This window comes from Musca autumnalis, unplaced genomic scaffold (genome assembly GCF_047663935.1).
Source record: "Musca autumnalis isolate F117 unplaced genomic scaffold, ASM4766393v1 scaffold_1, whole genome shotgun sequence".
NCBI lineage: Eukaryota > Metazoa > Arthropoda > Insecta > Diptera > Muscidae > Musca > Musca autumnalis.
This window is the reverse complement of record NW_027411644.1, coordinates 172,290,980-172,539,781: the sequence shown is the minus strand read 5'-3', so window position 1 is coordinate 172,539,781 and position 248,802 is coordinate 172,290,980. Positions and strand designations below refer to the sequence as shown.

At 36.0% G+C, this 248,802-nt stretch overlaps 6 protein-coding genes across 22 annotated transcripts; 4 read left to right on the top strand and 2 right to left on the bottom strand.

Moving 5' to 3' along the window:
* The first annotated feature begins 5,797 nt into the window (after positions 1-5,797).
* TAF1B (TATA box-binding protein-associated factor RNA polymerase I subunit B) lies at positions 5,798-36,011 on the top strand. Its single transcript, XM_073958959.1, has 6 exons — positions 5,798-6,440; positions 6,503-6,698; positions 6,757-6,886; positions 32,298-32,741; positions 32,807-33,979; positions 35,237-36,011. Exons 1-6 carry the CDS (start codon positions 6,227-6,229, stop codon positions 35,924-35,926), a joined length of 2,847 nt encoding a protein of 948 aa, XP_073815060.1. The 5' UTR covers positions 5,798-6,226; the 3' UTR covers positions 35,927-36,011.
* Positions 24,028-24,496, bottom strand: LOC141388742 (uncharacterized). The gene is made up of 2 exons (XM_073958960.1): positions 24,307-24,496; positions 24,028-24,247 (listed from the first exon to the last, which is right to left on the bottom strand). The coding sequence occupies exons 1-2, from the start codon at positions 24,443-24,445 to the stop codon at positions 24,144-24,146; spliced, it is 243 nt and encodes an 80-aa protein (XP_073815061.1). The 5' UTR covers positions 24,446-24,496; the 3' UTR covers positions 24,028-24,143.
* A 1,961-nt stretch (positions 36,012-37,972) lies between the features above and the next one.
* LOC141389323 (uncharacterized) lies at positions 37,973-39,327 on the top strand. Its single transcript, XM_073960680.1, has 3 exons — positions 37,973-38,318; positions 38,377-38,467; positions 39,302-39,327. The coding sequence occupies exons 1-3, from the start codon at positions 38,103-38,105 to the stop codon at positions 39,325-39,327; spliced, it is 333 nt and encodes a 110-aa protein (XP_073816781.1). The 5' UTR covers positions 37,973-38,102.
* A 7,110-nt stretch (positions 39,328-46,437) lies between these two features.
* tws (protein phosphatase 2 regulatory subunit tws) lies at positions 46,438-145,469 on the top strand. 14 transcript variants are annotated; one of them, XM_073958949.1, is made up of 6 exons: positions 99,704-99,991; positions 100,346-100,418; positions 101,401-101,810; positions 139,331-139,482; positions 139,550-140,353; positions 143,973-145,469. In XM_073958949.1, exons 3-6 carry the CDS (start codon positions 101,804-101,806, stop codon positions 144,339-144,341), a joined length of 1,332 nt encoding a protein of 443 aa, XP_073815050.1. In that variant the 5' UTR covers positions 99,704-99,991; positions 100,346-100,418; positions 101,401-101,803; the 3' UTR covers positions 144,342-145,469. The 14 variants fall into 14 exon arrangements, with proteins under 14 accessions (XP_073815059.1, XP_073815047.1, XP_073815046.1 ...); XM_073958948.1 differs by having other exon boundaries at positions 100,346-100,563; XM_073958947.1 differs by lacking the exon at positions 100,346-100,418 and adding an exon at positions 100,517-100,563 and having other exon boundaries at positions 99,710-99,991.
* Positions 145,470-163,538: 18,069 nt separating this feature from the next.
* FucT6 (alpha-(1,6)-fucosyltransferase 8) lies at positions 163,539-168,634 on the top strand. 4 transcript variants are annotated; one of them, XM_073958941.1, is made up of 4 exons: positions 163,539-163,799; positions 164,752-165,205; positions 165,306-166,184; positions 167,348-168,634. In XM_073958941.1, the coding sequence occupies exons 2-4, from the start codon at positions 164,973-164,975 to the stop codon at positions 167,985-167,987; spliced, it is 1,752 nt and encodes a 583-aa protein (XP_073815042.1). In that variant the 5' UTR covers positions 163,539-163,799; positions 164,752-164,972; the 3' UTR covers positions 167,988-168,634. The 4 variants fall into 4 exon arrangements, with proteins under 4 accessions (XP_073815042.1, XP_073815045.1, XP_073815043.1 ...); XM_073958944.1 differs by having other exon boundaries at positions 163,797-164,024; XM_073958942.1 differs by lacking the exon at positions 163,539-163,799 and adding an exon at positions 163,885-164,677.
* A 22,912-nt stretch (positions 168,635-191,546) lies between these two features.
* On the bottom strand, positions 191,547-232,848 carry Lgr4 (Leucine-rich repeat-containing G protein-coupled receptor 4). The gene is made up of 18 exons (XM_073958937.1): positions 232,694-232,848; positions 232,345-232,626; positions 231,909-232,026; positions 209,277-209,348; positions 209,127-209,204; positions 208,992-209,063; positions 208,808-208,879; positions 208,674-208,745; positions 208,464-208,604; positions 208,335-208,406; positions 197,410-197,553; positions 197,232-197,348; positions 196,909-197,147; positions 196,738-196,852; positions 192,645-192,789; positions 192,432-192,586; positions 192,137-192,210; positions 191,547-192,071 (listed from the first exon to the last, which is right to left on the bottom strand). The coding sequence occupies exons 1-18, from the start codon at positions 232,752-232,754 to the stop codon at positions 191,794-191,796; spliced, it is 2,307 nt and encodes a 768-aa protein (XP_073815038.1). The 5' UTR covers positions 232,755-232,848; the 3' UTR covers positions 191,547-191,793.
* Positions 232,849-248,802: the final 15,954 nt, after the last annotated feature.

Below are 248,802 nucleotides of genomic sequence, written 5' to 3'. Positions count from 1 at the left end.
AAATTTCATGAAATTAGGTGTTCTTAAATCGAATTCCCCACTACAGCAATTTTATGATTTTACTTTATTATGGAGGTCGATCTAGAGACGCATAATTTCATGCAATTTTTTCAATGAAATCATTCTAGTGTGGACCGGGACTTAGGAAACTTTAAATTTACAAGAAAGTTTTGTTTGCGTAGCCCACTTTTGTCCCTGTCCATAGAGAAAGTCTTAAATCCCCGGCCGAAGGCCGTCTACTTAAGAACACTTTCCATTTAAAAAAGAGTTTTGATCGCGTAGCCCACTTTTGTCCCTGTCCATAGAAGAAAGTCTTAAATCTTAAGAACACTTTCAATTTAAAAGAGAGTTTTGATCGTATAGCCCAATAATAACTTAATAAATTATTATTAGAAAATCTAATTACCATTATTAATTATTGCCGGCATTGGAAAGTACCCTTCGTGAGCTTTAAATCGAGTCCCATATTGCATAGGTCCACACTAGCGTGAATTTCATTAAAAAAATTTCATGAAATTAGGTGTTCTTAAATCGAATTCCCCACTACAGCAATTTTATGATTTTACTCTACTATGGACGTCGATCTAGAGACGCATAATTTCATATCAAAATTTCAATGAAATTACTGTAGTGTGGCCCGGGACTAAACAACATAAAGGTGTTACAATTACGAAATTTCCGAAATGTCAAGACCCATATCTCGGGAAGTATGGACTTCCCCCCGGAAACTATATATCATTGTGTTCACCGTCCCAAGGGCTATCTGTGGTAAAAATTTCAGCCCGATCCGAGAGGTGCCCATAAACAACCTAAACCTAAAGGTGTTACAAGTACGAAATTTCCGAAGTATATCGGGAAGTATGGACTTCCTCCACCTCAATCCTACACTCCATAAGTAATCTTAATTATAAATTTCAGGATTCCAGCTCTATCCGTTCACCCAAATCCAAATTGTACAAAATTTAGTACCATTTAATACTTTCCGTACCAATAGTAAACGTAATTCCAAATTTCAGGATTCCAGCTCTATCTGTTCGCCCAAATCCAAATTTTACCGAATTCAGTACTTATGGGTACGTAGTAAGTTCGAATTTCCAAAACATCCTCAATCTTACACTCCAACAGTAATCTTAATTCCACTTTTAAGGATTCCAGCCCTATCCGTTCACCCAAATCTTAATTGTACTTTCCGTACCTATAAGTACGAATTTCGAAAAGTACCCCAATCCTACACTCCAAAAGTAATTTAATTCCAAATTTCAGGATTATTATCTATTATTTATTATAATTTCAGGATTCCAGATCTCTCTGTTCACCCAAATCCAAACTGTACTAAATTTAGTACCACTTAGAACTTTCCGGATTCCAGTTCTATCTGTTCACCAAATCCAAATAGCAACAAATTTAGTACATTTAGTACTTTACGTACCCATAAGTACGAATTTCCAAAATTTCCTCAATCCTACACTAGAACAGTAATCGTAGTTCCACTTTTCAGGATTCCAGCCCTATCCGTTCAACCAATTCTTAATTGTACCAAATTTAGTACCATTTAGTACTTTCCGTACCCATAAGTACGAATTTCCAAAACTATCTCAATACTACAATCGAAAAGTAATTCAATTCAAAATTTCACGATTCCAGCTCTATCCGTTCACCCAAATCCAATTTGTACTAAATTTAGTACAATATAGTACTTTTCGTACCCTACGAATTTCCAAAACTTCCTCAATTCTTCACTCCATCAGTAATCTTAACTCCAAAATTTCAGGTTTCCAGGTCTATCCGGTCACCCAAATCCAAATTGTACCAAATTTAGTACTTTTCGTACACATAAGTATGCATTTACAAGACTACCCCTATATCTCAATCCTACACTTCAACGTTAATCAAAATTACAAATTTCAGGTTTTCAGCTCTATCCGTTCACTCGAATCCAAATTGTACCAAATTTAGTACTTCTTGTACACATAAGTACGAACTTCCAAAACCATTTTCTTATAATAACACCACTTTCCAAACATGATTCCCATGCCAAATTCCAAGATTATAGCTACGAGTATATCCGTTCAAAATATACAATTGGTACAAAATTTGGTAACTTTTAGCACTTTTCGTACACTTAGAGGTGGAATTTCCAAAAACCCTTTGGTACATCTATCTATCTCGCCATCAGTGACCCTCATTCTAAATTTCAGAATTCTAGCTCTTGTCGTTTGACTAATACAAGGTTACCATATTTAGTACCTTACCTTTTAGTACTTTTCGTAGTTCGAATTTCCAAAAACCCAGCCTTATCTCACCCCTACACACCAACAGCAACCCACAGAAAAAATCTCAACTTTCTAGCTTCAGCGGGCTATGATATGTCAGTCAGTCAGTCAATCACTCACTGATCTTTTATATATATATAGATAGATATCCCACAACGTCCAAAATAACAACATTTCGGAGACTGTTTCACTCGTATCCTTATAGATAACTAACATTTATAGATGAATTCTTAAAAATATGTATGTATGTTTGTATGTAAGATGAACAATAAAACCTGGAATTCTCAAGAATATTTTATTAATTTAGTTTAGTGTTTATTTGTGTAAATAGAATTATGGGTAAAAAGAAAAAACTAAATGTATGTCTGTAGTGTAGCAAATTTAAATTGCGAAAAAAGTATACATGTACATATGTAATGGATAATGTATTTAATAAAGACTCAAAACAAGTGGTTATGTGTATTTTCAAAATATAAAAGAAAATAAATTTGATTGCATTTTTACTTCGAGGGGGACTTTGGGGTAAAACGATTCGAGATAAATGTCGTACGTAAAGACGTACTGCCGCTACGTCTTAATACAATTTGACAACTTTCACTTAAATGTTTTTTTTTCAGAAATCAGTTAACAGACATTTTCCTCTTTATGACGTATCATAATATTTTTAATTTCAAATTTCAATTACAAAAAGGTAGGTATTGACCCAGAGCCATCTATAGACTTATAGTAAAAACATTACCACAGTGAATGTTTCCATAAAAATGTACAGGTGGCGCTCGTTATGTTTTTAAATTCACCACATCATGAATAACTACACTGTGCAACAACATTCAAAAGCTACATTTTCAACATCAGTCGTTTTTCCGCCCATTCCCCCATCAAACACAATGACGAGCAAACCAGGGGCTCAATTCTGTTTTAAAAAAAAAAATGTGAAATGAAAAATATGAAAAGGGAAACAAATGTTAAATTATTATAAAGAAAATATTTGTAATTTCAAATTTTCATAGAATTATGCTGAAAACATATCCAACGTTTCAGTGAAGCTCGCTGTCATTTCTGATAAAAGAATAAAGAAAATGTCGATCTATGTTGCCCTTGCTCTTTTATTCTTGTATCAAAAATGACGCCCAACTTCACTGAAACGTTGGATGTGTTTGTGCTCTTAGAATCCAAGGGCAGAGATATATTTAATGGACTTTTAGAAAAAACATATGACAGGTGTCCTGCCCATGACATTAAAGTAATTCAAGGATAATTTCAAAATTAAACATTGGAAAGGAGTATGTATAGTCAACTAAAGAAGTCTACATACAACCATAAATCTCGAGTTTTAATGGTAAGGAAACATTTTTATGAAAATTCAAGTACATAGTTCTATTTCATGTCCCTAATAAACAAAATTAAATAAGCCTAGCTGATTATTATGTTTGATGTCAAAACCATTATTGTTATTTAAAATACAAAGAAACTAAAATCACAATAATGTAAAATCTATTATGTTTGTTTTCAAATTGTCTTAAAAGTACTCTGAATGTCCGACCTTCTGTAGGCCTTGAATAAATACAACAAAAATATATTTCATAGTACGAATAACGGTAAATTCAGGTTACCAGAAGAATTTGTTCGGGTAAAAAAAATGGTAGAACTGACATTTTTTGACGATTGTTTGGAAATGAAGAAGAAAATTGGCAAAAACAAAAGAAAAAAACGAACGCTGACAAAACAAAATAAAAAACGCGAAAAAGGTGTTAAGCCCTCGGCACATACGGTCCGTTTAGTGACACGTTGGGACACCCGTTGTCCCAAAAAAGTTATGCTAAGTTTACATTTACGAAATCCACTCGATTTCAACTGTCAATTCCATAGCTCAAACGTCAAATGAAATCTGATCTGGATTTCATTTGACGTTTAACCTATGGATTTTACAGTTGAAATCGAGTGGATTTCGTAAATGTAAACCAAGCATTAGATTGTGTTTAACTTAATGCGTCAGCCACATTGTCGTTTTTCAAAAAACTTGGCATCACTTACACTTTTTTCATGTGGTTGTTGTACCGCGACGCTCAACGCATCGTATGGGCCGAGCGCTTTAACTGTTTTGGGACAACGCGTGCCCCAACGTGTCACTAAACGGACCGTATGTGCCGAGGGCTTAACACCTTTTTCCGTATGTGCCGTAGGCTTAAGGTTTCTCCACATAATCGAGAACGGAAGAATTTCGGCTTAAATATCGTTTAGGGGCACCTCTCGGATCGGGCTGACATTTTTACACTAGATAGCCCTTGGCATCCTGAATACAACGATATATAATTTTCCGGGGGAAGTCCATACTTCCCGAGATATGGATCTTGACATTTCGGAAATTTCGTACTTTCACACCTTAAGTTTGTTTATGGGCACCTTTCGGATCGGGCTGACATTTTTACAGTAGATAGCCTTTAAATTCCTGTTCAAAGCCGGCTACTTAGTCCCGGTCCACACTAGCGTGAATTTCATTAAAAAAATTTCATGAAATTAGGTGTTCTTAAATCGAATTCCCCACTACAGCAATTTTATGATTTTACTTTATTATGGAGGTCGATCTAGAGACGCATAATTTCATGCAATTTTTTCAATGAAATCATTCTAGTGTGGACCGGGACTTAGGAAACTTTAAATTTACAAGAAAGTTTTGTTTGCGTAGCCCACTTTTGTCCCTGTCCATAGAGAAAGTCTTAAATCCCCGGCCGAAGGCCGTCTACTTAAGAACACTTTCCATTTAAAAAAGAGTTTTGATCGCGTAGCCCACTTTTGTCCCTGTCCATAGAAGAAAGTCTTAAATCTTAAGAACACTTTCAATTTAAAAGAGAGTTTTGATCGTATAGCCCAATAATAACTTAATAAATTATTATTAGAAAATCTAATTACCATTATTAATTATTGCCGGCATTGGAAAGTACCCTTCGTGAGCTTTAAATCGAGTCCCATATTGCATAGGTCCACACTAGCGTGAATTTCATTAAAAAAATTTCATGAAATTAGGTGTTCTTAAATCGAATTCCCCACTACAGCAATTTTATGATTTTACTCTACTATGGACGTCGATCTAGAGACGCATAATTTCATATCAAAATTTCAATGAAATTACTGTAGTGTGGCCCGGGACTAAACAACATAAAGGTGTTACAATTACGAAATTTCCGAAATGTCAAGACCCATATCTCGGGAAGTATGGACTTCCCCCCGGAAACTATATATCATTGTGTTCACCGTCCCAAGGGCTATCTGTGGTAAAAATTTCAGCCCGATCCGAGAGGTGCCCATAAACAACCTAAACCTAAAGGTGTTACAAGTACGAAATTTCCGAAGTATATCGGGAAGTATGGACTTCCCCCCGGAAAATTATATATCTTTGGAATCACGGTCCCACGGGCTACCTATAGTAAAAATCTCGGATCGATCCGAGAGGTGCCCCTAAACGACACTTGTTCCAGAATTTCTTCCACACAAACAATTTTAAACATCGTTAAAATTATTTTAATATTGTTCGGCATTTTTTCAATCAGTACACATACATACACAGATTGTATATTGTTTTGAAGTTTTGAAATTGAAACTGACACATAGCTTTAGCGGACCTCTCTAAATAAATCATGGCAAAACTTGTAGACTCTCGTAGTTCCCCGAACAGTGCTATTGTTGATCTGTAAACACCTGCCCCTGTCGTTCTTTGTTTTGATTCCCTAATTTTTCTTCAAGTCTCATTGGTATCTTTCGTAAACAAATCGAGTTGCTTTGTGGCATCTTTATCAGCCTTCTTCGTCCACATATTCGTAACATTTGGAACGTTTTTTGATTTGTTTGTTTCGCTGCAAAAAAAAATCAAAATAAACCGAAACACGCACGAGAACACGTTTTTCTTTCGCTTGTTTTTAATAAACAAAATAATTAATAATCTGGTGCACGCCAATATGGAAGAGGAAGTTATTGGAAATATAACCTGTACAGTTTGTGGTGAAAATGAGTTCGAACAGCGTGAAGGTTTTTACTACTGCAGGGAATGTGGTACAAAGCAGGAACAAGTACGTCAAGTAGAAGTTGAAAATGAGGATGATGCCTTCAATGAAACGACAACAACAAAACATTCCAAAGCATTAAAAATCAATGTGGTTAAGGCGGAAAAACGTAAGTTGTAGCACACCATAACATGTACAAAATGTAATGTAAAAAACTTACTCCCCTTTCAGCTCAACTCACTTCCTGGGAATGCTACAATTACATTTTACGTGGATTTGTTGAAGAACTACTTTCATTTGGTGCTAAAGAAGAACTAAAACTTATGGCTCTGCAGATATGGGCAGCATATTTAAGACGCATGGAAGTGGCATTCTTCAATAAGAAACAAGCAGATTTACCTCGCCTGGGTGTTCGTTATTTTGCAAAGTATTCATGATGTTTATGTATAAATAAATAAGGTTCTAATATTTTTTCTAACCCATAGTGATGCTGAGATCATTTACAATCACACTAAACAACGTAAGAAACGAAGACGCAGCAGCAGTAAAACAAACGATACCAGTGTTACAAGTGGTGGCGAAGAAATGAGTACAAGAAGTTGGCGACAAACTAAGGTAGGGTTTATTTATGTCAATTAATCAAAACTCAATACGTGATGTATGTATATAGTTTTGGACAGAGAAAACACAGATCCTCAATCACTTTGACATCTGAAAATTACGAAAAGACTGAAGTACAAATTAATGCATATCCCAGCAAGCATTTTTTGAAAATTTTAATCGAATTCGAGCCTTTTTTCATCCGACTGCACGATTAAAAAGCTGGAATATGAGCTCATTTTCTGATCATAAATGACTCCTTTGTCAGGAGGAAAACGTAAACTCAGGCGACACTTCTAAACAGATCACAAATGAGTCTTCCTCTGCATTAGTTTCGAGTAATTTTTGCCCGTTTTTTGATGGTATATAAAGTCTTTTTCGAGTCGTGTTTCAATCATTTATTGGTGATTTGTTGATTAATTTGGGACTCTTTTTCGAGTCATGTTTATAAAAGACTCCGCAATGTGATTTTCGAAAAAGCAATCTTCCAAATGCTAGCTGGGATGCTATAGATTTTCCCTCTTGAAATGTGTTTGTAAAAACTATTTCCCATGAATATTTAGAGGGGCAAAGGGAGTTCCCCCATACTTTATGATACAGGACCTCCGTTTTTGGCCAAGTTCTAAAGGCGTGCTAGGCCTATAACGACACCATTTGTTAAGAAGAAATGTAAATCTTGCCTGTAATTCGAACACGCTACTCCGGACGGGTATGCTAACTATTGTACAATGTTTGCAACCCATTACTTATTCAGTTATTTTGTATTAATCGCGCCCACAATTTCTTATATATTTATTTGTTGTTTTTGTAGTAGTTTGAGGCTTTCTTTACGGGTTGTGGTCACACACTTTTCAGAGCGTAGTTAAGCAAAAAGGAAAAAAAACTGCTCAAAACTAGCGACCTTTGGTCTAGATTGTCCATTCTCCAATCTTGATCCTCAATAAAAAAGACACTATTATCTTGCAATTATGAGGCTGTCTTTATTATCTGCCATTAGCCAATATAAATACATGTGCATATTTTCAAGGATTTATGTTAAACTTTAACTCAAATAAGGAAATTAGAAATAAAACTGATCAGGGAATAACAAAGGCAAAAGCAGGAATTTTGTGCGTGCTTCTGGTACAACTTTGCGGCCATCAACATTTTTCCCAGGAACATTTTCATTTACGTCTATAACAGAATACAATTTTTAATATTAAGCAAATTCAAAATACTTAATTTACTTACCATTATCCGGTACATCCTGTTGGTTGGGTCTATCGACATCATTCGAAATTTTTGGAGATTTAGGCACAGCAGCTGCATTGACGTAAATTGCAAGGCAGCAGATGGCTACAAACAATACAAAAATGTACGAACGCATTTTCTTGCTGTCTTGCAAAAATAATAGAATTTTCTTGGGACAAAATTGAAGTGATAGCTTGGTGAGTTAGCTTGGTATTTATACTTAACTGTTAGAGGTAAAAAAATAACTCATTTGCTTATCAACCAGTGCCAAGAATCGCTGTACTTGAGATCATCAATCATATGACAAGGTGAAGTTCGAAAACTGTCGTAATAAGAATAATGTAACTACATGCATATTACGAGAGTTATTGTAATATGGACAACAAATCAGGAAGTTTAGATGAATTAGAAATAGGGTTTCAGTTTCTGATATTTGCGGTAGATTGTTTCTTAATAAATTGATAGCTAGCTATTCGTTCAAAATAGTAATTTTAAGAAACCTTTTGTAATATAAAATGGTCCTTTAATTGAAACTAAATCACAATAAATTGCTTCATTGGCACATTCCATTCCAACTACGCACTTTTATATTTCAGCTGTGATATCAATTTAGTCGACTGGGAGAGTGCATTCTTTGGCCCCATTATGCTGTTACCTCCATTATATTTGTTTTCTCCTACGATTGACGGCGGGACATGTATTAATTAATAGCTGTATGTCCTGGTACTTGCCTAAATTTAGGCCGTTCTTTAAAAGAAAATAACCTCTGACATACGTCGCTTGCAATCTCTTTGCAGAGTCAGTAGCACCACAGTAGATGCTTTCCGAGGCGTAAAATGATGCAGAGCACTTTGACCTGTTGGAATTTTAATCGTGATGTTCAATTAATCAAGTAAAAAAGTATCAGTCAGCTTTGCCGACAGAGATGTACCCTCGGCCAGTATAAATTGAAACTTTTATCTAACATCGATCTGTCCGAGGGAATACCGGCTACACAACCAAAATCCTTCTTGTAGTCTTATATTTTTTGATTTTTTTATACCCTCCACCATAGGATGGGGGTATATTAAGTTTGTCATTCCGTTTGTAACTACTCGAAATAATCATTGTAGACCCCACAAACTATATATATTCTTGATCAGCGTGCAATTCTACATCGATATAGCCATGTCCGTCCGTCTGCCCGTTTGTGGAAATCACTCTAGCGTCCAAACAGATTGACGTAGGTGGATAAAATGTTGGGAAAATCTATTATATGTACGTAGGACTTTTGGTATTGAAAGCGGGCTATGTAGGTCCACGTTTTGATATAGCCCCCATAGGACGATATCTCCCGATTTTCGGTATTTTAAAGGTTTTGGCCTCATTATCACACCGAGATGGCTGAAATTTGTATTAAGTCTTCGTTGAGGGTATAAAACTTTCCCCCAGAAATTTGTAGGTATAGGTCATATAGCCCCTATAGAACGGTACCTTCCGATTTTCGGTATTTTGAAGGTTGTGGCCACATGGCTGAAATTTGTGGTGGAGGGTATAAAAAGTTCGGCCCGACCGAACTTAACACTTTTCCTACTTGTTTAAAAATTAGATGGCCTTCTTCCACGTATAAAATTACCGATAAAAATATTGATTTGGATAAAAGCTCATAAGTATTACGGAGCAGGTACCTAAAATAATGGACATATAGTCCACTTTTTATTTCGACAGATATCGAGCCCAACATTAATGTTGGTCACCGTATAATTAAGAGCTTTTAGAGCATTATGTCAGGAAGCATGGGCATTCCCTCGAAAAAAAGAAAACATAATATCGCCGTAAACAGGAACACAAGCTCTTTAGCTCTGCAAAAATTTCCTAAGGATCCTCGAACAGATCTTAAATTGCAATAGACCGATATGATCCATTTCGAACTTAAACTTAGTTTGGATAAAGAATTACGAGGTCCAAAGTTCAGTTTTAGCGATTGTGAAATGTTGTGGGGGTGGTACCGGAAGGAGTACGTGCACCAATCTGCAAACTTTATCTAAGACATTTTACATATGGGGATTTCTGAGTGAAATCAGACACTCTGATGTTTTTTTTTTTTGATGCCGCTCCTGAGCAAAACATTTTCGTATATTTTCAGATTTTTTTGACTGAAGGTTATAGAGATATCGCGCCTTAAAAAAGTTGAATGTTGTAAAAACTATATGTAAAGAAATATTCATAACTTCTTTAATATTGGTCCAAATAGACTAATTTTTTAATTTTTTTGTTGTATCAGCTAATAAAAATAAATTTCTAAAAAAAGAACAAAATAAAAGTTAATAAATATAAAATTTTTTGGTAAAATAACAAATGTTTCACACTAGTCACGGTGCTCTTGAACCAACTTTAAATGGAAGGTGCTTACACCTGGGAAGTTTTTGCGGATTCTGAAACTACAATGTTCATAGATGAGAAAAATCAATAAACCAAAAAAGTCTCCGGAGCGTTTTTTAAAAAAATCGCGATTCAAGTTGTCATATTTATGGTTTTCACGATTTTGCTTGGAAAACGAAAGTCCTATCGAAATGGTTAGGGAAAATATTGTAGCTGTGAAAATTCTCTACAAGATTGACCTTTCTGATATTTTCGTAGGTTTTACCATTTTTGAGATATAGAAGTTCAAATTTGGGACAATGCACTTACTGTGTCGCCTCTTTATAAAACAATGGCATGGTACCGTACATGCCTTAACTAACTTTAAATAAAAACCGCTTAGGTTAGGTTAGGTTCAGGATGCGCAGCTGCCATGTTGACAGCTACTCCACTCGGAGACCTTGAGGTCCATTGTGATCATCCAAACTATTAAATTATTTGTGTTGTAGAGGTGAAAGATGTTGTATTGATGTGTGGTTTGGGCTATTTGATTGTAGATGCTGGATATGGCTATGTGTGTTGATGTTGGTTGAGTTGTAGATGGTGATGATATGTAACTGATGTGAAGATAATGGTGGTGTGGAGGACAAGTTATGTGGTGCCTGTTGTGGATAGAGCTATGTGGTGCTGTGTGACTGTGGGTGATGATATAAGTCTGTTGATGTGCTGTGCTTTTAGATGGTGGTGATGTGTAACTGATGGCTATATGGTGATTTGTGCATTCAGGTGATGACAAGGAGATATGTTATATATATATCTGTAGATGATGATACGTGGCTATTTAGATGATGATAGTGTATGTGAAGGTATTGGTGATGTGGAGGACAAGTGATGAGGTGCCTGTTGTGGATAGAGCTGTACGGTGCTGTATGCCTGTGGATGATGATATATGTTTGTTGATGTGATGTGCTGTGTGGGAGGAAAGTGATTAGGTTGGAAAGGTTGGACAGGAAGGGAAGCGGAAGTTGGTATGACAAGAGAGAAGAATAAGAATAATTAGAATGATTAGTGACTATATTGGAGAAGTCAGATTATTTAAAGAGAGAAGATGGTTTAGTAGCTAACTACGATTTAGTTACTAATGGTTTTAGGTCTGTGTTGGCCTGCCCCAGAGCATCTTAAGGCTCTTGCAGTAAACCACCAACACTGTGGGGTCAATAGAGGCGAAGTAGGAAAGAGATTCAATCACATGTTCACCAAATAGTCTATGTCTTTTGACCATCAGTCTAGGACATCTGCATAGAAGGTGCTCGATTGTCTCCGTTTCCTCCTCATCCTCACATAACCTACAGTACTCAATGTTATTGCCATCCCACTTGCAAGTCATGGATCTTATTCCGCAGTGACCGGTTATTACCCCCACAGCGGTTCTGATTTCTGATTTGCATAGCGAGAGGAGGGACGAAGTTCTACGCCGTGAGATAACCGGCCAGATTGACTTAGATACCTTACAACCAGGCACATCCTGCCAAACTTTAACGGTTTCCTCTGCGTAGAGCTTACTGAGTTTGTCGAGGAAGAAGCAGAGAGGTGGCTTGACACTATCCTCTACCGTGAGGTCCGAGGATTGGGATCCTCTTCTAGCCAGTTCATCAACTATCTCGTTTCCCTCAACATTGCAATGCCCTGGAACCCAACAAAACCTAACAACTATGTTACATGTTTTTAAGAGAGACCTGCATCTTTGAACAATCCTGGATTTAATACTGTATGACCCTAACGCTTTTAGGGCAGCCTGACTGTCCACGTAAACAGTGACTGCCTTATCTATAAGGTCCGTCATTCCCACTATTAATTCCAAGGCCTTCAAAACCGCAAAAACTTCTGCCTGAAAAACACTACAGTTGTCATTAAGCTTATATGAGTTCCTGATGTCTAATTCTTCACAGAACACACCAGATCCCGTGCCTTCCTCCATCTTCGACCCATCGGTGAAGATCGACAGGCTGTCGGGAAGTGGTCTGCCTCGTGTCCACTCACTCCTGTCGGGGATTAGTACGTCAGCTGTGTCAAAGTCCAGGCTTGATGAGATGTAGTCAGTCTCATCTCCCCTGGCTCTTAGTCCAATCTGGCTACAAAACCGCTGTAGAACACTAGCATGTCCAAGATGTGAACCACGCCACAGATTTAGCTCTTTAAGCCTCAAGGCAGATCGTGAAGCTCGATACTGTACAAGTATGTCCAAAGGCTGGACGTTCAGTATGGCATTCAATGCAGCCTGAGGGGTGCTTCTTGCTGCTCCAGTAACGAGTACTAACGCAGCTCTTTGCACAGTAGCTAATTTGGACAGATTGGAATTATTGCCTAGGGCATGCCACCAAACGAGACAACCGTAGGTCAGAATGGGACTGACCACTGTCCTATACAGCCAATGTATTACATGTGGTCTGAGGCCCCAGCTCTTTCCTATGGAGTTCTTGCAGGAATAAAGCGCGATTAAACCCCTCTTGGTGCGCTCCTCCGTGTTCCTATTCCATCTTAGCCGATGGTCCAGGATCACTCCCAGGTATTTCGCCTCCGTAGAAAGATCCAATCGCACTCCATCCAGCGTTGGCGGCACAAATTCGGCAATATTTCTTTTTCTGGTGAATAGTACCAGCTCAGTCTTCGCAGGGTTCACCCCAAGACCATTGTGGTGAGCCCAGCGAGAGAGCTTAACCAGCGCACCCTGCATCAGTTCCGACAGCGTCGACAAGAATTTTCCACTGATTAGAAGGACCACGTCGTCAGCGTATGCTACAACTTTAGTCCCTAGTCTATCAAACTCCTTGAGTATCCCATTCACTACTAGAAGCCACAGCAGTGGAGATAAGACTCCACCTTGTGGGGTGCCCCTAGTGACTGACTTCCTTACGGAACTCTCTCCAATACTGGAATTGATCAGTCTGCTTTCCAGCATTCTGTCAATCCAGTTGATTAAGATAGAGGGGACACTCAGAAGCTCTAGAGAAGAATGGATGGATTCAAGCTTCACATTATTGAACGCTCCCTCTATGTCTAGAAAAGCGGCCAATGTGTGATCCGAGTTATCCATGTTCTTCTCTATATAACTCACTACCTCATGTAGCGCTGTTTCCGTCGATTTCCCCTTCATATAAGCATGCTGAGAGCTGCTTATAAGGTCACAATTTATGTACGATCTGATCTCCAAGTCGAGCAGCCTTTCTAAGGTTTTTAATAGAAAGGAGGAAAGACTTATCGGTCTGTAGTCCTTCGGCAACGCGTGGCTTGGCTTCCCAGCCTTGGGGATATAAGTCACTGTTACCTCTTTCCACAGTGCCGGTACGTGCGACAGCAATAAGCAAGCCCTAAAAATAACCTTCAGTATGGTGATCAATACCGGCGGTGCGTTCTGAAGCATCGCCGGAATGACACCATCTGGGCCAGGAGATTTGTAGGGTTGAAAAGTGCTGATCGCCCAAGAGATCCTTGATTCACTTATCAACCTATTGACGAAGAACCTCTCATCGGGTGTATAGGTTCTGTTCGTTTCCGAGCTCGGATACGAAACAGCGTCCTTGCATCCCGGGAAATGAGTCTCTGCCAATAGATCAAGAGTCTCTAGAGCAGAGTTCGTCCACGTGCCATCATTTCGTTTGATGCTCCCAATAGGTTTGGGGTCCTTTGAGATTACCTTACGAAATCTTGCCGCCTCGTTTACTCCCTCTATCGACTCACTAAAGTTAATCCAGGAGTTTCTCTTAGCTTTCCTGACCTCACTTTTGTACTTATTGAAACTGTTCTTATACAGATCCCAATCCGTACTAAGTTTGGTCCTGTTCGCTTTGTTATATGCTCTCCTGCTAACCTTCCTGAGGTTAGCTAGATCTTTGTTCCACCAAGCGGGCTGTGTTCTCCTACCTGGGTAAGTTAATGGGCATGTCTTTACATAGCAATCCCTGAGGACATTTGTGAGATCCTCAACCCGTCTGTCCACTTCCCTCTCTGTGTGAGGTTCAGATATTTCACACAGTCTTGAAGAGGCCATGGAGTTGAATTTCTCCCAATTAGTTCTCCTGGGATTCCTATGAGGTTGTTGCCGTTTACTTCCACTCGGGACTCGAAAGTGTATCGTCCTATGGTCCGAAAAGGAACATTCCTCCGATACTCTCCAGTCCGTTATGGAAGTGTCCTCCATATTTGTAAGGGTGAGGTCTATTACCTCCTCCCTTACCCTATTCTGGAAGGTGGCCGTATTTCCCCTATTACACACTCGTAGATTATTAGTTAAAATAAAATCGAATATGGACTCACCTCTCGTGTTAGTGTCACTGCTGCCCCAGTGGAAGTGATGGGCATTTGCATCGCAGCCCATTATGAAATTACAAGTGCCCGAAATCTCATCCAGTAGCTTGCGCACCAATCGACTAGGTGGGTCAGGTACCTCGTACGGCATGTAGACCGAGGCTAGCACCAAGGCCCTTCCGGGGCCTACTTCCAGCCTCACTACCGCCGTGTCGCCATCACTGTAATTATAGAGATGAATAGGATTTAAACATTTCTTCACTATAATACAAGATCTTACCTTCTCCCCATTCGACGAATAGAACAGGGAGTACCGCCCATCGTTTAGTCCAGAAACCCTATTTTTGTAGAGATAGGGTTCCTGGACCAAAGCGATGTCAATCACCGAATTTGTAAGGGAGAGAAGGAGCTCTGCAGCCGCCGCCTTGCAGTGATGCAGATTGATCTGCACCACGCGAAGGCCCTGCTGCCCGAACTCCTTACTGGGGCTGCGAGAAGCGGAACCGAAGCCAACCCAACCCGAAGTCCAGCTCTCCCTTACAATTCTTAATGAACTCTGCACTGGCACTGTCCATGGTGAACTTCATCACCGTGCCTCCGCCTTCTGGATAGGATTTCACCAATTTCCAGCTGTCGGTCTGGATGGGCCTGTTTTGCTTCCTGATCAGCTTCAACACCTGTGCCACATCCGAAGCAGGAGGTGGCACCCATGTTGTAGCCGCTAATCTTGATGGGATCTCGGCGATGGGAATCGCAGCCAGCCTGCATCCGTCACACAGAGCGTCAGAGCTATTTACTGTTTGGGTGAGGAAATCACGCGATTCCTCATCCTTGCAGTTGATAACCTTGACGCCCTTGTATACGGATGCCCTGCCAAAGCCGGTCTTCCTTTCATCCACATCATCGGAAGTAATGACCGTACTCAGAAGACCCTCTACCAGCAACCAGTGATCGTCACTGATCCTACCTTCAGGGTCAGTTCTATCAATGATTGCCACCAGAAGGTCATCTGGGGCCGTCATTCTTGCAGGCCTATGTGGCTCATATGGCTTCTCTCCAGCAGGTTTAGGAAGTTTTTGGCCCGGGCTGCCTTTACAGGCCCTCCCTTGTTGAGCTTCCTTAACCGTCTGTCGAGCGGCCATTTTTGCGTACGAGGCCGGTCGATTATCGGACTGGCGACCACCCAGCCTCTTAGCATCTGGATGCGGATCCTCAGAAGACCTCACTCTCTTCATACATGATTGTAGCGAAGACGTAGTCTTCTGACCGCTAGCCAGCTTTGAGGTTGAAGGGCCGTCAGTCCCATCAATCGCCCGACCTCCAGCAGAGCCGATATTCCCTTTCGGGCCAATTTTGTTGTTCCCCGAGGTGCTGGATTTGTTCCTCGTCACTGATACCGCAGATGCCTGTTTAACAGGCTTCCGCAAATCAGCGGCCTTGGAACATTTCCCGCCTACGTTTTCCCCAGCAGCTTTTGGGGCATTCACCGGCGGGGTTGTCACAGTAGCTGTGGGCTGATGTGGCAACTCCTCCCGTGAATTCCCAATTCGCTTCTCCGACTTCGAGGACCGTGTCGGTGGGGCCAGTGTGGTCCGGGTGTCTTCCCCTACCGCAGACACATTAGGGGTCCGCAAAGGGTTTGAACAGGCCGGCACTACTGGTTTTTGCACTGTGGCTGGTTCCGGGGAAGTCAAGCCAGTCGTTGGGCTGGCGCCTACCTCCGGATCCGGCCTCGGAATCCGGTCGATTGGAAGTGGAAGCTTCTCAAAATGAGGGTACTTCCTCTCAATGCGCCTCAAGAAGCGAAGCTTCAACCTAATCTCCCGGAATTCCGCCGGGGAGACCTCACCTGGAGTCTTGTCTACAAATCTATAGCAGTAATTAACTGCTCTTTTGTAGCCATGCTTGTCCTTTCTCTCCCGGGCCTTACTACTCTTGATGGATGGGGAGATGAGAGAATTTCCATTCTCCTCATCCATAGCCTCATCCACCAAGGCGTCCTGCCTGGGAAGAGTAGGTCTATCGGTCGCGACCGACGTAACATCCCCTGACGGAGTTACTCCCTTCCCATCCGGTTTTGAGCTCCCAGAAGCAACCGAGGGGGACATCTCCTTGTCCTTCTGAGATGGGATGACTGTAGTATCCATCTCATCATCAGACAGGGGGATGTCCTCCCAGTTGCTTATGGGAGAACTTTACCGACTCAGGTGAAGGGACGCACTTTCCCTCAGGAGGTTGAGCAATTCCCTGCTCTGCGAGTTTATTGAGTCGCTAACTCTGTCCAGGGTCGGTGTGGAACAGTCGTCCCCGCCCAAATTTAGGTTAATTGCACTAGGTGCAGCAGTGTCCGTAGTCATAGCAGGGGTCGTTATCAAAGGGGTTTGGGTTTTTGTTGTTTTGTTTTTGTTATTAATATTTTCATCCATGGAAAGATTTTTAGATGGGGGAACTGAGTACAACCATGGCATAGCCCTCCACTACCATGATTGGAACTTGACAACTAAGCCTGCTACTCGTTGAGGTGCCCAGGTATCAACGAGGCTCCGTTATAATACAGTCGGTACCCTGACTGCAAACCTTAAACACCGATAGGCACGTGGTCGCTTAACACCCCGGTGTTAGGGGATCTCGAATTATTTTGGTAGGAGATCAGTAACCAAATATATGTCACTCACCCCAAAAAATGCACTGTAGGATAGGTCTTCGACAAGGAGTGGATAACCTTTGGTCAGCCACAACCCCCCAGTTCAACACTAAAGAAATTGAATGAGCAGATTGTGTCGTCAAGCCCCCGCATCGCGCCAAGATTGTTATCCCCGGCGGGGGTAAAAAAAAACCGCTTACACCTGGGACGTTTTTGCGGATTCTGAAACATCAATGTTCATAGACGAGAAAAATCCAAAAACAAAAAAAAAATCGATGGAGGGATTTTTAAATAAATCGCGGTCAAAGGTCATTTTTTTGTTGTATCAGCTAATAAAAATAAATTTCTAAAAAAAGAACAAAATAAAAGTTAATAAATATAAAATTTTTTGGTAAAATAACAAATGTTTCACACTAGTCACGGTGCTCTTGAACCAACTTTAAATGGAAGGTGCTTACACCTGGGAAGTTTTTGCGGATTCTGAAACTACAATGTTCATAGATGAGAAAAATCAATAAACCAAAAAAGTCTCCGGAGCGTTTTTTAAAAAAATCGCGATTCAAGTTGTCATATTTATGGTTTTCACGATTTTGCTTGGAAAACGAAAGTCCTATCGAAATGGTTAGGGAAAATATTGTAGCTGTGAAAATTCTCTACAAGATTGACCTTTCTGATATTTTCGTAGGTTTTACCATTTTTGAGATATAAAAGTTCAAATTTGGGAAAATGCACTTACTGTGTCGCCTCTTTATAAAACAATGGCATGGTACCGTACATGCCTTAACTAACTTTAAATAAAAACCGCTTACACCTGGAAAGTTTTTGTGGATTCTGAAACATCAATGTTCATAGACGAGAAAAATCCAAAGACAAAAAAATCGATGGAGGGATTTTTAAATAAATCGCGGCAAAGGTCACATATTTAGGTTTATTTAGGTTTTCGCTATTTTGCTTGGGGCTGAAGAAAATTTTGTAGCTGTGAAAATTCTCTACAAGATTATTCTTTATGATGTTTTCGTTGGTTTTACCATGTTTGAGATATAGAAGTTCAGTTACCATTTTCAGGTTTTTTTTTGGGAAATTGCAGTCATGGCGTAGTTTTATAAGTAGACGATACAGTAAGTAAATTGTCAAACTTTCAACTTCTATATCTCAAAAATGGTAAAACCTACAAATACATCATAAAGGACAATCCTGTAGAGAATTTTCACTGCTATAACATTTTGATAGGGCTTGTAGTTTCCCAACAAAATAGTGAAAACAAAAAAAAAAAAAAACTAAAAATGTGAACTTTGACCACGATTTATTTAAAAAGGGCTCCGGCGATTTTTTTCTTTTTGATTATTCTCACTTATGAACATTGTAGTTTCAGAATCCGCAAAAACTTTCCCAGGTGTAAGCACTTTCCATTTACCCCCTGTTTCTGTAACTATTTTTTTGTTCGTTCGTCTATATTCGTAATAATTTGGGTATCCATAGCTCAGCACCCATATTACATGCAGATCTAATTCTTCGTTGACTCGTTCTATATAGTTAAGAATTCCTCATTCAAAAATCAGCGTTCCACATTTACGCCAAGGCGAGTAAATCGATCTACAAAATTTGACAATTCGTGTGAGAACATAACATTTTTTACAAAAACAGGGGGTTAAAGTTGGTATAAAGTATAGTATAAAGGAAAAATTGTATTGACAAATTTTAAAAAATTTAGAAAAAATAGTAATTATTGCTGTGTTCCAGAACCTGCAAGAAGCTACTTTTTTACTACTATAACATTTTTTCCTTTATGTTATCGGAAAAATAGTAAAAATTAGTAGATTCTTGCAGTACTGGAAAAGACCACTACCAAATAGGACTTAAAATATTTGTAAATAATCGTAGTTGAATATAAAAAAATCAAAAAAATCGAAGAGTACAATCATTGATAAAAATTGATTTTAAATATCAAACCGCGAAAATAGCATCCAAACCCACTGTGCATTTTTTTATTAGATATCTGATACAATAACAAAAAATACAAAAAAGATTTTTTCTATTTGGACTAATTCACAATTTCTTTGCATATAGTAGTTTATTCTCGCTGATGCCACTTTAGATCCTTTGAAAGAAGACACTGTATCGTGTCTTCACCAATTATTTGCAGTCTCCGGTGGTGAGCATTGGGCAGCGACATAATAAGTGTCTGATTGTCTCCGTTTCTTCTTCATCTTCACATAACCCGCAGAAGTAAGCAATATCATCTCTTTCCCTTATGCAGAACATTGATCTTATTCTGCAATGACCTGTGATTATTCCCACCGTTAATTTCTGGTCAGACTTCTTCATGGAAAGCACTGATGTACTTCTTCGCTTGGAGAAGATTGGCCAAATTGCCTTGAATATCTCACATCTAGGTTCATTGTGCCAGATCTGGCTAGCCTTATCCCCATATCATTGTTCCAAATGTCGCATGAAATTGCACAATGGCGGTTTGATTGAGTTGTCAACTTCTATATCGGTTGACTCCGATCTGCAACGCGCCAGTTCATTCGCTATTTCATTTCCTTCAATGACCCGGGACCCAACATCGCACCGATGAATCATCTCTGTCTTAGATAGATTCACTCCAAGATCATTGTTGCGTGCCCATCTCGATAGTTTGAAGATCTCCTTGTATGAGTTTGATCGTGTTTGTGGAAACTTCGCGCAGCTCATTACGACCACCTTGTCAGCACAAGCGATCGTTTTTTCGCAGTTTATCAAAATCCTTAAGCATTTACTTTTATCATCAGGATCCACTGTAGTGGCAATAGAACGCCACCTTGCGGTGTGCCCTGATGATGGAACTCTCCAATGTTTGAGTTGATTATCCTGCTGCTGAGCATTCCGTCAATCAAACCGTCATCTAAGTAAGAGAGTGCATTATTGCCGGATTCAAGCTTAACGTTATTAAAGGCACCTTCTATGTGAAGAAAGGCTGCTAAAGTATAGTTTTGGCTTTTGATCCATCGATTTTTTTAGTAAAAAATTACCCGATTTTAGGGACGGAACCGGTTATTTGACCCCAAAGACCAGGTACAAACCCAGCCTGACTCTAGTTTAGTAAAGGCTTAACTATAGTTTACTCTACTCTAAAAACTAACTAACTATAGTTTACTCTACTCTATCTAACTAGCGGAGATAAAAACTGCTCTGTTAGCACTTTTGTTAACAGAGCACTGTTAAAGTTAACAGAGCTATTCAAAAATCAGCCTTATTACGGTTGGCGTAGTCGTATCCAAAATTGCAAATTGACGTGTCGTAACGTCTAATTGGTATTATGTATGTCGTACACGACATTTTCGCAACGACTAATTGGTATTATGTATGTCGTATACGAGATATTACAACTCTGTATGCCATTCTTTTACAATTTTGCTACCACGAGAGGCGTTTTATTACGAGAAACGCTGTGAAATTAGTCGTTAGAGATTTTGTTGACGACAACAGACAAATTTCTTAAAACGTTAATAAAAACGAGCAAATAAAATGGATTTAAACAAAAGGTATGTGTCTATATAACAAAAAGATTATATATTCGTATAAATTTTATAATATTGCACATGTTTTAGAACAAAAGTCACCACAAAAAAGCAGTTTGACACAATGGTCCAGATTTTGCAGAACAATCCAAATTTGGCCAGAGGTTCAGCCAGGGTACAATAAAGTAGAGGTAGGCCAGGTATGAAAATCACTGAGAAATGCCACCCTGCAGCCGTGGCTTAAAACGTCAAATGGCATGGTACAATAATAATGGTAGATGTACCTGCATAGCTATCCCGTATTACAAAAACATATGGAACTTAAAGCTTCACTTTTTATATGTTAAAAGTGCCATATAGTGTAAAAACATTTCTTTAGCTAGGCTCCAGAATATTCTTGTTGGAAAAGTGTTCCAAAAATAGCAAAAGTTCTTCCCAAACTTATGACAGTGAAAAAATGTCATTCACTTATTTTCTACTTGACAAGTTTGGCTAATCTGACATCGTGATTGCTGGTATCCGATTTGCAGATAAATGTCAGCAGCATTTTTACAAAAATTGTAATTTTTACATTCCCATACTTTTGGAACAAATTTAAATTAATATCGATATTTGATAAATTGTTCATTCGTAAGTTTTGCTAAAAAATCAACAATTTTATTTTGCCCTTGTTTTCTACCTTTATGATTGCATAATGTCAAAAACAGTACAAAATGTCAACCCTGCTTTTGACAGATTAGGCCATAAAAAGAAAAAAATTGTAATCAGCTGTTAGCTGTGGCCTACCTTTACTTTATTCTACCATGGGTTCAGCAATGGAATAAAAAAATTAGCGTGAAAGAAGAGTGGAATAAAATTAGTACGAAACTCAACATATTAGGACAGCCAGTACGAACAGGTGAGGGTTGGATGAAAGTCTGGGCTGACTACAAATTCATGTTAAGGAAGAAGTTAGTTCCCAATAAGGCGGAATGTCGTGCTACACGTGGAGGATCCTTCAAGCAGTACATACTAACAGACACGGAAGAAGCAGCATTAAGCTTGTTACAATTTGATACAATTGTAAACGCGGGCAATCAGTCAATTGGAATCCAGCAGCCTTCAACGCTTCGAGAAACAACCACTGAGGAAGAACTGTTTGAAGCATGTATAATCCATGAAGATTTAGAAAACCACGATCCCTGCACAGTTACTCCCCAAAGCGTAAGCAGGTCTCATGCAAAAGAGCCGCAGGTCGTAGTGAATCAGGATCCCCGCACAATAACCCCTGTAAGCATAGGTATCACTCATGGAAATGAGCAACAGGTCCAAGTGAACCAGGATCCCTGCACACTAGTCACAAATACCCCTCACAGAAATGGATTTCAGCAACAGTAACTGAGTATCAGTCATGGAAAATATGTTTGATTCTTGTCGTAACTGTTTTCGTCTTACTTTTAAATCGTTCGGAGTATATTCATCCTCATCGTCGGATATAAAATAACCCACACATAACATTTTTATGGTTTATTAATAAATAATAGTTTTTTTTTATTTTAACTGACTCTATTTTTTGTTTTCTTTTCTATAACAGGGTGGCGTGTAATAGTCGAAAATATTAATAATCTTCAACACCCTGTATTTTTGCAATCTATTACAAAACAGACATAGTCGAAAATTTTACATAATACCAAAAATTATTCACCCTTATTACGGTTGGCGTTGTCGTATCCAAAATTGCTAGCTGACGTGTCGTAACGTCTAATTGGTATTATGTATGTTTTTGAACAAAAAAGCAAAAATTTCAATTTTTAAAGAATTCTTTTTGTAACAAACATAATTAGAATTATTAGTAGATCATTTTTAAACTTTTAATTCAGAAGAAAAACTAACCCTATAGTTTTTACAATCAAAATAAGTGTTTGGCGTAGACGTTTTTGTGGTGGTTGGCGTAGTCGTTGTCGTAGGAATATTTTTTGGTACCACGTAACATTTACGACAACGACATTTTTTTTTTCTCATACAAAATTTAAAAAAAATATATTTTTTAATTGTAAAACTATTTGTTTGAAATCATCTTTTGAGCAAGAACTAAGAAATTTACATTGCATCAATCGTTATATGAGGACTCTAACAGATTTTCAATAGAAAGTTTGTCATCTGATAAAGACACGAAATTTATCTTATGCAAATGAATCAAAGTAGTAATATTTGTATTTATTATAGTTATTTTCCAATATATTCTAATAATCATTGCCAAAAAATTCTTTTGAAATTAATTTGTTTTTATTTTTATATGCTGTCGTTTACAAAATCGGTCACGACTCTTTCCTCGTATTTCAACGCCATACGTAATACCAATTTGTCGTGTTACGCCATACGTAATACCGATTTGTCGTATCAAAAAAATAAATGTTGTATTTAAACCAAGAAATGCGTTCTGGGAATTACAAATGTATCTCTTTCGATTTTTTAAGGATATAAAATGCTATAAAAGACAAAAAATTTCGTTGTATATAATTGTTCATCATATAAAAATGTATCTTACGACTACGCCAACGTCTACGCCTACGACAACGTCTACGTCACTTGAACGTCTACGACTACGCCAACCGTAATAAGGGTGATTGACTACGACAACGCCTACGACACTTGAACGCCTACGACAACGCCAACCGTAATAAGGGTCAATGTTTTTTTTTAAGGTTAGGTTAGCAGTAATAAAAAAATATTCACTTTGTTATTAATTTTGCCTAAAAAATCCAGCCGTTAGGATTCGATAATTTCAGGCAAGGTACATGTGGTAGGCTATAGTGTATGCTCATTGCTCCTATAAGGACAATTCAGCCAGGACAACATGGGTATCATTGGAAACCTTATTGAGACAGCTATCCCTGAGTTAATAATATCTTTAAAAAAAAACATTAAAAATATTGCCATATTACTGCCCTGAGTTAATAAAATTTTTAAAAATATTGCCAGCGCTCTGTTAACGCTCTATTACAAAAGTGTTAACAGGAAGGTTTATGCCTCCGCTAGTTAAATACTAATTTATCTTAATGAACATACATTTGTAACTTTTGGATTTCGTCGTTATAATCCATATGTTGTTATAAACGATGACGTTATAAGCTATTTCGACTGCATCACATTTAAAGTTAAATTTAGATATGTATTTTATTTTAAAAAATTACAGATATTGTTTCACATATTCTTGTTAAAATGCATCATTGTGTTGAATATAAAATGTTATAAGCAATCCAAGTCATACTTATTAGAAATAAAATTGATCGGGAAATAGTAGAGGTAACAATAGGAAGAGTGTGCGTCGTTGAGGTTTATTAAATCCCTGGTTCGGAATTTGAGGTAGATCTTCATCTGAAATACAACATTTTAACTTTTAAATAATTTGTTCTGTTTGTACAAGTAATACTTACCATATGCTTGAGGTATATCATCCGTTGTTATCTCATTTACATTAGAATGTTCTTCAGCACTTTCTGGCAATTTAGCGGCATTGGATGAAAAAACCACACAACCAATGACTGCAAAAAGTACAATGACAAATGTGCGCATTTTAGAACTGCTTTTGGTGTTTTGAAAGTTAATGTTAAAACTGTTGATGAATTGGTAAAATGTTGGGCCTTATATACAAAACCTATTTGGACCTTTATTTCATGCGCTTATCATCATTGTCCTAGAAAAATATACTCATTAATCATTTTTCAATGTTAAACTTAAGCAAATACTTAAATCTACAAGGACATTGCATGTGATTAATACTGCATTTTTTAATTTAAAGAAGATAACACAACAACTTGTTTTAACATCTTTTTTGGATGCAACATTATTTATGTTCACTTCAGAGAATTTCAGTAAGAGTTTAAATTGCTTACTACAGCCGATCCGGTCGTAAATTCTTAAATTCGAACTCTAAATATACAAGATCAGAGTCTGAGTCACACACGACAGCATATACATGCCACCCCCCCAAAAAAGGGTTCTTCTACAGACCCTTTCCAAAAGAAAGGGTGCTTCTATAGACCCTTTCCAAAAGAGAGGGTGTTTCAAAATATCCTTTCCAAAAGAGAGGGTGCTTCTATAGATCCTTTCCAAAAGAAAATTGTGTTTTTATAGACCCTTTCTGACAGAAAGGGTACTTCTATAAATCCTTTCCAAAAGAAAAGGGTGCTTCTATAGATCCTTACTGAAAGAAAGCGTGATTCTATAGACCTTTTCTGAAAGAAAGGGTGCTTCTATAGACACTTTCTGGAAGAAAGGGTGCTTCTATAGACACTTTCTGGAAGAAAGGGTGCTTCTATAGACACTTTCTGGAAGAAAGGGTGCTTCTATAGACACTTTCTGGAAGAAAGGGTGCTTCTATAGACACTTTCTGGAAGAAAGGGTGCTTCTATAGATTCTTTGTAAAAGAAAATGTTGTTTCTGATAGAAATGGTACTTCTATAAATCCTTTCCAAAAGAAAAGGGTGCTTCTATAAACCATATCTGAAAGGGTGCTTCTATAGATCCTTTCTAAAAGAAAGGGTGCTTCTATAGACCCTTTCTGAAGAAAGGGTGCTTCTAAAGACCCTTTCTGAAGAAAGGGTGCTTCTAAAGACCCTTTCTGAAGAAAGGGTGCTTCTAAAGACCCTTTCTGAAGAAATGGTGCTTCTGTAGACCCTTTCTGATGAAAGGGTGCTTCTATAGACCCTTTCTGATGAAACGGTGCTTATAAAGACCCTTTCAAGAAGAAAAGGGTGCTTATAAAGACCCTTTCAAGAAAAAAGGGTGCTTATAAAGACCCTTTCAAGAAGAAAAGGGTGCTTCTATAGACCCTTTCTGAAGAAAGGGTGCTTCTAAAGACCCTTTTAAAAAGAAAAGGGTTCTTCTAAAAACCCTTTTAAAAAGAAAAGGGTTCTTCTAAAGACCCTTTTAAAAAGAAAACGGTTCTTCTAAAGACCCTTTTAAAAAGAAAACGTTTCTTCTAAAGACCCTTTTAAAAAGAAAAGGGTTCTCCTAAAGACCCTTTTAAAAAGAAAAGGGTTCTTCTATATACCCTTTCTGAAAGAAAGGGTGATTTTTCAGAATAGAGCTGGCAAACTATCGATATTGTTACGGAATTAGATTTAACTAATCTCCGTGTAGACGTTGTTTTATTCCCCGATACGATTTGTACCAAATAAAACAGGGTTCGTTTTAGATTACGTTTCTACAATGCTTTATTTACTTTATTACACTTATTCAGAACCGACTTTAATTACTAAGCACAAAGCAAGTCTCTAGTTAGCACGCAGCTATCTGTTCAGTTCAAAGCTTAAAACACAACTACTCAATGTTGCCATTCGTAACTCTATTTATACCCAAAATCTCCTTGGTCTAGAAATATCTAGAGCATATGGCAACACCTCGAATCTGTACAACGAACACACAGACGCACATTCGCACTAAGCGAACAACCATACTCACATACATACATGGGGGATGATCAATGACGTAACTACAACAACAAATGAATGTAAGAAAAGAAGTGACAAACTAAACAATAATTACATGACTATGGCAAACAAAATAAAAGCACATTAATGAAAGGTAAAGAACATCTAGAATAATGAAGATAATTCTACATGATAATTGCTGTTGCTTAAATAGAGTAACTGCGTAATAAAAACTTTACGTTACAATTCAAATTTTTAAATTAACGGAAATTAAACTAAACTAACTTAAACCTATCAGTTACATTCGTAACATTGCCTCCCGCTTAAGCCTGTTCGTCCCGAATAGGCACAGTTCCCTCTCTGTGGTATGGGCATTGGTAACACTGCCTCCCGCTTAAGCCTGTTCCTCCTGACTAGACGCAATTCTCGTTCCGTAGTGGTGGCAACCAATTTAGATGTACCCTCTACTGCGTCAGCTTTGGACTCTTGCTCTTCTGGACGACGTTGCTTTCTCTCCAGGAATCGCGACGCTATACCTTCTTTCTTCGTGGTCACCTTCCTAAGTGTCACCTGGTCTTCATCGGACGTTTCCTTCCTTGCTGTACGTCTGCTTTTCGATGGACCTTTCCTCGACGTACATATTCGCTTTTTCGTCCTCGTTGCTGGATTTTTCCGCTTTCCTACAGGCCAATTGTCGGCGGCTTCCACCTTCAGCGTACGGACATCGACAGCGATCTCGCCGGATTCTGCCTTTGGGCGATGTTTGCTTTTCTCGTTGTAGCCCACACTTATCGGTATTTCCACATTGGACCATGTCATCACACGGTGCTTTATGTCCAGGTTGATATCGAAGGCAATCATGAAGTCTACACCAAGTATAACTTCGTCCATAATATCGGCCACTATAAAATCGAAATTTACAGATTTTCTACCCATGCTCAGCCTTTGGTAGGCCTTTCCATGCACCGTTGTAGTCTCGCCTGTGGCCGTCCGCAATTTGACTCCATTTAACGGCAATACCTTCCCTTTTACCAAATCCGGTCTAATAATGGACTTTGTTGCACCGGTGTCCAATGTCAAGGTACGCAATACACCATTGACGAAGCCTTTAACCGTTAGGTTGTGATTCTCCTGCTGGACTATGGCTATAGAAATTGTGGGACCATCGTTTTCATCCTCTGCCAGCGGCGCCTCATGATCGACGGAATTCATTTTATTTGATTCACCTGATGTCTCTCTTTCCAGATTCTTGGCCACCTGTTGGTCGTCGCTTTTTGAAGGCGGTGAGGTGGATCTGAGCCTTGGTCGTTGCAATATGCATTCTCGTGCAATGTGTCCAGCTTTACGACAGTTGTAGCAAGTCTTTCTCGTTTTACCAGCCCCTCGTTTCACACGCATTAGTGCATCCTTTAGCGGATCGACAACGGTCTGGGAATTGTTGTCCTCAACTTGCAGCCTCCTCACGTTGTAGGCTGTAGGTTTCACCAGCATCCTCGCGGTTTCTTGGGCCAGGGCAAATGACACGGTTTCTGCAAATGTTCCTATCGGTGCCGCATACGTCGCAAATTTTATCTCTGGATCACGAATACCACTTGCAAATGTCTCAATCTTTATGCGGTCCACCAATGGATGTGTCTCTCCTGGATATGCCAACTGCGCCAACCGCTCTATATCAGCCGCAAAGTCTTGTAAGGTCTCATTTGGCTTCTGCACTCTTCCCCTCAGTTCCATTCGGTAGATCTCTTGCTTGTGTTCACTACCGTACTTACGTTCAAGAGCAGCCATTATATCTCCATAGTTGTTCCTAGAAGCGGCGGGAATACTCTGTAATACGTCAGCAGCATCACCCTTCAATGCCATAAGGAGTGATACCGCCTTGTCGTTGTCGTTCCAAGAATCTCTAGCAGCCAATGTCTCGAACTGTAATTTGAACACATTTAAAGAGGTTGAGCCGTCGAACACTGGAGGCTTGATTTTTATCGTGTTATGAATAGCTCTCACTGGGCCACCTTTGATTTCCAGTTCCGACATTTTCCTCTCTATGCCCAGAATCTTCTCATCTTGAGCCAGAAATTTCTCGTCAACAGACAAAATCTTTTTATCCAACTCTTTAATTTGTACCTCCACGTTTTCTACTCTCTTTTCAATCACCATCGTGATGTTCTCGAGTTTCTCGTTAATCGTTCTAGAATTTACCTCTAATTTCTCTTCCATGCCCTTAGCGATTTTTCTAGAGTTCTCTTCTAACTTTTCCTCTAATTTGTCGTCGAATTTGACAAATCTTTCCTCCAATTTTCTGGAATATTCTTCACTCTTTCTCGAATTTTCTTCCATTTTAGCATCTAATTTCTCCATCATTTTACTGGAATTTTCTTCAACCATTCGACAATTTTCTGCTTTCATTTCCATCACAAGTCTGGAAGTTTCTTCGCTCTTTCTGGAATTTTCTTCCATTTTAGCATCTAATTTCTCCATCATTTTACTGTTGTGAGATTTCATTTCCAGCATCATCATAGCCAGCATTGATTTCAAATCGTCACCCCTGGCAGCTACCGATGAAACTTCCTCAACAGTGGATTCGCCCTTTGCCGGTAACTCGACTTCTTCCTTACCGTCGAACTCATATTCATCGATGTTCATTCCACGGCGCTCGAACTCTTCCAACAAGCGTTTTTGTAGTTCGGCCTTATTGCCAGTAGAACACAACTCCAACTTACTTAGCTCCTTCTTCAAGTCTTCCACTCGTAGATCCTTAAACTTCATTGTAGGATGATCGTAATCTCACTGCTGACACCAATTGTTACGGAATTAGATTTAACTAATCTCCGTGTAGACGTTGTTTTATTCCCCGATACGATTTGTACCAAATAAAACAGGGTTCGTTTTAGATTACGTTTCTACAATGCTTTATTTACTTTATTACACTTATTCGTAACCGACTTTAATTACTAAGCACAAAGCAAGTCTCTAGTTAGCACGCAGCTATCTGTTCAGTTCAACGCTTAAAACACAACTACTCAATGTTGCCATTCGTAACTCTATTTATACCCAAAATCTCCTTGGTCTAGAAATATCTAGAGCATATGGCAACACCTCGAATCTGTACAACGAACACACAGACGCACATTCGCACTAAGCGAACAACCATACTCACATACATACATGGGGGATGATCAATGACGTAACTACAACAACAAATGAATGTAAGAAAAGAAGTGACAAACTAAACAATAATTACATGACTATGGCAAACAAAATAAAAGCACATTAATGAAAGGTAAAGAACATCTAGAATAATGAAGATAATTCTACATGATAATTGTTGTTGCTTAAATAGAGTAACTGCGTAATAAAAACTTTACGTTACAATTCAAATTTTTAAATTAACGGAAATTAAACTAAACTAACTTAAACCTATCAGTTACATTCGTAACAATATTTCCAACATTAGATACATATATTCCATATTTCATTTCAAAAAATTGATTGCTATCAATATTAGGTCTGTCCTTGTACTTTCTCAGTAAATATTACTCAGTAAGTTCTTTTTAGAGAGTAAAACATTTTATACTCTTTCAAAGGAAAAATTAAAAAAGTAAAAAAAAACATTCAGTAAAAATTTTCAATTTGATTAATATTTACGATTATGATATTTGAATATTTTAAACTTTTGACAATTGCCTAAAGCTACAAATACAAAATGTTACTGAACAAAATTCTTTCAGTAAAAATTAAAGTTCTCAGTAATAAAAATTTCAAAACAAATTTCTCAATTCATTCTCTTTTACTGAACATTTGTGTAAAAAAACAACATTCAGTAATAATTTGTAATAATTATTGCAAATTATCGAGTACGCAGACACACTTAATAGGTGTGTCTTTTTACTTAATAAATGTTGTTGAAACACTTTTTTCAGCAACTTTTGCTTTATACAACTGTCAAAATCTGCAACATTAGTAATAATTATTACTAATTATCACGAAAAAAGACACAGCTATTATCGTTGACTTGTCATCACTATTAATTTGGAAATGAAAATGGCGGAAATGTCTATGGTTTTGTTGACATTTTGCACAAGTATTTTACAGATATAGAAAAAACAATTGCTTTTATTTAATAAAAATACATACAAATACAATTTATTTTACCGAAAAATTTGTACATGTGACTACTGACTTACTTTCTCATATCCACAAAACCGAAAAGCCGCGTAATTTCTATTATTTTCAATAGATTTTAGGCTAGGGACTTTCAATCCGATAATATTGATAGACAAAACTATCTATCGATATTGATTTTTTTAAAAAAGAATCGATATTATCGATAGTGCCATCGATTGTTTGTCAGCTCTACTTTGGACTTTTTTTGAAAGAAAGGGTGCTTCTATAGACCCTTTCTAAAAGAAAGGGTTCTTCTATAGACCCTTTCTGAAAGAAAGGTTACTTCTATATATCTTTTCCAAAAGAAAATGGTGCTTCTATAGACCCATTCTAAAAGAAATGGTGCTTCTGTAGACCCTTTCTAAAATAAATGGTGCTTCTGTAGACCCTTTCTAAAATAAAAGGTTCTTCTATAGACCCTTTCTAAAAGAAAGGGTTCTTCTATAGACCCTTTCTGAAAGAAAGACTGCTTCTATATACCCTCTCTGAAAGTAAAGGTGCTTCTGTAGACCCTTTCTAAAACAAAGGTTACTTCTATAATTCCTTTCTGAAAGAAAGGGTACTTCTATAAATCCTTTCTGAAAGAAAGGGTACTTCTATAAAACCTTTCCAAAAGAAAAGGATGCTTCTATGGAACCTTTCTGAAAGAAAGAGTACTTATATAAATTCTTTCCAAAAGAAAAGTGTACTTCTATAAACCATTTCTGAAAGGGTGCTTCTATAGACCCTTTCTGAGAGAAAGGGTGCTTCTATAGACCTTTTCTGAAAGAAAGGGTTCTTCTATAGACCCTTTCTAAAAGAAAAGGTTCTTCTATAGACCCTTTCTAAAAGAAATGGTTCTTCTATAGACCATTTCTGAAAGAAAGGGTTCTTCTATAAACCCTTTCTGAAAAAAGGATACTTCTTTAAACCCTTTTTGAAAAAAAGGATACTTCTCTAAATCCTTTCCAAAAGAAAATTGTGTTCTATAGAACCTTTCTAAAAGTAAAGGTTCTTCTATAGACCCTTTCTAAAAGAAAGGTTCTCCTATATAGACCCTTTCTGAAAGAAAGGTTTTTCTATAAACCCTTTCTGAAAGAAAGGGTACTTCTATAAATCCTTTCCAAAAGGGAAGGGTTATTCAATAGACCTTTTCTAAAAGAAAGGGTACTTTTATAATTTTTTTTCAAAAGAAAAGGGTGCTTCTGTAGACCCTTTCCGAAAGAAAGGTGCTTCTATATACACTTTCTGAAAGTAAAGGTGCTTCTATAAATACTTTCTGAAAGAAAGGGTGCTTTTATAGACCCTTTCTGAAAGAAAGGGTACTTCTATAAATCCTTTCCAAAAGAAAAGGGTGCTTCTATAGAACCTTTCTGAAAGAAAGGGTACTTCTATAAATCCTTTCCCAAAGAAAAGGGTACTTCTATAAATCCTTTCCCAAAGAAAAGGGTAATTCTATAAATCCTTTCTGAAAGAAAGGGTGCTTTTATAGACCCTTTCTGAAAGAAATGGTGCTTTTATATACCCTTTCTAAAAGAAAGGGTGCTTCTATAGACCTTTTCTGAAAGAAAGGGTTCTTCTATAGACCTTTTCTGAAAGAAAGGGTTCTTCTATAGACCTTTTCTGAAAGAAAGGGTTCTTCTATAGACCCTTTCTTTCTGAAAATATTCTTCTATAGACCTTTTCTGAAAGAAAGGGTTCTTCTATAGACCCTTTCTTTCTGAAAATATTCTTCTATAAATCTTTCCATAAGAAAAGGGTGTTCTATAGACACTTTCTGAAAAAAACATACATAATAATACTATGCTTAACATTTTCATCTTATTTTGCAATATATTTTTATTTCGTTTCAGCGAAAACTCAATGAATCCATTTATTCCTCGGCCACTTCGGTCAGCTCAACGTCGGCAAACAGTAATAAGGCCATAAAAATCAATTTCAATGTGAAAGCAAGAAAATTTCTGAAGAAAAAAATGTCCGTAAAGCATTTGAAACGACATGAAATGGATAATGAAGGTGTCCTGGAATGTCATAAACAGCCAAAGGTATCGGAACTTAAACTTCTGGAATACAAAGTGATGGTAATGAATATTAAACAAATTCTTACCATCTTGGGTATGGCATTAAACCTAATTGGAGATGATATACAATTGACAGATCTCTTGCGTTTCATACAAGAAGGTCATTTGGGACGGAAAAAAGTTTTACAATATTTTCCCGAAAATATTGCAGCAATTGGTGAAGAACTGTTTAAGAAAATTGATTTTTATAAATTTCCAGACAAGTTCAATGAGAGTGTAAGTTATTTTTATGTATTTGTATAATGAACGTGTTAATAATACTGCTTGTGTTTCCTCTACAGGAATTTCGAAATCATACTTCTTTGCTTGCCAAGAATATTGGCATAAAACGTTTCCAGACACCGGATATGATTTCCTTGGTGCAAAGATATGTAACGGAATTATCTTTGCCCCAAGATATACGAATTTATGCTGAGCGTTTAATTAATTTTCTGCCACCACAGTTTGGTATACGCAGCAGCGGTACCTATCCCGGCTACGAGCCCAGGGCCATGGCATATATAGTTTTCATTATGAAATTGCTTTTTGGCCTTGATGGCCAGAAAGAAAATCGCATGTCAAAGTCGGCGAAAAAACTTAATTTAAAAATTCAAGAACTCAATCATGAAAATCGACAGAAACGCCCATTACTCTTTGTTTGGGAGGAATGGGTGCAATTTATAGAAATGCGTAAAATCATTATATCCCGTTTTAACCTCAACTTTTCAAAGCAATTCAAGCAAAGCCAAAATACTGATCTAATACTAAATGAAATGGAAGAGGACATGCGCCTAAAAGAAGAACAGAAACAATTGTTCAACGAAAAACAAGAACATCCCATACGCAGGCAACAAATGGATAGTTTCAAAAAACTTTTTCAATCCTTTGCGGATAGTTATAAAGAATCCATTGATGCGGCAAATCCGGAATCATCCGATTTTACAACTGAACATAAAATGGAATTTAAACCGACATTTACTCCAGCCCATTCATACTTTAAGACAATTTTACTGCACTACGACAACTATATATCCACGTCCAATTGTGTCTCCCCCTCTGGCAATTCAAAACGATTTCATATACCCCATTTTATGCGTACCGATCATACGCAATGTGATATTAATTCATATCTAGAAGTTAAGCCATTAATACAATATTTTCAACATCACCACAAAGAACTGCGAGTTAACTGCTTGGAAAGCAATAAAAATCGTGAACGTATTGGTATTTTTAAAGTTCCAAAAAGAATATTTCGCCTTCAACGTACACAAAAGGCTTGCTTTGACATAACTGATGACGATTGGAAGAATAAGGTCAAGAATGAAGTGGAAGTGGCTACAGATGATTTGGTTTGGAAAAGAAAGTTGGATGATTATGATGAGGAATATTATAGGCTCAAAGTAGAAAAATTCAATAATAGACGACTAGCAGCACAGGGAATGATGACACAGAGTGAAGCAGAAGGAGCCAATCAGGTAAGCGTGAAATGCTCATACCCATTATTATAAGTCTTCTTTTGTTTAAAGTTTGGAGTTTACGAACAGTTTTTAGCGTTCCGGTTCACTTAAAGTGAAAAATGGCCATTAAATTTCATGGAGGACCTTTTTGCCATTAACTTTTATATTGAAACTTATATTTTTAATGCCTCCAAATTGGTTTATTTTGTGTTTTTAAATCCATCCAATAGCAAAAGAAAACGTATAATAATGGTCCTAAGTGTTGGAACGTAATAAATAATAATTATACAGCGGAATCATATGCAAATGCATATATGGTTAGGATGGTCGTAGAGAAAATCTGAAAACTCGTTTTATCACAAAATAAAACGAATTAGGCCCAGACATTTTTGCATATCGTGCATATTTTTACATATTTGCATAAAATGAGCATATGCAAAACCATATGCAAAAATATATACAAGGCTTTGTGGTCTAAAAATCCCACCGAAATGGCTGAAATGTGGTATTAAGTTCCGTTAGGGGTATGAAACTTTACACCTGAAATTTGTCCGCATGAGTCCACGTCTTCATAAAGCCCCCATAGAACGTTACCTCACGAATTCCGATATCTTGAAGGTTGTGGCCTCAACATAACACTTAAATGGTTGACATTTTGTATAAAGTCTTCTTTGGGAGTATAAAACGTTCCACCTGAAATTTGTCCGTATAGGTCCACGTCTTCATATAGCCCCCATAGAACGGTACCTCCCGATTTTCGGTATTTTGAATGTGTAGCCTCAATATTATATCAATAATGACTGAAATTTGGTATTAAGTCTTCCTTGGGGGTATAAAACTTTCCACCTAAAATTTTTCGGTTTAGGATCAGGCCTTCATATTTTATGAAATGCATTGAAATCGGACATTGCCAAAATGTGAACAACGGAACAACTTCACATAGAACAACTTCAAATAATTTTTGCTGGGTTATCTATTGGAGTTCGGCCATTTTTAATTTATAGGAATGTATAAAAACACTCAAAAGTTTTACCGGGAACACACAACAGTACGGCGTTGAACCAGGAACAAAGGTAACTGATGAGATTTGTAGAAAAGTACTATACGGCATTGCCTTTATCGAATAACCATAAACTATGGAAAAACATGTCGTTTTAATATTTAATTAGTTAGTTGGCTTACATTACAAATAACACTTAAAAGTATGCATTCCTCCTCACAATTACTTTTGTAAAAAAATGATTTAAATTTATATCCATTTTGAATCTCTTTCAGCTAACATCAAATCTTCAATACAATTTACCCAACATCAAATTAAATGTTTCGGGCGGAAACGCACACAACATTTCCGATGTACGAAGTTCACATGATGTGTTTAGCGAAAATAATATGGATCCATTACCCGGGGAAAATAATCTGACATCACCACGCAGAAATTTAGGAATAATTGATATTTTTGCTGACATAGAAGACGAGGAGCCACTGTATTACAAGAAACCCACTGCAAATAACACAACCAGTGAGCAGGAAGAGAACGTTGAAGCAGCTACATCACGACCCCAATCACCATCAGCCGATTCAATAACATCATCTGCAGCGTCAGACATTCATATTAAAAGTGAATTTGTTTCGGAGACAGAAAGAGGCGAAACCGAAATTCTTAAGTTTAACATTTCCAATATGGACTATTGGATGATATTCGGCAATATTCGATTGTTGAGTAAAACACAAATGTCTCAGTTGAAAGAAAAAATACCCGTATCATGCATGTGGTTGGTGGAGACTTGTGCCCAAACGCTGGGTATGGACTGGTCCAAGGTGTACGAACAATTATTGGTATTGGAAATGATGTTTTGCTTAGGCATCGAGGAGTTGGACACGATCAAAGATTGTGTATTTTTAAATTATAAACACCCGATAAAGGATTATCAGAATGTAATATCTGGCCATCGTGAAATTTGGTAAATTAGTTTATTTATTTTTATTTGTTTTTACGTTTTGTCATGAATTTTGTTACAATAAAATTACAAATGCATTCAAGTACTTGTTACAACTTAATGTTTTTCTTATTGCAAAAAAAGACTGGTTATCTAGTAGATATTTCGGTTGTGATTTATGCCGTATGCGCCAAGGTCTTTATCTCAGCCACTTAGCCGCCATTTATATTATATAATGTTGTGTATATTAGGGCTCGATTATGGATAGCAACCCAACTTCGGTTGGGTTGCCCACAGCAAATTTAGTAATAAAATTTTCTACTTCCGTATTAAAATTTATACGTTTTTACAATTAAATTAATAGCTGATTGAATTTGACAAAAATTCCATACAAATTACTATGGAACAAAGATCGCTAGGTTGGCACGGGTTAACATTAACCGATTGCATTAAAATTTCATAAAAGGTTTAGGATCAAATAAAAAAATTGGGGGTAGGAATACCAAAAAATGTGTTTTTTTGGGTCACTTTAATGTACATATATCATTTCTAAGAAAATGATCTACACTCGGGGAAGAATGAAGCTGGTTTAAGCAAGAAGGATGGGGTGGAGAAAATTCAGTTGGCCCGAAGACAACCACTTTACAATAGGCGTGTATGTAGAGAGCGCGGTCTTCGCTGAAAAAACGGGATTGGGGCAACATTCCAAATTTAGCAAAATAATGACCACAAGCACAAATCAAACATTTTTTCGAAAATGCTATATAACTATTCAAAAGTGATTCAAACACCTCCCAATCCCTGGATTTGAATCTTCTTCTTTATTTACTCATCCGTTATCCGGATATAAGTGATCGTACAATACATCTTTTTTCAATATTTATCGCATTTTAATTATTATCTTATTGTATAATGGTTGTCAGCTCTCTGTGTTTTGCAGCATTCAGCAGGTCGGTTTCGTTGGTATAACCTGTCCAGTCCATGATATTTTTGAGCCAGGATGTTTCTTTCCTTCCTCTAGCTGGCCTTCCTTCAATTTTTCCCTTCAGAATTGCTTGTAAAATTATGTATTTGTTGTTCCTTAATACATGTCCCAGATACGCTATTTTGCGCCTTTTTATAGTTGTTATTAATTGCCGGCTTATATTCATCCTTCTTAGTACTTCGTCATTAGAAATTTTCGCAGTCCATGGTATTTTTAGTACTCGCCGGTAAATCCATATTTTAAAGGATTCCAATTTTCTTTCATCAGAGGATTTGAGCGTCCAAACTTCTGTTCCATATAACAGCACCGACCAAACATAACATTTTATGAAACGTATTTTTGTTGTTATATTTATGTCATGACTTTTCAGGGTTTTACTATATTTACAGAAAGCATCTCGCGCCTTCTCTATTCGACTTTTTATTTCTTTCGAGGGATCCCATTTGTCGTTTATTAACATCCCAAGATATTTAAAGGTTCTCACTCTTTCTATTTGTGTACCTTGTACTTTTAAGTTCACCTCAGCATGGGGATTTTTTCTGCTAATGATCATTTGAATACTATATATGGATTTGAATACTATAGAAAATTTACGGAGTATATTTCAAAGAAAAGTGCAACAAATTGTGTTCTATGCCCCGATTTTTTCCTCTATCAGGGCAACGCCGATAAAGACTAGTATAATATAGTGCAAGCCTGGCTAATACAGGGCCCTAATTCTCGCATACGTGATCGAGTTATTTCGGTCGATATTTTTAGTATTTGGATTACGGGATCCGTTGTCGAATACACTATCGAGTGGAATCTTGCGAGTTTTTGCCCATTTGCTGTCGAAATGATTATTTTTTGTGACATAAAACGAACTTTAATGAAACATTTTGCAATAAAACTAATCAAAACCACATATGTACTAATGATTTTTTCAATAAAATGAGTAAAAAATAAACAAAAAGTGGCTGTTTCTTAAAAATTAGAAATATATGTATACCAATACCAGAATGCAATTTTTATATTTTTACATCGTGGAATTTATTTCGGGTCACTATTACTTTTAATTATTATTTTACACAATTTTCAAATGAAGGTACATGTCCTGCAGGTTGTGGAGAATCGAAGCTTTCACCTTCAACTTGCAGTAGATTCGGTGCTGAGAACCCTGCTGCAGCCGAATATTGTTTGGGCAGCTCCCATTGAAGCAGAATCTAAGTTTTCTACTGCCATGACGTTATCGTTACGTGAAGATCCTGCTGCACCTTCAAATGAAAGTACATGTCTTGCAGGTTGTGGAGAATCGAGGCTTTCACCTTCATCTTGCCGTGATGAGGATCTTGCTGCAGGTTGTGATCAACGCATACTGAATATTATTTGGGCAGCTTCCATTGAAACAGAATCTAAGTTATCTACTGGCATAACGTTATCTATCGTTCAACTGAAGGTAAAATTATTTTTTAATAGTTTATATTTTAATGCTTTTTAATTTCCTTTTCTTTCAGAAAACCATGTACTTTAACATTATGCATCTCGAATCAACCTTTTTGGATAAAATCGCTTCGTTTTTGATAAACTCAAATAGAACGGGCAGAGGCAGAAGGAACTATAGAAACAACAGAGGAAGAAGACAACAACAACCACCGCAACAGAACAGAAGGAACAATAGACACAGGGGAGGAAGAAGGAGTGACCAACCACTCTATATTGTAGATGGTTGTAAACAACCTCAATATCAGCAGCAGCACTTTGTATCACTTCAACAACGACATTAGGTCTGTCTGGTTACATTCCCATCAAGAATTGTCCAGCAAAAACTTTCTCAGATAGTAAGGAGTTTTTATTCTCTTTTGGTAGAAAATTATAAAAAGTAAACAGGCACCTTCCGAGCAAAAACCAGCAAGCAATCAGCTGACTTGCCAAAACAGAACAATTTGTCCGCCAATAAAGAAACCAATGGAAGCAAACATGTTGTATTTTATTAAAAATAAAAAAGAAAATGAACTAACAAATGATTTTTGCACTTTGCAAATTTGTTCTTTAAAACACAATACAATTAAGCTTTGCTAGTTCCACAATAAAATTGTTTTTCATTTTCACAAACATAAATCAACGAAAAATTAAAAACAGATGATTGATCGTTTTCAGGAAGAAGAAGAGTTGCAAATGTTTGCTAGAAGAAATTTGTCCAGCAAGAATTTGCAAACACTCAGTGAAAGAACTGTTAAAATGTCTCTCTCGAATTGCTCGTTTTTGTGTGATCAGACGACTTCCAGCATTTGTACAAATTGTTACAAATTTTAGGGTAACCAGACAGACCTATTGTTCAACAACTGCACAACATCAGCAGCAAGAAGAACAGCATACACCTTCAAATGCACAACAGCAGCAAAAACCACGGATTAACTAGTTCTTTTTGCTATTTTTCAGTTACTTCTGTTTCATTTAATCTTTAATTTTATTTAAAAAAAAATTAATTAATAATTTTCGTTTTCAAGATACTATTTTTTATTCCTTCTATCTTATGAATTTTTTATTTTTTAAGCTTTTTCGCCCTGATTTATTTCTGACATAATAAAAATAAAAGAATAAAGAAGGCCGAGCCAATTTCGCCAATTTCTGACATAATAACACTAAATGAATAAAGAAGAAAAGGGCAACCCAGTTCGAAATCTGCTCTGCCTTCTTTATTCTTTAAACGATGGTCTAATCCCCTGTTTTTGTAAAAAATTTTATTGTTCTCACACGAATTGTCAAATTTTGTAGATCGATTTACTCGCTTCAGCGCAAATGTAGAGCTCTGATTTTCAAAAGAGGAATTATTAACTATATATGGAACGCGTCTACGAAAAATTAGGTCCGTATGTCATCTGCGGGCTGAGCTATGGATGCCCAAATTATTACGAATATAGACGAACGAACAAAAAATAGTTACAAAAACAGGGGGTTAATTCGAAAAAATATATGGGTGAATATTACGAAAAGACTAGTTTCTGTGTCCCGAGGCATTTAGGGTTAAAAATATTGAAAAAAAAAAATTAAATTTTTTGAAACAGAATAAGTAAAACAAAATGTCCTTTAACGAGGTTCGAAAAACAAAATAAAATATTTTGCATATTTATATCCAACAAATTTGTCGCAAGGTGCAAAACGTCATTACCGTGCGTGTCCCCAACCGTTTTGTGTTCAAAAAAAAAACACTGATAATCATTAATTTATTAATATATATTATTACGAATGTAACTGATAGGTTTAAGTTAGTTTAGTTTAATTTCCGTTAATTTAAAAATTTGAATTGTAACGTAAAGTTTTTATTACGCAGTTACTTTATTTAAGCAACAACAACTACCATGTAGAACTCTCTTCATTATTCTAGATGTTACTTTACCTTTCATTAATGTGCTTTTATTTTGTTTTGCCATAATCATGTAATTATTGTTTAGTTTGTTACTTCTTTGCACTTGTTTGTTGTTGTTACGTCATTACTGCGCTTGTCGTCCAATTGTATGTATGTGAGTATGGTTGTTCGCTTAGTGCGAATGTGCGTCTATGTGTTCGCTGCACAGATTCGAGATGTTGCCATATGTGTTCTGGAGGACTCTAGAACAGGGAGACTTTGGGATATAAATATAGGGGAACTGGCAATGACGAGTAGTTGTGTTTTAAGCGTTGAACTGAACAGATCGGTTAAAGAATAGCTGCGTGCTAACTAGAGACTTGCTGTGTGCTTTGTAATTAAAGTCGGTTCTGAATAAGTGTAATAAAGTAAATAAAGCATTGTAGAAACGTAATCTAAAACGAACCCTGTTTTATTTGGTACAAATCGTATCGGGGAATAAAACAACGTCTACACGGAGATTAGTTAAATCTAATTCCGTAACAATTGGTGTCAGAAGTGGGATTACGATCATCCTACAATGAAGTTTAAGGATCTACGAGTGGAAGACTTGAAGAAGGAGCTAAGTAAGTTGGAGTTGTGTTCTACTGGCAACAAGGCCGAACTACAAAAACGCTGGTTGGAAGAGTTCGAACGCCGTGGAATGAACATCGATGAATATGAGTTCGACGGTAAGGAGGAAGTCGAGTTATCGGCAAAGGGCGAATCCAGCGTTGAGGAAGTTTCGTCGGTAGCTGCCAGGGGTGACGATTTGAAATCAATGCTGGCTATGATGATGCTGGAAATGAATAAGAAAAATGAAGAAACTTCCAGGCTTATGGCGGAAATGAAATCTGACAACTGTAAGATGTTAGAAGAGATGTATAGAAAGAATGAAGAAACTTCTAGAATTATGATGGACGAAATGAAAGCAGAAAATTCCAGAAAGAGTGAAGAATATTCCAGAAAATTAGAGGAAAAGTTGGAGGAGAACTCTAGAAAAATCACCGAAAACTTAATGGCGGAAAATTCTAGGATGTTTGAAGAAAATTCAAGAAACTTAAAAGAGGAGTTGGAAGAGAATTCTAGAAAAATTAACGAGAAACTCGAGAACATCACGATAGTGATTGAAAAGAGAGTAGAAAACATGGAGGTGCAAATTAAAGAGTTGGATAAAAAGATTCTGTCTGTTGACGAGAAATTTCTGGCCCATGATGAGAAATTTGTGAACCTTGAGAAGAAAATGTCGGAACTGGAAATCAAAGGCGGCCCAGTGAGAGCTATTCATAACACGTTAAAAATTAAGCCTCCAGTGTTCGACGGCTCTACCTCTTTAAATGTGTTCAAATTACAGTTCGAGACATTGGCTGCTAGAGATTCTTGGAACGACAACGACAAGGCGGTATCACTCCTTATGGCATTGAAGGGTGATGCTGCTGACGTATTACAGAGTATTCCCGCCGCTTCTAGGCACAACTATGGAGATATAATGGCTGCTCTTGAACGTAAGTACGGTAGTGAACACAAGCAAGAGATCTACCGAATGGAACTGAGGGGAAGAGTCCAGAAGCCAAATGAGACCTTACAAGACTTTGCGGCTGATATAGAGCGGTTGGCGCAGTTGGCATATCCAGGAGAGACACATCCATTGGTGGACCGCATAAAGATTGAGACATTTGCAAGTGGTATTCGTGATCCAGAGATAAAATTTGCGACGTATGCGGCACCGATAGGAACATTTGCAGAAACCGTGTCATTTGCCCTGGCCCAAGAAACCGCGAGGATGCTGGTGAAACCTAAAGCTTACAACGTGAGGAGGCTGGACGTTGAGGACAACAATTCCCAGACCGTTGTCGACCCGCTGAAGGATGCACTAATGCGTGTGAAACGAGGGGCTGCTAGAACGAAAAAGACTTGTTATAACTGTCGGAAAACTGGACACTTGGCCCGAGAATGCAGATTGAGACAAGCAAGGCCCAGATCCACCTCACAGCCTTCAAAAAGCGACGACCAACCGGTGGCCAAGAATCTGGAAAGAGAGATATCAGGTGAATCAAATAAAATGAATTCCGTCGATAACGAGGCGCCGCTGGCAGAGAATGAAAACGATGGTCCCACAATTTCTATAGCCATAGTCCAGCAGAAGAACCACAACTTAACGGTGAAAGGCTTCGTCAATGGTGTATTGCGTACCTTGACATTGGACACCGGTGCAACAAAGTCCATTATTAGACCGGATTTGGTAAAAGGGAAGGTATTGCCGTTAAATGGAGTCAAATTGCGGACGGCCACAGGCGAGACTACAACGGTGCATGGAAAGGCCTACCAAAGGCTGAGCATGGGTAGAAAATCGGTAAATTTCGATTTTATAGTGGCCGATATTGTGGACGAAGTTATACTTGGTGTAGACTTCATGATTGCCTTCGATATCAACCTGGACATAAAGCACCGTGTGATGACTTGGTCCAATGTGGAAATACCGATAAGTGTGGGCTACAACGAGGAAAGCAAACATCGCCCAAAGGCAGAATCCGGCGAGATCGCTGTCGATGTCCGTACGCTGAAGGTGGAAGCCGCCGACAATTGGCCCGTAGGAAAGCGGAAAAATCCAGCAACGAGGACGAGAAAGCGAAGATGTGCGTCGAGGAAAGGTCCATCGAAAAGCGGCCGTACAACAAGGAAGGACAAGTCCGATGACGACCAGGTGGCACTTAGGAAGGTGACCACAAAGAAAGAAGGTATAACGTCAAGATTCCTGGAGAAAAAGCAACGTCCAGAAGAGCAGAAGTCCAAAGCTGACGCAGTAGAGGGTACAACTAAATCGGTTGCCACCACTACGGAACGAGAACTGCGTCTAGTCAAGAGGAACAGGCTTAAGCGGGAGGCAGTGTTACCAATGCCCATACCACAGAGAGGGAACTGGGCCTATTCGGAACGAACAGGCTTAAACGGGAGGCAATGTTACGAATGTAACTGATAGGTTTAAGTTAGTTTAGTTTAATTTCCGTTAATTTAAAAATTTGAATTGTAACGTAAAGTTTTTATTACGCAGTTACTTTATTTAAGCAACAACAACTACCATGTAGAACTCTCTTCATTATTCTAGATGTTACTTTACCTTTCATTAATGTGCTTTTATTTTGTTTTGCCATAATCATGTAATTATTGTTTAGTTTGTTACTTCTTTGCACTTGTTTGTTGTTGTTACGTCATTACTGTGCTTGTCGTCCAATTGTATTCCCCCATGTATGTATGTGAGTATGGTTGTTCGCTTAGTGCGAATGTGCGTCTGTGTGTTCGCTGCACAGATTCGAGATGTTGCCATATGTGTTCTGGAGGACTCTAGAACAGGGAGACTTTGGGATATAAATATAGGGGAACTGGCAATGACGAGTAGTTGTGTTTTAAGCGTTGAACTGAACAGATCGGTTAAAGAATAGCTGCGTGCTAACTAGAGACTTGCTGTGTGCTTTGTAATTAAAGTCGGTTCTGAATAAGTGTAATAAAGTAAATAAAGCATTGTAGAAACGTAATCTAAAACGAACCCTGTTTTATTTGGTACAAATCGTATCGGGGAATAAAACAACGTCTACACGGACATTAGTTAAGTCTAATTCCGTAACAATATTATATAAATGAAGTACGCCGAGTTATTCTAGAAGAATGAACCAAGTCAATTTTGATTTCATAAATATAATTTTATTTTTTAAATTATGTTTTTGAGACATTTTAGTCGAATATATAAGAATAATATAAGAATAATATAATATTAAGAAAAAATGCTTTAAACCGGTTTTTGTTTATAAGTAATCTGTCAAAGTAACGACAATTCCCCTTAGTTTTAAAGGTGATAGACAGAAGTGAAAAAAGTAGTCAGTCGTGTTAGAGCTGTTGAAGTCTTCAGTGTTTTTTGTGCATGTTCCACAAATTTCGTCATTCCCGTGGTAAGTATATTTTCCGTTATATATGTTATAATTTCCAAATTAATAGTATGTGTATGTTAATCTTTTTAGTCTGTATTTAATTATTTTAAATTTTATAAAAAATAAGATTTGCACATTTAAATCCAAGAATACTCACGTTTCCATCATTACCGTGCGTATAATTAATGTAAATTCGAGATTATTCAATCTATGATAATTATTAAATAAATTTATCATTTTTAAACAAACCATCAAATACAACATGGAACCATAAAGAAGAAGTAGAAATGCAGAGGAAAAATAAATAGTCAATAAGGAAAGGGTCATGTCGACCGGGCCCGACTATATGATACCATACACCACTCTGAATATGTTAAATAGTATTTGGGAGCTATATCCAAATAGACCAATTTCAAAGTCAAGGCTGTAGTTATTTAAAACAATGAAAGGACAAATGAATCTTTCAAAATTTAATATTTAAATATCATTCCCGTGCTTTGAAAAATTCCTTAAAATCCATAAATATACATGCCCCCGCTAATTAATGCATAAAATAGTATTACAGTAGTTTTGATTTTGCTGCCAATCGTTTTAGTGCGAATTTGATTTTCCTGCCAAAAAACTAAAATATTTGCATTTTTGTCAAATTTTCAATGCAAATTATACTTTTAACTGCTAATCTTCTAAGTGCGAATTTTATTTAACTACCAATAATATTTGGAAAAACTAACGCATTTTCACTGAGAAATTTGTATTTACCAGCCAAAACTAAAATCACGTCATGCGACAGCTAACTCATGCACAGGGTTCTTTTGTACAGAAGAAAACTGTTTTACTGTAGACAACCTATGATATTATGGAAAAAATTAGTTAGGCTTTTTTAGTCGTGGGAACTCTTTCTACGAACTTTTAATAATTAATAATAATTATTAATTATTCCACAAACATCGCAGAAGGGACAGGGAAGACTTCCTTCATATCACATGTGCAGGTTCAAGGCATATTTATTGTGTCACCTGCAGGTTGTTGCAATAATACAAAAAAAAAAGTTAACATCACTTTCTTTGAAACAGAAATTGAACGACAGATGTGGAAACAAATATTACGATAATAATTGTTATTTAATTCCATTTTGGTTATTTCAGCTGATTCAAAATAAGCTTTTTGATTATATGTTTCTATTTTTTCACTATTCCTCTCCAATTAGTTTTCGGATATCAAGAAATCAGAAGCTGAATATTACATGAAGAGCCAATTCTTTGGCAGGTGAGCGAAACGGATAACTGCCACTTTTTGGCAGCTAAAAATATTAAAGATATGTGCGAAATACGCTTTGCTGCCACAAAATACGTGCAAAACTAGTTTTGGCAGCTAAGTCAAAACTACTGTATACAAAAGTATCAAACGAAAAATAGTTATTTAAATCCATTTTCGCACTTTGCAGGAATGTTGTAAAATTGTGTTGTAATTTCAACACAAGAATAACTCTTAACCGTTATAATATTGTAAGTATTATTAGGTGAATACCTTTCACTGTGAGGTAGAAATCGATGCTGTTTAATAATTTGTTTTATCTAAATTTACTTGAATTTTGCTAATTTTATTTTATTAATTTTAAGTTAAGACACTAATGTAGAACTATAAAAAAGAATAAAATCACTTTCATTAATTAACACTTAGCATTCGCATTTTTAATGAAATAAATGTAAAGTTAATACTTTTGACTGTGACTCACTGTATTACCTATTTTCTTGTTAAAGCCATTTTGTTGGCCATATTTGATTGATTGAAATAAAATACTTGATCTTTGAATAGAAGACATTTATCATCATCTTTTAATTCTATTGTCCATTAATGGATGTAATTAAATTTGCATCTCTCGTACAATTACATCATCTAAATCACAAATTTATTGCAAAATTAATTGCCTGACTACCCCAATGTTGTGATAAACATATGTTTGACCCCCCACATATTCGTTTACTCTCTTGGAATCTCTCATTCTCACACATAGTCCGACTCATCCCCAAATTTCTAAGGGGTCTTTTACCTCGCACAGCTTTATTCTCCGAGAACCAATCAAGTGTACCAGTGGGAGTGGGGCATGAGTGCTTGCTTGGCGGCTGGCTGTTCGAGTTTCGGCGCACATTCGCACATTGAAAGACAACAACATCACACACATTCGTACACACAAAGGCACCCGCCGAATTAAACGCAACACGTCGTATTGTTGTTTTTATACAAAAAATAAATTTATAATTCAGTTTTCAACGAAATTTCAAACGAATAACATCGTCGTTGTCGTTGCTAATAAGAGAAAAGTTGCAGTTTGGCGAAGAATAATTTACGCGAATCGTATCGTCGTCGTGTAGTGTATGAGAAAATTTAGAAATAAAACATAACAAGTAGGGAAGAAATAAACATAAACAGCAACAAACATAACGTTGTTGTTTCTCTGTGCTGTGAAATCCATTAAAAACAACAACACCAACCACATGCGACCACAACATATTGCTCTTGCAAAAAGAAAATTGCATACAGTGAGTGTGACTGCAACAATACCAACAGCAACAACAACATTCATTACTGAGTTGGTTTTGTTGTCGTTATGTTTTTGTTTGTTGTTGGTTTCCCTGGGGGTATGTCATGCTTTGAATGTTACAGAAGCAGCTGTTAAGCAATTAAGAAGAAAAAGCAATAAAAAAATTAAATAAATTTATGCTTAATTTGCCAATAGCAGAAGTAAAAGAAAATAAATAAAAAGAGCAATAGAATGCAAATGATAAATAAAATGCAACAAAAACAAACGAGGAAGTTGCTAATTTTTTTTCTTATAAAGAAATGAAGGACTTGAAAAGAAAGGCGTAAATAAATTAATTTTTGGCGGTTATTTTGCCCCAAACAAAGTGCAACATAAGATGAGAGCAAAAAACCCCTCAACGATTGAATAAAACATCGAAGGTCTTACGTCTCGTTTAGGGGGTACCTCTCATAGGTAGTCTTTAGGATCCTGATCACAACGATATACAGCTTTTCCGGGGGAAGTCTATACGGCCCGAGCAATGGGTTTTGACATTTTTCTATTCTTACTTGATCGATATGGGTGTCGTAATAAAGCTTATGAAGAGAACTTTCGTTCGCGAAAAAAACTTAAAATTTTGAAGAATTTTCGTTGGCGCAGCAGACTTTTGCACCTGTCCAGAAAGTCTAAATTCCACGGCTTCGTAAAAACACTTATTTTTGGCAATTTTTTATTTGTTGATGTATCATAATTTAATAAATTATTATTAGAAAATAAATTACCTTTTAAAATTACTAAAACGATACCCATATTGCCTAGGTTAATTCCCTGCATTCCCAGCATTTGGAAGTGAGTTTCTCGCTCCCTCGCCTAAGACGTTACTCCGGAGACACGCCAAGGAAGATAAAATACCATCGGTGGTGAATTACACAAACAATGCATATAGCATTATTTTGATTATCGTTTATCGCGTATGCAGTGACGTATGAGTCACTTAAAAGGCGATTGTTTATATTTATTTAAGAATTCAACACTTTTGAACAAATATGGGACATTTTTCTATCTGATGACTCGGTGGTGCAGTGGTAAGCATGCTCGCTTTGCATTATGAAGGTCCGGGTTCGATTATCCAGCCAGACAACAAAACAAAATCACATTTTTAGAATTACAAAATATAGGCATAAATTCCTTATTCTCTAAAAGCGTACTTTAAAAAAACAAGTGGGGAAAAGCGTTAAGTTCGGTCGGGCCGAATTTTTTATACCCTCCACCACAAATTTCAGCCATTTCGGTGGATTAATGTGGCCACAACCTTCAAAATACCGAAAATCGGAAGTTACCGTTCTATGGGGGCTATACGATGGCGCGGAGCTATACCTACAAATTCCTGGGGGTGGGGAGTTTTATACCCCCAACGAAGACTAAATACCAAATTTCAGCCATCTCGGTGTGATAATGAGGCCAAAACCTTCAAAATACCGAAAATCGGGAGATATCGTCCTATGGGGGCTATATCAAAACGTGGACCTATATAAACATTTTATGGTAGAAATGTTTCTTAGCCTCTGGAAACACAAAATACAAATTTGCAACCGATTCTGTGGTCAAATGGGACTAATACATTCAAAATATATTAAAATGACGCGTACTTTATATGGGGCGTTATATGGAGGCTATACCAAAACGTGGACCTATATAAACCAACTTTGATAGGAATGTTGTTTGGCCTCTGGAGACACAAAATACCAAATTACAACCAATTCGGTGGTAAAATGGGACAAATATCTTAAAAATTCCTTAAAACGACAACGCGTCACGCGTCATTTTGTATGGGGGCTATACGAAAGCGTGGACCTACATAGCCCGCTTTCAATACCAAAAGTCCTACGTACAAATAATAGATTTTCCCAAAATTTCATCCACCTACGTCAATCCGTTCGGACGCTAGAGTGATTTCCACAGACGGACAGACGGACGGACATGGCTATATCGATGTAGAATTGCACGCTGATCAAGAATATATATAGTTTGTGGGGTCTACAATGATTATTTCGAGTAGTTACAAACGTAGTGACACACTTAATATACCCCCATCCTATGGTGGAGGGTATAAAAAAATAAATAGAAAAAAAAATAATAAAGTAAATAGAAAAAAATAAAAACATAAATAAAAAAATATTAATTCCAAGAACTATCGCGGAAATGATCTTCTAGAAGCGCCGCCGAGGTGACTTGCAAAAAGTCACGCGGCCGTGGTTCATTTCTTCACAACTGAGGTCACTTCAGGGTGAGTTCCGCGACTATCGCCGCGACTATTTTCATCGCCTAGGCGACACGCTTATGTCACTTCTGCGATAGTTTTGCTTGCAGGGTTAGTAAGGTAATAAAAGTAACAAGTAAAAAAAGTGTTAAGTTCGGCCGGGCCGAACTTTTCATACCCTCCACCATAAAATATTCTTAACTAAAATGGAATAATTAGTTTTTGTCCTGTCCCCATGTTTAAGTGGCTACCTTAAAATGCCAGATAATGTACATAAAATGCTTCATTCGGGAGGCCTTTTTTTATGGTGCCTATATCTAACTATGTATGTTCACAATTTTTGGTGGGCGAGAAATTGGGAGGTACCGTTATATAGGGGTTATAATAAAACATGGACCTATGTTGACAGTTTTTGAAGGGAGCCTTTAATGTCAAATAACTCCTAATTCGGTTAAAAATTGTAGCTAGAATCCTCAAAATACCGAAAATCGGTACATAACGTGAAAACTTCAAATGTCATTAACAGCTAGTTCGGAGGTATGTGGGCTATACGAAAATATGAACTTAAATGAAAAATTTTTGTTGCAGAATTTTTGTTGGCTTTTAAATTTCAAATTACAGAAACTTCGTCCAAAAAATAAAGGTAAGGTACGGAAATTCGGGAGGTTTGTTTTGGGGCTATACCAAAACATGGACCTACGTGGTTAAACATTTTAAGTAAAACCCTCAAAGTACCGAAAATCGGGAAGTATCGTTATATAGGGGCTATGTTGAAAATTGTTGATGCAGATGTGTAGTGACCACTACAACCTTCAAATGTCAAATTACAGTTAGTTCGGTTAAAAATTGTAGCTAAAATTGCCAATTACTGAAAATTGGGAGGTACCGTTATATGGGAGCTATATCCGAACATGGACCTATGTTGACAATTTTTTATGGAGAGGTGTTGTGACCACTAAGAACTTCAAATGTCAAATTACTGCTAGTTCGGTTTAATATTGTAGCTAAAATCATCAAATTACTGAAAATCGGGAGGTACTTTTATATGGGAGCTTTATCAATACATCGACCTTTCATGACAATTTTGTTCAAATGTTCAAATTACAATGTCAAATGTTCAAATTACAGATAATTCGGCTAAAACTTGTAGGTAAAATTCCGAAATCCGTTATACCGAGGTACCGTTATATGGGGCTATACCAAAACGTGGACCGATGTAGCCCATCATCGAACTTGACCTGCCTGCAAACAAAAGACGCATTTTCCCAAAATTTCAGACAATTTTGGTGGAGAGGTGTTTTGACCTGTAAGAACTTCAAATGTCAAATGTTCAAATTACAGCTAATTCTGTTAAAACTTGTAGGTAAAAATCTCAAAATACCGAAAATCAGGAGGTACCGTTATATGGGGCTATACCAAAACATGTACCTATGTTCATAATTTGTTCGAATATAAGTTTTCTGGTCACTAAGAACCCTAAATATCAAATTATAGCTATATCGGTCTAGAAATGCGACTTAAATCGTCAAAATACCTGAAATCGGGCGGTAACGTTATATGGGGGCTATTCCAAAACATTGATCTACGTCCACTAGTTTTGTTATATAAGTTTATTGACACTTAAGAACCCTAAATGTCAATTTATAGCTAAATCGGTCTGAAAATGTAGCTAAAAACGTGAAAATACCATAAATCTAGGGGAACCGTTATATGGGGGCAATACCAAAACGTGAACCTTTGTCCACAAGTTTTGTTATTTAAGTTAAGTGACGCTTAAGAGCCCTAAATGTCAAATTATAGCTAAATCGGTCTGAAAATGTAGCTAAAAACGTCAAAATACCGTAAATCAGGGGGTACCGTTATATGGGGGCTATACCAAAAGGTGGACCTATGTCCACAACTTTTGTTATATAAGTTTATTGACACCTAAGAACCCTAAATATCAAATTATAGCTAAATCGGTCTGAAAATGTAGCTAAAAACGGCAAAATACCGTAAATCGGGGGGTACCGTTATATGGGGGCTATACCAAAACGTGGACCTATGTCCACAACTTTTGTTATATAAGTTTATTGACACTTAAGAACCCTAAATGTCAAATTATAGCTACATCGGTCTGAAAATGTAGCTAAAAACGCCAAAATACCGTAAATCGGGAGGTACCGTTATATGGGGGCTATACCAAAACGTGAACCTATGTCCACAACTTTTGTTATATAAGTTTATTGATACTTAAGAACCCTATATGTCAAATTATAGCTAAATCGGTCTGAAAATGTAGCTAAAAACGGCAAAATACCGTAAATCGGGGGGTACCGTTATATGGGGGCTATACCAAAACGTGGACCTATGTCCACAACTTTTGTTATATAAGCTTATTCACACTTAAGAACCCTAAATGTCAAATTATAGCTACATTGGTCTGAAAATGTATCTAAAAACGTCAAAATACCGTAAATTGGGGGGTACCGTTATATGGGGGCTATACCAAAACGTGGACCTATGTCCACAACTTTTGTTATATAAGTTTATTGATACTTAAGAACCCTAAATGTCAAATTATAGCTAAATCGGTCTGAAAATGTAGCTAAAAACGTCAAAATACCGTAAATCTGGGGGTACCGTTATATGGGGGCTATACCAAAACGTGGACCGATATAGCCCATCATCGAACTTGACCTGCCTGCAAACAAAAGACGAATTTTCCCAAAATTTCAGCGTTCTATCTCCATTTTTGTGGATGCTAGAGTGATTACCACAGACGGACGGACGGACGGACGGAGGTGCTCAGATCGACTCAGAATTTTACCCTGATCAAGAATATATATACTTTATAGGGTCGCAAATGAGTATTTCAATGCGTTACAAACGGAAAAACAAACTTAATATACCCTCCATACTATGGTGGAGGGTATAAAAAAGTCAACACTCATATATGGGGAAATACTTCCCCGGGAAAACTATATATCGTTGTGATCAAGTTGTGCGCTTAGACGGACACCCGACTCCGGAAAAACTATAAATTTTAATAAAAAAAATATTTATTAAAAAGTGCTTAAAAATGAATATAAAACTGAATTCAAGAGATTGGTCGGCACTGGTCCACGTTATGATATAGCACCCATAGAACGGTACCTCTCGTTTTTCGGAATTTTTAAGATTTTGGCCTCACTATCTCATCTAAAGGGCTGAAATTGTATATTTAATCTTTACTTTAATTTTCGCTGGGGTACCAAACCTTCCGCCAGTAATTTGTCAGCATCGGTCCAAGATTTGATAATGCCCACATAGAACCGTACCTCCCGATGTTTGGCATTTTTAAGGTTTTAGGGTTTTAGTCACATTATCTCGCCGAAATGGTTAACATTTGGTATATAGTCTTCTTTGGCGCTACAAAACTCTCCCCCAGAAACTTATCGGTGCTGGTCCACGTTTTTATGTAGAACGGTGTCCCCTCCGATTTTCAGTATTTCTAAGATTTTAGCCACAGTATTCAACCGAAATAGTTGAACTTTTGATATTGCCCCCATAGAACGGTTTAGTCCGGTCTTCGCTATTTCTAAAGTTTTAGCCAGATTATCCAATCGGAATGGCTGAAATCTGGTTTCAATAAGTGGTCTGTTCCTTTACTTTTGAAAATGATTATACCGGTAAAATGGTAAAAGTTGCAAACTGCTCTCATGTGAATTGTTTGCTGTCGGAAGTAAAGGAACGCTTTTCGAGTAATAAGTGGCAAAACTTGAAGATTCTTGCATGTTCGGCCGGGCCGAAATTAACACCATTTTCACTTGGTTTGTGTTGGCATGCAAATGAATGCTATACGATTCATGCAGAGCCTTGCTGCAATCAAAGATAGCTCAAGAGTTTATGTTTCATGACCATAAGTGCCGCCTGACTATTGACATTACATCGTTTCTGTATGGCTAGTTTCAATTCTATTAACCAATTCTGATGCTTTCCTGATAGCAAAAATCTCTGCTTCAAAAACGTTACAATTACAATTAAGATTAAATGAGCGTTTGATTAATAGAATCTGGCAATAGATACCGACGCCAGAGCTTTCCCCCATCTTAGATCCATCGCTTAAGCTATTCTTGTCATTCAATTCAAGTTGACTATCAATTAAGTTGAGGACATTCGCATGTCCTAAATGTGAAAACCACGAAATCCACGATTCTGACTCTTGGAGCTTAAAAGCCGTTGTCGCAACCTGAAACTGGACCAGAATATCCAAGGGTTGGAGATTTAGGATCACTTTTATAGCGGCCTGAGGAGTGTGCAACCCTTTGCACATTTGATAGTTTGGACAGTAGTGCCTTATTCCCAAGTGCTTACCACCAGAGAAGTCCACCATAGGTTAAGATGGACAGAACCACCGATACATACAGCCAGTGTATGACTTGTGGACTGAGTCCCCAACTTTTCCCAATGGATTTCTTGCAGAAGTAGAGTTCAATAAGGCCTTCCTTCGCCCGCTACCCAGCATTTGTTTCCCTTTTAAACGGTGGTCCACGATTGTACCAAGATATTTAGCTTCCAGAGAAAGTGTCAATGCCGCTCTGTCCAAAACTAATGACTAGAATTCGGGAATTTTTGGGTTGACTCTGAGACTATTGTTCCGGGCGTTGCTTAACTGTCGCACAAGAGCACCTTGCATAAGATTTTAGGATTTTTAGCTGGTCGAGACGCATACCAGAAACCAGAGTAGACGGAACACTTTCCGATGCGCGAATTGATAAATTTGCTTTTCCGCATCTCATCAACCCATTCCGATAAGATGGAGGGAATTCCTGTGCTACTGAGAGCTTTATAGATGGATTCAAGATTTACGTTATTAAAGTCCCCCTCTATGGTTTCTACTAGTTTACCCTTGATGTAGACGCGCTGAGATCTGTTGATTCTTTGGAGATTTTTTGGAATCTACTATGTAGTGCCCTAATTTCCAGATCCAGCCAGTAACCTTTCCATCGTCTTTAATATAAAGTAAGAAAGACTAATTTGTCTATATCGTTTGGGAAATGTGTGGCTCGGATTCCAAACTTTAGGGATGATGGTTACCTTGATCTCTTTCCATAGGTCGGGTATGTGCAGGGAGGCCTTAAAAAATCTCCGACATGATCGTTAACATTCTGAAGTATTGCCAGTATTATACCATCCGATCCCGGTGATTTGTAGGGCTGGAAGCTGTTAATCGCCAGTTGAAGTTTTGAGAGGCTTGTTAATCTGTTTATTAGCTATTCATCCTCTATAGTTCAGGATTGATTGTGATTTAATTTAGGCCATATGCCATCAAAGTTCTCGCAATCGGTGAAGTGAACTCCTGATAGCAGATCGAGAGTTTTTAGTCCAGCTTAATACTACCTATGAATGTCGGATCCTTAGATAGTATCTTGCTAAACGAAGCCGTCGATGGCTAAGGTAGAGAAGGTTCTCAAGAGTTCAGCCGCAGTAGCTTAGCGATGAAGCAGATTTATCTGACTTCTTACTATTGGTGCTTTGGAGGGATTCGGATGCATAACCTTCCTACCCCGATTTCATAGATAGTCTTCTACAGACTTGCATGTGGCAAACTTAATGACAACCCCGACGTTCTTCTGAAAGAAGTTAAGAATTCTCCACTTTCCCATCTAAAGGCAGACGTTCTGTTTCTCAACTTACTTCAGTATTTCCAACTCCATTGAAGGTGGGGAAACACATACTGAAGTTATCATCCCACGTGGTATCTCAGTAAGCTGCCAGTACAACGAGCCAACGTCCTTAAGTGCCTGAATAATGTTCCTAAGTTGACCTGACTAGCTTTGTAAATGATAGCTATCCGGATGTACGAGCATGGTTTCTACGCCTCGCCCTCGCAGATGCACAAGGTTTCGAAGAAGATGCAATGATTGAAGAGATTTTGGTCTCTCCTGTAGTAATCTTCTACGTCAACCGAGGCGTGTGAATGGACCGGCTATGTCATTGTCAACGTCTTAGCTAAAGGCTGCTTCTCGGACGAGCTCATTCCCTTCGCCAACACAGTTTGTGATTTTGGATTGGTCGACTGAGAATTGGCGACCTTTGAAGCAGCTGACGCTATCACAGACCCATCATTGCTCCGTCTGCACCTGTGTCGAATGGTTTCCCTTTGATCATAAGTTGACTCACTCCCATCACCCTTTTGCGGGGTTTTGCAGTTGAGGCACATGTGGAGTCAAGTGTAGCCGTTCCGGAGTATTTGGAAACCTTCTTTGCCCTTCTTCTCAGCTTCTTTTGATGACTGTGATATAGCCGGCTTGGGCGAAGATGTATCCTTATTTAAACAAGTGTAGTCCCCTCGGTCGTCACCTTCTTTGGCAGCTCAAAGGGGAGGGATTCTGTTCTTGAAGTGGCAATTTCGTTGATATGAAGCCCCTTCTTAGTTAGTACATATTCGCAAATTATTTGTTGTAACTGCCCTTCGGTACGCTTTTTATCTGTTGCTTCTTTGGCTTCGTCATCAGTATAAGTGAATTATCCGTCTTATTGATGGGTGTTATTCCCTTACCACTTTCCTCCTCCAGTGCTATTTGCCCGGAAAGTTAGGGTTTGTCGAATTTGTCTGACGCTAAACCGTCCGCCCACGTGGGAAAGCTCGGTTCAATATGCTTTCCAACGGATTGGATATCATGAATTTATTTGGAGACCGCCTTGCCCATAGCTTTATCCACTTCTCTCTTCCCTTAGAGTTTGGGGGACATTTTCTTCAATGAGTTGGGTTTTTTAGTAAAAGTTCGCTTTGATAACTAAGCCTAAAACTCGTTGATGTGCTCAGCTAACAACGAATCTCTGCTTAAATACATTTGGTAACCTTAGCAAACCTTGAAAAAAGGAACAAGTCGGGTTTATGCGTGAACTGCCGTTTTTTGTACTTTCAAGACTCATATCTCGGGAAATATGGACTTCGTCCAGATAAAAAATATATTTTTGTGTTCAGGACAATAACCCTATCTGTGGTAAAAATATCGTAGAAATCGTAGGGCCGCGCCTAAACCCTTTTTAACCAAAAAAATTTCTTATAAATAGTAATATTTTCCCAATAGCCGGGCTTCATCGGGGATTTAAGACTTTCTACTATGGGCAGATGCAAAAGTCGGCTATGTGAACTAAATTTGCCTATAAATTATATGTTTGTCCCAATAGTCGGGGATTTGTGACTTGCACGACTACGAGATTTTTTGGAATATTGAAGTCCTATAGCTCGTGAAGTATGGACTACCTATAGAGAAAATATGTACATATATATATATTGTTGTATTCCGTACACTTGTGGTAAAAATTTCAGAAGAATCGTAAACCCACTTAATGACAAAAAATAGGAGATCTCTTTTGAGGTCGGAGATCGCTACCTGGATAACGTTTAGTCTCTTACAATTTTCTTAAATGCATTTGAAGTCTACTGTATTAAATAAAGACAAAATTGCGAACTTAAGTCCTTCCGTCAGGGTTAACAATCTTGACGCGATACCAGGGCTTAAGCTCACAATTTTGAGAAATGTCGCAAAAGCTCTAAAATGCCCTGTTGGCACCGATAACTATCGAAAGGACTCTCAAACTTAAATCAAGTTCGTAGAGGGCCTATATCGGACAACTATACCCTTCCCCACAAAAGTTAAAAATTTTAGCATAAGCGCAGTTTAAGAGTGGTTTGAGGACAGATCGGTCCACGTCCTAGGTTATTAAGGAGTAGACCTTTATTTAACTTTACAGATTGTTTTGTTGTTCAAAAAAAAAAAAAAGAAAACTAAGTATGAAATGAATTTTGTGTATAAATAGTGAGAATAACCTTGAAACGAAAAAATAATAAAAATAAAAACTTTCCCAAAGAAAGAAAAGTGAATAAACAACAACTAAATTAAGTGCCAAAAAGTGTAACGAAGAAAACAAGTTGTAAAATCAATGATAAACGCTTTAAACAAAGTGCAGCGATGTAATTCACAGCAAATAATGTTTAAAATAAATTAAAATACAATGCAATATTGAAAAAAATCTATTGATCCTTGTTTTGGAATAAATTAAAAAGTTAAACACATGAAAAAAATATAAACCAAAACACAATTGCAAAAGTGTAAAACAACAGCAATAACCGGCGATTGTCAACAAATTGCATTTCTGATTTAATAAAATACAATTTGACAACAACAAAAATACAAATTTTTCCTTTGAGAAAAACAAATTGGAAAAAATCATCGTAATAACAACAAATTATTGTTTATACAAATAACAACAACACAGCAACAGTAATAAAAACAACAAACACATCAAGTCAAGTATTTCAATTATTCTTGATTTTTAACATAAAAATTCAATAACGTCGCTTCTCAATCAATAAGCAGCCGATAGATAAACGGCAAAGTCATTCCGTTTACTTTTTTGGATTTTGCGGTTTGGGAAAAATATTCTACGAAATTTTCCAAAAACCAAAAAATATCAACAAGCAAGGAGAAAAAAGAAACAACAAAACGTGTTAAAAAACAATCAAAATAACAGCAAGAAATTTATCACTTTAATCATAATTGATGATCAGCATCTGTATAAATAATTTTTGCCTCCACAATATATAAGTAGTAAGTAAACAAATACACATGTATATAAGTACGTATATGTTTATTTATTAACTAAATGCTCCATGTGTAATTTATGTTGAATTTATTAATTAATTAATTACACTAGTTTACTTTTCCAATTAACATTCAGTGTCATTTTGCTGTTGTTATTGTAACATTTTGTCACGAATGAAAAATAAATTTGTACTTCAAATTTAACATAATCTGATGACTGTGAATCATTTAAATCCAACTAATAATAAAAGGTAACTTGTAATAATTCTATATGCATTATTATACCCTCATTGACGCGATTAAAATGTGCCTCATCGAAATAATGGTTTAGACCTCAAGAATTTTTGCATTAACTCCTGTTATTGTAAAAAAGATTATTCTTCTCACACGAATTGTCAAATTTTGTAGACCGATTTACTCGCCTTAGCGCAAATGTAGAGTTCTGATTTTTAAAAGAGGAATTTTTAACTATATATGGAACGCGTTTACGAAATATTAGGTCCGAATGTCATCTGGGGGCTGAGCTATGAATGTCTAAATTATTACAAATATAGACGAACGAACAAAAATTAGTTACAAAAACAGAGGGTTAATCTGTCTCAGACAATTTGGTGTTTTGTTCATTTAGGTGTCAAACTTTGCACATCGTAACATTTCTTTCAGAAATACACAGGAAAAAATGCATACAGTTTATGAATAGTGTTCAAAAATTGTTTCCAATGTTCAGATTTTTGCATTTTATGAACCTAATTCATAAAGCAATAGATACTGGTTTCTTTTTAATGAAACATAAACATGGAATATATCGTCGGTGTTATGCTTAAGTGTTCCATAAGCCATTTTCGACTTTTTGAGATATAGGTGATTTCTAGGGTTTTCGTGTATGCTCTTTCTTAATGTTTGGGCGGCTTTTTCCTATCCACTCTAGTTTCCGAGATATCCACGAAAGCATACGTTTTTTCAGGTATGAAATTAATATTTTAATAACTTACAAATTTAAAAACACATTCCAAAAATCAGAATTTTAATTTTCGATTTAGAAGGTTTGAATTTATTGAGGCAAAAATGGGAAAATTTTGTTTGTCACGTTGTTCCATGTGATTTACAATAATTTGCATTTGCGTCATAAGTGTGGATATGGAACAACACGACAAAAATTCTATTCTTAAACAAGTAAAAACGGCGTTAAGTTCGGCTAGGCCGAACTTGTTATACCCTCCACCACGAGTTGTATTGAAGACTAAATACCAAATTTCAGCAAGATAAACAATGTGGCTGATTTCAAAATACCGAAAATCGGGAGGAAGCGTTCCACTGCACGCAGAGAAAAAATATTTTTCGCTTCTGTTGGAACAAAAATATCTGTTTTGGTTCCAAAAATGTATTTGTTTTGTTCAAACATTGTAATCCAAATCCAAAAATACCATCTTTTGTTCCAAACATAGAAAACAAAAACAACTTTCGAATTTCCGCAATATTGTAAAAATCGTTAACAATACCGATTGTAGGAACTATCATAATCTAATTTTGTTTACAAAAAGTATTGTCAACCCAGAAAACCAGAAATTTTTGATTTGAGTGTATATACTTCTCATATACACTTTTCACATAAATCTATATATATAAAAATGGTGTAAAAAATGTATAGTAATTCATAAAATGAGAACGGCTAGGCCGATTTCTGTAAAATTTTTTGTCAGTTATTCGTATTTTCGAGGAGAAGGTCTTTACGGAAGAAAATTTTGGAAAATCTTTCTGGAAAAGTCGGAAAATTGGAAAAATCGAAAATTGAGTTTTTGTATGAAATTTTATTCCTTAATAGCGAGACGAAGTTCGCCGGGTCCGCTAGTTGGATATAAATGTCGCGTATAATATTGCATTCATTGATGAACACAATACCTACATGGTTTGCTGCATTGGCTGACAACAAAGACAAACAAAAAGCCACAAGCACCCACCCCAACATAAGGAATAATTAAACACCATAACAAACTCCGGTATAACACCAAACCTCAAAGCACAATGAAGATAGAAGAATGAAACAAAACAGAAACAAATAAAAACAAGAGTCTCATTGTTAGTATACATACATACAAAAACAAAAAGATAAAGGCATCATGTCATACAAAAAAAACTCACTATAATTGTTTTTTTTCAACACGGCATCGAATAGCGAGAGAAGAGAAAAAATTGTCGAAGAAAAGAGAGAACTATTGTCCAGTTGACAAAAACTATTTTTGGATTTAACAAAACCCAATTGTTGGAATCACAATACTACATTTGGAATTTAACAATATCTTTACAATACATATTTTGCTTTTCGAATATTGTTGGATCAATCATATTTTTTTCTCTGCGTGTGGGGCTACATAAAATCGTCGATCTATACCTATACAAATTTCTGTCGGAAAGTTTTTAGACTCAAAGAATTTTCCGATATGTCGGTAAAACCCTCAAAATACCGAAAATCAAGAGGTACGCTTCTATGAGAGATATAGGAACCCGCGGACCTATACTGATAATTCTCTTCTGGAATATTTTATAACCCCATGGAAGGCTAAATAACAAATTGCAGTCTTTCGGCGGGATATTGACGTCAAAACCTTCACAATTACGAAAATCAGGAGGTATCGTTCTACGGGGGCAATATCGAAACGTGGACCTATACCGACGAACTTCAACAACAACAAAGACTAAATACCAAATTTCAGCCATTTTGGTGGTTTGCTTTGCTATAAAATTCCGAAAATCGGGATGTTCATTAAGATAAATTCGTATTTAACTAGTGAAGACACAAATCAATTTAGCGAAGACACAAATCACTGTAGCGGAGTCACAAAGAGCTCTGTTAACGCTTTTGCTAACAGCGCGTTAGCAGAGCACTGTTAACGTCAACAGAACTATTCAAAACGGGTTTCTTTGTAAAAAATATCTTTTTTAGAGTATTTACGGTGAATTCTGCCAGGACAACATGGGTACCGTTGGAAAGCTTATCGAGACAGCTATCCTCTGCGCTTATAAAATCTTTAAAAAATATTGCCCGATGTCGCGATATTTACTGTTTTTGGGATAAACCCTGCAACAAGGATATTTGAAACACATATCCTTTTATTTTTTATTACGAATTTATCTTAATGGACATGTACAATGAACTAGGAACTAGATTACCCAACTCTTATATTTTGTAAAAATATGGCAATATCAAGCAAAAAACTCTGTATACATCAAATTTATACAAATCTGATTGGTGGAGTTGAATTTGCTCCCAAATTTGTCTTGTTTTAAAAGGAACACAAAGTTCCTTTTAATTTATCTGACACGTATTTTTAAAATAAACGGGTTATCTGACCGATACCGGCTAATATTTAATTACAGAAAGGATATTAACTGACCTTATTAGGCCATGATAAACGTTTTCATTTCATATTTTTTATTGAACAAGAATTGAACCACCATAATTGTATAATGATTTTATTCTTTCCGGAGATAAAATTTTTCAATAAATTTAAAAAAAAATATTTCACAATACATTTAAAAAATGCTGTAACATCCGTTTTGTGGTGTAAGGGATTTTTTTCCATAGTCAAATCTTCTTTACATCTCATTACAGATTTATTTCTACTTACTTACGTCTGCTTGAATCTTTTTCTTTATTTGTATAAAAATTTAAATTCAACTGAATGTGGGCCCCTTATTCATCTTCCAGTTTTTTAATATCTGTCTTCACTCATATGAAAGTAAACAAAACGTCATAAAAAGCAAAACACAGAAAGAATACTTAACACTTTAATGATTTATAACTGTAATTATTCGACGCGTTTAATGTTTTATTTGGAATTATACAAAAAATAATTTATAACGATTTAAATTAAAAAGTTGCTAGACGGACTGTTGTTGCATTCAATTAAAAATATGTAGATGCTAAATCAAGAAAAGGATCAATGTTTAAGATGGTTTTGGATTTCTAAAGGTGGGTGTTAAAATTTTTTAATTTGTATAATAATGGATTATATTTAAAGTCAATATCAACATCACTTACATGGGTCTTCTCTACGTCACTAGTTTATGTCAAATACATCACAGGTTTATTTATTTGTTTATAAATGTATGCGAATTTGAAAAATATAATTAGTCACTATTATAATATTTTAAATAATGACAACAACAAGGCCAAAGAAAATGCATTTCGTAAACACGTTGCATTATTTTTTTTTAAATGTCCTTAGAATGGTAAATGCAGCAGCCGGGGAATTGTATTTTCAGTTATTTGTTGTTGTCAATAGCAGATCTATCTGCCTGTCTGTCTGTCTGTCTATGAACGTAGTATTTATTGTTTGTCTTAAGTGTTTTTTGCACTTATGTTTTGTGTAGGTTGTTTATTTGTATATTTCTGACGACAACAACTAATGCGTCTGCCCTTTTTTATATGAATTTAGTCTAGGGATGTTCCTACGGAAATTGCGATGTATTTGACACTTGTCGGTCTTTAAGCCAAAAATGTGCCTCATCGAAATAACGGGTTTAGACCAATGCCGTTCTTTGGTATTATTGAAGTTACGAAGATTTTCGGCGATTCACACACACATGACCCGAACGCAACGTAAGAGCACACAAAAGAGTGTAAATGTTTTGATTTGTTTTTGTTTTGCAGCATGTGTGTATACAACCTTTCTAACACACTGTCAAAAGTTGCCAATATTCAGAATTTTGTGTGCCCTCTTCTTGGTCGGCAGTGGTTTAGACCCGAATTATGTTTGGACGAAAGTAGTTTCAGACAATTTGGAGTCGATTTAGCCATGTCCGTCCGTCTATCTGGCTGGTGCGCACGATAACTCTCCAACGGATCAACCGATTCGAACCAAATTTTGGGTTTTGTAATATTTTGTCCAAACATAGTTTAAGTTCGAAGATGGGCCAAAAAAGTTCAAAATTTTTCTGTAAAATGGTGTGAACGATAACTCTCGAAGGGAGCAATCGAAAATGAAAAATAAAACGAAGTGACCCAAACGAACTAAAGGCATTGTCGTTGTCCATGAATCCCAACATGATATAATTTTGCATCAGAACGCTTGAATATTTTTCTGGTTAACTTTTGTAGCACAGTGCCATTTATCGACATTTTTCGAAAAGTTAGCACCTTCTCAAGGCCAAAACTGCCTGAAGGAGCGTTCCAATGCTTTCGCGATGTATTAGAGAGTTCTTAATTACTGTCTTGGCTACAATTTTTGTCCTAGCGTTTGATCGAAAATATCAATGGTTTGGCTGTTATATGCCAAAATGTCCAAAAAACGTGGTTAAAAACTTAAAGTCAAAATCGGGAGGCTCGATTTCCACCGTATACCTATGCTCTAGTGGACTTTTTTGCTCAGTTCAATCCCAGGAATCAGAAACGTGAGGGGCCCATTATGGTTTTTTTCCTTCCTTACAAATCGCCCAGGCCTAATGTACATATGTACATATGTATGTATCAATGTCAGCATATAAATAGAACTGCACATAACAAAAAGAGGGTGGGAAATTGGCAAATGCGTGATACCTACATATGAATTAAAATCAATCGTTTTTTATTTGTTATTTCCCTGCAAGCAAAAACTATGGCGGAAGTGACTTAAGCGTGCCGCCTAGGCGATGGAAACAGTCGCTGTCGATAGTCGCGGAAGTCACCCTGAAGTGAATTTTGTCATTTTAAAAATGTGATGTTGTTGTCTGACTTGGGAATCGAGCCTCGGATCTTCAGAGTGCAAAGTAAGCATGCTTACCACTGCACCACGGTATAATATAGAAAAATATGCTATAGTAGTTTAAATTTGTTGAATTCTTATATAAAAGTAGACAATCGGCTTTTAAGTCACTAAGGAGTGTCTGCACACGCGATTAAAGGAGAACCGTCATAATGCTATATAAATGGTTTCTTTAATACACCAACGATCTTCTTTTATCTTCATTGGCATGTCTCGGATGTGATTTTCTTGCAACAGGTTGTACTCAAGGCGTGTCTATGAAGTGACGCCTTAGGCGAGAGAGTGAGAAACACACTTCCAATTGCTTGCAGGGTTTCTTTTGATTTGTTTTTGTGATAATAAACATTGAATTTGACAAAAAAGAAAGAAATTAAACATATTGATGACATCAATACATACATATGTTTCACCCACACATTATATGAGTCATTCCTTTTAAGTATTTTATTCATTTATGATTATTATCCTCCATCCACCTTATTGTAATTATGTACTTATAAATAATAGTTAATATCTGTATAAAGATACATAAATAGGTTTAAATTTGAGGTTACAGTAAACGGCGGCGCCAGTGCCTTTATCCATCATAGATCCATCTGTGTATATTACCAGACCGTTCAGAGGAGAGTTAAAGGCCTAGGTACATAAGAAGCCTCGCATACTTCTCTTGCTTGCTTTGAAAAAAGAATAAAAAACCAAGAGAAACCTAGTTCCAAGAACTGGCTCGGCCTTCTTTATTCTTTTATCAGAAACAAGCAAGTCAAGCACGTGAGATAGTTTAAAAGTTTTTATTCTTCTCACACGAACTGTCTGTTTTTTAGATCGATTTACTCGCCTCAGCGCAAATGTAGAGCTCTAATTTGTAAAAGAGGATTTCTTAACTATATATGGAACGCGTCTACGAAAAATTAGGTCCGTGTGTCATCTGGGGGCTGAGCTATGGATGCCTAAACTCTTACGAATATAGACGAACGAACAAAAAATAGTTAAAAAAAAACAGGGGGTAAGTACCCAGGCCTTAACTCCTGCTTTATTTCTGATATAATAAAAATTAAAGAATAATGAAGGTCGACCCAAATTTCGAACTATGTTTCCCTTTTCTTCTTTATTCTTTTAATTTTATTATGTCAGAAATGAAGCCGGCAAGTAGGTGAGACCCAAGTCTTTACCTTCACCACAGGTGTCTCTAATAAGAAACATTACGAATAATTATTCAAACCTGAAGGGCATATAATCAACCGCTTACGCAACACCCGTCATTCAATTCAAGCTGACAATCTATTAAGTTCAATACTTTCGCATGTTTGAAGTATGAAACCCGTCACGATTCTCTCAGCCTAAAACTGGATTAGGATATCCAGAGGTTGGAGATCCAGGATTTCATTTAAAGCGACCTGAGGGGAGCTTTAGTCTTCTCCGGTTATCAGAATTGACGTAATACTTTATTCCCATAGGCAGAGAAAACTGAAAAACAATTCTCTGTGGTATAGTAGGGTAGGGCGATTAGTATGGAAGGAAAAAAAATCTTAATGGGAACATCGTGTTTCTGATTCTTGGAATTGTACTGAGCAAAAAAGTCCTCTACAATAAAAATCGAGCTTTCACATTTTGACTTGCAGTTTTCTTTTATTTATTCGAAAATTTGCAAATTTTCTTGGGCTCATATTTTGTAAACTATTTTTAATTTTAACTTACTTTCCCAAGTGCTTATCACCAGAAAAGTCCTCTGAAAATTAAGATGGACAAGACAACGGTTACATACAACCAGTACATGACTTGTGGTCTTAGTCCCCAACTTTTCCCAAACGAGTTCTTGCAAAAGTAAAGAGTGAATTAAGTTATTTTTTACATACGAGGAAAGTGTCAATGCAACTTCTTTTAAAACTGAAGGCTCGAAATCGGGAATTCTCGTTTCCTTGTGAATAGTACAAGTTCCGTCTTCTCGGGATTAACTCCAAGACAATTGTCGAGGACCAACTTGCCAGTTGTACCAAAGCACCTTGCAAAAGCCCTGTTAGGGTTGGTAAACATTTGCCGCTGATTTGCATTACCACATTATCGGCATAAGTCACACCCTTAGTTTTCATCCGGTCAAAATACGCAAGAATTTAATTTGTCATCAGAAGCCAGCGCAGAGGTGGGAAACCCCATCCACACCCCTTCAATGTGCCTTTGTAAACAGTTTTCCTGGCTGAATTTTCTCCAATGGGTATGTATGTCACCAATACCTCTTTACATTGACCAGGTATGTGCGAGAGACGCAGGCAGGCCTTAAAAATTCTGACTCTATCACAACGTATCTATCACAGTACATTAAAAAGTACTGACTCTATCACATTCTGAAGATCTATGCGTTTTCCGTGATTTATAAAGCTGGGTACACATTGCCTTTTTTGAATGTCGATATTTCGCAATTATCGATAACTGTCAAACCGTCCAGCAACCACAAAACATTTTGCGGTTGCACGATGAATGACAAAAATGAACAATAGCAAGCAACAACAAAGCTGTCATTCAAAACTGGCAATGTGTACCCAGCTTAAGGATAAAAGCTGTCAATCGACCATTAAAGTATTGAGAGGCCAGTTCTGGTTTGATTGTGACTTAATGTAAGCAGACCACCATCAAAATCCATGTCCATTAAGATAAATTCCTATTTAATTAGCGAAGACACAAATTACATAGCGGAGACACAAAGCGCTCCGTTAATGCTTTTGCTAACAGCGCTATTCAAAAATGGTTTTCTTTGTAAAAATATCTTTTTTAGAGTCTTTACGGAAAATTCTGCCAGGAAAACATGGGTACCATTGGAAAGCTGCGATGTCGCGATATTTACAGTTTTTGGGGGTGAAATAATTGTCCTGATGGCAGGGTCACCCCCAAAAAACTGTAAATATCGCGACATTGAGCAGTATTTGTTAAAGATCTTATTAGTGCAGGGGATAGCTGTATCGATAAGCTTTCCAATGGCACCCATGTTTCCCTGGCAGAATTTTCCGTATAGACCCTTAAAAAGATATTTTTACAAAGAAAACCATTTTTGAATAGCTCTCTGAACTTTAACAGTGCTCTGCTAACGCGCTATTAGCAAAAGCGTAACAGAGCGCTTTGTGTCTCCGCTAGGGTTATTTGTGTCTTCGCGAATTAAATACGAATTTATCTTAATGGATATTCAAAATCTGCACTACAGAGAAACCTCATCCTGTTCACAACCACTGATTGTGATTTGAGATTGGTCGACAGAGTACCGGTGTTCTTGGAATCAGTTAACGCTGCCACAGACCCATCATTGCTCCGCCTGCTCGCGTTTGCGCCTAAGTCAGATGGTTTCTCCTTGCTCATCAGTTGTATCACTTCCATCAATTTTTTACCGGATTTTGAGCTTTGGCAGATGATGAATCAAGTGAAACCTTAACAGAGATATTGATTAATGGAGGGACTGAGGTCAACCGCCAAGTATCAAGAGGCTGCGTTCAAATACAGTTGATACCCCACTGTAAACCTTGAAAAACTCCGATAGGCACGGAGTCACGCTGGTGTTAGGGGAAGTATTTTAGATAGGGGGGCCATCTAACAGTTGACAGAGATCACTGACATAGTAATAAGTAAAATAAGTGTTCTTTCTTTCTTTCTTTATTTCATAGTCAAGAGAACATAGTGCTTTACAGACTAACAGTAATTCAATATATAATGTGTAATTATACATAAATATTTACAATATTATAAACAATGTTGTTTTAGAGTAGCTCTAAATGTTTGTTTTGTTGCACTAAAATCAACCGAAAAATATCTATTTAAGGTATTAATGTTTAATAATGCCCTATTAATTGGGCTATTCAAAACCTAATTGGTACGATTTGAATCAACGTAAAACATATTAAAGTGCCGAAGACTTCGACTCGGAACTGTAATGCCGTTTAAAATTTGAAAACAAATTACTTTTTCAGTCCATTGTTTATTCAGAAGGTAACTTGTTTACATTGGGTTATTCGGATCAGGTTGCTTCCAACTTTGTTAAGAAAAAATGTATGGAAATAATTAACTACGACTAGTTCGACTTAATAAACGGTAAAATCAATGATAACACTGTTACAATAATTGTGTCAATTAGTCACAAACATCGAGGTCCAAATTAACATTTACCCTGAACCCAAATTTGACATCTCTATGTATTCTCATACATATATCACATCAATCGATACTACATACCTATTTACTATTCTTACATAATCTCTAAATAAAGGACATTATTGTCTTAGGTCATTGTTATGAGGATGGTGGGAAACTGAATGCGCTTTTGTTGGTTGTTGCAAAATGGTATACATTGCATAAGCGTACACACATTCATACATATATTATTTAGTAGGTCTATGATGTTCAAATGTGGTTTTGAGGTTAACAACATTGTCGGCAATGTTACTTAGTAGACAAAAGTCATCGTCATTGTCGTCTTAGCAGCGCTGTTTTTTTTTTTTTTTTTTTTTTTTTTTTTGAATCAAAAAAAAAATCCAAAAGAGCATTGTTTCCACACATCATGAAATGCTACATAAATAAGCGAAAAGGGGTTCCTAAAGATTTTCTGTACTAATTTCCTTTTTTGAGTACTTTGTTGTTGTTTTTCTTCTCACAAGGATATGAGTTGCATAACACAAAGAAAAAGAAAGAGTTCAAATGAATGAACAGCAAAAAGGAAACGGGAGGATGATTTCCAAACTTTTAAGAAATGATTTGGAAAAATGAATTCATAGGCAGAAAAAACGGAAAAAATTTTCTCTGTGGTATAGTAGGGTAGGGCGATTAGTATGGAAGGAAACAGCTCTTAATGGGCACATCGTGTTTGCGATTCTTGGAATTGTACTGAGCAAAACAGTCCTCTACAATAAAAATCGAGCTTCCACATTTTGGTTTGCAGTTTTTTTCTTTTTTCGAAAATTTGCAAATTTTCTTGGGTTCATATTTCGTAAACTATTTCAAATTTTTACTTACTTTCAAAAATAAAGTTGTAGCTATTGTCTCGGGCAACAATTTCTCTAAATATGCTACTTTGAAAACACCTCGTTTTCATGGCCAAAAAGTTGAAAATGTAGAAAATTCACAATTTCTGTTGCGTTTTTTTATATTTTGGCCTATAACAACCCAAACTATTGAGGTTTTCCATCCAAAAATAATATAAGACTTGTAGCCAAACCTTTATAATAATACAAATGACATTCAAATGTTATGTCTGTGAAGCAGGTTTATTCCACTTTTGTCTTTATACCTATTACCACTTATGTAGTACGAGTGAGTATATCTAATTAAACCATATCTTATCAGGCCAATGAACTGTCTTTTAATAAAAAATAAATAAACAATGTGTGATTAAAGATTTATATTTATTTTTAAGCTATTCATTGCCTATGACGTAATGCCAAAACTCATGCTGAGGATTGGAGTCCCCTTGCACCAGACGATTATTGCCCTCCAAAGTGTATATCGTCGGTGTCATGCTTAAGTGTTCCATACGCCACTTGCCCGTTTTGATATAATCGCATTTTAATGTTTTGCGTCACAACTGTGTGGAGCTGACTAAAGCAAATATTTATATTTTTGACTTGAAATATTAATAAATGTATATAGAACATATTTTTCAAAAATTTAGAGGAATATGTATTGGAATATAAAATTTTTAGAGATTTTTTTAAAAAAGAATTTTTGTCGATTTGTTTCATATCCGCACTTATGACACAAATGTGAAATATTGTAAATCACATGGAACAAAGTGACAAAAAATTTTCCATATATGCCTCAATAAATTAAATACTTCTAAATCGAAAATTAATATTCTGATTTTTGAAATGTGTTTTTAAACTTGTAAGTTTTTAAAATATTAATTTCAAACAAGTTTACGCTTTTCCGTCGAGGCGTGGATATCTCGGAAACTATAGCAGATAGGAGAAAGCCGACTAGAAATTCAGAAAGGGCATACCGGAAAACCCTAGAAACCACCTGTATCTCAAAAAGTCAAAAATGGCGTATGGAACACTTAAGCATGACACCGACGATATGGTTAATTTCAAATTTCCTTTTCAATACCATTGAAAAAAAAATTAATTTTTTTTGCGAGCACATCCGCGTTTTTTGGTACTTAAGTTAAGAAAAAAATTGTGGTTTCAAATATGTTCGCTTTCACAAAATTGGATGCTGCATCCAAAAGTTATAGGGGGTTTTGTTCCCTTACAAAGACAAAAATATTTAAAAATTCCCTTTGGGTTTTAATAAGAAAATATATGTATAAATCGTTAACAGAATGTTATACCTATTCGCTGATGTTAAAACATTTCTAAATTTGCTTTTATTTTCGCGGAAAATCAACAAATAATGAAAAAATCTTAGAGTAAATTTAATTTATTCTAACTCAGAGTCCATATAAATCACAAAAAATAAATTTAAAATCTCTACAGAATCTAGACAATGCCCAGAAAAATGTGAGACCAAAATTTTAAAGATTGATTTTAACTTGCATATTGCAGCAACAACAAAAGACAAAAACATATTGTTGGAATATTATTTCAAAAATATATTTTTTTGGTTTAATACGAAAAATTGGAGAAACAGTTTTAGGAGTTATTCTACTATTTCGCTAAATTTCCATACAAAGCCTGAAGTATTTTTCTAAAACTTCTTCAAGGAAAATAGTTTGTCATCGTGAAAGTATATTTGCTTAGTGTGATTAGCAATAGAATTAAGAAGAACAGAGTAATATTGAAATTACAATCAAAGAAAAACATAGAAGTTAAAACCGTATAATTCGCGAATCCATTTAAATCAGTTGAGGTGCATGTGCTTTTCGGATACAGGGAGTCCATGTCTATCAATATGCATGGATTTTCCTATGTTTCATTCAGCGGCCAAAGTGTACCATCAGCTGCATCTTACTATTCAAAAAACCTTCAAGTGCGCAAAAATTACGCGATGTGCATATGATTATAAGGTGCATCCGATTTCAATGGCCGCCTATTAAAAATACGTCAATATAAATTATTTTAGACAGATTCGTCAAGAAATGCGGATGTGCCAGCACATTCTATTTTGGGATAAATTGGGATATTACTCCAGAATCATTGTAATTTGTGACACACCTTTTTGGCAAATATTATAATCGCGTATAAAGGATTGCATTTATGTAAAAATAATCAAAGAAAATCGCGGTTCAATTCGCGGAATTGAAAAAATATATGTTTCCAGATTTTTCTACTTTCAACGTATCTATATCCGGCGTTTTAGTGGATGGATTCGAACGCAGAAGGGCATATTAGATCCGGCACGTAAAAAAACTAAAATCACGCGGGGTTCAGGGGTACCTGTACGACAGTTGTAAATTTTAAACCCAAGAAATAGGTTTTTTCAGAAAATTTACACACCATATTTTCGCTTTGTACTCCTATTACAAGGAAGCTGTACGGAGCACACTCATGAGATATACATCGAACGACGTGGAATCGCGAGTTCTACAATCTTATAACTAGTTTGGATTATTATCTGAAATCAAAACTTCAAAATGTCAGCATCGAGTTTAGTCGGATGCAGTGTATATATCGAAAAGTCGTACACTAGAACACCTTTTCCTTTAAAAGTAATTAGTAAAGTTCCGCTAAAGTGCTCATATTTTGCACTGTGTGTTGGGCCAAAGATATTCTCCTCTCCAAATTTGGCATTAAAATTGCCAAGCGCTCCAAAAGTGAAAAAAATCACATACGCCAATTTAAAAATTATTAGTGCAGTATTGATCTAAGGTGTCCACTGTATCTAACGGAAGTTAAAATAATTTGTTTTCCATCAGTCACAGCGGAATAACGGTTAATTTTTCGTTGAAAATTTATGAACTGGTTTTCAAAATATATTTGAGTAGTAAATTGGCGATCGTCCCTTGCAGTCTTCCTACAAAGTAATTTTAAAGCTTTATTGTATTAAATATTTCTTGAAGACAGGTGAATTAAAATATGTTGAATATAAGATGTTATTTATTTTAACTTGGGTTTTACACTTAAAACATGTGACATCCGATTTTTTTCAAATTGAGTACTTTGTTAAAGCTATAACTAGGGAGTGTCGCAGGATAGCGCCTAGATTTTTTATTTTATTTTTAGTACACATAGTTCTTAACAAATTTGCAAAATTTTAGCTGCAACAAACTGCAACAAATTTTTTTATAATCATTTTTAGAAAAAATGTCAATTATGCCATTATTTTATATATTTCGCACCATATCTCCAAACCTGATACATTTTTCGTTGACTTTCCTTTAGAAAAAATATCCGCTTTACTGTTATTCATAACTCTTCAGAAGATTCCATTCTTGTAAAATGCCTATATCACGCTGTTTTTGGCACATTTTTCAAAGACAATTTGATAATTATATCAACAATGCATTGATATCCCAAATATGAAAATAAACAGCCTGTGAACATTGCTTGAAATATGTTTTACATAAACTATGATATGAAATACCGCCTAAACAACATGAAATAAATATTTCAGAGTTTCAGAATGTTCTAAAGAATTACTGAGCACATTATTTTAAAAATTTTTGCTAAAGGTTACTTGTTTGAAGTCCCAATAGTTTAGCTGCTACTGACCATATTTTATCTATTATATAATAAAAATTACCATATATATTAATAAGTGAATTAAAATGATCCTTGTTGAACTAAAATTACCCAAATCATGGATAAACATACGATAAAATATTGATTTTTATTTTTGGGGCGCTAAATCGGTACTTTTTTCCACTGTGCAACGGTCATATGTTTCTTCTAAGCGCTCGTAGAATATATCTTTGGTCTGTTCGTCCTTGTCTTCGGTTGTAGCTTTGTGTCATGGCAGCTGTAATACAGTGCGTCAGCTTTAGGTGTTGTTGTCACGCCTTTCCCAATCCATCGTATTTCCTGTATGGTAGTAATGCCGACCTTGTACTTTTCAAGTACATCTGACAATGCGTATACTCTACCTTCTCCATAAAGAGTGCGAACATTCCAGGTACAGATTCGCAGATCATGGTCCTAAAAACGTTTGCGGGGGTCGTCAACTTTAGGGGGTTTGCTTTTATTTTCTTTCGTTTTTTCATAGTAGGCTGCTTTTTTCTAGGGGAGGGTTCCTAGCCCGACGCCTAAAGCCAAGATTTTAACGTTCTTATGGGTGAACGCGCGGCACATTTTAGATCACTACCTTTAACGGGTTTTAAAGGCAGTTCCCCAGGTGACTACTCCACGGGGAGGTCAGGGTCCACTTGAGATGAAAGAGAGACCAAGACAAATCCTGGGCTTTTCCATGTTAAAGCCGGTCAGGACCGTTTCTTGGTATCATTCATCCCCTACGTCACCCATGCCATGCACTTACTTTAAATTGTTATATTGTTCCTGCGTTCTGCAAGTATATTAAGTAAAGAGCTCATTGAAAACTCTAGAAGACCCTACAGTCTACTTGTGTGCCGTATTGCAGTAACTAATGGAATTTATTTGATAAAACACATCCAATCTACAAGTATGTATTCTACTGTAATGGTAGCTAAAGATGTGTCAATCTGTCGACAATTACTGTTCTAATACAAATTACTTCATACATAATAATGTACATAGCTGCTCTGCGGCTATAATGAGGTCTCTTGCATTCAAATCAGTTTCTATTTACGCTGCTGATAAAAAATTGGCAATCGTGAAAATTAATACCTGCTAGCAAATGGCATAATATATAGATAGTGGTTATCTAAGTAAAACAAGATTTACAGTGACAATGGGCTCACATTAGATAGACTTTGGGACACACACACGGGCGAACGCACACTATCACCCACCCACTTGTGACACTAACAGAATTTATTAACTGTGTTGACACTGATTAGGATATAAACGTGATGGTTTCAAACGTCAATCATATCACTTTCAAAGCACTCTCAAATAATGCAAATAAATGGAATTAAGATATCGTTGGTTGGTCAAAAAAAAAAAAATGTTATAATATTTAATATAGGGCGCATAGATAATAAATACAAACAAAGTGAGTGATATTAATAATAAAGACGAAATATGTTAACAAATATATTTCTTTTTTTTTTTTGTTAAGAAAATAATTTTTCTTTGAGTGTATCTCTACCGTCGTTCTGCCTCTCCCATTATTGCAAATGACAGAATAAACGACACTGTGTGGAAGTAGAAAGAAGTCTTCATGCTTAAAACCAATGAGCCATTACAAATTGCTCTGTTTAGAGAGTTGCAACTTTATGTCGGCCTGTAGCTGATCTGAGTGTATGTCTGTCTGCCTGTCTTGTTGACAGACAAGTACTTTGTATCTGTCGCAATTTCTCTAGTAGTTGTTATTATTTTATGACAAAAGTTGTTGAAAAAAATATGTATTCTGCATTTTATCCATAAACAAAATACATTATAATGCAATTACACTCAAAGCAAAAGTCTGCGTATACTGAACGATCCACACTCGATTGAGTTTAATTCAAACGTCGAATTTGGAATTGTATACAAAAAATGTGTTATTAAACAACTTTTGAAAATTACAGCAAACTTCTAAGCAATATTCCAAAAAGAATACAAAAAGTAGTTCAAAATAAAGGTGGAAACACTAAATATTAATAATACAAACATCCTAAATTGCAATAAATCCTAAAACAATTGAATATACTAATATTAATTAATGATTTCCTAATCTGTACTTATTATTTTGTCCATCAATTTTTATGACTTTTTTCTTAAAATCGCATTTAGAAGTTTGTTTATCTTGAAGATCCACACAAAATTTATTTTTTAAGTGTCATTTATGTTGCAAAACTTAAATTTAGACTGAATTTTGTTTTACAGTGAATACATTTTCTGAATTGAACGAAAAATATACATACTAATGTTTGTACTTATTATTTTATAATAAAGTCCTCACAAGTCACGACATAGGTCTTCCAACAAAAATACGTTTTATTAAACGTTACGTATGGTCCGTGTTGCTGTACGCAGTTGAAACATGGACAATAAAATCTGTAGACGAGAAGAAACTGGAGGCCTTTGAGATTTGGCTATATCGAAGAATACTGAAGATTCCTTGGACTGATCGTATCTCAAACGAAGATATACTAAGAAGGATGAACATTGACAGATAGCTACTAAAGACTATCAGAAAAAGAAAAATAGCATACCTCGGCCACATAATGAGAAACAACAAATATAAAATTCCACAAACGGTTCTCAAGGGAACAATTGAAGGAAAGCGTACCAGAGGAAGGCGAGAAATTACATGGCTACGGAACATACAAGACTGGACAAATTTCTCTGATGAACGAAATTTACTAAATGCTGCAAAAAATAGGCAACTCAACAATGTAGAATAAATTTTATAATAATACATGTGCTAAATAAGAACATATTGTACTTAATTTAAAAACTAAAAATGTATGATCGCTGATATCCGAATACGGATTTGCAAATAAAGAAGAATACTTTGGCCATATGTGTACTTGTACTCATCGCACGATATTGGTGTCATATTAAAGAGGAGAGTATTGGCTTTATATAATAATTATAAATTATTACATTCAAGGATAACAAGGACATCAAAATGTTCTTGAAAAATTAAATACTTAAAAATCCTTTGAAAGAATCCTGTAATTGTTTTCAAAAAGAAAGCATATCGTCACCATAAATGGCGGAAGACGTAACCTACATGAAAATCGAAATTCGTTTTTTGATGGAATCTGATACATAAAGCTAAAATACATGCTCTGGCAAAATTTCAAAGTTCTACGTTTAAAAATATTGATCCTATTCAATGAATGTCAAAAGACGTAACAGCATAATGTAATTTTCATAAAACACAAAACGCGTAACCCACATTTTTTGAATATTAAACAACAGTAACAACTTTTTAATTAATTAAAAACAATTTAGCAATTATAATGATAGAGGGAGGGTATATTGAGCTGATTACGGAAATGTATAATTTCCTTTGGAGAGGATCCGGTTTTTTTGCCCGAAAATCCAGATTCAAAAACCGGGTTAGACCCGGTTCTACTGAACATATTACTACAAAGAGTGAGTCGTTTGGAAATGCCTATCACATGGCGTGGTTATTTTAACCGGCTCGCCTCTTATGCGGCTTATTTCTTCATATGTTTAATTTGACTCTCAGATGACGATATCTCATGAATGGTGATTCCGTTTTAAAAATTATAAAGACCATTCTTGTTGCTAATTTTTAAATCTACAACTTTTACTTTAGCCGGTTTTTGTAACCCAAATAACTTTTTGCACCAAAATTCAAATTTGTGGGAATTTTTGATATTTTCCCTTATACGCATGTCATAGCCAAAACCCAGGTTTGGTAGAATGTCGAAAGTTTTAATAAAAAAGTGATTGAATTGTCTAATTGAAGATGATGTTTGAAGACCTACCTATGCCCTGATTTAAAAAAGCCTCCCAAGAACAACAAAAACATGAAAACAATATAAAGTAAACGGACAAATGTAAGTGGCTATTTTGAAGGCAATACAAGACAAATGGCAACAAAAACTGATGTACGTGACAAGTCTTATGAGACGTTAACCCGAAAACGTGTATATGCTCAAAATTCTCGTCGGTCTAACACAAATATGTTTTTAAAGACAACTACGATTATAGTGTAAGTTTGTTTGCCGAACAATGTTCTTATCAACCCGTGGTATAACATAATGGCTTGAGATTGGATAAATTCAACTGATTTTAATGATATTCAAATAGGTCCAGAGAAATACGCAACTTTTCTGTATTGTTTACTTATGCAAATAGACAATAAGCTGCAAACATTGGCGTTTGATCCGCAGATTTTGGGGCAGTGGGTCCTCCTTAGATGTACGCACAGAGGCTAAAAATTTTCAGAAATTTCAGCACCTGCTAGACTTAAAACCCCTAATTACAAGTGATTGTCATTACATTTATGACAACATTCCTTATGAGAATTAAAATTTACTTTTAAATTGCTACACATCACTTAATTTATATTAACTAAATTTTGTCGATAAATTGACTTTAATACCACAATAAATATAATATTCTGGATCTGATGTTTTATATATCGTCTAAAACAATTGAAATTATAAGTAATTCTAGTGCTGGTTGGAATAGACAGTTCTCCTAATTGTGGTCCATTGAAATATCACCGTTAAGACTGGGAATTGAACCCAACACCTTCAGATTGCTAGTTTAAAGTTCGTTTAACCGCGTAGGCCAATAAGTCAGTTCTAATTTGGTTATAACTTTTCATTTATACTAGTTTCTTTACATGTACACTCAATAAATTGTGGGTTATGTCTGTTGGCATTTCAGATAAATACAATACCAAAAGACGTAACCCACACAGCTTCTGAAATTCTGAAAAAAATCTAATTTTTTTTCCAATAATATATTTCTTCTCTGTCTTAAAATACGATACTAAAAATGTTCGATATTTTATAACACCGCTTTCATTTTATAACATTTTTTGCTTCTCCTGTAAAGTTTTAGTTTTGTGGGTTCTTTATGTAGTGCAACACTTTCCGTAATTTCAATGTCCTAGCTTTGTAAATTATTTTTTAATAAATATTCTCTATCATTGCGCGACACAAACAAAATTAAAAAAAGTAAAATTGACGAACAAACCATATTCTGACACCGCAGCATAATAGAAGGCCAACAATATGAAGACCCGTGTACCGGCGTTTTTCATCATCAATTCCACTTTCGCGGTTATGGGTCCCAAATGGTTTGTGGCCTTGTTGTCAAAAGGGAACATTTTTTTCTCATATCTTCTAAACCGCTAAAAATTTTAATTTTCGGAGGCAAAGTTGTAGCTTTTGTCTTAAAGAACTAATTCTGGACAGACAAAATCCACTAAACCTCATCTTCGTGGTTAAATTTCCTTTAATCCACGACGATAGTTGTTAACAATTATCGAACGGAAATGTAAGTTCCATTTTTTGGGGAAATTGATGGTCATAGATCAAACCGTACTGAGTACGTTTATGCTAAAAAACTTTCCAATTGAAATGTCAATCGTATGGTTACCTAGGCCAGCAACTTAATAGTAGCCCTCGTGTTATTTGTTATTTGTAATATAAGTTCCTGGAAGCTGAGATCCTTTAAGTATTTGTAGACAACTTAGAAAACGATGTATTTTGATAGGGATCAATTTAGGAATTCTGTAACTATATTTTTGCGTTACAAAGATCGGTAGAAATTTAAATTCAAATTTTTGAATTATATTTTTTTACCCTTTGAGCTGCGAATTTTTTTCCGCCGATATAAAAATATATATTATATTTATTCTTATTAAAAGTTGCAAAAATGAGTCCTCTACAGAAAAATTCTAATCAATTCCTCGCGGTTCCCTAAACGAATGTTGCCTGTGGGCAACATTGGACCATTGCGGTTATAAAAATGAACAAAGTTTGTTTCTTAAGTCTTTGCATTATCATTATATATTTGATCAGATTGTTTAATTCTAGAGGAAAAATTGATGGAAATGGAATGGATAATTGATATATATTTATCATATATAGTTCACAAATTAGTTAATTTTTGCGTATAATTTGGAATGCTCATATTGACATTTTATAGAGTATACGGGCTTGAAAAATATTTTTTACTAGCAGACACCGGTCCGCGTGGACTTTTTTAATGATTTTTATTGACAACTTGTTATGGACTTTATGCTTGACAATTCAAAAATTGGAGGAGGAGGATTTTAAACGTATTGTCGAATTTTTTCGCCCATTGATGCCGTTTAGGTTTTATTATCGTCCATGTCCCCTGTCTTTTTACTAAAGCGATCTAATTATAAAAGTTAAAAAATAGTTAAGTCAAATTCTCCCGCTTATTGAGACACATATTTTTTAGTTTTTCATTGCTGATGAACCGTGGAACCCATGGCAGAACTACCAGTTAGTGGTATCACACCAGCTGATCGAATATAAAAAAATTATTTTTGTTGTAATTTCCCCAACAACATAAAGAAAGTTTTGATATAACATATTCAAAATTTTATGATGCCACTACCATGGTTGAACCTCACCATTTAAGGAAATTTGTAAATATATTAGGTCTGTACGATAACTTCGCAAGTAAAAAGTACTTGCAAGTACTCAGCAAGTTCTCAGTAACTTCTCTCCACTAATTTTAATCTTTCGAAGCTAAAAATTTGCAGAATGTTATCGAACAACTTGCAAGAAGTCAGCTGATTTGACAAACAAGAAGTTTGGCGGGTAAGATTTAAGCTTTGTTCCCGTACTTTTTAATAGTAAAACTCGTAAAAGAGACAAATAGAGAAAAATTGTTGTAACACAAAAGTTTTTTCAAAAAGTTCGGGAACGCAAAAATGGAAAAAACGTCAAAAAAGCTGGAACAAATGTCAAAGTCGGCATACCAGCCAATCAGACGCCGGCATTCATGTTACTATTTTTTACACGCTCAAATTTGTCGAGTAAAAAGTTTTTAAAGAGAGCGGCATTCAGCGCCATTTTTGTTTAAAGAAAAGTGAACATTTTACAACTTTTCTGTGTACGGGAACGCTTTTTCGAGTAAAATGTGTAAAAGTCGTAAAAATTGTAAAAACTTTTTAGTTCTGGAACACAGCTTTAATTTAACAATCGAAGGTTGTTTACGAAAATTATTTGATTATAAAATAATTCTCTTTCCATATCATAAATTAACGGCTGGCCGTCCACTTAGTGTTCCTCCTACTCCATGGATGCGCCGCTTTTTACTGGGATTTGAAACCTTAGAAATAAAACAATCATCACAAACTATAAAATAAGTTATTTTACAAAATAATTCGTTTTCCATAATTTATTTAGTTATCTCTTCTATTTTTTTATCTTGTAATTATTTTAATAACCAAATGTTTGTTTATATTTTTGCCAAGAATTGCAAAGTCCGCCACAAAACATTCGAGTTTAAATCAGCTGATCAAACTTGCAAATTCTTACAAAGAACATTTTGCTTGACAAAACTTGTAAGTTCTCAGTAACAAAAGTCTCCAAATTCACTCTCTTTTACTTTACAAGTTTGTTATCGAACAGCATTTTGTAAAAGTTTTTACAAATTTGTACAAACTTTTGGGTTATCGTTGTCCGGTAATTTGGCTCCAAATATGTACCTAGTATACACACCACCCCATTATCTCCCAAAATGTATGCTGAAACTGATTTAATCATAGGTTTGGCTTATACATATCGCGTTTAAAAGAAATACGTGGGGATGGTACCCCACCTCCTCCGAAATTCATAAAATATACATAACAACAGTGTTGGCGTGATACCACTAACCGTCGATAGCTCAGGGAAGAAAAGAGAAGAAAATAAAAGACAACACGAGTGTATCAGTTTCAAATATATTTTCGGTTTATTGGTGGTAAAAGTGAGTTTCTTGGTACAAGAAACAGTTACCTTTTGAATGTGAAGCTACGAAACGAAAGCAATCGGAGTGTGACTCCTTCGACAGTTAAATAGCAAGTGTAGTTGCAGGTGGGCAGAATAACGTTCACAAGGCCGTGACATCAACTACGACTGCAGCATTGGAAAGCGCCCCTCTGCATCCGAACTGAGCGAATGTGACTTTTAGGAAAGAGTGTGGGAAAGAATGAATATTCTCTCCCAGCATCCGAACCAGGCGAATATGACTCCTAAAAGAAAGGCAGAGAAGATTTCCCCATTGAGCTCGAAGAGCGGCCAATTAATGCGGATAATTGTAATACTGCAGAAGGGGCAACAAAGTATCGAACGTATACATTGGCGTAACCAATGTATCGAACTTATACATTAGCCGCCCACCTTGACGCGCTATCTGCAAGGCAACAGGGTTAGACTAAATTCGCGAGCAAACTTAAACTAGAGTTAGTAGGTTGTAAGGTGTGATTTGATTTAGAGGTACGTAAATACAGTTTCAATTGAGCATTTGAAAATTTACAAGTGAGTGCGAGTTTTCGATTTACTAAACAACGATTTTGTTAAAATGGTTCGCTTTGATCGACTATGTAATTTGACTACGAGGTATTGGGCCTGTTAGGATATAACCGAATATAGTTTTCTGAGCCACCAACGAATTCGAAACAAGGTGGGTTTGATTATAAAATAATTCTCTTTCCATATCATAAATTAACGGCTGGCCGTCCACTTAGTGTTCCTCCTACTCCATGGATGCGCCGCTTTTTACTGGGATTTGAAACCTTAGAAATAAAACAATCATCACAAACTATAAAATAAGTTATTTTACAAAATAATTCGTTTTCCATAATTTATTTAGTTATCTCTTCTATTTTTTTATCTTGTAATTATTTTAATAACCAAATGTTTGTTTATATTTTTGCCAAGAATTGCAAAGTCCGCCACAAAACATTCGAGTTTAAATCAGCTGATCAAACTTGCAAATTCTTACAAAGAACATTTTGCTTGACAAAACTTGTAAGTTCTCAGTAACAAAAGTCTCCAAATTCACTCTCTTTTACTTTACAAGTTTGTTATCGAACAGCATTTTGTAAAAGTTTTTACAAATTTGTACAAACTTTTGGGTTATCGTTGTCCGGTAATTTGGCTCCAAATATGTACCTAGTATACACACCACCCCATTATCTCCCAAAATGTATGCTGAAACTGATTTAATCATAGGTTTGGCTTATACAAATTAACGAAAATATGTTTTGTTGATTCGAGTTTATTTGAAAAACTAAATAACTTAATCTAAAAAGACATTTTATAAACGCTAAATTTATAATAACAACCGCTGACACTGCGCCTCGTGTGTGGTGTTGAGTTTCATTATGTTGGAAGTCAGAATGCTGATGTTGCTACTCGTGTGGAGTATTGCATTGCATTCGTAAACAACCATTCCGTCTGGATTATTAGGGTGGGACGACGGAGACTGTGTTAACTCCTCCCACACTTAAGTGAGGGCCGTCCTCGGACCTCTTGTAGCTCTCGATGACAGCTTCAATATCGATGTTCTGTACCACTCGTTTCTGGCGCAATTTTAGGACAATGAAAAGGCCAAAAATTAAGATTGAAGTTGCTAGCCCTGAAATTGCAGGACCTATCAGTGCCTTTGCCTTTACGTCGTTGATATGCTGTAGATTCTCTATGCTTAATCTTTGCAGATAAGGAAGACTTAGTATGTCTTGATGACCCGTGATATTGAGAATCGCTATTGAGGCTGTGGCAGGTTTTTTCATTATAATACCTTTCCGATTTCTGTAAGTGGATCCATTAATGGTAACTTCGTCCTCAAAGGTAATTAGAAATGTGCCGCAAACTGTGGTTGTAGAACCCTGTGTGTTGTTTATTACCGCTGTGTTCTCGTTAAGAATCATGACACCGTCATCAATAATTACCAAAGGCTCAAGGTGACTGGGTCGTGTGCTGCAATGGGCTTGGACGCCTGAATAAAGCTGTTGAGCGCATGTTGTTTCCGATAGTTCTTGACAAAATGATGATGTTAGAGTAGCGCTACAATTTCCAATTGCCAACGTTTGTGTTCCGCAATCTGCAACATTGTTGTCAGCGAGGTGCAGTGTTGTTCCGTTGTGTTGAACAGGAAAAATAATGATTTTCTTACATTCTAAACTAGGCTTAGGGTACTTTATAATAAAATGTAATAGCTTACTGTCTAAAAGGACTTTAACAATAGATACTTCCAACAAATCTGTAATAGTTACATTTATATTATCTATTTCCATAATTTTTCAACTCTTCAGTGTCTAAAAGCATGGGGTTAATTATTCCTATCTTTGCCAAGGTGACTGACAATACTAATGACTCGATTTCGCTAATTATTATTCGATTTCTGGCAAGTAGGGTCTCATACAAGTGATCCGTGCTGGTTTGTTTAGGATTTGTCATTGAAATAATTTTGTTGACTGTTTCTGTCAATTTATTAATTTGATCCTGAGTTTTTGTGTTTATTGATATTTGTCTGTTCATAGCGTTTGTGATTTCTTGTTGTTTAAATTTTAGTCCCTCGAAGTCATCAAAGTCAGGCGTTCCAGCAATTATTTTAAGAGTTGTTCCTATCACATTGATGCTCCTTGCATGTCTGTGGTGAACTTCTAAAGTTGTTAAAAGGTCTCTTATCCGCATTGTATCGGAATTTAGTAGTTTAACCATGTGTGATAAAGAAAAGTGTTTGGTGAGTTTTTCAGTTTCGTCTGCGATCTCAGAATACAATGTTAAGTTTGTTGTATGTCTCAAGTAGTCAAAATCTCTCCAAATAATCACGTTGCCGTCAGTAATCGGAATGTATTTACTGTTGGAATAGTCCGTTAGTGTTGCTGTCGTTGGCCAGGTGGATAGTATCATTGTCAAAATCAGCTGAAAGAAGTAATTTATTTTAAAAAAAGGTAGTAAGGGCGTGTTCATTTCATCTTAAATTGTCCTTGTGGACTACCCTCCCTTTTATAAGAACAGTTGTTCCTAGATCTGCTTCAACAATTTCCTCGGAATATAGGGGGGTTAGTTTATTACCTAGCCGTTTATTGTTCCTTACCATTACTCTGTCTCCAACATTAAATGATCTGTTCTGCCGAGAGGTGTTGTTTCTTTCTAATGATGTCAGTTGAGCGTTAGTTAATCTTTCTTTTACCCTCTCTTTACCATCTTCCGATGAAAAGTGAATTATGTCTATCGGTCTTTGGTTTGTCACTGAGTGTATGGTTCGGTTATATTTCACTGTTGCAAGTAGGATAAGATCAACCGTACTCTCAATCTTTTTTTCTAATTTGAGGCATCTTGAGATCTCTGAAAGGGTACTGTGAAAGCTTTCAACTTGCCCATTTGAAGTACTATGAAGTGGGGGTGCGTAGGAAATATTGGCACCAAATTGGTCTCGTAATAGGGATCCTATTGTCTCGGACTTTAATGAAGGTTCATTGTCGCAGTAGACATTCTTCGTATGAGGAAAGAAATTCATCAATTGTAATATTGGTCCTTTTAGGTCAGCTATGGTTCGTGAAGGTATAGTCTGTACTATAGCGAACTTTGAAAATTTATCCACACAGGTTAGAAAGTATTTTCTATCTGTAGAAAATATATCGATATGCAGCATCTCACCAACATAGGAGGGTAACGGTGTTGAACCCATCTCTTGTTTCCTGGGATGCCTAATGTATTTGGCTTTGGCGCATATTCTACAGTTTGCCACAACTTCGTTTGCTATCCTAACCATGTTTGGGAAGTAATAGTCTGAGAGAATTTGTTTAACGTTTTCCTGTGCTGCTCTATGAGCACGATTATGTTCAGTAACAACTATCTCTCTTTGTTCATTTTTATCAAAAATATCTTGAACCATATTCTTGCAATGCCAAAATTTTGTTCCTGGAAAAAGACTTACCAATTCGTGCTGGATGCACGCAAGAGTAGGCAGATCGCAATGAATGGCGTTTACAACATTTGGGCTGACTACTAACTTGACATCATTGACTAGAGTGTTCTTGTCAGTGAAGTCAATCATATGACGGACTTTCTCCGAATAAATGATGAACTTTCTGGTTTGAGGAAAGTTCGCCTCGTGGAGTATAATCTGGTTCCTGAAACAATTGACGGGTTTGTCAGTTGCGTCAATCGTATGAGTCAAAGATATCTCACTGTGTACTGTCGCTACATCTGACGAGATATCATCTTCCAATGCATATAAGATCTGAGAGTCTGGGTTCACGGCGTCGTGTGAATTTACTTCCAAACTATGTATGGCATGTCTTGAGAGGGCGTCTGCCACATAATTTTCTTTCCCAGGTTTGTGGAAAATTTTGGCGTTATGTTCATCAACAAAGGCCATCCAACGTTTGATCTTGGCGTTTGGGTTTTTGTCTGAGACCGCAAACGTAAGGGGTTGGTGGTCCGTAAAGATGTTCAAGTTTCTAACACCATAAAGGTAATTTCTCAATTTTCCTAGAGCCCAAACAATAGCTAATAATTCACGCTCATTAGTCGCGTAATTTAGCTCCCTTTTAGTCAATGCTCTGGAAATCATTGTTATAGGCCTACCACCTTGAGACAACACTGCCCCTAGTCCTAATGCCGAAGCGTCTGTTGTCAAATCAAATGGCTTTTTAAAATCAGGGTATAAAAGTAAGACATCTTCGGAGGCAAGGATTTCTTTCAACTTTTGGAAAGCTTGGAGTTGATTTTCATCCAAATTAATCTTAATTTTCCTTGATTGAGAGGCGCTAACCTTCCCATTCTCCCCTTTTAAAATGTCATACAGAGGTTTTGCTATTGAAGCAAAGTCCTTAATAAAGCATCTGTAATAACCTGTCAGGCCTAGAAATGACCTGATATTATAAAGTGTAGTGGGCTGCTCGTAATTGCGAATCGCCTCCACTTTTTCTGGGCATGTTTTGATGCCATCCCTAGATACGGTGAAGCCAAGATATTCAACACTTTCCTTAAAAAAGTGAGATTTTTCACGAGAAACTCTCATGTTGGCTTCAAGCAATCTAGTCAAGACCCACGAAATGTGTCTAATGTGGTCTTCCTCGTTTTCGGAAAAAATTATAACATCGTCCACATAAACATAACATGTCTTTCCGATTTGTTCTCTCAAAACATCATCAATGGCTCTTTGAAAAATGCTAGGAGCATTTTTCAGGCCAAAGGGAAGTCTACAAAATTCGTATTTCCCGTTTGCCACCGAAAATGAAGTTTTCTCTCTATCTTGTTCTGAGAGAGTAATCTGATGAAATCCTGATTTGAGGTCGAGAGTTGTAAAGTACCTTGCTTTGCCAAGGTTTGCTAGTATTACTCTCACCTCTGGAATCGGATATTTATCATCGACTGTTATACTATTCAGTTTTCTGAAGTCAATGACGAGACGTTTTTTAATGTTTCCTTGCTCATCTTTTCCCTTCTTATCAACAACCCAGATAGGATTATTGTATGGAGACCTAGAAGGCCTTATTATTCCATTTTTTAACAATTCCTTTATTTCAGAATTTACAAAATCCGCCACACCCATTGGGTATGGGTAGAGCTTGGAATACGTGGGATCAGTCGTAGTAGTACGAATTGTGGCCACGATATTCGTATTGTATGGAAGTGCCTCGTCGGGGTTTGCAAAAACTCCCGACAAATTTTGCATCATTTCCTTAAATTTCTTCGATATCCCTTGAGGTACCTGAATGTCCTCAATTTTTGTGAAATTTACATTTGCACATCTCAAGAATTGCAGTTTTTCTATTCCAGAATTAGTTTTTATTTCTTTATTGTTAAAGTCCAATGTAGCACTAGTCTGCGTGAGCAGATCCAGGCCAATTATCCCGTCGAATGTTGACAGTGATGGAAGAATAAAGAAAGTGCTATTGGTGTCGAATACGTTAACGACACATTTTTTGTCAATCGTAGTGAAACCGTGAATTGATTTCACTACGAACTGATTATCTACGGGAACCACATGTTTTAAACCCTTTATAGGTTTAATGTAATTTTTAGAAGCCCCCGTGTCTATTAAGAGTTTTATTCTCCTCCCCACTACAGTCCTTTCTATGAACGGTAGCAGGGAACTTCCTCTAAAAAATTTATCTGATCAAATTCGTCCGCTTCTTCAACATCAATGTCACTTGCTTCATTGTCTGCAAGAGTTTGATAGTCTTGGTCTGACTTTTGATCATTGTTGGTCAAAAGATTGACTCTCTGGTGCTTCATCCCAGTAAATCTTGCTGTACCACTATTTGGTCTCTTTGATCCTTGACCACTTGGAGATGGAACGTCACTGTAATGATTCCTATATTTTGTCGAATGTCTAAAACGAGCTGAATCATCAACGTCCATAGGTTCAACTGGACTCTGTGAATGTGACTTTTTGTTGTCAGACCTACGCCCTTTCATGAAATGAGGATTTTTCTTCACATGAGGTTCAGCCGAGGAAGATCCAGTTGTCGCTTGATCATTCCTTAAGTTTCCCTTATCGTCGCGAGATCTGGCGAAATTAGACGCAAACAAATACCTCTCCCTATTAGATTCCACTTCCTGAGCTAATGCTAATGCGGAAGGCAGATCAGTCGGCCGAGCCGAGAACAATACATTACTTAATTCCTTCTTCGTACCTGATATGAATACTCGAAGTGCATCCATTCTATATTTTTCATTAAGTGAAGCGGCAATTGTTTTGTCGTAGGTCATCAATGTCTTGTTAGTCAATAAGGTAAGTTTCTTCTCCACTTCATCATAATATTCCAGAAGTGTAAGATTTCCTTGCCGGAGGGTTGATAATTCTTGTTCAATGAGGTAAATCGGACGTTTGTCCGAGTATGTAAAATCGAGACGGGCAATAATTGCCTTGAAGTTAAGAAGTGTGTTGAAGGAAGATAAGATCATATCTGCTGGTCCCTTTATTTTATTTCGTATGATAGCTACGGCCTGATAGTGTCTCGAGCTCCCATCATATTTCTCAAAAAGTTTGTAGGCCGTGTGAGCCGCCTGACGCCATGAAACATAAGTTTCATGCTTGCCCTCAAAGTCCGGTAACGATTTTACAATGTCTAATGATTCATCGCATTGTACTCCCGGTACAATGGATATTTCTTTATAAGTTTCAACCTCTGGTGTTGAAACTACTATTTCATTAAACCTGTTTTCAAGCAGTTTCAATTGGTTTTCAAAAGTCTGTCTTTGGACAGCTAAGGCTGCCTGAATGGCAGAGTCCACCAGTGTTCTTATTTGCTCTGCTGTCGACATTTTTACAGATTCCCTGGCCACTGAAATGTTTTTTATACCTTCGATCAATAAGTCCACTTCTTTGTCCACAATACTCATTAATTTTCAAAAAAAAAAAGAAATTTTCAGTCACCTTCACAAGCACACACTTAGTTTTTAGCAAAATAAAATGAAATTTACATTTAACTTATCACTCTACTTACAACGTAATATTTTAAATACATTTTACAGCTAAGTATTTGGCTGGATGGGTTGACAGGCTGGCGGTTCGGTTGATAGACTTGCTGGTTTCCTTGGTTTCTTCTTCTCGCTGCCCAGGCTATTCCGAAGCTCTGGTGACTTTTCTTTTGTTTGTCCTTTTATTTCGCTGCCCAGGCTATTTCGAAGCTCTGGTGACTTGGAATATTTTTAAAATATTTGTAATTGTAATGCGACAAATATTTATTTTATTAATAATTTGTCCTTCTGTGCTCTGCACTTTTACAGTGAGTGTCAAAAATACTCAGTTCTTGTATGTTTTCTTTGTCCCGTAAGGCGACAGAAATGTTTTTTGTTAATTTCTCTTTTGCACTATTTATTTTTCTCTTCTTCCGTAAGGTGACAGCAATGTTTTATGTTAACTCGTTTTTCACAAAGGCGACAAAAATGTTTTTACTAAGTCTTATTTGTCTTTCTGTTTGTCCCGTAAGGTGGTAAAAATGTTTTTGATAACTGGTCTTTTTGCACTTTGCACTTTTAATTTTTTGTTCTGTAAGGCAACAATTTTTTAACTAATTTATTGTTAATTTGTCTGTAATTGTTTCATTTTCCCGTAAAATGACAAAAATATTTTTTAGATTATCTCTTTGCGCTTTGCACTTTCTATTATTTTTGTCCGTAAGATGACAAAAGTATGTTTTACTTTTCACTTTTATTTATTTTTTGTCCCGTAAGGTTACAAAAATATAATGTTATTACTTTGTTTGCAATTATTACTTGGTCCCGTAAGATGACGAAAGTATTTTTTAGATTGTATTTATTTCTTGTCCCGTAAGGTTACAAAAATATAATGTTATTAATCTGTTTGCAATTTTTACTTTGTCCCGTAAGATGACAAAAGTATTTTTTAGATTGACTGTTTGCACTTTTATATTTCTTTTTGTCCGGTAGGATGACAAAAATACTTTTTGTTAACACACTTATCACTTTGGTTTTTTAATTTTTCCCGTAAGGCAACAAGAATTTTTAATTCATTTGTCTTCCCTTGTTGGGCGCCAATTAACGAAAATATGTTTTGTTGATTCGAGTTTATTTGAAAAACTAAATAACTTAATCTAAAAAGACATTTTATAAACGCTAAATTTATAATAACAACCGCTGACACTGCGCCTCGTGTGTGGTGTTGAGTTTCATTATGTTGGAAGTCAGAATGCTGATGTTGCTACTCGTGTGGAGTATTGCATTGCATTCGTAAACAACCATTCCGTCTGGATTATTAGGGTGGGACGACGGAGACTGTGTTAACTTACATATCGCGTTTAAAAGAAATACGTGGGGATGGTACCCCACCTCCTCCGAAATTCATAAAATATACATAACAACAGTGTTGGCGTGATACCACTAACCGTCGATAGCTCAGGGAAGAAAAGAGAAGAAAATAAAAGACAACACGAGTGTATCAGTTTCAAATATATTTTCGGTTTATTGGTGGTAAAAGTGAGTTTCTTGGTACAAGAAACAGTTACCTTTTGAATGTGAAGCTACGAAACGAAAGCAATCGGAGTGTGACTCCTTCGACAGTTAAATAGCAAGTGTAGTTGCAGGTGGGCAGAATAACGTTCACAAGGCCGTGACATCAACTACGACTGCAGCATTGGAAAGCGCCCCTCTGCATCCGAACTGAGCGAATGTGACTTTTAGGAAAGAGTGTGGGAAAGAATGAATATTCTCTCCCAGCATCCGAACCAGGCGAATATGACTCCTAAAAGAAAGGCAGAGAAGATTTCCCCATTGAGCTCGAAGAGCGGCCAATTAATGCGGATAATTGTAATACTGCAGAAGGGGCAACAAAGTATCGAACGTATACATTGGCGTAACCAATGTATCGAACTTATACATTAGCCGCCCACCTTGACGCGCTATCTGCAAGGCAACAGGGTTAGACTAAATTCGCGAGCAAACTTAAACTAGAGTTAGTAGGTTGTAAGGTGTGATTTGATTTAGAGGTACGTAAATACAGTTTCAATTGAGCATTTGAAAATTTACAAGTGAGTGCGAGTTTTCGATTTACTAAACAACGATTTTGTTAAAATGGTTCGCTTTGATCGACTATGTAATTTGACTACGAGGTATTGGGCCTGTTAGGATATAACCGAATATAGTTTTCTGAGCCACCAACGAATTCGAAACAAGGTGGGGTGACTCAGCCGACAAAATTTTAGCATATAGATCTGCGCCCAATAGCAAATCCATTGGCTTGTTTTCGGAAGTATCTGCTAGTTCGAGGTGAGGCAAATTAGAACGCAGATTCGATATGGAAGACAAAGACAATTGGTTTTTCGAAATATTTGGTAAAATTAAAGCATCTGTTGGTAAAGTAAGAGATGGATCCTTCTTTTGAAGTGCAATTACTAGTTACGCCAGAAAGAGTGGCATTAGCAGGACGAGTTTTAACTCCAATTGTGTTTTGTAGTCTCTTTGTGATGATTGAGACTTCCGACGAAGGATCAATTATGGCTCGAACAGCATAATTTTTGTGATTGTGTACGATGTTAACGATGGCAGTTCCCAAGAGCACATTTCTATTTTGTGTTGTGTGCAGAACTTGCCGTTTATACGAATTAGAACTAACATTGGACGATAAAGGAGAAGAGCTTTTCAACAAGCTTGAGGAATTCTTACTATTTTTGCTACGATGGAGTAGAGTGTGATGTCTACCTTTACAAACATAACAATTATGTTTACTATTGCATTTTTTAAGAGAATGGCCATGCGACAGGCAGTTTATGCAAAGGGCATGTTTTTTAACGAGCGAAAATCTATTCTCAAACGAAAGTTTTTGAAATCGAGAACAGACACGAAGAAGATGATCTTGATTTGTGCACATCACACAAGTATGGTTCAATGACGATTTCAGTTTAGATGAGCTAGTTTTATAATTTGGACGACTAATTGGAGATGATTTTAGCGGAGATCGACAATTTTGCGAATATGATTTTTTGGGATTTTCCACAGCAGTAAAGTTTTCAATGCACAACAAAGTTTGAATTCTTTCTGTTAGGAACGAATCTAATTGTGTCGAAAGAGACGACTTCTCTTTGACACTTTGTTCCCACAGAGCGACTGTATGTTTAGGAAGACGTTGCAAGCAAAGATGAACAAGAATTGGATCCCAATGATCCGTTACAACGTAGTAAACAGACATAGTGGAAATACAACTATTTATTCCGCGCTGAAGCGCTTTTAGCCCAGAGATCGATTCTTTTTCTATTGTTGGAAGGCCGAAAAGAAGATTGAGGTGATTATGTACGAGGATACGTTTATTATCATATACATCCTCCAGTGCCTTCCAAGCTAATTCAAAACTACGATGGGTGAGTGGAAATTTCGAAACAATTTCCCGAGCCTCACCGCTGATTTTTTGAACTAAGTGACATAATTTCTCAATGTCACTCAAGCGAGAATTTTTGATAAAAATTGTACTAAAAAGATCTCGAAAGGTTGGCCATGAAATGAAATCTCCACTAAAGACTTCGATGTCGATAGGAGGCAAAACTAAATTGTGAGAAGGTGGATCGATGTGAGGGAGACGACTAATGGAGTGTGGTTGGGCTGAAATCGATACGAGTGATTCGCTGGGATGCAAAGGAGACTTTTGGCTTTCTTTACAATTATTTGACACAAAGGATTTTGTGTTCAAACAAGTCGATGGGGGAACAGACGTACTCACTGGGAGTTCCTCCGAAGGTGAAAGTGGTTGAGGAACCATTGGTGGACTGTTTTGTGGAGTTGGTCCATTCAATGATGGAGAAGACTTGGACGATTTTAGCTCGTCTAGCTTCTGGTTTATTGCCGAAAGGCAATGTTAATAAGCCCGAAAGGAGCTGTCGTATTTACCCTCGACGACATTTTTGTCAGAGGGTTGAGGACCCTGTGATGTCGCCAGATGGTCACGACACTTCTGATGAGTGCTTTTGAATGTTGTCCATAATTGATTAAGCTCGGAACCGTATATTTCGAGATTAAATACGGTGTGCTTATCAGGATTTAGTCGTTCGAAATACGCATCAAATTTAATAAGAGCGTCGGCAGCTCGAATGAAACGCACGAGGGGGAGTTATGGACATAATTGCAACAAATTTAGAGAATGGGGACGAAAGAGGGAAACGAATCAGTTCCAAAAAGGTATGTGGGCTCAGAAGTTTAGGACAAGACTAACGAGTCCAAGCGTCGCAATTTCAGAAAAGCGATAACTATGGAAATACTTGAAGCGAAATTCAAACTTTAGAAAATGCGAATCCTACTAATTGGGGAAAGAAAAAACCAAGGAAGTACAAACGAGTGTGAATACTCAACCAATGAAAGGGTCGAAAACTATTCTAAATGCAAAATTCCACCAGTGGAGTACGCGAGTAGACAGCAAAGTTCCAAGAAGGATAACAAATTGAACACAAGTTTCAAACTGGGACAATTTGCCGACTAGAGAATATAGAAATTATCGATATTGTTTCTATAAGAATCAGAGTACGTAAAAATACTTTAAATAACATTTCCAATCGTTTCGTTTCGTATTTTCCATAGGAACAATACAAAACGAAACATAACCCTCGTTGACCGAGCTCGCTGTTTAGTTTTGTTTTGTTTATATTCGTGAGTGCGAACAAAACGAAAAGCGAAAAGTACTCAACTCCACAAGAGCAGATAGAAAACGGAATAGTACTAAACACATGTGAATAAATCAAAAACGTTTGGTGGTTGATAAAGTTCACTGTGGTATGCTGATTGGTGGTTGATAAAATTCACTGTGGTATGCTGATGCTATCTATAGGGTTGTTAAGCAATCACATGTGTGTGTGTCTGAGTGTGTCATTGACAATACGCACGGCAAACGTTTCCCAAAAATACTTCTTGTTTCGGTGGTGAATGAAACAACTCGGCAAAGCATAACCGAAGTTATATTTCCGCAATCGTACGGTTTCCATCTTTTTACATTGAAAAGTTTGTGTTTTTGTTTTGGTTGTGAGAATGAAACGATTCAGAGAAGCTGAAAAGTTTGTGGCTTTGTGTGATTGGTACGCGAATCGTTTTGTTTGTTTCCGTTCATTGATAAGAATTGAAGAATGACGACAGATATGTAATTCCCAACTGAGAATTTAGCGCAAGCAACGAAAGACCCAAACCTAGCTTGCAGGGTGTAGGGTACAATGAACAAGGCGTCAAAAAAGCCAAACAAATTTCAAGAACGAGATTTCTAAACGAAAGTAGCAGGTAAAAATCGAAAAAATTATTAAATTGGTGGATTTTTTAAAGTTATTTGCTTCGATCAATGAGAAAATGTACCAGTACCGACTGTAGGGTACACGATTTTTGGATGCAAGATTTTTTTCAAAAACGACTAATTTGTATAAAAATATAGATAAATAATATCGATATTATTTGTAATTCAATTCAACCAAATTTAATATAATTATATTTATAAACTGCATAAAATGCTGAAAGTAGGGTGCCTTAACCGAAGATAAACAACAACAAATGGTATTGTAGCACCACACGAAGTAAAAAGCAAAAAAATCTAATCGAAAATATTCAATAAAAAATATAAGAAAAAATAAATATTTTGAGACGATATGTCCCACTGTGCGAGTGTCGACTACGAATACCTCACAAAAGATAGTAAAACACAAGCAGAGAAATGGCTATGCGTGGGCAGCGAAGCTCCCACTCAAGTACCGACGCTACAAACGACCAAACAGTGATCGACAGAATTTTGTTGGTATGTTTACAATAGGTGTGTTCGTTTACGTGATAATTTGTACAAATTTGCACAAATTGTTACGAGATGTTGTTCGTTTACACAATTATCCAGCAAAAGAGAGCGAATTGAGAGAGCACTTTTGACAGTTGTGTGACTGAGAACTTACAAATTCTTGCTGGGAAAATTTGTCCAGTAAGAATTCGTAAGTTCGATCAGCTGTTGAATAATCAATTGATTTGAGTTGTTTTGTTGTAAACAAAAAGAAACAAGTGTTGTTAAAATACAAATTTACATTTGATTTTTTTGCCAATTGGAAAATTTATGGACGGAAAAAAGTAAGTAAAAATAAATAACTTAAGACTTTCGCTGAACTTTTATTTTAGGTGGCAAAACAAGTGGAGTGACTGGAACATCTTTGAATATGTCCAACCCGTTGTCATTTGAAGATTCTGAAGGAACAGGTATTTGTTGCAAATTAATGGTAATTGATTTGTAATGTTTACATTTTAGGCCAGGCTGTGGTCGTGCTTAATGCCCCCTGAGGCTACATCGAAATAACGGCTTTGGACCCCAAGTATTTTTGAACATCTTAAGGTTATCTCCCACACAAAAATTGAAAGGTGCAAGAGGGATTGGATTTAATCGAGGCACCCAAGAGTCTTCAAACATTATTGGTTTTGTTTAGAATAGAAGGTAGCACATCCGTCTTGCACACTGAATGTCCTGGTACGATTCTTGGAGCTTTGATACTATGGAAATGTACCCCATTGAAATAATAGTTTGACCTCAAGTATGTTTGAATGAAATCCCTTTCGGACTTTTTGGAGCAGATTAAACCATACCCGCCAATCTGTCTGTCCGACTGGCTGGAGCGCAGGATAACTCTTGATTTGTTCCAAATTTGATTTGATGTAATATTTTGTCCAAACTTAGACCAAGTTGAATCAAGTCCGGAACTTTGGAATAATAAAATTTCTTCCAAACGTACATCGACTTCCAAGAGTGTTTTCATTGGAAACATCTGTCCTGTTTACAGTGATGTAATGTGTTTCGTGGACAAGTCCATGCTTTCTTAATCCAAACTTTTGCGCACCGTAATATTTGTTTCACACCTTGTGGTAAGGAGTACTATGTCTTTGTGCATTAGTTTGTAACATGTAAAAGGAAACGAGATAGACCCATAGTTCCTTTTAGGGATATACATAGAATCACTTTCTGAGTCGATTTACGCATGTCCGTCTGTCCATGTATTTTTCTAAACAAAGTACAGGTGGCATTTATTGTCCGATTCGCATGAAAATTGGGGAAGATAGTTTTTTTGGCCAAAGGACGAACGCTATTTATTTTGGTAGAAATCGGTTCAGATTTGGATATAGCCCCCATATATATTTTAGCCCGATTTAAGGCATATGGTGCAGGAAACACGCTATATACATATGTCCTATTTCAATTAAATTTGGAATGTGCGACTGTATTTACTCCAGAAATAAGTGTGCCGAATTATATAAAAATCGGTTAAAATTTGGATATAGCAGTTTCCTTTTATTATTCATTTTTTTATTGTTCAATTCTTTTTATTATTTTTCAGCGCTCGAAATTACGATTTTATTTATTTGCGCCAATCTCTTTGTTTTTATTGATCAGCTGTTATCTTACAAATGTTTTGTAATGTGCTGTTCGTTTACTTTTTGTATTTTTTTCTCTTGTGAGAGTCAAATTGCTCTTTTTTTCTCAGTCACTTCTTGCTGAGTAAATGTTACGGGAAAAGTAAATGAACACACCTAATGTAATCTAACCGACGCTTTATAATTGTGCGTGGAAAGATATACAGTGAGTCAATTAAGTATTTTGCCTCTTTAGAAAATTGAAAAATTTTCAATAAAATCGTTTGAAACCATCAAATTAGTGGTCAAAAAGTCGAATATTTATGTGTAGTATGTTTGTGGGTAGTTTAGTAAGCAATATCTGCAAGAAACGCAGCGAAAGGCTTAATGGTCTTCTAGATATTGACCAAAATCTATAACAACATAAAATATTTTACCTCAAAAAAGTATTTTGCCTTTTACATATTTTTTGAGAAAAAGACATTTTTGTTACACGCTAAAGATTTTTATTGTAACCGTTGGAGACTATGACATTATGCAACTGTTTCGGCACCAGTTCTACCACCTTGCGACATGTTTACGCGGTTATTTTCTCCAATTTTCCTACATTAATTTCTTTGACAATATGTTTTATTAATTTTGGTCATTACCGACATTAATCTCTAAGAAAATCAGTGAAAAATGATTCGCCGCTACCTTCAAAACCTAACAAAAACTTAAAAAGTAAATAAAAAGCTAAAAGGCATCGCGAATAGTGAAAGAAATTATAGTTTGGAACTATGAAAATCAAGAACAGAGGCAAAAAATTATTTAAAAAATCGCGAAGATCCTTCCTGACCGCTTCCAAAAATTAATCGTGTCTTCAATATTAATCTCGGAACCAATGTCTTGCATAAATTGCCCACAAGTTTCCAAAATCCAGAGATATTGATGGTTTTGTAGCAAATAAAACATTAGAAAATAATTGGAAAATATAGGGAAACAATCATCCCTTGCCAAGACCTCTGAAGTTATAAAATTGGATTTTAAAAATGGTGCGGTTTAGTGGCGAAGGTATTTACATATATTTGCATCGGATGACCCTCACATGTTGTGGGAAAATACCAATAAAGAGCGATCTATTTTGTCTTATTTATTAAAAAGTAATATGTTTTTTTTTTTCTTTTTATAACACCGTCAATATCTTTGGATTTTGAAACCTTGTGGACACTTCATCCAAGACATTGGTTCCGAGACACGATTCATTTTTGGAAGCGGTCAGGAGTGATCTTCGCGATTTTTTAAATATTTTTTTGTCTCTGTTCTTGATTTTCATAGTTCCAAACTATAATTTCTTTCACTATTCGCGATGCCTTTTAGCTTTTTATTTACTTTTTAAGTTTTTGTTATGATTTGAAGGTAGCGGTAATGACCAAAATTAATAAAACATATTGTCAAAGAAATTAATGTAGGAAAATTGGAGAAAATAACCGCGTAAACATGTCGCAAGGTGGTAGAACTGGTGCCGAAACAGTTGCATAATGTCATAATCTCCAACGGTTACAATAAAAATCTTTAGCGTGTAACAAAAATGTCTTTTTCTCAAAAAATATGTAAAAGGCAAAATACTTTTTTGAGGTAAAATATTTTATGTTGTTATAGATTTTGGTCAATATCTAGAAGACCATTAAGCCTTTCGCTGCGTTTCTTGCAGATATTGCTTACTAAACTACCCACAAACATACTAAACATAAATATTCGACTTTTTGACCACTAATTTGATGGTTTCAAACGATTTTATTGAAAATTTTTCAATTTTCTAAAGAGGCAAAATACTTAATTGACTCACTGTACGTTGTTATTGCAACTAGAATGCAAATTCTCAAATAGGAATATCAATACTTCCAGGAGAATAAAAACGAATGCGTTTGGTTGGTAGTAAAAGATCTATACAACAAATAAACAAAAGGTGCGAGAATGAGTGTTGTTACTGCAAATTTGGGAAGCAAATTTTGAAAGTGTATTAAGTAAAACGAGGAGAATAACAACGTCAAACATTTTATTTGGTTGGAGAGGATTATAACAACAAAATAAACCAAACGAAAATGTATGACTGTAGCAATGTGTGTTGTTATGTAAATTTGCCAATGCAAATTCTCAACTAAAGGGCTTCGTTAGAAAAGACCTTGGGGAATAACAACAACAATAACGACTAATAGAAGAGATCGATAGTGTAAATTGGGTTAGAAACGAGATTTCAAAAATAGCAAAGTAATTGGACGAAAGCGATGTTGTTATTTCTCACTGCTGGCTGTAGATATCAACGAGGAAGCGGGGCGTGAGAAATAAGCCTTTGAGTGAGAAATAAAACGAACGAAATGGATAGCGGATAATTGTAGTGAAATTGTTGTAATTATTTCTCTGAAAGGGTTCTGCCTTAGAAAACAGAACCAAACGAGAAAAGTAGAAAACAACAAATTCAAAGGAACAGCACTGCTAGAAATGATCTCTGAAAAGATCAACGACAAATGGAAATTTGTTGTTGTGTTTACTATTAAAGTGTTTTATTTCCGAAAATAGAACCGAAATAATAAAGGGACAACAACAAATTGAAATAAGCAGTACTGTTGGCGAGGATCACTAAAATTACTGCTACGACTAAGTGGACTGTATATGATTTGAAGCAATGGACAATTTTACAAGGCGACCAATGCGCGATGTAGCGAACAATTTTAAACCGAAAAATATTTTCTCGTGAATTTTGGAATTTTTAAAACCAACAACACTCGCGGGTTTTGCTCAATTTTTGCACAGAAACTGATTTACGTACCTGTGTTTTGTTGATGGAATGTATGATGATGGATGGATGGATAATCATGTGAAATGATGAGTTAGATCCACCACAACTATAGCAAATTGCTCTGATGGCAACAACAAAGAATCCAATGTCCGAGTTTCTTCTCTTCTTGAACAAATGTAATTTGTTTTGCGGGCAACAACAAATGGCTTCGACTGGAACAGATCCGGCTCGATTGGATCAAAATGTTGGCGTGATACCACTGACCGTCGATAGCTCAGGGAAGAAAAGAGAAGAAAATAAAAGACAACACGAGTGTATAAGTTTCAAATATATTTTCGGTTTATTGGTGGTAAAAGTGAGTTTCTTGGTACAAGAAACAGTTACCTTTTGAATGTGAAGCTACGAAACGAAAGCAATCGGAGTGTGACTCCTTCGACAGTTAAATAGCAAGTGTAGTTGCAGGTGGACAGAATAACGTTCACAAGGCCGTGACATCAACTACGACTGCAGCATTGGAAAGCGCCCCTCTGCATCCGAACTGAGCGAATGTGACTTTTAGGAAAGAGTGTGGGAAAGAATGAATATTCTCTCCCAGCATCCGAACCAGGCGAATATGACTCCTAAAAGAAAGGCAGAGAAGATTTCCCCATTGAGCTCGAAGAGCGGCCAATTAATGCGGATAATTGTAATACTGCAGAAGGGGCAATAAAGTATCGAACGTATACTTTGGCGTAACCAATGTATCGAATTTATACAAACAGAAAACCATAAAGTTTTGCTGCAAATTTCATGGAAATTGGTTTAGTAGTATTGGAGATATAACATATTTAAATAGCAGGCGTGGTCGGGTCTTTAGGCCCCAAAGAAGTACCTGATACATTCGCAATATTTGCAAATATAGCGTTTTTTCCTCTGGAATTCCATAAAATATGTACACTGTGTCAGGGGCCATCCCTGTACTTTCCCTGACAATTTCAAGAAAATCGGTTCAGTAGTTTTTGTAGAAAAGATGAAAATTGAATAAAATGGACGTTGTAAAATTTTCTTTACATAAAAACCTAAGTCGGGTTATAGCGAAGATTTTACAAAAAGTATTATCCAAATCGGTCCAGCCGTTCTCGACTGATGCCAGTACCATGGCACAATTAACCAGGTAGTGGCGTCGTAAAATTTTGAATATGTTATGTCAAAACTTTCTTTATGTTGTTGGGGAAATTACAACAAAAATAATTTTTTTATAAAGGGATTTGACTTTTCATATTCGATCAGCTGGTGTGATACCACTACCTGGTAGTTCTGCCATGGCCAGTACCAACGACCGACATTTGATTTTTATTTATAGTTCCACCATGTGTAGTCGTTTACTTTTTGAAATTTTTCACTTCAAGGGATAAAATCTCTGCAAAAATCTTATAAGTACGCATTCATATTTACGTTCAAACTCTTTTAATTTCTTTTAAAATTTCTTGCAGTTTAGACACGCAAGTAATAGGTCTGTTCGTTTACTCAATAATTTGTACAAATTAGTACAAGTCCAGTAACTTCTTGTAATCGACTAAGGTATTTTGCATGGTACTGTAGAGTAAACGAACAACATCCAGTAACAATTTGTACAAATTGTAAGTAAACGAACACACATAATGTTTGTGTCAATTTTCTGATTCTTCTTCACACTCATTTTCTCGTTTGATCATGCAAAGACAATACTTATACATTTACGAAATCCACTCGATTTCATCTGTCAAATCCATAGGTTAAACGTCAAATGAAATCCAATGGATTTCAGATGAGATTTCATTTGACGTTTGAGCTATGGAATTGACAGATGAAATCGAGTGGATTTCGTAAATGTAAACTTAGCATAAGGCGATATTGCTTATAGAAATTAAATTAAAGTTCATTAAAAAAATTAAATAAATACATATGTTGTATATGTTTACAATTAATTTTTACATATCATTTTTTGTTCAATTTATTTGTCATCACAAAAGTTTTTAATTCAAATGTATGCGTTGTTTTTTATTTGCCGGCGGAGAAAATAAAATGAAAGAAAATGCAAAAAAATCTGCAAAGAATAAAGAAACAAAACAGAATTTGCGAGTACAGGGTGTGTGTACCCCCTCTTATTCCTCTCTACTCCCTCTCCCATCAAACTCAATTTTCTTTCCCATAAACTTTGAACGTCTAAACACTGACTAAACGTATGTTTCCGTGAAAATTCTACTGACAAACTGAACGAACTCTCCTAATAAAAAGCATTTGTACAAAGCAAAATATCGCTATGTCATTCTCAAAGTTGGTTTACATATATCGAAGTGTGAACACCTGCCACAAAATACAACCCTAATAAAAAAGTTTGCTAAACTTTGGTTGGCAACTCATTATGAAAGTTCGCATATGTCAAGGCGAATTCATATTCGTACGCAACACACACACTCTCAGGCCACACAATGAGAGATGATGAACAGCAAAAAAGCACGAAGAAGCAAGCGGGTTAGCATTTTTTAGTTGATTTTTCTAAAACGAAGACGAAGTTTTGATAGAATTTCAGTTCCGAAAAATTGTGTGAATTTGCAAAAAGCATTGGAAATAGAAAGTGAAATAAAATTGTGAATTTTTACTAATGAAAACATGAAATAAACAAAAATGTGTGTGAATGGGGAATAGCAAACACGAAGTGATAAAATTTAACTAATAAAACGTAATACAAGAAAAATTGCATAAGAAACACAAAACGGCGGTCGGCGGCATTATAAAGCCACTTAACAATTTGCAAAAAAAAGTGCATGAAGAAAGAAAGAAGAAGCCTGCAGTTCAAAAGGCATCGTAAAGAATTTTGTCGAACAAATGAAAGTTGTTATGGGATCAAATCTTTGCGTTTTTCCAATTGGCATTAAAGGGGTGGAGTTTTATTGTTTACTTGAACAGAAGAAGAAAAATTAACAATAAAAGTGCATTAGAACTTTGTTAATTTTTCTTTTTATTCGGAGTGTGCGTGTGTTTGTTTGCATGAATTCGCCGTGAAATGCTTCATCTTTTTTATGCCTTTTGCAAGTTTTCTTCTTGCTTTTGATTCTGTTGTTGTTGCTGCTGTTTTTTGTGCTTGAAATGTCGCCGTCAATTTGCGAGTGAGTGAACAATGTATTTGTTGTGTGTGGTTGTGTGCGCGTACCGAACAAAACAGGAGCGCAGTGGTTGTATGACAATTTATGATTTGTCATTTTAGTAGAGAGGAGAGCAACAAAGTCAAACAAAATAAGCAAAGGAATGAAAGTAAAATGCAAAAAATAAGTGAAATTAAATAAATCTTGTTTTCTACGACTTGATTGTGTGTAAACTCTCCTAAATAGAAAAAAACAACAACAATAATTTGTTTGCACAAACAATTGTCGTTTATTGAGTCACGCGGTGCGTTTTGTTATTGGCCAAAGCATTTCCGATTGGCAAAACGTCATCGTCAGTGCAGATTTCATTAAAAGAAAACAAATTCCCTAATTGTAATTTGACCTTACTAAAGCGACCGGTTAACTAACCTAACCCATGAGGAAGAAGAAGAACAAAGTGTAGCAATAATAATTGTTGAAAAAATTAATAAAACACCAATCGGGAATGTATCGATGTGTTCATATTTTTTCGGGGTTTTTCGTTGTTTTTTTTTTCTTATTTGAAGGTTAGACAGCGGCTGGCCTGGCCTTTTAGCATTCTATTGTTGTTCTTGTTAACAACAAATTAAACATGATCGTGATTGTGTGCGTACAACGAAACTAAGCTTAAAACACGGACATACAATTTGTGTTTTCTTTTATTACCTAATAAAGTTAAGTTAAAAGTGTTTTTCCTTTTTAAACAAATTTACAACTCCACTTAAAGTTTCTCTGTACACACATACACAACTATACAACATCAAAGAAAGAACAAAATAAATCCTGTAAATGTGTTTATTGTCGTCGTCATTGTCCTCCAAACTTTTGACATTTCTGAAAACTTCAAACTTCGTTGAAAGAGCAATTAAACGACGGCAATTCTCATCAACATATTTTTTGTGAAAGTAAAAAAAATTAAATATAACCACTTTCCGTGCATTTCTTTTGTTTTCATAATCCATAATAGTGAGAAAAAATCCAGTAAAACAAAATAATACCAACAACTCTAAACAACAACAGCAAAAAGTTAAATATTTTCTAATAAAATAACAACTTTAACCTTAGAAACAACAAAAGTGAATTACAAATAAACAACAACAGCAAAATTATCCTACATTCCCCCAACGTCGCCGTCACAAAAACACCATCATCACCGCGTGTTTTCCCTGCCCTTTCCTCCCCACCCTCGCTCCAAAAGACATCAACGAACGACGTCTCCTGTGAGTCGCTCTGCTCTGTCTCTCACGCTCTCTGGTTCTGTCATTCGTCTACCGCTGCATTCTGTTATTGTGGGGAATCGCTGTTTGCCTTTTGAATATTTACTTTACTTTTGGTGTCCAGCAAGCAGCAAAGCAAACTGTTAAACTGTCATGGCCGGTAAGTTTTTTTTTGCATTGCCTATTACATGCATTCTCCGTGTGTGCCGAACTCACAGCCACACAGAATAGGTACGTGGTGTTGGTATGTGTGTTTATTTTTTAAGCTGTTGCCTTTTATTACTGTGTTTTCTTTTCGTCGTTTTGTTGGCGCAAAAATGGGAAGAAATCATGAAAGGTGAAAATGAAAAAAATTAAAACTTTGTTTTAAACTTGTGCCAGTGTTGCCAATCACTGGTGTGGTGGTGTCTTACAAAGTACTTGTATTTTTTCTGTTAAGTTTTATAGAGCAAAAAATGAGATCATAAAACCATTAAACCATTTTTAAGAAATATTGAGGAATAGAAATAGTTATAATAGGAACAGAAAATTTATAAAAAACAACATTTTTTTCTATATAAGAAGCTCGACCTACGGAACCCTTGCGGGAACACACTTGGATTATTCAATTGCGTTTAATTGGGGTAAAGGAAGGAAAATGGGCTACTGATGATGTTGACACACACAGCTGTTGGGGATAATACTACGGTTACACTAGAGGAGGATTTATTTGACGTTTGCGCTATGGAATTGACATTTTAAATCCAAACCAGAGGAGGAAGCCAGTTGGCTGAAAATTGGCGGTGCGCCGCCGCCGCTCGTTTTCTTCAAGTCGAGCCGCCGCCGATTTTGTCGGCTCAAATCGGCTAAAAATCGCCAGCCGTCAAATCGGCAGAAACGGCGCGAGCCGATAATTTTCAGCAAAAATCCATGAAATTTCGCGATATACATAGTCCCGATCCACACTAAACTGATTTCATTGAAAAAATTTCATGAAATTTTGCTTTCTTAGTCCCGGTCCACACTAGAGTGATTTCATTGAATAAATTGCATGAAATTATGCGTCTCTAGATCGACCTCCATAGTAGAGTAAAATCACAAAATTGCTGTAGTGAGGAATTCGATTTAAGAAAACCTAATTTCATGAAATGTTTTAAGGAAATTTACGCTAGTGTGGACCGGGACTTAGTAATTTTATGAAATTTCTGTAGTGGGGAATTTGATCTAAGAACGTCTAATTTCATGAAATTTTTTAATGAAATTCATTCTAGTGTGTACCGGTACTATGTTTAAACTACATGTTAACTAAGCTGAAATTTAGCCGCGAGTCGGTAAATAAGTCGGCGCGCCGCCGCCGATTGTCTTGCACAGACGTGAGCGAGCGAGCCGAAAAAATCGGTCGGCTTCGTTGTCTGATCCAAACCCACTGGGTTAATCCGGTTAAGTGTAACCGGGGTATAACTTCTATAGTATTGGACTGGATTTAGTAAATGTTAAAGAATGTTAACAGTAGATGTATACATCAAAGTAAATCCTCATAAAGAATGTTAACCCAGCATAAAGCTCTAATGTAAACCTGGCGTAAAGATAGAGTTACATTAGGCAAATATTTGCTCCAGCGACCGGCATTGTGCGCTTACTGAGAGCAAGTTAGCATAAATTCAATGTATTATTAACACCACTTGATCTCAGTAATTTTTATATGAAGTGCTTGGATGGAGAAATTGAACAAAAAATCGGCATGTACGACTCGAATCGCTTTTGTTGTCTGGTTTCAGTAAATAATAATACTTGAGTGTGCCTCCCACTAGGCCATACATCTTACCAGCGAGTGGCGTCTGATCTTAAACAAATGCTTATTTCTGGGATAGGTGAACTTTTTTCGGGTCACCCTGTACATTTGTACTGCCTGCGCAACAGCATCAGTGTGAATGCTATTCAAGCCTGTCTGATAGGTTCGTTCATCTAGAGGTTCTGGCTTGTATCTTTGGAACTCTCTATCTTTCTCCAGATTATAAAGTTCTCTCCTGACGTTCCATCCTGGCGGGGATGCTCACGACAACGGCATCCATGCCTCCATCCATGGCTTGCACGGACGACTTAAACATGCTATCCAACGTTACGCACAATATCTTGGGTAGTTAGTGGACAATCATTTTAGCCGTCCAGGTGCAATAGATTTGTACTAACTCACCTATATAGACATTTAACCTACCACATATGTACAAGTATGTCATCTACGATAGAACCCGACGCCATGATCGTACAATCATACATTACGATTTATATGCCCTCTATAGGGTGTGGAATTTTAGAACGGTGGAGGTTACCCAGTTCCGAAGATGTCACCTCGCTTTGGGGAACTACCTCTTTTACTCTACGGGTCTCTGACTTCATATTTCTGAATTCCACAAACGGCTGGCGTCCACACATATAGTTGATTATCCAACGTTTCGAACAGCTTAGCATGGTTGATTGTATCGAAGGCCTTTGATAGGTCAAGAGCCACCATAAGTGTTTGTTCGAACGGCCTAGTTTAGTCCTCAACTGATATATGTGGATATTGGCGTGTAATGCTTTTGTGGTGCTGTGCATTTTCCGCAATCCATGCTGATGATGGGCAACTGGGAAACTACTTCTCATTATGAGGATGAGTAGTGCCTTTAGAATCTTTGCTACTGGCGGCAAGAGGGAGATCGGTTTGTACGAGCGGGACCACCCTGCCAAATTTCCAGACTTTTGATGCAATGTCGGTGACTAACAATAAATTAAGGATACTTGTTAAATATTCAATCCCAATCTCATCCAGTTGCTTAATCACTACTTACCATTGAGATTGTTAGGGTGGGGTAACTCCGGATAACTTTTGCAACATCGCTCATAGTAAATGATGGTGGACCTCCTCGGATGGGAGGGTACTTATACGTCGTAGCACACTACTCTTCGCCCTGTCACTCTCGGGGTACTCTATAAATTGACGGTTAAAATAACACGCGCACCTCGATCTGTCGCTGTCACGCGGTTGAAAACAACAACACTCTTAAATCTGGGAAAGAAGGATTTACCGGATTTAAGAGTGATTTGACCGTTGCCCACATTGGCAGGAGGTCTAGCCACTTTTTACGCTTACTGGGCTTACCAGGCCTACTGGCCTGTTGACTTCGGGAGCAAGTTCTCTATTTCTTGGGGTCTTCAGGGTTTGTTCGTTGAAGCTTATCACGCTCATTTGCAGCTGAGGAATTTGGTCTGGTTTCTGGTATTGTCCAGCAGGTGTGTAGCGAGACGATGGAGCAATTCGGGTTTACGAACATCCTGTCATTTTCATACTCTACAGGTATCTCGGGAAGTATGGACTTCCCCCAGATAAAAATATATTTTTGTGATCAGAACATAACCCCTATCTGTGGTAAAAATTGTGAAGACATCGCACTGCCGCAACTAAAACTCACTTATCCCCAATTTTTTTTCTTATAAATTATAATTATTCACGCTCATTTGCTATCACGCTCTTTTGCTATTCCTTCGCCGCAGCTGAGAAATTTTGTCTGGTTTCTGGTATTGTCCAGCAGATGTGTAGCGAGACGATGGAGCAATTCGGGTTTCACGGTGCGCCTTAACTAATTTTAAATGAAAGGTGTTTACACCTGGGAAGTTTTTGCGGATACTAAAACTATAATGTTCATAGATGAGAAAAATCAAAAAAACGAAAAAATCGCCGGAGGGATTTTCAAATAAATCGCGGTCAAAGTTCAAATTTTAGGGCTTTATTATGTTTTCACGATTTTGCTCGGAAACCGTAAGTTCTATCGAAATGGGATTAGAGCAAATGTTTCTTTCTAATGTTATTTTCGTAGGTTTTACCATTTCTGAGATATAGAAGTTTAAATTGGGACAATGCACTGACTCCATCGTCTCCATATAGAACAATGTCATGAAGAGTGCACCTTAACTAACTTTACGTGAAAAACGCTTCCACCTGGAAAGTTTTTGCGGGTTCTGAGACAGCAATGATCATAGATGAGAAAAATTATTTGCCTATTCGATTTTCGAATGTTGGCGACCAAAATGCAAATATAAGTATAATATTACAATAGTTTGAATTATTAAATATTGTTTATAATATCGGCAAAAGTCTCTCTGTTTCTAGCTTCGCTTAGCAGGTTTATGACGTCACGTATGCCGGTCCATTCTTGGATGTTGTTGATCCACAGAAGTTGTTTCCTCCCTCTTGTCGGCCTTCCTTCAAAGTTTACTTTGCAGCGGATAATACTTTGCAGCAGTTTGTATTTTTGATTTCTCATAACGTGTCCCAAGTATGATGTTTTTCGTCTCTTTATGTTATTCAACAGCTCTTTTTCTCTGTGTAATCTTCTGAGAACTTCATTATTTGATATGAAGTGTGTCCACGATATTTTTAGGATGCGTCGATATGTCCACATCTCAAAGGCTTCGAGTTTTTTCATATCTACGGATTTTAAGGTCCATGTTTCCACGCCATATAATAGGACAGACCATACATATGTTTTAATATATCTTATTTTAGTTTTTAAGTTTACATTATGGCTTGTAAAGGCTTTTTTATATTTAAAGAATGTGTCTCTAGCCATTTCAATCCTGCAGGCTATTTCTTTAGAAATGTCCCATTCGTTGTTGATTATAACTCCCAGATATTTAAAGCTTTGGACTCTTTCCACATTTATTTCATTAATTTTTAATGGGGCCGCATTAGTATATGTATGGCGTTTACTGATGACCATGTATTTCGTTTTGTTGATATTAATTTTAAGACCGTATTTTTCGCTGCAAGTGGTCAGCCTGTTGACGAGTTCTTGAAGTCCTGACATATTATCAGCTATAAGAGTGGTGTCATCGGCATACCTTATGTTGTTAATGAACGTTCCATTTACATATATTCCTTTCCGGATATCATTTATTGATTCTTTGAATATTCGTTCAGCGTATATATTGAAAAGTAGAGGGGACAGGACACAACCTTGTCTAACACCTCTAGAAATATTAATATTTTCAGTCAGTTCACCATTGACGTTGACTTGCGCTGTTTGGTGCCAGTACAAACTTTTTATGCATTCAAGCTCCTTGCCTTCTACTCCAATGGACAATAAAATCTCTATCATTTTGTCATGTTGGACCGTGTCAAATGCTTTTTCATAATCAATAAAGCATATGAACACGTCCTTCTGCGAATTTCGGCATTTTTGAACTAACGCTTGTAAGGCGAATAAAGCTTCGCGGGTTCCCATACCATCTTTAAAACCAAACTGGGTGGTCCCCATTGCATTTTCACATTTCCGGTAAATTCTGGAGTGAATAATCTTTAGAAATATTTTGAGTGCGTGGCTCATTAGACTAATTAATCGATAGTCATTACAAAATTTTGGACGAGTTTTCTTAGGAATGGTTATAAAAATGGATGTGAGCCAATCTTTGGGATATTTACTAGTTTCGTAAACATAATTAAAAAGTTTCGTCAGAAGGTTAATGTTTTCACCATCAATTAACTTCAACAATTCGGAAGGAATCGCGTCTGGTCCACATGCTTTTTTATCTTTTAGCGCCTTTACTGCTGTTTCAACCTCCGATCTTGTGATAGATGTCCCAGATAATTGTTGATCTACCGGCCTTTCGTAGATGGACCGATTTTCGTCAGTAAAAAGGATTTTTATATACTTGCTCCATATGTTTTTCTTGTCTATAGTATCCAAAACAGGTTCATTATGTTCATTGTATAGTACTTTAGGTATTCCTCTGTTGTATATTCCAGCAGCTTCCTTAATTTTTTTATGAAGATTGAAGTCGTCATGTAATTGTTGCAATCTCTCTATTTCTCTGCATTGATCATTAAGATATTCATTTTTGGCATGGCGTATATTAATCTGTATTTCTCTATTTATTTCGTAGTACAGTTCGTAATTCGTATTCTTATATTTTCGCCGTTCTTCCATTAAGTCCAGTATTTGTTTTGTCATCCAATCTTTTCTTTGTGGCTTTTCTGTATAGGACAGATTATTGTCAGCAATAGTTTTAATGGCGCATTTTATGGATTCCCAAATATTTTCTACATTTTCATTGTTGACTGAGGTTAGTTCGTGGCTTAAAAGTTGTTTCACATTGGCTCGAACTGTTTGATCCTGTAGTTTCTGTATATCAATCTTATTGTTTTGTTTGGTCCGCTTAGCATATGCAGAAATTTTAATTCGTAATTTAGACATTAATAGGTTATGATCCGATGGCACGTCCGCCCCCGGGCATGTCGACGTCTTTTTTATGCTTGAGCTAAAGCGCTTGTTTATAAGAATATAATCGATCTGATTTCTAATAACATTGTCATTTCTGTCAAGTGGCGATTTCCATGTATAAAGACGTATTGCAGGCAAGCTAAACAAGGTGTTAGTTATTATCATTTTGTATTCTTGACAGAATTGTACAAGTCTGTCACCTCTTTCGTTTCTTGATCCTAAACCGTATTGACCCGTAATTCCAGGAACCATGTGTTTTCCCACTTTCGCATTAAAATCACCTTGGATAATGGTAATTTCGTGAGATTTTGTTAATCTTAGTAAGTCGTTGATTTCTTCATAAAAGTTTTCTATTTCATCTTTGCTTTTGTCAGCAGTGGGAGCATATACTTGAATTATATTTATTTTTACTGGTTTTGTGTCAAGTTGTATAAACATAGTTCGGTCCGATTTCGGTATGTAATCTGTTACGAATCTTGCTATACTTTCCTTCATGATTATTCCTACTCCATTCCTATGGTTTCTATCCAGATTTCCAGAATAAAAGATTTTCATGTTTTGCGAAGTGAAATCTCCACTATCAGGCCACCAAGTTTCGCACACTCCTAGTATATCTATATTCAGTTTTTTCATTTCAGATATTGTGTTTGCTAATTTGCCAGATTCATATAGACTTCGTATATTCCATGTTCCGATATTTAAAGTATTTATTGTTTTACCTCCGGGGATTCTTAGCACCCTCTCGTTTCCGGAGAATGAGGGCCGTATATTGTTGTTCATATTCATAGATGCATGGTTTACAAGGGATCTTACTTCAGTGGTTTCCCGTTGCCTTCTGAAGGGTTTAAAGTTTTCCGTCTACAAATTCAGCCGCTCCAATGGAGTACAGACGCTGTTTGCTGCCGCCAATTTTTGGTCAAACGCTGCCATTTTCCCTTTGTTTTTTGGTTCGCCCCGCATATTTTATTTTTGCGGTACCCATCATATCTGATGAGCGTTCCCCTATCCACCACCTGGGGAGGCGTCCGATGGGAGAAAAAAGTGGAAAAAAACTCCGCACGGAAAAAAAAAAGATATAGCGATTTCGGAATAAATCGCGGTCAAAGTTCCCATTTTTAGGTTTATTTTAGGGTTTCAGGATTTTTCTTGGAAACGGCAAGTCCTATCGAAATAGAACTAAAGAAAATGTTGTAGACGATTTTCACTGCTACAACATTTTCTTTAGTCATTTTAGTCATCTATGAACATTGTAGTTTCAGAATCCGCAAAAACTTCCCAGGTGTAAGCACCTTTCATTTAAAATTATTTAATGCGCACCGTGGTTTACGAACATCCCGTTACTTTCATACTCTACAGGTATCTCGGGAAGTATGGACTTCCCCCAGATAAAAATATATTTTTGTGTTCGGAACATAACCCCTATCTGTGGTAAAAATTATCCCCAATTTTTTTTTTTTTTTTATTGTAATATTTTCCTTATAACCGACATTTTGCAGCAGATTTAAGATTTTCACCAATTGACAGGCAAAAGTCGGCTACGCGAATGACATTTTCTCACAATTCAGGCAATGGCCGGCCTTCTGGAAGGGATTTAAAGCTTGCTAGACTAGCGATTTTTTGGAAAGTAGGGACTTATGTTATTATGTTATGTTTTATGTTATGTTTTTATGTTCAGGGCAATGAGTCCTACCTGAGGTAGGAATCTCGCACGTAAACCAAATTTATACCTGTCGGTATCTCCAACTCTGCAAGTTACAGCTAATTTTCTAAGACTTTAAATCATGTTTGATCTTGCAGAGAAATTTAGTATTGATATACGGCTACCTCTTTACAAAGGATGATCCAAGCAGTTAGTTTTATTTTTGTGTAATATTTTTAAGTTGGGAAGTAAAATTTTAATCGGCGAATAGTGGTTATGGCCACTTATTGAGCACAAAAAGCCATCTTTTCCACCATCATTTTTCACAAGAAAAGTAGTGGAGTAGTTTAACATCCTTTCCATCGCTGGAGTGTCAAAACTCAATCAAACTGGAAAAGGGAAGACTATAGTTTCGGATCTCGTCACAGATCCTCAACAGTTCCCTTGTTTCTTGTTTTTCAACAAGAAACTTTTTATACCCAAATGTCAATTGCTCGCTCAAATAAATACGTGTCCAAAGAAACACTCTGATCGAGAATTTCTTTGGTATTACCTAAACTCGAGCAATTGCACTTGCAAACAAAACCAAATCTTTCCCACTGCTATGCGTTCGTTGAGTTTCAACGAAAACACATAATAATTTGTTGGTATTACTTATGACAGCAATAAACCACACTTTTGACGGTGCCCGGTCTCAAAATTGGGAGGTTGGCGTTTTTTTTATTTGGGATGACGATTTCTATTTTGAAATTCTCGATCAGAGTGTTTCTTTGCATACGTATTAATGTTTAATAAATGTTGAAATAAGTAATGAAACATCAAGAAAAATTAAATATTAAATTTGCCTCTCTCTCCATTTTGCTCAGCCCTGATCTAAAAGGTCACAGCTTGAGCTACTTTCGGATTTTTTTTTTAAATATTGCACAGTGTTCTTGCAAACGGCCGACAACGAAACGCTATTTTTATTGAAACCTGCTGTAGCTATAAAACAGCCCTGCTCAGAACGGTGAAATGCTTCACCATCAATTCTCTTTCGTTTTTTTGTTGAAACAGAAATAGTGCATATTTTTGAAGATTTTTTGTTTAAATTGTTTAATTAGGGGAATCGTTTTTCCCAATTCCGCTTATATGGTTTTGAGCATCCATGCACTAAAACGAATAAACCGATCAGCATATGCTTTATTGTGGGGTCATTAAGAACGGAATTAAAAATATCGATTTTTTTAAAAAAAGATTGTGAACTGTCAAAGTCAAAATTTCGATTGTAACTTAAAAAATTGTAGTTTTTTGGTCATAAATTCTTCAAAAAATTCTTTTAAAAAAGTCTCTCTCTTAAGAACAAGCATTGTATGTTTATAATAATCCCACAAAAACATATGAAGATAAGACATACAGTGATCACCGTTTTCAAAAATGCCATTTCGAGGAAACCGCGTTTAAAACATCGATATTAATACAAATCACAATGAATAAAACACAATAGCCGTAAACCCTTAAACCCCGTTTTTTCCCGAAACCGAATACTCTTTGAATAAATGAGCGATATGTTGTTAAATGTATTTCATTCAATTCTTTTCTTCATCATTGCTTTGGAGACGTCTTGTAAACATCGATTTGGTGTCATTTCTAACCCACTAACCCTGAAAGGAGTTTCCCATCAGCTTTGTTAGGGGCAATGAAAGAACTCCAGATTATATGGATCGTGCGACCTTGTATTTTGTTTCATTTAGATAAACGTAGCTGTTTGGAAAATGTAATATCTCTATATGATTGTATTCTCTACCATGGTAAATAAATTTAATGATGGATATTAAATTCCTTAACATTTTACCCAAAATTAATCAAGTAAAATTTAATCGATTTATGAACAACACAACGCCCCATCTTTTTCATACGGTTATTCTAGCTGTTAGACAAATGAGGATTTTCAATCCCTCTCCCCAGGTGCCTGTCAACCGCCCCATTTCTGAATTATAATAAAAGCAACAAAATGCTTTGTTGTATGTCTTAGCCCTGACATGCGATGTGATGCGAATATGACAAGTTTGTAGCAGCAAATCTGAGACACACAAAACTTGCTTATAATAATCAAAATTATAAAAATAAACAAAAACCAAGAAAATGTGATTCTTCTTCAAGTACACACAACAAATTACATACATACATACATATGTACATCAACTTTGCAAAGAAATAAAAATAAAATACATAACAATAAATACAACAACCACAAGGAACCGCTAATATTAATATAAACAAAATATATCGTAGTGTGATTTTTCAAGGGGCATTAGAGGATATCGGCGGCGGTCGACAAGAAAACCTGACGAAACAACCAAACAACGGAATTGAATAGGAATAGAAAATAAAAATTGATAAAACACAAGATATACATAAGTAGTAAATAAATTTATGGAAAATAAACAAAAACAATAACAAATAATAATCAATAAAAACAAGTAAAAAAGAAAATTGCTGCTGCTGCTTCTAAGATTGTCGACTAGCCAACTAACCAGCCAGCCAGACCAAGAAAAATGACTAGACAATCCAACCGCGCGCACACACACACACACACACTACAAGAAGATCTAGTTGATTCCATCTCCACCCGTCTTCCATATCCGTTAGAAGAAAAGCGATGAGTTTACATGGCGATCGGAAGGAGGCGTTTGTTTGACTGGCTAATAGCGATGATTGCAGTGATGAAACACACAAATTGACTTAATTAAATAATAATTTGATAAATATTTACGAGAACATTTAACACAGTTGTGTGAGATGGCATAAAATCTTTAGATAGACACAAAATGTAAACAAAAGTACAAGTTATAGGTTTATGTACGTGTGGGATATATAGTATGTACATTAGGCCGGGGCGATTTGAAAACCTTAATGAGCCCTTCGCGTTTCTGATTCCTGGGATTGAACTGAGCAAAAAAGTCCACTAGACCATAGGTCTACCGCGAAAATCGAGCCTCCCGATTTTGACTTTATGTTTTTTATCCACGTTTTTTGGACATTTTAGCATATAGGTTAGGTTAGGTTAGGTTAAAGGACGCGCAGCTGTCGTGTTGGACAGCCACTCCACTCGGAGACCTTATGGTCCATTGTGTTCATCCTAAAGTAAGGGTAGGAGAAAAGAAAAGAAATAATAGCATATCGAGTTTAGAAATAGGAAAAAGGAATAATTAAGTAAGTTATAGGATAGTTGAGAATGATTAAGTAAGTGCTATGGATTGAAAGATTATTTGTAAGGAGAGAGAGAGAGAGAGCGAGTAAGGAGGTTAGCAGTATTAAAAAGTTGTAAGTTGCTCGTTTTGAAGCCACTTCAGACCCTTGGCGAGAAGAAGCAGTGTTGTCGGCTCGGCTTGGCAGAGTGTTGTCAGAGATGATAGTGTGTGTTCACCCATTGTTTGAACTCTCCTGGTCCTGAGCATTGGACAACGGCATAATAAGTGCTCAATCGTCTCTGTTTCTTCTTCGTCTTCGCATAATCTGCAGTAGTCCGTGGGGTCATCTCTATCCCATTTGCAGGTCATTGATCTTATCCTGCAGTGTCCCGTGATAACTCCAATCATTAGTTTTAGATCGGGTTTTCTCATAGAGAGTAGGGAAGTGGTCTTCCTTTTAGAGAGGTTGGGCCAGATTGCCTTTGATACCTTGCAGCCAGGTTCGTTATTCCAGATCTGACCAGCCTTCTCCCTGTATGTTTGTTCTAGGAGCCGCATGAAGTGACACAGGGGTGGCCTGATTGAGTTATCGATTTCGATGTCGCTTGACTCAGATCCGCAACGTGCCAGTTCATCCGCCTTTTCATTTCCCTCGATGTCGCAATGCCCCGGGACCCAGCACAAGGTAACGATTGCATATAACGGCCAAACCATTGAGATTTTCGATCCAATACAAAGACAAAGATTGTAGCCAAGACAGTGATTAAGAATTCCAACACGATAGAATTTTGCATCAGAATGCTCGAATATTTTTCTGGTCAACTTTTGCAGCACAGTGTCATTTACAGAGTACGTAAAAATACTTTAAATAAAATTTCCAATCGTTTCGTTTCGTATTTTCCATAGGAACAATACAAAACGAAACATAACCCTCATTGGCCGAGCTCGCTGTTTAGTTTCGTTTTGTTTACATACTTGTCGTTTCGGTGGTGAATGAAACAACTCGGCAAAGCATAGCCGAAGTTACATTTCACCAATCGTACGGTTTCCATCTTTTTACGTTGAAAAGTTTGTGTTTTTGTTTTGGTTGTGAGAATGAAACGATTCAGAGAAGCTGAAAAGTTTGTGGCTTTGTGTGATTGGTACGGGAATCGTTTTGTTTCTTTCCGTTCATTGGTCATTTATCGACATTTTCCGAAAAGTTTGCACCTTCTCAAGGCCAAAACTGCCTGAAGGAGCGTTCCAATGCTTTTGCGATGTATTAGAGAGTTCTTAATCACTGTCTTGGCTACAATTTTTGTCTTTGTATTGGATCGAAAATCGCAATGGTTTATATGCTAAAATGTCCAAAAACGTGAATAAAAAACTTAAAGTCAAAATCGGGAGGCTCGATTTTCGCGGTAGACCTATGGTCTAGTGGACTTTTTTGCTCAGTTCAATCCCAGGAATCAGAAACGCGAAGGGCTCATTAAGGGTTTTTTCCATCCATACAAATCGCCCCGCCCTAATGTACATATGTATGTATTATTTGAAAATATTGTTGTTTTGATTTAATGTTCAATTAAGTTTATTCATCCAGTGATCCTATTTGGTAGGTTGACTTTCTTAGAAGGCCACGGTGCACAGTGGTTAAAAATACCGATCTAGCGTGCAGAAAATCAAAAAATGGACTTTAAGGAAACTATTAAACGCTAGTACAGTATTGAACTTGAGTGTTGACTGTACTCAACGGCATATGTAATAATTAGAAATAGTTAAGTGGGGTACACACGATCAGTTTTGACTGTCAGTTTTGCTCAAATAATTGGTTGCTTGCCAGTGTGGCCGTTAATTTTTGTCAGACATCAGGCAACCACAATATAGTTTGTGGTTGCTGCTGGACAGTTTGACATTTATCGATATTTCCGAAAAATCAAAATCAAAACTGATCGTGTGTACCCCGCTTTAGTCAGAACGGAATAACGGTACATTTAAAATTGATATTTTTTACAATGTTAACGATGACCTTTTTTAGGTGTAAAATTGCGATAGACGTGTGAATTTTGTGAATATATTATTGCGGAATCTTTTTATATTTTTGATGTACTATAATGATATTTAAATAAATTAAATAGTTTTGTAACCCAAAAGTTGTTTCAATTTATATGTTTCGGGGTAATTAAATGTAAGGTCATTTTTCCTAAATTCTTCATTTTAAACAGGGGTTTAGTTTCATTTTTTTTTTTTTAATTTTAATGTATCTTGTCTAGAATAATGTCATAAATTTTTACCTGCGACTTATAGCAATTTTTATGAAATATGTCAATTGGGGAACTAAGCTTTTTTAAGTTTGGTTCAAATAAAACTACGATTATGGGGAAAATTTTGATAAATAAGATCAGATATCACTTAGAATTGATCACGGCATAGCAGATAAGAAATTACAAAATGAAAAAGTCCGTCCTACGGTTCCAACGATACGGGTAGAAGTAGGAAAATTAATGCAGTGATGCATTAATCCAAACAAACTACAAATACAAGTTTTTATTACCAAAATGTGCAGAATGAGGTGATTTTGAACTCTTATTACACCCTCTACCATAAATTATGTATATTCAAATCAGATTTCAGCCATTTCGGTTGGATGATGTGGGTGAAATTTAAAAAATACAGAAAATCGGGCGGTACCCTTCTATGGGAGCTATATCAAAAGTGGACCTGCACCAACAATTCTCTGTCGGAATATTTTATACCTCCAACCAAGACTAAATGCCAAATTTCAGCCATTTCAGTTGGATAATGCGGCTTAAATCTTCAAAATTACCAAAATCGGGCGGCACCTTCCTATATGGGGACTATATCAAAAAGTGGAAATGTACCGACAATTCTCTGTCGGAATATTTTGCATTTGTTCCAACTTTGTGTGCGGAGCTCTTGAACAAACTTTAAATGAAAGGTGTAAGCACCTTACAATGTTCATAGATGAGACAAATCAAAAAACAAACAAAAAATCACCGGAACGCTTTTTTAAATGAATCGCGGTCATATTTACATTTTTAGGGTTTTTTTTAGATTTTTACGATTTTGCTGGGAAACCGCAGGCCCTATCAATATGCAACTAAAGTAAATGTTGTAGCAGTGAAAAAAATCTACAAGATTGTACTTTATGATGTTTTCGTAGGTATTACCATTTTTGAGATATAGAAATGTTAATTTTGACAATTTACTGACTGTATCGACCGTCTCCTTATAAAACAATGTCATGACTGCAATTTCCCAACTTAAACTTACATATCTTAAGTCAATCTTATAGGGAATTTTCACAGTTATACGATTTTCTCTAGCCCAATAGTCCAAATAAGACTTGCCGTTTTCAAGAAAATCGTGAAAACCTAACAAAAAAACCTAAACATGTGACCTGAACTTCTATATCTCAAAAATGGTAAAACCTAGGAACAAATAATAACGGAGAATCGTCTAGAGAATTTTCACAGCTACAGCATTTTCTTAACCCCATCGATAGGACTTGCGGTTTCCAAGCAAAATCACGAAAACCTAAAATAAACCTAAAAATGTGAACTTTGACCGCGGTTTATTTAAAAATACCTCCAGCGATTTTTTCTTGTTTTTTTTTTTATTTTTCTCATCTATGAACATTGCTGTTTCAGAATCCACAAAAACATCCCAGTTGTAAGCAGTTTTCATTTAAAGTTACATGACATTGTTTTATAAGGAGGCGATACAGTCAGTGCATTTTCCCAATTCGAACTTCTATATTTCAAAAATGGTTAAACCTACAAATATATCATAAAGATCAATCTTGTAGAGAATTTTCACAGCTACAATATTTTCCAAAATCCTATTTTGATAGGACTTGCGGTTTCCAAGCAATTTCGTGAAAACCTAAAAACCCCTAAAAATGTGAACTTTGAAAAAAAAAATAAAAAAAATAAGCCGAACTAGGAATCATCGACTTTTTAACGGGGTATCAATGCCGTATTAAAACCACTCGCGTTTGCCTTGGCAGCAGGCGTTCTTCTGCTTCGATGGATGGGCGGTGGTCTTTGAGCACGACATTCACATTATATATTTGCAACTCATAGGATCGTTGATCTAGAGTTCCCCCTTTTTACTTTTGGATCTCTCCTGACATGCCTGGATGAGGGAAGCCTCTTCACAACATTGTGTCAGGGATGTTCATGGTTATAACACCCAAGCGGGTAGTGTATCGACAACATTTTATTATGCTGACGATACAGTAAAATCTTCGCCTGCTTATGAAGATAGTTTACTGGCGCCACGAAGAGGTACCCTGTTGCAGACTTGAATATTATTCCATTGCATAGCACTAATATTTGCATACCTTACTGGTGCCGCAATAGCTTACCACAGACCGGCCTATTGCTATATAAGTGGTCAATAAAGCTTCTTTCTTAGCACCCCAAGTGCTGCCGGAAAGCGATTTAAGGACCTTGTTACCAATTGTGATCTTATTACAAATAGCAGACGCTTGCGCGGACGACATAAATAGGCTATCGTACTTTACAACCGATATCTTAGATTACTTAGTGGTCGGAATACGGACACCATCGACCAACACGTTCAGGGGATCATCATTTCAGTATTCCAAGTGGTGAATAGTGTGGCAGTATATATAGCGGCGAATATTTTCATATATCTCAAATGGGAGAACCTATCAAATACAGTTTGTCAAGTAATTTTTTCACACTAGGAAAACGAAAAATTACACATAGTTGTGATAGAAATGTCGTTTTTTTTTTTTTTTTTTTTGCAAAAATTAGTTGGTCGACTTTTTTAAGACCAGCCTGCGAGGCGTTCTCGTGTTCCGATGACGACTCACTGGGGGCAGCATGCAGCAACATAGCCCCTGTCATAGTCCCTCACAAGTACGATTCCATAGGACCCCTTGAGATGGACCCACTTCCGGCATCTATTGCATCTCACCGAAGTTTGAATGTGGTGATGCGGCAAACCGAGTATATCCATATTGGTCCTGGGGCTTCACCCGTCCAGGCATGGACCAAAGCAATCCGGAGCTGACATTCCAGGATATGCTGCTCCATGTACAGAAAAACCATACAAACACAAAACACTGAGTTGTTCTTTATCAGTAAACAATCCCCTACCAATAGTGAAAAAGTACACTAATATAACATTTTTTCCTGGCCAAAGGAAGGTTCCTTTGGCGTACAACGTGCCCGTGTACAAGGGAGAATAACGTGTTTGTTATGAAAGAACGATAAAAAATATCAACTAGTAATTATTTCTGGTCAGTACTGTAGTTTTCCTTGACTTTTTTAGCCATGAGGCTTCTGACGATTGTATTGAGACGTATTTCTTTTTTTTTTTTTTTTTTTTTTTTTTTGTCGCACAAATCATGTATGTAATAATCTCTGAAGTGTGTTGCTGATGTAAATACTTAAAGTTTTTTCTTTCAAAGTCGATGTCAAAATCCGCAGAGAGATCAAAATGACAACAACACTTAGACAACATTCTCATAAGCAAAGTGTTTTCTTTGCCATTGATGTTGCGATTTTTTTGTTCGTTTCTAATGTTTTCAAAATCTAAAGTGACTTGACGTCGTCCCCTAGACCTTCCTCGGCGGATAAAACACACCTATATTACCACCAATAAATAGCCTTTGTAATTTTTGTTTTCTTTTCCACTTCAGTTTGTGTGTCATACACAGATGAGGAAAACAAGTTTTCTAAGTTTTCGTCGTCGTTGTCGTCGTTTTCGTAGACCATGACGATTTTGGCTTGTATCGCTATAAATTTATTTAATTTTTACGACATAGTTTTCTGTTCGTTCGTTTGTTGTTATTTTGTTGTTCTATACGAGAAGATAAAGTCAATACAATTCCCATGGCATTCGCATTGATGATTGACTCAATGATTTTTGTGCTGTGCAATTTGCAATTCTTGGTTTGGTTGGTTTTTCATTTCGTTTCATTGCTGCAATAATAATTGTGTGACGATGATATGATGTGTGGACTCTGACTACTACTCGATACACTCTGGTTGTTGGTCGATAGTAGTACGTTTGCTGTCAATAAGCTGTATGTGTATCATACACGTCGTACATTAATGAATAAAAATGTCCGAGGTATGTATGTACCTCAAAATTGCTTTAAATTTGGCAATAATTTTTGAAATTAAATGGAAATTATTTGAGGGAAAATAATTGCATTGAATCTAACTTTTTTTTTTCAAAGTATTCTTGATAATCAAGCTCAGCCCAGAGTCGACCAACAAAAACTTCTTTCAACCAAATCTCCAAGCTGAAATGAAATTTTAGAAATGTTCGATAAGAGTCCATGTGGTCTATTAATAGTTTCCAGAGATGGAGAATTCTCTTTGAAGAGTATACCGACTTTCCCGGAGTGATAAACTTAATAATATAAATTGTTCTTTGTTATTAATCCCAAATTGGAAGGTGTGAAAATTTCAATTGCCTTAGAGCCTCTCATAGAATGCTTAGTCTATGGACAGTAAGTGGAGTAATCAGGTCACACTATGTCGCGGGTTGATATAACGGGGCCAAAAACAGAAGAAAGAGGCGTAGGTGGATGATTTTTTGTACAAATACTTTTGTTAGCTGACAATGTCGAGGGCTAAAAATTGGGAATATTGGTCCACGCTTTGTTATAGCCCCATATAACGATACCTCCCGATTTTCGGTATTTTGAAGATTTTACCACAGTTTCTCGATCAAATTGGGTAATTTTTGCACTGAAGGTTCTCAGTGGACATACAACTTTTCTGATACAAATTATGAGCAAAGATCCACGTTTTGATATAGGTCCCATAGAACGGTACAGCCCGATATTCGGTATTTTGAGGTTTTAGCCACATTATCTAAGTGAAGTAGCTGATATTTGGTATTAAGGCTTCCCTAGGCCTGCGAAATATTCCTACAAAGAATTGTGAGTGTTCGTCCACATTTTGATATAGGCCCCTCGGAACGGTACCGTCCGATTTTCGGTATTTTGAAATTATCTACCCGAAATAACTTAAAATTATATTTTTTATTTATTTATTTATTTTTGCCGATTAATAGTAAAAAACGTTCCATTTAAAACAAAATCAAAATTTTGACGTTGACTGCTCACCATTTTATTTTTAAAATTGATATTTTAGAATCCGCTCTTTAGAAACAAGATTATTAGGTATCTAATAAGCCCACAAAAATATATGATAATCGGTCCTTTCGTTTTCGAGCTTTAGTTGCGGGGTCGCTTTGTTACCAAAGGGGGTAACCCCTTAATGAGGCGATCACAGAAAAAGGTAAATAACATGTTCATCTGCAAGCCTGTGGCACTTTTATACATTTCAAGTACTCACTTTTCACAAATCCATCAGCAAATAATATCGATATAGACTTTTATAAAATTTTTCCCACTTCACTCACTAATTTTAAAATGTGCTTCACAAAATTTATGAACTAAGAACTACAGACCTGGATAACTGTAAACACCATATGATCACAATTTGCTTTCAAACAAATGTGAGGACAAGCTTATTACATCCAAAGCAACTTAAAAAAATCAAAATCAACCGTTACTTTTAATATTGAAATATTTGAAAATAATAAATGTTATTAATTTTGGGAAAATATGGAGAAAAATTCACATTACCAACAATTATCGGATTTCAAACAACATATAGACAAAACTATAAACTCAATACCAAAATTAAAAAAAAAAAAAACTTTAATTGGAATGTTTTCTTTCGACTGCCATCAATGTACTTGTACTCCGAAGTACTTAGATTTGGCCATTTTTGGCCACTGTGCGTCACATTGACTCCATAAAAAAACCTTGTACAGATAATGTTTACAGAAAAACATTTGGGTTGGATAAGGAGGGACATTTACATTGCAGGACATTTTATACTGCTTTTGGCACATCAATCCAGGTGTTAGAAAAGTCTTGACTAAATAAGATGGCTTTCTGTACAGGTTTATGACATATGACCTACTTAGCATGCTGCAGAAGTTGCAAAAATTTAAGTTGAAATTGCTGTCTGTCTTTGAAAGAATTGAAAAAGAGGATACCAAAGTGGTGTAATAGGCGATAAGACCAATACGTAAGGCATCATGGAACAGCAACCTTGAAAACTACAATTCTTAAGGTTGTGTGTATTAATTAAGTTATCAGGTTCTGATTCATCCGTATCCAGACTCAAAATAATAAATAAAATAAATTCGGTTCCAATTAGAATTGAGGCGGCTGCATCTTCCGGATCTTAAATGGGCTAAAACCACTCGTGTTTGCCTTCGCATCTGGCGCAAGTCGTCCGCGCCATGCTATCGGAAGCTACACCAAAAATGTTGGGTCACTTAGTGGCCGGAATAAATGCACCATCGACCAATATATTCAGTGGGAGCCTCATTTCAGCCGTCCAAGTGGTGAACCGTGTGGCAGTGGATTTAGCGGCGGATATTTTCATATTCTCGTTTCTGAATTCCACAAAGTCGATTAGCCCTGTCCTTCCGTCTGTCTGGGTGTACGATGACTCTCGAACAGATCAACCGCTTTAGTCCAAAATTTAGATTAAGTTTGAAGATACCAACAAGACCTCATAAGACCTCAAGCTCAAACAACTCTGGTTTTTATTGATATCAAAAAGGTCGAACAAAAACACAATAAGATACCAACAAAAGTTAAACATTTTTCTCAAAAATAGGCACACAAAAATGTTAAAATGGATCAACCGACTTGGTTTTAAATTTGTTTATCGTAATATTACTTTTAGGCATAAATCAGGCTCGAATATAGACTATATCGGTGACCATCTTGAATGGCTGGTGGTCACGATAACTCAAACGAGTAACTGACATTGTCCAACTATTGCTCAATATTGCAGTAATATTTCTCTCAAACGTACATCATGTTCCAAGAAGGTACATATATATAGGAAAACACCTTCGAGCACTTCCCTCAGAACAGTTCAAAATTTAGCTTAAGTGCAATTTAAGGGCTGTTCGAAAATTGTTTTCAAATGTTCCTCGAAGATGGACTTGTTTCGATGAAAATTGAAAACAATTCCGGTGGCTCTGGTTACAACGAAATATGGGGAAATGTGACAAAGATCAAAACACATAAAAAACCTATAGTGACCAACCAAAATCGTTTTTTGGCAGGAGTATTATTTAATAAAAGAAATGCTATAAAAAAGAACCGCGTGGCTAACAATTGATAGATTGTAGAAATAAATACCTCCATTGGAATGCAAATAAGTTATTCTCTCAAATTCTTGCTCTTTCTGAATCTGGTAAATCTCTTTTGGGAGTTTTTTTTTTTTTTTTTTAACAATATTTTTAAAAAATGGTCCTTCTGTGTCCCTTATGGAGAGCTTTGTTCTGATATCTCTCTAGATAAAAGCTTCAGATTAAAGTCACAGCGATGTCTGGGTTCTGTGTGTGGGAAGGCTAGAAAACAATTTTCCACCCAAAAAGGTTTTGCATGAAAAGTGTAGACACCGAAGCTCCGGTTGTTAACCAAGTAGAAAATGATGTCGTGGTGTCTGGTGAGCATACCCAGACAAATGTGCGAGTCCAAGCGAAGTGTAGTGATCTCTTTTTTTTTTTCAAAAAAAAAAAAAAAAAAAAAAAAGAACAAATATTATATATTTTGTTGATGCAGTAACCAACCAAATGATTCTTTAGGTTTTCCCCATTAACACGTCCTTGATACTCATTTTTATTTTTATACACCGATAGTGCATTTGTATTTGTGTATGCTATAAATAAATAATAAATATACAATTCGGCAACATTTGAAAGAACTATGGCGAATATTTGTTGCATCAGCAGCAGCAGAACAACACTACTTATCATGCAACAAGTTTTACCCTGTTCAAATAAAATGTATGCATAGAATTAATTACATGTCAATCTGGATTTATGTAGAGACATTAGAGTGTCTCAAATGTAAATATTATGCGAATGTGAATAATCTAATACAATTTATCGAATTCTCATCCATGTTATAAAATACGCATCTAGGTTCATGGGGAGATTTTTGATAATACCCGCCCCATCTATACTATTTGACGTATGAGTTTCCCGCGCATGTGTTTGTATGTATTCTAGTCGATGATCCCCTTTCAAGTTTGATGCACTCTATTGTAAGAAAATGAATAAATTTTAAAGTGATTTTAATTGATTCTATATTGCGTCATTGTTTTTGCGTTTAATCTTTTTTTGTTCGTTTTGTTTATTTTCTTTACCTATGACGATCACAAATATTATTTTTGTACCCAATACAATGATAATGCAAAATTAAACAAATCAAGTTTCTATAAAGCGCTTTAAAAATGCATTTAGCAAAGTCAAGGATAATTCGATAAATTGTTTCAAATCTTTTCAACAATTAATCAGTAAGGAAAGGATCAAAGTCGGACGGGGCCGACTATATAACACCCTACACCACTGTGAATATGTAAAATATATGGGAGCTAAATCCAAATCAGAACAGATTTCGATATAATTTTTCACCAAATTCCGTCACATAGTCCAAATTTCATCAAAATTGGACATATATAGCGTGTTTCGTGCATCAAATGCCTCAAATCGGTCGAAAATATACACATATGGCCAAAATAATAAGTACATCATAGTTTATGTTTGATTTTGTGCTCCACAATCAGTTTTTTCTCAAAAAAGATGTGAACTGCTTTACATTTCGAAACTTCTATTCGTAATCAATGATGCAACATGCATAAAAAACGCAAAAAAATGGTAATATTTTGTTTCTGTGCCACTTTTTTCTAAAAGTTCAAAATTTGGTTGGCCAAAAAAATAAGTACATTTTGGATTTTTTTTATTATTTACCAATAATCGAGTAAATTTTAATAAAGGTTAGGTTAGGTTTGGGGATGTGTAGTCAATATATATGTATATTGACTACGCCACTCGGAGACCTTTCGGTCCATTGTGATCATCCATAAAGAAAAAAGGAGGTTCAGAATTACCTGAAAAGAGAAGAGAAAAGAGAGAAGAATAAAGAAAAAAGGGGGGTGTGGTTTGGAGAGTAATAATAAATGAATTAATTATAAGAAATAATGAAGATGTAATAAAGACAGAGAGGGTGGTTTTTTGGCGATGGTGGAAAAAAAAAACTGTCAGAGAAGTAGTTACGCTTATGGGTCGCGCCGTCCCAGCCACTTCAGATTTTTAATGATGTTGTTTATGATTGTTGGTTCCATGTTTGAGTAGAAGGTTAAGCTTGGAGGAAAGCGTACTCCTGTTAGTCTATACCGCTTTCGAGTTAACATCGGGCAACGACATAGAATATGCTCGATCGTCTCCGTTTCCTCCTCATCTTCACAGAGCCTGCAATAGTCCACGCCATCATCCTGCCATTTGCCGATAAAAGCTCGGATGTTGCAATGGCCGGTAATGACTCCCGTCAATACCCTGATTTCTGACTTACTCAGACTTAAAAGCGAAGTTGTCCTCTTTGTTGAAAGATTCGGCCAAATGGCCCTTGACACGTTGCACCTTGGTTCATTATGCCATAGTTCCTTGGCCTGTTCTTCAAAGAACGTCTCCACCTTCCGAAAAACGTGACATATGGGTGCTTTAATAGAAACAGTGATAGCTTGTCTTGTTGATTGAGATCCGTGTCTTGCCAATTCATCTGCCTTCTCGTTTCCCACAATGTCACAGTGACCCGGTAGCCAGCAGAGTCGGACAGCGTTAGTTAGGTTCGCCAAAGCAGTTCTACACTCAAGAACGGCCTCAGACTTGATATTGGGGGATTTGATGGCTTTAAGAGCCGGCTGACTATCCACGAAGATAGTCACCGGTTCAAAGATTTCAGCATCCAGACTTTTTATCAACTCTGCGGCCATTTTGATCGCGAAGATTTCTGCTTGGAAAACGCTACAGTCGCTGTTCAACCTATAAGAGTACTCGAGGCAAAGCTTTTCGCAGTAGACGCCAGCTCCGGTACCTTCTTCCATCTTGGAACCGTCTGTATAGAAAGCCAGACCGTCCAGAGGAGGGTTACCACGGATCCAGTCATCTCTACTAGGGATAACGACCTCAAAATCATCAAATCTATGGATTGGTGATAAGTAGTCGCTGAACTTCCCCTGCTGATTTAAGCCAAGGTTTGGCCCTAGCTCTCGAAGAATGCATGCATGACCATAGGTGCTGTCACGCCAACGATTCAATTCATGTAGCCTTAGAGCACTACGTGCTGCTTGACCTTTGATGCTAATTCTCGTGGGCAAGAGGTTTAGCATCGCGTTCAGAGCTGCTTGTGGTGTACTTCTAAAAGCTCCAGTTATCAGGATCGAGGCTGCCCTTTGCACCTTGTCTATGCTGCCCGAGTTCGATTTGTGTCGAAGCGCATGCCACCAGACAAGACATCCGTAGGATAGGATGGGTCTCACCACAGTATTATACAACCAGTGTATAATAGCTGGATTTAGACCCCAACTTTTCCCAATCGAATTCTTACATGAATAGAGTGCGATCATACCTCTCTTCGTCCGTTCCTCGACGTTGGTTGGTTAGTAATTTAACTGTGCTAATAATATTGAACAAAAATAAAAAAATTAATTGATGGATGGGACAAAATGAGCACTATTACACTGGAGAGAGGAGATTGGAGTCAAAATTAAGAAATGAGGGAAAACATTTTCGATAATAGCCAAATCCCTGGAAAAGCCGGTGGGTTTTTTCTAAAACACATTGAAACCAAAATAAAACTGAAGAAACACGGTGTAGGCCTAAAAAGGCAACAATAAACAATCGATAGACCCATGGTTGCTCTCGCTATAGAGACCTATTAAACTCATCTTGGGTAATTACTGTTGGAATAGGTAATGTTATATTCACCCGAATAGCTCGGAGAATACTAGGGGCTACCAAATTACCAGAATAATTAACAAAAGGCTTTCAAATGTTTCGGGAAAAAATTTTGTTGACGAGGTCTTCCTTAATTAACAATCATATGGGTTGGTTCGGAAAAACGTACATAGACAAAATTGGCGAAATTTCCTCTAGAGCAATGAAATAAAAATGAATAAAATAAATTTATTCGGTAACAATTACGGCAAGATGAATTTCAATCTCAAGGGAGAGGAATTTCATACAGTAGTTACAAAAATCCAATTAAACACGGAGGTAGCCACATAATGGTGTGAGGCTGATTATTTTTCCTGGTATGGTCTTTATCCAATATATCACATTATAGATGCTGGGACCCATTTCCAATACAAAAACTTATTGGCCAACACATTGTTGCTACAAACAGAAGAAAATTTGTTTTTATATGGATTTTTCAATAGAACTTCGGTCCAAAACATGCATCCCCATATGGCAAGGATGGGTTGCAGGACAATATAATAAAGTTACGTGACTCGCCTATGCAGTAATCGGACATGAATGAAATAGAAAACCTTTGCGGACACTTAAAATAGCGCGTTGGTATACAATCGTTCCAAAATAAACATCAAATTTGGAATTTTATTAAAAAATGAGGTATAAAATAACTTTTGAATATTACAGCAAACTTCTAAGCAATATGCCAAAAAGAATACAAAAAGTAGGTCAAAATAAAGGTGGAAGCAACAGATATACATAATATAAACATCCTATATTACAATCTATCCTAAAACAATTGAATATACTAATATTAATTAATGATTTCCAAAATGTACTTATTATTTTGTCCATCAATTTTTATGACTTTTTTCTTAATAACGCATTTAGAAGTTTGTCAATCTTGAAGATCTACGCAAAATTTATTTTTAAGTGTCATTTATGTTGCAAAACTTAAATTTAAACTGAACTTTGTCTTACAGTTAATACATTTTCTGAATTGAACGAAAAATATGCATACTTATGCGTGTACTTATTATTTTGGCCATATGTGTATATGGTAGTGTTGGGCAATCTCGTTCATTGAGCGGATCGATCTTTTTCATTCCGTTCACCAAAAAGATCCGGGTCGTTTACTTCGTTCGTTGGCTCTTTTTCGTTCAACAATACATTTGACTGTATTATTTTCTTTTGAAGTCGTTCGTTCTCTGCTCCATATGACTCCGTCGTTCTTTTCACCGAATCGTTCTTTTGAAAATGTTCGTTCACGAATGACACAGCTGTTGTGTTGCTTGCTTGTTTGTGTGCTAATGGGGGTTGTTTTGTTTCTGAACATAGTGGTGGTGGTTTTGATATGAAAGAACCAGATGAACGAATGATACAAAAGAAAGATATGACCGAGATGTGCTACTGAATGAGGTGAGTTACTGAGCGAGAGTAGCTCTCTGAATCATTGTTTGTTTTGTGTGGAAATTTGTGCTGCTTGCCCTAAAGCAGCGTTTGTTTAGAGCAGTGTTAATCACCACTGGGCTCGCGAGCCGTGTCTGTGTGAACACACACAATCGCAATTGTGGTGAGTTTGAACGTTGCTCTCACCACCGATCATCTTCTTTGTTTTAGCAATGAATTAACGCACACGATGTTTATCTAGAGAGGGATAGATAATCTCGTGTGTGTGCCCAACACAAACGGAGCGGTTGCATTTGAAGTTGTTGGTGAACACTGGTTTAGAGTTTGACTGCAAAACCAATGCTGTTAATTTTGTAAGAAGCAATGATTCGTCCATCGCGGATCTAAATGAACGATATAAAAGAATGAGCTGGATACGAATCCGTTCGTTCTTTTGACGGAATCGTTCCTTTGAGCCGGTTCGTTCATGAACGACTCAACTCTAGTATATGGGAGCTATATCCAAATCTGAACCGATTTTTAAAATGCCGAAAACTTGGAAGGCTAATTTCTGTGTATTCTTACATGACAATCCCTTGGTTTTTTATGAAGAAAATACTGAAATAATGATAGGTAACAGAAAATACTATAACAACATGTAAAAAACCCCACAAAAATATTCGAAAATACCCGAGTTTAACGTCAATATTTGCAACCTTTTTTGTGTCGTTTAAATGACCAGTGGCTTTAAGTGGGTTAAGTATGTGTTTGAGGAGTTTTCCGATTTTGTGGCCCTTTTTGGACGTAATAAAGATTAAATCCCAAAAGAGTGGCGGGGGTGGTAACTGAATGAATGGATTGGAAGTCGATCTTATTTTGGAAGTCATTTCTTTTCAATAGATGATCCCAGCAAAAATACTCATTACAAACGACTTGTAGTAACTACTTATTTTATGGGCCAAAAATAATCACTTATTACGCGCGACATGCATTTGTAAAAATAATTGGATAGGTTGGGTTTTAGTCTGCTCAGCTACCGTTGATTTTTGGCAGCCACTTCACTCTTGTCTTTGAGCGGTCCATTGTGTTCAGCTTGAAATTAAATAAGAAGGTGGTGTAGCAGGGGACAAAGACAGGAAAGAGGTTTTGTAATGAGTATTTATGCTGGGATATCGCGCACACCATTCATTTCGCTCGAAGACCGTAAAACTTAGAACTTTTAAACCACTATGTCGGGAAGCATGGACTTCCCCACGAAAAACATAATATCGCTGTAAACTGGGCCACAAGGAGCATCGATATGAAATTTCCAAAGATCTTTGAACAGACCTCTAACTGCTCTTTATCAAATATGATAAAGGAGAGGTACCCTAAGGAGCAGATCGATATGGACCAATTTCGCAGTTAAACTAAAGTTAGACAAAATGTTAGGAGATCCAGTTTGGACCTACTGGGTTGATCCGTTCGAAAGATATCGCTCGTACCATTTTAGTGAATATTTTTGAACCGGAAGGAGTGTACCGATATGGTCCAGCTTCGAAACAAACTATGGATAAAATATTACGAAGGAAATTTTGTGTGGGAGGTACATGAAAGAATGGACCTATATAGTCCCATTCGAACCCAATCTATGTCTGGAGGAAATTTTACGATGTGCAAAGTGTGGGCAAAACGTATTCTCATATTCTCAGTGGATCGATAATGGGCCATCTTCGGACTTAATCTAAGTTTGGACAAAATATGAGAATCACATTTTGAATCCACTTGGTGATCCGTTCGAGAGCTCTATCGTGCGCTCCAGCCAGCCAATAAGTAAGAAAGTGTCCGTCAGTTGTGCCAACAGAGATATATCCTCAACTTCGAACCTAAAGAAAAGAAGTTAACATATAACTTCTGACGTATGTAGAGGTTTTTGGAACAATTTCCGTCGTAACTAGAGTCGCATATACAATGTTGCCAAAAATTTAAAAACGATCCCAGATGAGTCCTTAGGCTGCACTCTTTCCAAACTTTGTGTGGGAGGTACCGCAAAGAGTGGTCCTATGTATCTTACGTATTACCCAGTTTAATTGGTGCCGGCAGGTTTTTTTGCAGCTTTTGAAACATTATCTCAGGAAGTATGGAAAAAATGTACCGTTATAATAGGGACCTTCTGCAAACAATTTCAAATAAATCCGAGACGAGTCCTCAAACTGCACTTTTCCTAATATAGTCCATATTCCAACCTGATACATCATGCATGAATTAAATAATACGATGTGCAAAGTTAGGAACAATCAGAAACTCCCTGCTAGATTTATCCTGCTGATTTGTCATTTTAGTTGGTGTCTTTAGGGTTTCTTGGAGCTTTTAGACCATTATCTCAGGAAATATGGACTTGCCGCAGATAAAAAATATACCATCGTAAAGTGGTCAGAAAGGAAAACCGGTTAAAATTTATTACAAAACTATCCGAGAGGATCTCTAAAACTTCAATGTTTCCCAATTTTATGTGGGAGGTACCAGAAGATGTGGTCCGATATAGTCGAAATTCGAATCCGACTCACACCTTTGTAATTCAAAGCATTTTAGTTGTAATTCGATAATCCCATTTGTAATTCGAAACATTTCAATTGTATTTCGAATTTATCCATTTGTAATTCGAATTATTCCATTTGAAATTCGTATTATTCTACACCATTTTCACATGTAATTCGAAGAATTTAAGTTGTAAATTGATTATTTCATTTGAAATTCGAAACATTTCACTTGTAATTTGAAAATTCCAATTAAATTTCGATTTATTTCAATTATAATTTGAGAATTAAAATTAATTTATAAATAATTTGAATTTTTTCATTTGTAGTTCGATTTTTTTCATTTATAATTTGAAATCAAATTACAAATAGAAAAATTCGGATTAGAAATAAAATAATTCGAATTATGAATGAAATAATTCGAATTACACTTGGAGTAATTCGAATTTCAAATGTAATAATTACAGCCAGTTTCTGTATGTCGAAAGAAGAATGTGTGCGAATGAAACACGCCCGAACTTAATTTTTCGAAATAATTTTACCTTTGCTTTTGCTTCAAAACAAAAAACAAATTTGAAAAACACACAAGAGTTTGGACGTGTTTCTTTCGCACACATTCTTCTTTCGACATACAGAAACAGGCTGTTAGAATTATAAATGAAAAAATCATAAAAGCCATACAATGACTGAAAAAAAGATTCAGCATTTTAAAAAACAAATTGCATTTGTAAGAGTAAAAGTTAGATGATAGCGAAACCGTCCCACATCCGATATGTCTGAGGAGCCTTCTTTACCAAAGGCGAAACATGTCGTGTCACATGGTGGTGGGTGTGTGGGTTCGAGTCGTCGGCTTTCCTTTTTCAGATGCATTATTGATCATTAAGCTCGATATCCAACGAGAAATTAATTAAAAATTATTAATAAAAATGATCGCCTAAAAAGGCAAAATTTTCAAATAAGGAAAAAATTCGAATTTAAAATGGAATAATACGATTTACAAATGGAATTCTCGAATAACAAATGAAATGTTCCAAATTACAATTGGAATATTTCGAATTACATCTGTAAAAGGTGTATGTACATCTGGAAGGAATAATACTATGTGCCAAGTTGGGACCAAATCGATTGCTCCCTTCGAGAGTTAGGAAGAGCCCAGAAGTGGTTATTTTTAGACACTTTTTTTGCAAAATTTCAAATTTTGTCCGAGTTTTTACACCATTTTTAATGTTACCTATGCTCATTTTTCTAGTTTTTTTCAGTGAAAAGCATCTTAATGCGTCCTGCAAACTATATTTCCCATTCCAAAATCTCGCATATACCCCCTATATATTTTCATAATTATTTCCGACTACATTGTTTTTGCATTTCTCGTTAATGGATGGGGTGGGGTAGGTGGTATGGTGTTTTTTCCTTTTGACGCGAATCACAAGTGCATCTCATACCATGATGTTACATATAACCTAAAACTGTTACATTGTCTGTCTGGCGGCACACAAGACAAACAATGGTCCCAAGAGAAAGAACGAAAACTATCCCAAATATGTGTTGTACTGCGGGTGGACATAATGAAAAATGTGTGCTTGTGTTTTTCTATTCATTTAGACGGTTCTTCACATTACCTTGACCCGGAATTTTTTTACATTAGGGCAAATTTATTTTCCCACTTTGGCTTGGTTTTGTTGTTGTTTTTAATGTTGGCGTGTATATTAGTACTTGCTGCTGGCAGTTGGATAGTGATGGTCGTATTTTCTTAACATTGTTTCTGTTCTACCTTGTCAGTCAGTTTGTCTGTCTTCCTTCCCATGAGGAAAGACACAATTAAAAGAGCAACTAATTCACATTACATGCTATTATGTGTGCACAGTAGTAGCGTATTTATACACTGCTATACAAAATCAGGATTGCCGTGGAATTTGTAAAGTTTTGATCATTTTGGAGACTTGTCGCTTAATGGAAAATTTTATTTGTAGACACTGAGGGGATGGTAGTCACGAAGGAATGACCCTGATCGTCTTTAACATGACAAAGTCCCCGATTTATTTTCGCTTCATTTTCAGCTCAAGCCGCATCCTCCCCATAGTAAGCTACTTCTGGTTTTGAAGGACTATCAAACGCTCTCTGTTGGAAGCTCATGTTAGTTTATCAAATATCTTATTTAAAATTACAGCACCTTCTACAAACAAGAAAAATATTTTATAAATCAACACAATTTAAATTATACAGAATCATAATTCTTTCACAAATAAATATTGATAATAATATTTCCTGTTTGTTGGCTTTTTGGAATCTCCTCCATATACAATTGTGGTTGTCTCTCTTAATACTCTGCCCAATGCAGTCGTCGCCCGCCATCGTCATTCAAAGATACCAATCAACACTAAAAAGTTCAGCTACCTTTGACATGTGTGTGTCGGAACAAAGCAAAAAAAAAAGAAGAAAGAATCGTAGGCTATTTAAGTTTTACAGGCGCATTCATTGATTCGAACTAAACAACAATTCAGTTGCTTTTATTGTTTTTATTGTAGACTATTATTATTGATTGTTGTTGACTTGACTTGTTGTTGTTGTATTATTGTTCACTTCTCGTGCCGAGAAAGAATTATGGTCTGACTAGTGGAAACAGGAGGAGCAGAGGTGTATAGTTAGATGGATGAATAAATGGGTTGCTGTGGATAGTGGGTGGTGGGTAGATAGATTGTAGGTGCCTAACGGGTAGTATAATTGGAGAAAACGATTCTAAAAATAGAATACTATTTTCTTTATTATTTCAATATAAAAATTGCTGGAACGAAATGTAAAATAATTACCATTTTATATGCATGTAGATGTCAGATAAAACAATTCATCTGTCCCACATACATACATTAGTTAGTTGTTTGTTGAGATGGATTGTCAGTTAGATTTTTGTAATTAGAAAAAATAATTTAGAGATGTGGTTTTATAAACAAAAATTACACATTTTAGAAAACTTAACCAATATTTTCTAATTAGAATTTGAACATTTTCGCTATCTATCGTTAACTTGTTACAAAATTCCACTATAGCGGTCTAAAAAATCAATAGGTATGGTTTCATCTGCCTCAGAAATTACATTATGACTTTTGCGCTGTTGTTATGCCCCAAGCGACTTTAGAGCGGTGTTTGCATATAATTAACATTGTATAAATATTGTTTTAAAAATAAAACCTAAAGTAAACAATAATCATCACATAGTTATAAATGTTTTAAAAGGGTACATTTATAAAAAATGCGCAGAATTGTGTCCACAAAAAATATATCATACAAATTAGTGAAACACAAGTGTTGTTGAGATAGAAGAAGGATATTCTCTCCTACGCCGATATGGAATGATGTTCAGTTGTTTAAATTTGATTTTACTCTCGTTTATGAACTACGTATTACCTTTGTAATCGATAAAAGCAATGTAAAATGACCAAAAATTTGCATATTGATTACCCAGTATATTCCCAAATCCGTAGGTAAAGGAATCAGTATACAAACAATTCGTAGATTACACATTCATTTCATCTGGACACCAGAAAAGAATGTATTATTTTCCTAGGACATGCTCCGTGTTAACAATAATGTATTCTGGAATGAAAAGGTAATGCAGAAATTCAGTGATATATTGATTTCAGAATACATTATTGTACACGGAGCTATCACCCTACCTTAGCGAACACCCTGTTTCACTCTACGGGGCTTGGGCTTCTTGTTCCTGTAATTTATTATTCAACATTTCAAACTTGGTCGGAAGATACACTGTCCTATCGCGAGATCTGTCTGGTTGTGTCCTCGATTAATATGTGTGGGGATGGCGTGTAGCGCTGTTGTCGTGCTGTGCTGCTTACGGAACCCATGCTGATAATCGGCAACTGGATAGCTATTTCTGACTAAAGCCTCAAGGATCTTTGCTACGGGCGACAAAAGCGAAATCAGTCTGTACGATTCACCTTGCTGGCATCGTTGCCTGGCTTCAGTATCGAGAGCACCGTGCCCATTTTCCAGACTTCGGGAACGATGTGGGTGGCAAGAGATAGGTTAAGAACTTTAGTGAGATACTCGTTTCCCGGCATATCCTGCTGTTTCAGCATTACCATGGAGATTCCATCAGGTCCCAACGCGTTCGATGATTTACGGTTCTTGATGACAATCGCAAAATCATCCATTTTAAATTGTGGTGGTTCATCCTCGGCAGGGACACATCTAATGCGACGTAGTACAATTCTCTTCGCCCTATCACTCCCGCGGTTCGATTAAAATAACTTGTGCCCATCTTCAGATCCGTTAGCGTAACGTCACCAAACGTGACTGATGTCCTATTTTTAACATTTTTAATTTCCTTCTTTCCAGGGTTCGAGCGTGACTTAACCATTACCCTCAATACACTTATTTCGGCTCCAATGTTGCAACTTTTCAGATGATTTAACATTTTGTTCTGCTTGTGCTCACCGAGCAACCTGTAAACTTCCAGAGTCAGCACCTGACACTGTGGTTGGGCAGATCTCAGAAGCGGTGATTAGTGAACTCTTTGAAAATAGGCCAGACACGATGGTTATGTCTGGCGAACTGTGACACACTCCGTCAATTCTGGTAGACGCGTTCTCATTGGCCGTGCAAAACGTAACGCTATACCACTCTGGTCGTTTCCGAGGACCGAATGCCACAACTCATGATGAGCAAAAGCGAGCTAATGTTGGACCTATAACCTAGAGTACAGCTATTTATCGGCGGGATAAATACCTAAACCCACACATTCCATGTACGGGTCATTAGAGTCAGGCACAAGCAACTTACCTCGGAGTCCATCGCAATTAAGTTGCAAAAATTATACATTTCTAGGGAGTACTGGAAACGCTGGTGTTAAGTGAAATTCGAATTACAAATGGAATAATTCTAATTACAAATGGAATAATTCGAATTGCAAATGGAATAATTCGAATTTCAAATGGAATAATCCTAATTACAAATGGTATAATTCGAATTACAAATAGAATAATTCGAATTATAAATGGAATAATTTGGAGTACAAATGAAATAATTCGAATTACAAATAGAATAATTCGAACTACAAATTTAATTCTCGAATTACAAATGAAATGTTTCGAATTAAATCTGAAAAAGGTGTAGTCAGTGTTTTTCTAACGGCCAATCTCCACAATACTTGAATGTATAATTCTGCTTAATCTCCAAGTCGATCAGTCTTTCAAGTGTCTTGAGAAAGACGGATAAGCTTATAGGTCTGTAGTACTTCGACGAAGATTTACTTGGTGTCCCTTTTTCACAGACGCACGAAAAATACAGAGGAACAAACAGAATCTGGTTTATTCGCGATTAGGTAAATTGTAACATTGCAGGTAAAATTTCCATCTAGAACAGTTGATTTATGCGTTTGGAGTATGTTTTTGCTACCCATTCTATTTTCTTTCTGCTTATTACTGTCAGAATGAGGTAAATATCCACATCAGAATCTGTGTTAACGGTTCCCACGAGCTTGCATCCTGAAAAAATGAACCCCCGAGGGTAAGATCTCAAGGTCAGAGATTGTCCTCGTGCAATCCGTTTTCTTTATGCTCCCGATGTTATTGGGCAATTGGAGTGCTGAAATTGACGCATGTTTTTCCTCACGTTTTCCCAATTACTCTTACCTTACTGTACATCCATTTCAGTTTAAAATATATTATTGTTTGGATCTTGCCAATATTTTTATTAATTTTTATACCAATTAACATTTTAATTTCCACAAAACTTTAAAAGTCGCAACCACAGCTGCATATATACATAATTATATTGTATTATTACTACCGTACAACACAACCGCTAGTCTCAATATTGTGCCAGGATCCTTTACCATGTAACGTCATGTAACAAAAACATAAATAAAATAGAATAAAAACTGAGCCAAAAACATAAATGTGTACTAATACACATTAGTACAACGACGAACGTACTTGTGTCGTAGTGGCAAACCAATGAGGTCACCAGACAGAAGAAGTCGGCAACAACCCTGTGTATGTGGGGACGACGGAGCTAAGCTTTATGTGATGAGCATTACATTTTTTGGCCTTTTCCAGTCGTAGTTGTCACTAGGCAAACACAAAGAGTGCCACAATACAATCACAGTGACTTACACAAGTGTTCCGTGCAGCAGGGATTTATCTGTGAATGAGGAATGGCAACCACTTCTTTTTCTTTTAGCAAATATTGAAAAAGTGTCATTGTTGTTTGACGCTTATGTTTGTTCTTTTTCTCCTTATCCGTGGGGAAAAGTATGGGTTAATCTCCAAAAAATTGAGGGTATTTTATCCAACATGATTTTTTATTTTCCTTTAGACGTCATCGTTTATTTCATTCGTGTTGCTTTGTCCTCAAACAAATGCTGGATGCCATCCTTCAATATTTCGTATATATAAAATATTGAGGTTTTATATTTGTTACGTCATGTTGGAGTTTTTTTAGTCTGCAAAAATTATTTGCAAAAACAAAATCTGCTCTGATTACAATCTACTACCCACTTTCATTACTGTGGCATTTGGCCTAGGGCCATGACGTGAAAAGGGATTTTAATGATTAGCACATCAAAGAAACGACAGCAAATAAGCATACCTTTATGACATTATCTGTTGCTGAAGATCGTAACCAGGATAAGTCTTCTCTGCACCCAAAAGTCAAAATATGACTATTTTCCCCATTCGCTGCAACTTTCTGTGCTTTGCTAAAAAAAAGTTAGTCCAATATCATATCGTAGTTTGTTGTGAGAATATAAGATCCAATATGTTGAAGAATCATTATTTAGGCCATAGATATAGTTGATATTCTGAAAAATTTCAAATGGAAGAACTGTACAAGATCTGTGTACCGTATTGCATATGTCCTACTTTCAGTAGCCCTCTCTATATGTTAGGTAATCTTCTGGTCAGCTGGTCATACGTGAAGTACCAGCTCGCCTTCGGAAAGTTACTCATAATTCTCGTTCTGCTCTCGGCATATTACAATAGTATCCAACATGCGATGTTAGCTGTTCTAGCTGCTATCTTTATAAGACTCAAATAATTATTTTCAAAATAGTTGAGTGGCCAAGTTGTTGCACTGAACGGTTTCGTCTGAGAGGAGGATGTGCCTTACTCGTAGATGATCTTTGACAAAACACGTTCGCTTATTCACCCATCGGCGGCAGTCATGTAAATGAAGGCTATATTCAGATCATTTGTGATCTCTCGTCGCGTAGCGATTATGGATTTTTTTGAGAGAATGATTTGCTTGGATACTTTTGCGACTAGATACTTTTGCCATGTCTATGAACGGTACATTTAGATCCCACGGTGCCTTCTACCGCGTAGCTAGGTCATCTTGCTGGGAGTAAGACTCCTTAAGGTTTCAGCGTTGATCAAATCCATACTATCAATTTTTTCATAATTACCTGATTTTTTTTAAAAGGCTTTACATTTCTTTACCACCACATATTGTGAGTGTTGTTTGGTCAACTGATGACTTAAGGTAAGGTCACATTAGGCAAATATTTGCTCTAGCGACCGGCAGTGTGCGCTTACTTAGAGCCAGTGAGCATAAATTTCAATTCACTAATTACGCTCAGAGGTCGAGGCTTTGTATAGGGCGACCCAACACAGACCCATCGATATTCCGCACCATTATATTTGTTAATGTAGGGGTTTGCTTCTGCCTGCATATCATAATAAAGGGTTTGGGTGGAAGAGGAGCTGATGGATTCAGGAAAACGAATTGAAATTTTTATGGGGTCTTTGATTTCTTTGGCTTCGACGTCGTTTTTCATGAGACATCGATTGTATGGATCGTAGATTTGCATTTTGAGTTGAAAGGAAGATCTGATGGTCTCATCATCATCAGAGCCCTTCTTGGGTTGCGTAATCGGAGCCAGAGGAGATTCTAAAGTCGTCGCACCCGCAAAGGCTCCGACACGAATTGTTACTGGTAGAGATAGAGCTTTCAAACTGGACAAGGTACAAAGAGCGAGCAGCCTCGACTCTAATAACGGGAGCTTTTAGAAGTACTCCACAAGCAGCTTTGAATGCGTTGCTGAACATCCGACCTAAGGGATTCAACATTAAATATCGGGCGGCACGTGGACATGGACGTATTTTAAGGGAAATTGTAGCAAATTTTAATGTGGATCCTCGAGTTAGATTTGAGATTTGAAGATCTTGAGGTCGTTATCCCGAATAGAAATGACTGGAACCGAAGAACCCTGCTCTGGACAGTCTGGCATTCTATAGAGATGGTTCCAAGATGTAATAAGGTATCCGTAATGACGTCTACTGTGAAAGGCTAAATCTAAAACACTCAAACAAGTTGGACAACGACTGTAATGTATTCCAAACTAAGCTGAATTGATAAAAAGTCTGGATGCTGAGATCTTTGAACTGTTTACTATCTTTGTGGATAGTTAAGCGTCTCTAAAATGTATCAAATCCTTTAGCATCGAATCTGAGTCGCATCAAAGGTTCATGTGGCTAGAATGGCGAAAGCTAGAAAGCGGTGAGCATTAGCGGAGCCGGAATATGTGAATTGTGGCCAACGGTTAAGTCACTCACGAATCCGTTTGGCGACGTTACCGTGATTCGAAGAGGTGCACAAGTTATTTTAATCGACAGTTTGTCGAGCACCCCGGGAGTGACAGCGAAGAGAAATGTACTACGTCGCATTCGATTTCTTTATGCCGATTATAAACCACCACAATTTACAATGGATAATGTTGCGAGTGTCATAAGGAACGCTAACTCATCGAAAGCGTTGGTTGAGGTGGAATATCCATGGTTATACTGAAACAACTGCAACTGCAAAATTCCTAGAACTGGAGAGCCAGATTAGGCCGAAAAACGAACTTACAAACATTTACACTTACAACGACAATATTTTGATTTGTATTGGATGTAGTTTAAAAAATGTAACAAATTCATGGACCGGTGTTACACCAGGACAGACCAATGGATTAGACTCAGATGTTAGATAGCATGATAATAAATTAAGTGCACTCGGATACACGAGTATAGATTTGCTAATCTACATCTGTCACAGATCCTTGTGGCGATGGATGGCAAACAATAATTATTTCAAGAGGCCTATACCCAAACCAACTGTAAATGGTGGGGTCTTAATTTCTTATTATCAAATACCAATTTGTTGTCCTTTTCATTCACAATTTAGACTAATGTGTTTCATGTTATATTACGATCATCACTGAAAGGCAATTGACATGATTTGGGTGTAACCAACCAGCCAGCCAGTAACTGCATTTCAATAAAACTAAGGCAACAATAAAAGCAACAACAGCACCATTGATTGAATGACACTTTGAATCTCTGTGTGTGTGTGTGTCTTTACAAAGTAACATTTATTGAGAGTGATTTGTTTGATTTGATGTAATGATAGAGGAGACAGAGAACCGTCACTCGGTTTACTTACAAGGCTACTGTTTTTGGCGATGAGCAAAACAAACAATTGAACTTTGTGACATCTAACCTAACGACAATGTAAGGAAACTTAAAGGACGGAAATATTGATTACGCCATTTATTAAAATTTAAATTGGTTATAAATGAATTTTGACACTGTTTGGTAACCATGGCTGGGAAGTCGGCAGCAATGTCTGTAAATGGAGACGCACGGGTCCAATCATCTAAAGATTTTAGGGTAACTCTTTTGGTAGAATGGAACAGATTGAGAAATAAACTTAAAAATAAGTTGGGGATATTCTATTCTAATGTAATAAAATTAGATCAGTGGCCCGAAGTATTTATTATTTACATACATAGATGTGTCATTCTTTGGACTACAATATCTTACCTCAATAATACAATAACAAATTTTATTTAATTTAAAAATCTACTTTAATTTTCCGTTTTTGTTTAATTACAGGTAATGGAGAAGCTAGTTGGTGCTTCTCACAAATAAAAGGAGCCTTAGATGATGATGTAACTGATGCAGATATCATATCTTGTGTTGAATTTAATCACGATGGCGAGTTGCTGGCAACTGGTGATAAGGGTGGACGTGTCGTTATTTTCCAAGTAAGTAACCAACGAATTTTCCATTTAAATTTTTGATGTAACTCTGCTTCTTCTTTTTTGGCAACAGCGTGATCCTGCATCGAAAACGGCAAATCCACGACGTGGTGAATATAATGTCTATTCGACATTCCAATCGCATGAACCCGAATTCGATTATCTCAAATCATTAGAAATTGAAGAGAAAATCAATAAAATTCGATGGTTAAGAAGAAAAAATCCTGCACACTTCCTGCTTTCGACCAATGACAAAACCGTTAAATTGTGGAAAGTCAGCGAGCGCGACAAATCCTTCGAAGGCTATAATACCAAAGAGGAAAATGGCCTAACAAGGGATCCACAAAATATTACCGCCTTACGAGTTCCTTCTGTTAAACAAATCCCTCTAATGGTCGAAGCATCACCCAGACGCATTTTTGCCAACGCCCACACCTATCACATCAATTCGATTAGTGTTAATTCAGATCAAGAGACTTATTTATCAGCAGATGATTTACGAATTAATCTGTGGCATTTGGAAGTTACCGATCAAAGTTTCAATATTGTCGATATAAAACCGACAAATATGGAAGAATTGACCGAAGTGATAACAGCAGCTGAATTCCATCCAACCGAGTGCAATGTCTTTGTGTACTCAAGTTCAAAGGGCACAATACGTTTGTGCGATATGCGTTCGTCGGCCCTGTGCGATCGGCACAGTAAACAATTCGAAGAGCCAGAGAATCCAACAAATCGTAGTTTCTTTAGTGAGATCATTAGTTCAATAAGCGATGTGAAATTAAGTAATTCAGGTCGTTATATGATCTCAAGAGATTATTTGAGTATTAAAGTATGGGATTTGCACATGGAAACAAAGCCCATTGAAACGTATCCGGTAAGTGAACAAGAATGGACATATGAAAACAAAACTAAATTACTATTATATATCGACGCCTCCAAACAATAGTATGCTAAGTCGAATTAGCATGTTTTCAAGTTCTTTACATTTTTATATTTAACGTCCTTTAACTTAAATTCTGTAAAATTTTGGTAATGATCGGACAATCGGAATAGAAGTTATAAACAAATATTTACTTAGCATAGTACTGAAGGTCAAAGAAATTTCCAGACTTTTAGAGCTTGTCCTGCAAAACTCGCTTTTCAGAATTAGCAAACTATTATTTGGAAGTGTCGAACGTCCTTTAACTTCAATTCTGTCTAATTTTGGTAATGATCGGTCAATCCGAACAGAAGTTATAAACAAATATTGACTTAGCATAGTACTGAAGTTCAAAAAAATTTCCAAACTTTGAGAGCTTCTCCTGCAAAACTCACTTTTTAGACTTAGCATACTATTATTTGGAGGTGTCGATATGTATGTATAGGTTTAACTATAGGTTATTAAGTAATGCAACAAGGATAAATATCAACACTCCATTACTAGGACTTATTAAAGCATGTACCTTTGTATCTGCCACAGCACCACTACCCCATAACTACGAACTGCTTTATTTTGAACTGTGGAATGTTGAATATCGATCTAAAAAATGTCGGGAGTTGCTAAAATGATAAAGACCAAAACAACCGACAAGGATATTGGTGTTGCAAAATAATGTATTCGGGTCAGGTATGGGGGTAACAATCAGGTGTGAAACTGTCTAGTTAGAGTAGCTTAACGCATACATCCCGCCGATAAATACCTGTACTTCATGTAATAGGCCCAACATTAGCCTGTTTTAAAGAGGTCATAGGGGGCATAGTTGAGTTTTGCCATTCGGTATAGTGCTGGCTGAGCACTACCGCTCCACGGTATAATTGAACGAAACGGAAAAACTGCGAATACGTAATATCACACGGTGATTTGTATGACGTTACTAATACGTTTTGAACTAGGACAATGAACTAGATTGCCCAACTCTACTTCCTTCTCACATTCGGGTAGCAGAGAGGACGTTCCGGGACATCATCAAATCGGCAACCACTCGCCGGTCGAATACTTGAAGTGGGACCAAATTTCCCAGCAGAGGCAGCTCAATTAGCAAATTAACATGATGAGCTTCGACGAGCCAACCCCAGCGATCCCCGAGTAATGGAGCTGACACCGGAGGTAACAGGTTGGTCGGTGAGCCTAGGGGAAAAAAGTGGTTAAATCATCTGAAGAGTTGCCACATGGAAAGAAGGAAAATGGGAACTCAGTCGCGTTTGGCGACGTTACGCTGACTGATCCGAAGAAGTGCGCAAGTTATTTCAATCGACATTTTATCGAGCTCGCCGGAAGTGACTTGGAGAGCCCGTCACAATTTACACAACCGTCACAAACCGTCACAATTTACAATGGAAGATGTTGCGGATGTCATCAGGAACGCTAAATCATCCAAAACGTGGGCCCTAATGGAATCTCCCTGGTAATGCTGAAACATCTGTATGTGCCGGGAGTCGTGTATCTCATTAAAGGTCTCACAACTTGTCACTAGCCACCCACATCATTTCGAAGTATGGAAAATGGGCAGGGTGGTCCCGCTGCTGAAGGCAAGGATGCCAGCAAAGATGCGAAGACTCTTCAGACTTTAGTCCTCCCCAGCGTCAGAAATAGCTATCCAGATGCCGATCAACAGTATGGGTTCCGTAAGCAGCACAGCATGACAACAGCTCTGCACGCCATCTCCACACATACTAGAGGCCTCAACCAGAACAAGTCGTGCTATAGGACAATGTTAGTGGCGCCCGAAAGCCTTTGATACCAAGTACTCCACGATTTTTGAGGACATTGAGCAGTCTAACCTCCAGTCATGTCAGAAACGTTGGATAATCAATTGAATGTATGAACGCCAGTCATACGTGAAATTCAAGAACAAGAAGTCGAAGCCGGACCGGTGATATCTCCGGAACTGCTTAACCTCCATCTCTCCTGTATTCCCCCTCTTCTATCTCTTTTGTATTCCCCCTCCTCAAGATAGTAAGGTATGCGGATAATTGTACGACCGTCAGGTACCTTCCCTGTGAAAGGGTGAACTTCTATTTGACTGATCTTACCAACTGTTTCCACGTGAGGGCTATGCAAATATCCTCCACTAAATCTATGACGATTCTGTCCACCACATGTACGGCAGATGTGAGTACTGAGTTGAATGTTATGGTTGATGGCAGCAGAATTCCGACCAATAACTACGCCAAGCTTCTAGAGGTCATATTTGAAAGCATTTTCACGTCGCCCGCGCTTGTCCCAGCTATCTGCGATAAGCTCAAGTCCCTAGCCGGCAGCATTTGAGGTGCAGATAAAGAAACCTTGTTGGCCACATGTAACGCGATGAGTCGGCCTGTGGTATGATGTGCGGCGCCAGTGTGGTCCGCGTATATACTGTCATAATGCCGCCTTGAGAACTGCAACAGCGTGCCTGCTCATGTCTGCAGTGGACTGACTGTCTGCACGAGCAAACGAAAATTCTACTGCCACATAATGGCATGTACTTGCTCGGGTGTTCCGTGAGAGCCATCCTATTCACTATATTGTGGATAGGGCCCCCACGCTGACATGTTAAGAGGGATCTTTATGATCTATAAATAGTGACTCATCCACACTCGGGATAGTGCAGCCGTCTATATTCATTTAGGACAAGGATCGATGACACATTGTATATCTGATCGGCACACTGCACCCTGCCAAACCTTCTCAACTAACTCCAGTAGCATTATAGCTACAACCTAGAACTGGAGATAGAACCAGATGAAGCAGAAAAAATAGCTTGCAAACATAATATGCTTCCTGTTACAACAACAACAAGAGCTTGACCTGCAAATAATCCAGTCTATTTTAGATTCTATGCATGTCACATTAGCTTAACCTTTGGATGCAATGCCTTCACCGACCCATTGCAATTAAAAAAATCATTTAAACTATAGACAAATAAAAGAATAGACAAAGAAATCCTCTCACCTAAATTCTCTCACTCAATGAGAATTGAGTCAGTTTACAAGATACTCAATTTTTAAAATGACAATAACTATGCATATTTTATGATGGTAAAAGACAATCTGTGGGTAATATTGGCCGGATCTACATCCTCAAATAAAAAAAATCAACAAAATCTTGCAATTTACCCAAAAACAAAATGCAATTGAGTGAACACACAGCATATTGGGTGTAAGAGCGACCCCTACAAAAAACAAGCACACTACAATTTATCTGTCTATTATTTTATTTGTCTATGATTTAAACTTTGTTAGGTCAGAATCGATGAATAGAGCATACAGGTGTTTTGTAGGGTACTGTTAAGATGTTTATTTAATATGATAGTTACAAAATATTTCCTCCTTGAATAAACCTGTCGTTTCCATTATAATTCCTGAAGATGTTAGTGTATTATCTCTCCTAAAAATTTATATAAGTGCAATTTTCGCTTTAAACAATTTCAAAACCACAAATTATTCTTCTCTTTTGTAAATTTTCTTTGCTTACAATTTTGTCTTCAATGCTGTATAATTAATATTTAATTGTTTTCCTCTTTTGTTTTCAGGTCCACGAATATTTGCGGGCTAAACTGTGTTCTCTATACGAGAACGATTGCATTTTCGATAAATTCGAATGCTGTTGGAATGGCAAAGATACCTCAATAATGACCGGCAGTTATAATAACTTTTTCCGTGTATTTGATCGTAATACGAAAAAAGACGTTACCCTAGAGGCCTCTAGAGACATTATCAAACCGAAAACGGTGCTAAAGCCACGTAAAGTTTGCACTGGTGGCAAACGAAAAAAAGATGAAATCAGTGTTGATTGTTTAGATTTCAATAAGAAAATTCTACACACCGCTTGGCATCCGCAAGAGAACATAATCGCTGTGGCAGCCACCAATAATTTGTTCATATTTCAGGATAAATTCTAGCCTACATTCATTTATTATTATTACACATACTACTACTACAACTACAAACAATATTTTGTTATTATGATGTACTCTATAATATACCACACAACACACACTCTGAAACAAGAAAGAAAAATCCAACAACAAACAACCAACCAACAAACAATCTTTCCTCCTTCAAAGTAAGAAAAATTGAAAACAAAGAAAAAACCAATCCAACCACTAAAAATCAACAACAAAAAGAGCCTTTCTATTCTTAGATTTCTTAAAGGAACAAAAGAAAAATTCAAACCATTATTAATTATATATAAACAAAATGAATATTTTTCTATTGCATCAATACTAAAAGTGTTTTCTTGTTCTGTTCCCCCGTCACACAACACCACTGTTCTTAAGTTATATTTTTTTCACCCACCATTATTTTGTTGTAATATTTTTTTCTCTCTCTAAACTAACCTCAAAGGCTTTTATTTTTTCTTTTCTTTGAAACTACAAAAAAACAACGCTTTATAAATATTCTCCCCTCCCCTCTCTATCCTTTCCCTCCATCCACTCTATACTATATCTCATTTGTCTATTCTATACTTATTATTATATTATTATTATTAAAAAAAACATATGCCATAGTGTCAAAAACAAAAATCAATGCCTTTTTCTAAAAAACAAAACAAACAACAAAAAACATACAACAACGTACTCTTAAATTTTTTGTTTTTATAGGAAATACTTTAATTTTATATAAAAAACTCAAAAAAAGGAAAACAAAAAAAGTAAATATTAAACATTAAGCATAATAATAAGCGTTTCTTTTTAAAAGAAAAAAACAAACGCTTAGTTTTTTTGTAATGTTAAAATAACAAGATAAAAACAAAACAATTATTTGAAACAAACAAAAACCAAACAAACAAAGCAACAAAAAACAAATTATTATTATTATAAATAATGAAGAGGAAAACAAAAATGAGAAGAAGATGAAAATAAATAAAAGAAATTCTCCTTACCGCTTATTTACTATCCTCTCTTCCCCCCAAAATAATCTTCATTCATCTGAAACAAAAGAAAAAAAAACACAACAAAGGAATAATAAGAATAAACTTTAATAATAATACAAAACAAAAAAATAAACAAATCCAAAAAATTGAAAATGTTTGATTTTTTATTTCATTTTTCTGTTTCTCTAAATGATTTGTAAGTTTTATTTTACTTTTTTTAATTAATCATAGAATTTATTTATAAAAAAGAAATCAAGTAAATTTATGGGATATGCAAAGCAAAGAGAGTTGGTTTAAAGTTTATAGTAGTGTGCGAATGAAGCAAAAATTAACACAGAAAAGTCTGGGATTGGTCTAACCATAGAGCTCGTGATTGTCGATTGAATCTATGTCTCATTTCAGTTTTTGCCATTTAATCCGATAATCGATTTAAGTAACTTTTTATTTTTGAAAAAAAGAAAACATCTCCACACATTTTCGGGTGCAATTTGAAGAAAATTTTAAAATTACTAAAAAAGCAATCAATTTCAATAATTAGTAATGGCATGGGTCTAAAAAAATTGGCGACCTTTCGAAGTTATAAGAATTTTTGATGAGCAGTATTAACTACAGAATTGGTAATATAATTTAGGGCAGAAAGGCCAGCGGACAAAAATTTGAACCTTCGCAAGTAACAAATATGGCATTTTTAGATATATTATAAAATTTCAGCCTATAATGCAGTTTTTCGAGTTCACTATTTTTCCAAATATTCTTTTCTTGTTCTTATCTATAAGATTGCTTCAGAAGTCAGGAGAAGATTCGCATTGGTTTCAGAGATACAGTACCGAATTGCTTTAAAAAAGTCAATATTTAATCATGTTTAGATGGGGCCATAATATCTATGCTGGATCTGATACAACAAAACCCAACTAGGATTTTTGTCGTTTGGGTCTGTACTTTCAAAAAATCCTCAGTAGAAATTGTTAGCACAAGATTACCTTAAAAATGTTGCACAGTGAAATTCAATAAAGAAAGGGAAATTGCGAAAAAATTGGATGTCAACAACTTAACTGAAGTTCGGTTGCCATCCATAAACGACCCATAAGGGGGTTTATAGGGACCATCTACTGATGAACCCGGTCTCCCTTAAAAGCATTTCCAACCTTAGTATCTCGCGCTATTGCAAAGCTTATCATCAAGCAACCTTTGCAAGTCTTTTTGAATTTCGATTTTACTGAAGTCCAACCTCCAGAAGCATCTAACGATGTTTGCAACGTGAATTCCTATCGGGATGCTCTGTTCAATGCAAACCGATGAGGTAGACTATTATGGCCTATACATGGAATATATGGTGGTAGCAGGTAATTGAAAAACTGATAAAAAACGGTATACAATACTTGGTTGAGTGTAATAGAAGGAGTCATTATAAGCATCAAATGATGAACTGAAGAAATTAAATTAGAAAGATATTCATGATTTTGGGCCCAGTATTACAAGAACGTTAACTCATCTACCATCGAAAATAAACTTCGAGTCAAGAAATGAACTCACAACACCCAACCTCTAGTCGGTATAGAGATTCATACCGATGACTCTAACATGGAAACTGGAACAGGTGTAAACGTCTCAGTGATATCCTCTGTCTGCGTCATCTTGTGTCTTCCAAACCGAAATCTTTGCCTCAAACAGACTGCGAAACTGATAAACAATAGGAAAAGGGACATCAATGACCGGTGAATAAATACGTCTATAGTCAAGCGGGCCCCTAAATATCTCAGGTCCTACTCTATCAAATCTGAACCATTTTATGCGGCTGGTAGAACAATGCTATGGAAATTCATCGAAACATTCGTTTAATACAGACCTATATCGCTTGAGTCTGGCGCTAATGACCCACCCGTACATGGAATGTATAGGGGTAGCAGTCAGGCGTGGAGCTGTCGAATTAGAGTTGCTTAACGTATACATCCCGCCGATAAATATCTGTACTTCAGGTTATAAACCCAATATGAATCCCTCAGTGAAATGTAGGCGACATTTCCTGAGTATTCCTGTCATGTAAAACTTCCGTATAAGTGGTGTCTTAGGTTAGGTTATAGGATGCGCAGCTGCTGTAAGTAGCAGCCACTCCACTCGGAGACCTTGTGGTCCATTGTGATCATCCTGGGTGTTGAGTAGTGTAGAAAGTTGATATGTAGTTGATGGTTGTAGGTGAAGTAAGTAGTTGCAGATCCGGTGGTGGTGATGATATATACTGGTGATGGAATGAAAAGTAAGCTAAGGAGATGGAGATTAGTTTTGGATAGGAGAAAGTAGATAGAAAGTGAAGAGACAGGGGAGAAGTAGAAAGGTAATAAGAGAGTGAAGGAGAGGAAACAGATGATATTTAGAAGGTAGATTAACTGATATACTTAAGTTAACCCGCCCCATAGCCATTTAAGGCCTCTGCAGTATGTTAGCAAGGCTGTGGGGTCGGAAGAGAAGAAGACAGGGATTCCGTCGTGTGAACGCCAAAAAGCCGGTGCCTTTTGGCCCTCAATCTGGTACACAGACAGAGAAGATGTTCAATTGTCTCCGTCTCTTCCACGTCCTCACACAGCCTACTGCTGCTGTTATCCCATTTGCAAGTCATAGATCTAATGTTGCAGTGACCAGTAATGATCCCAACAACAACTCCGATCTCCGACTTGCACAACGAGAGAAGGGAAACAGTTCTACGCGCCGAGATTACGGGCCAGATTGACTTTGCAACCCGACATCCAGGAGCATCTAGCCAAATTCTTTTTGTTTTCTCAACGTAGAACCTTGTGAGTTTGTCTATGAAATGACAAAGCGGAGGTTTCACACCAACCTCCACTTGCATGTTGGTTGATTGTGATCCCCGCCTCGCCAGTTCATCCACAATCTCATTTCCCTCAACACCACAGTGACCATGTAGCCAACAAAATCTTACTGACATACCACAGGTTTTCAGGATAGACCTATAATCTCGAATGATCCTAGACTTTATAGTGAAAGACCCTACTGCTTTTAGCGCTGCCTGGCTGTCTACATATATAGTGACTGCCCTGTTTGCTAAGTCCGTCCTTCCCACTAGAGCCTCTAGGGCCTTCAATATTGCAAAGACCTCTGCCTGGAAAACACTACAGTTGTCATTAAGTTTAAACGAGTACCTAATGTTCAGATCATCAGAGTACACACCAGCATCAGTGCCATCTTCGACCCATCAGTGAAGATAGATAGGCTATCGGGAATTGGTTTGCACTGAACCCATTCATCCCTATCGGGTATTAAAACGTCAGGTATAGTGAAGTCAAGAGTTGGTAAAATGTAATCGGTCTCACCCCCTCTGTTTCCAAGCACTAGCTGACTACTCAAGTGGTGTCTTAAGACACAGAGTTCCGACTCGGCGATAAACAGTAGGTCCCATATCAGTGAGCTTAAGGGTTACCTCTACTTATCACTTTTAAAAACTCGAAAATTTTTTTACGGATGAAAGAAAGAACTGCTTAAAAATGTTAGTAGTTTATTTGTAAAAAAATTATGAAGAATGAGTTTTTTGTCTGCACAACTAGGGATAACCCCTTAATATGAATCGTCGTGCACTCATTGATATGAGAGAAGTCTCTCGTGTCCCTTCGGGGATGTGTATGGGAACACATTTATGTATGCCACAGTTCACCACATACAACCATCGTGTCACCTGGTCATGGGCAAATGACTTAACCTGGGAACACGTAATTTCTCTTGGATCCCAACATCATTCCATTCTCCATTAGGAGACAAATGACGTCACCTAGAAACACATCGTTTCTCTTGGGTACGACCATCTCGCCGTTCTCCATTAGGAGACCGCCCGACTTTATCACCTCTGAACGCCGCACTTTCATCAATCATTGGAATGTTAATTGGCTTAGTTCCATAGAGTTCACTAATCACCGCTTCAGAGATTTCGCAAACCTTTCTGATGTTTGGGTAGCAGAGAGGACGTTCCGAGACATCATCACTGCTGCAGCCGCACGCAAAGTAAGGGAGTTGACATTGGAAGTTAAGAGGTTAGTCGGTGAGCATATAGGCGGAAGAAGTGGCTTAATCGTCTGAAGAGTTGCGACATTGGAACCGGAATAAGTGAATTTTGGCAACGCCTAAGTCACTCTCAAACCTGAAGAGGTGCGCAAGTTAATTTAATCGACAGTTTGTCGAGCACTCCTGCAGTAGCATAGCGAAGAGAATTAGGTCGCATTAGATCACTTCCTGCAGAGGTGGAACCAGCACAATTTAGAATGGATCATGGTGCGATCACTAACAGCCCTATTCTGAACATTCCCATGGGAACTGTTTCCCATGGGAGCGAAATTTCCCATTCCCACTTTTTCCATATTCTAAACGGCGTGGGAACTGCAAACCATGGGAGCTGAAATTTCGAAATTCGAAATTAGTTACACCAAATTATTATAGCATACTTTTGGGAGCTGCAATTTTGTTTTGTAATACAAAATGCCTATTTGCATTGAATTCGCGGTTTTTGAATTAGATTAGCAAAAGCACAACTCGCTTAATTCAACAACCGTGCATTGATTTATGGATTTTTAAGTGAATGGAGTCAGCGATGTGTGATGTTGTTCTAATAAGCACATTTTCTTCAGAATGTGCGAATTGGTGTAAGCATTTTTTTAATTAGTAGGCAAAAATAATTTTTGTGTATAAAGTAATCGGAACTTTTTAAGTTTGTAACGAATTTAAAAATTGTATGTTGATACGGAGTAATTTTAGTTAGGGGTTTAACGAGTATATCGCTAGTTTTACTTATTCCTAATGATCGCTAGAACTCGTATTTTGCATATTTTAAAAAAACAATTCAAAAAGATAAATTCGGATATTTTTCTCAATTATTACATATTTTTGCGTATTATTACATATTGTCACCATAAATTTCCGAAGACGTATCTAAAAAAAATAAAAAAAAAAATAAGTAAATAAATAAAATACGTTTTTGATTGAATCTAAAACTAAAACACGTGCCCTTGAAACATTTCAAGCTTCTACGTTCAAAAATAACGATCCTATTCAAGAAAAGGCATTTCGGAAAATGGAATAGCATTGCAATAATTTGGCATATATGTATGTACGTTTGTGTGATCGTTGTCGTGTCGTTGAGGAGACTAACACGTTTTCAATAGAACGTTAGTCGTCTGATTTAAAAAACCCGAAGGTTATATTACGAAAATGAATAAAAGTTGTAAAGATTGTATATATTATGGTTATTTTCCAAAATATTTAAATAATTATTGCCAAAAATTCTTTTGAAATTGATTTGTTTTTACTTGCTGTGCTGCGTTAACAGAATCAACCATGACTCTATCTCGTATTTCAATACATATGGTCTGTTCCAGAACTGCAAAATTTTTTTATCGGTGTAAAACATGTTAGATTCTTGCAGGTTTTTGTATCATATAAGAATATGCAAAATCCGAAGTCTACTAATGACATATTTTACAGTACATTTTGTATGTTTTTATTAAGCAAACACATGGCGATTATAAATATTTGCATTAATTTTGTCGTGTAGATGTCTTAAAATATGAAATTTCATAAAAATATAAAAAATTTCTTGAAATTTTTTTCAAACTCCCACACTGTTTGCTGGGGAGATTTTTCCCACAAAAAGACACAAAATTCTCCCACAATTCAAGATAGAGAATGTATACTTTTTTCCCATGGGAACAAATTCCCAATTCGAACTTCATTCAGAAAGAGGGGAGATGGGAAATGGGAAAAAACTCCCACAAAATTTTGTTCAGAATACGAAAATGTGGGAATGGGAAAAAAATTCCCAACTCCCATGCGTTCAGAATAGGGCTGTAAATCATCCTGATGGAATTTCCGTGATAACGGTGAAACAGTAACAAAAGTGAATCATACAGACCGATTTCAGCTTTGTCCTCCTTAGTTACAACTACTCTTGAGGCTTTATTCCTCCCCACCATCAGAAATCACGATCCAGTTGACGATCATCTGCATGGTTTCCGTGAGAAGCACTACAATATCTCCAAAACTGTTTAACATCTACCTTTCCTGTATTCCATCCCCCCAAACGTCATTGAGTCGTAAAGTATGCGGATGATTGTACGATCTTGGCGTCAGGTACCTTCCCTGATTACATTTATGAGAGGCTGAACGCCTGTTTATCTGATCTTACCATCTTTTTCCAAGGTCCTCTACTCCCTAGCCGGCCGATCGTGGTTTATAATATAATATTTCTTTAGCACAATCCATTGTGAACATAATGGACCATAAGGTCGCCATGTGAAATAGCTGTCAAAAAGTTCAAAAAGTTGTTCATCAACAGTAGTATTCACGCGGATATAATCAACGTTGTAACGCGTTGCTAGTACCACCGACGGAGCCAAAACTTTTGATTTTTTCTTAATGCTGTCTTTTGGAATGTAATACAAAACTCTTCAGAACATGCTTTTGTTGAAAATGCCTCTATCACGTTGATTTTAGTGTATTTTTGAGCGACAATTTATTTAGGTGAATAGGTGTGAACATGTTTGAAATACGTGTTGTAGAAGATATGTTATAAAATACCGCTGAAATAGAGTTTTAGAATGTTCTGAAGAATTGCTGAGCAATTTTTTTGTAAGATTTTTGCAACAGGTTACTTTGTTCAACTCCCAATAGTTTAGCAGCTACTGACCAGAAATTATGTAAAATTTTCTATATTTTGTGGATTTTGAGGCGCTAGATGGAGTTTTTTCTGCAAGGTCTGTCCAACATTTAAGTTCTGCTACTTTAGGACTACAATATTGCCGAAGATTGAAAGGCAAAATTCCAATTAGTTTTATTCGTTTCTGAGATAAAATACCGAAAAATGCAAAAATATGTAGTTTTAGCCCAGTTTATATGGGGTTATAAAATCCGAACTGGATCTGACAAGATAAAACCTAAGTGAGGTTTTTGTAGTCTCAACATGTACTTTCAAAAGATGCATACTAGTGTTGCACGGTGTTTTTGATATGTTTATAATCGTTTTAGTTGCTGAACATTTAAAACGATGATATTGAATAGCTTTTATTCTTCCTCCTTGCAATACACTTCCATTGGTATTATCATCCATAATCGACCCTTTAAATCTGATTTTACTTAATTACATCTCTTAATGGATGATATTATTTTTATACTTTTAACTGGGCGCTACCATACATATTTAATTTTTCTTTTTTCTTCGTTAATAACAATTTATTTCAATTCAAAAGTGGCTTGTGTATTAACAAAATGCTCCAAAAGTAAAGATTTGATTTTGTATAAGCATTATATGATTTATATTAAATTCGAATGATGGATCAAGGAAAACAATTTACACGTATATACATATAATATTATTTAGGCATACATATATATTTATATATAAATATATTTATATTTAGTTTGCACATTATTATTTGTCCGCCTTTATAATTAGTTTTGTAAATATTATTGGAAATTCCAAAGATAATGAAAAACAAAAAAGTCAAGAAAGTAATTAACAAATTAAAAAACAAATATTAACTATTAAAACATACACATATATACATACATATATAATATAAAAATATTGAGAAAAACCAACTAAGACAAATTGATGTTAACACTAGGGCTGAAAAGTCTTTGTATCAATCTTGTAAATCTTATTTTTGAGGAAGGTTTTATCTCCCGGCTTATAATTAAGTTTTTTTTCTAAGTTAATAAATTTGAAGAGCCCTTCAGAAATCTGCCAATTTTCTGGTAAACAAATCTGAGGAATACGGAAACCACACAACGATTTTTGTTGAATAAATTCAGGTGAACTTCCTATTGTAGTACGACTTAGGTCATTTCTAATCGAGTTGGGGATTCGGGAGTAAACGAATCGCTTTTATTTTTTTATTTTTATTTCAATTCATATTTGCCTAGTCTTTCGACTTTAACTGTATACTACATTATAATAACAAAATTAATATAAAATAAAGTAATAAGTAAGGAATGTTTAAACTACTCCAAAAAAATAATTACTATCTGTAAAAGTAGGGGTAGTAATTATAAAAAAACGATATAAAATTTACAACATTTCGACTAATAGAGATTTAATGTACTCCAGGAAATGGATGGGATGTTAAACTACTCGTTTTTTATTTTATTTTATTTATTTTTTTATTCCTCGATACAGCAATATTTTGATCCGAAAGCAATATGTGGTCTGTTCCCGTACATTTTTAAGTGGTGAACGACTAACATATAAATTGTGCTGGATTTCGTTGTAAGGAAACTCAAAATGTGAAAAAGTGGTAAAAATTTTAATAGCTTTTCAGTTCTGGAACACAACTATAATCCGAAACTGGATTGCCTGGTGAATGCACCGCAGCATAGACTTTTCAGCTCATGCGTTAACAACAAGTACAAAACAAAACACACACACACATAAACACTTGGCTAAAGTTTCAATATTTACATCCAAATAAGATATGAAGAAGACAAAAAAATTAAACAATTTTGAAAATGTTCACATACACTCACACGCATTAATTAGCATTTAAACAAGGATTTAACAAAACAAAAAAAAAAAAAAAAAACAAAACCGCTACTAAAACGAAAACTATGAGAAAAAGAGACAAAGAAATGCTAACAAAAATTATACTAAACAAAAAAGAAATGAAAGAAATACAAAAACAAATCTACTAAGTATTTAGTTTTGCAAGCAAATGATAATTTAATTAAATCAAACAACAACAGAATAATATAAAAATACAACAATAAAGAGAAAAATGTTAACAATGAAATTGAAAAAAAGATCTCTGATTTTATTTCAAATGGTTTCATTTTTTGGAAAGAGATATGATGATACAAACGATGTATTTGTTGGATATTTTCTCTTACAAAACAAAAGACTTAAGACAGAGGCGACATTTGGAGTTTGTTTTTAACACGTTCGCGGACGCAAGCAAATTCAGAGAGCTGAAAAAAATGACAACCAATTATTTTCGAAATTAGTTTTTTTGTTTTTATTTATTAATTATTGATTGTTATTATTATTTTTTATTTATTATAGATGGTATCTTGTTGAAAGAAATCGTATTATGTATATTAATCACCAAAACTTAAGATTGTATACAAGTAAATGAACAAAAATTGGCTGACAATGTGAATGCTATAGCATTCACGTCCGCGAACGTGTTAATGAAGTTTTTGAAAGATGTACAAATTCCGCAATTGTAATATTGGAAGACTGTGAACTCGTTTCCAATGTCACAGGCTGTGATGCCAGATAAGTTTGGTCGGAAATCGTCAATTTTCGGGAGCCAAAATCGTCAAAAAAAGTTTCTCCAATCGTCAAAAAATCGCCAAAGCAATAACTTGTATTTCAGTTCAAATTATTAGTATATAAAGTAAAAAATAAAATGTTAAGTAAAGAAAACAATTACCAATTCTTAAAACAAAACAATTTTGTTACAAATGACCACTTACGAAACACTGTTTAAAAAAATCGGTGTTCACTATAGGTCGAGAAGGACAGTACCGATCATCATATTTTTTGTGGGCTTATTGAGTACACCGCCCCAACCCTCACTTGCCGTTTGTGAGGGATGTGTGTGGAACAACTATTCTATATTAATATTCTTTAAAGGAAAGTCTTTTTTTTAAATTTTGAACCTTTTATGACTCAATTTTTTAACAATGCTTGAATTTTAAAAGTCCACCATTTTTTTTTCTTTTTTTGATTAATATTTATCAAATACTCTCGTCTAAAGACAAGATTATTAGATACTAAATAATCCAATAAAAATATGTTATGGTCCGCCCAGCCGTTTTCGAGATAGAGCAGACACCGCATACATACGCTTTTATAAAAACAGGGTCTCGTAGATGGCCATTTACCACAAAACTGAGCAATATTTTTCAGCAAAAAATAAATGTGAAAAAATATCTGTTAAAAAAAGTCTGGTACTTTTCTTAGAAAAAATTATGCTTTTTGGAGCACCACGACTAGGTGTGACCCTTTAAACAAAAGTTCAAGAGGTCAATAGTTTATATTATAGGTTTTTTTCGGGTTAACCTTGTATAGTTGTCTTTCAGAGATCAGTGCTACCAATCACAATATTCACACAAAACGCAAATTTTATGGGAAAAAGTTGCCATAACTAAAAATCGGCAGTTTAGGGGTTAAAATCGTCAAATCGGCATTTCTGCACTTTTGGTCTAAAAATCGTCAAAATGCAGATAAATCGGCAAATCTGGCATCATTGGTCACAGCGTCCCAGTAAACAACAGAAAGTGATTTCATTCTACATATACATACATATCTGTCCTAGTAAATCTGTACACATGTCAAAAACCTTGCATTTGTTAAGGCAGGACTTGATTGGACAAATGTGGCGCCTGGCCACATTTTGGGCATGTGTCAGTTATCTCAGGATTCAGGAGGGAGAGATAACTGTTGAGGTACCTAGAGATACCTGAGCTGTGATAGAGTCGATCTACCCCTAGGTAGGACCCTCTCATCCTCGCTTACAGGAGGGAGTCTCCCACCGAGCACAACACAGCTCGTATAGGAGGAGATTTGGTCATCAACAGCCTGTGTGTGTACTTGCTTAAGGGCGTATTTTATGTCATCATCTGATGGATTATGGGGGATTGGGGGGATATTTGGCAGCTCTTTACGAAAGTCGTATCTAATGGGTACGGGTCTTTCAGAGGGTGGTCTAATGCAACTCTCATGGTTAGGGTGGTCTTGTTTCTTGCATTTAATCACATGTTGTTGTGTTAGGAGGGTACAGTGGGATTTTACCGGTAGGAGTTTGGATTCATGCTGTAGGTGGTTTTCTGGGGCCTTGGAGTGGCACCCAGTGGCGATACGCAAGGCCGTGTTCTGGACCGTTTGTAGATTCTTCCATTGAGTATCGCTGATGGCCGGTGACCATATTGGGGCTGCATAATCAAGGAGGGGACGACCTATTGCCTTGTATGTGGTCAGGATGGTCTTTCCCCCATGTACTTCCAGAGAGGGCTTTAAGGATTTTATTCCTTTTCCCTCCATTCCCAGCCACTATCTCGGCATGTTTACAGAAGAGGAACAAACTATCGAAGGTTACGCCCAGTATTTTGGGGTTCCTTATAGTTGGGATGTTTTGTCCGCGGATGTTAATATTAAGTACAGTGTTGACCTCTTTTGTCCACGATGTTAGGATGGTGGCTGAGGACTTTGGGGCAGATAGCTGAAGGTTGCGGCCTTCAAAGAAATCCTTAAGTGTGGGGAGGTAATTGTTGATGCGGTTTTCTATTTCTGGAATATCCCTGCCGGTGGACATAACCGTGCAGTCATCAGCATATGAAATTAGCTGGGCGTTTCCCGGGGGGTTGGGCACTTTGGAGATATATTAGTTGAATAGTAGTGGGGATAGTACGCCCCCTTGGGGTACTCCCTGTTTATTCTTTCTGGGTTTCCATGTAGTTAACCAGCCATCTCTTGAGGTAGTTGGGGAGTGTTGTTTCCATAATATCCCTCAGGAGAATGGCGTGGTTGACCGTGTCAAAGGCTTTGGACAGGTCCAGAGCCACTAATATCGTTCTGTGGTGTGGTCTCTTGCTGTTTAGGCCTTCCGTTATCTTAGCCGTGACTTCACTGAGAGCTGTAATAGTGCTCCTTCCAGTTCTGAAGCCGTGCTGATGTTCGGCAAGGTGGAAGTGTTCAGTGAAGCGCGGTAAGATAATGGATTCCAGTATTTTTACAACTGGCGCTGCAGTCTTAGCTGGGGTTTTTGGGACAGTATCTCCGAACGTTATTTTTATGCTGTCTGTGCGTCTGGGATTAGACAGGTTTTTTATGGTATTCCATAGTCTTTTTGTGCCAGGATCTGACTCCTCTAAGTGCTTGTGCCATAGCACTTTTTTATGTTTTGACACCATTTTGTTTATCTCTTTGTTGAGGGCCTGTATTCTGGCATCAGACGGGTCTGCTTTCCTGATGGAGTCCCTCTGGTCGGCAAGCTTCGCGGCTTCCGACGGGAAATTAGGCCTGATCTTTTTTATCCTCCCAGTTGGAATACACCTTATGCTTGCCTTGAGTAGGGTGTTCCTGAAAAATTTTTCACCTGCCGGTGCTGAAGTTGGTAGGCTTGCAAGAATACTTCTTCGGTTATTCTATTAAACAGGTTCCAGTCAGCCTTGGTGAAGGTTCTTTCTTCAGACAAGGAAAATGTATCATCCATGCTGATCTTTATAGTGATGGGCAGGTGATCGGAGTTTAGCGCTATGTCCACGTGCCAGGTGGCATTCGCAACCAGACTTGCGCTGACTAGTGTGACGTCAGGGGAGCTGCGGCAGGAAGCAGTAATGCGGGTAGGGTGCTCCTCATTTAAGGAGCAGAAATTGGAGTCATCTACCTGCTCTGCTATGAAGCTCCCTCTGGCATCACAGCCTAGTTCTGAATGCCAGCTGTCATGGTGCGCATTGAGGTCCCACAGGAGAATTGTGTTGTCGTCCTGGAGGAATGGTCTAATGGATGGTGATGATAACATTGAGGCCTGGTTGGTACATGGTGGACACCTGTATGTTCTGGTGTAGTCACGTACCCTCCTGAGTCCTGAGCATTTAAGGTGTGTCCATTCTTTACACTGGTTGCACATCACTGAGCATCCTCGAGTGACCTGCCCCGAGCAGACTGGACACACGTATTACACTGGACCTGGATTGCTTTCGATGTCACCGGCGCAGAGGAGGAGGCTGAGCAGACAGGCCGATGTTGTCGGCTCAGTTAGGGGAAAAATAATTGGGATAGGAGTAGGAGATAGTAAGAAAGTGAAAAGGGATAGTGATACGTACATTATTTCCTGTGTTGAGGAGGTAGCAGCCCTTGGGCGAGGGGTTCCTTGCGTCGGTCCCGGAACATAGATCCAACTGCTGTGAGGACCGATGGGCAGCATGTTGACAGGTTTGGTGTTACTTCCACTGAGTATTACTAATATTGCAGACCACACCTTATAAACGTTATTTGAAGCACATCGAACGTTATTTGCCTCTATCTCACGGTATATAACATGGAGATCTTTCATGGTGTTTATGCAATAGTCTGGTTACCCTAAAATTTGAAACAATTTGTACAAATTGTTGCTGGAAGTCGTCTGTTAACACAAAAAGTTAACAAAAGAAAGCGATTCGAGAGAGACATTTTTACAGTTCTTTTACTGAGAGTTTGCAAATTCTTGCTGGACAAATTTCTTCTTACAACCACTTGCAACTCTTCTTTCTAAAAACAATCAATCATCTGTTTTTAATTATTCGGTGTTTTAAATTATTTGCGAAAATTTAAAACAATTTTATTGTGGAAATAGCAAGTCTTCAAGTTTTTTTTTCTTTTTTTTTGGAAAACATGGTTGTAAAGTGGAAAAATTACTTTTTGGTTTTTTTTATTTTTAATAAAATACAACATTTTTGCTTCCTTTGGTTCCTTTATTGGCGGACAAAGTGTTCTGTTTTAGTAAGTCAGCTGATTGCTTACTGGTTTTTGCATGGAAGGTGTCTGTTTACTTTTTACAATTTTCTTGCAAAAGAGAATAAAACTCCTTACTCTCTGAGAAAGTTCTTGCTGGGAAAGTAACAGTACAGTCCTAAAATAGGTAACATGGCGATCTTGCATTATCAGTTCACGCACGGCTTCAATGTTTTCTGTCACAACTGCCGTTTTTCGATTACCTTCACTTCCTTTTAGCGAAGGTCGCGCACGATTGAATTCATTAAACCAGTTTTTCGCTGTGCTATAGGATGGCGCCTCATAGACTTAAGTACAGTACACATTGTCAGTTTTGAATGACGATTTTTGCAATTATCGATAACTGTCCAACCGTCCAGCAACCACAAAATATTTTGTGGTTGCATGATGAATGACAAAAATTAACGGCCACACTAGCAAGCAACAACAAAGCTGTCATTCAAAACTGACAATGTGTACCCAGCTTTACAATTTCATCGATGGACTCTTGTCGTGATAATCCACGTGAATGGGTTTAGCTGGGTAGCTAAACAAATGCAGCGTGTCGTGCGGTCTCAGTCCACAAATAGGACATGTGATAGGAATGAATTGAGGAGGCTGCATCGGTGTACTTGTCTTGGCAGCTGGCGTTCTTCTGCTGCGATGGATGGTGTCCGAGTGTGGCATTCACACTGTATATTTGTACTGTCTGCGCGATTGCATCACTGTGAATGCTATTAGAGTACGCACAATTTAGAAGACTATCCTCAACGAATTTATTTTATAGAATGAAAAAATATAGCTCTGTTCTTAATGTACCGGTAAATTTTCGTCTCCTCGTGAAGATGGCGGTCCTCAGCTCGGCATTCTGGCAGGTTTAAACGTTGGCTGGCTTCAACATTGCAAATATTATGTGTGTTCGTTTACTCAAAATTTGTACAAATTGTTACTGGATGTTGTTCGTTTACTCAACAGTATAATGCAAAAGACCTTAGCCGATTACAAGAAGTTACTGAACTTGTACAAAATTGTACAAAATGTTGAGTAAACGAACACACCTATTGACAACATCATAAAAAGACGATGTAAATATGTGTGGCAACACTGACATTGTCATAAAAGAGACATGTCATTTTACTGCAGTACTTTGTTTACTTTTTGTAAAATTCGGTTTCTATTGAAAATAAATTTATTATATTGTTACCAATGTAACTGATAAGTTTAAATTAATTTAGTTTGATTTCCGTGTTTTAAGCGTTGAACTGAACAGATCGGTTAAAGAAGAGCTGTGTGCTAACTAGAGACAAGTTGTGTGCTTAGTAATTAAAGTCGGTTCCGAATAAGCATAATAAAGTAAATAAAGCATTGTAGAAACGTAATCTGAAACGAACCCTGTGTTATTTGGTGCAAATCGTACTGGGGAATAAAACAACAACACGGAGATTAGTTAAATCTAACTCATGTAAGAAATCGATTGGGAAAAGCTGGGGATTAAATCCAGCTATTATACACTGGCTGAATACCCATCTTATCCTACGGATGTCTTGTCTGGTGGCATGCGCTTCGACATAAATCGAACTCCGGCAATATAGACAAGGTGCAAAGGGCAGCCTCGATCCTGATAACTGGAGCTTTTAGAAGTACACCACAAGCAGCTCTAAATGCGATGTTGAACCTCTTGCCCATGAGACGCAGCATCAAAGGTCAAGCAGCACGTAGTGCCCTAAGGCTACATGAATTGAATCGTTGGCGTGACAGCACCTATGGACATGCATGCATTCTTCCGGAGCTAGGACCAAACCTTAGCTTAAATCTGCAGGGGAAATTCAGCGACTACTTATCACCAATCCATAGATTTGAAGATTGTGAGGTCGTTATCCCTAGTAGAGATGACTGGATCCGTAGTAACCCTCCTCTGGACGGTCTGGCTTTCTACACAGACGGTTCCAAGATGGAAGAAGGTTCCGGAGCTGGCGTCTACTGCAAAAAGCTTTGTCTCGAATACTCATATATACTCATGGCAGAACTGATTTTTCGACTTTTGTTTGACGATATTTTCACCCTCGCCAGTTTGCCTTCTTCTTCTGACATATGATTTCATATGTCAATTCCACCATGTTTGGGGTGGAATTATCCTGTTTGCCTTGTTTGCTTTTAATAAAATAATAAAAAAGAAAAGGGCACCCTAGGTCGAAATTGGATCGGCCTTCTTTATTCTTTTATTTTTTTATGTCAGAAAAGAAGCAGGAAAGCAAGGCAAGCAGGCGAGGCAGCTTATGTACCCAGGCCTTAAATGTAATCTTCTTTTATGTTATCAAAAAAAAAAAAAAAAAAAAAAAAGTGGATTCTTACAGTTTTGGAACAGACCACATATTGCCCTTGCTTCACTGAAATTTTGGATATGTTTTCGGCTTATCTGTTCGGTTGCACGGCCTGTTCTGATTCAGTGCTCGACTGATACGTGTGTATATGACGTGTAGGGCTGCTGTGCCCTTTGCAGAATCCACGTTGATGTTGGGAATGTGGAATGTAGAATCTTTGCTACTGGCAACAGGTGGGAGATCGGCCTATGCGATTCACCTCTGCTAGCATCATTGCCTGGCTTCAGTAGCGAAACCAGCCTACCAAAATAGGGTTGACTAACGATAGATTGACGACTTTTTACTTTACTTTTTTACTCTAATGCTTGGTTTACATTACGAAATCCACTCGATTTCAACTGTCAATTCCTTTGCGTCAAATGAAAACTCATCTGAAATCCATTGGATTTCGTTTGACGTTTAATCAATGGAATTGACAGTTGAAATCGGGTGCATTTCGTAAATGTAAACCAAGCATAAAGGTAGAAAGAGAATCAGTAGTGGAATTCTCTAACTCATTTTTTGAGTTACCGACAAAAATCGGTAACATTAAACATTAAAACGCAAAATGAATGAATGAAAAGTATCAATAAAAGTTTATAGCACTATTGCTATCGGTAGGTTTTAGCAACAGCTTTATTTTTGTTGTTAACTTACCGAAAATTTTCGTTAATTAACGAAATTATTACCATTTTAATTTTACCGATATTTGTCGGTAACTCGAAAAATGAGTTAAGCTGAAAACACATCCAACGTTTGGGTAAAGTTTTGTGTCGGCATGATGCCGAAAAATTCAAATTCATTTGAAATATTTGCCGGCAAACAGATCAACGCTGGACTTTGGTGTCGGCGTCGCCCTGTTGTTGTTGTTTTTTCTCATCGCCCAACACAAAACTTTATGGGTACTTTACACGATATGTATTTTACATATGGGTTGTCACTTTTTATATACAAAATATATACGCAAAGTGACAACCCATATGTAAAATACATATCGTGTAAAGTACCCATTAGTCAAACGTAGGATGTTTTTTCAGCTTTACAGATGCTCTGTTCCAGAACCTGCAAGAAGCTACTATATATGTTCGATGTATATTAGGGATATATATTTTTTGAAGAAAAAATTTATTCATCAGAAAAAAATTATTTCTATAAAGACTTCTTCATATCATTGACATGTGCCCTCCTTCAAGTCCGAACGACGAGCCGCACACTAAAAGACCGCTTATGGAGGCGGTCACACATTTGTTAATATGTGTGGTATTTTGTTAAACTCGAAAAAATAAAGCCCTAATAAACGTGTGCTATTTTGATTTCAAAAACAAAATATTGAAGCAGCTTCTCCATTTTCGATGAATTACCAGCTGCCCCAAATATTTTTGCAAGAATTCTAATTTCTGCGAGAAATTTTGCATTTAGTGGAATGATATGGAAACATTCAAATTGAAAATCTAACAAGTTTTCATTCATGTTTTTCAAAATATTCAATCAAATGTGAATAAATATTACATTGAATGAAAAGCTCGTGTGAACATGACATAAAGCAAAATTAGAGCTGGCAAACCATCGATATTCCCAACATTAGATATTTTCGATATAATGTTTTAAAATATCGATTGCTATCGATATTATCCTTAAGTTGTCATCGCCATTAATTTGGGGATGAAAATGGCGGAAATATCAATGATTTTCTTGAAATTATGCAAAAGTAGTTCACAGAAATGTAAAGGAGAAAAACAACTGCTTTTATTTTATAAAAATGTAAAAAAATACATTTTATTTTACCGAAAAGTGTGTACGTCCGACTACGGACTTTTTTTCTTACACACACATAACCGAAAAGCAGCGAAATTCCTATTTATTTCAATGGATTTTAGGTTAGGGGTTTTTATTCCGATAATATCGATAGGCAAAACTATCTATCGATATTGAATTTTTAAATAATAATCGATATTATCGATAGTGCCATCGATTTTTTACCAGCTCTAGCGGAAATGCCATTCAAATCTGTTGATTGCTTTGTTCCAGAACTGCAAGAATCTACTAATTTTTACTATTTTTTCCGATAACATAAAGGAAACAATGTTATCGTAGTAAAAAATAGTAGCTTCTTGCAGGTTCTGGAACAGAGCAGATGTGTACTCCGCTTTAAGCGGGGTACACACGATCAGTTTTGACTGTCGATTTTTCGGAATCATCGATAACTGTCAAACAGTCCAGCAACCACAAAATATTTTGTGGTTGCCTGATGAATGACAAAAATGAACGGCCACACTAGCAAGCACCAACAAAGCTGTCATTCAAAACTGGCAATGTGTACCCAGCTTAAGTAACCAAATAAATAAATAATCGATAATTCGATTATCAATCAACACGCTTTGTCGTTGAAAAATCGATTAATCAATATTTTCTTTGGCTTCTACTTACAAATCCCTAGCCAGCTGCTGAACAGAAAAAAAAAAAACAGAAAAAAGAAAATAATGAATGAAATTCAATAAAAAATATGAAATATACGATGATGTAAATTAAAAAACGTAGCAAAATCTAATAAAAGTTAATCATTCATAAAAGGCGATCAAAAAAATCAAACAAAATTATGAAGCATTCGGCTTGTGGATACATTGAGAACTAGAACTTGTGATTTGTGGCATTTTTTGTGGTAAGTGTTGTATGTTTATTGTGTTTATTGTGTCTCTCCTCTCATAGAAAATAAATTTGATTTATTTGTTTGCATTTTTATGTTTGCGTGTGTGTGGGTGTACGTAACCGTAACCGCTTGTACATTGCGGAATATTCAAATAATGGATTAGGGAATATTATGGAAAACTACGAGTGGACAACAAATCTACAATTTAGAGAAGGCCTACATGGCATTATGGTCTCTGTAATGTGGAATAATTAATCAGCATTATTAAGTCGACACGTTCAAATCTCAACCTCATTTTTTCATGAACTTTTGTTTCTATTTTGATATTTATCTTAACATTGGTTTGTCATCCGTCCGGTCCTTGAAATATTACTTAGAAAAATCTGTATTCTTCATCATCGAATGTCGTCGTGTCAAACAAAATCACCACATTTTTGTTTACACTGTTTAATGGTACCAACAAACCATTAGTTTTGCAATGCTGTTGAAATTCATAACAACCCCCTTCAGTCCGGCAGTTTATACAACACCATCATTACCTAGAAATGTGTTTCTAAGCAGGAAACATTGAGAGCTCGACATCAGAAAATAAAGAACCAATTAGAATGATGACGATCAGCAAAACATTGTTTACATATGAACAAAAAAAAAAATCAGAGGCGTTTTGTGCAATGTTATCAGTTAAACGCTGCCCATACCCACAGACCTACATTCATATGTACATTAATAGTGTAATAGTTTACGAGCCAAGGGGATGAAATCTAAAACAAAGATTTGTGTCCAGCTTTAATCAACACAAATACACACACAAAAACACAACAATTAAGCACACATTTTAATTGACAACATTTTTTGCTGATGTTAGAATTGTTCTCAAAACTAAGCAAAGCGTAACACGAAACAAAAATATATTATTTAGAATATATAACTAACTGTTTTAAACGTCTATTACTCTGTTTTGCAGATAGAAGATAACGGAGGCTTTTCATATGCAATTTTGGATACAGTATTTTTAATAAAAATTACTGCCACCCACGCATCATAAACGGACAAAACATTGTATTGCCGGCAACATATAATCGACAGATATTTTTTTTATAATAATTAACTCAAAACATTACCAACAAACCACCACAAGCCAACAACAACAGTAAGGTATATGCAAAATTACCACAAGCATCAGCAATGTCATTACTACGTCAGTTTTTTGGTACCTCATCGAATACATGGGTTCGAGCCCTTATCATATTTTGTTTAGCATGGGCTTTTCTCGTTTATATTTTTGTAACCAAATTAAATCCGCCATCTACCGAGGAACCTGACAACACCTCTAAACGTATCAATCAGGCTTTGCAGCTGCTGGAGGCTTCACGACAGCGTAACCAGGAGTTACAAGAAATGATTGATACCCTATTGAAGTGAGTAATAGTGGGGAATATATTACCCATGACAAATAACATAAAATGCTATTTTCTGCTTTCTTCTTACTAATCAAATGGATTTGGTTTAATTTTTCAGTGATGATCGAGTTGACAAACAATCAGCACAGAGGCTTATACAAAAATTGGAATATAATATAAAAAATCCCTTAGGCATAGAATCAAAACAAGACACACCTCTACCCTATGGAAGTCCATCGAATGAACCGACATTAGAGTATGAACTGTTACGAAGGCGAATACAAACAAATATTGCCGAAATTTGGAATTTCTTTAGCAATGAACTGGGCAAGATACGGAAACAAGTTGATCCCAATATGAAAGAAGACATCAATAACGTGCTAATAATGGGAGCCGAGCACAAACGTTCACTTCTCAGTGATATGGAACGTTTACGCCAATTGGATGGCTATGAAGCATGGCGTCATCAGGAAGCTAAAGATTTAAGCGACTTAGTACAAAGACGTCTTCGTTATTTACAAAATCCTCCCGATTGTTCGAAAGCCAAGAAATTGGTATGCAAATTGAATAAAGGATGTGGTTATGGTTGTCAGCTACATCATGCTGTATATTGTTTCATAGTAGCATATGCTACGGAACGTACTTTGATTATGAAATCTAAGGGATGGCGTTATCATAAAGGCGGTTGGGAAGAAGTTTTCTTACCAATTTCTGACTCTTGTGTTGACATTGGAGCAGCAAGGGCAAACAATTGGCCCGGTAGACCAGAGTCACAAGTTGTGGTATTGCCTATTATAGATTCGCTTATGCCACGTCCACCTTATTTACCACTTGCAATACCTGAGGATATTTCGTATCGCCTAAAACGTCTGCACAGTGAACCGATTGTTTGGTGGGTTGGCCAGTTTTTGAAATACTTACTACGACCCCAAAAGGGTACTCAGGAATTTCTGGAAAATAGTATGGCAAAATTGGGTTGGAAAAAGCCTATTGTTGGGTAAGTAAAAGTAGAAGGTTTAAAGCATTTCAAATGATAAAATGGTAAAAATAAGTGGACATGATCACGGGTGCCACCGTGGTGTAATGGTATGCACGACCGCCTTGCAAGCAGAAGGTCGTGGGTTCGATTCCCCGGCCAGGCAACATCAAACATTTTTCAACGGTGGCAAAATACCCCTCAGTAATGTTGGCGACATTTCCTGAGTATTTCATCCTTAAAAAAAATTCTCCACAAGACTAGGCCGTTCGGACTCGGCGATAAACAGTAGGTCCCATATAGTTGAGCTAAATATGAATCGGGGTGCAGTCATTGATATGAGAGAAGTCTCCCTTGTCCCGTATGGGATGTTGTGGAACAATGTTTTTTTTTTTTTTTTTTTTATATATATGACCAAATATTGAGCACAAAAAAAAACATTTTTCATGAATTTTTTGTAGAAAAATATTGCACAGTGTTCTGACAAATACCCACCTACTGTAACTCGAAAACAAATAAACCGATCAGCATATGTTTTGTGGGATCGTAAAGTGCCTCGTTCGATTGCCTTGCTTTCCTGCTTCACTTCTGACATAATAAAAATAAAAGAATAAAGAAGGCCGACCAAATTCCGAACTGGGTTGTCCTTTTCTTTTTATTCTTTTATCAGAAGCAAGCAAAACAAGCAGGCGAGGCACCTTATGTACCCAGGCCTGTACGAACCTAATAATTTTCTCCTTAAGTGAAACGGTATTTAAAAATATCCATTTTTAAAAATAGTCAAAATTTCGATATTATATAAATCGATATTATATATAAGTCTCTCGCTTAAGGACAAGCTTTCTATATGTTTAATAATCTCATAAAAGCGACGATCGGATCATCCGTTTTAGAGCTACAGAACGCACCGCTTTCAAAAATGCCATTTCCGCGTTTAAAACTTCGATCTTACACACAAATCACAATGAATTCTTTCTAACGCTCTTACCTCAGCCATATTCTGCAACATATTCTATTCTACCTATCTGAGCCAATAAAAAATTTTAGATTTTGTAAAATTTGGAAGTGGCCAGAGCCCATTAAGTCCCTTGTTATATATCAAGGCAAAATTATCTTTTCTTCCTTAGTAGATATCTGTTCTTATTTTATTCAAATCTTAATTGATCTTTTTCTTCTATTTCCAGGGTTCATGTTCGACGAACGGATAAGGTAGGTACTGAGGCAGCTTTTCACAGTATCGATGAATACATGACACATGTAGAAGACTATTATTTAACACAAGAGATCAACGGTACCACAATGACACGACGTATATTCTTGGCATCAGATGATGCGCGAGTTATTGACGAAGCACGCAAAAAATATCCCCAATATGAGATAATTGGTGATGCTGAAGTGGCACGAATGGCAGCTGTATCCACACGATACACCGACACCGGTCTAAATGGCATTATTTTAGATATACATTTATTATCGATTTCCGATTACTTAGTATGCACATTCAGTTCACAAGTGTGCCGGGTGGCATATGAAATTATGCAAACCTTATATCCCGATGCAGGACATCGTTTTAAATCGCTGGACGATATTTATTATTATGGCGGACAAAATCAACACAATCGACAAGTTGTAATACCGCACAAGGCTAGAAATCATGATGAGTTACATATGAAACCTGGAGATTTGGTTGGAGTTGCTGGCAACCATTGGGACGGGTTTTCAAAGGGGAAAAATACACGCACCAATCAAGTTGGTCTGTTTCCCTCCTTTAAAGTTGTCGACAAAGTGGAAACGGCCAAATTGCCCACGTATCCAAATGTGTAAATATTACTTTTATTTATTTATTTAGACACATAAAATAAGATTCAGGTCTATATAGGAATCCTTCTTCTTTTCTTTTGTGAAGAGGCAAAAAGAGTTGTGGTCTTTTTGTTGTAATTTCGAGTTTTGTATGTAAATAGCTGTATTTTGCCCAAATTGTAATTGTTTTTGTCTGTGTTTTTTATAATGTATTTGTAAATCATGTGTGTGTTAGGCTCCAACCAACCAATCCATCCTTGTAACTATAATTCCTATTTTATAGAGAATAGTAATTCGAAAAATTGCATTCACTCTGTGCTATATATTTATTATATTTTTTAATATACATTTTTTAATTCTCATAACGAATCTCATTGGATTTCAAATAGCCACTAAAGGTTGATATTAAAAGCCACATTTTTTTGTATTGTTTATTGTATTAGCTAAACTTTATATGTATTATTTTTTAGAACCTTTATGTATTGGCAATTTTTCGAATGCATCAATGAATCTACATCTACTTAACTAAAAAACTCAAATTATTTAAACCTTTTTATAAAATTTTTATATTGTAATATTAAAAAAACCCTTAACATTTCTTGATTGATATTATATTCTTGGAAATATAAATATACAAAAGGCCATGTGTCATCCTAGGCATATTAAACAAAGATGTGCAAGCATTTTTTTCTTCCTAAGTTGAGTTGATAAAATCTAGTTCGTTTGAACGAGTTATTTTACTATATACGGGCATGTTTTGGAATTCACCGTGCATTTATTTCACATCACACATGCACTTCACCTGTGAAAGCAATTGCTGTTCTGTATTTCACGTAAAAAGAGCTTTCATATTTCACGAAATAACTTTGGAAAGCTTTATTAGAGCTTTCAAACTTTATCATTAACATCAACGCATCAACGAATACACATGCTTGTGTGGGTACCCAGCAAACCAAATGTCTGATGTCCGACACTTCTGAACAATTTCGGAAACAAAGTCGTTCAGATTTCGGTTCGATTTCTAAACGATTTTTCGGAGAGGAAATAGTTCAGATTTTTTACCGATTTCGTTCCGATTTCGGAACTAATGTCGGAAAGAAATTTCCCTTCCGAATTTCCCAAGGATTTTCTTCAGATTTCGTTACGAAATCGGTACGATGTCGCTCCGACATTTCGTTCCGAAATTATGTCAACCACTTCATACAACTTTCGTTAAGATATCGTTACGATTTCGGATCAGATATCGGACGTATCGTCCGAATTTTGTTCCGATTTCGTTATGATGTCGGTACGATTGGTTTGCTGGGTACCCAGCTGATCCGAAATCGTAACGATATCTTAACGAAAGTTGTATGAAGTTCCGAAATTGGAACGAAATCGGTACAAAATCTGAACTATTTCCTATCAGAAAAATAGTTTAGAAATCGGAACGAAATCTGAACGACTTTGCTTCCGAAATTGTTCAGACGTGTCGGACATCAGACACTTGGTTTGCTGGGTATATACGCTTTGTTCATTTAAATGTGTACGAAACAGACGTAAACAAAGAAACGAACTCTCACAAGGGCGCGTACATGTAGAATTTAGTACTTCAAGAAAAAATACATTTTTAAAACATATTTTGTTAAGTAAATTAAATATTTTTTTTTAAATGCTCATAGAAAAGAAATTAGATTTTTGTTCTATGCAGTTTTTTGTATAAATTTTCAATTATTTTCTTTAAAAAACAGGTGTAGTATAACAATGTAGCGTAAATACAATGTCACACAGTGCCAACAAGAATAACCAACGACGAATTATGCTAACGCTGCACTTTATTCCATATGAACGCCAAGCCATTCATAATGTAAGCACATGCCTGGTGTTGATGATAAAAAAAGTGGGGCCGAAACCGCAGACGATAGAGGAATACAGGAGAAGAACGAGGAGGCCCAAGAAGGAGGACAAAATTAAGATCCCAAGAGTGAAGGCGCCAAAAAGACTATCCGCCTCGTCGACCAAGTTAAGAAGACAGAGGAAAAATCTGCTTAGGGACATTAATGCTGACCCACCACCACCTTGGCATTTCGCATCCGGTCTGTGGTTACGAATAGATAAAATAGACAGGCAATTATATAACTATATTACCTATCGCATAAAAAAGCGACCAATACATAGCTCCAGAAGAAGTCAGCAAGCGTCCAATCGCTCTTGACATATCTTCACAAGGGATCACTAAAAAGGTATCACAAAAACAGCACGCTTACATTATGAATGGCTTGGCGTTCATATGGAATAAAGTGCAGCGTTAGCATAATTCGTCGTTGGTGGTTTGTTATGAAAATATTCTTTCATTTATTAAATATTCTTGTTGGCACTGTGTGACATTGTATTTACGCTACATTGTTATACTACACAGGGATTCACTCAGCTCTCGCCATCAAAATTTCAGAGTGAGGAATACACCCCAACTAGGTGTAAAGTGTGTTGCAGAACAGCTTTAGGTGTGTTCGATACACGTGAGGTGCAGAGGTGAATGCCAGAACATGCCCGATAGTTCAGTGAATACCGTTCATTTGTATGAACGAACTGCGAATGAGTTATATTATTATTTTTTTTATAAAATAAATCATACGCAAACGATCTATGGCACTGAACTAGTTTACTAGATTTAACAACTCTATTCCTAAGCAATATCAGGGGCACTTTCCGAGACAAGACATTTGGACACAGTACTGGCTGACTTCAGTATATTGCTTTCTGTTGTTTAAACTTCGTCAAAATATTTCAGTTTCACACTCATGCAATGTTCCTTGAAAATGCAACTAAATGCATCAGAAATAAAAATGATACATGTTTGCCCTTTACCTGTGTAAAAAATGCGTAGTTTTGACGTTTTGAAACACGTAGCTCCGCAGTTGTTATGTACTACGACGTTAAGAAACATAATACTTCACACATATGCAGTCATTTGCCAAGCAACTGACGATACGGACGTCAGCCACCCTTTCTCATTACTAAATGAAAATCAGACCGAAATCTAAAAATTCAAAACATTTTGAAATATTTAAAAGAACTGCTATATTAATCGCTAATATATTTACATACAGACCCACATACATATGTATGTATGTAGTTGATTTCAAGGCGACTAATATCTTTGAAATCAAAATCAATAACATTGTGCAATGTTATGAATTGATTCGCTTTGGCAACAGCACTTTGTTTGATATGCCTTTTTATTCACTGCATACATTCCTAATTACTTTTTGTAGCAAAAAAGTATATATTTTAAAAAATGTACATAACATGTTTAAACATGAAATATCAATTAGTAGAACTATACATTTGTACAATTCACTTTTAACAACTTATAAAGCTATTTATAAAAAAAAACAAAACAAAATCCACCAACATCCCAGGAATGACATTCGTAGTTTCTCTCATAGCAACAAAGCTAGGCAGCATTTCTTGAAAAGATTTACTTGACTGAAATACTCGGAAAATCCAAACAATATTATACCGAGGCGACAACATTAATTTTGTCTTTACGACAGATTATCAAAGAGGTACTTAGTGCTAATGAGTTTTATCCATATGACGATGACTTTTACGTAGGAAAGTAACAAGTTTTTGCAAATTTATAGGGAACTGTTTTTATCACTGGAAACTATACGCTTTTGCAATTCGTACTACCTTTTCTAGAAGGATCTAAATAAGTCAAAGGATAGACTGTCAGTTTGTCTCAACTCATTTGATATTGAAATGCTCAGAGATGACTTTTCTTGTTTTATTTGTTGACATCTCGGTTAAAATATCACGCTCAGCTCTGCGGAACTGTCACTGTCACAAGGGGAAAGTAATCCGCCGCCTCTGCTGGGAAATTTGGTCTAATTTCGGGTATTCGACCAGCAGATATGTAGCGAATGGTTGCATCTGTCAAAGAAGTCATGTGAAGACCAATGTCCAAAGATAACGAATTAGTAGTATACTTGTATAAAAGGTAGTAAACATTATAAACCCTAATTTTTTTCTAAGGATAAGTTAATTCCTTTATTTTTTAGGTGCGGAAATTTAAAAATACAGTATCGGCTATACCGGTCGTATCGGATCCAATTCATGCGCATTCGTCTAATTCTGATTGAAAGTTTTGTCACTGACTGACGATTTAAGTTGTCATTTTCATACATGAGATTTGTTTCATGACAACAAAGCAACTGGCGTTTCGAAGTCTAACAGGCGTTTTAGGTTGTAGTTCCTCGATCGTATGTTGAAAATAGAACAAGCACACACCACAAGGGAAGTACTAAGAACAAGAGTGTGGTGTTACCGACAATAGCCACTTGCAAAAAGCTCATTAAGCTCGATTCTAACGAGAAATTAATTAAAATTAGTATTAAAAATGATCTTCGCCCCAATAGGCAACATTTTCAAATGACACTGTGCAACACTGAAAATGCAAACAACATCTAGTGGGCATTTTCTGAAAGTACATATTGAGACTACAAAAACCTTAGTTGGGTTTTGTGTTGTTAGATCGGATTTGAATTTTACGGCCTCATGCAAACCGGGCTAAAACGATCCTTTTTTCGACTGATCGTGCCTTTATCTCAGAAACTAGCGGCTAAACTGTTTCGAGTTGAACTAAATAACCTTTCGCATTTTTTTCAAATAATGTACCCAACTATTCTTCAAAACATTCTGAAACTCTAAAATGCTTATTCCACGTGGTTTAAGCGGTATCTCTCATACCTGCTACAAAACATATTTCAAACAACGTTCACACAGGCAGGTTATTCTCACATTTGGGGTTTCAATGCACTGTTGATATATTTATTAAATTATCGTTGCAAAATATGCTGGAAATAAGTTGTGTATTACATTTCAGCAAATATTTTTCCCAAAGATAACATTAAGAAAAAACAATTAAGCAAAGGCTGTAGTCGGACGGGGCCGACCATGTGATACCCTACACCAGCTCTAGGAATTAGCTATGTGCAACTGCCTTGCACGCTGAATGTCCGGGTTCGATTCCCAGGCCTGGCCACGTTCAACGGTGGCAAAATATATTGATTTTGTATCACGAGTTTGCTTCAAAATACGTGAAACAGGCCGTGCGACCGAACAGTTATGACAGCTTTTGACCTATCGAAAGCCTTCGATACTGTCAACCATGCCAAGCTGTTCGAGGAAGACTACTCCCTAGCAGTGTTTAATACATTGGGTGATCAACTGTATGTGCCGACGGCAGTGGTTTGCGGAATTCAGAGACAATAAATCCTAAACCCGTAGAGTGAAACAGGGAATTCCCCAAGGAGGGTTGATATTTCCGGGACTGTTTAATCTCTACCTCTCTGAAATTCCACACCCTTCAGACGGCATAGAGATCGTAATGTATGCGGATGATTGTACGATTTTGGCGTCGGATCCTAACGTCGACGACATATGTGATAGGTTAAATGTCTACATAGCTGACCTAGTGCAGTTCTTCCATTTGAAGAATATGAAAATATCCGCCGCTAAATCCACTATCACACTGTTCACCATTTGAACGGCAGAAACTGAACATATTGGTCGATGGCGCACTTATTCCGGTCACTAAGTACCCCAACATTTTTGGTGTAACGTCCGATAGCATGTTTAAGTCGTCCGCGCAAGCCACAGCTATTTGCGAGACAAGATCAGAAGTAGGAACATGGTCCTCAAGTCGCTGGCCGGCAGCACTTGGGGTGCTGACAAAGAAACCTTGTTGTCCTCTAACAACGCAATAGGGCGGTATGCGGTAAGTTATGCAGCGCCAGCGTGGTATACAAATGTTAGAGCTACGCAGTGGAAGAAGATTCAAACCAACCAGAATGGCGCTCTGAGGACTGCAACAGTACATGCTTGGGTGTTGTTGTAGTGAGCTTCCCTGTCACGATTTAATGGACAGGTTTTCCGTCAGGAGAGAAATTCATGATGTAGAGAGAACGGTCCAAAGGAATAAAAGATAACCTGTAGATCAATGAGCCTATCAGGCAGGCTTGGATAGCATTCACACAGACATGGTTGCGCAGGCAGTATAGCGATACAGTGTGGATGCCGTACTTGGAGACCACCACCCATCCATCGCAGCAGAAGAACGCCAGTTGCCAGTTAAGATCCGGACGATGCAGCCGCCTCAATTCATATTGGGCCGAATTGGCGCCATGATACCCAACACATGCCCAGCATGTGGGTTGGGACCACACGACACACTGCATTTGTTTAGCTGCCCAGCTAACCTTACTCACCTGTCTCCTGATTCCTTATGGACGTAACCAGTCCAGGTTGCAGAATTTTTGAGTATGGATACAGAGGAACCAGAACCTGATAACTGAAATATCAATCATTGAATTGGAAAGGCAGGCATTTGAATTATCTTTACCATATTTCTTCTGTTTCGGACTTATAAAGCTATCAAATGTGACTTCATTGTACTTTTGTTGTAGTCTGAAAATATTGAACCCAATTCAGTAAACAATTTTTACTTTGTAAATAGTTTCTATCGATTTCTTGATAAGACTATTTTTGGAGCACATAGCATCGATTTTTGTCATATTTCAAGATCCTAATACAATTTTTTGCCGATATACTTGTTGGCAATGGACACTCACGGCCCTTATTTTTAATTATAAGTAGTTTCTTGTAAAGGTTTTCCACATCTGAAAAAGGATTTGTACAAATTCTTATGGTGGTTCTATCCTGGTGTACCATTAAAACATGCCAATATTTTGACATTGTTTCATAAAGCGAGTAAAAAGTAACGTTACAACGCATATGTGAAACATGTTTGGTATTGAAAATATCGGCTACTATATACTCTACATGTCCACAAAAATATAATTTTCAATTCCTCTCCTATCGTTAGATATAAAGGTATTTGTACTCAAAATTGGTTGGTTCTATTCTGATGAACCGGAGTGTTTATGCGTCGCTACAACAACAACATAAATGCGACTTGTACTTTGATCACAAAAATACATGGACAGACGGACGGACATGCATAAATCCACTCAGAAAGTGATCCTATGTATATCCCCAAAATGAACTATGGACGTATCTCGTTTCCTTTTGCATTTGCACCACAATATGGGGGTAGGGTATAAAAATCAGCTTGAGCCAGGCTAGGGTTTGAACCCACTCAAACTCATAACTTCCAAAGGCTACGGTAAGCGTTTGTCATGGAAGAGTGGAAAAATATCCATCTTGTTAAAAAAAACAAAACAAATTGCATTTGAAAGAAGAAAAGTTCGATGACTGAGAAACCACTCCACAGCCGATATTGTCTGATGAGCCGCTACCAACGGCGAAACATGTCACTTAGTGGCGGTTGTGTCGTTTCGAATCTTCGGGTTAACATTAACCCACATACTTTGATATGTCGAAATGACGTATATCACAGTTTCTGACGGGACATCTCCGTCAAATAGGACAATTTCTTCGTAATCAAGACCAGTATTTTAAATATTAACTACAACGTTGTTTTTTTTTCGATTCAATCTATAGTTAGTCAGCCATACTGCTAACTTGACTGCATAGTTATACCTCATATTATTTTTTCGGCAGGTATGAGGCTAACTGTGGATTCCTTCGAAACACTTTATGTAAAAATATTCTAGATTTTACATTCTTGTACAGATTGTTTGATTTGATCTCCAGATTTAGAAAAATGACTTCAACAATTTTGGAAACATCAACCAAATAACCTCCATAACTACATACAGATGTTAATTCGTTAAATATAATTTGAAGATTATTGATTTGAACTGTATAAACATGTCATGTACGTTTTATAGAACCCTAAAAGTAGCCCCATTAAATACGCACATATAGCTTTTGATATTTTTTATTAATATATAACATTTTTTAGATGAGCATTTTTTTATTTTTGTACAGCCCAATTATAAATGTTCACTTGTGGGACGTTTCTCGTCTCCACTATATCGTCCTATTATAAATGAATGGGGAGGAGCCATAAAAGGATATATGTACATATATGAATTATTTTTCCATATTTCTCTTTTTGTTTTTTTTTTTTTTTTCAAAATTGTCCGACTTAATCCCATTGTAGGTGTTTTAATATTTTATTATCCATCGATTAAATTTAAAATATTCAAAGTTTCGTATAAATTTTAGCTTCCCTCTGTTAATTTCGGTAGTGGAATTAAGAAGTCTTCCACAAGAGAATCTTTATAATTGAGCTGATAATTAAAACTAAGAGTATTTTTTTTACTCAAAAATAAGCACAATAGTTTTTCGACTTTACTTTAAAAATAACTAACTGAAATAAATAATGAAGATCATATTAAAGTGTTCCACATGCTTTATATATTTTGCTACATTTAATGTAATTAGGAATGATATATGGATGTAAAGTCAACCAAATAAGTCTACATACTCCCAATAAATCTCGAGTTTTAAGGGTAAGGAAGCAATATTATCGAAATCCAAGTACATATGTAGTTCTATTTCATATCCCTAATAAACAATATTAAATACGACAAAAATATATTCCATAATACGAATTACCCGGCGTTTACAAATGACAGTATTGGCAGGACAACAGAAATACAAATACAAACCTTTTTCACCAATACATTTATAAATTTTTAAATATGTATAGAGAAAAGTACGAATGTATTGGTGAAAATGATTTGTAACTTTGCTATTGTCTGGCCAATACTGTCTGTGTGTAAACGCCTAGTAAGAGATCATCTGCAGCTGTCTTACGAATATGTCTGATTTCGAGTTATCCAGCGTTTTCAGGAAACCGTTTATGCTCTCTATTTCCTGGGGCTTCCTCTCATGAATTGAATTCTCATACAAAAACATAACCATGATACAATAAGAAGGTAGCAGCAACTGCCGTTTTTGGTAACATAAGATGTCAAAATTTGACATAAATTCAATGCAATTGACACATTATGTTACCATCAGCTGGGCTTCAGCTGGGCTGATAATGCTACCTTCTTATTGTATCATGAACATAACTTTTGATATTTTAAATCAGTACACTATAGGTCAAACAGCCCATTTTACTGGCCAAAAGTCAGATTTCGCACTTTGTATTTTCACTTATTTTGTGGTACTTTGTTGTAAGAAACACTTCAAATATAATAAAAATAAATTTTGTTTTAGTATGAGAAATTATACCGTTACATGGCGTGCTGCCAAATACCTATTATCCAAATATCTTTAAAAACTTGTTAACGACATATGTTTACTTGTATACGTTCAGGGTGAAACAAAATCACAATATGTATTAGCATAAGTAACGATTTGATTAGAAAGTATTTCATATCTATTTATCAAAAATGCCCTCCTATCATCATTTATGTGTATAAATAGTTATTAAATGGGTGTTAACTTTGAATTTTCGAAGAAAGTAGAACATTTTGAGGTTACGTACGCTTTTAAAGTCTCGGCAACGTTCGGCAATGAAAGTGAAAATTGAAATGGTTTCATTAACTCGTGCCGAATGCAGAAAATTTTATGTGCTTTTGCGTAAATTTGCTCAACAAAAAATATACGACTTTTTTTAGGTTACCATATGTTGTGTATTTAAATTGAAAAATGAGCACGCGTTGATTATTGTTTAAATAATACTTTATTTATTAAATAACTAACAACAAAGATGAATATAAAAAATGGAGTCGAACGTTTTGATCTGGTTGATAGTTGAAATCGAAGTGAACAAGCTAAACATAACTAGTAGGCAAAATGGCAGTTACCAAAATGTAACGAATACTAATTAGTACAATGCATAGATACTTTGATAGAAAGAAGAAAGAGAAATTATAACATAGAAACAGTGTTGCCATGTGTTTGAAATAACTATTGAAATACACCACATTCTCCCAGGCTTAATAAGGACTTGGTCCGTCAGCAGAGCCGAAGGTAGTTTCCTTCTACTTGAACGTCTTGCACATCAGAGGTAGCAGACAGGAATCTTGTTAACTTCATTGATGGTATGGCACTTCACTAAAAACAGCTTTTGATTTTGAACCATGTTGATTATTTGTTGAATTGATGATCGATGTTTTGATTCATCGCAATAGGTTGTCGATGACGTCGATTTGTTGAATTGAATGTTTTTTTTTTTTTGGTTGAAAGTTTGTTTGTATGTATGGAGTTTTTTTTCCTCCATTTTGTAGATGCCGGTGACTTCCCTTTGCACTCAGGAATTTGCACTATTTCTCCCAGGCTTGAATATTTTTTTTGAAATTGATTGATATTTGAAGGTTTTGATTTATGTTGATTTGAATTGTCGAATTGATGAATTTGAATTGATTGATTGATGATTTTGATTTGATGTTCGAAGTTTATTGATTGTATTGATAATTTTGTTTTTACCAATACCCTTGTTGATGGGGTATGTTCAGTGAGTGACCGCATTGCAGTCAATCATCTGATTGCACTGATCGCATGTATGTGTGTGTTGTTGTTGATTTATTTTCTTTTTGATTTCTTTTGTTTGATATTCGCCCGTCTCCATACTTGTTGTACATGACCACTGCTTCCACATACACGGCACTTTAGCATAGATTTGTTTATTTATTATTATTCTTCATTGATTTGCAATTTGATTGGAAGATGTTGCTGAAGGTGTTGATGGGTTTTCTTTGCTGTTGCCATTGTCGTAATGGCATCCAGTATTTGCGCTAATTGAGTGGCATCCATTTTAGGTTAAGCGTTTATCGAATTAGAAAAAATGATTTTTTTGCACAAAATCTTATTTAGAACTCTTTGCACTTGAGTTTATCCTCGTCGCCAATTCTTTGTTGTGTATTTAAATTGAAAGTAAGCACGCGTTGATTAATGTTTAAATATGAATGCTTTATTTAATATTTAATAACAACAAAGATTAAAGGTTGATTATAAAAATGGAGTCGAACGTTTTGATCTGGTTGATAGTTGAAATCGAAGTGAACAAGCTAAACATAACTAGTAGGCAAAATGGCAGTTACCAAAATGTAACGAATACTAATTAGTACAATGCATAGATACTTTGATAGAAAGAAGAAAGAGAAATTATAACATAGAAACAGTGTTGCCATGTGTTTGAAATAACTATTGAAATACACCACACCATATTTACCATAATATTGATTTTTTTGAAGTCAGGGTTAAACCTCTTACCAAATAATGTTAGCCAAATTGGAGTCTACAGCATTCTGCTGTGTTCTAAAGTCAAATTATTTACAAATCTTTTATAAATATATACAGTTATAATCAAAATATGTCACATCATATTGTGGGATTTTCAAGGTAATAATTTCAAGGCATATTCACATTAAAACTAAAACGAAACACAACAAAAAGCTTCTGAGCTTATCGGACGTCGGTGCCTTCAATTCTGTAGACAAATAACAGACCTTCCAGTTTTTGTCCCCAAAGGGTTATGGTACCAGTTGTGTATTTGGTCCATAAAGGGTTAATTTTTTGGCCCACGTTGTTCCATTTTTTCTCCCTGAATCTAAAAACGCCATATTAACTTAAACCAAATGCTTGTTTTAACTTTAAGACTTTTGGCCAATAAAATGGCCCGTTTGACAGTAGTGCAGTAGTGGAATTCTGTAACTCATTTTTCGAGTTACCGACAAATATCGGTAAAATTAAAATGCTTAAAATTTCGATAATTAACGACATTTTTGCGTTTTCATGTTACCGATTTTTGTCGGTAACTCAAAAAATGAGTTACAGAATTCCACTACAGAGCTGAGAAAAATCGAGAGAGAGAGAGGCAAATTAAAGCGAAAATTAATATTTAATTTTTCTTGATGTTTCATTACTTATTTCAACATTTTTTAAACATTATGTTGTCTAAAATCGTCAACAATGCAAATTATTAAAAAATACAAATAAAAAATTGCATAAACATTTAATTGTTTATGGTTCACAAAAAACTAAGAGTACGTTTTACACAGGCGTGCTCACCCCTGTTTTAAATGACAAAAATAGGTTTTGTGTTGTTTTTGTTTTGCCGATGCATCTATGTATTTTGGTACTTGTGTAACACAAAAGTTTGTACAAATTTGTACAAACTTATACAAAATGCTGTTCGATAACAATCTTGTTCAGTAAAAGAGAAGTACTTGCACGAACTTGCAAATACTTTATACTTGCGAAGTTATCGAACAGGCCTACTGTGTTTGTTTTTATTTGAATTGCCTCTGTTTCTTCGATCTGGGATCACAACATTTCTGAAGTTAGTTGAATAGGTTTGGCTGGGCAGTTGACAAAGTGCACTGCGTCGTGCGAACCTGTACAGGATGCTGGACAGATGTTTTGCACGTTGTCATCAATCGTTATGAGTTTAGCCAAAACTACTACTATTCTGGTCTACGGAGGCAACTGAGACATTTCAGCTACAATATATGGTTTATATTCCGAGGATGTTATTCACACGAATGTTTTAGAATCCTACATCAAAATCGATGCAATCGATGCTTTTGTAACGCTGGACCTCTATTTCGATATAACGATGATACTTCTTGACGCACCTGGGCGATGGTATACTATCCATTATATGATGATCAGAAAGACTACACCAACAGCTACCTCAAAAAAAAAAAAAAATGGTCCACTGAAGACATGAGACACCCTGTTGCAGTTCTCAGCATAGCGTTCCAACAGGACTAAATACTCTTCCATTGCATTGACCTTGTATATTCTGACAGCATCGACATATCGCTTTATATGTGGGCAACACGGTTTTTAAACTTTACCCCAAGTGTTGCCGGCTAGAGATCGCAGATAGTTGCGGCATGCTCGGACGATTTAAACTTGTTATCGAATGTGACCCCAAGAATACTGGGGTAGTTGGTGGTCGGACTTGTTCTACCGCCGACCTAGTGGTTAACTGCATGGCGGTAGTTTTATTGAGGGATATACGAATTTTCCTCGCGCGATAGAACGAAGTAAGATTGATTAAATGGCAGTATAACCTTTCCCGATGCCAAGATAGTGCAAGCGTCCCCACTGTTTTACTCTACGAGCTTGGACTTCTTGCACCTGAATTTCACGTACAATAGGCACGGGCACATATAATTGATTTTTCAACTTTGTCAGGGTGGTAAGAGGGTGATTTACTCAATTTCCTCAAAAATTGTAGCGTCATTGACTGTACTTAAAGTCTCTTGATTTATATGTCAAGAGAAAGCACACAGGATATGAAGCTTGGGTAGAGTAAACCCTCAAGAGTCTTTGCTACAGGCGAAAACAGCGAAATCGGTCTTAACGGTTCACCTTTGCTGTCATCCTTGCCTGGTGTCAGGAGCGGAACACCCCTGCCCGTTTCCATCCTTCGACCACGATGTGGTTGACTAGTGACAGGTTGAGAAGGTTCGTAATATACTCAACTCCCAGCTCATCCAGCTGTTTCAGCATTACCAAGGAGATACCTTCAGGGCCCAACTCTTTTTGTTGTAACAGTGTTTTTATTTTATGTTTGTAAGTTCATTTTTCTGCTTTATCTGCATCTGGGTCTATCTCCAGTCCTACGAATTTGGGGATGTACGGAAGCACTCCAAGGGGCCACATTCGCACGATATGTGTTTATGGCATTTGCGACCGCACCCGTTCACAAATATAATTTACTATCCAACGTTTCAAACTTGGCCGGAAGGTAGTCTGCTCAATGTACCCAAACAATGTGGAGTGCTTGACAGTATCGAAGGCTTTCCATAAGTCTAGAGCCACCAACCCGTTGACGTTCATTGTCAGCTCCCTGACTCTGGGTTCATTACAGTTATGGGTATGAATGCGATTTCGATTTGTGGGAAAACAAGTCGAATCGTTTTCACATACCTGTATAAAACTTGAATTGGATCCACTGATTGGACGCCAAAAAATTCCATCGGCATTAAAAATATTAATGAATTCACCAGAGGCTTCGGCTTGTTCATATTCCCTGGTAATGAACTATTGAGGGTATATTAAAACATTAATTCCCCTATATCGGCAGGAGCTACCAAGGCATTGCAGACCACTTTCAATAGTCTTGACTTTTTTTCATGTCTACAGGTTTTGAGACCTGAAAATTGCCATAGCAATATTCGATTAGGTATACAAATTTTCAATATGCACGAAATACAAAGGAGATAACACAGAAACTGTAACACTTAGACGCAACAATACCGGTTGGGCGCCAGTTGTAAAAAAGTACCGTTCATATATTTTATTTATATCCGGCAAATTTTAAAAACTGGTTGGACGTCTGTTGTCGAATAGTCTCCAGCAGCTTTTCCTAAAAGCGAATGTACCATGGATTTCGGTCCAACAAAATTCTTTGACAGTATAGCATTTTTCGACATTTTTATTTATGCGGGTTTGAAAATCCTCTAGAGACAAGGGCTTTGGCTTGTTTAGATTCCCTTGTAATGGATTTTGATATAAGCGATTTTCTAAAGTCATGATTTCCTCTACCAACAGACAGCTACAGATTGTATTGTAGTCCTGACCTTCTTCGATGTCTACAGGTGTTGAGACCTGGAAATTGCCGTAGCGATGTTCGCTTATTGCAGGTATACAACCGTTTAAGGTAACGGAGATATCAGAAAAACTTTAACACTTAAGCGCTAACCTGCTGGTTGGGCGCCAGTTGTGAAAAGTTCCGCTCAAGTATTTGATTTGCACCCGGGAAATTTTAAAAATTGTTCTGCACTTTCTTGGTGAAGATGTCGAATTTTTCTATTTGTTCGAAGGTAATATCTATATAATTGGGTGTTAATATGTACGAATCGACAAAGGAGATATTGAAGAATGTTTAACAGCCTGTTTCATTATGTCGAACGAAAATGTAAACGAAAGAAGAACAACTAAACTCGTGTATGATTTTTAAATGTTGTAGTTGTTTTAAAGCAAGCACAAAGCCAATATTGCCGTGAAAACCAAAGATTCGGTGTTTTTTGTTCGCAATCATTTTCTTTGAAATACATTGTGAAACAGTACCTAACACTTAAGCCTGTTGGTGGGCGCCAAAACAGGTATTTTATTATCTTCCTGCAACTGAGGCACAATAAAGGATGATAAAGAACAGGTAGTTTTGGATTGGAATAGGAGATTATTTCTATAACTTCCCAGAAAAAAAATCAATAAATAATATATGCTCTGTTCCAGAACCTGCAGAGTCTACCATTTTTAAAATTTTGATAATTTGTTCCATTATAAATTCTTCAAAGAAATCAAAAATAGCAGATTCTTACAGGTTCTGGATGGAACGGAGCAAAAGTGTAATAATTTATATGTACCTGTATATGACTCCATCAACAACATTGGGTAATTGTGATTGATAACACGCAGTGTCAACAAATTTGTGTTCACATTCTGGGAAATTGTTCCATTATTTAAATTATAATAATAGTTATTTATCTTCTTGTAAGCTCTTGAAATTATTTAACATTTTATTTTTAAAAATACATACTTATTTAATAAATGAGTGGGATCATAGATGAATTAACAAAATTTCTCAACAATTTTGTATTTATTTAGCGCAAAAAAGTAACATAAAATAATAAATAGCAGTAAAAGAACTAAATTTTGATAGAATGTTTTATTTTTCGTAAATATTTTTTTAAGAAAGAAGTTTCATAAGAATAACAACAACAAAAATATTACAAGAATAAATTAATTTTAAGTATAATTTTGAAGTATTTATTTATGTATATAATAAGTAGCCAACAAAGATAAAAATTGCAATAATTTAAAAGATTATTATTAAGAAATAAAATAAATGTTTATAAAAATATTTAATTAATTTTGGTTTAACTTTGGTATAAAAGACCGCTTGTTATTGCCAACAAATTCAGAATAATCGTCGATGTGCCTTTTTTACCTACATAGATGGCTTTTATACTAAATAGAACGTCTTGTTCCGTAAGCCGAACTAAGAATAGATTTCCAAACGCACCGATCTTCTACTTTACTTTTCCAATATCGGATGCCATGTTTTGTGATATCATCTTCAACTTGGTTTTTCCATCGGAGTTTTGGCCTTCCCTTGGGTTGCAGGGACGTACGCAGGATTTCATTTCGGGGGGGGCCCAACTTGACCAAAAATCGTGAAAATTAAAAATGTTGTGTATCGTTACGTAAAACTATTTTAAAGGGGGTTTAATTGATTTTATGTATATTCAATATTGCCACAAAGTATATACATTCAAATGAGAGAGATCACAATATTTTAGATACAAGATTGAAATTTGGAACTGATTATAATATATTTTTCCTTGGACGAACCATATCAGACCACGTTCGGCATAGTCTCCTTACAAAAGTTTTTAACCAAATTCTCCAACAGAAATTAAGCAATAACTAAAAAATCTTTCAAAATAATATTACCCATATAGATGTACGTTTTGGTGTATCCCAGAATTTTCAACCACATTAGCTCTTATTTGGCATTTTGGGTTCTAAATCCCGCAGCTTTCGAAACATGTTCTATATTCGAGGCTATTAGCATAGTTTTTAAAAATATCGTCAGTAATATGGATTTTGGAAATCATTTTGTTGGGAGGACTTCCATGCAAAAAGTGGTGAAAATAGATCCACGTTCGAACGCAGGGATTGCATTCGCGAATATTTCGAATAGATATATTCATTGTTTGGAGGATATAAACAGTTCGATCTGAACATAACGCCGTTTTTTCTTTATCACACACTAAGTTCAGTGCCATTAACAAAGTTTTGTATTATTGTAAGAAAATAATATTCTTTAGTGCATAAAAACACCAAAACTTTACTATTTTACCAGAAGTGATAGAGTCCGTAAAAGCCAACTAATAATTCAGAAAATTACATTAAAAAAAGAAGAAACAAAATATCAGGAGCCGGGCGATGCAATCTACGACTCATAGACTCCGAATCCAACTCGCAGTACTGTTTGAGACTACGCTAACACATGGTCGAAAAATATCTCTAAAAACGCTCGGCAACATTTTAGCTAAATCCTGAAAAAATAGTTTAAGATAATTGTACGACTAGATGTTTATGGACTCGATGACCTTAAAAACTTTCCAACGACCAATCACTCGTGTCGGCACAGCGGAGACAAACTTATGAAAATGCATAACTTTTGTTTTCTTAAAAACAAGTAAAAAGTTACAATCGGGTTTGCCTACAGAGATATACCCTCAGCCTGTGTGAGTTGAGACTTTTATATATAAACAGATCGAATACGGGCTACATAGCCAATTTTTTGCTATAAATTGTAAAGCCAAGAAGTTTCAGAATTTGATATGTACGTAATTTTAGGATGTTTCCGTCAAATGGGGTAATTGAAATTTTGTGTTGAAGGTATTTGAAGGAGTGAATCGATATAATCCATATTCGAACCTACTCTAGGTCTCGAAAAAATCGGATTGGACTTTGCTCAAGATTTGCCCCATACGACGGTACAAGTTTCATCAGGGGCATGTCCATACTTCTTGAGAAAATAGCCTGAAAGGTGCAAAAAAAACACCTATGACACCGTGTGTAGTGGTTGGAGCGCAAGATCACTCTCGAACGGATCTGCCGATTTGGTCCAAAATTTGGCTTTCGTAATATTTTGTCCAAACTTAGTTTAAGTTCGAAGATGGACCATATCGGTCCACTCCTTCGGGTACCTCCCCCACAAAAGTTCAAAAATTTTCGGAAAAATTGTGCGCACGATAATTCTTGAAGGGAGTAACCGATTAAGTCCATACTTTGCACATCGTAAAATTTCTAACAGACTTAAATGAGGTTCCAATATGGACTCAATTGGTCCACTCCTTCGGGTACATCCCACACAAAATTTCGGATAAGTTCACGTTAAGACCTGCTCTCGAATCACTTTGATTTCTTTTGAAGCAACTTGCATTCGCTGCCTCAATTACGCGGTATAATATTTTTCAGGGGCAAGTCCATACTTTTTGAGAAATAAGCCCGAAATGTGTAAAAAATCCATATGTGGCTGGAGAACAGGATAGCTCTCGAACTGATCTGCCGAATTTGGCATTCGTCATATTTTGTCCAAGCTTAGTTTCAGTTCGAAGATGGGCAATACCGGTCCACAACTTCCGGTACTTCACCCCAATATTTATAGAATGTCACTAAAATGGTATGCACGATATCCTTTTAACGGGGCCATAAAATTCAGAAAACAGCTTAAATACATTCCAGCTGTCAGTAGATGAAATTTTCAATTCACATAGGCTGAGGGTATATCTCTGTCGGCCAAGCCGACTGATACTTATTTACTTGTTGAGATATAGAAGTTCAGGTCACATTTTTAGGTTTTTTTGTTAGGTTTTCACGATTTGCTGCAAAACTGTAAGTCTTGTCGAAATGGGACTACAGAAAATCGTAAAGCTGTGAAAAATCTTTACAAGATTGGGATTCGTAATTTTTTTACTCGGTTGTACCATTTTTGAGATATATAAGTTGAAGTTGGGAAATTGTAGTCCTGACATTGTTTTATAAGGCGACGATACTGTCAGTGAGTTGTCCAAATTTGAACTTCTATATCTCAGAAATGGTAAAAACTACGAAAATATCATATAAGAACAATATTGTAGATAATTTTCACTGCTACAACATTTTCTTTAGTTCCATTTTGATGAGGCTTGTGGTTTCCCAGCAAAACCGTCAAAAACTAAAAAACCCTAAAAATGCAATTTTTTGTTTTTCGATTTTCTCATCTAAGCTTCTTTCATTTAAAGCTGGTTCAAGAGCACCGTAATATACAATACAAATAACAGCAGATTTTAATACAATACCATATAACGAAAGTTTGAGCATTAATTTCGTTTACGGTTGTTTTCAGCTACAAATTTGTTACTGACAGGAAAAAATTCAGATGGGCACGCTATTTATAGCAGATATTATCACTTTATAATGCACAACAATACATTTTTCTACATTATTTTATCCCACTGTTTAGCAACAAGTTAATATAAACTAGGAATACAAAATTTTTATTAAGGCAGTAAAACAATTTTCTAACTGCTTTTCGAGATATACTCCACGGAAAACCCTTGATATGTCGTACATATTGTCCAATAGACATTTCATTTTATGTACTTCTAATCCGCACAATACTGAATTTGTAAATGTTTTGAATACAAAATGAGTTTAAAGCCTCAAGACCTTTATATTCATTACAGAATTCCAAAACACTGGCATGGCATAAGGAAGGAATTCAGTTTTACTGGAAGTTTCTCTAAAAAGAGTATTCAAACAAAAAAAAAATTAAATATTTCTTAGACAACTTGATGACAAAGTACATTTTCGGTACAGAACCTTCAGAACAATATCAGTTTTCATTTGAAATTTTAAAAACAAAAATTATTTTAGAGAAAAAATCGTAATAATTTGTTAAAGTAGCTCAAAAAATTGTAGTCGACCAAACCATTTCGGGGGGGGGGGGGGGGGGGGCACGGGCCCCCAGTGCCCCCCCCCTGCGTACGTCCCTGTTGGGTTGTATACCGTCGAGTGGCTCGTACTCATATGCCTTTCTGGCGGGGGCATCTTTATCCATCGCTAACATGACCCAGCCAACGCAATCATTGTAGCTCGATACGTTTTTCTGTTGGCCAATATTATTCTTCTCTTGATTTCAAAACTGGTTTTATGTATGGCGATGCCGAGATAAGTAACGTCATTTACTTCCTTAAAATTGTAGTTATCAACACCCACAGTTGGTCCGAGTCTATCAGCATTTCGCCACCGGTCTTGAACAGTTTGACAGGCACTCCTTGAAAACAATAAAGCTCCTGCTGATTTATTGTTTTTCAGCCGATTTATTGCTATCTAGATCTCACTTTGGCTATGTGGTAAATACTCAATGCCGTCGTTTGGGATCTTCATCGCCGTTCATAAATGCTCCTTACTTGATGAAATGGTCCTTACATTAATCATGTTACAGGAGAATGTGCCTGCACCATACCCTTCAGTCTGGTGGTTTACACTCTGCTAAAATTTTCAGACTTCATTCTCACTTCTGAACATCACATGTTTCTTACGATCGCGTTTTCCTGCTCTTTCTTCTTCCTTATGAAAATGCGCTTCTCCTTTGCGCTTCGTGTTGCTAGTGACTGGGGTATATTTATTGCCGCCCATATTCAATACCGAAAGTTTGAAGAAATGTTTCTTCCAGAACCTCAGTACGCTATCTGTATTAGTTACCAGGTTACCTTCATCATTTTTGCTCCATACCCTTCAGTCTGGTGGTTTACACTCTGGTAAAGTTTTCGGACTACATTCTGAATCGTGAACATCTCGAATTTCTCACGCTCGTTATTTCTCCTACTGGAAATACGCTTCGCCTTCCTCCTGTTTTTTCGATATTTTTCCATGGCGATTCGTGTTGCTACTGACTGCACGATTGCTCTGTATGCCGCTTTCTTCATTATCCTTACGACACTCCTGATCGTGCCACGGATTTTTAGGTGGTGGTTTTTGGTACCCAAGTATAGATTTTGTGCCAGTTCGAAGAGAGGGGGCTATTCTTTGCCACTGACGACTGCGTACCTCGGCTGATAAAAGGAAGTGGTCCGAATCGAATAGGAAACGAAGAGTGTCTTCAGTCTATCACAACATGATCGATATATTTTCTGTTTTTTTCCATCTTTATATATATCCGTATGGGCTTATATGTGTCGATATGTTGGAACCGGTTGCTGCTCACTACCATTTAATTTGCCGCTTCAAAATCAATCAGCCTCATTCTGTGGTCGGATGTTGCCGGTCAATGCTCTCTCTAGGCGCTCGTAGAATATACCCTTGGCCTGTACGTCTTTCTCTTCGGTCGGGGATGTTAAACAACTTTACTTTTATGCGGATGGTGGCAATTCTCTCATCAACCGGAGTAAAACTGGAGAAACATTTTTTGAGTTACCGCCAAAAATTGGTAAAAATAAAACACAAATTTATGAATGAAAAGTTAAAATATAAGTTAAAAAGTTATATATAGGTAGGACTTAAGGCAAGGCATATTTATAGAAGCATTTTAATTCCACCGTTTTTGTGTCGGTAACTCCAAATATGAGTTAGAGAATCGCACTACATATTTTAATCCTCCGATTTACCATAAATTTAACACCTAGCTCATGTTTCGTTTCATGGCAGCTATAATACAATGCGTAATCGTTTGTGATCTTTACGTCTGCCCGATTCCATGGTACTTCCTGTAAGGCGATAATATCATTTTTTTTTACCAAATTCATCCGCCAGTGCTTAAACTGCACCTACTCTGTACAGAGCCATGGGTCGTCAATTTTAGAGGGGTTTGTTTTTCTTATTTTTCTTGCTTTTGACCGGGTGGGTTACTAGCTCAACGCTTAACCTAAGTTTTTAAACCCTCCACCATAGTATGAAGGGTATATTAAGTTTGTTTTTCCGTTTGTAACGCATTGAAATAATCATTTGCCACCCTATAAATTACATATATTCTTGATCAGGGTAAAATTCTGAGTCGATCTATGCATGTCCGTCCGTCCGTCTGTGGTAATCACTAGCATCCACAAAAATGGAGAAACGATGCTGACATTTTGCGAAGATGCGTCTTTTGTTTGCAGGCAGGTCAAGTTCGATGATGAGCTATATCGGTCCACGTTTTGGTATAGCCCTCATATAACGGTACCACCCGAGCTAGCTATAATTTGACATTCAGAGTTCCTAGTGATCAACAAACTTATATTCCAAAAACTATGGGCATATGCCCATGTTTTGGTATGGCCCCATATAGCGGTACCTCCCGATTTTCGGTGTTTTGAGGGTCTTAGCTACAATGCACGATGGGGCCAATAGCAGATTTTCGAGGCAAAAAGTCAATTTTTGAAGTGAACAATTTGAAAAAAATAATAACGGATTTCGATTGCCAACACTCTGATTCACTAAAAATAAAAAATAAATCAATCTGGTAACATCACATTGCGACATACTGATCTGGTAATGGTGACATATTTTCTTATGCATAATTTTCCGACATTCATTATAAATAAGTAGTGAAAGCATTTTAGGCGCCAAAAAGAACATTTCAACATTTTTATATTTTTTAAACATGGAAAGCTCTTCAATGGGTATGTAAAATAAGATAGTGTTAACAAATAATAAAAATGTTATGTGTGGTAAATGTATTTTTGAGTTAAGATGTTATGTCTTTTTTGGAGTATTTTGCTTTGTTATCCATGTGATCTCTGGAGTATAACTTTTGAGATCTAGGTAGATCTAGGATATTATATATATGTTGTGAAAGGTATTAATGTGTACTATAATTTTGTGAAAAAATTAGCTGCGCCTTTTCATAAAAATCTGATTTCAGATGTCGTAATACTTAAAAATATGGACATTTTTATGTTTTGGTTGGAGAATAATCGGAAACCCATTAATGTTATCAATTGGATTTCGGAAAAATGTAATAGACGTATAAAATAGTTATATATAATTTCAAAGATATCGCAGACAAACTTGGCTTTTGTGGCGGAATCTTAGCCGATTTTTACTAAATTTAGAACATTTTTTATTAACTTATAACAGACCACAGACAAAACCATAAAATTTGAACATATGTATATAAGGGAGCTATTTCTATATCTGAACCGATTTCAATATAACTTGACAAACTTATTTGTAGTCCAAATTCCGTAACATTTTCCAAATTTTATTGTAATTTGATGGAATTTGCATGCATGGTTAATCATTTGCCTGAAATCGGGCGAACATATATATGGGAGCTATATAATTCTGAACCGATTTCAATATTATTTGCCAAAAATGTTTCTAGACCAAAATCCGTCACACATTTCAAATTTCATCAAGATTGGTCATACATAGCGGGATTGGTGCCCAAATACCTAAAATCGGGCGAAAATATAAATGGGAGCAATATCAAAATCTGAACCGATTTCAATATAACTTGGCAAACTTATTTGTAGTCCTGATTCCGTGGTATTTTCCAAATCGCATAAAAATTGGGCAGAATTTGCGTGTTTGGTCCATCAATTGCTTGAAATCGGGCGAACGTATATACGGGAGCTATATGTATATATGAACCGATATGAACCAAATTTGGCATATAAGTTTCTAAGCCTATTGTAAACATCTGTACAAAATTTGGAAGGTCTAGCTTGCCCCAGTGATTTGTTGCCTCGCAAACCTGTCATTGGCCCCATCGTGCAATGTCTGATTGAACTACCCGTAATTCGACTTTTCCACCACTTTGATATAGCCCCATAGATGATACCTTTCACCTGGCTTTTTTAGAGTAGATTAGATAATTTAGGCATTTTAGGTATCCTTGGTCGAAAAATGTTTCCACCTAAAATTGTGAAAGGAAACAATTTAGGTCACTACCTGTTAAAGACAGCTCTCCAGGTGACGTCAGTGTCTACTTGAGATGAAAGAGGAACTAATATTAATCCTGTGCTTTGCCATGTTAAAGCTGGTAAGGGCCGTTGATTGGTATCATTCATCCCCTACGTTGCCCAAAACTTCAAAGTGCCACCTAATAAAAAATTTGGATATGTTATCCTTGAATACTCCATCAAAGCAAAGATAAAACACCATCCAAAAACCCTTTAATAGTTGGAGGGGCTTGAACCATTTCCCATGCGGTCGGAATAATTTAACCATAGTTTTTTATTTTTGAATTGAAATAAATTTTAAATAAAACTTAGAAATTATATACACTTTAAAAATTCCAATTGCATAGTCTTTTACAAGAATGTTTAAGTCCGATCAGTACATAAAACTAACTTCGCCAGATATCACGATAATCAAAACAAGCTGAGATTCGGGCCTTATAAAAGCTATATACACTTGTTTCTCCTTCACTATCACTTTCTCTCTCTCTCTCTCTCTCATTCTCTTATACATAGCTTATACGACGATTTGAACACCTTTTACGTCCCGAATTCGATTTTGCGCTAGCATATTGACCCAAACTGGTGCTGGCCGATTCAAATGTTAATTGTGAGTGGGTACGATTCAAGAAAACGGCATACTTCGGTAGAGCATGGCAAAAACGACAAAGTTGTTGTTTGAAAACAGCCGTTGTCAAGGTGTAGAGAATCGGGTTTAAAGCTGAATTAACGGGTAAAACTAAAACCGCCAACCAACCGTACAGAGAGGGTGATATGGAAATTCCTAAAATTGAAAAACAAAATACATATTTTATTTCTAACCTCTTATTATGTTCCCATCATACATACCTGATAATGCCAATATTTTTACTACAATTACCGGTACCCAACAGGCGCAATCAGTGGCTATTATTATAGCAAATCTGGAAAATAACAAAAGGTTTTTAATATTTATTAGGCCTATCTGGTAACATAAAAGTTTGCAACAATTTGTACAATTTGTTACTGAAAGTTGTCTGTCAACACGCTTTGTTTACATTTCTTCACTGAGAACTTACAAATTCTTGCTGGAGAAATTCCTTCCAGCAAGAAGTTGCAAGATACCAGACTATTTGCTAAAAATGTAAATAAGTTTCAGAATTACCTTGTTCCCACCATATTTCCCCGGCCACTCAGTGTACTACGCATCGCATCACCCGAAACACGTATGGCTTGTAGCATTCTCAAATAAGAAATTAGAATAAAACACAATGAGAATGTGTTTACAAAAATGAAGAGGATGGCAGAGTACTCCCAACCCTGCAAAAGAATGTTTTATCATAAGTACCCGATAAATTGACATCGTCGTTTTTCTTACCTTAGCAAACGGATCGTGTATAAGAAGTGATAGGCACACACCATTTGTACCATAAAAATGAGATCCAAAATATTTCAGAGGAAATAGTGGGGCTGCAGCCAACACAAAGGACACACTCCACAATGCCAGAAGTCGTAAAATAATTCTGTAAGAGAAAATAAATTATTTAGGGTGAGGTTACACAGTTACATTGGAGACATTTTAACACAGAATCAAGCTGGGCGAAAGCTTATCATGTGATCGTTTTATACTCTCCACCATAGTATGGAGAATATATTAATTTTGTGTGTTTGGTTCTCATCGAAATAATCATAAAGTATATATATTCTTGATCAGGATAAAAGTCTCGGTCGATATAGCCATGTCACTCTGTTGTAATCACTCAGGCGTCCGCAATAATTGAGCTAGAACGCCACATTTTCGAATATGGGCTACATCGGTCCCACATAACGATATCTCCTGATTTTAGGTATTTTCAGGATTTTAGCTGCATTTTTGCTGCGAACTAACTGTAATTTGATATTTGAGGGTCCCAGTGATCACAAACCTTCACACCCCAAAAATGTCAATGTGGGTCCAGGTTTTGGTCTAGTCCCCATAAAGAAGTATCTCCCATTTGCGGTATTTTGAGGGTTTTAGCTGCATTTTTTTGGTCCGAACTAGCTGTAATTTGACATTTGAGGGACCCAGGGGTCACAAAACTTCTCCCCCCAAAAATTGTCAACATAGGTACATATTTTGGTATAACCCCCATAGAACGGTACCTGCCGATTTTAGGTATTTTGAGGTTCTACCCTACATTTTTGACCGAATATAAAAATATTCTTGATCGGGTTAAAAGTCTAGGTCGATATAGCCATGTTCCTCTGTTGAAATCACTCAGGCGTCCTCAATAATTGAACTAGAACGCCATATTTTTGGACCCGAGTGTGTTTTTTCCATAGGTAGGTTAAGTTCGAATATGGACTATATCGGACCACGTTTTATATAAAGCCCCTATATAACAATACCTTCGGATTTTAGGTATTTTGAAGATTTTAACTACATTCTTTGATCCGAACTACCTGTAATTTGACATTTCATATAGCGGTACCTCCGAATTGTAGGTATTTTGAGGATTTTAGCTGCATTTTTTGTCCGAACTAACTATAGTTTGACATTTGAAGTTCCCGGGGGTAAAAAAAATCTCCCAAAAATTGTCAAAGTGGGTCCATGTTTTGGTATATCCGCCATATAACAATACCTCCCGATTGGAGGTATTTTGAGAATATTTTATATTTTATATATTTTTATCGAACTACCTGTAATTTAGAATTTGAAGTTCCCAATGGTCACAAAACTTCTCCACCGCAACTTGTCGACTAGGGTCCATGTTTTGGTATAGGCCCCATAAAACGGTACCTTCTGATTTCGAAGGTTTTAGCCACATAATCCAAAGGAAATGGCTCAAATCTGGTTCCTATATAATTTACGGTGGAGGGTATAAAAAGTTCGGCCTGAGATGTGGCACTCGGTCCTCCGCAATGACCAGAGGGGTATGGCACTGGCAGAGCAGATTGATATTTCTTCGTTTTACACAGCCTCTGATGGCTCCCCCACCAGAAATAGCGGAGATTGTCACAGTTCGCCAGATATAACCATCGTGTCAACTTGTAACCCGTCGCTTCTCTCGTGTCAGACCATCTCCCCTTAATTGTCTCCATCAGCAGACCACCCGATTTTATCACCTCTGGACGTCGCACTTTCCTCAATCATGGGGAAGCTAATTGACCCAGTTTCAGAGAGTTCACTAACCACCACTTCAGAGATCTGTCCAACCCTTCTGATGTTCGGGTAGCAGAGAGGACGTCCAAGATATCATAACTGCTGCAGCCGCTCATTATATGTACCGGCTGATCGAACGCCCGAAGAGAGACCAAATTTTCCAGCACAGCCAAATGAGCGTAATGAGGTTCGTCGAGTCAAGCCCAGTGAGCCCAGAGTCAGGGAGCTGACACTGGAAGTTAACAGGTTGGTCGGTAAGCATAAGCGGAACAAGTGGTTAAATCATCGGAAGAGATATAGAATTAGAGCCGAAATGGGTGAATTATGGGTAACGGTTAAGATTAAGTCAATCTCGAATCCTGGAAAGAACAAGATAGGACCTCAGTCACGTTTAACTGACCCGGATCACCAACTGATCTAAAGAGGTGAGCAAGTTGTTTTAATCGAAACTTTGTCGAGCACCCCGGGAGTGACAGCACGAAGAGTAGAGTACTACGTCACATTAGATCTCTACTTGCCGAGGAGGCACCACAACAATGAATGAATTCCATCAGGAAAATCATCCAAATACTTAGGCAATGTTGGTATCTCCATGGTCAGCAGTTGGATGAGTCAAGAATTGAGTATCTCACCAATGTTCTCAACCTGTCGCTAACCCCCCATATCGTCTCGAAGTCTGGAAAATGGGCAGGGTAGTCCCGCTTCTGAGCCCAAGCAAGGATGTCGGAAAGGTGAGTCGTACAGATCGGTTTCGCTTTTGTCGCCTGTAGCAAATTCTTGAAAGTCCGAAATAAGCAGCAGAGTAGGACAACAACGCTCCTATTTCCACACATATTAGCCGAGGTCTCAATCAGAACAACCAGTGCGACAGGACAGTGTTGGTGGCGCCCGACTTATCAAAAGCCACTGATACAGTCAACCACTTCACGCTGTTTGAGGACATCGAGCAGATTACCTTCCGGACAAGTTCGAAACATCAATCAATCAATTACATGTGTGGACCTTGGTGTTAGTTGAAATAAAGAGGCAAAAAGTCGATGCCCGGTAAAATGAAACAGGAGTTTCCCCAAGGCGGGGTGATATCTCCAAAACTGTTCAATCTCTACCGTTCTTCTATTCCACCCCTCCAGACGACATTGAGATCGTACGCGGTTTATTGTACCTTTTTATCCTATTTGACTGATTTGACCAACTCCTTGAGAACTGCAACAGGGTGCCTCCTTATGTTTTCAGTGGACCATCTACATGAAGGGACAAAGATTCTTCCAGTACAGCAACATAATGGCATGATCTCGTTGCAGTACTTGCGGGGGTGTTACCGTGAGAGCCATCGTAATCACCGTATGGATGATATGGCATGCACGTCAGGAGAGATCTTCATGATCTAGTAAGGGAGGCCCAACGTTACAAGAGACAATCCGTATACCAGCAAGATCATCAAGCTTGTGTGGATAGCATTCACACAGATACAGTCACAGATGCCTTCACAACAATCGTGTGAATGCGGTCCCTGGAGTACATCACCCATCTATCGCAGCTTAGGAGATTCATCTACCACAACAAACAAGATCAGTTTTGGCTCAACTACGCTGCTGTCTAAATTCCTATAGGACAAGGATTGAGGACGCCGTGCAAAACAACCGCCCGGCTTGCGGCACATGCCCTCACGACAGCTTTTAAACTGCGCTGTAAAACCTACTCAACTAATTCCAGAAGCTTAGGAAATTGAGTAGGATTGACCACTTTTTATGAAAAAAATTTCAAAGCATATCAAAGATGGCCATTAAATGGAATCCCCATGACTACGATGTGACTATAAGGGAATTTCAATAACCAGATTTGGCACTTCGTCCTGCTGCTCTATGAACTGAAACATGGTGTTGTTTAATGTCATTAATAGATAATTTCCCTGAGGCGGCAAAAATCTTGCCCGACTTAATTATCCCCTAAGGGACACGGGAGACTCCTCTCATATCAATCAGTGCACGCCGATTCGTATTATCTCAATGATATGGGACCTACTATTTATCGCCAAGTCCGAATTGGGTGTCTTATGACACACCGTTTGTCACCGTTGGAAAGCATGATGTTTTTGCCCGTCTGGGAATCGAACCCGGTCATTCACAGCCCACGGCGCATGTGCTTACCATTACCATTTAGTGACATATTTTTCGGTCAAGACAAGTAATCCGAGAAATTAATGATCTAGAGATGTGTTTCGCGGACAAACGTGAGAGTCCCTAGATCAATAAGCTTATGAAGCAGGGTCAGGTCCACACAAAAAATGACTGTTATAGATACAAGTAAGTAATATAATCTTGAGACTTACCTCTTCCGACGATTATCCTTTGCCTGCAGCGGTCTTACAACCGACATCAAACGGTCCCATGTGACCAGTGTCAACATAAGAGTAGATGACTGACAGCTAAATGTATTCAGGAACCCTGTAATGTGGATTTACATTAGGCAAATTATCCACAAATTAAGGAATAACACCTACCTGAAAACGCACACAATCTACTGCGACGCCATGACGCCTCATGGAATAAATAATTTCCACGAAAGCTAATATCCGCGCAGGCGATAATTCCCAAGTAAATACCCATAAGCAGATCACTTCCAGCCAAGTGTTTCAAATACAACGAATGCTCAGCATTACTCCGAGTTTTCTTGAAAAAATAACGACCGACCAAGACCAGGATGTTGCCGAAAATGGCAATAATAGCCATGGCCCAGACACTGAAGAGAGAGAGGAAGAGAAAGAGAAAACAAACAAAAATTAGAAATAATGCAGTGATACAAAGCAATTGGATGCTCACCAACCTTCCTCTTAAAATGGAATTATCCAATAAATTATAGAAACTACTAATACCATCACCATGAGGCTCACATACACGTACATGTCGAGCAGCGTGGCACAAATGGAACCATGAAAAGTATCTGAGAAAGAGTGGTATTTACTACTACATCCATGCGATTTATTGAGCACGATTGCACTTACATGTACTCCAAATTGGTCAAGTTCTTTAAAGTTCTATTATCCAAAGACTGGAAATCATTGTCGTTTAGAAAAAGTGATGTCAGATTCTCCAAACAATCAAATGCATGAACATCGAATTTTCGCAGCCTATTGTTATTTAAATGTCTACAAATAAAAATAAATAAATTAACTTTCAGTGTAAATTCCCTGACTTTGAGGTCACTGGCTCGACGAAGCTCATTACGCTCATTTGGTAATCCACCCGTCTCTGCTGGGAAATTTGGTCTCACTTAGGGTATTCGACCTGCAGGTACTTGTATAAAAAGTGGCTGCAGCAATGATGATATCCCGGAATGTCTTTTCCGCTACTCACGCATCAGAAGGATTGTGCAGTTCTCTGAAACTGTGATTGGTGAACACTCTGAAACTAGGGGAACTACTACCCAGCAAAAATCCTCATTACAAACCTCCTTTCCCACCCATTATTTTAACAAGGGCATGTCGCGCGAAGTTTCTGGTTATTTTGTAACCACTGAAATAAGTAGATACTGAGTAGATTCTCACTACTTATTTCAGTGGTTACAAAATAACCAGATATTTCGCGCGACATGCCCTTGTTAAAATAATAGGTGGGAAAGGAGGTTTGTAATGAGGATTTTTGCTGGGTAGTAGTTCGCCATTTATGCTGACGAGGGTATATACACTTTCATATGCGCAAAATGTGCCTCATCGAAATAATGGTTTTAGACCCTAAGTATGTTTGGGAGAAATGTGTTTCAGACAACTTGGAGTTGATTTAGCCATGTCCGTCCGTCCGTCTGTCTGTCTGGCTGGAGCGCACGATAACTCTCGAACGGATCAACCGATTTGGTCCATACTTTGCCCATCGTAGAATGTGTACCAGACTTAGATAATGTTTCAGTATAGACTCAATCGGCCCACTCCATCGGGTACCTCTCACACAAAATTTCGGAAAAGTTGACTTTAGGACCTGCTCTCGAATCGCTTTAATTTTTGTCGGGGCAAGTTGTATTCACTGCCCCCCATATGACGGTACAAGTTTCATCAAGGGCATGTCCATACTTCCTGAGAAAATAGCCTGAAAGGTGCAAAAAACCTCTATGACACCATGTGTAGTGGTTGGAGCGCAAGATAACTCTCGAAGTGATCTGCCGATTCGGTCCAAAATGTGGCCTTCGTAATATTTAATGCAAACTTAGTTTAAGTTCGAAGATAAGCCATATCGGTCGACTTCTTCAGGTACCTCTCCCACAAAAGTTCAAAAATGTTCGGAACTATTGTTCGCACGATAACTCTTGATGGGAGTGAACGATTTTGTCCATACTTTACACATCCTAATATATCTACCAGACATAGATCAGGTTCGAATATGGACTATATTTGTCCACTCCTTAGGGTACCTCCCACACAAAATTTTGGATAACTTCACTTTAACACCAGCTCTCGAATCACTTTGATTTTTGTTGAAGCAACTTGCATTCAATGCCTCAATTACGACAGTAAAAGTTTCTTTCAGAGGCAAGTCTATACTTCTTGAGAAAACAGCCCGAAAATTGTAAAAAACCTCGATGGCACAATAGGAGAGGAGAGCTCGAATACTGCGTTCATCTACACTTTGGATATCGTAATATTTCTTCGAATATTAGATGGAATTCTAAGGTGGTGCTTATAGGTCCACTCCTATCCCCGCAAATTTTTGAGCCAAAAAATTTGAAAACCACCTAAATACATAGGTTTTTTGTTTTGCAAAAAACGTATTTCAATCCCCACAGACTGAGGGTACATCTCTGTCGGCCTGAGATATGGACACCTTTCGCACTAACGTTTTTGTAGACTTTGTTACAACGTTATACCCATACTTTTCTCAATAATGGTCCGTCTTTTGTTTGTAGACAAGTTAAGTTCGAAGATGGGCTTTATCGGTCCACGTGTTGTTATAGCCCCCATATAAAGGCACCAACCGATTTCAGGTATTTTGACGTTTTTATTTAAATTCTCTGACCGAATTAGCTATAATTTGGCTTTTAAGGTTCGAAGTGGTCAAAAAACGTCCAAAAATTGTGGACAGAGGTCCACGTTTTGGTATAGACCCCATATAACGATCCGATTTGAGGTATTTTGACGGTTTTTGCCTCATATTAATGCCGAATCAGCAATTAAGGTTGGAAGTTGTCAAGAAACTTCTCTACCAAAAATGGTCGACATATATCCATGTTTTGGCATAGTCCCCATATAACCGCACCACCCGATTTCATTTAAGGTTCGAAGTGGTCAAAAAATTCTCTAGCAAACATTTTGGATACACCATATGACGGTACCTCCCGTATCTAGATGTTTTTACAAATAAACCTTGACGTATTGAATGAGAATTATCGAATCTTACTTTAGGTAAAGGGTATAAAAAAGACTTCATCTACCTCGGCACCGCACAGTGCGAAATATGAACACTTTAGTGGAACTTTACTAATAACTTTTAAAGGAAAGAGCGTAGATTCCTAAAATTTTGCAAAAATGTATCTTATATAAGTGGATAGTGTGGGGCTCTAATTGGGCCACATAGGCCCGCGGTTTCCCGTAGCATTCATGTAACGCCGGCTGCCGTTTTTACCTTTTACATTCATTTTTAAATGTTACAGACACATTTTCCAATGTATTTGGTTGTATATTGGCATTTTATGTTCTTCGTAGATAGAAAACCACTGTGCGTAATAATATCATCGTAGATACGCATTTTTGGTATAGCCCCTTCATGTTAGGTATTTTAAATGTTGAAGACAAAAATTGCAACCGATTTTGATGCAAATGTAAATTTTAAGATATTAGCGAATAAACATCCTCCTCACATAAAATCTGTCAACATAGGTCCATTTCTGGGTGAAGCCCCACAACCCTACACATCCATTAAGGAGTAAAATGTCAATAATTTTTTGTTTTCATTTGTAGTTATAATGTTTATTGGTCTATTTAACAGGTCTGTACCATTAATTTTATTAATAATGTCTCTCAGACAAAGTTCATGTTGGAACTGCATTACAATTTTTAACGTACATATATTGGTACTTGTACCACAGCATCCAAAAATGTTGCACTATATATAAATCACCAACATTTACAGATCAAAACTATAAAAAATTGCGAGTGGATTATTAATTTAACAGAAATCATCATTTGTTAGAATACGTGAGACCATTTATTCAAAAGTCAACAATGGCGTTCATTGCCGCGTTTACCTTCCACTTTGGAAAATGCAATTAAATGAATTTCCGAAGTCATTTAAAAAAACTTGAATTTCTTCGAAGACCGCACGTTTCCGCAGCTGTTTTATGGCTTTGCGAACAGAGGAGACTCCAAACTTTCAGACCCTATATACGAGTATCTTAACACGGAAATGTACGGAACTCACTTTTGAAATATGCACGAAAAATAAAAAAAAACATAATTTTGAAAACTTCAAAAAAAGCACTTCTTTCATATTAAAATTGCATGAAAAGAATAAGTGCCTTTTGCATTTTTTGAAAAAATTGAAAAAATGCCTCTTTGGGTTTTCATAAAACTCTTATAAAAACTCATATATTAAAAAATGTCCATTTGTGTGAATAAGCTATAATTTATATGGGAAACGGTATGGTAAAACACACATTTTTACCCATGTAATTTCAAAAAAGTTGGCTAGGCCATATCATAAGAATGATCTTTGATGAACCCGCTAAAAAGGCGTATAAACACGTCCCACATGGTGGTGCACACAGAACTGGCAGGCCAAGGCTTCGATAGAGCAAACAAGTGGAAGAAGAGATGACAAGCTGTAATGGGCCAGCTAAGTAAGTAAGTAAAGGGTATAACAATTTTGACTAGCCCTAACTTAACGCCGTTCTACTTGTTTTTTTTTTTCTTTTTGGTGTATACTGTGGTGATTTCGTCTGTCAGTGATATGTATAATTGGACCCACTCTTTATGATAACTACCCTACAAACGGCTAAACATGTACTCGGGAAACATCCAAAACTTCTCCACTACTCGTGTTATTGTTCTTATACCCTCTACCACAGTATGGAGGATATGTATATTAAGTTTGTTTCTCCGTTTGTAACGAATTGAAATAATCATTTGCGATCCTATAAAGTATATAGGGAATGATAAATATGTATCCTTATATCCAAAAATATAGCATAGCATATAGAAATTTTGCACAAAGGTATAAAGGAAAAATTGTGTTGACAAATTTTAAAAACATAAGAAAAAATAGTAATCATTCTAATCCCAAATAGGGCTTAAAAACTTTGTAATTAATCGTAGTTTTATACCAAAAAAAAAAAAAAAAATCAAGGAAATCGAAGCGGTCAGCCATTGTTAAAAATTAATTTTAAATATTAAATCACAAAAATTGCATCCAAGACCACTGTACAACTTTTTTTATTTTTTATTAAATAGCTGATAAAACAACAAAAAATACATAAAAGATGTTTTCAAATTGGACCAATATTTAAGAAGTTATGAGTATTTCTTTGCATATAGTTTTTACAGATTTCGACTTTTTTATGGCGCGATATCTCTGGAACTGTCAGTCAAAACAAATCTGAAAATATACTAAAATGTTTTGCTGATGAGCTGCATCACTGCAGCAAAAAATAAAGGAAATCGAAAACCACTTTCTGAAAAAGTGTCACATTTCACTGAGAAATTCCCATATATTCTTCAGTTGAGCTATAATTTGACATTCCTGAGCAAAAAACTTATATTCCAAAAATTATGGTCACACATAGGTCCATGTTTTGGTATAGCTTCCATAAAACGGTACCTTCCGATTTTCGGTACTTTGAGGAGCTACAATTTTTAATAAAACTAGCTGTAATTTGACATTTGAGACTCCCAGTGGTCACGAAACTTCTTCATTAAAAATCGTCAACATAGGTCCATGTTTTGGTATACCCTCCATAAAACGGTACCTCGTGATTTTCGGTACTTTGAGGGTTTTAGCTACAATTTTTAATAGAACTAGCTGTAATTTGACATTTGAGACTCCCAGTGGTTACGAAACTTCTTCATTAAAAGTAGTCAACATAGGTCCATGTTTTGGTATAGCCTCCATAAAACGGTACCTTCCGATTTTCGGTAATTTGAGGGTTTTAGCTAAAATATTTATTGGAACTAGATGTAATTCGACATTTGAGGTTCTCAGTGGTCACGAAACTTCTTCATTAAAAATCGTCAAAATAGGTCCATGTTTTGGTATAGCCTCCATAAAATGGTACCTGCCGATTTTCGGTATTTGAAGGGTCTTAGTTGGATTGTTTGACGAAACTACCCGTAATTTGACATTTGAGATTCCCTGCAGTTACAAAACTTTTCCACCTAAAATTGTCAAGATAGGTCCACACTATGATATAGGCCTCATATAAAGGTACCACCTTGATACCTGGTTGAAGACATTTTTTTAAATTAGATTATAATCTGTCCGATCTGGGTTTTCTATATCATCTGTATGAATTCATAACGAAAAACCATCAATATGATAATTATAGTGTCCAATCACAACGACAATCTGGATAAAAATTGTAAAATATGGCCCTATACCCAATATCAAAAACAAGGGCTTCTAAGAATGTTATATGTTATGCTTACAGATTTCTTTTATTTTGAGACTCCCCAGCAAAAAAAAAAATCATTACTAAGTAATGACTTTATTCAGTAAAATTTAGCAGTAGTAACTACTTACAAATATACCGTAAACGTCATTATTTTTACATGGGGATGTCATAGGAATGAAGTACTTCCTTAAATATGTTTTTTAAGTACATACTTAACCACATACCGGCAGTCGAAAAGAAGTTAAAAAGCATAGTTCTATTTTTAGAAAATAAAAAACTGAGGTGAAATTATATTCAAATTCAACACTACACATTTTTTTGTTTGTTTTTTTTTTCTTTTTCATTCGATACCTGCTAGTTTTGAACACACGAACTTCTGATTTGTAGCCAAACACACTACACACTAGTCCACTCGCACGAACAACAAGGATTGGTTTAACTCATCCATGTACATCAACATGTTTTTGTAATTTTGTAAACAAAAAACACCCATGCCGACGCTGAGCTTTGAACACACAACTCTAGAATTTGTAGAATTTGTAGTCGGACACACTAGCTCTGTGCCACCATACTCATTACTAGACATCGGATTTTAGCATGTTTTTTATTTCTTATCCGATTGGACTCAAATTTTGGATCTAGGCGTTTTGAGGGTCAATTTTTCGATATTTGCGGTCATATCAAAAATATGCAAAAAATATGCAAAATATATGCAAAAAATATGCAAAATATATGCAAAAAATATGCAAAAAATATGCTAAATATGCAAGTGTTTTTTTGACAAAAATCGTCAATTATATGTGGAAAATCATCAAAAAAGCATTCAAAATTAAGTTTTTTGACATTTAACATAGTTTTTTGCAGATTATTATGTTATTGAGACTCTCCAGATATTCCGCCACAGCAATAAATCTAGACTAACAAGACTTAAATCAGTTTTCACAAGGTGAGAAAATGTCAAATAACCCAGCATTCCTATTACAACATAATTTGCTTCCTATACAAATGTAGATAGATAATGGAAAAATTTCAAAAACTCAATCAGAAATGTCAAAATCAACATTTCCAAATATGATGATAGATTCTAATCGGCTAAAATTGTCTAGCAGAAAAACAAAGGAGCTGGAGTTAGTCATCGCTATTTTTGTTTAGATAAAAGCTCAATTTTTTCTAGTTTTTGGAAAAAGGGTTCGTTTTTTAGCGCAAAATGGGAAAAAGTACTAAAGTACCATTTACGATTCCAGGTTCTGGAATATAACTATAATTAGAAGTATACTTTTTGAATATCCACATATTTGATTTGAATATATTTTATAGTGTTTAGTCCTATATTTGTGGTCAAAAAGCTTCTTTGGAAAAACGCTCTAACTGCCGCTTTAATATTGATGACATGGTTTTAGTTTAATGCACTAAAAATACATAATTTTATATGTATATTGTAAGCATACAACCGCTTAATGCAGAATTGGGAAATGTTCACTCCTAGGCGAAAAGTAATGCATTATTTTTAGATTCACTTTTGGCAGTTGTGTTGAGATGTGTATTATTTTATTGTTGTAAAATAATTTCAGCTTAATGTCGGGTTTTGTTGTTTTCAAATTTTAAAAGCAACAAGTTTTATTTAAAGTGGGATGTAGTTAAAATTGATGTGAAGAACACCAAATGATTAGTGCAAAATGACATCACTCAGAAAAACCACACAATAGCGTAGTGGTGGTAAAATAAGTCAAACCCTTGGAATTATCTTTAACATGGCAAAACCACTCACATATTTCTGCTAGAAAAGCATTTGGAATGCTAAAAAATATAGTTCTGTCATTCCTGCTACAGGAAAACAATTTTGATAACACAGTCGAAAAGAAATTATACAATTAATTAACTTACCCCCAGTTTTTGTAACTTATTTTTGTTCGTTCGTCTATATTCGTAATAATTTAGGCATCCATAGCTCAGGTGACATACAGACTTAATTTTTTGTATATGAGTTCCATATATATATATATATATAAGAATTCCTCATTTAGAAATCAGCGCTCTGAATTTGCGCTAAGGCGAGTAAATCAATATACAAATTTTGACAATTCGTGTGAGAAGAATAAAAAATTTTACAAAAACAGGGGGTTATACCTGACCGTGTACTCGATAATTTGAACTAATTATTACAAATGTTTCGAATTTGGACAGTTGTTTAATGGAGGAGTTGCTGTATACAATTTTTCAGCAACATTTAGAAAAAATTGTCGAGTACAAGGATATAACACCTTTTATAACACATTAGTCTTGTTGTCTAGGATATAAATAAAATATTAAGAAAAATATTCGCCGCAATATTGTCATTAAAGTTGCCAAAGGCACTATACACCTAAAAGGCAAAGATTTCAAGGAATCTTAATTTTCAGAAAAAATGAAATTTCAAACCTGTCCCGTGTTTGGCTTACATCCTGATGTATACTTTAAAAACGTCATATTTCTAGCTCTACTTTCACAATCTGATTGGCGTTTTCTGTAATTTGGGAAAATTGTGTTTTGTTGCATGGTAAATTGGTAAAAAGTAAGGAAAGGAACAATTACGGGCAATGCCAATAAAAATGTCCGGATTGACGTATAAAAAAATCTCACTATTTTTAATACTTAGAGTACGTAGAGTATTATATAACTACCACGAATTATTTAATCATAGAAAATAAATTATTTTCTTTACTATTCGTTAATCCGGACAATTTGAAAGCCGAAACCTGTGGGGTAGGGATTATCGAGATTATACTGTATATATGGGTGCAATATCCAAATCTGAATCGATTCTTACCAAAATAAACAAGGATCGCCCTAGGGCAAAAAAATCTCCAATTTTTATGCGAATTGGTCTATAAATGTGACCTGTACTTTGTTTTCAAAATGACCTGGCCAGATGGATAAGTGCGAATCTATGCAGATAATAAAAAGGAACTGTGGGTCTATTTTGTTTCCTTTTGCATGTTGCAAACTCATTCACTAAGACATAATACCCTTAGGGTATTAAAATATTGTTATCAGTGCAATCATGAGTAAAATTCCGTGCATAATTTGTTTCCTTTCCCAAATGTCACAATTTTTTTCCATATTTATGCCCAAAAAGGGAATATTTTTGTCGATTCGACTAGAATATGCCATCATGAAGCGAATCTAGTAGCTTTCAACTTTTAACAAATATTGATTTTAAAAGAGTTTCTAAAATTATTTTCCGTGCGGAAAATTCGGAGGGAAATATTCATGATTGCCCTGTATATGTTTTTATATGTTATATGTTGTTAGTAAAATATGAAAGATTTTATGTAATATTCAATATTGTCTTAGTCTTAATTTCTAGCTCATTTGATATTCTGTCAGACAATTTGGCCGAGCAGAAACCATCAACATATTTGGATACGTTCATTTTGACATTTCTGATTGAGTTTTTGAACAAATTTGTATTAGAAAGCAACTTATGTTGTAATAAGAAGGCTGGGTTATAGAAAATTTTCTAAGTCTTTTAGTCCAGATTTATTGCTGTGGCGGAATAATAAATAATAACATAATAATCTGCTAAGAAATCGACGTTTAACGACAATAAACTTAATTTAGAACACTTTTTGATGACTTTCCAAATTTAATTTGACCACTTTCGTCAAAAAATTAGTTGCATATTTTCCATATTTTTTGCATATTTTGCATATTTTTTGCATATTTTGCATATTTTTTGCATATTTTGTATATTTTTTGCATATTTTGTGCATATGCAAAATATGCAAATATGCAAAAAAATAAAAAATATGAGCCTGTCATTGCATTCAGTTTTCTTCAAAACGAATTTTGGTCCAATCAGAATTTTCGTATCTTTATTAATAAAAAATATGCAAATATGCAAAATCCGATGTCTACTCATTACTTAGTAAGTAAGTAGTAAGTAAGGAAGTAACTTGTTATGTGTAAAATGTTATATATACTGCCTGATAATGCGGAGTGTAATGAGCACTCATTACCCGGTAATGCAAGAAGTAATGACATGTGCATACCAAATTTTTACTGGGTCGTAGTAAAATTTCATTTGGAACATTTCTTTTTTCCCAAAAAGTGAAGGATTTTGCTAGATTTTGATGCAGTATGGAATTATGTAAAATTAACAGTCGAAAATGAAAACAAATAATTTCAGCCTAAAATATATAAATTTGTAATCTAATTTTCTTAAGAAAATAGTATAACTACATACATTGTTTATTCAGAAACTCATGGTGAAATTTTGTGTAAAATTGTTAATCTTTTGACACTTTTCACCTAGAACCATGTTTCATATAACTTTCACGTATCAACTCGAAAAAAGAAGGAAAAAATGTCATCTAAAAACAATGGAAAATATTTTCATGTTTTTCAGCAAAATGTATACTGATATTTTTTAATGATATATAATGTAAATAGACATTTAATTTCTTTGGTGATCCATAGTGAAATTTGATTAAGAATATTTTTGTCTTTGACGTCATCTTTCTAAAATTATGTTTTGTGGGACCATTTTGAATAAACTCAGATGAAGTCTGACTTTAACCCTAAAACGTGTTTTTCATTTTTAGAGATTCCTGGCGATTAGATAAGATCTACAGATTTGGTTTATTGTGAGACCTATGGTTCAATTTTATGACGAACAATTTTGTAGAATATTTGGATTTGATATGATCACATTTTAAAGGAGTTTTTGAAAGATTTTCGAAATAGGACAAAAAACCCCTTTGATGAACCGCATGAGGATTAATTTTTTTTAGAAAAATATGCCCCACTTCCTCCTCAGTAAAGTCGCCAAAGACACCATATGCCTAAAATGCAAGTATTCCAAGATATCTTTACTCAAATATTTCAGAAAGACTAGAAATGGGCGGAACTTGTCCCGCCTACTTTATTTACTTTCCGATGTAAACTTTAAAAACGTCGAGACACGCGTCTCATATTTTAAGCTCTACATTCATAATCTACTCAGTTTTCCTTGTCATTTGTTTGTTGTCGCACAGTGCTGTTTAATTTAGGCAATTGGGGTATCAGTGGTCGAAAAATCTTTGCACCTAACATTATGGACATAATGACGACTTTATACTAGTTTTACATTCACATGCTGAGTGTATTTAGCTATCGGTAAAGCCTACTAATTCTCTTTTACTTTCTAGATTTAACCTCGCTAAAACATAATGAAACGGTTGGTTCAATTATTATCAATTATTGAATTATTATCAATTATTGAAGCTTTTATATAGTCTTAATATGATTTTTAGGTATTCCACAGTATTTGTTACAATTGTATATGTATTTAATATTAATTACTAATTAATAACTTACAATCCTTGCAAGAGATGCAATGGACAAAATGTTTGTCCTTGTATTTCAGTCAGTTGATTTCCCGTTAAAAACCTAAAACGAAATCGTAATAATATTTTCATTTCTTTTAAAAATCTCTCCATTACTCACAAATATCTTAGGTTAGGGAATCCAAAAGTATTCTTCTCAATATGAGTGATTTGATTATCCACCAGGAAAAGTGTCTGTAGATTTTTCATTGTTGGAAACATCATTGGGCCCAAGTAGCTGAGATAGTTGTTATTGAGGTGTCTTAAAGAAAGATGTTGAAAAATTGCATATACTTAAAAGCGTGATATTTTTCTGATGTGCTCAACTTACAGAACTTTTAAATTGATTAGAGGTTCAAAAACTTTCGCTCTTATAGTAGTTATTTGATTGTTGCGCAAATCTCTATAGAGAAAATTATGCTTAGTAAAATAAATATCCTGTTTACAAAGTCAATCTATACTTACAACTCGATTAACTCACCCAAATTTTGAAAGTTATTGTCATCTAAATGTTCTATACGGTTACCCGAAAGAATTCTGGAATTGTAAAGAATTTTAAAGGTTTTGTTTTGATTAGAATCTAGGAGCTAAATGCATAAACGTACATATATCTGATGTAGTGTATTACAACTAAGAAGTACATACTTACAGAGTATTTAGCACATTTCCCGGTGTAAAAAGATTTCCAGAAATACTTTCAATTCGATTTTCATCTAAATATCTGCAAGAGAAAACGGTAAAGATAATGGCTAAATAATTATGCCAGTTTTTGCATAATACATACAAAGTTTTGATTGGAATGAACGACAGTCTTTGGAATGCTTCAACAGACAATGTGGAAATGCCACAAAACTTTAATACTCTGCAAGATACAAATAAAAAATATACAGTTACATTTATTTAAAAAATTCAAATTCAATTACTATGTACTTACAAAATTTCAGTCATTGGTAAGTTCTCCATAAAGGTGCTACTAATATTGGTAAAGCTGTTGCCCGTTAGGTCTCTGTCCAGATAAAAAAAAAACAGGGGAAGGAAGAAATAAAATTTAATTCAAATAAGAGCAAAGACTATTTTCAACATTTCATAAAAATCGAATAATACAGGTCCATGCGAGGTCTGTCATTTTCGTGATTTACAAATGTTAGATTTTCGCTTTTATCCGTTATGTACATATGTCTATACACGCAGAAAAATAAATGTTAGAAATATGTTTGGATCCAAACAAATATTTGTTTGGGACTGATTGCAAACAAATATATGTTTGGATCCAAACATAATTTATTTGGTGTCTAAACAAATATATGTTTGCAACATTTTGAACATATATCAATTTTATTTGATTGGGTACCAACATATTTTTTATGTTAGAACATATATTTTATGGGTGGACAGGGGATTTTTGTCAAAGAGAGTAACAATAGGGCTCTCGCAGCTGTGGAATTCTGTTTTATAATAGAGAGCTGTGTGTATGGTGTAATAGGAGACGCTGAAGCTTTGGTGGTGTATATGCGGTAAAGCACGTGTTTTTCGTGCTTTGTTGTTGTTAACCAACGTAGCAAGCGCAGAGGAAAAGAAAAATGGTATTAATTATGATGTTCTTTTTTCTTCAGTTTTCTGAAAACAATGGTTGAGTAAAGCCGGTAAGTGAGTGAATAAATCAGTGTTTGTCTTTTCTTAAATAAATGAAACTTTTTAGTAAATTAAATGCCCAATACATTTTATAATTGAATCAAAAAATTGAATGGAAATATTTTAGTGGACAAGGAAGAAATCGCATTTAATATTGGTAATTACATCAATACATTTTTCATATACCTACATACAAACATACATAAATACATATGTATCTTAGAAGTATGGATGTACCTATGTATTACATTAATTTGATTCCAAATGCCGATTTCCCGCTGATGATTTCAACGTTGAGGAAAATGTGTTTTATTTCACAACTATGGAGAAGCGTTCAACAAGCTTTCTATATAATTTTTGCTTTTTAAAAGTGCGACTTTTTATAAATTCATTCATTTTTCCTGTTATGTATTTCTTTGATTTTTTATGTACCTATGTGTACGATTTTAATGCCAAAATTGGAGAGGAGAATATCATTGGCCCAACAGTCGTAAAATTCAGTCTCCACAATGAAACATCTGACAGTGGTTTGAGGCTGATAGACTTCGCAGCGGCAAAAAACATGGTAGTTAGCAGCACCACATTTAAACATCTCGACATTCATAAGGGCACCTGGCTGTCTCCAGATCAGAAAACAAGAAATAAAATTGATCACGTTGTGGTAGATGGAAGACATTCATCGAGCGTGTTGGATGTGCGTTCGTTCCGAGGAGCAAACATATACTCGAACCACTACCTTGTTGCAGCAAAGGTACGCACCCGGTTAAACGTAGCAAACAAATTACGAACGGACACAACACGAAAGTTAGACATCGGTAAGCTGCAATCACAACATATAGCCACAGCATATTCCAATCAACTAGCCCAATTGCTTAATAAAAGTACTCCTCATCCCGATAACATATCAGCGCAATGGCAAAGTATTGAGTAAAGACAGCAATAAACCGGCTGGAGAATAATAAGGCAACAACCAGTCGAGCTGTTCAAAACCGGAAGCGACACGTTGATAAGGTGTATTCATCAGCTAGTTAGCACCATCTGGCAGGAAGATCGAGTACCCGAATATTGGAACCTGAGTATCCTGTGCCCCGCCCACAAGAAAGGAGATAAGACTGTATACTCTAACTATAGGGGCATAAGACTACTCCTGATTGCCTACAAGATCGTGTCAGGGATATTGTGCGAACGACTAAAGCCTATGGTCAACGAGATAATTGGGCCATACCAATGCGGCTTTAGACCTGGCAAGTGCACCATTGACCAGATATTTAACCTGCGGCAAATCCTGGAAAAGACTCAAGAGATGCAGATCGACACGTACCATCTTTTTGTAGATTATAAAGCAGCCTTCGACAGCCCACTACGTTCAAAGGTATTCCAGGCCATGTCTGAATTTGGTAACCCCGCAAAGCTCATTCGGAAAGCGAAACAATAAACAGAGAGAAATTGAGATCTTTTCTTAGTTCGGCCTATAGAACAAATATTCTGTTAAGGGCCAGTCAAGTAAGTAAGTATGTGTCTGTTGTTGCTTTTGCCTTTTTTCTATGCCTTTTAATAAACCGCCACCATTTACATATCGCTCATTTACTCAAAGAGTGACACATCACGAAAAAAACAGTTTCGAGAAAAACGCGTTTTAAGTTAGCAGTTGAAATTTGACTTCTCCACTTAGAAAGATTATTACACAAAAACTAAAATAACTACTTGGACCATATTTTGCAAACATGTAGCAAGATACCAGTGCTAAATTTCTATGCAAGATTAAGCATGATTTGAAGTGTTATAGTGATTCATAAACTGAAAAAACGTTTGTGTTGATTTATGCGAAACTCGTAGTAAATGAGTTGTAACTCGTCGAGTTTTAGAGATATCAGTATGAAAATTTGACACAAGATGAAGTTGAAGTCGTAGAAAAAACAGAAATTGCTAACTCAGAATATGTATTTTTTGAGTTATGCCACTCTTTGAGTAAATGAGCGATATGTGTGTATATGTTTGAGATAGCTATTAAGAATAAATTTCAATGTGTTTCATACTGACATTTACGCTCCCTTGCTCTCAGAAAGCGTCCACTGGTGCATGTGTTTGTTTTTATTGTGGCTTTTGGGTTTGTATTTGTTTGCACCAAACAAAAATTTGTTTGCACCCAAACATGAAATTTGTTTGCACCCAAACATCTAATTTGTTTACATCCAAACATATAATTTGTTTGTACCCAAACATATATTTGTTTGCAGGACCCAAACATATGTTATGTTTGGGACTGATTGCAAACAAATATATGTTTGCTGCAAAATATGTTTGGGACGTATGTTAGAGAGGCGTTTTTTTTTTCTCCATATATACATATGAGGAGGTTCAAAGTTTCGGCCATTCGGCTACTCAATTTGTAAGTTATAATGCTCACATTGAGCTTTTCGGCCATTATCTCAGAAAGTATGGATTTACATCCGAAAATATTTCTTCCAAACATACTTGGGAATTATGACCGTGAAGCAAACGGAAACATTACCCCAATGAATATTTTTCATAATTTCAAAATTATTATTTTGCTTAATTTCGAAATTTACAATTATTTTCTATTGATATGTTATACATTTTAGAGAAAAAAAAGAAGTGAAGAGAATTGGGAATTGCACATTTTAAAAGGCTTAATTGCCAAAAAGTCATGAATTCTCTACAAAATCCTGCAGATTTAAAAAATATGTCAGAATTTGTCAGAAGGAGTTCGGAGAAGTTTCGCCAGAGTACGGTATTCGGCGAAGACATTCCGTATACATTAGGGTTATAACTTTTTCTCATTTTTGCAAATATCAAAAAAATACAATCACATTTCCTCTACCGTTAAAAAGGTTAAGTAGGTGCCGCTAGGCTTTTTGGAGATGGACTTGCCTCCGAAAAAATTGTACCCGAAGGACTGCACCGATATAGTCCATATTCCAACCTGATACATGACTAGATGAAATAATACGATGTGCAAAGTTTGAACCAATCAAAAACTCGTTGATATAACAGAGGTGCAGGCAAGAAGTTGTTGATTCTAAGACAGGGTCGCGCTGTCTTTGCAAAGAAGTATAGTGAGCAGTGTTGCCGTTCGAAAAAAATTTTTCGGCCCAAAATTGTCCTAAAAACGGCCCAAAACGACATAAAACGGCACAACATTAAAAATTAAAAGAAAAATATATATTTCTCGTAGATACCTTTTATTAAAAATCGAAAAAATATTGTCTATTTTTACGTAACCCTGCGTTTACAAATGCCAGTATTGGTAAGACAATAGCAAAAATATAAACCTTTTTCACAAATACATTTATAAATTTTTAAATATGTATAGAGAAAAGTATGAATGTATTGGTGAAAATGGTTTGTAACTTTGCTATTGTCTTGCCAATACTGTCAGTGTGTAAACGCCTAGTTAAGGTAGTATGCTGCAAAAAATTGTCTGAGATATAATGATTGAAAGCCAACAATTTATTGTGATTTGAATGTAGCATATAAACTTTAAGTGCGTGTTTCTCGAAATGGCGTTTTTGAAGTCGGTGTCAACGATAGCTCTAAAACGAATTGACCGATCTTCATATGACCGTATTATATTATTCATGTGAGCTTATTAAATACATAAAACGATGGCCTTTAAGCGACACAGATTAAGAAATTATTTTGCCCAATTTTTTGACAAAAGCAGTCAATTTTTTTCGTAAAAATCGAAATTTTGACTTTGACAGCTCAAAATTTTTTTAAAAATATTTTTTTAATTCTGTTTTATTAGGGTCCTAAAACGCTTACAAAAATATACTATGATCGGCCCATCCGTTTTCGAGCTATCGTTGGCACTGCAAAACGCAGATAGCCATTTACCTCAAGAATATGCACTATTTTCAACAACAAAAATTCCAAAGGTATTATAAGATGTGCTCTTTGAGATGAAAGAAAGTACAGTTTCACCGAGTCTTAGCAAATTCCAAACTGTTTATAAAAAAAGACAATTTGAGTTGTCACTCGGATATAAATAGGATAAACCTGAACTATCTGCTTGAAATTCATCCTTAAGTTGTAAAAAAATATATGCCAAAAATAGAAGAAAAAACCCCTAGCTTGGCATGATTCCGTTGCCACCAAATTATTATGAAATTTTTTTTTAGTTATGAACACAATCCATGAATATTTACAAAATACTTAAGCACCATGAAAAATATATTTCAAAACCCGGGTAACTTAAAGTTAAAAGTGACCTTTAAACTACTAGGAGCACCTTCTTGGCATTGAGTTTTAATGTGAAAATTATATTTTTAATGCCACTGTTTATTTACAAACCTTTTTTTCCTTTTTCGTTAGAAATAATAAGATAAGTTTATTTGTGTGTTTAACACTTTTCAAGATGTAGTTTTATTTGTAATTCAAGATGTGGTGTGTGTGTGTATGTATGTACAATATGTTTAGGTTTTAATTCAATGTAGTTTTTAGTTAGCAAAATTTAAGTTTTTAATTTTTATCTAGCCAGCAAGTTTTAACTAGAGGTAAGTTTAAGTTTAAGTAATTTAAGTAAGTAAGTTTAGGCAATTTTTAATGCAAAGGGAATGTGCAATTTCTAGGATAAGTTTATTAGTGCAATATTTTAGTTTAAGTAGCAAATTTAATTTGGCTTTTATTTAATTCAATTTGTACTCTTTGTTTGTGTAACTTTGTGTTTTATTTTAATAACAATTTGTGTTCAATGTTTAACTTTGTGTTGTTAATATAACAAAATGTAGCTTTGTGTTTTTTATCTTTTTGTTCTTATTGTTTAACAATGTGTTTATCGTTTTGATGTTTAAACTTATAATCTTGTGTTGTGTGTAACTTTCACTGGTGGGAGGAATCGCTCGCTTTAATGATCACTGACGGACTGGATCATCGCTGCTCTTTGTACGGCTTTTAATGTTGACAAATTCCAGGATTCATTGGAAGGAGAGCAATAGGTTGATAGTTAGCGGCCGCAGTTTGTTTGTATATGTGTATATATGTAAAAATTTACATAGTGCGGACCGCTAATCAATTTTGAAGAAAATAACTTTACAGTGCTGCTCATAAGTATGGTCAGAGACCATACATTCTCCGCCCCCAAGACTTAGTGCTTAAATCATCCTTCTAGTTGACTGGCAGGTTGCGTATTGGTATGCTGCAATCTGGAAAAAAACGAGAAGCAGTACAATGTTCTTTTTTTAAAAAAAGGGGTCCGACTAATTAGTCGGAAAATAGCTTGACCACCTTCGTTATGGGTCGGCTGATGTTACCACCAGCAGTCTTTATGTCTACCACCCTTACGTTTTGGTCGATACCCTTGTGGGTCTTTATAATTCGTCCTAACTTCCAATCAGTTGGAGCTGAACGTTCATCCTTAAGTACAATTAAATCACCCTCCTCAAGATTGTCTTTTTGATACTTCCATTTAGTACGTCAATGGAGCTCATGTAGGTATTCAGTTTTCCATCTATTACAAAAATATTGGGAGATAATTTTCAAACGCTTCCACCTATTGACAATGCTAACATCTTGGTCGGAAACATCGGGTTCAGGTGGGGCTAAAATTGGCGTACCGACTAAGAAATGACCTGGGGTCAGAGGCGACAAATCGCTAGGATCCTCACTAGCTGGACTTAAGGGTCTTGAATTAAGACAAGCTTCGATTTTCGACAAAATTGTGGAAAATTCTTCGAAGGTAAAAGTCATTTTTGGTATGCATTTCTTCAAATGTGTCTTGAAAGACTTCACGCCGGCCTCCCACAAACCGCCCATGTGTGGAGCGCCGGGTGGAATAAACTTCCAATCGAGATTTTGATGGGAATTTTGTACAATCGCCTTATTTTGTAATTCTTTCATGAACAAGAGTCTGTCTTTCTTTAGGACATCGACTGCTCCAACAAAATTAGTTCCGTTGTCGGAGTATACACAAGATGGGCATCCACGCCTACTAATAAATCTGGAGAATGCCGCTAGGAATGACTGAGTCGAGAGGTCACTAGTTGGTCCGAGGTGTATGGCTTTCGTAGCAAAGCATACGAAAAGGCAGACATATCCCTTTGTAATAAGAAATGCTCTTCCCGTAAAATTTCGTATACTGAAGGGTCCCGCAAAATCTACGCCAGTGTTAGTAAAGGGTCTAGATAGCAAAGTTCTTTCAGGTGGGAGTGAAGCCATAATTTGATTCTCTGTTCGTCGCTTATACAGAATGCAGACTCGGCAATTCCGAATAGTCTTTTTGATCAGTGATTTGAGTCTGGGTATGCAAAAACCGGATCTCAAAGCTCTCAACATCAATTGGTTCCCACCGTGTAAAGTCACCTTGTGAGTGTGTTCGACTAGTAAAGTAGTAAATCTCGCATTGTGCGGAAGAATGATTGGGTGTCGTTCTTCGAAAGTGAGTGCTGGCGATTGAACCAGTCTACCATGAGCTCGCATAATACCCTTTGGATCTAAGTATGGGTTAAAAGATAGCAAAGGACTCTTTGGAGGAATTCTGGATCTTTTCTCTAATGCTTGAAACTCTTCTGGGAAAAAGAACCGTTGGGTGCGAATTATACTGGCACGTTTGCCGGCCTGAATTTCATCAGCAGTAAGCTCAACTTCAGAAGTTAGAGGGTTTTGTCTACAAACAAGGGTGTTTTTCCAAAATCTGAGTGCTTGCGCATATGCTCTGTATACTCTTGTTAACGAAGATATGTTTCTCATGGGGTCTTTTTCCGTCATTTCTTCCATATTTAGCATCAGCACTTTCGATGTTTTCGCTTCCAGTGTAACTTCGCAAATTTCTTTCGATGGCCAACTATTTTTCGGTAATTTTAACCAATCTGGCCCATTCCACCAGAGTTGGTAATTATTAAGCTCGCAGGGTGAGCATCCACGACTAGCAATGTCCGCTGGGTTATCCTTAGAGTCAACGTGGGCCCAATTTTCTATTCCAACATTTTCTAAAATTTCAGATACACGGTTTCCCACAAACGTTGACCAGTGGCAAGGGGGTTTTCTCAGCCATGCGAGGACAATGGTTGAGTCTGTCCAAAAGTGAACGTTAAACTTTGGAATTTGGAGATTGCTTAATATTGTTGATGCCAATTTTGATAAGAGAACAGCTCCACAAAGTTCGAGTCTGGGTAGCGATATCTTCTTAATTGGGGCAACTCTTGTTTTAGCAGTTAGCAAAGATATTTTTATTTCATTATTTGTGTCTCGGGTTCTGATGAATAATGCTGCTGCATATGCGCTCTCAGACGCGTCACAGAATCCGTGAATTTCCACGTCATTGCCTGGAGAGTAATTTATCCACCGTGGAATCTTTAAATGCTCAATGTCTCCGCTATTCTTAACAAAGTTCTGCCAGTTCATAAGAGTAATTGCCTTCAATATGTCATCCCAGTTAATCTTGTCCAACCAAATCTGCTGCATCACTAATTTGGCGACAACTACAATGGGAGCAAGCCACCCACATGGGTCGAACAGTTTCGCAATTGTCGATAGGACTTCTCTTTTTGTGTAAGATGTTTTAATTTCCATTGCGGGTGGTGTGAATGAGAAAAAATCACCAGAAATATTCCATTTTATTCCAAGTGTCTTTGTGGAGGCAGCATCGGAAATATCGAGTGAATTAACTGGATTTAGTTGTTCTTTGGCCAGATCCTTTATTATTTTTGGGTCGTTAGCTGTCCATTTCATCAGCTCAAAGCCAGCCGATTCCATAGCAGCCGTTAACTCTTTGCGAGATTTAATAGTATCTTCTATTGAATGACCTCCTGCTAGTACGTCGTCAACGTATAAATTTTCCAAAATAACTTTTGAGGCAACTGGGTATGTGTCTTTTGTATCTTCAGCTAATTGTATAAGTGTTCTAAGCGCCAAGAAGGGTGCGCAGTTTACGCCAAAGGTAACAGTTTGTAATTCGTAATCCTCTATGGGGTCAGACGGAGATTTCCTGAATAATATTCTTTGAAATTTTGTTTGAGTAGGATCCAATAATATCTGCCGGTACATCTTGGTAACGTCGGCATTATAAACGTATCGGAAAAATCTCCACTTCAATACTTGCAATACGATGTCTTGCTGTAAAACTGGACCAGCATACAGGATATCATTCAGATTTCGTTTATTTGAAGTGGGACATGATGCATTGAAAACAACTCGCAATTTTGAAGTAATCTTTTCGGGTCTAATTACTGCATGGTGCGGTAGATAGTAGTTTGGAGTCTTGGAGATATCATTTGGAGAAATTTTTCTCATGTGTCCCAGCTCAAGGTATTCAAGAATTGTACTATCATATGTTTCCTTAATTTCTGGGGTCTTCATGAGCTTTCTTTCCATCCGATAAAATTGAGCTAGAGCAATATTTCTTGAATCTCCAAGTTCTTCGCATTTTTTAAAGGGAAGGGTCACTATGTAACGCCCTTCCTTATTTCTTTTAGTAGTATCCAAGAAGTTTTGCTCACAAAATGCATCTTCATCTGATCTCAAAACTTGTTTTGGGGTCTCCTCCACCTCCCAAAAACGTGTTAAAATTTTCTCAATTGATATGGTATTGCAAAGTGATATTTGTCTCTTCTTTTGAGATTCATCCTTCAAGGGTCCGCCAATTATCCATCCAAAAACTGTTTTTTGGGCCAAAAGAGATCCAACTGACTTCATAGGTGTTCCAATTGTAAATATAAGGGGTCCTATGTCCATCCCTATTAGGAGATCAACTGGTTGGCTGACGTAAAATTTCGGGTCTGCTAATTCCAAGTTCTTAGCATCGCGCATTTGTGTTTTTTCTAAAGTATATGGTGGTAAATTTGAAGGCAAAGATTTCAAAACAGGAGCCCAAACTTCCAGTTTAAAATTTGGGTCAAGCTTAGATCGTAGTTTAAAAACGCATGCTTTAGCAGAAGTTTCCGAAATGAGTTGGTTTATTCCAGTAACATGAACAAGATTTCGTTTTGTTGGCAAACTTAAACGATTTTTTAACTTCTCAGTAATGAACGTGGATTGTGATCCTGAGTCAATTATCGCACGAGCATCGTAATAATGACCATTAGCCTCAATTTGTACTATGGCTGTGAAAAGTAAAGTGTCTCCGGGATGTTGATCTCTATTTCCACCATCCTGGAGAGTCAAAGTTGTAATATTTTCTGGTTCTTGGTTTGTTGTGGACTGTATAAGTGTCGTAAGAGCTGCAGCACTGGTACTAGGTCGTGCTTCCTCTTGAACTGTAGTTTGTATTGCAGACAGGGTCTCCTTTCCCTTGTGTAACAAAGTATGGTGTGTCAAATTACAAGTTCTGCATCCAAAGCGGCTTTTGCATTCTTTCACGCCGTGATTAGCAGATAAGCAATTATAGCAAAGATGTGAGATTTTCACAACATGAATCCGGTCATTCACGTTTTTAGCCAGAAACTGTGGGCAATCTCGTATAAAATGATTGGCTTTGCAAATTTGACACGAATTTTGATATTGTGTCTTGGGTTGCTGAGGAGCATTTGCATTTAATTTACCCGTTGAACTCTGAACCTTTTGGTTTATATTAGTTTGAAAGCTGCTTGTGAACTTAATTTTCTTCGAATTATCTTGTCTGTATGGAGTTTGTTGATTTTGTTTCGAAAAACTGGGCCTTATGTTTCCGACCGATTCCAAAGTTTTGAATTTGTGGGTCAAAAAATTATTGAAACCGTTCCACGTTGGCAGTGTCTTACAATCTTCAAGAGTATTTTCGAATTCTTCTAAAAATGTTCTTGGAAGTTTGCTGGAACAAATATATGTTAATATTGGGTCCCATCCTGAAACTTCAACCTTCAGAGTCTCCAAAGTTTGAATGCAGCTATTCACCGTTCGCTGTAATTTTTGAATGCTGTGACTTGAGTCGGAAGTAACATTTGGTAAATTGAATAAAATTTTCAGTTGCTCGTTCACCTGCATCCTCTTATTTTCATATCTGTCGGTTAAAATCTTCCAAGCTAGCTCAAAACCATCATTTGTAAGAGGAACATGGCTTATTAATTCTCTTGCTTCGCCAGCAGTCTTCTGAGTCAAATGAAAATATTTCTCGACATTACTCAATTTGGAGCCTTTTATGTAGATTGCGGTAAATAAGTCACGGAAACTCGGCCAAGCATTATAGCCTCCCTTGAAAACGTCTGTGTCACATGCTGGTAATCTTGAAATTGGTGTTGAATCGATTTGCTTCTGTGCCAACAGGGTCTCTCGTTTTATTTTCTCCTCTGATTCCTTCTGTTTGAGCGTCTGAATTTGTCCATTTACAGCAGCAATCGCCTTTTTATAAATATCAATAGCCTCTAAGTAATGTTTCCTCAGCTGGTTTTTATCGATTGGTTTTTGTCCCTCTTCTGGCTCATAATCGCGGCATTCCATATAAGCTTTCTTTACTTGGTCGTAAAAAGAGTTAAGTTCCACTCGTGATGCCTCCAGGGTATGTATGTCGTCATCAGTGTTAGCAATGCTTAAAATTGAAACGTAATCCTGCAAGTCATTAACGCAGTTTGCAAATTTTGAGCACTTAGCTTTATCCATCCTTATTGTAACGAGGGTCAGACTTTAGAACAAATTTTTGTTTTACAAAGGTTTGACAAAGTTGCCCTTTACGAGGACAAAGTATTATTTTTCTTGGGTGTTTAAAACAAATCAAGAATTTTGTCTTTGCAAAATCTTTGTCGTTACTTCCCAAATAAATTGACTTGACGACAAAAGGATCTAATTTTGTGGAGAGACGAGGAGTCGACAGCAAATTAAAGTATTTGATAACAAATATTTCCAAACGAAAAGCCGGGAAATGAGTCAAAAAGTTGGATAATAAAACCGCTGATAATTATTTAGTTGAGTAAGAAATCTTATAAAAATGCTTTTTCACAAAAGATATTATGCAAATTCAAGAAACGATAGCAAAAAGAATCATAAAAAGAAAAATTCCAATCCAAAAAATACTCGACTAGAAAAGGTGTGTTGGGTTGCACAGAAGAAATTATAATTTTCAAAGAGTCGTGTACCAAAGTGCAATAAAATCACTTAATTCCTTTGTTAGGAGGATTTTATAATTTGTTAAAGCTTTAAAAACAGTATGATGTAGTGTCGAAACCAAAAAATAATCAAATCAGAAAATGTTAAGAATCCCAGCAAAATGTTGCAATCGCGACCAAATTTTTGAGTCGGTAGAAAAATTTCAGCAAAAAAATTTAAAAAACTCCAATTATTTCCAACAGAGGATGATTTGGGTCAAATGTTTCAGCAAGGTATGAAATAAATTTTAGTTTTCAAAGAAAAATATTTTAGCAAAATGTTGTAAAAAATCACAGTAAAATGTTTCAGCAAAAGAATTCAAAAAAGATGAAAATATTTTGTATCAAGAACAAAAATTTCCATCAGCAAGAATTCAAAAAGTGTTCAAAAATTTTCAAAGATTTTGTATAAGTTCAGAAATTTTCATAAAGTTGTGTAAATTTGGGTTAAGTGTTTTCAAAGACATGTATAGAAAAATGTTTAAGTATATTTTTAAGGTTAGTTAACCTCAAAGTATTTCAGCGCTTGTCCACCAAACGCGTCTATTTCCTTGATTCGTGTTTTATTTGCGCAAAATTGTTCCAAAAATTTTCAAAAAAAACCCGAAATTTTTCCAAATATTCCCAAAATTGATGTATTGGGATGCTAATATGGCGATTATTTACCAATGTTTAACAATGTTCAAATGTGTCTGTGTCTCTATGTAAAATATTTTTGTAAGGTTATGTATGTGTCTTTGATAAGCGGCGAGTTTTTTCCAAAAAATTCCCACATAAATATATGTAAAAATTGCAAGGTTATAGTTGTTAAACTATGACGCCAAAAAGTTGCGCCAAAGTTTGCATATAAACGCTATGTATGTATGTATTGTAGTTGTTATGTAAAATATTCTCCAAAATGTCTGCTAAGTTCATGTAAATTGTTGTGTCGCAATTATGACGCCACAAATATGCGCCAAAATTGCAAAAATAAACGCTTTTTTCGTATACGACGAGAATATTCCCAAAAAATGAGAGCAGGATTCCAAATAACAAGCAGCAATTTCCAAAAAAATCAATAATTTCAAAGAGAATTGATTTATATCGTGTATATGAGAATATGTAAGTATTTTTTCTCAAAATGTTTTCAAAAATGTTTTATGTAAACAAAAATTTAAATTATGGGTCAATTTTACAAAGGTCCCACTGTAAACGGACAGACAAAGAGAATGACAAGAGAGTATACAGTTAGGCAAGAAATGTATTGCAAAAACCAAAATTGTGGAAAATTTCATATTAATTGTTCGTTTATGGCAACAAATTATATAAAAACTATACGGTTTTTTGTGCAAATCTCTTGCTATAGGTCCTTACAACAATATTCTATCAAAATATGCAAAGGTTATTTGCGATTTATAACAAATACGGTCAACAATAAGAATTAACTACTACTTGGGGGTGACAATAAAAGTATTGCAACGGGAAAATCAGTACTATAAAACTATAATATTTTTGCAAATTTTTGCGGTCATTATGCATTTTTATGACTTTTGCGGCTAATAATAGACTAACAGTATTAAATGTAATAAAGTTCAGTGATAAAAATGCGGTCATGGAGGGTCTTCAGACAGGTAAAAAACGCATGGGACCATATTTACAATAAAAAATGACGAATCGGCCAAAGGCAAGTATGCCAAGAATGAATTTTTGACTCAATATGATTTGTAGGATAATGGAACAATGCAAAACAGTCCGATTTTGGCTTTGAGAACATCGAAATACCTTTGGAAAGTATATGGAAAAAATAGACACCAGTGTAGTATTTTGAAACGACCTACGACAGAGCACTATTTCGTCTCTAAATGGTATTGATATGATTTAATTTGTACTAAGTGGATATATATTATCCTCTGCTATCATAATAAATCCAAAAAATTGCGCCAAATCCAATAAAACCCACCAAATATGGAAATTAAACCGCTACTGGAGAAGCTGGATTACCGAATATTTGGGTACTATATTCTTTACCATGGAAAATAGTATGCGAAATTGGGTTCATGGATATAATAATGATTGGGAAGACATCCCCACTGACATCATTGAGAAATTTTTATAAGCATTAGTCTGAAAGTCAGAAAAATCGATCCCGAAAGCTCAAACAAAGTCAACTACTACCATTCCAAAGACCAGATAATGACATGTTAATCTTATTTGTGTAAATTGCCGATGTAATATAACAACACAAAACTCTTAAATACATCGGGCCAACATCCTGATATCAACCCTCATAAAATGTTTGGGTCCAATTTAACAAAAAACTCCAAAAACATCCTCCAACGAAGGATCAAGATTTACTAAAAATTGGGGAACCAGTATCCTTAGAGTGGAACATACCGAGCCTTAATTTTTGGTTTAACTAAGCTCATTAATGCTCCAATGAATGTCCAAAGTGGATAGACAACTCATTGAGGAACACACCTTTGGTAATTCTCGAAGAAACCATCGATTTGGTAATTTTTGCAATACTTTTATTGTCACCCCCAAATAGTAGTTAATTCTTATTTTTGACCGTATTTGTTATAAATCACAAATAACCTTTGCATATTTTGACGGAATATTGTTGTAAGGACCTATAGCAAGAGATTTGCACAAAAAACCGTATAGTTTTTACATAATTTGTTGCCATAAACGAACAATTAATATGAAATTTTCTACAATTTTGGTTTTTGCAATACATTTCTTGCCTAACTGTATTTCTTTCCAAATGTTCCAATTTTTCCAGTAAAATTATGTTGCTTTAAAAACACACTAGTAATTTCCCAATTCTTGGAAGAAATTTCCAAATCTTCCAAATATTCAAGGAGAGAAATCGAGAGTCGTTTATGTATGTGTAAAAGTGTGGACGTATTTGTGTATTCCCACAAGCAAAAAAAGGGTCAACATCAGTCCTTGATCCCAGAAATCTGTTGAATTCGGGTCAATGTGTCAAAGGGTGCCAAATTGTGTGTAAAAATAGCGCTTTTATCATATAAAGGTACAGTGTCGGTGTCAAATTTCGCCGCACCCTGTAATCCTTTCTCGATTCCACGCTTCAAAATACAAAAAAACTCATTCGTACTCACTGTGACTCTCTGTGTATAGCTGGGAGTGTGTCTGTGTGTGTTTTTCACCTGGTGTAGTGTACACTGCTTCTTCTTCTGTTTGTCGCCTTGTGTCGTTGTTGTTGTTTTGTAATTGTTATTTTGCCCGAACCGATTATAATTTGTTGAGTATTTTGTTGAGAAAAACCAAAAGTTCTGTTTTTATTGTTTATTTGTAGTGTTTAACAATGTTCCACTGTAATGTCTCACAATTTACGTTGCACTTGTTGACTAATGTATTTGTTGTATTTGTGCACTAAAATTATGTCACTTTTGTTACTGTGTTTCACTGTTTATTTAATTCATGACCCACTGTATATATTGTAGAGTTGTTTGTTGTTGTAATTCGTTGTTTGTTTATGTACAATTAATATTTAATTAAAAATATTTAATTAATTTTGTTTTAAAAGTCACTGAGACCCACTGTAATTATTTTTTCTAATTTTTTCGTTTATTGTCTCTCACTGTTTGTTGTTGTTGGATGCTTCCAAACTTTATTCCACAAATCACTGTTCGTATTGCTTTTGTTGTAGTTTTAACCGGCTTTTGTACTCTTATTGGAATGTTTTATTTTTTGTATTTTTTCTTCTAAAATGTGTTTTTGTTGTTTTTGTATCACTTTTTGTTTGTTATTTTGTTAATTTGTACACAAAATTATTTCTAATTGTCACTGGCTTTCTGTTTGGTGTCGTATGTTTTGTTTATTTTCTTTTAACTGTTCAATTTCTAGATGTTCACAGAAATGAACTACACGTTCAAGTTCACTTTTTTAATGAATTTGAATTATTTGATGATTGTTTTTTTGTATTTTTTCTTTTCACAATTCACTTTGAAATTTTTAAATTATTTATAAAAACACTATTCGGCTCGATCTGGACCAAATGTTTATTTACAAACCTTTTTTTCCTTTTTCGTTAGAAATAATAAGATAAGTTTATTTGTGTGTTTAACACTTTTCAAGATGTAGTTTTATTTGTAATTCAAGATGTGGTGTGTGTGTGTATGTATGTACAATATGTTTAGGTTTTAATTCAATGTAGTTTTTAGTTAGCAAAATTTAAGTTTTTAATTTTTATCTAGCCAGCAAGTTTTAACTAGAGCTAAGTTTAAGTTTAAGTAATTTAAGTAAGTAAGTTTAGGCAATTTTTAATGCAAAGGGAATGTGCAATTTCTAGGATAAGTTTATTAGTGCAATATTTTAGTTTAAGTAGCAAATTTAATTTGGCTTTTATTTAATTCAATTTGTACTCTTTGTTTGTGTAACTTTGTGTTTTATTTTAATAACAATTTGTGTTCAATGTTTAACTTTGTGTTGTTAATATAACAAAATGTAGCTTTGTGTTTTTTATCTTTTTGTTCTTATTGTTTAACAATGTGTTTATCGTTTTGATGTTTAAACTTATAATCTTGTGTTGTGTGTAACTTTCACTGGTGGGAGGAATCGCTCGCTTTAATGATCACTGACGGACTGGATCATCGCTGCTCTTTGTACGGCTTTTAATGTTGACAAATTCCAGGATTCATTGGAAGGAGAGCAATAGGTTGATAGTTAGCGGCCGCAGTTTGTTTGTATATGTGTATATATGTAAAAATTTACATAGTGCGGACCGCTAATCAATTTTGAAGAAAATAACTTTACAGTGCTGCTCATAAGTATGGTCAGAGACCATACAGCCACCAAATTGCTTTATTTTACATTTTCAAATCCATCCAATAGTAAAAGTAAGAACGTAATAATAGCCCAAAGACTAATATTTGACATTTTATAAAATATTAGCTTTGTTCCTTTACGTGCAAGAATCTTCAAGTTTTACCACTTTTTACTCGAAAAACGTTCCTTTACTTCAGACACCATACAATCCATATGGTATCAGTTTACAAGTTTTACAACTTTTGCCGGTTTTACTATTTTCAAAAGTAAAGGAACAGGCCAATTGTTTATAATTATTAGCCCAAATTTGGGCCGAAATGCCCAAAACGGCAACACTGATAGTGAGGGCGCCCACTGAGTTGTTTTTGCATTTGCTTCTCTCTCTCACGTACAGTGTACGTGTAAATAAACAAACGATGAATATCATGTGGTTGTTGTTTTTTTCACCCATGCATACACATATGCTGTAGTATTGATGGAAATATTATGGGCGACGCTGTTCTAAGATGACCCACCACATAGCCACTTAAGGCTTCTACATTATATTAAAAGTACTGCAGGATCAATGGAAGAAGAATAACCTCCATTAATACAAGTCTTCTTTTGTTATAGTTTGGATTTACCGAACAGATTTATAGCGTTCCGATTAACTTAAAGTTAAAAGTGATGATTGAATTCCAAGGGGGAGCTTCTTGGTATTATCTTTCAATGTAAAAATTATATTTTTAATGCCTCCAAATTCGTTTATTTTGCGTTTTCAAATTCATCAGATAATAAAAGAACAAATATAATAATGGCCCTAAGAGATACTATATCATTCACTCCTAGCAGCCTGTGTCTATTGATTGCCAATCTAGGGTACATACAGAGGAGGTGTTCGATTGTTTCAGTCTCTTCCACATCCTCAGCCTTCAGTACTCAATGTTTCTCCCACTTACTTGTCATAGATATAATGCTACAATGGCCAGTAATGACACCTGCACCAATTTCTGATTTGCGTAGCGAGAGAAGGAAAGCAGTTATACACCTTGAGATTACCGACCAGATTTATTTCGAAAGTTTTCTGAGAAAGAAGCAAAGAAGTGGCTTGACACAGTTGCCCACGCGAAGGTCCGAGGACTGTGGGCCTCGTCTTGCCAGTGCACCAACTATCCCCGCACTTTACAGTGGCCTGGTACCCAGCAAAACTTAACAGCTACATATGTATATTACAAGTTTTTAAGATAGACCTAGGGTTATGACTTTTTTACAACCTCGAATCCCTTTAAGCACATACATGTATAACACTGTGCAATATTTTTAAGATGATGTTGTGCAAACAATTCGAACTGAGGAATTTTTGAAAGTACAGACTCAAACGACAAGAAACCCTAGTTCGGTTTTGTTGTGTCAGATCCAGCTCGGATTTTATGGCCCCATCTACTTACTTACTTACTTAGTTGGCCCATTACAGAACATTTGTTCCATAGACCGAACTAAGAAAAGATCTCCATTCCTCTCTGTTTTTCGCTTGACTTTTTGGAATACCGCGCCTCTCCATTTCTTCATCCACTTGTTTGCTCCATCGAAGCTTAGGCCTGCCGATTCTGCGTGCACCGCCATGTGGCATGTATTCATACGCCTTTTTAGCGGGTTCATCATCGCTCATTCTCATGATATGGCCTAGCCAACGCAATCGTTGCATCTCGATACGTTTAACTATATTCATTTCTTTGTATAGCTTATATAGCTCGTGGTTCATACGACGTCGATATTCACCGTCAACGCAAATCGGCCCGTAGATCTTTCGAAGAATTTTCCTCTCAAACACACCAAGCACTGTCTTATCTGCTTGCGCAAGTACCCATGCTTCGGAGCCATACATTAGCACGGGTAGTATCAGCGTTTTGCATAGTGTTATTTTTTTTGACGAGATGTGGTTTTGTTTTTAAATTGCTTACTTAGACCATAGTAGCATCTGTTGGCCAATACAATTCTTCTTCTTATTTCACAACTGATGTTGTTTGTTGTGTTTATGGCAGTTCCGAGGTAGACGAAGTCTTTAACTACCTCAAAATTGTAGGTACCAACTTTCACAGTTGGTCCGAGCTCTATGGACGCTTTGCGCGTCGACACCATCAATTTGGTCTTTTCGCCGTTTACCGCCAGACCCACTTTCGCAGATTCTGCTTCGACCTTCCTAAAGGTATCAGTTACTTCCTTTACTGATCGTCCCATGATGTCTATGTCATCAGCATAGGCAAGTAACATGTGGCTATTGGTGTAGATTGTGCCATTTCTTTTGACATTTGCATCTCGTATTGCCTTTTCCAGCAAAATGTTGAATAGGTCACACGAAAGGCTGTTTCCTTGCCTGAAACCTCTTTTGGTACAAAATTCTTCGGAGAGGTTCTTTCCAATTTTAACTGAGGACCTAGTATCAGTTAAAGTCATTTTACAAAGCCGGATGAGCTTTGCGGGGATACCAAATTCAGACATTGCGTGGAATACCTTTGATCGGAGGGGACTGTCGAATGCTGCTTTATAATCGACAAAAAGGTGAAATATGTCGATCTGCATCTCTTGGGTCTTCTCTAGGATTTGCCGCAGGGTAAATATCTGGTCAATGGTGGACTTGCCAGGTCTAAAGCCACATTGGTATGGTCCAATTATTTCGTTGACCATTGGCTTTAGTCGTTCGCACAATATCCCTGACACTATCTTATAGGCAATAGGGAGAAGACTTATGCCCCTATAGTTTGAGCATATTGTCTTATCTCCTTTCTTGTGGACGGGACATAGGATGCTCAGGTTCCAATCGTCGGGTACGCGTTCTTCCTGCTGATGGTGCTAACTAGCTGATGCATACACCTTATCAGCGCTTATGGCCCCATCTAAACATGGTTAAATATTGAGTTTTTAAAGAAATTCGGGGATATATCTCTGAAACAAATGCGAATCTTCTTCTGACCTCTGAAGGAAATTTGTAGATAAGGACAAGAATAAAATATTTGGAGTAATAATGAACTCGAAAAATCACATTTATTGCCTCAAATTTCAAAATACATTTTTTATACATTTCGCACCGTATCTAAAAAACCTTTAATTTTTTCTGAATATTTTCTTTTGGAAAAATATTCGCTGGAATGTCATTATTGTAAAATGCCTCTATGTTGTTGTTTTCAGTACATTTTTCAACGACGATTTAATAAAAATGTAAATAATGCAGCGAAATCCGAAATGCGAGAATAAACTGTTGGTGTGAACTGTGTGTGAAATACGTGTTGTAAAATATATGATGCAAAATACCGCTGAAACAACATGAAGTAAGCATTTTAAAGTTTCAAAATGTTCTAAAGAATTGTTGAGAACTTTATTTCTAAGATTTTTGCAAAAGGTTACATGGTTCGACTGCCAATAGTTTAGCTGATACTGACCAGAATTTCAGCAATTATGTAAAATTTTCTATATTTTATAGATTTTGATGCCCTAAATGGAGTTTTTCTTATGTGGTTTTTTCAAAAGTTAAGTTCTACTAGTTTAGGGCTACAATATTGCAAAAGACAGCAAGGCGAAATTCCTATTCGTTTCTGAGATAAAGGCCTGATAAATGCAAAAAAGTGTTGATTTAGCCCGGTTTAGATGATGCCATAAAATCCGAACTGGATCTGACAGGACAAAACCCTAATAGGGGTTTTGTAGTCTAAATATGTACTTTCAAAAAATCCATACTAGAAGTTGTTTGCATTTTCAGTGTTGCATAGTGTAATCAAAAACAAGCTTTAAAGCCAGACGACATATCCAAAATGACATAAGCTTTTGTTTCTCTTTTATCGCCATATCATTACTTATGTATATATCATTTTATCTATTACACAATGCCCGAAATAAACATAGGTTCACATGTAAATTTATATTTTTTTCATAATTCCGATGACTTTTATGGAATTTTATAATTTTTTATTATGGAGTTGGACACCCCCATGATATCAATATATCAATTATTTGATTTTGCGACAAAATAAAAATTCCATTCCATTATTTTTGGTGCGAAATAATGATAGGTTCAGGGCAATTATTGGGGATTTACAGGTATAAATTTGAGGAAAACTTTTTACAAATCGTTGTTTTTTTAGATCGCCGATGTTCAACGAGTAATTTAGTTTAGATGTTGTCCGCGAATTATTTTCAAAATGCAGATTTGTTCACACTTTAAAACAGTTTTTAAGGCACAAATTTTTACCGTGGGAGAGGAGGTGAATCTGTTGTTGTCAGAGGCAAGGATCATTTCAGATTGCATGAAAAGAGTATCAATCAAAAAACTAAATCCAGTTTTTTTAAAAGTTTCATAAATTGGGCGCAAATTTCAACGTCAGAAAAGTCTGGAGGGTTCTTCAACGCCACTTTGACGGCAAGAATCGCTTATTTTTCCCATTTATTGCAGTTAAAATAATTTTGCATCTCAAAACAACAGTCAACTTGATCTTCAGGTATCGAAAATGCGATGTAAACAAACGTTAGTAAGCTCGAATCGACTAAGGAAGAATACAAAAATTGCCGAGTAAAACTGCAACCGAGCCCAAAAAAGAACACCGCCAGATTTCGACTAAAAATTCTGTGAACTCTCATGAAAAATGGCTAGGATGGATTTTTTCTATTTCTCAAACAATTTCCCATCCATTTTTCATAAGCATTTTTACCTAAACCTAGGTCTGTTCTTCTTCAGGCTCGATTGCTGTTTTCCTTGGCAATTTTTGTATTCTTCCTAGGTCGATTCGAGCTGTCATTATTTCGCACATAAAATAAGGAAAAAATTTTTTAAATTTTTATTTTGTCGCAAAACCAAATAACTGATATATTGACATCATGGGGAATGCCCAACTCCAAAATACAAAATTATAAAATCATATAAAAGTCATTTGAATTATGAAAAAATTACAAATTTACATGTGAACCTATGTTTATTTCGGGCACTGTATATTTGAGTTTGGTGATAAGTGACTGACTGACTCATCATCAACGCCCAGCTAAAACGGCTAAAGCTAGGAGCTTGAAATTTTACCAGTAGGTCGCTGTTGGTGCAAATGTGCGAGATAAGGCCGGGTTTTGCAAAATTCGTCCTGGAACCACAAAAAATAACAATAACAAAAATCCTTATTACTCACTGTTATTACTTACTCGTACTTATGTACTTAGTTGGCAACACATTTGTCAAATTAAATGCTATAATTTTTTAATACCGTAAAATATCACAAACAATTTCAAATTTTGTAGTTTACTTCTAGGCGCATTTATTTTATCGTAAACCAATATATATATATATATTGGAAAGACAATGAAGGTTGTTATTTTCCATTGCAACAGATGTCGCAGTTGGTGATAATGGTATAAACTTCATTCTGATTTACGTATCTTTAATAATTTTGTTTTCACATAACAGGTGTCGCACAAAAGAGTTTCTTTCCTAAAAATCCAGTTAGACAAAAAATGATTACAAACGATGAATTAGTAAAAATTTTGATTTTCAATTTCAAATTAAAACAAAAATTCTTTCAACAATGTTTGGTTTGTTGAACATATGAGATGCTGTTGAAGACAAAATTAGGGTAATAAATTCAGAAATCGGTCAAAAATAACAAAAATAATTTCTATTAAAAAAAATAGTTTTAATGTTGAGATTTTCTTTATAATTGTGTCACTTCCGCTAACTATGTAGGGGGCACATGCTAGTATCATATATAACTTTATTCCATACATCATTCAATTGAAAGTGGTTTGTGCGGGAGCTTTTTTAATATTTACATTGAATCCTACGATTGCGATTATTCAAAAAAATATTGAAAATTTCCGTAATTTTTTTACATATTTTCAGACTTCCTTTATAGTATGTTTATATATAAACGGATTTAACAAACCAACTAGGTTTCAAATGTCAATTCCTTTGCATATACGTCAAATAAATCCTCATCAAGAAGGTTAACCCTGCAAAAGGCTATAATATAAACATGGCCTTAGGGTGTTGACTTTTGTTTTTCAAACAAACAGTTAATTGAAACTTTATCTCACAAAAACATGCAATAATTTAAATTTAATAATAAACGGATTTAGTAACAATTAATACAATAACGAACTGTCGCATCCGATTTTAATGCCTCAGGCAATTGTGTACTTACAACATAGTAATTCCATTTGTTGGTAGTTGTAATGGTATCTCAGTCAAGTCTTGAAAACGGCATAGAATATCATAGCCCCGACATAAGCAGCTTGAATTCTGTGAATTCCAATCTAAACCTATAATAATTGTATAAACAGGGCAAATTGAAGCCAAAATGGAGAAAAGAAATGGTGAATGAGTTACAAAACATAAACAGAAAGTTAATTGAAAGCCTTAGGCAACAAATAATTTGATATAATACATCAAAGCATTAGCTTAATAAAATATTCATAGAATTAAAGGTAGTTTTCTTTGGTATGCATTAGGAAATAACAGTGGAGGGGGTATTACTAGTTTGTATTGTTCCAATCTCGAGATAATTATATTAATATAATTAATAAACTACAATACTCTATCTATATTTTAGTGTAGTTTATTGTAGTAAAAATACTTACCACACATTCCAAACTCTTGATCATCATTAAGTCCATATGGCTGCTTACGAAATAAATGATTCCAAAACATATCATCAATGTCATTGACACAATTCCACTCATCCGATCCATCATCACAATCGACACTTCCATCACAATTCAAACGCTGTGACACACATTGAAATGTGGCGTTACATTGAAAATATCCCAAGGGACAGGAAGAGTTTGAACCCTCGGCGGTAGACAACATGAATATATCATCCAATTCAAAACTTTGACCCGTCACTGGTTGGAATAGGAACACTAAAATTAAAAGAAATGAGTTATATTTCCGTGTATTTAAATTCTGTTTTCTCTTTTGTTTACTTACTCCATGTAATTATCAGTCTTAAAATTGTGAATGGTTTATGTGGAATTTGTGGCATCTGCATTTTTAGGCATTGAAGTGCTGGCAGCTTTCCTGCAACAGCAATTTGCAACGTTGTAGCAAATTGAATAAATTAAATGATATCGAATTTTTGTTCTGCAATAAAAAAGAACAACATTTTTGCATTATTTTATATTTTTGGAAGCTATCATTCTATTCCCATCAATCACTGGGTAAATATTTCAAACATCTAAATATCGATGTATCGAATTTATTGATTACTGATTTCTGCAAAACAGATGAGTGGATTGAAAAGTATTCGCGCCGATATATTTATGATTTTATTAAATAATTGCCAGAACATTACGAATATTTTTGATTTCCTGTTTAATATGGGAATGAGTGTTCTGTTTTCGAAAATATACACCGCTACTCGTGGGGAGGTAGTTAAAATTAGTTATCCTACTTGATATCAATTCTTGTCTTAGGTTACTGTTATCAGTGGTTACTCTTTCATTTCAAGTAGGGTTACGAACCTCCCGTAGTGTCAATTGGTGTAACTTCTTCTAGAGCAATGCCGTTCTTTGGTATTGTTGAAGTTACGAAGTTTTTCGGTAATTCACACTCACACGGCCCGAACGCAACGAAAGAGCACACAAAAGAGAGCAAATGTTTTGAAGCATGCGTGCTTACAACCTTACTAACACACTGTCAAAAGTTGCCAATATTGAGAATTTTGTGTGCCCTCTTCTTGGTCGGCAGTGTTCTAGAGCTGGATATACAAAGTTGTTACTACATTTAACAAGTAAAACAGTAAGAGGTAGTTTACACTATCTATCAATGTCATATGTGCTGACATTTTCCATCGTTATACAGTCGCTAATGTATGCAATATTGGGAAACTTCCTTACGCCATTTACTTTTTACGCCCACACCAGCAAAAATGCAGTGAAATTACGTCTCCACATTGCCTTCGTGGATAGGAATGTTTATACCCTACACCACTATGTGGTAAGGGGTATTATGTGTTAGTGCATTTGTATGTAACATACAAAAGGAAGCGAGATAGACCCATAGTTCCTTCTAGGGATATACATAGAATCACTTTCTGAGTCGATTTATGCATGTCCGTCCGTCCGTCCGTCCGTCCGTTCGCAACGTACAGGTCGCATTTGTTGACCGATTTCGCTGAAAATTGGGGAATACCATTTTTTTAGCCGTCGGAAGATCAAGTTCGAAGATGGGATATATCGGTCCACGTTTTGGTATAGCCCCCATATAACGGTACCCCCCGATTTACGGTATTTTGACGTTTTCAGCTACATTTTCAGACCGATTTGACTATAACTTGACATTTAGGGTTCTTAAGTGTCAATAAACATATGTAACAAAACTTGTGGACATAGGTCCACGTTTTGGTATAGCCCCCATATAACGGTACCCCCCGATTTGCGGTATTTTGGCGTTTTTAGCTACATTTTCAGACCGATTTAGCTATAACTTGACATTTAGGGTTCTTATGTATCAATAAACTTATATAAGAAAAGTTGTGGACATAGGTCCACGTTTTGGTATAGCCCCCATATAACGGTACCCCCCAATTTACGGTATTTTGACGTTTTTAGCTACATTTTCAGACCGATGTAGGTATAATTTAACATTTAGGGTTCTTAAGTGTCAATAAATTTATATAACAAAACTTGTGGACATAGGTCCACGTTTTGGTATAGCCCCCATATAACGGTACCCCCCGATTTGCGGTATTCTGACGTTTTTAGCTACATTTTCAGACCGATTTAGCTATAATTTGACATTTAGGGTTCTTAAGTGTCAATAAACTTATATAACAAAAGTTGTGGACATAGGTCCACGTTTTGGTATAGCCCCCATATAACGGTATCCTCCGATTTGCGGTATTTTGACGGTTTTAGCTACATTTTCAGTCCGATGTAGCTATAATTTGACATTTAGGATTCTTAAATGTCAATAAACTTATATAACAAAAGTTGTTGACATAGGTCCACGTTTCGGTATAGCCCCCATATAACGGTACCCCCCGATTTACGGTATTTTGGCAGTTTTAGCTACATTTTCAGAGCGATTTAGCTATAATTTGACATTTAAAGTTCTTAAACGTCAATAAACTTATATGACAAAACTTGTGGACATAGGTCCAAGGTTTGGTATAGCCCCCATATAACGGTTCATTTAAGTTCATATTTTCGTATAGCCCAGATACCTCCGAACTAGCTGTTAATGACATTTGAAGTTCCCACGTTATGTACCGATTTTCGATATTTTGAAGATTCTAGCTAAATTTTTTAACCGAATTAGGAGTTATTTGACATTTAAGGCTCCCATCAAAAACTGTCAACATAGGCCCATGTTTTATTATAACCCCTATATAACAGTACCTCCCAATTTCGAGCCCACCAAAAATTGTCAACATACATAGTTAGATATAGGCACGATAAAAAAGGGCCTCCCGAATGAAGCATAAATGTACATAAACATTATCTGACATTTTAACGTACCCACTTAAAGTTGGGGACAGGAATGAAAAGTAATTATTCCATTTTAGTTCAGAATATTTTATGGTGGAGGGTATGAAAAGTTCGGCCAGGCCGAACTTAATGCTTTTTTACTTGTTTTATTTCGTTTCATATGACATTGATAGCTAGTGTAAACTACCTCTAAGGAAAGGATCATAGTCGGGCTGGGCCGACTATATGATACCCTACACCACTGTGAATATGTAAAAAATCTCAACAGATTTCGATATAACTTGACACATTTATTTGTAGACCGAATTTCGTCACATATTCCAAAGGTTTTCGGCTAGAAATTGAGTCAATCCTCTATTACAGATGAAATACTACACAACCGAAATCTATTTTTCAGAAAAATTATTTATTTTTGGGTTTTTCTTGCCTTAAAGATATAGGAGTTTTTTTTTTTGAACTTTTGGGCCCTCCTTGAACACCGTATGCGCTGGTTCAATTCCAAATTGTGTGGAAAGGAGTGTCAAAAATAGTTCTAATGGAGCTATCTCCTCGGAATTTTAAGCACAGGTTTCTTTGTTTCTTTGGAAAAGATGAAAAGTGAGTGTTCGGTTTTTCGCTAAAAAGGCATGATTTCAAAAACTGAGAAGCCAATTGATTATTTCCTTCGCCGGGATGAAATCATGATATTGGTAGCGATCAGTAAAATTTTGCAACACTGTCAGTTCGTCTTGAAAAACATTACTCTCTGTAATAGAGAGTAATGATGACGTTTAAGCTATTGGGGGTAACACTCCAGACATAAAAACAACTAGCCAAAAAGATAGAAAAAATTGGTGAGTGTAGGTTAGGGCGCACAGTGCGAAATATGGACACTTTGGTAGAACTTTAATCATAACTTTTAATGTAAAGGACATAGGTTACTAAAATTTTCCAAAAATGTTTCTTATATTTGTGGGTCGTATGTGGATAAATATGGGCCACAGGGACCTGCGGTTTTCTATAGGCCCCGCCTTGCGAAATATTAGCAACGTAGGTTCCCGTTTTGCTATAGTTCCAATATTAGGGTTCCCCCTTTTGAGATATTTTGAAGGTATTAGGTAATTATTGCCCACCGAGTTTAGTCTACTTGAACATTTGTATTCGTTGAATAAAAAATGTTCTAATAAAACAATTTACAGCATAAATCCTTGCTTTGGTCCTAATCGCACTTCCGCCAAACATCCACAATCATTTGCAAATGGAAATCAAACAAGTAAAAAAGTATCAGTCGGCTTTGCCGACAGAGATATACCCTCAGCCCATGTGAATTGAAACACTTTTTGGACATTTGAACTTGCCGACAAAAATGTGGATTAGGATTAAAGTTCAAAAGTGTTGCGGAGGAGGCACTTAATGGAATGGTCCGATATAGTCCATTATCGAAGTGGATCTTATTTTGGGACTCACATCTTTTCGATAGATATCGCGACCAATAGGCATTTTAGTGGGTCATCGTATAACTTTTGGACCAGTATCCCAGGAAGCATGGACTTGTCCACGGAAAACATAATATCGCTGTAAACAGGACCATATCGAACAACATCGGTATGCATTTCCAAAGGAATTTCGAACAGACCCTAAACTGTACTTGAACACAAATGTTGAACTTTTGGGGGGAGGTATCCTGAGAGAGGACCGATATGGGCCATTTAAGAAGATTAACTAAATTTGGACAAAATGTTAGGAGATCCAAATTTTGGACCAAATTGGTTGATCCGTCCAAGAGACATAGTGCATACCATTTTAGTGACATTTTTAAACCGGAAGCTGTGGACCGGTATTGCCCATCTTCGAACTGAAACTGAAGTTTAGACAAAATATGAGGAAGGCCAAATTTTGGACCACATGGTTGATCAGTTCGAGAGTTATCGTGCTCTTCAGCCACTACATATGGTGCCATAGGGGTTTTTACACCTTTCAAGAAGTATAGACTTGCGCCTAAAAAACTTTTACCGTCGTTATTGAGGCAGCGAATGCAAGTTGCTTCAACAAAAATCAAAGCGATTCGGAAGCAGGTATTAAAGTGAACTTATCCGAAATTTTGTGTGATAGCTACTCGAAGGAGTGGACAAATAAAGTCCATATTCGAACCTGATCTATATCTGGTAGAAATATTTGGATGTGTAAAGTTTGGACCAAATCGGTCACTCCCTTCTAGAGTCAGAAAATTTTTGAACTTTTGTGGGGGTGGTAGCTGAAGGAGTGAAACGATATGGCTTATCTTCGAATTTAAACTATTTTTGGACAAAATATTACGAAGGCCAAATTTTGGACCGAATCGGCCGATCCGTTCGAGAATTATCGTGCGCACCAGCCAGTCAGACAGACAGACAGACGGACGGACATTGCTCAATCGACTCCAAATTGTCTGAAACACATTTCGTCTAAACATACTTGGGGTCTAAAACCATTATTTCGATGAGGCACATTTTGCCCGTATGAAAGTGTATATACCCTCGTTAGCATAAATGCTGAGGGTATAATAAGGATTTGCTATCACAATGGAAAACATAATATAAATAACTGCAATGGATAAAATTCATGCAATTTGTTCCCTAAAATCTGTACAAAAAGTGGTGGCTACGGTGACGGCATGTGAATACCATGTGAATATCAAAAAAATAAATCTATCTATTCCCTATGATTGACTATCGATTTCTCGTTATACAGAAGTAACAAAATATTTATTTTATTATAAACAAAAGTAAATCAAACAATAGGCAGCCATTTGTTTATTCTTCAATTTCATTCATAATTCGTTTTGTTGATTGTGGAAACTATTTACTATGTTTACAAATTGCTTTTGAACACCAAATTTTGTACAGTGAATCTGTTGCTTGTAGTTTCATAAAAATTGTACGACTTCCAAAAACTATTTATTTCTCAAGGACAATAAAAATGTACAAAAGGAGACATGTCTTAACCTACATAAAGCCAGCGGACATTTAAACGCTACAAAAATGGTTGACAAATTTAATGTAAACTCGGGTATTTTCGTATAATTTTGTGTTTTTTTGCATTTTGGTATAGTATTCTCTTTTATCTGTCATTGCATACTTATAAAGTTTCATTTGGCTCATGCATTTCCGAGCATTTGGCCCAAAACGCACGCAAGCAATTCAAAAAATCTACTTTTTTGTAATTTTCAACTTTTGATGAACAAATTAAATATGCCATATAAATTTAACGATAAATGTTACATTCATATATATTCCGGGATTTGTTAGGAATGAGTGAGAGTAATTTCTCAATAAAAAACCAAGGAATTGTCATTTAAGCAGGGACGTAGTCAAATATGCTTCTCGACATCATTTCGGGGATGTTTTGTGAGTAAAATATACAAAAAATATCTAACAAATTAACATTTCGGGGAGGACTTGGGCCTCCCTCTGGCTACGACGTTGCATGTAAGAATATACCAATATTACACTTCAAAGTTTCGGCATTTTTAAAAAAATGCTCGACATCATTTTCACATTAAATTCTATGTTTTCTCGAAAGAAAAAAATTCTCGGAGCTAAGTGGGTTAAATTAAACCAGCAAAAATGTGTGTGTGTGTCATGGGTAAAATATGTATCACATTACCAAATAATGTAAACATGATATCATTATCAGTTTTTAAAAGTTTGAAGATGAAGTGCTTATTTCACTACCCATTATGAAATAATTATGTTTTCTCAGGCATATTCGAATTCACGAACTTCTAAATCTTTGGAATTGCGGCGAAAAATTAATAACTTCCAAACGGATTGAGATATGTTACTGAAATTTTGTACAAACTCAGCCAGTGTCTGTAGATAATAATGGGCCAAATATGATCAGCTAATGTTTTGGTGTAGCCCTTATATAACGGTACATTCCAATTTTCGGTATTTTGAGAATTTTTCGTAGCAAATTACCTGTAATTTGGTACTTAATGTTTCTAGTGATCACAAAACATTTCCACCAACAATTATGGACATAGGTGCACGTTTTGATATAGTCCCCATGTAACCGTACTTCCCGATTTAAGGTATTTTGAATATCATGACCACATTTTTCAACCGACTTGGCTGTTATTTTGCATTCCGTGTTCTCACTGCGTGTAAAATCTTCTGTGCAAACAGATTTAGCTATAATGTGGTAGAAATTTCTCAAGATAGATCCATATTTTGATATGGATGCACATGCGAATGCACAGCTAAATTTGTATTAATTTCAGACAAAATTTCATATTTTTAAGGTCGCCATTAGACCATCTGCTTTTTCACATGTATGACATCAGCTGTTCTGTATATTAGTATACCCAAAGTGACAACATACATGTGAAAAAGCAGATGGCCTGATGGCCGCCTAAAGTGCAGTTATAAGAAGATTTGCAAATATTTGCAGCCATAATGTTGTTATTCCGCATCCAGAGAGTCCAATTTCATTCCCCAAAAAATAATCGAACCCAAATTCGGCCAAGTTTACAAGATGCGCTCTATGGAACAAGCGCGTACAACCCATAAAAACATTTTTATATAAATTGACTTTATTGAAAATTTATTGCTATATAACTCTCAAACTATTTTTTATAATTTAAATCACACCCTCCGCTATCAATTAACATTTAAACAAATATGAATTCGATATGTTAGCAATATTTTTTTAAATATGATGCAGCAAAATGTCTTGTATATAATAGAGAATACTTACAAAAAAAAAAAAAAAAAAAAAAAAAAAACACACACACAAAATTGTTGTTAGCAAAGTGTCTTTAATCGATAATATGGAAAATATTTCGCAATTTTATAGTTTGATTCATGGTTCTACAATGGGCCTGGTATGAAAATCGCTGAAAATACAACCCTGCAGTCATGGTACAATAATAAAGGTAGATGTATCTGCATAGCTAGCCCGTTTTACAAAAACCTATGGAATTTAGAACTTCACTGTTTATATGTTAAAAGTACCAAATAGAGTAAAAAGCCAGTAAGGAAAGGATCAAAGTCGGGCGGGGCCAACTATATAATACCCTACACCACTGTGAATATGTAAAACATATATATCAGAACAGATTTCGATATAATTTTTCACATCTATTTGTAGACCAAATTCTGTCACACAGTCCAAATTTCATCAAAATTGGACATATATAGCGTGTTTCGTGCATCAAATACCTCAAATCGGTATCAAATATACATGGGAGCTATATCCAAATCTGAACAGATTTCGATATGATTTGGCACAGTTATTTGTGGACTAACCACCGTCACACATTATAAAAATTCAATGAAATCGGACATACACTTCGTTTCATGTCAATAGCACATTTCAAACTGCTTTTTGTTACTTCATTTTAGTCGATATCCGTGAAATAACCTCGGGAATGTTTATATATCTCGGTTTGTAATCTTATGAAGTATCTTTCAACAAAAAGTTTGGATTCGATAATGTACCGATAATGTACCAAAATTTCTACGGTTAAAAGTGTTTCATCGGAATAGCACATTCATAACTTGAGTAAAAATGCAAATTTTGAACGCTTCTGTTACGATTCTTTAAAATTGGAACAAATAAAAGCTATTTTAAGTTTAAAACGCTAAAATTGGTCGAAATATGACTTAATACCGGGGAAATAAGACCTTATGAAAGCTATGGACTTTAATTGTCTATAATACGTTAAAAATTTGGCATAAGTTGGCAGTTTCTTGTCAGATTTATAAAGATTTAATGAAAAATGAATGATAGAAGACAAATGGTGCAAAATAAACTTGAGCTTCTACTGAAATTTGGGTACATTTCTTCCTGAAACTTCAAAATCCTATGAGTCCTACACGCACAGAAAAAATATTTTTCGCTTTTGTTGAAACAAAAATATATGTTTTGGTTCCAAAAATATATTTGTTTTGTTCAAACATTGAAATCCAAATCCAAAAATACCATCTTTTGTTCCAAACATAGAAAACAAAAACAACTTTCGAATTTCCGCAATATTGTTAAAATCGTTAACAATACCGATTGTAGGAACTATCATAATCTAATTTTGTTTACAAAAAGTATTGTCAATACAGAAAACCAGCCCAGAAATTTTTGATTTGAGTGCATATACTTCTCATATACACTTTTCGCATAACTTGGATATAAATGTCGCATATAATATTGCAATCATTGATGAACACAATACATGGTTTGCTGCATTGGCTGACAACAAAGACAAACAAAACGCCACAAGAACCCACCACAACATAAGGAATAATTAAACACCATAACAAACATGAAAAGGAAAGAAGAATGAAACAAAACAGAAACAAATAAAAACAAGAGTCTCACAAGTACATACACACAAAAACAAAGGTAAAGGCAGCATGTCACACAAACACACCACAACTCACCAAAATTGTTTTTTCAACACGGCATCGAATAGCGAGAGAAGAGAAACAAATTTTCGAAGAAAAGAGAGAAATATTGTTCAGTTGACACAAACTATTTTTGGATTTACAATACTACATGAGGAATCCAACAATATGTTAACAATACATATTTTGCTCTTGGAATATTGTTGGATCAAACATATTTTTTTCTCTGCGTGTATTGCATAATAAGGTTGAATGTTGGCCTTAAGATAATTTTATTGCTCTAGGTATGAGCCAATATACTATAAAGAAAAAACCACATCCTTCCTTTAAACAGAAAAAAAATAGTTTGAATTTATGGAGCAGACATAAACTGGAAATATTCGTAAATTTAGTACAGCAATATTTTATACCTTTCAATTCCATGAGGCGATCAACTCCGCAGTATTGATGGTTTTTTTAGTTCTACTCTTTCCGGAGATGCAAGAAGTAATAGGTTTTGCCATCGAAAACCTGCAAATAACGATTATTTGCTTCGGGAAACGACTACTTGCTTTTCCTTATTATATTCGTTATAGTTACCTCAGAAAATCCAAACTAGTTTCTTTCTGTGTATAGGGAGGATCTGGTTTTTTCTTAATAGTATATTGGCTCAGACCTAGAGGAATAAAAATCGCCCAATATTTTAACGGTTAAATTATCTTAAGGCCAACATTCAACACTATTATTCAATAGGACTAATAGGAATTTGAAGTTTCAGGAAGAAATGTACCCAAATTGCAGTAGAAGCTCAAGTTTATTTTGCACCATTTGTCTTCTATCATTCATTTTTCATTAAATCTTTATAAATCTGACAAGAAACTGCCAACTTAGGCCAAATTTTTAACGTTTTATAGACAATTAAAGACCCCATCTTTCATAAGGTCTTATTTCCTCGGTATTAAGTCATAGTTCGACCAATTTTAGCGTTTTAAACTTAAAATAACTTTCATTTGTTCCAATTTTAAAGAATCGTAGCAGAAGCATTAAAAATTTGCATTTTTACTGAGGTTATTAAAGAATGTGCTATTCCGATGAAACACTTTAAACCGTACAAGTTTTGGGTTTTTTGAAAGAAAATTAAAAAAAATTATAACGTTACGTTGTCGAATCCAAACTTTTTGTTGAAAGATACTTCATAAGATTACAAACCGAGATATATAAACATTCCCGAGGTTATTCCACGGATATCGACTAAAATGAAGTAACAAAAAGTAATTTTAAATGTGCTATTGACATGAAACGGAGTGTATATAGCGCGTTTCGTGCATCAAATATCTAAAATCGGCCGAAAATATATATGGGAGCTATATCCAAATTTGAACCGATTTCTATATAATTTGACACACTTATTTGTAGACTAAATAACGTCGCACATTCCAAATTTAATTGAAATCGGACATAAATAGCGTGTTCTGTGCACCAAATGCCATAAATCGGGCGAAGATATATGTGGGGGCTATATCCAAATCTCAACCGATTTTTGCCAAAATAAATAGCGTTCGTCCTTTGGCCAAAAAAACTATCTTCCCCAATTTTCATGCGAATCGGGCAATAAATGTGATCTGTACTTTGTTTACAAAAATACATGGACAGACGGACAGGCAGACTGACATGCATAAATCGACTCAGAAAGTGATTCTATGTATATCCCTATGGGTCTATCTCGTTTCCTTTTGCATGTTACAAACTAATGCACAAATACATAATACCTCTTACCACAAGGGTATAATAAAAATTACTTTAGCCAGGCTCCAGAATATTGTGTCTAGAAAAGTGTTTCAAAAGTAGCAAAAGTTGTACCCAAACCTATGACAGTGAAAAATGTCATTCTCTAAGTTTCTACTTGACAAGTTTGGCTAATCTAATTTTTAGAATTTTTACAAAAATTATTATTTTTACATTCCCGTACATTTGGAACAAATTTCAATTAATATCAATATTTGACGAATAGTTCTTTCGCAAGTATTACTATTTAAAAAATTAACAATTTAATTTTGTCACGCGAGTAAAAATCGTTTGAACTTGTTTTTAATTTAAAGATATAGCGTTGCAATTTTTTTGGAACGATGCATCTACCTTTATTATTCCATAATGTCAACAACAATAAAAAATGTCAACCCTGCTTTTGACAGAATATGCCATAATAAGAAAAAAATTGTAATCAGTTGTTAGCTGTGGCCTACCTGTAATTATGCTACCATGGTTTGAATTTTTGACTTTCGCGCCGCTAGATCAGTGGTTTTGACCAGTGTGCAACGTGTATTACTAATCTGATGCCCTGACCCAAGATTATCGGTGGAGGTCTTCAATTTTATAATTATTTCCTTATACTTCTTCGTTTTTCTAATTCTTTACAAACGACTCCTTAACCCAAGTTTGTCGTTTTGTGGCGTTAATTCCTGGATGTATAAACAGTATAGCAGCAATTTAGACCAAGTGTAAATTGACCATTGAATATTAAATGCTTTATATTCGATTCACTACCCCAACCCTTGCCACTCTTTAAAAACACTCTTCCAAGTTTTTCAAAATAACCACTCTTATTAATTAAGATTATGTAATTTAATTAATCCAGAAATTAGGTAAAAATATGTATATAATTACAAAACCCCATCTGTATTATATTAATTCATACTTCCTAGTTCCCAAATTGCTGTTTTTTTAAACAAACAATTCTAAATACTCAATTACCTTTAATTATAACAATTACCCCAAATGATTGATGGCCAATTCAAAATGAATAGCCTTAATAGTGAAGCCATCCAGAAGAATAACAAAAATAGAATTCCCAAAAACAAAAAAGTTATAACAATAAACAAAAAATCTTTATTTAAACATTTGCTCTCATCATGGGGTGGAATGATTCAACATACATTCTATAAACCTTTCTATTTCTACGCGTCTGCAAAGCAAAAGAAAATCTATGTATTTAAAGAAAAATATTTTTTGACATAACGGTCAATAGACTTTAAGCAAATAAACTAAAAAATAAAATCTTGGGGTTTTCCTCGATTACATTCAAATAAAAATAGCAAATATTTTCGTATACAGTTGCTAAAACAATAATAGCACCACCGTGAACAATTTGTTTGCCACTAAAAAAACAATCAAGATTGTTGTTGTTTCCACTAATGTTGTTGCTAGGTGCATATCCTAAGGTGACCCCTTTTATAAAAAAGTAAAATTTATGTTCACATTATTATAAATATTTGTTTATGGCAACTTTAACCAAAAACTATCAAAAAAGAGAACTATCAAAATAAGAGCACCACTTACATTTTCTATAGAAAATATTTTACTTTTGGGACATTTTCTTGCATTTAAACACTTGTTTGGCTTATTGAACATTAATTTTCAGTTTCGACATTCCACCTTCAAAAAGGTACGAGGTTTTAACTTAAAATAGGTCGTAAAAGGGCCTACAGTGCAAAGAAGCCCTAAATAATGAACAACAGCTCTGAAATTTTTACAGATAATTTGGCAGATTTGTTTGAAAATCTAAGAAAATGATTCATCACTCTATTAACTGTAAAGAAAATGCGTAAAGTACTGGAATTAATTGATCCCTGAAACAACATCAGGTCGAAATTTGCATCTGAAATGCAAAAAGGTACTATTTCAAAGGTCCTAGTAGGCTATAAAAGGACCACATTGTTTCGGAAACAGTACAAAACGTTCGCAAATATCTAAGAGAACATAATTTAAAAGCACACAGTTCTAGGAAACGCCATAGTTTAAACGGATTACACGATACAGAAACAGAAATTTGACGTTTGCAAGGCCAACTTTAGGGCAATATTTTATGTAGTTGTGGTTCTAAATATTTATGTTTGGAGGAAAATAATTTCATTTCTCAGTTACATGATCTCAAAAAAACTCTGAATGGAACCAAAATATATAGCAAAACCATTATGAAAGGATTGTTTAACCGTAATAGTATAGAGCTGATTTTGTCGTTAGAGACTAAGCCCCATACATGGCAACAAAACTGTAAAGAATTAACTTATTATCATTGAAATCCTAGAAAATATGACTCTATTTCATTTAGAAAATAAAATGGCACTAGTTTGGTCCTTCCAAAAGGATATGAACAGTAATAAACTGGGTTATAATCTGGAAGAAAGAAAAAAAAAATTGTCTTATAGAAGTTTTGTGGCCATTCTCTAGGGTTGTGCGTTGTCTCTAGACTATGACAAATCAACAAGAAAATAATTGCCATTATTGTTACATTTATATTCCTTAGAATCGTTTTGTTCTAAAAATGCATGAAAAGGTCAGCAAAACCATTTTTTTAGTAGGTGGTGCTATTATTTTTTTCGCAGCTGTATGTACGATTCGATTGTTTTTTTTTTGTGTTCGCCATAATGCACGGGAGTATGTGAAGTAATAAAAAGAACGCAAGTTTATTAGATTCCTCATAACTAAGTCAGTATTACAGCAGGCGCTAAAAGGGATTTCTTTTTCAAAATTTTTCATATTTCTACGAGCCTCTTTTTATACCCTCAGCATTTATGCTAACGAGGGTATATGGGAAATGTTGCCAATTATTTCATATTCCATTTCCAAAAAATTTAATTTTTCTTTTCGCGCTACATCAACGATTTTTGGTGCATAGGTTAAGAAAAAATTCCCTAGTACAACTCGCGAGCAAATTTTTGGTTGTTGCGGACAAAAGTTATTGCGGGCTTACTTCCGCTTTTAAGAAAAAAAATTATTGTTTTTTCAAAATAGTCTGACTTAATCCCATTGTTGTTGTTTTAATATTTTAAAACAACTAGTTTATTAGTGGAAAAAATTTGGCATTGTTCGCCAAGGGGTAAGGCAGGGAATACTATAGTTTCGATCTACGCCACTGGATCTCATCAGTTCCCTTGTTTCTTGTTTGTGGATATTCTCCACCGAAGTTATTTTTCAATAACTTCTTCAACAAGAAATTTTTTATACCCAAACATCAATCGTCAGCTCGAAGTATAAAGGTAAGCAAAGAAAAAAGTTCAATGAGAAGTTTTTCCTTGGCAACCTCACACAACTCCGACGAAAGTGTTTGCGAAAACAATTCAAACCTCTTCCACTAGTATGTGTCGTCGAATTTCAACGAATGCACACACCAAAATTTGGTTGGTCTGCTTTACAGCAAAAACAACACACGTCGTTCCAGTGTCTTCAATTAAAAACACTATCCCAATAAAAAACGCCACAATGTTTCTAATTAGAAAAAATTATTATAAAAACGCTATTTATTTTATTGAGCACAATTATCACTAAAAAGTTATCACGAAGTGACGTCATTAAGTAGATTGCATAATATTTGTAAAATGTTACTCAGCACTCGCAGAATTTACAAAAAATGTACAACATTTTAAATGTAATCCGAATTTTTTCAAAATATAGGTCCATTTACCCGTCAAAATTACAAAAAAAAAACAGTTTTACAATAAAGTTCATCGGGATGGTAGTTAGGATATTATAGCCAAAATAAGCACATATTTGTGTAACAAAAAACAAATTTTGGTTTGAAATAATAATTTTCAAATGCATTCTAGAGTTTAAAATATTGGAAAAATCTATAGGAGTACTTCTTTTATTTTTCTTGAAATTCCCAAGAAAATGGCGGATTTTGCTTTATATACATTCACATACAAGGTTTCCCATTGAGAAAAGTTATCGGGTTGTTAAAATAAATCATTAGACTTCTTAAACGGAAATAGAGTTCAAATAAACCGCTTTAACTTATATTTCGTTCCGCATCCGGTTTAAAATGTCACCACGAAAGCCTACATCGATATATATCTATTTGAAGGCGATCAATCAGGAACCGTGGATGTAGCATCACACACTATTTTTTGGGATAAAATTAATGTAGCTCCCTTATCAGGGAAGTTTTTAAATCTCTGTTTCCGCAAAAACGAAGATGCTGCACTAGATTTTTTCATTGCAAGGGAAACGGCCCCCAGAATACGCGACAAAATGCGCGATATTTTCGAAAAAATATTTAGGTGATTTTCCTACCTTGGATTTTCTCGTATCTCGCGTTTTAGTAGATGAAATTTCACGAGTAAAGATTTATTAGATCCGCAACGTAAAAATCTAAAATTTGTAATCAAGTACGAGTAAATCGGATGACAATTGTAAAAAAAATTAGGCCCGAAAGACATGATTTTTAGACAAATGTTCGCACAAAATTTTCGTATTTGGATGCAGATTTCTGTGAAGCTGTGTAGGCTACATTCACGACACATATATCAAATAACTCAAAATATCGATTTCTTTAATCCTATATAAGATTTTTTGGGAGACGTGTTTGCGGAACGAAATTAGAAGATAATTTCAAAAAACACTTAAAATCTGGCTTCAAAATGTCAGTATCATTTAATGGTAGACGCAGATCAAATTTTGAAAAGTTATAAATAGGTGAGATGATCCTTATTTAGTTGGCTTCTACATTTACTTTGACACTATTATCGTGAAAAGTGTGGTTTAATCACAAATCGAGAGAAAACAAAAAAAGACACGTTAGCTTCAACCAATTTTTACCCATTATTTAACATAAATGTGGCCACAGCTCCCACGCAAATTAACTTTGAAGGCCAATATTTTTTGCCAAGTCTAAAAACATTTCATTTTATCCGAAAGCATGTAATTTGTATAATATTCAACCACATTTCGCGAGTTATTAAAGGCTAAACCTTGGCTTCAACTATGTTAAATTTTCAAAAATATAGCCCATATACACTTTCAAAAATGTGCCTCATCGAAATAATGGATTTAGACCCCAAGTATGTTTGGACAAAATGTGTTTCAGACAATTTGGAGTCGATTAAGCAATGTCCGTCCGTCTGTCTGCCTGGCTGGCTGGAGCGCACGATAACTCTCGAACGGATCAACCGATTCGATCCAAAATTTGGCCTTCGTAATATTTTGTCCAAACTAAGTTTAAGTTCGAAGATGGGCTATATCGGTCCACTCCTTCGGGTACCTCCCACACAAAATTTCGGATAAGTTCAGATTAGGACCTGCTCTCGAAAATCTTTGATTTTTGTTGCAACAACTTGTATTCATTGCCCCTCATTCGACGGTACAAGTTTCATCAGGGGCAAGTCCACACTTCCTGAGAAAATTGCCTGAAAGGTGCAAAAAGCCCCTATAACACCGTGTGTAGTGGATGGAGCGCAAGATAACTCTAGAACGGATCTGCCGATGCGGTCCAAAA

What these genes read in the sequence shown, in the direction of transcription:
- LOC141388742 (XM_073958960.1), bottom strand. Translation starts at nt 24,445, where the DNA reads ATGCGCACATTTGTCATTGTACTTTTTGCAGTCATTGGTTGTGTGGTT. An exon ending in TGATATACCTCAAGCATATG is followed by an intron (nt 24,248 to 24,306) that starts GTAAGTATTACT and finishes GTTGTATTTCAG; the next exon opens with ATGAAGATCTACCTCAAATT.
- tws (XM_073958958.1), top strand. An exon ending in GACGTGTCGTTATTTTCCAA is followed by an intron (nt 139,483 to 139,549) that starts GTAAGTAACCAA and finishes TTTTGGCAACAG; the next exon opens with CGTGATCCTGCATCGAAAAC. An exon ending in AGCCCATTGAAACGTATCCG is followed by an intron (nt 140,354 to 143,972) that starts GTAAGTGAACAA and finishes TTTTGTTTTCAG; the next exon opens with GTCCACGAATATTTGCGGGC.
- FucT6 (XM_073958941.1), top strand. Translation starts at nt 164,973, where the DNA reads ATGTCATTACTACGTCAGTTTTTTGGTACCTCATCGAATACATGGGTT. An exon ending in ATGATTGATACCCTATTGAA is followed by an intron (nt 165,206 to 165,305) that starts GTGAGTAATAGT and finishes TTAATTTTTCAG; the next exon opens with TGATGATCGAGTTGACAAAC. An exon ending in TGGAAAAAGCCTATTGTTGG is followed by an intron (nt 166,185 to 167,347) that starts GTAAGTAAAAGT and finishes TTCTATTTCCAG; the next exon opens with GGTTCATGTTCGACGAACGG.
- Lgr4 (XM_073958937.1), bottom strand. Translation starts at nt 232,754, where the DNA reads ATGCAGATGCCACAAATTCCACATAAACCATTCACAATTTTAAGACTG. An exon ending in TTCATTCCAATCAAAACTTT is followed by an intron (nt 209,064 to 209,126) that starts GTATGTATTATG and finishes TTTCTCTTGCAG; the next exon opens with ATATTTAGATGAAAATCGAA. An exon ending in TTCCCTAACCTAAGATATTT is followed by an intron (nt 208,407 to 208,463) that starts GTGAGTAATGGA and finishes ATTTCGTTTTAG; the next exon opens with GTTTTTAACGGGAAATCAAC.
- TAF1B (XM_073958959.1), top strand. Translation starts at nt 6,227, where the DNA reads ATGGAAGAGGAAGTTATTGGAAATATAACCTGTACAGTTTGTGGTGAA. An exon ending in GGTGTTCGTTATTTTGCAAA is followed by an intron (nt 6,699 to 6,756) that starts GTATTCATGATG and finishes TCTAACCCATAG; the next exon opens with TGATGCTGAGATCATTTACA. An exon ending in GAAGTTGGCGACAAACTAAG is followed by an intron (nt 6,887 to 32,297) that starts GTAGGGTTTATT and finishes ATTTCGTTTCAG; the next exon opens with CGAAAACTCAATGAATCCAT.
- LOC141389323 (XM_073960680.1), top strand. Translation starts at nt 38,103, where the DNA reads ATGACGTTATCGTTACGTGAAGATCCTGCTGCACCTTCAAATGAAAGT. An exon ending in TATCTATCGTTCAACTGAAG is followed by an intron (nt 38,319 to 38,376) that starts GTAAAATTATTT and finishes CTTTTCTTTCAG; the next exon opens with AAAACCATGTACTTTAACAT. An exon ending in CTCAAATAGAACGGGCAGAG is followed by an intron (nt 38,468 to 39,301) that starts GCAGAAGGAACT and finishes GCTATTTTTCAG; the next exon opens with TTACTTCTGTTTCATTTAAT.